This window comes from Notamacropus eugenii, chromosome 5 (genome assembly GCF_028372415.1).
Source record: "Notamacropus eugenii isolate mMacEug1 chromosome 5, mMacEug1.pri_v2, whole genome shotgun sequence".
Taxonomy (NCBI): domain Eukaryota; kingdom Metazoa; phylum Chordata; class Mammalia; order Diprotodontia; family Macropodidae; genus Notamacropus; species Notamacropus eugenii.
The window spans coordinates 187,759,819-188,031,620 of NC_092876.1; the positions used below are offsets into that span (position 1 = coordinate 187,759,819).

General features: G+C 37.3%; 5 protein-coding genes across 17 annotated transcripts; 3 read left to right on the forward strand and 2 right to left on the reverse strand.

Moving 5' to 3' along the window:
* Positions 1–12,998: 12,998 nt before the first annotated feature.
* Positions 12,999–34,145, forward strand: IL17D (interleukin 17D). The gene is made up of 3 exons (XM_072611709.1): positions 12,999–13,291; positions 13,903–14,201; positions 32,770–34,145. Exons 1-3 carry the CDS (start codon positions 13,277–13,279, stop codon positions 33,086–33,088), a joined length of 633 nt encoding a protein of 210 aa, XP_072467810.1. The 5' UTR covers positions 12,999–13,276; the 3' UTR covers positions 33,089–34,145.
* An 8,805-nt stretch (positions 34,146–42,950) lies between these two features.
* On the reverse strand, positions 42,951–63,380 carry EEF1AKMT1 (EEF1A lysine methyltransferase 1). 8 transcript variants are annotated; one of them, XM_072611701.1, is made up of 6 exons: positions 63,292–63,380; positions 57,800–57,954; positions 50,813–50,895; positions 45,986–46,266; positions 43,932–44,013; positions 42,951–43,200 (listed from the first exon to the last, which is right to left on the reverse strand). In XM_072611701.1, the coding sequence occupies exons 2-6, from the start codon at positions 57,944–57,946 to the stop codon at positions 43,113–43,115; spliced, it is 681 nt and encodes a 226-aa protein (XP_072467802.1). In that variant the 5' UTR covers positions 57,947–57,954; positions 63,292–63,380; the 3' UTR covers positions 42,951–43,112. The 8 variants fall into 8 exon arrangements, with proteins under 8 accessions (XP_072467802.1, XP_072467803.1, XP_072467805.1 ...); XM_072611702.1 differs by lacking the exon at positions 63,292–63,380 and adding an exon at positions 62,983–63,070; XM_072611704.1 differs by lacking the exon at positions 63,292–63,380 and adding an exon at positions 62,678–62,942.
* Positions 62,646–64,476, forward strand: LOC140507776 (uncharacterized). Its single transcript, XM_072615701.1, has 3 exons — positions 62,646–62,762; positions 62,938–63,654; positions 64,160–64,476. Exons 1-3 carry the CDS (start codon positions 62,646–62,648, stop codon positions 64,361–64,363), a joined length of 1,038 nt encoding a protein of 345 aa, XP_072471802.1. The 3' UTR covers positions 64,364–64,476.
* Positions 64,477–77,090: 12,614 nt separating this feature from the next.
* On the reverse strand, positions 77,091–207,608 carry XPO4 (exportin 4). 6 transcript variants are annotated; one of them, XM_072611694.1, is made up of 24 exons: positions 206,623–206,699; positions 180,479–180,584; positions 175,423–175,579; positions 175,170–175,311; positions 167,825–167,963; positions 154,592–154,708; positions 153,762–153,915; positions 127,330–127,442; positions 123,654–123,811; positions 123,250–123,424; positions 109,754–109,930; positions 107,465–107,607; positions 106,856–107,001; positions 105,355–105,532; positions 96,254–96,413; positions 95,512–95,681; positions 92,054–92,228; positions 90,624–90,917; positions 89,194–89,374; positions 83,485–83,603; positions 82,812–82,942; positions 81,768–81,885; positions 80,893–80,985; positions 77,091–77,313 (listed from the first exon to the last, which is right to left on the reverse strand). In XM_072611694.1, exons 4-24 carry the CDS (start codon positions 175,262–175,264, stop codon positions 77,116–77,118), a joined length of 3,234 nt encoding a protein of 1,077 aa, XP_072467795.1. In that variant the 5' UTR covers positions 175,265–175,311; positions 175,423–175,579; positions 180,479–180,584; positions 206,623–206,699; the 3' UTR covers positions 77,091–77,115. The 6 variants fall into 6 exon arrangements, with proteins under 6 accessions (XP_072467795.1, XP_072467797.1, XP_072467794.1 ...); XM_072611696.1 differs by having other exon boundaries at positions 175,225–175,311; positions 206,623–206,665; XM_072611693.1 differs by lacking the exons at positions 175,423–175,579; positions 206,623–206,699 and adding an exon at positions 207,510–207,608.
* LOC140505575 (uncharacterized) lies at positions 206,714–208,039 on the forward strand. Its single transcript, XM_072611699.1, has 2 exons — positions 206,714–207,522; positions 207,938–208,039. Exons 1-2 carry the CDS (start codon positions 206,714–206,716, stop codon positions 207,942–207,944), a joined length of 816 nt encoding a protein of 271 aa, XP_072467800.1. The 3' UTR covers positions 207,945–208,039.
* Positions 208,040–271,802: the final 63,763 nt, after the last annotated feature.

Genomic DNA, 271,802 nt, shown 5'->3' on the forward strand with positions numbered 1-271,802 from the left:
TATTATGGTGGCCAGGGTGAAGCTAGAAAGGGAAGGTAGATGGAGTGAAACATGCATGGGCAAGAACATACTGGGCCCACCTCCTGGAGGGCAGTGAAGGAGAATGACCAAAACATCAACCCTGTATGCAAAGGTCATTGTTTGGTTCCTTCAGTCATGTCCAATTGTTCATGACTTCATTTGGGGTTTTCTTGGCAAATGGATAATGGATTTCCTTCTCCAGCTTATTTTACGGATGAGGAACTGAGGCAAACAAGGTTAAGTGACTTCCCCTGGGTCACATAGCTGGTAAGTGTTTGAAGCCAGATTTGAACCCATGAGGATGGGTCTTCCTGACTCCAGGCCCAGCACTCTATCCACTGGGCCAGCCAGCTACCCAGTATTCAGAGAACTTAGATTCAAGTACTGTCTCTGATGCTTATTCCCTATGTGACCTTAAGCAAATCTCAGTGTCTCCTCTAGCTCTGAATCCCACTCACTGGCATCTAGGTGGTACAGTGGATAGAATGCTGGACCTGAAGTCAGGAAGACTTGAGTTCAAATTCAGCTCAGCCCTTAAAAGCCGTGTGAACCTAAGTAAGTTAATTAACCTCTATTTGCCTTTTACCCCCTCAATTATAGAAGAGAGTTTGTGAGAAATAACTCATTCAGGCTCAGGAGGGGGTTAAAATAAAAGATAAATTTAGTGGTGGGTGTTTCATAAAATAGACACACCCTATAGAAACAAAATCAAGCCTTAAAAACCTATGCCCGACCACAAAGTCCTTCCTCTGTCTCCCCATTGACTGAGTAATACAGGGGGTACAACTTTGTGATACGCCTACTACATAGTTCCCTTTCATGTGTCTCCCCTTCCACTCCATGCATTGTATGACCATTAAAATGAACCTTCAGTCCTCCCACAGGAGAAGTTAATATTCATAAACTTATTATACATGAGCATTCCAAGCAAGACTTAACTTTTACTCTACTTAGCTGACTTCTAACCTCAAAACAAGATAAAACCAGTTGAATCCTTGCTTTGCCCCTTCTGGGTGAGACATAACTCATTCTGCTGCTTGTTATTCTGAACTTATGGAAACAAATTCCACTATTACATCTCTAAATTTCCCTCTTCTTCTGCTAGAAGTTAATCTAGCACTAATCTCTGTTGATAGTGCCTCTGTTTAAATGTCTCATCCTTAATAGCCATAGGTAGAGAAATTTTCTTAGGTAATTGATTAGCCTGATGAGTGAAAATGTTTAATCAACATCCCCCACTACTTTCTTCTACAATCAATTTATTTTCTGCATTTGATGCAAGTCAAAAGATTTTCTGGTATGTATGGATCCCTAGATTTCATAAGTCATGTATTACATAATTTCTGTGGAAACAAAAGTTTTAATCATTCCTCACAGAGGTGTCAATAGCACCTACCTCCCAGAATTGTTGTGAGGATAAGATGCCATGGTATGTATAAACTGGATAAGTATTTATAAGCCTTAAAGTGCTGTATAAATGCTAGCTATTGTTATTCAAACTAAGAGCCTGTGATGTATCCTTGGGAAAAAGAAACTTCAATAATCAGCTTTGTGGCCTTAGTTCTTCAGAGGTTCTTGACTAGAAAAGAGATAACAGAAAGAAATGTTGAGGTTTTCCCCCCATATATGTGAAAACATTCATGACGAACATTATAAATGCCCTTAGATAGCATTTACCCCCAAAGGAGAAGTGAAGGATAAGAGTACAGTGAGGGAATGCTCCCCTTGACAAACAGAAGCCCATCCCCACTGCTCATCCTCCTTTTAAAAGGAATGAGGGTGAGGTCAGCAATTGTAAAGTAAAAAATCCCTTGCTGGGGCAGGATGGAAGGAGAGAATGTGATTATGAAACCTGAGCAGGACTTGGAGAGTAGATCCTGCTGCAAAAAAATCTTTAGAGGATGGAGAGGGCAAGGGAGAAACAGTAAATATGAAGCGCCCACTATGTGCACTATGATGTGCCTACTATGCTAAGCACTGGGGTTACAAAGAAAAACAAAAGACAGTTCCTATCCTTAAGCAGTTCACAATCCAATGGAGGAAGACACATTAAAAAAAGAAACTGAGGGTACCAGGCACAGGGTTGAGGAGGGAGGAAGATGAAGTCCTGCAGTCAGGTGGGAAATGATAAAGTTTCTGACCTGAATCCCCTCTTTAAATAGAGGACCTAGGAGGAGTTCTCTAATGTCCACTCTTCACTCTCTCCAGTCAAAGGGAGGAAAAGGTTCAAGGGGCAGCGGGTATGGAGGAAGTATGAATTTCAGAGTTGATTTGATCTTTCAGGAAGATGAGTGTGGAGGACAATGATAAAGTCCAGGTGAGTAGCCAGGTGGGAAATGATGAGATGACTGCCCTGGGAATCACTAGCATTTCTATAGCACTTATATGCCAGGCATTGTGTGCTAAACACTACAAATATTTTTGTCTCATTTGATCCCCACAACAACCCTGAGAGACAGATACTATTATTATCATCCCTTTTTATAGCTGAGGAAACTGAGGCAGGGCTTAAATGACTTGTTCAGGGTAACACAGGGTCTGAGACCAGATTTGAACTCAGGTCTTTCTGACTGGAGGTCTAGCATTCTATTCACTGTGCCACCCAGCTGTCCACTCAAGCCCAGGACTGGGCTGGGGCTCTGACCTTCTGGGCAGGTTAATGGGAGAAGAGGGAGGTGGTAGGAGTAGACTGCCCCATTAGAACATATATGTCTCTCTAAGGTAAGAGTTGTCCTTGGCCCTAAGGAGGCCCAAAGTGGCCATCTTTGGATGCTCATAAATTCTAATGGATCTGTGATCTCATTGGTGCAGTTACTCCTTCTAGTACAAAGTATATCTTTGTGTCTTCTCCTCCTTTGACATTTGTGCTTACATATTTTTAAAAATATTCCAGATAGAATCCAACAAATGGGAAGGACTTTTCTTTGCTTATTTTAGTATTTTAAGGAGTAAAGTACCTGGATATTTCTATCTTAAGTTGGTTATCCATTACTTTCACTACATGATGGACCCACATCCTTTTCAAGTCATATTGTTCAGTCATTTCCTACTCTTTGTGACCTTTTGGGGGATTTTCTTGGCAACAATACTGGAGTAGTTTGCCATTTTCTTCTTCAGCTCAGTTTACAGATGAGGAAACTGAGGCAAACAGGGTTATGTGACTTACCCAGAATTACACATCTAGCAAGTATCTCAGTCCAGATTTGAATTTAGGTCTTCCTGATTCCAGGCCCAGTGCTCACCAACTTGTATCATCCCTATTAAGTTCTATCTAAATAGATTCAGCCAAGTGATCTGACTCTATCACCTAGTGTATTAGCTTTTCCCAGCTTTTGTGTCATCTACAAATTCAATACCCATGCCATCTGTACCCTTTATCAAATATGCTGCATAACACTGAATCATGAAATACCATGATCTCAGAAGAAGCTGATGCAAATAACACAAGAAACAATGGGAAAATCCATGGTGGGTTTATCTCTTAGTGGTGATCATGAGATTTAGAGCTGGGAAGGATCTTGGAGATCATCAATCCAACTGCTTTACTTTACAGAAGAGGAAACTGAATCTGAGAGAGGTAAAAGGACTTTCCTCATATTGTACCTAAGCTATTTAGTATCAGAGACAGAATCCGAACTTAAGTCCTAACTCTAAAGGAGATAGACTGGAAGGAGTGGCAACATGGTACAATGGAAAAAATAATATGGCACCATAGTCAGAGGACTCAGGTTCAAATCCCAGCTTGGCCAGTTATTACACATGTGAATTTGGACAAGGCAGTTAGTCTCCATAGGCCTCGATTTCCTGCAAGCTTAGACATTTGGACTAGATGATCTGTATGATCCCTCCAATTCTAAACTGATGATCCATGATGAGTCTATAAATTCTAGAAGGAAATAGCTGTTTATAAGTATTTATACCACTTTATAAGTATGCCAACTTTAGTCATTTTCTGTATTAATATGTGTGTATGTATATGTGCATGGGTGTATACGTATATAATATATGTACATGTGTATAATATAACACATACATGCACATAACTGTGCATACATTTGTCGATACACGTGCATGCATATGCATAGATATATGTATGCTGTGCACACATATGTGCATACATGTATGTACATACATACATGTGTGTATACATATATATTCACTGTAGTACTGGAGGCAGCTAGGTACTACAGCGGATAGAGTGCTGAGCCTGGAGTCAGGAAGACCTGAATTCAGATCCAGACACTGTGAGACTCTGGGCAAGTCACTTAACCCTGTTTGCCTCAGTTCCTCATCTATAAAATGAGCTGGAAAAGAAAATGGCAAACCAGGCCAGTCTCTTTGCCAAAAAAACCCCAAATGGGGTAATGAATAATCAGATGTTATTGAAATGACTGCGTAACAACAGCAACATAGCTCCATAGCAAGAAATTATTTGGTTTATTCTTTCCCATGTTGCCATGCAGTATTTATAACCTGACTAAAATGTTTTCATATTTTTAATGTCCCTAAATATTTAAAGTTTGACAGGAAAGCTATTATGACCAGGATGTTGTGGCAGTTTGCATATGTTCATATCCACTAATTCCATTCAATCCCCAAAGTCAAATTTACATTCCCTTCCAAATAAGAGAGAATTTTCAGTGGTTTGCTGACCAGTGCAAACTATTGGGAAAGAAATAAAGGGCTTTTTACCCATAAGGAAGTCTGTGAGCAGAAAATGCGAGAAAATGCACCCCATGCTCATAGCAGGCAAGGAAAGGAAAAGAAAATATTTTGTTGACTGAATAATAGCCAGAATGGGAATCATCATGGTCTGACATTTCATCACGTTGCACCCAGTAAGTGACAGTACTCAGTGGCAAAACATTTTGGTACGCTTGTTTGAAAGATTTTCCTAAAGGACAGAAAATACTTTGTGCACAATGTTTCATTGATTAATTCCCAGGAAAGTCCATGTGCAGGAATTCAGTACTAATGTGATCCCAAAAATAATTATGGGCCAGATAAAAATACAAGTAATTGAAGGAGCTGGGCCTTTCATCTGGACCCCAGTGTCTCCAAAGGAGGCAATTCTCCCCAAATGTGTGGTTCTGGCTCTAGTCCCAAGTCTTTGAAAAAGAAATAATCTAAAGGGATAGGTACTAAAGGTTTCATCTCCATTTTACAAATGAAGAAATAGAATTTAAACAAGAGGTTATTATTAGTCAAAAATAGGGACAAAATTCATCTCTTTTGAATTCTTTCAACCATTACTTACTTGAGTGAAACAGAATTGTACCACGTTCTGGTGGAGTATTCAAATAAATTGTAGTCCCTTCTGCCATGAAGTTTATAATTTAGTAGATAAATAAAAGAAGTATGCAAATATTATAAGATTTAGTGTGAAAAGAACAGTAAGAGAGGATTAAAATCCCATGTTGGTTCAGAGGAGGGACAGATTACTTCCTGATAAGGATATCAGTAAAAGCTTCATGTAGAAGCTGACATTTGAGCTGAGTCTTGAATGACCATGAGGATTTGGACAGGCAGAACTTGAGACGGAGAAGGGCATTTTAAAATTATGGGACAATAAAAGTAAGGATATAATTTAAGGAAAGCATCTGGAATGTTTGGAAACAAACAACAGGGTACATAAAAGACAATAGTACAAGCAGTAGTAATTGGTGAGGTAGGTTTGGATCAAATAGAAAAGCTCTCCTACCGATACCATAGTTACGGTTACTGTAGCGTTAAGAGTCAAATGGAATGTTTAGGATTTAGCAGGATGAGACTGACAATTTTTGAGACACTGAGAAGAAAGTGTTAATAGAGATATTCTGAGAAAAACTGTGGAGAAGAAAAAAAGAGGGTGCGGAAAAACTTCTTTCTTGGAAGAAATGTCTTGACTGTTACAAAGAGAATTCTACAGGTGAACCTGAAGAGGGACTGTTAAGAGTAATGGCCTGAAAGAACTGACAAGATTGTTTTTCTGCCATGACTAGGGGGAAGACAGTGAGAAAGAAGATGGCAAGGTTTTTTTTCTTAATAAAAATGTTTTAACCTATATCTTACAAAGAGGATGAAGAACATTCTTGTGAAGAGACTGTGTCTTTTATTTTTAATTAACTGAATGGTGGAACTATTTTTCTTTATGGCAAGGCAATCAGGAATAAATGACTTGCCTAGAGTCACACAGTTAATAAATGTCAGATGTCTGAAGTCAGATTTGAGCTCAGGCACTCCTGACTCCAGGGCTGGTGCTCTATCCACTGCGCTACCTAGCTGCCCCTGAGAACTATATTTCTAAAAGTAAGTCTTCTGCAATTATAATGGCATTTTTTCCCAATGTGCTGATCTTTTTTGCTGATTTTTTCTTATTCTTCCTCTTTTTTCTTAAAAAAAAAAATCTTTATTCTAAGGAATGAGTATCTGGGAAGAAAAGAGGGAATACAAGGAGAAATCTATGGGATGTAAGAACAAAAATGTTAACAAAAACCTATTTTATAAAAGAAATATACTTTGAAGAATAATAAACATAGGGGAGAAGAAAGTATAGAAAATGAAAAGGGTCAAACTGTTGGAAGTAGAGTAGAACGAGAGCAACACTGAGAGGATCATGGAACCTTCTGAGAACCAAGAAACACGTGCCAGTGGATGTGAGGTGAGGAGAGTTAATAGGATGATGGACAATGACCAGAAGAAAGCTCAAGGAGGCATCCCACTAATGATAGAGGCTTAATCTTAGTCTTATCTCGTCTTAAAGACAAGCTTTGATTGGAGGGAACCAGCTCCAACTGGAGTATTACACAAAAGAGTATAGAAAATCATGGAGATTGCATAGACTTTTGGGGATAGTTTCTCATTGGGGATATATTTCTATGTTCTCAGATGTGAGTCTTTTTCTAATAAGAGTGATAATAGCTAACATTTTTATTCTGCTTGAAGCTTTATAAAGCACATATGTGTCGGTCTGTGTGTATTATTTCAATTGATCCTCACAAAGCCTCACGAGCTAGAAAATATTATTGTCTCATTTTCCAGATGAGAAAACTAAGACTGAGGAAAGTATGGTAACTTGCCCCAGGTCATACAGCTAGTAAATGTCTCTGAGAAAATGGAAACCTAGATTTTTCTGACTTTAAACCCAATTCACCTAGCAATTTTTCCTTTTTTTTTTTATTACTGTGTAAATAAAACTGCTTTATGTTTTGAGCCGTGTGATTCTATGTACCTAAAAGAGGAGCTCATTGCTACTTTGAGGAAACGACTGTTTTTTCCACATCATCTAGGTGGAAGAGCCAGAGAAGTGAGAAGTTCCCTCAAAGTCTATCCAGTCCTTCTATCAGGAGGGATGCTCTGATAAGATGATTACAGATAAAAGGATTGCTGAACAGCATTAAGGTTACCCAATTTCAGTGCTTAGCCTAGGAGTAATATTGAAAAAAGCAGGGCTAGAGATTAGTGATGGAAATATGCCAGAAAGATGAAGGAGCAAGAGAGAAAGGGCCTTGCCAAAGGCTGACTAAATGGTAAGTAGCAGAACTGTAGTTCAAAGAACTCAAACCTAGACCCTCTAGCTCCAAATCCATAATTTTTTCCATTGCCTCATGTTTCTTAGGGTGTTAAAAAGAACATTGCTGAGATAACATAAATCAGTTAAAACTTATCCAACCTATTTAGAGAGGGAAGGGAACCTAGAAAGAGGTGCTAGAATGGGAGATTTGGAAAGCATAGAGGTCCTAAGCTGTACTATGGGAATTAGAGCCAGGATAGTGAAGAAGAAAGAGGAAAGACAGCAAAAACAACCTAGAAATTCCACCAAACTACATCCTGATTGGGAAATCCAAGGGAGAAAAATCACAGTGAATGATGTTTTTTCCCCAGCCCAAATCGGCATAGTGAGATGGACAGGTCTGGTGATACTGGGAATCAGGTTCGGTCAAGAGCCTGCCATTCAGAGCATTCCAGTGCCTAGAGGCCTGAAGACTACCTGAAAGTTATGGCAAAAAAAAAAAAAAAAAAGAACCTAGACATGATACTTCAAGAAATCTTAAAAGAAAACTTCTCAGATCTCTTAGAATCAGTGCACAGAGTAGGAACAGAAAGAATCCAATGGTCACCACTTAAAAGAAATTCCAGAAAGAACACTTCCCAGAATATTAAAAAAAAACACTGCATGTTACCAGAAAGAAAGAATTCAAATCCTGAGAAGTCACAGTCAGGGTCACACACAATATAGCAGCTACCACAATAAAGAAGCTGAGAGTTTGGAATATGATATTCCAGAAGGTAAAAGATAAAGTCTTATAGTCAATAATAACTTATCCAGAAAATCTGAGTATAATCCTACAGGGAGAAAAATTGACCTTTAAGAAAAAGGGGACTTCTAATCATTTCTGATGAAAAAAGCAGAGCTGCTTAGAAATTTTGAAATTCAAACATAGAAGATAAGAGAAATATATAAAAGTAAACATGAACAAACATAAAGGACAAAACAAAGATAAACTCAATTATGAAGATAAAATAATATTTGTTCTCTCTGAACCTTATCATCAGGCATAATAGGAGTCTAACTAGGCATGGGAATGATTCTGTAATATCTTGATCTTAAAAGAAAAGTGGAGAGAGAAAGAGGAATGTATTAGGAGAAGGGAAAAGGTTAGGGAAATTATCTCAAATAATTGAGTGCATAAGCAGAAGTCTATACACATAAGAAGGAAAGGAAGAGTGGCTAACACTTGGACTTCATTCTCATCTGAACTGGTCAAAGGAAGGGAGAATGCACATATACACATATAATATGTACACAGAAAATGGACACAGAAGTACATTTCACTCAACAGGGAAATAAGAAGGAAAGGAGAGAAGGAAAAAGAGGGAATTAGAAAGAAGATAAATTAATTGAGGGATTAGTCCTAAGCAAAATTCTAAAGATATGCAAAAAATAGTCTCTCTTTCTCTCTCATGGCAAAGAATGGCAAAGATGAGAGGGTCCCCATCAACTGGGGAAATGGCTGCAAATTTGGTACATGTATCTAATGGAATGCTACTGTGCTATGGGAAATTATGACAGTGAAGGCTTCACAGAAACCTGGAAAGACTTATATGAACTGCTGCAAAATGAACAGAACCAGGAAAGCAATTTATGCAATCACAACAATATTGTGAAGACAGTTATGGAATTCTAGGAGTCCTTAGTGTAATGACCAAACGTGATTCTAAAGGACTAAAGATAAAACATGCAACCCATCTCCTGATAAAGAGGTGACAGAATCACACAGATTGAGACACAGATTTTCATTTGGACATAGTCAATTTGAAAATTTGTTTTACCTGACTATATGTTTATAATAAGCTTTTTTCCTTTCATTCTAAATTGTGAAGGGGGAAAAAAGAGAAAGATTTTTACTGATTGAAAAAAATAATATTTAATTAAAAATAAATCCTATGAGTTGCTTAGTAGTGTCTGATACATAGTAGGGGTGTAATAAATGATTGTTTTTTTAAAAAAGTCAACAAGGGGGTAAAGAGCTGGTTCTATAGGAGTGAAAGGATAGGAAAGTAGATGAGAGAGAAGGTTGTGGTCAGAGGGGAATTCCAGAGTTAGAAGCCTTGAAGAAAAGGTGTATTCACTAAACGAAACTGCTACATTCCAATTTTTAGTAGTTTAGAAATCGGCAAAGAATGAGGTTTTCAATGTTACTTCTCTGAAAGATGAAGACTCTACTCCACAGGGAAAATCAGTATCTTACAAAGTATCCTCCATCCTTGTCAGGGAGAACATCTTCCAGGATTCCACAAACTACTCCTTGATGAATTAATGCCATGGGAGCTCCCTGCTATGAGTTAACTTTTAATAGTAAATAATATTTTCAGCTATATATCTCTATTAAATGTGAACTTTTAGAGAGATTTTTAGTAACTCATGAAAAGATTCCTAATCTATCATTCATTCAGGTTCCATAATTCTTTCTGCAGTTTAGTTTAACTAAGAGTTTGCACTTTGGTCAGATCCCCAAAAAGCAAACCCATTGGGGGACCATAAATTATGTTTTCTAATGCTTGCAAGTAATTGTTTCTTTCAGTAGCGATCCCATACTTTTCTTTCCTAAGAGTCTTTCTTTTATTTTATTATTTTATATTAACAATTATACTCATTAGTTTAACTATTGCTAGGCCTTCAATAGGCATTCAACAAGTGCTCACTGAAGGAATTCCTGTGTAGCATGGGTCCAGCACTTGCCCAGAGAACAGTGGGTAAGGGTTTAGGGGTGCCCTCTTCATTTAAGTAGCTTGTCAACTCTGGAATCACTTGAAGGGCTCAGCTCTGGAGAGCCAGACCTTTAAAGAAAGGATTTCTCATTTTCATTAATTTTTTTTTTATGTCCCCACTGCCTAAGGTCTCCCCAATAGGGATTAGTAAGATTTTTTCTAGGAAGTCAATATATAAAACAAATCTAGTGTAAAACAATGATTTTTTTCACTAGAGAAGAATTGTTTAAAAAAAAAACCAAAGGATTCAAGAGAACACCTTGACAAAGAAGGAAAGCGTGAAACAGTAACCAATAACTCCTATTAATACTCTCTCTGGGGATTAATATTTAAAACATCAAAAAGAAAACATTTTGTGGGACTGTTAAAAGAGACATTTCCACTTTCACTTAGGCTGCACTTTTTGAATAACTCCATCCAAGTCTGAGTACTCTGATATGGCTTGGACTCATTCTCCTGGTAGTCATTTTCTCCCATGATCAATGTTCAGTCCCCTATGCTCAGGAAAAGAAACACAAGCAGAAGAGGCAGCCAGGGTTTGAGGTCCAGGCTCAGGTTTACCAGGACATAGACTGGTTGCCTTGTGCAAGCATCTACCATAGTTTGGAGGAGGGGACATGGGAGGGAAATGATGCTTTCTTACACTTTCTGGCAATGAAATTTCTTTCAGTAGCTGCCCCTTCATAGGAATCTTTATTTTATTGTTTTGTGTTTAAAATTATAGTCATTAACATTTTCCCCCCATAGCCCTAGTGCTGAGCCTTTAGTTGGTATTCACCAAATACTTGTTCAATGAAAAAAAAAAAATCCAGCCCTGATCCAAGGGGCATTGGGATAGGTGTCCTCTCCCCTTAAGGAGCTGCACAGCTCTGGGCTCACTTGGAAGTCCAATGGATTGACTCAGAGTGCCTACAAATTCAATAGACCAAAAGAGAAAACACCAGAAGGCAGAAATGCACCCATTAAATCTACTGAGAGGGCCATTCTTCCTGACTCATTGGCTAAGTTTCTGATATAGTTCCAGGTCATAGAAGGTGGGAAGGAGTACAGTGGTTGAACATATCCTCTTCCAAGTACCTTAAACTCCTCTCCCATCATCTTTAGGGTCAAAACACACTCTCCAATATTATCAGCTCTATTTAAAATGTTGGAATGAAAAGCAAGCTGTAGTCAGTCATTAAGAATTTAGTAAATGCTTACTATGTGCCAGGCACTATGGGAAGCACTGAGGATACAAAGAAAGACAAAAGACAATCTCCTAGGCTCTCTATTGCACTCTAGTCACAGGTCACCAAATGCCTATTGGACATTTTGAACTGGGTATACCAAGTTCCCTATAACTTTAAATTTTCATAAAATAATTTTTCATGTTATCTTGTGAGATAACTCACCTTATTCCTAAAACTCTCCTCACAACACCAAGTTCAGGTGAGAGAGCAGCACAAAAAATTTTTTCGAGACCAAACAAGAGATAGAGAGAATCCCAGAAGATGAACATTTTTTATTACATAAAATTTAAAAGATTTGCACAAACAAAATCAATGGAGTTAAAATAAGAAGAGAAATAAATGGGGGGGGGGGGAATCTTTGCAGCAAATTTCCCTGATAAAGATCCCAAGATTTCCAAGATATATAAAAATTCAAATTATTGATTCAAATTAATTAAAAATAAGAGCCATTCCTCAATAGATAAATGGTCAAAAGATATGAAGATAATTTTTAGTGAAAGAAATTCAAGCATAGCCATGTAAAAAATATATCTTTGGAATCAGAGAACTTGGGCTGGAATCCTGTCTCTGAAGCTCAGACCTCAATTTCCTTGTGTAAAATGGAGAAATTGAGCTAAATGGCCTCTAAAAGCCCCCTCCAGTTCAAAATCTATGATCCTATCATTTTAGGAAGCTACATGAGAGACCAATGCAAAGGCTGGTTCTGGGCAAAAACTAGAGGAAAAAAGCCTAGAAATGTGCCCTGGCATTTGGGAAGGTGACAATCCCAGCTAACCATATTTCAGTAAGCTCCTAGATGCTGGTCCAAGTCTAGACTCCAAAGTGCAAGGAATGATGTGTGTGAACCTCTCTCCAGGATGCACAGAGGGACAGAAGAATGCAATCAGTTCCCACCCAGACACCCCGTTAGAAGCAGTTAAGTTCAATTCAATATAACCTACAGTAGGGCCGGAAGGAAAACCTGAGACTCCAGGTTTGGAGGTTCAAACTCCCCCTGTCTGACAAAGCTGAACTGGAGTTTTCTGTCAAGTGCTTCAGGTTCCCAGATTGGTCACCCAGAGCAGGAATCTCTAGTTAAATTAGATCAGTTTAATATCACAAGCCTTTGTGAAGCCATTATGCACACCAGGCACTGTGGCAGGAACTGCGGGGAGGAGGAGAGGGAGGGATGATTTTTAAAAAATGAAATCGTCTGCCCTCCAGTAGGCAAGTATTGATGGTGGCGATGGGCAAGAATGTGGAAGCGCACCTTCCCCACTTCGGGGCCCACGCCCTCCCAGAGGACCCCTCTCTTGGGACTTCTCACTTCGGTGATTCCTGGGTAGGGTGCCCACACAACCATCACCCCTTCGTCCCTCCCCCATCCACAAATACAAACACCCCCATTACTCAGGACTCCAGGCTGGCAGGCTGCTCCGGCTGCCGTCCCCACGTCCCGCCCCGCGCGGGGAGGGGGCGTCGCGCGGGGTTAGTTAGGAGCCTCAACAAGCCAAAGTTAGTGACTGAAAAATTAAGTGGCGTGTGTGTGTGTGTGTGTGTCTGTGTGTGTGTGTGTCCAAAATGTTCCTGGCATCGGCGGCCAGAAGAGAAGCAGTGAGCGCTGGGGCACTCCTCCAACTTTTTCTCCAGTTTCTCCCCTGAGGGAGCGGAGTTCGGGGCACGGATCGTTCCTCGTCCGCCCAAGCCCTCACTCGTCTGCGCCCGCGTCCAGCGCCCGGCATCCCGCGCCCAGCATCCCGCACCCAGCATCCAGAGTCCAGCAGCATCCCCGCACCATGTCCCGAGGGAAGGTAAGCAGACTAGTGGGGTGGGGTGTGTCTGTGTGTGTGCATGTGTGCGTGTGTGCGTGTGTGTGTATGTCTGTGTGTGTGCGGGTGTGTGTGTGCGGGTGTGTCTGTGTGTGTGTGCGTGTGTGTGTGTGTGTGTGTGTGTGTGTGCGTGTGTGGAGGGCACCTTTTCCCTCTCCTCCTCCTCCTCCTCCTCCGACCCCAGCAAAGCTCGAGGCCGGCTGGGCAGCTTTGCCTCAGTCCCCTTCCCCACAGCCCAGAGAATTGTGGTGCACAAAGGGGGCGTGTGATGGGCAGGGGTGCGGGGAAGGTCTAAGCGGCTGTTTCCAGGAAACTGAGGCAAGGTCAGTGTCTCCGCTGCCTCGATGGGCGGCGGAGAGGCATGAGGAGGACGTGTCGGGAGCCGGCTGCCCCGCGCCCTGGGCTCCGTCCTCCCCTTCACACGCACCTTCCCGCTCCCCCTGCCCTCCGCACACTCCCACCCCAGACGATCTCGGGAGAACTGCAGGGGCCGGGCCGGGCCGGGCCGGGGCCGCAGGGCGGGCGGGCTGGCAGACTGGGGACGGAGACTGCCGAGCCCCTCACTGCGCTTCCCGGCTCCGGCCGAGCTGCAGGTCCAGCTGCCGGTGGCCGTGTTCGTGCTGTCCGTGCTGCTGAGCCTCCGCTCGGACGCTGCCCGCGTAAACAAGCGCCCGGCGCGGACTCGAACCTGCGCCGACCGTCCCGAGGAGCTTTTGGAGCAGCTGTACGGGCGGCTGGCCGCCGGCATGCTCAGCGCCTTCCACCACACCCTGCAGCTGGAACCACTGGACCAGGAGCGCAACGCGAGCTGCCCGGCAGGGGGCAGGCCCGTCCAGGACAAGAAGTACCGCCTGCCCATCAACCTGCACAGCGTCTCCCCCTGGGCATACAGGTGAGCGCCCGGGTCCGGGGCGAGGACCGGCACGGGGGCTGGGGACGTGGGAAGTGTGGGCAGCCTCTCACCTTGTCTTTTAAACTTCGGCCCCGAGGACTGATGCTCAGGTGAGGTAGAGAGAGAGGCTTCTCCGCTCCTTTGGTGGTGATGCCCAAGGGCTGGGGCAGAGCCGGAGCTGCGGGTGGTAGTGAATAATTCAGAGCCTAAGGAAAACCGGCCTGAAGAAGATGGAGAAGAATCTGCAGCTCCTCGTGTCTTATTTGTATTGTGTGTGTGGGAAATTTGGGAGGAGGATGACGTTTGTATTAGATACAGATGGATGGATGGATGTGTGTATATGTAAAACTGTAAGCACCCTGAGGACAAAGACCAAACCTTACGTTGCTTTCTGTAAAACTCAGAAATTTATTATTTCTTTGGTTTAATTTCCACCTTGACACCCTATGTCAAGGATTCTTAACCCGGTGTTCATGAACTCTGTGTGTGTGTGCGTGTGTGTACATATACTTGATAACTTTATTTCAATTTCATTGGTTTCTTTTTATGAATAAATTTTATGAATTTAAAACCTATATTCTGAGCACCCTAGGTCTAGGGGTGAAGAGGGGGTCTAGAAGCTTCACCAGCTTGTCAAAAGGATCTGCTGCTGCTGCTCCCTAGCGTGACATTGGTCTCTGCACATTTGGTGTTGAGTCATTTTTCAGTTGTGTCTGACTCTTTGTGACCCCATTTGGGGTTTTCTTGGCAAAGATTCTGGAGTGGTTTGCTATTTCCCTCTCCAACTCATCTAACAGAAGGATACTGAGGCAAACAGGGATAAGTGACTTGCCCAGGGTCACATAGCTAGTAAATGTCTAAGGCTGGATTTAAACTCAGGAAGATGAGTCTTTCTACGCCATCCACTTTACCACCTAGTAAGTCCTCCACAACTGGACAAACATTTATTAAATGTCTACTGTGTGTAGTGTTGGGCATCCCAAACTGAAAAAAAATCAGCACAATCCCTGATAAGGGCAAGGGAGAGAGCTAGACAAAATCCTCCAAGATATCTGAGAAAGAAGAGTTCACTGTTAGCTGAAGGAACCAGGGAAAAGAAGTGGCCCTTCAGTTGACCTCTGCAGAAAGAGAGGTTCAATAAACAGAAGTTTAGAATATGTCATGCATGAGAGCACATAGTCAGCAGGAGATCAGAGAGCACCTTTGTTTAGCATTTTGAGTGAATAATGAACAGTATGAAATAAATCTGGAAAAGTAGGTCAGAACCAGATTGCAGGCTTAAGATGGTGATAGTTTATCCTATTGGCAATAGAAAACCACTGCAAATTTTTGTAGTACAGTTAGATCTATGTATTAAGTTTGGAAGTATGGTATGCCAACTTTGGGCTGTGTAAAAAAAGAGAAGCAGTATCTCTGAGAGAATAAGGAGGTGTTAATCTCCATGGACTATCCTGGTTAGGCAATTTGTGGAATATACTATGTTCAGTTCTAGGAATACCATTTTAAAAAGCAGGGGTGAAAGGAACAAAATAAAATTTTGAGGTGTGGAAGGGGAAGAGGTCAGCAAGGTTAGGGGTCCAGGGTTCACCTAGAGAAGGGTTCTTAACCTAAGGCAAGTGATCTTGGGTTTTTAAAAATATTTTGGTAACTATATTTGAGTATAATTCATTTCCTTTGTAATCTTGTGTACTTTATTTTATATGTTTAAAAAACCACTATTCTAAGAAGGGAGTCCATAGGATTCACCAGACTGCTAAGGGGGTCCATACCACAAAAAAGGTTGAGAACTAGACTTGAAGGGCCCCTCTTACTGTTTAGCTGTTCCTGGTGACCTGGGAGACCAGGAACACTACTCTTGAAGGGCAGAATCCCCCTCCCTGTTCACCATACAATGATAGTGGTGGAGGAAGGAGTGAATGCTAGGAAAATAACACATTAAGCACCCATTTTCTCATATGTGAAGTGAACTCCTCACAAGAGAGGGGTGAGCTGTTCAGGGCTGCAAGAATCAGCAGCAAAAGCCATGTAGACATTCCTGCATAGTTTTAACAGAGCCCCCCAGTGATTTCACAGCTGCGCTGCCTGAACTCGGACCCCATCCCACTGATGGCACAGAATGTATACACTTCCCATAAAGATATAATGTGTTAGAGATTCCTTGAACTTTTGAACGTACTTAATCAACTGAGCAATATGAAGGAAAATGTGTGATGAACTGAATTTGAGACCTGAGACCGTTTCATCCTGTTCATTAGAAATGTCATAAGATTTTCAACACACTTTTTCAGGGTGGAGGGTAGGGGCTGTTTGTCCATTTCTGAATCTTCTGAATAGCTTACTGTGTAGGGAAGGGAGTATAGAGGCAGTGGTTTTATGAGAGAAACTGGAATTAGGCCTCCCCTGGCTCAGATCTGATCCAAATGAGGCAAAAAGAACTTTTTTAAAACAACGAGAGAGAAAACCTAAGAGAGAAAGAAGCAAGATTTCTAGAAATGTGGTTCAGGGCTCTGAATGGATTCAAAGAAAGGCTTTTGGCTAAAGTAAGATGTCTATTAATAAGTAAGAAAAACCCCTTTTACTTGCACCAGCAAAATAAAGAGAATCACTTGCAAAAATGCCAGCAAAGATAGTATGGTATTTTCTCCATTGGTACAATGAATTACTTGGGAATTCGTGGAAAGTTAATTTAGATGGTTGCCAGTGCTGCCATTATGCCTGTAGCAAAAAAGGGTCCTTCCCTCCAGAGCTCAGTGAAGGCTATTCTGGGATAAGTTTTCCCTGTCCCAGGACATTTGGATGAAAATAAAACTGACTCTGCCTCAGGGGTAGTATGACCCAGTGCACAAGCAATGATTTTCTTAAAGGAAAAATACCAAATATTAGATGATGTCTATATGTTGTTTTGTGCAATTTCCTGGCAGATAAAAATACCATCACATTTACTTTGTGGCCTGATGTCTGTTTCTGTTCAGTTTTAAAAATAAAAATACCTAAATAAAGCCAATTTGATTGCTTAGTAAGGGATTAAAGGAAATTGATATATTTAGAAAGTCTCCTATTCATTGCAAACACTCCAGCTTATTGCTTTTTGAATAGAGCCAGTCACGCAATTATGTTGAAACACTAAGAGAAAACACATTCCAGAAATCTAAATAATGTTCAGTAGCTCCTTTAATAACTTGCGGTACAAACCTAAAGAGAGTTTTTCTCCAGAATATGAATCATATTTAATCACTTATTTCTAGACTTTATTTGCTAGTCTCCTAGGGCACTTGTCCTACTTTTAACTCAGTTGGACAGGAAGAAGCCTCAGTATGGATGTAAACAGAGGAAAATCAGAGAAACAAATAGGGCTGATCCAGGAAGAGGCTGGGTGGGAGGAGGAAGTAAGGTTGAATAAGTGCTATGAAATATGCTGCTCAAGTTCTTATTATATCAGGCTGTTGGGTAGTTCTCAAGAGGTAGCAGTTTTCCCTCCAAGCTTCCCCAAAATATGTAGTTTCACTGAATCTTAGTATTTAAAAGAAACTTTAGAAATCATCTTGTCTACTTGTCTACATCTTGTCCTCAGTTTACAGATGAAGAAAATAAAGACCACGGAAACTTAAATGTCTTGTCCAAAGTCACAGAGCCAGCCTGTCGGTCACAGAGGTGGGCGTCCTAGTGCTCTGCCTCTCCCCAAAGCCAAGAGGCTTAGCATTCAGTAATCCACAGTTCCTACTATTCATGGTGTTTTGCACCAGGAGGAAGGGGAGAAAGGAGGGAAAGAAGGAAGGAATGAAAGAAGAAAGGAGAAAAGAAATAAGCATTTCTTAAGTGCCCTGTGTTAACTGCATCTCATTTGATCTTCATGGGGACCATCTCCATTCATCCTGACCTATATCTTGCCATTGTATCCAGAGGGCTCCAGAGATAGTGAGGCTGGTGACTTTGCACAGCCCTCCTCACTTAAATCCAATTCACTTGCAAGTTACGGCATCACCTTCCTGAAGTCATGGTCCTCTTTGAGAATGAAGGACAAGCAACAATTGGATCCTTACAATAGCCCGAGGAGATGGGTGCTATTATGATCCCCCTTTTCCAGATGAGGAAACTGAGGCAGGCAGAGGTTAAGTGACTCACCCAGTATACAGAGTCAGGAAGTATCTGAGGCTGAATTTGAGCTCAGGTCTTCCTAACTCCAGGCCCACTGCACCACCTAACTGCCTTATATCCTCCTGACTTCAGGCCCAGCACCACAGCCTTAGGGAACAAAGTTCTAAAGGAGGTCTTCCCCCACCCCCTTTTTTTTTTAATATCTAGATCTGTGATTTTATCAGTGTGGGGAGCTCCCAGGGTGGATATTCCTTCCACTGGTGCAGACTGGAAACTCATCGATGGTTAGTCTTAAAAAGTTGCCACAGGTGCTGAAAAGTGAAGTTACTTGACCACAGTCACACAGCTAATCTATTTCAGTGGCAAGATTGGAACCCAGGTTCTCCTGACCCCCAAATTTGCCCTTCATATACACACTATGCCACCCTGTCTCTCACTGCAGATATTATTATCCCCCTTTTACAGATGAGGAAATTGACTCTTGGAAAGGTTAAATGACTTGCCTATGGATGTTTAGTCACATACAACTCTTTTTGACCCCTTTTGTGGTTTTCTTAAGCAGAGTTACGTGACATAGAAGATAGAATGCTGGGCCTGCAGTCAGGAAGACTCATCTTCCTGAGTTCAAATCTGACTGTAGACATTTACTGGTCATATGACCTTGGGCAAGTCATTTAACTCTGTTTACCTCAGTTTCCTCATCTGTAAAATGAGTTGGAGAAGGAAAATGGCAAACCACTCTTTGCCAAGAAATCCTCAAGTTGGGTTACGGGGAGTCTGATGTGACTGAAAAACAATGAAGGATGGTGATCGCATAGCTAGTAAGTGTTTGAGGTAGAATTTGATCCCAACTCTTCCCCAAATGCAGATAGAAAACTCTTCTCTCCACTATAGTATAGTGAGCTCCTCATCACTGAAGATCTTCAGGTAGATTTCATGTTAGGAATATTTTTTAGAGGGCATTCAGGTTTAAGTTAAACTAAATGATCTCAAAGATCCTTTCCATCTCTAGAATCCTCTGACATTATGGTACATAAAGTAAAAACATGTTCCAGCTAGTCTGGGCTTCTGAATTTAGGGGACAAAAGTAATTTTTCCCTCAACACCTTCTAACTTCCAACAGGACATGAGTATTAGTCTGTGCTAATGTGTTACCAATGAGCCCACAAGACCTTTTCTGGCTACGTGTATCCTTAGGATGAAAAAAAGGAAAAGCAGAAATTGATGGTCTGGTTCTGAATTTGAACAGCAAATTGGTCCACCTGTGTTATGGGGAATGAAGGCTAGAGAGTTAATATAGCCAATAAATCTCCTTGCAGGTCACTGCACCTTAGCAGTCTTCATGAGTTTCTGTGGCTGACCACCAAGTGCTACCTTAGTCTATGGGGGGAGGTAAACTAGCTTCTTTCAGAAGTCTTGTGTTCTGAGGCCAAGCCCGTCTTTGGCTGAAGCACATCTTATCCCTGAAGCAGTGCAATGAAAAGAATGCTAAATTCGGAGTCACAGAACCTAAGATCCTGCCACTACCTTTGACTCCGGGGGGTGACCTTGAACATGTAAATCAATCTCTCTGGCTCTCAGAGTTCTCATCTATAAAATCAGGGGGTTGCATTCGATGACTTCTGAAATCCTTTCCAGCTCTACATTTATTATTCTATGAGTGATTTGTTATCTAAGCTGCTCAAATCCATTAAGTAATTGATCTTACAACATCAAAGTGTTGCTTTTTATTACCACTGTTGTGCAAAGCGAAAATAGAAGCAGTATAATGTAGCATTGTCATGGGACGAAGGCCTTTTGTCCTCAAATCAAAATCATTGGCTTTGGCTCAGTGTTCATTTTCTGTTAATTCTAAGCATTTGTGCAGGAGCTAGAGACTGAAGGTGATAAAGCTTTATCCCATCAACACTTTTTCAGTATTTTCACATCAAAAATGAGATGGTTCCAGGAGCGTATCCCTTAGGAAGCCAAGTTGGAGGTGGGGGCTGGAGTTTTCACCATTTACAGGCAGATAAGAGGCTGTGAAAAGGGCAAAGACAAATGACAGTTTAAATTGGTAATCCCCTGGCAGTGAATGAAGGGAATGAGTCAGGTTGATAGAGGAATGATGAGGCCAGAAACTCAACTGATCAACCTTGGATTGGATAGACTAAACCTTCATTACCCAAAGGGGAACAGATAATTGAGCCACTTGCCCTGGGGGACAGAATTCAGATGGATACATCAAATGAGCATACAGTTATCCCTTCCATGTCATGGAGGTTGGGGCTAGGTGCCTCCTCAATCTGAAAAATCCACATAAAATGTTTGACTCTTCTTTCTTTACAGAAAAGAGGTCTGAATTTTTCGTTTTTCTTTTATGGGGTATTTACAGTACCTTATTGTAAAATTTGGGTTAAGTGTTTGGCTCTGTGTCATCTGCTGGCCTTTACATCTTGTCTTCAGCTTCTGCAAAACTCTCCCCAAAATTTCCATTTAATTTCTTATGCTGATCCATGATAAAGCCAGACTGTGGTAGGTAGAGTTGTAATGTGAAAGGGATAACTGTAAATTTAAGCTGTTAGCATAGGTCTTGCTTCTACCTCAAAGGGACATTTTCCAGCTCCAATGAATGCAAGACAACTTTTCTAACTAAGAAAAAAAATCCAAAGATATTCATTCTTATTGACTTTAAAAAAAACTCCCAACCCTTCTAGAGTTCTGTTCCAAGTGTTTCTTCTGTGAGGTCTCTTGTAGCTCTAAGGGCTATGATTGAGTCTATAATCTTGAACTTGACCTTTCATGTGGACTTGACATGAAACAAATGGCTTTCTTTGGTGTGGGTTTACTGTTTACTCTGTCCAAAGAGTAACTTGACTGCCAAGGCATCAGTGACTCCAAGCCTATTTGGCTCCCCGCTCTTCTGCCTCTGCCTTGTTGCTAAGGGAGTAAAGGCTAAGTTGGCTGTAGGGTGTAAAGAGCAGTGAAATAGGATTCAAGATTCCTAAATTCTAGTCTCAGTTCCACCATTGACTAGTTGTTTGTTTTTTCATTTTTATTTTAGGTAAATTATTGAACCACTTCCAATCCCATTTTTTTAATCTGTAAGGGGTTTATACTACATAATCTCTAATATCCCTTCCAACTCTGAAATTTATTCATTTTAAGCCCCCGGGCTCTAAGCTCTGGGCTGTGCCAATCAAAACTCAATTCAGTTCAGTAAACCCGTGTTACATACCTACTACACACTGGATTTGGACTCAGAGAAACTTGGTTTAAATCCCTACCTCTGTCATGTACCACTTGTGTGACCTTGGATGATCATTACTCTTCTCTGAGCCTTGATTCAATAAAAATGAATGTTGCAATAACTGACCTTTAAGATTTCTTCCAGCTCTAAATCTATGATTTGATGACCAGAACCTATGAAATGAAAGGTCCTGTGTTAGGTGCTGGGTATACACAGTCCTTTCTCTCAAGGAGCTTATATTCTCCTGGGAGGCCCAATTGGTTCTAGAGCCAACTTATTTGTATCTTTTTCAGGGTTGACCTTGGAGCCTTGCTAGATATAGTCTTAGACTCTGGGTCAGCCTAAGGACTGACCCAACCTTCTTTCTTATGGAGGTGGAGAGAATAAGATGAAGTTCACTGGAACTAGAGCCACACACAAGAGTTTTGTATGAATGGGCCCCAAGAATAATTATGGGGCCTATATAAGCGTAAGTACCTTGGAGGAAAAATTTCCAGCTGGACCCCAGCATTTCCCAAAGGTCATAGTGTTCAAAGTCATTGGCCTCCTGGCATTTGCTTCAGTGTCAGACTTGCTACAAAACTAGGGAGGTTTTTCCACATCCTCTAAAAAGATATTCATGAAAAAGCCCAATGTCTGAAGTTTTCTCCTAGAGCCACAAAGATGTTGTTCTGAGTTCCTTGGCACTGTCCACCAAAGATCTTTGGCTCTCGGAGTACTTGATGAATAGGCTGAGGGTGGGCCGGCAGTCATTATTTTCAGTAGAGGGAAGCTAGCTGTAACTTCCCAATATCCCCACTCCCTTCCTTTGCAGGAAGGCTATGACATTTCTAGCCAAATGAGATATAATGATAGTTCATTTGCTAGGATATGGAAGTGGGTTTTTGGAGTAGGGAAATGATCCACGCTTCAGATGCAAAAGGTCTCAGATTAAAATCTTGATCAAACCTTCATATTCCTTTAAGTGTAATGTACTGGGCTGCATGCTATAATGGAGTCAGAGAACTCAAAACCTGCTTTTTACTTTGGGAAAGTCACTGTTCCTCCAAAGGACTTAGTTTTCTCATCTGTAAAATGAAGGGGTTGTACAAGAGGCCCCTTAAGGCCCTTTCCAGCTCCAAGTCTATGATTCTGTGATCCTGTGGGTGGCCGGTTTGGTATTTGGATGCTCATGGGTCAAACTCCAATTCATACTTAGGGACCAAAGGGTCACTTGGAAGAAAGAGATTAATAAGCTGAATGAATCAAACCAGCCCAGGACAAAGGGAGAGAAGGGGACACCTGTGAGAGTTAAGTTGTTTCTTTTGGGATTCCTTGCCAGGACTCTCTTCCTTCTCCATTCTAGTCGAGCAGGATTCCTTAGTCCTTCTGCTCTCCATATTACTTACACCTTTACGCTAGCATCTTCTTATAGACATAGCTGTATATTATTGTGCACACAGTTCTAATTATTCTCATAGGTGTGTGCATATGTGTATATATAATATGAAGAATACATGTAAAGGAAATAAATATAAATAACTAAATACAAGCTGGTGGGAAAGGGGGGGCACTAGCAGTTGGGGGGATCGGCAAAGGCTTCCTGTGAAATGTGATACATACTTAAGCTGTATAATGAAGAAAAAGAGGGATTCTTCAGAACAGATGCCAAGTGGACATTTAGTGCACAGTGTCCAGGAGGCAGTGAATTCTAGGCAGGAGAGGTTGCCCATTCAAAGGTATGGATTTGAGAGATGGAGTGTTGTGTGTGAGAAACAGAAAGAAGACCAGGCTGGATGGATAGTAGGGCTTAGAAGGGAGAGTAATGTATAATGATGCTGGAGAAAATTAGGGTCTATGTTGGAAAGGATTTTAAAAGCTAAACCAAGTTTATTTTTGATCTTAGAGACAATAGGAAACCAGTGACATTGATTCAATAAGGGAGTGACATGATCAAATTGACACTTCAGGAAGGACCTGGCAACCAAAGGCACCATCTGTTTAGAATATTAGCTTGTTTGTAAAATCCTACAGAAGAGGATGATGGAAGATTAGGAGCAGTATCACCTCATAAAGAAGAGAAAAGCAGAAGATGAAATCAGTTTGAATAAAGCTTGGTGAGAGAACCAACTAGCAAAATCATCCTCAAGGTATTTAAGGGTGAAATGGAAGAACAGAAACCAAATAAAGATGAAAAACATCTGTTGTGACTTTTAAAATAAACTTTTTTTTACTATCAGATAGTGTCAAGTCATCACATTTGCACTCTAACTAGCATCCCAGTGCCAGATGTGCTGGTAAAATCCATTGGAACAGCACTAAAGTGAAGAAGATGGGGAAAGTTGGATTAGATCAAGTGTACGTAGGGGAGATCTGTCCTGGAGGTGGCATAACTGTAAGGACATTGAGGGTTAAGTCACGAGGTATCTGAAAGAGGGGAAAATACCAAAGACATTGGGGGGGGGGGGAGGAATTCCTCAATTAATACCAAAAAAAGGGCAAACATAAGAATATCAACCACTATTGACCTATATGCTTATTTTCCTACTTATACAAAACTTTATGAGAATCATCTACACCAAGAGCATCCTTGGTGATCAATCAACAAGTATTTATTAAGTGCCCGCTATGTGCCAGTCCCTATACTAGGCGCAGGGAACACAACTACAAACAATGAAAAAATTCTTATTCATTACGTTCAAATAAAGAAGACAAGAAGCATGTGTGTGTGTCTGTGTGTGTGTATACAGTATGTATATATATATAATATATATATGCAATCTATGTAGATGTTGTGTATATGTGTATATATACAAGAAAATATATATTTATGCTATATATATACACATATTCTTGTATATAAATGTTGTATGCAAATATATGCAAGTAAGTATATATTTATCCTCTCTCTCTATATGCACACATAGGGAGAGTGAACCTAAATACAAAGCAAATAAATGTAAATACACATGAAGTAGCTAAACGCCAGGTAGTTTGGGAGGGAGGATACTAACCAGGTGTTAGAAGATCCAGGAAAAGCTTCCTGCTTTGTCATTTGAGCTGTGCCTTAGAGGAGGAGAGGCACTGTATGAGATAGAGGAAAAGTACATTTCAAGCAAGTTTTGCCAGTGTAAAAACATGTAGATGGGAGATAGTGTGTCATATGTGAGGAATGGAGAGAAGGCTAGTTTGGCTGAAACACATCATGCAAATGGAGAAATAATGTCCAGTAGAGATAAAAAGATAGGTTGAGGCCGGGTTATGAGAAGTTTCAAAAGATAAACAAAGGGCTTGTTTGATCTTAGGTAGTAGAAAGTCAGAGGAGCTGATTGTCTGAAAGGGTCACTTCATCAGATTTGCACTTAAGAAAAATTTCATAGGATGATCTGGAGTGGCGGGAAACTTGAGGCAGGGAGATAATAAGGAGGTTGTTAATAATAATGAAAGCAAGAGGTGATGAGAGCCTTAACGGAGGTGGCAGGTAGCTACATGAGTGGAGAAAAAGGGTCAGAAGACATGCAGTAGAGGCAGAAATGTCAAACTTTGTCAACTCAGTGGATATGTGAGGTGAGGGAGAGAGTAGAGGAAAATGGCAAGGTGATGGAGCTTGGAACCTAGAAGGATGATGGTACTTTTGCCCTGAATAAGGAAATGTGAAAGAAGGAAGGGTTTAAATGGAAAGCTGATAAATTCAGTTTGGGTGGGGACTGCTGAGTTTAAGATCCCTCTGAGATATGCAGTATGAAGTATCCAATAGGTAACTGGTGAGGCAGTACAGAAGCTTGGAGGAGAGACTGGGACTGGATACCTAGATCTGGGAGCCGTCCACCTAGGGGTGAAAGTTAAATCAAATACCTGCTTGCCTTTTTCAGTGATAATGCTCAGTAGATCATCTCTATTATTACCCAGTTGTCTAAAAGATGAAGACAGTACAAGATCTCTCTGTGTTTATTGTTTGTGAATTATAAAAAAAAGCTTTTCCTTTTGTAGATAAAAACACCATTTTAAAAGCTCTGTTTCAACTGGGTATTTCTCCAGTCACACAGCAGAATAATTCAAGATATAAACAGTGGCATCATTGTTCATTGAGACTTATCATAAGTATAAAAAAACATAAAAACATAAAACACGCTTGACAAAGGTGTTCACTGATCTCGTGGAGGAAATGCAGTGTAGACTTTTACTTGAAGAGGGATTCCTTATAGGTAGTAGGTCTTCAGGTGCTCCGATTTCTGGGTTGTATAAAGCTCTACCTTATTGCACTGGAATGTTGAGTCTCCTGGAAGAGATATGTAACCATTCAACAGAGTTTGCTATAATCATTCAAACAAAAAATCAAATGAACAAAGAATACCTGTCATCCAGATCATGTCATATAGTTAGATATGCAATCTGTAGAGCTTGTGCAGTAGCATATATTTTGAAGAGTCAGTAAAAATGGAAAAGTTGAGCTCAGAATGAAATAGGAAGAGGAAAGGGAGCTAAATTAACTAAAAGAAATGAAAAGGTTCTTCAAAGACTATGAACTTGATTGGTTTTTTTTCCAGTTTTTGACACTGAATTTCAGTATCATTGATTTCTTTTGTAATCCCATGTATTTTATTTTATGCATTTGAAAACATTAGGTCTTTAGGCTTCATGAGCCTGTCAAAGGGATCCATGATAGGGAAAAAAGGGTTGAGTCCCTGCTCTTCAGTGATGCTTCTATTTTGATATCAGATTACGAGCCAATTACATTGGGAAGATTCTTGTTGCTCTAGGGAATGCACCTCATAGTCTCCTGGAATTTTATCCCTCTCTTTTTTAAAATTGCTTCTTATGAAGTTCAGAATTCCTGAACTTGTATTTTTTTTCTCCCCAGACTTGGCTGTCACTCATTCTATTCAGAGCTCAGTTTCCATCCCCTCTAATCATCCCCGGAGGATGTACCCTTTGTTCTAGGATTAAGCAGTGCCAGCTGTCACTCACACATGCCAAACTTCATTCATGATCAGTGAGAAGGTTGTCTGAAGTTCTCAGAGGAAAAACTTGATTTATTTCAAGTATGTTCTCATGCCAAGCACCTACTAAATTATGCTGAAAGACAGAGGCATTATTTTCCTGGAATTTCCCTGACACCTGCAAAAAAAAAAATCTTATCTGAGCTCTCCTTGTCCAGACCTACATTTCTTTGTCTTTTGAGGTAAAGGTGAGCCCATTCTGAACCTTGATGACAACTAAACCACTTTCTGTCTTTTGAAAGAAAACCAGAAAAGAGACCACGTGTGTTTTGAAAATGACACATTTCTCTAAAATATTAAGAGACGGGGTTAAGATATTTCATTATGATATTGTTAAAAGATAAAAGACTCTTGCAGGCAGTAGTTTTATGGCTGCTCCTGAGACATCAAAACCTCTTCAGAGTAACCTCAGTGGATAACGATGAGCTTTCTTGACATCTGTTTTCTCTTCGTAGCCAAGAATTTTTCCTCCCATTTCTTGTAGTTAGGGCTAAGAAGAGCCTTCTGCCCCAGTGAAAATGTTTCTGCCTCCCAGCAAGGGAATAAAGGAGGAGAGTAGACACGAGAAGGAAGAAGTGAAAAGGAGGAAGAGATAAAATAAAAGGGGAGAACATAGAAGGGGAATGGAGAAGACAAGACAGGACAAACAAGACAACTTAAAATCAGATTTGTACTGATGTGCAACCCTTTCTCTCTCTCCGTTGCATATACCTTGCCTGGTATACAAATGAAGTGTGGCCTTAGAAAAAGAAACCATTTTTCTTTCTTAAAAGTTTTAAATTTTTTTTTCCAATTGACAAGCATTTTAAAAATTAATCTATCCCTCTCCTTACCTCCTTTCCCTCTTAACACAATGAACAAATAAGGGAAAAAAAACCAACTCTGAAAAATAAAGCCCTCAACACATAGCTTCATAGTTTGGCAAAAACAAATTCTTACCTTAGGTACAGCTGAAAATCTGGGTCTTCTGCATTTCATCACCTCTCTGTCAGGAGACGCATGGTGTATTTCATCTTCCTTCTTTTGGACTTTTGGCTTATCGTTGCTTTGCTCAGAGTTCTAAAGTCTTTTAAAGCTGATTTTCTTTACAATGTTATTAATGTGTAAAGAGTTTTATTTCCAAACATTTCATTATGTATCAGTTCATATAGGATTTCAATTTCATCATTTCTAATAGCAATATTCCATTGTATTCACATACCATAGCTTGCTTAGCCATTCCCCATTGTGAAGCTATGTCCTTAGTTTCCAGTTTTTGGCTACCATGAAAAGAGTGTGTGTTTGTGTGTGTATGTGTGTATTATAAATATATATATCATAAATATATTATAAATATATATAAGTATAAATATGTATTATAAATATATATGCATGCATGTGTGTTATATATACATATGCACCTGCATTATATACACATTTATGTACGTATTATGTATATGAACATACTTTTGTACATATAGATCCTTTTCTCTTTCTTGGTTTCTTTAGGATATAAGTCTAGTAGTGGTAAAGCTGTGTCAAAGGTTCATCTGGTAACTTTCTGGACATAGTTCCAAATTGCATTCCAGAATGGCTAGAACAATTCACAATTCTCCCAACAATGTACTAATGTAGTTATTTTCTTACATCCTTTTCAACATTTGTCACCTTTGCCAGTCTGATAGGTATGAGGTAGGGCCTTAAAGTTACTTTAATTTGCATTTCTCTAATTATTTTTTATTTAGAGCATTTTTGTATAATTGTTCATTGCTGTCTTCTTTTGAAAATTCCATATTCATGTCCTTCAACCATTTATCTATTGGAGAATGGAGTAATAATATAAATTTGAATCAGTTCCTTATATAACTTGTATATTAGACCTTTGTCAGAGAAAATTGCTGCAAAGACTTTTCCCATTACCTATTTCCCTTAGAATTTTTATATTAGATTTGCTTGTCCAAAGACCTAACTTTATGTAATGAATATTGTCCATTTTTTCTTATGTGATCTTCTCTACTGTGTAGTCATGAATTCTGCAGCTATCTAAAGATCTAAAAGGTACTTTCTTCCTTGCTCCTTTAATTTATGATGTGACTTTTTATAACTACGTAATATATCCGTTTGGAGCTTATCTTAATATATGTTGCAAGGTGCTGGTCTAAACCTAATTTCTGTCAGTTTGATGTAGTTTTTTCAGCAGTTTTTGTTAAGTACTATGCTGCTACTTTTGCTTCTGTATATTGTGTACCACTGATCAGTCCCTCTTTTTTAACCAGTATCAAACTGTAAAACATTTAATGTTAATATATGAAGATTAAAACGGAAAGAACATATAAAGTCGAATAGCTCACAATGATACTCAATAATCCAGTGTTTGATAAAGTAGAAAATATAAATTACCTAGGAAAAAACTCCTTACCTGATAAAAACTACTGAAAAAATTGGAAAGCAATCTGGCAGAAGTTAGACATTGACCAACACTTTATAACCCATTTTATAATATATTCTCAATGGATATGGATCCTTAATATTTAAGATCCCACTATAAAACAGAAGAGTAGCAGATTATACACCTCTGATATCTATAGATAGGATGTGTATTCTTAACTAAGCAAGAGACAGAGGAAATTACAAAAGATAAAGTAGATAACTTTGATTACATTAAACAAAAACTTCTTCACAGGCAAAATTAGTGTACCTAAGAAGGGAAAGGTTCTAATGGGGAAATAAAAACTTTTGTATCAAATTTCTCTGACAAAGCCTTAATAAACGATATATAAGCAATGAATAAACACATACATTAGCTATTCCCTAATAGATGAGTGGTTAAAGGATAGGTGTGTCCGTCCTTCCTTGCCAAAGAAGACCATGCCATCAGAAATGATGACATGACTTGAACTTGACTTTGTTTTGAGTGAGGGAGGGCTGTGCAGGTCACCAGCCTCACTTCTCCTCCAGAGCCATCTGAATCCAGTGACCAGATATTCATCAGGATGACTGGAGATGACTCAGGATGAAGCAATTGAGGTTAAGTGACTTGCCCAAGGTCATACAGCTAGTGAGTATCAAGTGTCTGGGGTGAGATTTGAACTCAGATCCTCCTGACTCCTGCACTGGTGCTTTATCCATTGCACTACCTCGCTGCCCTTTAAAAAGGATATGAGCAGTTCTCAAAAGAAAAATTGCAAAGTATGGGAAAAATGCCCCAAATTACTAATAATAAGAGAAAATAAAATCAAAACAACCCTGAGATGTCACCTCATACCCTGCAAGTTGCCAAAGATAGCAAAAATGGGTAACAGTTAGTGTTGGAAGAGTTGTGGAATAATAGGTACACTAATTAACTGTTGATGGAACTGTGAAATGGTATGAGCATTTTGGAAAGGAATTTGGGATTATGTAAATAAAGGGACTAAAATGTCTATACTCTGACCCAGAGATTTTATTACTGGGTTTTTACCTCAAGAAAGTCATTGATTAGAAGAAAAGTCCTCATATACACCAAAATACATACAATAGCACTTTTTGTGATAGCAAAAAATGGAAAACAAAGTAGATACCCATCAACTAAGAGACGGATAAATAAATTGTGGTATGAGAGTAATGGAACATTACTGTGCTTTAAGAAATTATGTATGTGATGAACACAGAGAAGCATGGAAAGAGCTCCATGAACTGATACAGAATGAAGTAAGCAGGACCAAGAAAACTAAACATGCATGCGTACATACATACATACATATATAATGCCTATAACAATATGAATGGAAACAATGACACCAAAAAGTGAATGTAACAAAATTATGAAGATCAAACAGGATTCCACTGAAAAGACATCAAATGACATTTCCATCCCACCCCTTCATAAAGGTAGGAGACCCCCCCCCATGGTTACACCTTGCACATATTTTCACATTTTCAGTGTATCAATCAGTTGTCTTGATTTTTTTCTTTTTTTAAAAATATTATTTTTGTTATATAGGATGGTTCTGTGGGGGAGTGGGAGAGGATGAGCTACTGGGGGTAACCATGATGATATTAATTAATAGAAACCACTAATAAAAACTTATTTTAAAAAACACAAGTGGCTCAATGTTCTAACCTTAGGTTTCTTAACTTTTTTTGTGTCTTGAACCCCTTTGGAAGTATGATAAAGCCTAAGAGAGTGGGTTGGATTACATTTGGGAAATTGCAGAACTTCTCCAATGACCAAAATTTGTCTTTGTAATATCAACATTCTGTTAGGACTTTTGAATGGTAGGGAGACTTGGAACAAATGTCTCTATAAAATTTTATACGAACCTCACACAGAAGGCAATGGAGGTGTGAGTATGCTGAAACAAAAGTAATGAGGAACTTCAGTGGAGAGGAAGACAAGATGGCAGCAAGGAATTGTAGTGATGGGAAGGAAAGATGGCATGGTCATGTGACCAGGGTGAGCCATGAAAGGTAGATAGCCAGTGCTCCACTTTGGTACCCTCACCAAAAGGGAGAGGAAGAGGAGGGAGAAGGGAATAAACATTTATATAGCACCTACTTTGTGCCAGGCAGTATAGTAAATACTTTTACAAATATTGTTTAATTTGAATCTTACAACAACCCTGCAAGGGAGGCACTACTCATTTCCAAAAGTGAGGAAATCCCCCTCCCTTGGTATGCTGGGTGGACCCCTTTAGTGAACGTGTGGAAGGATACAGGCAAGGCATATCTCACACAAGGATGGATTGCAGTCTTCATTAGAGAAAACTTTCAAATCATTGCAATCACATATCCATTTGATAATTTGAGGATCATTAGATTTAAAGGTGAGAGAGATTTCAGAGGCCTTTTAGAATTGCAAACCTTAAACAATGGAAATAGAGTTGGGAGGGAGGAGAGGGGCTTGGTACTGCCCTGACCTACCTGAAAGTAGAGAGGAAAATGGGAAAGAACTCTTCTCACATGAAAGATGTCAAAGAGGCACCTGCCACATGGAAAAGTCTACATCTTGAGCTCAGAAGTATCTTTAGTTGCCTTCTGGTTTGTTGTGGAAGAGTGGATTGAGGCATGAAGTCTGAGGTTCAGGGTGTGATTCCCTATTTCCTCCCATGAAATAAATCATCCACTCAGACAGAATATTAGACTTTCTCTTCTTTGAGTGTTTTTCAGATGCTGATATTTGATTCTTTGTCTTGACCAGAAAAGGGAAGAACAAGAGGATGCTGGAAGTGCAGCATTAAGTTTAAAAGGCAATATTCTTTTTTTTTTAAAGTAGTCCAGGTTTATCCTGTGTCCCCTAGATGCAAACCTTATTCCTTCAAAGAGAAGGGACTTCCAACATTGGCAGTCTGACAAAGGGGCTGTCCACTTGGACTGGTCTCAGTGAAGATGTTCCAGCTGTTTCCCTCTATGTGAGTCACCAGCCAGGTGGTTCATGTCACTGAACACTATGAGTCTTAGTCAAACCTTTCTCCAGCATTATCAACATCCCGCTGGCTAACCTGGATTCTGCATTCTGCTTCTGGCTAACCTGGATTCCACATTGCATTCTGTCTAACTCAGATTCAGTATGAACATTTGGCAATTGCCCCTGGACTCAACAATCTGTGTCTGTCAAGTAATTTCTTCTCCCAAACTTGTACCCTTATACTTAGAGCATTCATACTATTTCTTACCACCTATGTTGACAAATTCTTAATATTTTGTGCATTTCTGCTAAAATTAAAAGGAGGAGGTGCAGTGTGGGTTTACAGGAGGGGCACAAGAGATAGACTCTGTGCTATCTATTGCAAACACTAGAAGCCCTTTTGTCCCTTGAGATGGCTGTATTTACAGCTTTTTTGCCCTGTATGTGGACTGATTAGCAAACCATAAAAGATTTAAAAACTAGCATACAGGAAAATAGTTCTAGAAGCCTAAGAGTTCAGGTGAACAATAAGTACAATTTCCAACTTCTTCTGCCTTTTAAAATTTAGTGAAAGGCAGGTGATTTATCATATTTAGCATGATTTGAAGACTTAGGTTGGAGTCTGTGTGAATGCTAACTAAAGCCATACTCTAAAATAATTGTCAGGCCTTTTAAAGTTACTGATCTATTTAACAAACGGTCTCAGAGCTAGTCCTTTTTACTTAATGAATAAGTAGCATGACAGATTCATCTGCAGCTACTTCTTCTGGTCATAAATAGATAAACTAAATAGATTACCAGTGCTAACAGTCATGTATCATTAGGTAATATCCTCCAGGTGGTCAAAGATCACTCAGTCAATGTTGCTTAATTTGTTTTGTTTTTTCTTTTCACATGCAGGATCTCCTATGATCCCACAAGGTATCCAAAATACATGCCTGAAGCATATTGTCTGTGCAAGGGCTGTCTGACAGGACTATATGGAGAGGAAAACTTTAATTTCCGCAGTACCCCTGTATATATGCCCACAGTTATTCTGCGCCGCACCTCAGCCTGTGCCGGGGGGCGCTATGTTTACACAGAAGACTATGTGACCATTCCAGTTGGGTGCACTTGTGTTCCAGAACCAGAGAAGGAGTCAGAGAGCCTTAACTCCAGCATTGACAAGCAGGGAATGAAGCTATTGATGAACCCGAACGACAAACCCACAACAAACTGAACTTGAGGAGAACTCACCAGCTTCTCTCTTGACTTTTTTGTCCCTGCACAGAATCAGGAAATTAGAAGCAAATGAAAATCCTCTTCCTTCTAAAAGGCTTCCATTGCATGGTAAAACTGGAAGGATTTCATCAGGCCATGAAGAGATGACGTTGAGCCATGAAACCACAAACTCAACTGGAAAGGGTCTTTTTTTTTTTAAATATAGACTAGTCTACAGTTAATCTCAGTGTTGCAACTATTCTCTTTTCTGGACAAAAGTTAGTGCTGGTTTTGTACCTTGGTTTGAACTGCATTAGATATTGGGATGAACCTTTGAGTCATATTCATCTACTATTTTCAGCTGCACAGTTTGGTATAGAACTGTGTAATGGCCGTGCCCTGAGGAGTTAATGTTTCACAATGCCTGGGGCCAAGAGAACACTGCTCTTGGAAAGAAATTCTGTGGACTACATTTCCCAGAAGGTTGTCCCATCTGACCGCCAAGTATGGTGACAGACAACACCAGTCAAAGGGCTCTCTTTATTGGAACATTCTTTTCATAGTGGGAGGTCTAAAAAAACCAAACTGCCAGAAATGATTGAAATGGGAAAAAGGTGAGATGTTAAGCTTCAGAGAAAGGAGAGTGAAGAGACCACTGGAGCCCAGCAAGTTCAGGTTGATGATTCCTCTGAGGAGTGAGCAGAAACACAGATTTGGAGACAGACTAGCCACTAGCACGAAGGCTGCAGCGCAGGGAAGGGGCAGGGATGGAAAAGGCCACTGGAGCCAGGCTGAAGCCCTTCAGGCCTCCTCAGGAAGTAAGCTTGTCTTCTTCCTGGCCACAGAGGCCATAAGGAAAGGAGACAGTGACCCACTGAGAGTTTCCTCCCCCTGAGGGTCAGTTTCCCCAGTAGGTACTTCATAAGCTTTTTCCAGGTTTCTATCCTATCCTCTCATCTTGAAAGATGTATAAGAATGCATTCTGTGTATAGGTAGAGAACAAAAAATTTTATTTTATTCCCTTCCTTGGTAATTTACATTGTTTCATGTTCTCATTAAATGCTTTTGCCATTGGATTTATGTGTGTTTTGTATGGTCTGGCAATAGAAACAAATATTTTGGATATGTGCTCTGACCATGAATCGCAAAATATTAACAGTTGCATCTTTTATGAAAAATGAACTACCTAAAACAGCTATCCCAAACCAGAAGGATGGTCAGGGGCACCACAACTGCATCTTGGTTTGACATTGGAAAATTTGTTAGTCTCAGAATTGCACTTTACAGTGAATCCTGAAGAGAGGAACAGTCAAGCTAATGATAAAGGTGGACGTTCCCATTGTGGGGGGGACTTATTACTCAAGTCAGCGCTTATCAGCCAAATAGTGATACAGAAGATTATTCAATCCTTCATTGTGGTTCAATACAATTATCAAAGTGGGTAGGGTAGTTTACCCTTTAATATGTTCTACAATCGTAGCATGAAGGACAGTTTCCTTACCTCTTCATTGCTTTAGTTATTGCAACAAAAATTAGCCCTATTCGATGGGGTATTTGGTATGCCAGACATAGATATGTTTTTTGCACACACCAATAATTTTTAACTACTTATGGTGATGAGGAACAGCTTTCTCAGAATGACAGGATCTCAGGAACTGGAATTAAAGTCATAGAAATATAACTAACTGAGAATAAACATAGGAACAGGAAACTGAGGCATCAGAATAATTGAAATGTACAAGTTCATTCAACAAACAATTGCTATGTCTACATAGCAATACAGTTATCCCTTCCGTATCATCAGGGTCAGGGGCGCAGCACCCTGAGATCTGGAAATTTTTTGGCCCTCTTTTTGTACCAAAGAAATCTAAATTGTTATGGCATCAAAAGACAAAATATGTTGATATTATGTAATGCTATACATACATTTTATCTATTTCTGAGTTTCTAAACTTAGTTTCTGTGTTGTCTGGTGGTCTTTGTGTGTAGTCTGTGGCTTCCTCAAAACTCCCCAAATTCCCATTTCTTATACTGAACTGGGATATACTGAAACCATGATGGGGAAAGTTATGATGTGGAAGGGATAACTGTACACTGTTAGGCACAGGAGAGATGCAAGGATAAAGAAAATATAATGTTTTCTTTTTTATTAATTTGTTTTCAGTTTTCTACAATCACTTCCATAAACCTTAGATTTTCTCCCCCTTCTTTCTCCTTCTCCCCTTCCTCCCCAGACTGCATGGAATCTTATATGGGTTCTACACATACATTCTTACAAAATACATTTTCACCTTAGTCATGTTGCATGGAAGAATTAAAATGGATGGGAGAAACCATGAGAAAAACCAAAACAAAACACAACACAAGAGAAAACAGTCTGCTTCATTCTGCTTTCCAATTCCATAGTTCTTTCTCTGGATGTGGATGGCATTTTGCCTCAAGAGTCCATTGGGAATAAATCTGTTTTCTTTAAGGATTATCTTCAAGGAGGCAATGGTCCCAAAAACTCCTTCTAGACAATGTCTTAGTTTCAACCTTCCCAATCCAACATTCCACCAGAATTCCTGGCAAATCACAAAATAGTCTGGAATCTTGGGTTTGTCTGCCTCAGTTCATTTTCTAGTGAAGATGTTCACAAGTAGTTAAAAGATGAACTTAGCTCAAACTAGAATTTGGATGAAAAGCCCCAGAACAAAGAAAGTTAGCTGTATGCATATATGTATAAAATAAAATTGGGTTTATACATGTATGTGATTCAGGCAACCCCTATGCATCTAGAAACCAAATCTTTGTATGTAATAAATGTCTAGCCGCCAGGTAGAGCTTGTGAGCACATTCAGGCAGCACTGCCATGTTGCTATGGTAGCACTGTTATGATAATCACCATTCCTGCCATCAAAGTCAGCCAGCTAAGCTGACACAGAGGTAGCATCTTTACTTAGATCCTCTCCGCTAGGAAATACCTATTCGAATTGTGTGCAGGACAGCCTGCCACCCAAATCTTTCACATTTAGTCACAACAACTGTTCCTAATAAAGCGAGCAGTTTTCTGAGCTCACGATCCTCTAGGATTATCTTTATGTTGGTCTTGGATACTTTTGGTTAGCTTCCAGAACATAACCTTCTCTCTCCCCGCCTTTGTGTGTTCAGGCTTATATGACTACTCCCCAGCATAGCTTTGCTGACTCAAGTATCATTTGTCTCTTGAAAGAGGAAGTTTTCCCCTCTCCTTATTCCTATACGCACTTAAAAGACTTGTTGATCTACCAAACAACCTGGTTTTTGGTTGACAAATTATCTTTATCAAAAGTTAAAACTGAAAATAAGCTTTTAGGGAAACAATAAAGCTTTCAAAACCCATTTTTTAAAAACAGCTTGGGAGGGAAAATGAAGACAGTACAAGAAGGAAGTGACTAGCAAATTGGGAAATTTGAATTCTCCTTTGGGAGAGAAAGGGGTGAGAAGTTGTCATCCAGGTTCACGCTGAGTCAGTTATTCAGGTTTAGTTAAGTCTCTAATTCATGCTTAAGATACCTCAGTTTTCTTTTGTCAGGCACATTATTCTGCCCACTTGCATGCTGCCTCATCACCAATAGTTCTGATGACTCTCCAGAAGCAGTTAATGTAACTCCTAATTCACATTTGTGAAGATTTTCTCACATCCTCCTTTCCGAGAATCCATTTCACCTCAAGGTCATTGGCAAGGATCTAGAAACTTGTGGAATGCTTAGTATACTGCACAGCAGCAGGTAGTTTACTGTCCCCCAAAGGCTAATGTACAATGCCCCTGTTTTGTCAAGGTACTTACAGAAGCATTATAATACTGGGTGTTGACTACAAAACTAGAAGGTAGACTCTCTCTCTAGGTTATTGTAAGCAACCATACGAAGAAAGATTAGGTAAATGGAATATGAGGGACTTTACCAATTCACATTGAAAAAACAAGCCCAGCATTAGCTTAATTTTGAGAGACTGAGAAATTAGTAGAAAGTGGGGGGGAGAAAGAAGCCAAATGAGGATTTCCCTCGGATGAAGTGGGCAATGAAGCCTCAGGGTACATTTTTAGCTTGAGAATCATCTGATGTACATCATAATACATAAAGGTTAGAAATTTTATTTAATCAGTGCTTTAATACTAATGAAGGATGTGTTGGCTGTAGTAATATTCATTTATCTCTGGATTTATCTTGCCTGATTTTTTCATTGGAGAGAGAAAGGAACAACTTTGTAGTAAAGGTCTTGACTTCCTTTTTGTTGTGAAATGATTTAACCTTAGTCCCCAAGATACATGTATACTAAGGCATAATTGCCTGGCAGACCCGACGTCTTCTCCATTCCAGTTGTTTTTATGTTGTGGTGCGGTTGGAGTTAAGTTTCCTCCCTCCCTATCCCTCATTCCTTATTAGGCAATTCAGAGAACACCCTCACTTTAGTGGACCAGGCCACCTCATTGCTTTGCCTCCCTGGTGACACGGAAATCCCCCGTTAGTGCCATGCCAGCTTCTTGTCTGAAAGCTCTAGATAAGTCTGAGTCCTGAGTGGCACAAGGCCTTAGATTGGACTGCATGTGTCTGTGGAACTAGAGACAATGGGGCCAACAGCCATGCTGTTCTCCATAATTATCATTCCTGGATGACAGTTCATACCCTTTGGAAACAACTCCCTCTCCTTTAGAGCTGCATTTGTCATGCTGTACAGCCTATAAAGTAATCTGAATTAGACAAGAAGGGATATTTAATCTATCCTTGGACAGCTCAGAAGCAAATTTATATTTTATCCTTATAGTCACATGTACATATACACATATGTAAATTTAAATGTTCTTACATTCCAACAATGTTGGTTTGGAATCTCATCTTTTATGATACTTCTACAGCTACAACAAAGAAGACTGCTTTAAAGTTTTCTGTGAGCTCCTTCAGTGGGAATTTTAAATTATAGAATGGTAGAGCTAAAAAAAATGCCTTATAAATTATATGATTCACCTATCTTGTTTTTACAGATAAGGAGATTAAAGCCCATAGAGACCGAATGTCTTGTGCACAGAATAAGAGTGGACGGTCAGTTTTTATCAGGACTAAGACAGTTAAATTTATTCAGGTAACCTCTAAAAAGGCAGCTAACCTCTGTGCTTTCAAATGTCTCTTCAGACTTTTAAAGATGACAGTTAACTCTCCACAGACTTTTTGCCACTGGTACTTAACTGTTGGTCTTTCGAAAACTTTCTGTCCTGAGTATCTTTAGATAAGATGTTAGCCTTCTTTCAGGGACTCTCATAGACGCCTTCAATGATTTTCTGTGTCAAGATTTTCTGTGTTTTCTTGAGGGCACATTAACAACAGGCAAAGTCTTACTGGCTGTTTAAGCTGGAATTATTTTTGCATTATGAAAAGGGTGATACATCTGTGGCAGAAATAATTGCTTCTTTTAAGGATCAAACTTAGAGAATGTTCTTTGGAAAATAGTGTCTTAATGATGGCAATATATAGATCAGAAGAGAGCCAGGTGATACCGTACTGTATTGTAGGAGCAAATTTTTGTTCTCTTAAAAATTCTAAGTATTAAAGGCATTCAAAGTAACCAAGTTTGGTATTTGAAATATCTGGATAATAACTAATCCAAATATTTCAAATATTTATATATTGAAGGTTTTCAAAATTCTTTACATAAATTATCTTGTTCAATCCTCAAAACAGCTCTGGTAAGTAACCAGACGTGAGGTATTATTGTCCTCATTTTATAGATTTGAAATTGAGGTTCACACAACTATGGTCAAAAATAGGATTAAAACCCAAGCTTCTCTTCACTAATAGAACTGTTGGCAAGTTACAAAAATATTTGAATGAGTTCATCTGCCTCTGTCCACCTTGTAGTAAAGATGTCTTAAGCAGTGAATCAAAAAAGATAAGGAAGGAATTTTGGTCAGTCTACAAATTGATCAAAAGTGGTGTCCCAATTTAAAGAAAGTTAACTGTATCCATGTATGTATAAAATAACAATGAGTTTATATAATTCAAATAGTCTCTATGCTTCTGGTAGAATGTTGAGTTGGGCAGGTTGATTGTTGAGTGTTGGCTAAAATGAGTATTTGGGTTATTTACTCTTTGAGGCAGAGGCAGCTGTTGCAGTGGAAAGAGCACTGGGCCTGGAGTGAGGAAGACTTGTGTTCAAATCCAGCCTCAGATATTTACTAGCTGGGTTATCCTGGGCAAGTCACTTAACCTGTGTCTCAATTTCATCAACTGTAAAGTAGGGATAATAATAGCACGTACTTCCCAGAGTTGTTGTGAGGATTAAGTGAGATAATATTTGTAAAAGTGCTTAGCACAATGCATGACACATAGTAGTTGCTATATAAATGCTTATTCTCTTCCCCTCCCTATGATGAAGTAGATAGAGCATTGAACTTGGAACAGGGAAGATCTAGGTCTGCATCATCTCCGACACTTACTAGCTGTGTGACTTAAACCCTCTCAGCCTTAGCTTCCTTATCTGTAAAATGGACAAAATGATAGCATTTTCCTCACAGGGTTATTATGAGTATCAAATGAGAAAACATGCCAAACACTATGCAAACCTCCACACCATATGTCAATAGTTATTATTCACCAACTCTTTTCACTAAAACAATTTGGGCAATTTTTTGCTCATATTTATTAAAACCTACTATATTTAAGGTCCTGTGTTAGGTTATTTAAGTGATAAATGACATAGTGACTTACCTCAAAGGAGCTTGAAATGTCTACTACATGAGAACAAAACACACACAGAAAAGTATTAATCAGGGTAAAATGTGCTAAGGACACAGGAGAGATCCAAGCAAAGTGTAATAAGAAAATCTGAGAAAGAGCTAACTTTCAGGAAAGTGTGTTATAGTTGGCTTTATGACAACCACACAGCCCATCAATAAACAGAGATCAAGAGGAACTATGTTCCAGGCATGAGAGATGACTTGTTCTGCTTCAGTGAAATGGGAAACTGTAGGTTGGGTTTAGAAGGCACCAAGCAATCCAGTTTGAGCATAGAGAATATGAAGGGGTATCATGTTAGATAATACCGGAAAGTCAAATTGTGAATGACCTAGAAAAACCAGTTGTCTAAGGGGTCTGTGGCCCTCCTTGGTGAATCTAATCTTTCTTTCTTGTGATACAGTGGAAAGAGTTCTGGACCTTGATTCAGAGAACTTGGTTCTGAATCCTCAACCTGCCATCACACTACTTGTGTGAGCTTGGACAATGGGCCTCACTTTCCTCATCTGTAAAGTGAAAGGGTTTGCTTAATAACTGCTACTATTCATAGAGTGCTTTAAGGTTTGCAAAGCACTATGATCTTTAAGGTCCTTTCAAGTCTTTAAATAGATGATCCCCTCTGATTTGCTCTTTTATCATTACTTCTCTCTTATCCTCAATCAGGTTCTAATCATCTGGTGAGAGAAATGGTTATTTTGTATTAATAACTTATATTAATAATTAATTATTGAATCAGAGCCAAGGTTTTTCCCCTTTTCTACTTCCTCATGCAGAAATCAACCAGCGTGGGAAATTTTAGGCAAAGACTCACCCAGGATAAGATCTAAATCAAAAGACAGTTAAAGAAACTCTAAGGTTAGGTCGAGTGAATTTTTGTTCATTGTGTTTACTCAGATAGGTCTGAGAAAAAGTGGATTCTCCTTTTTGTCAGACAGGTGATATGGAAATTGTTAAGTCTTTTTGACCTGGGTGATCCAATCACATCTTCAAGACCCTTATTGTAACATAACCCACCTCTCATTATAATATTCATTCTGTCATTAATTGTTACCCAATCAGTGTTGATTGCCACCCTTAGGAACACCTGCTCTTCCAAAGGCATATAAACTGTGAGTCCACCACCATGAGAGATCTTTGGCATTCAAGAGTGCCACCGAGCTCTTTTTATTAATAATCATGATAGCCTTATTAATAAAATTATTAAATCACCCAGAAATTATGTTTCTCAAACTTTTTAAACATAACACTGGACTTTTGCAATAATTTTGTTTGAATCTCTCCTGCCTCTAATCAATCCATCTTCCACAAAACTGCCAAATTGATATTCCTAAAACATTTATCAGACCATATTATTTCCCTACTCAAAAATCTTCAGTGACTTTCTACTGCTGCTAGGACAATATGCAATATAGAATAACTATTGGTGAGGAATTATAGGATCATACATTTAAAACCTAGAAGGGATCTTATAATGAAGTCATTTAATCCAACCTCTTCATTTTACAGATAATGCAACTGAAGCCTAGGGAGTTCAAATAGTCTGTCTAATTACACAGAATTAATGAATGCCAAGAGCAGAGATACACAAGCAGGTTCTCAGAATTAGGCTCTAGTTCTCTCTTCACTGCACTATGCTTTAGATAGGAAAAGAGCCTGCTATTATATAAAAGGGGATTAGCCAATGGGAGTCCCATCCTTTATTCATATACAGGGTTTTTTCTGCTGCATACTCTTATAGAGGCTAGCTAAGCCTGTTTTCAGGTATGCATAATGAATGCAAAGGTCCTGTTCCAAAATCAGAGCAGGCACAAGAATTCTAGTTTTGGTGCACTCAGCATTTGTTGCTGAGCTGGAACTGAGTATGCACACAAAAACCTCCCATGGGGCAATTCAATTCTTAGCTGCTTTTGAATGAGGAAAAAAGGACAGCTGTAAGTAAGCCTTTGGGTGGAGAAACAGAGAAAGAGCTAGTCTACTCTGTCATCCTGGGGTACCTGAAGCCATGAGCACATGGCTCTACTGCTCCTTCTGGATTTTGGGGTCTATTCTTTCCTGTCACAGGAGTATCAGAGAGACAAGGGAATAGGCTGTGAGCCTGTAAATTTAGAAAGTTTGGAAGAGTGAGCCACATGAGGTCCAGTGATAGAAGTCTGTGAGAGAGTTTTTGGATAATTGGGCCCAGTAAATAGCACAACCTTAAGTGGCTATTTTTTTTTTTTTGAGGAAGGGGGCAACTTTGATCATTCACTATTTTACATTTGGTAGTGGGGGTGGGATGAATGCACTGTACCAGTCACTTTAAGTTGGAGCCCTTTCTTCTCAAGTACAGCAGTAGTATAAGGGAGAGTGTGTTCCTGGGTGTTGGGGAAAATATTTGTATTTATGTTTTTTCAATATTTTATCAGTTAATTGGTTAAATGACATGGGGGTGCTAATCCTTGGCAAATGATGTTTGGGAGAACATACTAGAAAGAGGGCTTGAGCTAATAGCATTGAAAAAAAACTCTCACTTCCTCAGGGGGTAGCCTCTAGAACCCTGCAGAAGAGAGAAGTTTTTATAAGCTGGGGTTGAGGGTGTCTTTATTCTAGTTCCTACTCTGTATTCTATCTGTTCCATACCGATACCCATGTGGAGAAAGAGTAAATTTGCTTCCAGTAATGAGTAAATGGGAAGCCCTGCTCCCTATTACATAATCTTTAAAAATTATAAGGTAAATCTTTAGCCTACATAGAAGAACAAGATTTTCAAGCATTTTTTAAAGCAAAATCTAGTTTGCTTATAAGCATGTGGTAATTACAAACAATTCCTGTCATGATAACACCAGCACTAGCAACTTAAAAAAAATTGTCTCTCTTCTCCCTTCAAAGGACTAAAATTGCTTTGAAATCGACATGAATAAGATTCTTGCCAATCCAGACTGACCTTGTCTCCTTACACTTCACAAAGCCTCACAGAGACAAGGAGGGAACATTCTCTTACTCTAACTCCATCCTCAACTTGAATTGTACTAGATGGAGCCGACAGGATACTCTTTAGAAATGAAAAGCCCTGAGCTCTCATTGCATAGGCACAAAGAACTAACCCTTAATGAATTCAAGCTGGTGAAGAGTTTTTAGAAAAGGAACACTAAATGCATTATACATCTGGTTTATAAAATTAAGAGATGACAAGATCTTTCTATAATCAGATCTAGACCAGAAAATATAATGTTGGAAATGCCCTTTTAACAGGAGTACTAAGAACAGTTGACTTCAGAATTCAGTCCAGAATCATAATTAACATAACATCGAAACTCATTTGCCAAATTTCGAGTGTGTTTTGGAATAAATCTGCACATCTTCACCCCAAGAAGTTCTGCTGCCTCTTTCTCCATGATGGCACCTGAAAAAATGAGAATAATAATCAAAACCAATTAATACATATTTCCTCAGAGCACACAGACTATGTATGTATCCAGCACTGTGTTAAACAGGGGCCACTAAAAATGTCTTAAGATATAGTCCTTGTTTTTGCACTATTGAAGCTTACACTCAAGGGAAAGAATGGCTTGGAGTTGGATTGCCCAGGCTCTAGGCTGGGTGACTGTACTTCATACTAGTCTTCATGATTAACATGTGGGTTTTATGTCTCAAAAAATAAACACCTACATATTGCAAAGAATAGAATTTTCTAATATTAAACCTTTAGGTACTTACAAAATATAGTATTAACAAATGTCCCTTTTAGTGGCCTCTCTCAGTGCTAAACACTAGGTGGCATCCTACTCACCCTTAATTCTGATACTCTAGAACTACCCTTTTTCTAGCAGCAAAAAATTCATATTTTTTGTATTTAATTTTGGCAATTAGAGTAGTTAAAATGCATAATAATGGATAGTGTATGGACAGTAGTTTCTTAGCAGCAGAGAGATAGATACTCTTTTTCACAGGTTAATACATGAAGGAAAAAAATGAACTAGTATTAAAAGAATTTTGAAGAATAATTTGTCTTCACAGAAAAAAATAACCCCCAAACCTGTTCTCCTCCAGCTCTCCTTAACCCTTCTACAACTCTCCCTTCCCTTTTAGAAGACACCTCCTCTGATATACAAATTGCATCTGTTAACTATTTACACAGATCTGCAGGGTTGGGTCTTCAGGTGAAAATGGACTTCCACTTTGGGCTGTTTTGCCAGGTAGAGTGCTGTTCCCCACTCTGTGGATACAAAAGGAAGCATCAGAGGTGCATGGCATCAAAGGCACGCACCCCTGATGCATTTGGTACTTCTTCTACACACCGTCATTGAACCGTGGTTATTTCTTTTTCTGTCTTTATCGGCTTATAAGCACCTGGAGGACAGGGACTTTTACTCTTCCTTCATTTCCTCTCTAATGCTAGCACAATGCCTTGCTGCTTCACAGATAACACACAGGAGGCACTGGAGTTTTGGATTCCAGCCTCTAACAGGTTCACTCTTGATCTGGTGAGACAGTCAGATGCCTTCAGAGATGTTAAAAATCAGCTTTATTCTAGTCTAGTCTTCTCAGAAAGGTTGCTGATAAATAAAAGCACTGACTTCTACAGAATTCCCTAATCACCTTTCTTGCAGAGGCTGGCAAGAAGGTGGAGCAAGTACCCCTCTGTCTCGATGGGATCAATCAAGACAGCCACAGCTTGTGCACTCCCCTAAATTCCCTCAAGCCTCAATGGGGGCCAGCTGAGGCAGGTACATGCATTCCTCTATGCATTTCCTGTGATTTCCTCCCATGGGTTCCCCTTGGATTTCCCCACTCACTGACCATACCCACCTGCTTTATAGGGCAACAGACAAAGAGGGCATCTTGCCAACATTAAGCTCACAAGTTAACTTTAGCAATACTGTCATTCTGTGCAAGTGTAATAAATGTTACATTAGGTCACCCCTTATCTCACGGCGCAGCCTCAGTAGAACTATCTGTCACTATGATTCTGGGAAGTGCTATCTAGAAGTCTTGGAATATTCTGGGAGTTATTATCTTACACCTGGAAACTAGACATTCCCATAGCCATGGATCCTGAGGAACTAAGCTCAAAGAAGGATAACAAAATCCTTCTTACATACACTTGCACATTAATGCTTATTGATTGAATAACTCTGACAAAGTATTTAGCTGATAGTTTGAAAAACTCATAAGGAGTCATTACAAACTCAAAAAAAAGAAATATGGCTAGGTTTTTTAAATGAGAAAAGAAAAATCCTGAAAGTTATAGAGCAGTAAGCTTAACTTTGTTTTAATATCTTTAGGGATATTCACCATCAGTCAGTTTGAAGTCACCTAGGAGAATTAAAGGTATGGATAGCAAATGGCATGTCCTTATTAGGTCAATCTGGTTTCAAACTAAGGGTGACAAAGGGAAGAAACAGATGGACATAAGAAAGCCATTTGATATGGAAATGTTTTACATGATTGCACATGTATATGGTTATATCAGATTACTTACTGTCCCAGTGAGGTAAAAGAAAAAGGAGGGAGGGATGGAATTTAGAATTCAAAGCTTTCAAAAACAATCATGAATGCTAAAAATCGTTTTTACATGTGATTGGGAGAAAATAAAATGTTATTAAAAATAGAAAGACATTTGATTTTACTATGACTAAAAAAACCAACCAACATAGGGTATTTATTCATAAACATACACCATCAACTCAGAGGGGCATATCTTGCTGTTGTAACAGAAGTACATATGTATCTGGAGAATCTAGGTTTACCATTTCATGGCTGGCACAACTGGAGTGAGGGCAATGAAATTAAGTCTCAGTGGCACTAGATGTTGCATAAAAGGAGACTAAAGTATTTGGCTAAGAATATCATTCCAGAAAGAATAGAATGGGACCAATAACTATGGGAAAACAGAAGTGATGATGGCCCAGGATATAGGGGGAAATCAATGAAAAACACATTATATTGAGAAGATTAGTAGCCATATGTTTTGTTCAAAGTTCCAGGATACTGACAAATTTCAGAACACAAATACTAGGAAAATATATAAGTATGAATTTTTATAGCATTTCAAAAAACCTTTTTAAGTTAATTCAGTAATTCTTATAGTCTAACAAAAATATTTATTATCATAAGTTTGAACAAGCTTCTTAGGAGAAATCACAACATGTTCTCAAGGAATAGAAAGGCCTAGAGACATACAATACCTGTGCACAGCAGAACCTTTCCTTGTGTTAGATACTTGATGGTTTCTGCTGTTTTTCTGAGGCATTCTTCAGAAAGGTAAGGCGGATCAGCAATAACGATGTCAAAACTGTGTGGAGTAAGCTTTTCAGGCAAATGTAAAGGATCGTTGTAATCGTAGTAGATGAATTCCTCTCCGTATACAGCAAATCTTTTGTCATATTCCAAGATACACACTGAAAAGTCTTCCCCATTCAATTCTCTCAATTTCTGGTAAACACTAGGGGCACTGACACATGCTATCCTGGAAGGGGAGAACGAACAAACTCATGAAGGGTTTCCCAGAGTTAACCAAGGGCATCAAATATCTATTAAGAACAATTGGCTTGGATTTCCATCGAGCCTTTTTTTTTCCCCAGAGGAAGCCCTTACTCTAACCTCCTATTTAAGTGTATACTTCCATTCAATTACATAAAAGACTTAAGACAGTGAAACCATCAGCAGTTGTAGCTTAAAAAAATACTAACTGTAACACTGTTACATATGTTACAGTTTGTTCATATTGAGAGAATATGGTATTAAAAAATCTGCAATACATAATCTAGAGGTGTCAAAATACATATAAACTGGTTAATAACAACCAATAACTTAAACATCAGGAATATATAATGAAAAACATCTGTAAATGGAACAAAGTCTAAAATGTCCCTATTGTTTCCAAGTTGGTCCTTTACTATTTATTTCAAGTATACAAAACCTCAAATTGAACAGTTCTGACTTGATCTTTTAAATCCTCATGATTTTGTAAAAAGAACCCTCTGTAATTCAAAGTTTCCAAAAAGACAACACAACAACTTCTGGTTTATGAATCATATGCACAAACAACTTGGAACCCTGGGTTTCCTCTTAGTTGTAAAGTTGAAAAAATCTGTTATCCAGAAAAGAGCCATCCCTACCTGTACCCTTGCCTGCCAAAACATTAGATTCTAAAAGTCTGTTTTGCAAGTTGATTATTTGGAACTTGAAATGTATCTTCCATAAAACTGTTACAGATGTGATTAAGTTCTCAGGCCTGTCCACAAAAATCTCTTCAATCTAATGTATCCAAAATAGAGAACCTCATTACTTTGTCATTCTCGGGAGGCAGGGAAAATTCTGAGAAATAAAAAAATACAGGATAAATTGGGCACAGGACAACAGTGACTTCACACACGCACGTGCGTGGACACACACACACACACACACAAAACCTCATAACAATCTTGTGAAAAAGGTGCTATTACTATTTATATTTTACAAATCAGAAAACTGAGGCTCACACAGGGTAAGAGATAACCAGAAATGACACTGGAGAGGAGAAAGACTGAAGATTGCCATGTAGCTTTCTTGATGTGTCATAGGATCATAGGTTTAGAGCTGGAAGGACCTTAAAGGCCATTAAGTCCAACTCCCTCATTTTAGAGATGAGGAACCTGAGGCACAGAGAGGTTGAGTGTCTTGGCAGGGTCTCACATAAGTATCTGACATGGGAGTTGATCTCATGTCCTTTCCCCTACCCCAAGAGATCATTAGCTTGAAAGTTAATCCACTAGAACACTCTTTGGTTCTCTCTGTGTACCCTCACTTTTTAACTTGGACCCCTTCAAGGGCTTCCCTGTTCTCCATGTTTTTCACCTAATATCATCCCTTTTCTCTGTCCTGTGAACCATGTACCCCCAACTTCAGAATGGATCATCAATTCAAAACTTTTCTACTCTGTAACTTCTTACATAAGTACATAACCTTGTCTAGGTTTTTCCAAGGGTTTTAATGCTAGTAATTACAGTAAAATTATCCTAAAATAAAGAAACAAAAAAGCGAAAGCTAGAAAAGTTTTAAGTCTTAAAAATTTATAGGAGTGAAGTGTTTAGCATTGGTTTTCAGTAAACACACAAAAGGAGTTAAACCATGGTCTTTCTTAGTTCCCTTAATATCCACTGACCTCACTCTTTTATTTCTTCTCTCTGGAGTCAGCCTGACCTCCCTCCTGTCCTGGTTGGCTGCTGTCCCAAACTCTTAGGCTCCTAGCCTGAGGTATATTCAGGACAAGGCTGCTGGAACTATCAGACTTTCTTACTGTCAGACCTTCTTAAAATCTGCTACCTAGACTCAGACGATGAGTGCAGGACCTTTGAGTCTGCCCACTGGACAGATCCCTTAGCCTTTATTTGCTTTACTTTCCTCATCTATAAAATGGAGATAATACTTCCCCGGAGTATTGTAAGGACAAAATGGCACAGGGTTTGCAAAGTGTTCTACAAACTCTAAAGTGTTCTAAAAATAATAGGTATTGTTATCATTATTATTTCCCCAGTACTTGTGGAGATTTCCCCTCTTTCCTTACTTAGTTAACCTCATTTGGTCCCAGAACAAATTTGGCTTCTTTCTTTCTGCCCTGAAAGGCTCAAAGGCTCTGCTCTCTGACAAGTACTACATTCCCCCTTTGTTAAACAATGAAACTGAACTTAATCTCTAAAGTCCATTCGGGTACTAGAATCCTATGATCCAGTCCCACCCAAGAGGCCCCCCATAGTCTTTGGCCTTTCTTGCGTGGATTCTCCAGTAGCCTCCTTCATCCTCGGTAGCTATGATCTTAGCCTTGGTCATTTCGCCTGAAGCAAATTCACTTGTTAGTTGTTATTGCTCCTTTCCTTCTCTTTCTTTTAGCTAGGCTTCAGCACTTGTTCCAGGTCAGTATCTGAGCCTCATTTCCTTCTAGAAGTTACATGGTCCAAATGACAGATTCTGTCAAGCGGGAAGAGCCTGCCTCCTCTATGCTGCTGCCTGTACCCATAAGACTGACCTTCCTGTTTCTAAGCCTCTGTCCACCTTCTCTGGACTTCCCCATTAAGTTTTCTGGCTTATTCTCTGGCAGAGATGACAGATGGGGTACTGATGCTCTTGCTTTTTCCTGGATGGGGTTAACAGCTTCACTTATTTTCTCAGGTTCTCTTTTATTAATTGAATTTCAAGTGGGGGGGGGGGAGGAGTTTGGGACATTGTAGCTAAGTTTACAATGTAGTAAACAGAAAATTTTCGTCAACAAGAAAGGGAAATTCTGTAACAATATCCCATGCTTCTTCCCTCCTAATATAAATACTGATAACTGATGTTGGCCTTGGGTGGCCTGTTGTGGGTACCTAACTGCCTTTGAGAAACACCCACTGGATGGGTATTTGTATATTTGTATATGAGACACATACAATGTCCCAAAAATCTCAGTGCAGTTTTAAGCTTTAAGGGAAATAAGGAAGGGAAGGGGAAGGGTGTGGAACATAGAGAAGAAATGGTCCCAGAGCCCCAAAATGCACATTTTCCCTCTTCTCTCTTTTTTCTTCCTTCTCATTGCTGCCTCCCTACCACTGCATATGGTCCTGCTAATTTGTTCTGGGACCAAATGAGGTTAACTAAGTAAGGAAAGAGGGGAAATCTCCACAAGTACTGGGGAAATAATAATGACAACAATACCTATTATTTTTAGAACACTTTAGAGTTTGTAGAACACTTTGCAAACCCTGTGCCATTTTGTCCTTACAATACTCCGGGGAAGTATTATCTCCATTTTATAGATGAGGAAAGTAAAGCAAATAAAGGCTAAGGGATCTGTCCAGGAATATACAGCTAGTAAGTGCCTGAAATAGGATTTGAACTTATATCTTCCTGACTTCATGTCCAGCTCTCTATCCACTGAACCTCCTAAATGCCTTTAAGAAATACCCACTGGATGGGTATTTGTATATGACTCATATACAGGGTGTCCCAAAAGTCTCAGTATAGTTTTAAGCTTTAATAGCTTATTTGCTATAATAACAATAGCTAATTAATAATAATAATTAATAACAATTTAATAGTCAAATAAGCTATTAAAGTTTAAAGTCAGGCCTATGAAAATTGGGGAGTGCCTCCAGTTTGATTGTTTTGTCAGATAAAACAGGGTTAGAATGGCACATATCCATATTTGGATAATTTGTGACCTTGGAGATCACTGTAAACAAACTGCATAAAATTAACAAGGAAATAATTATTTATTGATTTCCTTATCCCTTTGTTCCTAAACCCCAGTTTGGCTTTCCCTAAAGTTAGGCATGCAGATAAATATGTAGAGAGGGCCCAGGGCTTCAAGTCCCCTTCTTAGAAGTTGGAGCAGAAGCCAGATTTATTGGAATTCTGGTCTTTATGTACTCTTTTAAATTTAGTAGTCTAATTGGGTCCAAGGTGCTCAAGGATTTGCCTAGGATCTAGCACGAACCTCGATGTGACTCCTGTTTGATGCCTGAACCTAAATAACTCCCTTACGCATTATAGATATGGGATAAAATGATAAAACTGCTTCACTAAACTCCATTAAATATTGTATTACTGTGTAATATTAATCAGAGATAAAAAAATGAGACTCTGGGAGAAAAATAGATTTTTAAAAATTTTCTTGATTTGTAATCTCTGGTACAGAATTAACTGCTTTAATCACAATCATAAGGTTTCATCAAGTTTGTAGCCAGGTATGAAAGGCTATTCTGTTTATTTGAACCATAACACAAAAAGGCACTACACACATCATGCTAATTTCAACCCTGTATCTTGAAAAAAAATCCAATGGCTCTTATGAATTCTAATAAATATATGATTTAGCTATGAAGCCACTATTTTAATTTAAGAAATACAGCAAATAATTCTTTAGTAAATATTTTTTAAACTCCTTCTAAAGTTTAGATACAGAAGAAAAAAACCTAAAGACAAAGCATTTTTCACTAAGAAAAATGACTACTGACAATAGATTTGAGAGATATGAAAAAAAAGCATTCAAAAGTTACCTTCCACCTTTACCAGCAGCTATAATCGCTTCAGTAGCTAAGCGTAATGCTGTTTCTTCACTGTACCAAAACTGACTCAATTGCTGTGGAAGGGAAATGGGTAGAAATCACTTTTGTTGTTTACATGTTAAACTTTTTGCTGTCTAAAAAACAACTCCCCCTTCCAAATGTATAAAAATCACTGCAAGGGGCATATTTTTTGGAAAACAATAATACAACCTTGTTATTGTTCAGTCATATCTGACTCTTCATGATTCCATTTGGGGTTTTCTTGGCAAAGATATTGGAGTGGTTTACCATTGCCTTCTCCAGCTCATTTTACAGATGAGAAACTGAGGCAAAAAAAGGTTAAGTGACTTGCCCAGGGTCACACATTCAGCAGTGTTGGAGGCCAGATTTGAACTCAGGAAGATGAGTCTTCTCAATTCCAGGCCTGGCACTCTACCACTGCACCACCTTGCTGCTCCAATGCAACCCTGTAGATGGATACTAAACACTGATTTCATCAACCTACATATTCTTGACATTAAGTTAAGTAGAAGGGTCTTTTAGACTGGCCCTCCATACATGTTTCTCTTCAAAGTTTCACTAACGTACACTACCTCTTTAGGTCCTCAAATAACTCAGCTGGACCACAAGGTAGTGGTATTAAAAAACATTATAAATGCAGTTACTGACACATCAAACTTTTTTTCTAACTAGTCAGTGAAACATACACAATCATACAACCCCCAAAAAGTCCTCCAAATTTTCTTCTTCAGATAAATAGCTTCTTTGTTGGTAGTTGAAGAAATAAACACATCTGTATCCAAATAAATTATGTGCTTATGTTTATGTATTATAGACAGTAAACTAATGAGCATCTAAGATACTACTGTGTGTCTAGGTCTCACTTTCCTTTTCTACAAATGGAATAAGGAGAATTGTAAGCCAGCCTGCCGGGTGTGTACACATGCATTCAGAACTAGCGAGACTTACTTGGAATGGTGTGTGGTATTAATATTTGCGATTGAGATCTCTAAAATAGATGACAGTAAATTGAAGGACAAGTGGAAAGTTTTGCCAGCTCTGGGATGAATCAGAAGTAATTATTCAGGGAAGAGTTACTCAAATCTATTACTAAAAGGTATGAAAGACAGATACTAGGAGTAAGATAAGGTTTCTTTCTACACAGGCAGTATTGCTGGCCTTGCTGGATCTTCCCAATGCCCAGCACAGTACTATGCATATAAATAAGCGCCTAATAAGTATTGGTTGAATTGAATCTCCAGGCAGAGATTCATAGGTTCATAGAGTATTAGTACAGGAATAGACTGTAGAGAGACCATTTAAGCCAGATCCTACAATTCACAGATGAGGAAATGAGACACAGATATTCTCAGATTTGGGTGCAGATTGGGACATATCTACCTAGAGTCTAGCTATATTTTGGACACAACCAATGCAGGAATTTCTTTTGCTTGTCTATGTATATTTATTACCTGGATTTTATTTTTTCTTTTTTCAATGAGGAGGCAAAGGTAGGAGGGAGATGAGAGATTCTTGTTGGAAATAAAAATTTAATTTAAAAAGAAAAATGACTTTCATGAAGTTAAAGTCCACATTAGAAAGTTGTACCTGTCTACGAGAAGACAAAATGTTTACTGATATTTTTTTTTGCAACATTTCCTCCTGTAGCCCTTGCCCCCCTCCTAGAGAACCATCTCATGACATTTTTTTTTCAGAAAAGAAAAAATTCAGGAAAACTGATCAATATATCGAAACACTATGACAGTATATACAATACGAATCTCTCCCTTCTACCTCTAAAAAGTAGTGTGAGGAGGTGTCTTCTTATATCTCTTCTTTGGGGTCAGTCTTGATCTTTGTAATTTTATAACATTCAGTTTCAATTTTTTTTTTGTAGTGGTAGTTCTTTCCATTTACATCATTGTAATCATAGTGTATATTGTTTTCTGGGCTCTGCTTAATTTACTAAGCATCAGTTTGTGTAAATCTTTCCATGTTTCTCTGTATCCATCACATTTGTCATTTCATACAGCCTATTATATTCATGTACTATAGTTTGGCTAGCCATTACCCAACTGACAAGCATCTATATTTTGTTTCTAGTTCTTTGTTGTCCGAAGTATAAGTTCTCTTATAAATGTGTCATGTACATGAGACCTACTTGGGCTGAGTAGTAGAACCTCTAGGTCAAAGGGTATGGACAGTTTAGCCACTTTCTCTGCATAGTTTCATATTTCTTTCCAAAATGGTCGTATTAATTTGTAGGTCCACCAACAATCCATTAGGGTGCCTATTTTTCCATAAACCCTCCAATACTGACTATTACCATCTTTAACATAAAGATAAGTTCTTTATAGAACTGACCAGTGATTTCACTAATATATGGAATTCCTAGGGGAGGTAGCTTAATCTATCAATGAAGGTCAATGCCTGCTTTGAAGTTAGAGTCTTAGAGTGGCCTGGAGAAGAGGCATCAAGCCACTCAGGCAGGAAACCAGATTAAAATCCAAGTGTTTAACAAATAAATCAAAATACAAGAGAACATAGATATGTTAATTTGTGAATTTGAAGTTAAGTGATTTGCCCAGGGTCATACAACTAATACGTGTCAGAGTGGGGAAGAAAGAAGGTATTCTGGTTTCAGGGCCAGCTCTTTATCTACCACATCACGGCCTCTTTATCATAAGACCGATAAACATGTATGTGTGTACACACACACACACACACACACACACACACACACACACACACACACACACACACACACACACATACATTGAAGTAGCAACTGATACCCTTTAGAAACCACTACAGGGCTGAATAAAGAAGGTGCAGGGATCTGAAAAGAAGTAAAATGTCATGAAAAGCCAGGGCTGAGAAGCTGAGGGAAGTTTTGTGGCTGGTGAGGTTCCTGAGCAGAAAACTGGATGAAACTGTGACAGGCTGCGCAACTGGATAAACAGAAATCGACTAGCAAAAGGAGAGAGAAAAGCAAGAAGAGCTGGGAGAAAAGGGTGGAAAATACAAAGAATGTGGAGACAGGGAAGAAAGCAAAGGGATAAAAAACTGAACTAAACGTAATTCTTAAACAAAAAAAAAAGGACAGAAACAAACAGATGAGCAGGACAGCTTTGAAAGTTATATGCTGAATTTATTATACATTTATGTTTGTAATATACTTATTATGTTATATATGCCATATAATATACAATATAAAATGATATAATGTTTATTATACACATATTTATTATATACTTCAAAGGAAAAGCAAGCTTTAGATTCTAGAGATTCAAAGTTTCATGTTTAATCCTCTTCTTTTTACATGCTACTTTGCAATGAAAAAGATCACTGTATTTGGTGTTTAAGTTAAGAATTAAGAAAAAAAACAAAAACCAAACCACTTAATTCTTAGTTTACTTTCAAAATCCAGAGCACTCCAATAGGTTACCGTAAGTGCTACTATGCTTGGATTTGAGCAAGCTAAAAAAATTTCTTAAACATAATAGCTTTGGATAGCAGCAAAAGGTCAGAAACAGAAATGTCTAAGACATAGGAGTTAGAGCTGACCCCTGCCCATCTCTGGATGCCACACTGAGAGCCAGCCTAGGTAAACTAGGGGCTTGTTGGTAGGGGTGGAACTAGATGGCGCTAGGAAGAAGGGTCTCGCCCTGGTTGACAACGTGGCAGTTCCGGGTATAGAATGAAGAAGCTATCCATATTAGGAATGTAGTGAAAGTGATTGGCTTGCTATGTTTGCTTATGTAACCAAGGTTATAAAAGTGTATGAGCTAGCTGGAATAATCGGAGTTGATTGCCATCCTGCCTTCCGCCTCATTCATTACTCACAGGGTCAAGGTCTCTTGCTGGACAACAGCTTTGGGACTGGGGTCTCGGGGACCCCAACAATAGGAGAAACTATAACTGGGAGGAAAACAGACTCTAAGTATAAATTTTAATAAACATTTAAAGGTGGTGCACTATATTAGCACCATAGTTATTCAGGGTACTACTGTTCACAGTTACAAAAAGTAGATCAGATGACCTGCTAGAGATGACCTGAGGCATATGCTTTGTCTTAGCATACACTAAAGGGAGGAGAGGAAAGGGAAATAGGAAATGAGCCAGTAAAACCCAAGTGAACTGGGCATCTTTTGGCCATACAAATTTACCTTCCTTTGGAAAGGAGAAAGAAGGGGAGGGGGAGGCAGACAGGAGAGGAGGAGGTGAGTTACCCAGTTAGCATCCAGCCAGCTGCATCTACTCACAGGATTGTGTTCATCCTTCGTTGCCAAAGAAGACCATGCCATCAAAGAAATGATGACTGACTGTGTGACTCTGGGCAAGTCACTTAACCGAGGCAACTTTCTAAGACTAGAAGTTGCCTGGCAGGTGCTGATCTCTATATCTGGAGGGATGTTCCTCACTTGAAGCTCCTGGTACCAATAAAATCACTAATCTGGTGCCCCTCTCCAAAAAGAAAAGAAAACAGATTAACTAGAGATTATAAAAGGAAAAAAATTCTGAATCTGGAGACTCTTAGGGAGGAAAAACAGGTAAAATACTAATTTGCCTATTAAAAATGTCTAAATGTAAAGCTGTAGCCCTGCTAAATCTGGGGAAATCCACAGGCAGTATACAGAAGCCTGAATTGTTTCTCAACAATTCACTTCACAATGAAATAAAATCCATGCTTCAATTCTATGTGAGCTTATACTGACAACTTTCCCAGCACCTCAAAAGCTTTAATAGGAAAAAGTGAAAAAGGACAGGAAATCATTGAAGTAGGATATGTCATGATTTCTAATTCTAATGTGACCAATTTCTTAAGCCTATGTTGGTCTATCACAGTAGGACTTCTTTCTTCTTTCCTTCCTTCCTTACTTTCTTCTTTCCTTCTTTCCTTCCTTTTATTCTCACAGCTACCCTGTGAGCTGTTATAACAAATATCACACCCATTTTACAGATAAGGAAAATTGCCGTGGATCTCACAGTGAGTAAGTAGCAGAATTGGGATTTACATTCACATTTGCTGTTAAGCATGATAATATTTAATATAAATTTTAGACTTCAATAAGGGCCAAAGTTTGAATTAAGAAGAGCCTGAACCTAATAGACCCCTTTGTTTAACTTAGAGGATGCCTTTTGATGTCAAGCAAATGGGACTTCCTTACCAGACCCTTCTTCTAGCATCCTAGCATTAAGAGAAAAACACAAATACCTTGGGGCATGACTTCAGCTTTGTCAAACTTTGTTAAGATAAACAACTTCAAAGGCCTGTTTAGGAGAGGATATCTGTTATCTGGGTGATGGGACTTTTTCCTTATCTTAAATCACAGAGACATGCTACGGAAAGAAGATGCCCATAGCTTGGGATCATAAAACCCAACTGATGATACTTTGTTTTCAGTGTGTTTATCTAAGAGAACTCCTTTCTCAGGGCAAAATGTATATAAGCCAGAAGATTTCTCTACTGGGTAGCCAGAACATTTCTGGCTCCATAATGCATTATGTTACCATTTTCTTTAATAGGGAATTGATCAATTAATTAATTAAATCATAAAATGTATGCATTTAGCCTGTTGCCTTTTCTTTCAAAGTTTTCAGGTCAACAAGCACAAGTCAATTAATAAATCAGTCAACAGACATTTATTAAGCACTTGCTATGTGCCAGTCACTGTACTAAGTGTTGGGGGATACAAAAAGGTGCAAAAGATAGTCCCTGCCCTCAAAGATCTTACAATCTAACAGGGGAGACGATTCAAACAAATATATGCTAAGCAAGTTATATACAGGATAATTAGGAAATCATTAAAAGAGGGAAAGCACTGGAATTACAAGGGATTAGGGAAGGTTTCCTGCAGAAAGTGGAATTTTAGTTGGGATTTGAAGGAAGCCAGGAAAATCAGTAGTTGGAGCAGAGAAGAGAAAGTGTTCCAGGTATAGGGGACAGCCAGAGAAAATGTCCAGAGCCAAGAGATAGAGTGTCTGTTTGTGGAACAGCCAGGAGGCCAGTATCACTGGATGGAAAAGGATATGTTGGGGAATAAGGTGTAAGAAGGCTGGAAAGGCAGGAATGGGCTAGGTTATGAAGGGCTTTGAATGACAGAGTATTTTGTATTTGTTCCTGGAGGCAATAGTGAGCCACTGGAGTTTACTGAGTAGGAGTAATGACATGCTTAGACCTTTGTTTTGGGAAAATCACTTTAGTGGCTAAATGGAGAATGGATTGGAATGAGGAGAGACTTGAGGCAAGCAGATCCACCAGCAGTCTATTGCAGTAATTAATTATTCAGTTACTCAAATAACTAAAATAGAAGGCAAAACAAGGCAGAATACAAAAATGGTAAAACAGAGACACAAAGTGTTATGGGTGTCCAGAGATGGGAAGCTTTTGAGAGGGCAGAATTGGGGATGTTTGGGTAGAAAGGTCAAGAATAGCTTTGAGAAGACTCAAAAGACAGATAAAGAACTAGACTGTTGTTGCTATTGATTTTCAGTTGTGTCTGACCCCATTTGGGGGTTTTCTTGGCCGAGATACTGGAGTGGTTTGCCATTTCCTTCTCTAGCTCAATTTACAGATGAGGAAACAGAGGCAAATAAGGTTAAGTGCCTTGGCCAGGGTTACACAGGTACTAAGTGTCTAAAGCCAGATTTGAACTCAGGAAGATTTATTTTCCTGACTCCAGGCCTGCTACTCTATCTGCTATACCATCTAGTTGTTTCCAAGGGTTAGATTAATTATATGCTGTTTTAAATTATATGCTGATTTTTTAGGTTAGTCTTCTCTTTCCAACTAGGTGGCAAACACCCTGAGGGTAGGGACTAAGGATGGCCTATAATTACTTTGTATAGGCCCATTCAGGGCCTTGCAACAAGTTGGGCACATCAAATGTTGAGCCTTCAACAAATAATTATTGGCTTACTGACTTTTTTCTTCCTTTAAATCAAGATGTATGAGTTTAAAAGGGATTTACTTACCCAATTTTCTTCTATTACCCCAATGTTATATTTCTTATCTTCCCCAGGGTCAGTCTTTCGCTGCTGCTGTTCGTCATAAAATTCTTGTAGAGCTGCCAGGGTATGGGAAGAAAGCTGAGGGATGTCATCATCATCAGAATCACCCATTTCTTAAACTGATAATAAAGCATACAAGATGGATGAAAAATGTATTGTTTCCTATAAACTGAACAAGTGCATCCATTCTTTTGTTGAGTTATACAGTTTAGCCTAGAAGTATCATTAAAAATTACACTGGTTAGGTATGTTTCTGTGCATGCTGACTTTCAAAAAGACTACATATTTAGAATGGAAAAGTATCTTAGTCATCAAGTTTAACCCTGTCGTTTTACAGATGAGGAACTGAGGCCCAGAGAAGCTAATCACCTTGCCCAAGGTCATATAGGTAAGTAGCAGGACCAGGATTTGAACTTCAGTCAACACACTTTTCATCTGTACCACCTTGATGCTTCCTATGGAAAAAATGGGTGAGGAGATGAGAAGGGACTTCACTAATATACTCTTCCTACGCACATAACCTTAAACAGCATTTAGAAATTTATGCTTACATAGTATTAATATATGCTATGGATAGTTAGGGACCTTTGGACTATTGTGATAGCCTCCTCATTGGTCTTCATTCCACTAGTTTTCTTCCCTCTCCAATCCATTTTCCAGAGCTGGCAAATCTTTATTCCTGAAGCACTGACCTAACCATGTCAAACCTCTGCTAAAGGAGGATGATTGTTGTTATAAATCTATCACAATTAATTTAAATAGCTTACAGCGGTTCTCTGATGGAAGATCAATCATTTCTTTGTATGCATTGTATTTTATAACAGAGAACTAAAGGAACCATTTCCTCCTGCTTCTTTTAGGACTGCTCCAGCAATAATCTCCACCTTTCTTATGCATTTTCAATCTATCTTCTCCATTAGCCCTTTCCCAACTCCCTCCAAACATGGATAACTCTGTCCCTACAAAGCTTTTTCTTTACCTTTTCTCCACATCCAGTTATTATCTCATATCTCTCTTTTCCTTCTCTGCTAAAATTTGAAAAAAGTTGTCTGCACTCAATGGGATCCACTTCCTCACCATCCATTCAGTCTCTTGAAATTTCACTTCAGATCCTGACTTTCAATTGAAAATTCTCTCTCCAAGGTCGACAATGAATTCCAAGTGAATAGCTACAGCAAAGAGTCTCCTTTTATTGTTAATATGTGTATACCAGAGTTTTTGTGAAAGACAAAGGTGGGAAAGTGATTTGAAGAATTACTGAAACAATTTAGGATTCTCTTTCAGATTTTGGTATTTAAAAACTTCCAATTCAGAGGAAAAAATTCCAGATATCTCTCTCCTTACAATTTATAACATCAAAACAGAAGGTATTCTAGGTCAAGCTGAGTCTTATTTACCATGGAACACTAATTATTTTCACAATTTTTATCACAGCAATTCATTTTTCTTGCTCCCCACCCCTGCCTGCTATAACAGCATCTGGAGATTTGTGTAGTTACAAGTTCTAGTTCTCTAGAAAGGGATGGTCAAATTATTTCTACCTAAATTTGTCCAGCCCCAAAGACATAGAAAAACCTAATTTAGGTGAAGTTAAGTTGAAATGGACAATATAATTGGATAAAAAGGAACTAAGCAGATGTCTTTGTTCAACTGGAAACTGTTATTTGGGAGAAACATAGTAACAAGTATGGGTTAGTAACAACTCCTCATGAAAACATCAGCAATGAACACAATCTCTTTCCATAATCATTCTTTTTTTTTTAATATTAGTGACCCAATTTGTAGTTAATATGTCATGTAAAGATTTGCTCCACATTTGGCCCATCAGTTATTGATTAAATGCCTACTGTGTGCTAGGTGCTGGGGATACGAATATGAAAAATGAAAGTCCCTTCCCTCAAGGGGCTTACTTACATTTTTGTTGGGAAGATAATATGTACATTAAGTACATACAAGATAAATACAAGGTATTTGGTGGCAGAAAAGGCACTGAAAATTGGGGAAGGATTAGAAAAGATTTTATGTAAAAGGCAGCATCTGAGCTGAGCTTTCAATGAAACTAGGGATTCTCAAGAGCAAAGGAAGCATATTTCAAGCAGGGGTGAAAGCAAAGAGAAAGACATTAGTATGTTGCATGTGAGAGACCTCAAAGTCGGTTTGGCTGGATCATTAAGCATTGAGCATAATCAAGGTGAACAGGGTGAGTTACATGTCTATCCCAAGGTGAATGCATCATGTACCATGTACCAAGGAGGACAAGAGACCAGATGGCTCTTCACAGGATAATACCAAAGAGAGGTCTCTAGAAGATGTCCAAATGGCCAGAGAATGGGCCTGGAGTCAGGGATCTGCTTCTTAGAAAAAAGATACTAGAAGGTGGCCAGAAAATGAACTAGTGACTGAGGAGCTGTCCTTCAGGGGCAAAAAGCCAGAAAATGGATTGGCAGACTGTCCAACCATCTGTTTCCTAATGGACTAGAGAACAGCTATCTACATTATCTCTGTCCAAAGGAAGGGGAAAAAAACCAAAACAGTGATTTAAACCTCTTTGTGCATTCTCACTAGGACAGTCAAGGCTGGGAAATGAAATTGAACATATTTTGTATAGCATGGCATTGGGACTCAAGATATGTGCACCCTTCCCAAGTTGAAAAACTAATTCAATTTCTAATCCTTTCAATTTTGTATTCCCATTCAGGTAATTATTATGTTGTTTGGTTATTAGTGATAATGTTTAATTGTGTTTTCTGCTACTGATGAAGAAAGCTAATTCTTTCTCAATACTTCTCAGTACTGTAGAGAAAGTCTTTATTAATTGGCCTGTTCAGTCCTGATTCTCCAAAGCCCATGGATTTTGTAGTATTCATTTTATTTAACTTAATTTGGTTTAAAGCAATAAAATACTCAGTGACTGCTGGCTTCCAGAAAATCAGTTTCTCTGTTCAAGGGCATTTGTGGCCTGTGGTATTTTCCTTTGTCTTGAGGTTCCTAACCTGACTCTGCAGCAGCCATACCATTCCGATTGTATTTTGTCAGTGGTTATTTCTTCTTTTTTTCTTTGTAGAGTCAAAAATATGTTTTCAAAGCATCATAATGTCCCCACAAATCTCAATAATGGGCATGAGTAATGGGTCCTGAACCCTTCAATTTGTTTCACCAAATTTAGAAATATACAGTGTGATACAGAATTTTAAAAAGGAAACAATGGATTAGATGACCTAGGAATCCTTACAAGTTCTAGTTATCTAGAAAGGAATGGTCAAATTATCTCACTTGTCTTACTTGTAGGCAGCTAAGAATCCAGATGTCAACAGAGATCACCAAATCTAGAATAGAAGTCCTTAAGGCTTCCCTCATTCTTCCCTACCTGAATTAACTAATTCACAAATATTATCTCATTTGATCCTCATCATTTCCCACCAGGCTGCTCTCCTGAATACTGTCATTATCTTCAAAAACTCATCTTCCTACAAGATGGCATCCACTGCAAAACTCACATCTCACTATCCCCTGCTCCTGGGACCTTCTTCTGACTAGGTGGAGGGTGGGCAGTGAGAGCTCCTCTCAGATCTTCCATTTAAGGAAGGGGTCCAGGGCAACCCTATCCTATCCTGCCCCTCACAAGGTACCTTTCCCTCTCCCTTGTTTCTTTTTATGTGTTGTCTGAATGAATTAAATTGTGAGTGAAGTGGCTCTGTGGATGGAGTGCCTGGCTTAAACTCATCTTCCTTAGCTCAAATCTGGCCTCAGACAGTAGCTGGGCAAGTCACTGAACCCTGTTTGCCTCAGTTTCCTCATCTATAAAATAAGTTGGAGAAGGAAATAGCAAACCACTCCATTGTCAAGAAAACACTGAAAGAACAGGGACTATCTTTTGTTTTTCTTTGTAGCCCTAGGACTTAACGCAGTGCCTGGCACAAAGTAAGCAGTTGCCACCTGGTTTCTATTATGTGTATCAGTGGTCTGTTTGCCTTATCTCCTCCTCCCCCCAAAAAGCTCCATGAGGGCAAGGAATTTATCTTCTTTCTCCTCTAAAACTAAGTATAGGGTGCTATAAAGTAAGGTCACAGGATCCAGAAAAGGAAAAGGAAATAGGCTTTGAAAAATAAAGGGACCTTTTGTGAATAAAGGTTTTGTGACATCATCTTTTTAAAAAATTGTTATTCTGACCTTAAACAGCAACAAAAAAAAGAATATTTCTATACACAGACAAAACAAAAAAGGGTTCTAATATGAATCTCCATTTCATACTGTTTTTAAAAAGTATATGAGAAATTCTACAAGTTAACTTTCCACTTGTCTGTGCTTCCTGTTCTGTGCCTTTAAAAAAATGTTTCAATGGCTATTCTTTTTTGCATTACTATTCTAACCTCCTCTCACCCTACTCAAAAGAAAAAAACAGCCTTGTAACGATAAGCATAGTCAAGCAAGATAAATACAGCATTCACACCCAAAAATGCATGTTTTTTAACCCTGACCGTCCAATCACTTCAAAAATATTTAATAACCTACGATTTTTAAATTGTGTGGCATTTTTAATGAAAAAAGTCTTAAGGTTCATAGGCCACAAGTCACTGGAGTTCCGATTTCAAAGTAGTCTTGCTACTACGTCACTGCTGGAAACGAACTTGTAAGTGAAGTCAGCTGGCACTTTCTAAGGCCCCCCTGCGCCCGCTGACAAGTTACCGTGCATTTACAAGCGTGAGAGACGCAAAGAACGCGAGAAACCCCAACCAAACCTCCCCCTGCGCTCGGGGTCCAGGGGGAGGCCACATGCAAACAACTGCGCGCAAACCCGGGTAAACGGGAGATGGTCGGGGCGCAAGGGGGAGCAGGAAGCACCTCTTTAAGCGGCGTCCCAGGAGCCTTCCCCCTCTACATGTGTCACTCTGAAGGGCCAGGGCCCGTATCGAACCCACGTGCTGAGGTGCCCCAACCAAGGCTGTCGCCTTCAACCCCGGGTCCTCAATAACCCGACAGGAAGGCCTCGCGCGTCAGGCCGAGCACGTGCTTCCTCCTACGGGGGAGGGGGTGAGGCCGTGGGGGAGAGGAGCGCGCTAGCGCGCCGCGTGGGGCCCTGCTTCCGGGAGCCAGGCCGCTAGTGCGCGGCCTCGGAGGGCGGAGAGGGAATACCGGAGAACCCTTACCCCGCCCCGGCTGGCGCAAGGCTAGAACACGAGCAGCCCGAGAAGGGCGAGGAGGGAGCCGAGCCTTCCCGAGTCGGGCTGGAGCAGGCCTGGCCGCCGCCCCGGGGCTCCCGCTCTCCTCCCCTCTCTCTGCCCCTCACCCCCACCCCATTCGCGCTCTCTGGCTCTCCCCTCCCCCGCCCGCCACGCCGGTCCGCGCGCCCCGCCTGGCCCTCCCCTCCCCCGCCCGCCACGCCGGTCCGCGCGCCCCGCCTGGCCCTCCCCTCCCCCGCCCGCCACGCCGGTCCGCGCGCCCCGCCTGGCCCTCACCCGCCACGCGCGCTGCCGAGCGTTTTCCGGAGCCGGGGAAGCGAGGACTCCGAGGGTTCGCGCTCGCGTCCGGCCTTCGCGCCTGCGCAGTTTGGCAAGGAGGCTGCGGGGTGCAGGATTCCCCCGGAGCGCTTCGCTCGCGCTGCTCCAGATCGCCCTGGAGCGCGGTACTTGTCATTAATCCCAGTCACGGCCTCGGGCCGGGGGCGCCGGCCGTCCTCCGCCCCCCTGCGGACTCCGCCGGCTCCCTGGGCAGGAAGCCTTCCCTCCTTCTTCTTAAGGCCAGCGCTTTCTGTCTCTTTCGTCCTGGCCACAGCCGTGCCGGTGTTGTCGTGTCCCCCTCTGGGCAAAGACACCGGACAGGTTTGCCCTTTCCTTGTCCGGCTCGTTTTACAGACGAGGAAACTGAGGCAGTCAAGGGCCGTGCCCGGGGCCGCGCACCCGCGCACCCCCCGCCTGCCCCGGAGGTGGAGAGAGACCCGAGTGGTGCGGGCGGGGAGCTAGGGTGCGGGAGGGCCTAGGTGCGTGACCTTGCTTGGGAGAGGGGCGGGGGACCCCAGCACCAAGCACTGGACCCCACGTACCGCGGTGGGGAGCCCCACCGTAGGAAGAGGTTTTACTATAGATGGGACAACCCACAAACCGAAAGTTTTTAAAATAAAACTTTGAACTGCATTTAAGTTTTGAGAGAGGAAAAAAAATAGCTTTATTCAGCAGCACTGGGAGATGCACGTCTTAGCAAAGGCGGGGTTTCAGTGTTTGGGCTCCAGTACCAAGTTTAAAAGATTAGAAACCTGAGCTGTCCTTAGAACTTGGCTGAAGTAGTCTAACGCAGTCCCTTTTGTTCTAAACCGCACACGTACTGAAGAATGAAGAAGTTGGTTCATCTGCGTGCCCTGTCCTTGACTGCCGTGAGCTTGCAGATTTAAATTGGGTGCCATCGGACTTTGGACAGCTGGCACAGACAGCTAGCCATCCCCTTCAAGCTGCCCTGAGATCAGCTGCTGATTTAACAGAATTTGGCTACATCTGCACAAATGGAGAGTGCCTGCTACAGTGTCTTTTCTGTTAAGGGAGAGATGAGCTAGTTTAGAAGTTCTGTCACCAGTAAAGGGGCCACTCTGGGAGATGCCAGCTGAGCGTTGGTACAGTCAGCACTGTCTTCAGCCACCTCAACTGTGCGCTCAGCTCCATGCCGCACCTTGGCACAAGCTGTTCCCCACCTGGAATTCACTCCCTTATCAACTCCCAATTAAAATGCATGCCGGGAAACTGATTCTGAGGATCACCTGGCAGGGTAAGGTACCAGACACCAAGGTCCTTGCTTGAGCTGGACTGACAAGTGTTCAAACTACGCTTCAGAGAGCGCAACTCCGATGGGCTGGCCACGCTGCTAGAATGCAAAATGTAGGCTTGCCAAAAAGACTATTTTATGGAGAACTGGCATGGGGCAGGTGATCACATGGTGGCCAGAAGAAATGATAGGAGGACACTCTCTCAAGAACTTTGGGTTTGTGCAACATGGGAGACACTGGCACAGGACCGCTCAGCATGGTGTGCCCACATGAGAAAAGGTGCTGTGCTCTTTGAGCAGAAGCAGAATTGAGATAGCACAAAGTAAATGCAGGATGTGCAAATTTGGAATATCCACCTCAGATATTCACACTGATTGTCTGTGCCCAACCTGTGTAGAGCATTCTGAGCTCGTATTGGTCTGATCAGCCACAGTTGGACACACTGAAATTTCACTTTTTCGTGATGTCACTTTCGTCCTCTTCGAAGAGGAAGGACAACAACTAACATCCTTCAATTCCAAACTAAGATCCTCGAGGGTAGTGATTATTCATTTTTGTCTGTATCTTCATACTTCATATAGGGCATTGCACGTAGGGCTTAATAAATGCTTGCTAAATTGAATTGAAACATTGGCAATTTGTAATATTCACTAGTTAATGGAACACAATAAAGAGACAGGTAGATTTACAAACCTTATAGCACACAGCAAATTCTCTAAATTCTGTACTCCGGCAACACATTCTGCTTTTAGAGGTTGATCACTTTGAACCAGGTTGTTAAAATGGACTTTGAAAAAATAAAGTAAAATGACCCTGTTAGTACCAGGAGTTGGAAAGAAAATATATAAAACATGTACTTGAATAAGCAGACTTAATGTAAAAAAAGGAGTGGGGAACCTAGTAGGAAACAACTTGTCCAGTAGGTTTTTTGTTTTTAAAAAAGTAATGTTTTACTGTAGCTACATGAACCACCACTGTGGTTTATTTTAGAATAGAAAAGAATTATATTGAGTTGCTTTAAAAATACCTTTACATTAACATTTCAATTGCCGTAGAAACTTTTACTACTGTACAGTTGTGGAAAGATTAACGTTGCTCTCTATGTACCTCCACATTAAGAGCCTGGGTCATTTCATGAAAGCACAGTAATGATTTAAAAAAAAAATTAGGGAGTTTGAGGGGAGGGAGAAGTATGTAATGTTATTTGAAATGTGTCCATCTAAAGAATTAAAAGTATTAAAATTCATCGAAAACTAAGTAACCCCCATTAAAATAAAGGACAACTTAACCACTTTATAGGATTAAACCTGAAAGTAGCTTTAAATCCACATCAGTCCAGGGATTACTCAATTTAGTGTAATAAGTACCACAAAATTCCTGAGTTGAAAGGGATATTAGAAGTAATCTAGTCCAACTTCCTAATGTAAGAATTTTCGTCTACAGTATCCTTGACAAGTAGCTCTCCAGCCTTTGCTTGGAATATGGATGGAATCCTAATAAAGCTGCCCCCAGCCCTGATCTAACTTCCATATGGGTCTCACTGAATAGCAGGCTTGTCCTGATTTAATCACACGATCTAGCTTTAATCACACCACAGGCCCCCAGACTCATATTATAACCACTGCCCCTAGCTAGCCACCTTCTCCAGATCCAATTCACCTAGTTGTCAGTGAACAGTGGATACCAGCCCACACCTATCCATCAGCCCCCCCGGATGTGGCCTATGCTCAATTCTAGTCAGCCTTCTCCTGGGGACTTGCTGAGACAGGGACAGCCCCTTGCCAGCCTGAAGAAGCTATAGAAGCTGAGACCTTCATCCCTTTTCCCAAAGAAATTTGGGTCCCAGCTCTTTGAGAGGGCAGTGATGGAATCCTAGTAAAGCTATCCCCAGACTCAATACAGTCATTGCCCCTAGAGCCAATTCACATATTTGAACAGATGTGATCTTGTATTCAACCACAATACATCATCCATTTAGCCCAAGACAGGACCACAATACCCAACTATCAATCTTGACCAGGCAGGACCAGGATAGCTAGCCAAACAGAAAGCAGCACAACCAGGATGTTTGACCACCGAACCACAGAAAGGACTCTTCCCCTATTACCTAATCCTTTAACAAACCCCTACTTCCTTTTTAATATTCATAATTTCTGTTATGTAATCAGCATCATTACACTATAACACTGTCCTGTTTTACTAAGCCACTAGTTCCTCTTGGAACCTAGCCTGCTTCTGAGGGGCATCAATCCTCAATAAATGCCTATACTTGGATTAGAGGTGATCTGGCTGAATTCTTTGCAGTGACCTCCTGCAGCACATCATGAAACTGCAACAATACTACTAGGGACAAGGACTGAGCAGAAACTTCCACCCATAGACCCTAGTTATTCCGCCCTTTGGAGTCACACCAAATCGTCTCACTCCTTTTTCACTGTCAGCCCTTCAAATATTTAAAGGCAGCTGTCATTCTCTAGGAAGTTCTGTCTGATAAAACATTTTCCGATTCTTTCAATCACGTGATCAGGATACCCTTGCTGTTCTTTTTCTGGATCCAGTCCAACCTGTAAACATCTTTATTAAAATGATGTGCCACAAACTAGACAAAATATTGTAGGGATAGATGGGGTGATCCCAGCGGAATAAAATGGGGCTATTACTATTAGGCCTTGAGTCAGAAGGCTCATCTTTATGAATTCAAATCTGACCTCAGACACAAACTAGCTTGTGACCCTGGGCGAATCATTTAACCGTTTGTGTTCCTCATATGTAAAATAAGATGGAGAAGGAAATGGCAAACCATTCCAGTATCTCTGCCAAGAAAGAGTTGGACACAACTGTAATGACTCAACATTACCAGTAGGTTAGTCTGGTATAACTTTTTTTCTTTTGTGAAACTTACCTGGTTTCTAATAATCATCCCCATTAGCGTTTACAAATTATCTGTTCTAGAACTTTGAGGTGATTTAACAAATTAGAGGCCTTTAGTCTTCCCTGGTCAGGCTATATCCAGAATATTACATTCAGTTTGGGTATCACATTTTAGTAGAGGCCAAATAGGAAAGCTGGAACACGTTTAGAAGAGGGCAGCCAGGATGGTTAGATGCGTGTTGAACATGCCATTATGAGCATTACTGAACAACAAAATGAATATCTTCATGTATTTAAAGGCTGTCATGAGAAATACCCACGCTCCACTTGGCAATAAAGGCAATTTGATGATATAAAGGGAGAAAAACCTTCCTAACCCTTAATGCAGTCTCCAAAAGCAGAACAGGCTGCGGTAGGAGGAAGAGTTTTTCTCCCTCATTGGTTTTCAAGAAGAGGGTGAACGAAATTCTTGTTGAGGATACTGTAGGGGTGATTGTAAGCAAGGTATACATCAGACTAGTTGGCTAATGGGGTCTCTTATCAACATTTAGATTTCATTAAAAATACCAATACCAAAAAATCCCTAAGTTTTTAGACGGGCATAAGTGATTCCCACTTGACTAAGTGACTGACTTAGTGATTACTACTTCTCTTTATAAATGCCCACAAATCATTCTTTTAATGACATATTACAGAATTTTGCAAGTAATAGAAATTCAGCTCACTGGTTTGTAGTTTGCAGATTTACCTGCTTTCTTAACTACAGTGTACCTAATCATAAATAGATTTCCCCTCCTTTTTTTATTTGTACTGTCCCCAAATTGGCATAGATGGGGCTTATTTGGAAATTAGAGAATTCATTTTAAAAATGATTTTTTTCCAATAAGCCCTAACTTTTTAGCCATAGACCCTTGCTAACTGAATATTTTTTAAAACAGGTATTAAAGATAAAAGACTAACAGAATATAGCCAATTCTTGATGATTCTTGTGTTTTTTCACTGATGGTAGTTGGCTAAATACCATCATTAGATTAAGAATATCATTAAAAACACCATAAAACTGCATTCCTCAGGGAGGTCTACTGTTTACATGGCACCTACACCAAAGTATAAGGCTGCAGAAGTGGAAAGTCAAAGCAGGTTCTGGCTCCAAGCCAAAGGCTTTTTTTTACACTGTCATGTCAAAATATAGAACAAAATTTGAATTGCATATATAGTTAGCATAATGGTTAGTAGGCATAGGCTTTTTGCTGCAGTTTCAATCAACATCTATCAATTTAAGGAAATAATATGGATGTAACTCACAATATTGTAGATAAACAGCTGGTAAAAAGTTTTTACATTTGTTGTTGAGTCATTTCATTCGTGTCCAACTCTTCACTACCCCATTTGGGGTTTTCTTGGCAAATATACTGGAGTGGTTTGCCATTTTCTTCTCCAGCTCATTTTACAGAGGCAAAGTGTTGCCCAGAGTCACACAATTACCAAGTGTCTGAGGCTCTATCCATTGTACCTTGTTTTACAATAACAGCCCTAAATAAGACTGTTCATCGAGTCATCATGAGTTTGTTGTACTGTGTGCAATTTCCATTTGTAGTATTTCTCATTTAATTTTAAGGAATATCACCAACTTTTTACATTATTTACCTTAACATTTAAAATAAATGGCAAAACTGACAATTTGAACTGTCACACCATGCAAAACCCCATCTAGGTCCTTAGGTTTAATAGAAGATGCTTTTATTTAAGAAAATGGTAAAGACTTCTTTCATAAATCAATGTTGTCAGCTCCCTATTTGCTCATGATTATAGAATAAGAGCTGAAAAACAGAGATTAATTAGTTCAACTTCCTTAATGAGGTAGGAACCTGAGGCTTAGAAAAGCTAAATGACCCTGCCCAAGATCACATAGCTAGTAGTAGGCTTGGGACAAGAAGCTGGATACCTCTACTTGCTATACTATGCTGATTTAATTGCTATTTTTCATGCTGTAGTCCTGGAGTCGTTAGAATAACCTAAAAATAGTTGTCATTTCTTTTTTCCTTTTTTGCCTATGTGCCTACATTTATTTAGTTTTATCATTTTGTTTTTTTCTAATTACATGTAAAAAAAATTGCCATTTCCAACGAAAAGCATTTTTTAAAAATTGTACCCTCTTTTAGGATGAGTTACTCAAATTGTTTCTCCTCCAAACCAAAATTTCTCTTCACCTCACCTCTTTTTCCCACTCCTGACTTTTAAATCCCTTTCCAACTCTAACATTTTATGATTCAATGTGTGCTTTTTGGATTAACCTTTTCACTTATATTCTCATCCCATAATCTCCTGCATTTTTGGTACCTAAATCCATCTGTCATTTAATCATTACTTTTTTACATTTTTTCAGCCTAACCCTTCTCCACTAGCTCTTTACTCTTTGCCTGCAAACAATCTAATCCTTTAAAATTTATATATATATGTACACACACACATATTTGTCCTTTTACTTCCTCCAGCTTCCTTCATCCCCTTTTTCTTACAGACTAATTTATCAAAGGATTAATTCCCTGATTCTTATAATTCATGCTAACCCCATTGCAAAAACAGCTTTGCCTAATAGTGGTTTTTCATTTTGTATTTCACCACACATCATGAGTGATCTTATAAGATCTAAAGCAGTGAGTTTTTATTAAAATCACTTTTACTAACAATTTTCTTCCTGGATCTCTCATCTGCATTTGATATGCCTTTTCTGAAATCCTTCTCTCTTCCTTGACTTCTCCTGGTTACCCTTTCTCTATTTCTTGTTCCTTGTACCCCTTCAGATGCTTACCTTCTCCCCACTTTTTCCCGTGGTAATTTCATCTGCACTTTGGCTTCAACCTTGATGCAGACAACTCCTAAATCTCCAACATCTAACTTGACACCATTTCCAATGTCTCCTGAATATTTCCACCAAAGTGTACTATTGGCACTTCAAACTAAATAAGCCCTGGAGCTGGAGTTAGAAGACTGGGATCAGACCCCATGACACAATACTTGTGTGACTTTTGGTAAGGCACTAAAACTCCCTGGGCTGCATCATCTTTATCTGTAAAATCAAGGGGCTCGAGAGTTCAAAGATCAATGGGCCTATGTCTCCAACAGAACTCACAATCTTTCTCTCAAGCTGTTTTCTTTCCAAGCCATTTCTTGCATCCCACTTTTCCTATCCAAAGTCATGACCTTTCAACAAGGCTACTACAATAGCCTTCCAGCTTGTGCTTCCTGCTTCCATATCCCAAATGGCCTGCACGGTGCTGACAAATGACTTCTTCAATAATAGGTCTTATTAAGCAAGGCAGAAAAGCGGCATGTTAGGGGTTTGCCATAAGCATATTTACTGTAGTGCAAAGGCACTGTACACTAAGTGTTGGGGATACAAATATAAGCAAAAAGGACACCTCATAGGATCATCTTTAATGGCTCCTGGTTAGCTACAGAAGAATAAGGTGCAAACTTCTTAGCTAAGTATCTTCCCCCTGCCTTTCCAGACTTAAAGTCCAATACTCCATGTCATACTCTGCAAACTATTCATTATTACAGTTGGAAGGAAACAGCAATTGCTAATTTAATCCCTCTCATTTTCCAAGTGAGGGAGCATGAAACCTAGTGAAGCTGTGACTTGCCAGTGGTCACAAAGGACTAAAATAGTGTTAAACAGCATTTGAACTTATGTCCTTTGACTTTAAATCCAACAGTCTTTCTACTGTATATTCCTGCTTCCTCCCAAACTTCTGAATGTCCACCATTTGTCCAATTCTTACACATACAAAATTCAACTAAAATGCCTTTTTTCCATTGTCTTCTTTGACAACCCCCCCAAATAATCTTTCCTTCCAATGAACTAATAAAGCACTTAATACCTCTCCTAACATACTATCACATTGTACCTTACCAGTATAACACTCTAGTACAAGATTCCCAAGTGAGGGCAGGAATGTCTATATGTAACATCTACACTGCCTACCACACTGTAGTAGGTGTGCAATAAAATTTTACAAAATCACTGTTTCAATATGAAGTATCCCAAATTCTCACCCTCAAAGAGTATTTCAGAATGTTACATCTAGTTAAAAGTTACTCTATCCAAACCTCTCAGTATTATAGAAAAGCAAGTTGAGGCCTGCACCATGGATAACACACAGTGAATTAAAACTCAGGTTCACTGACTCAGTTCAAACTTTTTTCCATTACATCATGTTGTTCCTTACTCTTAGAAACAACTTTTTCCAGGTAATACATTCTGTTCTTTAACTTGGGCAGTGAAAGATGGACATTAATTTATAGGAATCAGTGATTCTATACTGTAGAATTCTCCTTTTTTCCTACTGAATGCCTAGATTATAAAAATATTTCAAAGCCCCCCAAAAGTTACTATTAACCCAAAGGTGAATATAAATCTGATTGTCAAAAATCTGACAAAAGAACTAAGTTTATTACCAAAATGAACCATGTTTCTAAGACCAGGGGCTGGCTATGTTCTTGTTGAATATTCTAAGTACAACCACCATAGTTTACCATCAAAACTAATTTTAGGGGGAGACGTTTGGGGAAGACGATGGAATTTTATTTTACATGGGGTCTAAAGGTTCTCCCAAAGGGAGCAAATGTGTATTTTGTCTTATTGATGTAAATCAATTAATAACCAATTTAAAATTATTTTGTAAATGTGAAATGAATTCTTCCATTTTTACTCTTTCTATGATGGTTAAATAGCCGATATGATTTCACAAGTTTCATAAGAGCCTGGACAATACCCAAGAACACAAATAAATCACACATGGTCAAAACAAAAATGTAATAAAAATATTTAGTGAAAAAGACATTTTTAACCCCCATATATGGATTAAAAAAATACAAACAGAATTTCATCAGTTTGATATTCAGCTTGTAACTGGCTCAATTACATAGCCTTGATTTATTTCCTAAAGTCTTAATGCAGCATCTTTTTAAAAAGTGAATGCAACTTTTATGCCTTCATCAATTATGCTCAATAGAGGTAAATATTTAAACATAGTATATTTGTCCCTGGGTCTCCAAAAAAAAAAAAAAAAGAAAAAGTCTTTGTATATGTTTAAAATTTTAATATTTATAAATTTTTAAAAATTTACACGTGCTATACGGTAGCAGTGCCAACATTTTGTGACCATAAAACCACAAATTCACTGCATGGAGCCTTTCTTTGTACAGAGAACCAAATCACAATACCAGAATTTGTAATTTGTCCTAATTTTATGCAGTACAGTATACCAGAAGGTCTGTACTCCGAACACATTTGGGTCAGACTCTCTTGATGGGTATCTAGTGCAGATGTGGTATTTAATTTTAGGCTAGAAAATTAGCTATTAGTACACAATAGCAGCTCCTAACAGCTAAAGGTGCTAGGAATGAAGACTGATAGGGAAAGAAACTAAAGCCTCATTTTACAGACAGGAATGAGGAATGGTGTTAGGGGAGGGACAAAGGAATGGGTAAGTGCCTCTGATGATTGGATAATTAACAAACCACAAAAGACCCTGTGGTTAAGCAGCTGTTAACTGTTCAAGAACAAAATGAATTGTGGCGTCAGTCCTAGGAGATTAATGTGCATACCACACTCTCTTAACCTCTACAAAAGAACCATCACCAGAGTCACTCTGCTATAGTCTTTAGAAAACAGTTCAGAAATAAATAGACCTAGAGGCCAAAAACATTTCTTATTACCTCACATCCCTCCTCTCCAAAAGAGACTTGATTTACATTATTAGAATAGAGTGAATGAAAAGTTTACACCAGTGCCTGGGCCACACAAAATGTATCATTAGAGATGCCCCATCAGTTAGCATTACAATCAATCTGGCACCTTTTACATTTCTTAAATAGTCAAGATGTGTTGAACTTTAGCTTTAACCATAGTATTCATATCAACTTTTAAAGAGTAGGTCCAATTTAAAACTCCAAACACAATACACTTAATTTTTTTTGTTGAGAGAAAATGGTTAAACTCAGAAAAGGATTTGAACCAAATCACAGAATATCCACACATCTCCGATTTAAAAATAATTTCAAACATTATCATACTCTTATGTAGCTAAATAGTTTTCACAATTTTGTAACTTACTAAGTAAGGCAAAAAACAAAAACAAAGAAAAAACACCTCAGGACCAAATTCTTTATTCTCTGATTTAGTAGGATATGAGAGTAAGTACTAAGGTTACTTCTGAATAAAAAAACTTCATTCTCTCACATTCTGTAAGTAACTGATAGAAACAGCTAAGACCACCTGATGACACAACTACTTTTAGTGGTAAAAGCTGCAAAAAGACCATCAATAATTTTCTAATTGAAGAAAACTTTTTTAAAAAAATTTTCAAATGATAGGCTCTTTGTTCCACAATGATACTCAGTCTTAAAATCCTTAAATATTGTAGTGGTTTCCTTTTGGTGCTTGAGTTCATACAAGTAGCAACAGAGATAAGACAATGTGGAAGGAAAAAATGAAAACCTGATATTTAGTTAGGTCAATGGATTAAGAAAACTAAGAACAGTGGATGGGAATATTGAAAATTTTTGGACAGGGGAAGGAATCACTCAGATTCTTGACTATAAAAAAGGGATGATGCAGGAATTTTTTTTAGAGTAATAAATATCTCATCTGAATAAAGAAATGTTATACAATCAGATACATGGTATACAATTAAACAAGACTGAATTCTATAAACTTCTAAGAAAAACTGCAAATCTTTTTTTCTAAGAAAAACTGCAAATCTTTTTTCTTAAAAAAAAAAAAATCAAATTCACAGCAGGTGAAACTCAATGGAGTGATGTTAACATGCCATGTATCCAAAAAAGATTTTAGGGATAGCAGGAAGAGCCCAATAATTGCAATGAAAAGGACACTATTGAGTAAATACATTTGAAGAAGCAGTCATCCACCAGGAGAAGTAGCATAGTAACAAAGTCAACCTTTTTTGTTAGAACTATGATGACACCGTTTTTAACATTACTTCATAAATACAAAAACTAACCAACGACAACCTGATTTTGCTTTGGGAAACAAACAGGCAAACAAACAAAGAAAAGGAAATGAATAGCTGAATCAACAAAGGACAAAGCTGAAAGGAAAACTCTGAGGCTGAAAGATATACAAAGAGCAGAAATTTACGTACCCACACCCAGACACAGACACACACCCACACACACCCACACCCTAGAGATAAAATACTTGACAGTGTCCCTTTAACAAATGTATATAAAGGGGTAAAAAGGTGTTTCTTTTTTTAAAAATCCTTGAAAATTTAACAGGTAGTCACTTACAACAGGAAAGTCAACTTATTGGAATAAGACAGTGTTCTTGATACTCACTGGGCAAGAACTCAAATCACACAGTAAACAGACACACATGCACGCACACACACGCACGCACACAAAAACCCACTCACAAAACAAACATAGCTCTGAACAAAGTTTAGCTGTTTTAGTGTGTTAATTAGCATCCTCACTTGCTACTTTCCCCCCCACCTGACATTATTACATTTTAATTCTCTTAAGTTTGATTTGGTCCAATATAAAGCAAATGTTATTTTATTCAAAATCTGCCCACAAAATTGCACTAATATGAATAGCCTTGGCATATTTGGTAAAGATACTACAATCCTGGTAGGCAGTTTACTAAGTGTGAATGCCAATTGCCATTTATTCATTAAAATGTTTCTCACAAACCAAATTACTGTTCATTCTTTCTCCAACTTGATTTTCATTCCTGCCCCTGCCAGCCAAACTACTAAAGCAATAGACTCCGTTGCAGTACCCTTTGCAAAGGGATGGACGCACACATCTCTATAACTACTGAGCCCAAGAAGGGGGAAAACTAGTCCATTAGTTAAAAAAAAATGGAAAACCAATGCAAAATAAGGTGGATACTGATGTATATAGCAACAATCTAACATTCTGAAGGATGAAAATGGGATTTTAGGAAATCTAAAAATAGCTTCACATTTTAATAAGTCTTATTGAAAATATTTTTAAGATATGGAAAGATGCCATATCAATTGAATATTTTTTCTAAAAAAGATTTATGTTAACAGTCTATAACATAGGTTTGCTCCAGCCCAGCTTTTATTTAATAATGGATCAAGTTAAGAGAAAGGTATCTCAAAAGAGTGATGGCACTTTGCCCTTGAATTCATATGTAATGTCAGGTGCATGGGTTGGATAGAATTTAGATCCTAGAGATTAGCTGACTGTCTTGAGATGAAATGGAGATGGCACAGAGTTACAAATGTGATGCTACATGCAACTGAGTAAAAAGTGGATATGTTATACATAAAATATTCCACAGCATACAAGTGTCAAGAACATAGTGGAAGGACAAATTCACCCCTCCCTACCAAAACCTGTGACTGTACTCATAGCACAGCACTGTACAGTCTATCCTCTCATTTGCTATATTCTGATTGTAGGTCAGACTGTGTTCAGTATGCTTGTGGCTTGTTAAAACATGGTTATTTTCATCATTTAAGCTGGCACAGAGAACTAAAAGAGGATGGTAGCACTAGAAAGCAAGTCCCTGATTGCGAAACCTAAGTGGGAAATAATGGAGCATCTAACAGTGTATTTTTTACCTTTGAAATCAAATTTACGTGGCTCCTGATGAAATGAGTATGACATCCCAGTCTAGCATAATTATTGCCCCTAATGCCCCAACTTAAAATATAGTTTGTATAAATCAATAATTTACATCCTTTGAATGTTATTGCTTAAGCAAACTATTCAGTGTAGATTGTTACAGCTGTGTGCAATGTTGTTGGATTAAAACAAACTTTAAATAGACTACACATGAACCTTTCATTGACTCATGTTTACAGAAATACATACTATTCAAAAGGGGAAATAGGGAGACAGCAGCTAACAACCTAAACCAATTGTTGAAGCATCAAAACGTGCATTTTTACCAAAATGCCTGCTCTTTTTGTATTCCTTTTTAAAAATTAAGGCAATGAAATGGCTACAGTTCCTAAAGTTCTTTTTAGGGAACAAAACATACAGCTTTTTTCCTCCTGAATCTCAGGCACCAGAAATAAAAACCTGTATTACATAAACCTGTAACACTGGGTTGACGTAGAAAAACAAAACAAATAAAATACAGAAATTAAAAAATAAGCCCAACATTTGGTGATGTTTGTTTTTTTCCCACTGGATCATGAACTCAATCTTCAGAGAGGAAAAAATAAAGCTTACAACAGCAAAACCATGTAGAGTTTTGAATGTCTACAGAATACTCCATCTAAAATATTTTCATTAACAAAAATTCTAACCTTTATCTGGCCATCTATATTTAGACAAACGGGGAAAAAGGCACTGAATATATATTTCATGGTGCCATATCTGTTTGCACATATATGGAATTTCATTTTTGAAAATTTCAAATTGCCATTCATTCTCTACAACACACATGACAGATTGTGGCTAACACATAATAGCAGAAGCTGATTCGAAGTTGACCTCTCCTGTGTCACTGAATTATATAACAAACTTTCAGGCTCTTCAAAATCCAAAATGGCCAAAGAACCCAGAAACAGGAACAAGACTTAGTCAACTTTCAGCATTTCAGTGCATTTTGCAGAAAGGGTCTAAATTGAGCATATAGTTTTGTTGTTTATTTTACACAAAGGAGACCACCAACATTTGCCATAAATTCTTCTAAACTCTTTAGGAAGGCCATCTTCTGTTTACGATCCAGCGTGGGAGGAGTGCTGCTTGCAGTAAGTTTGTTGAAGGCATCTGCTAATCTCTGGTAAATGACTGGGTCTTGCTGACTTGACAGTAAAGTTTCAACCAATTCTGAGTATTCAGCCTAATAAAGAAACAATGCAGTAAATATACAAATATGGTAACTGAGAGAGGAAAACATGGTTTTATAAGACTTTAAAAACTATTATATGTGTGTGTGTGTATATAATAACTTTGAATACTGTGTGTATGTATGTATGTATGTGACTTTAAATATTATATTCTCCAGGTTATCACTGCTAACAACTTATATTTATCAAATGTACTTTGTCCTTGGAAAACAATTTACTGAAATTATAGTAGTTTGTTTATTTAGCATGAAAACAAAGATACAGTTAAGCCCTATACACAAAATGGAGATAATTCCATTTGTCCAGTCCATCACTCTGAGGTGATGAGTGTGGAAAGCATTCTATAAACTTTAATTTGCTGCAGTCATTTCCATTTTAAAGAAAGAAATTAAGGCTGATAGAGGTGAACTGACTTGTCCAGGGTTACACAGCTAATAAGTGTCTGAGGCAGAATTCAAACTCAGATCTTCCTAATTCTAAGACCAAAGGCCTCTCTATTATGAAGCAGAAGGGAGGAAGATGATAGAAGTAAAGTCAGAGTGTGGAGAGTCCTATTTACTAGGCTACTAAGGAGTTTGAGCTTTTTTGGAAGCAACAGAGAGCCCTGGAAGGGTTCCGAGCAGAGAAGTGCTTTATGCCTACACAAGACAAAGCTGCCAGAAAAGTGATGGACTGTTTGGAGAGGGAAGAAAGAGTGCAGGAAGACCTGTTAAAAGTAGTTACTGCCATATCCAAGCACATAATAATGCTGTCCTGGAGAACAGAGGTGGAAACTGACACAGTGGAGAGGGGATAAGTATAGTAAGTTAACTGACAGGTCATGAGAAGAATGCAGAAGAAAAGTTAAAGATAATTCCAGGATCTTGGATATGGGAGACAAATGACCTCAGTATGAGGTCTTGATTCTTCCATTTTTTAGCAATAAGACCATAGGCAATTCATTTAATCTTTCTCTGAGTCTAAGTTTTTTCCCCTTTAAAAGAATGACTGGAATCCTACCTTGTAGAGTTATTGTGAGGAAACCCCTTTGAAAATATAAATTCAGGGTGTACATTGTGGTCATGTCAAGGTACAGCAAAAGAAAAATAAGTAAGGGAGTCAGTGGAGTTGAGGAATTGTTTGGACAAATTGCTAATGTAAATAATAAAGTCCCTGAGAATGAAAGTAAGGTAAGGGCAGAGAGAACAAATACAATTCAGCCAGCTGCTGAATTAACCGAGGAGATAAAGAATGTAAACTAGAGGTTAGTCAACTCTGGATAAAAGAATGGGGAAGAGAGGGTGATGACTGCCTTCAAGAACAGTACATTTTAAATGAGAATTAAAGTTCAAAATTATGGAAGATCATAGCTCAATAAAAACAAAAAAACAAGGTGCAGGGGAAACGCACTGTAAAATCTTCAGTATAGGGAAAGCAAAACGTCATGTAATGAATACACTAAATGACATTTAAGGTTATTATACTAGGGCTATTTCCTAGACCTTCCATAACTGTCACAACTCTCTGGGTAAATAATAATAGACGATATATGTAATGTTTTAAAGTTTGAAAAATACATAGTTTCTCTGTCTCCATTCTTCTCGACTTGGCTGAAGCACCTGATACTGCTGACACTCTCTCCTAAACAGACACTGCTTCCTGGGGCTTTTCTCCTCCTGCATGATCATTCTCTTCTGTCTCCTATGCTGGCTAAACATCTACACCACTACCTAATGTGGAAGTACCTCAAGACTCTCTACTGGGCCTTGTTCTCTTTTCTCTCTATACACTCTCACCTGGCTCTGATGGGCTGAATTATAATCCCTCCTCCAACATCTATCCATCTGGTCCCGTTCTCTTTCCTGAGCCCAGTCTTATATCACCCAATACAGGACATTTCAAATAGGATGCTGTTAGAACTGAACTTCCCTATTTCTGATCTGCCAACAGCACCAACATCATTACAGTTTCCTAGGTTTATAATTTCAGCATTATCCTTGACTTTTCATTCCTCTTCATCTTAAATGTTTCATCAGTTGCCAATTCTTGCCTTTTCTATCTCCATAATATCCGACATCCATGCCCTTCTCACTACTCAAGTATCTCACACTCACATACTCACTTCACCTCAGTTCATCATTGTTCCTCGCCTAGACTACTGCAATGGCCTCCTAACCTCAAGTCTCTACCCACTCCAATCTATCTTCCACACACTTACAAAAGTGATGTTCCTTAAGTGCATAAGGACTATCTCACTTCTCTACTCAATAAACTCCAATGGTTCACTATTGATTCTAGGATCAAACATAAACTTCTCTGTTTGGCATTTAAAGCCATTTACAACTTACCTTTTAGCCTCATAATACATTACTCCCCCCTTCCCTCATACAATAATAGGAGTTCTTAATATGGGGTCCATTAACTCCATTTTTAAACATTTTGATAATGGTATTTCAATATAAATGGTTTCCTTTGTAATCCTATGTATTTAATTTGGGGTACTTTAAAACATTACTCTAAGAAAGGGTTCAGTGGCATCACTACACAATCAAAGGGGTCCATAATATAAAAAATGTTAATAACATCTGCTCTTTGGTCTAGCCAAACTATCTAATTGCTGTTCCCTGCACATATGACACTCCCTCTCTCCTTCCCATCTCCCTGCCTTTGAACTGGCCTCTATGCCTGGAATGCATTCTCATCTCATCCTTGTCTCATAGAATTCCTCATTTCCTTTAAGACTCAGTTCAGATTATTCATAATGCTTTCAAAAGAGACGCTGCACTGACTGCTTACTAACTGCAAATGACAAAATTTTATATTGATGTAGAAAGGCAGCAGCAGATAGTACAAAAAATATCAGTTAAGAGTCAAGAAATCAGGTTCTAGTCCTTGGTCTGTCACTAGCATTGACCTGTGGCAAGTCCCCTTATTTTGTGGCGGGGGTCTCAGTTTTCTCAGTCTATAAAATGAGAGGACTAGATTAAATCCTTTCAAGCTATATAATTATATGATTTCATCTTTATGGGAAGCAAAATTAAGGTTGATGAGGGAGTAAGCACTATGGTGGCCAGACTGATATCAAATCCAAAGCATTTAGCAATAGAACGTTTTTGAACAGACTACTCATAATATCAAAACTACTGGCAAGTAATCTTTTTATACATAATCTTGTATGAAGAATGACTGAAGTCTCAAAAATCTTGCTTACATAACCCTAATCTAACTGCTAGAAATAAATATTAGTATAAATGGGGTGATCAATACCAGATAACCACACTGTGAAAAGCAAACAGAAAAACAGTTTAGTACTCCCTGAAACAAAACAGTTAGCTGAAGCCCAAAGGGTTCTCTGACAGTTTCTCTGGACAAATTATAATAGGTCTCCCATGTTATTTTTATATATAAGCCAAAATGTAGATTTGCCTTTTTTTTGGTTCAGAACTTGGTGCTTGGCAGATAGTGGGCAATTAATAAAAGCTTGCTGATTTGTCAGATCAATCCTAGTTAACACACACAACAGCCAGAATATTTATAAAATGATTTCACCTCTGAAACATGAAATAATAATAAAAACAATAAACATGTAATACCTGATGCAAACATACTAATGTATAGAATGCTTCGCCTGCTGCAGTTGTCATCTCTGTGTTGTGTTTTTGCAATACCAGCATATCAAAGACCAGCTGAAATCATACAACAAATGAAAGTTCTTAAAGAGCACACTGTCATATTATTTATTCTGAAAAATCAAGGTAGAAAGATGGGACTCACAAACCTACTCAATCATCCTTCCCATATCTATTGATTTTAAAAATGAGAAAAAAAATTGTTAAAAATTTACCAAGTCAATTACAACATTTATAGAAGTATTGTTTAATATCTATGAATTAATAATATATCATCAATATTTAAAATTGTAAGGCATAATGCTGTTTATAGAATTATAAAATTTCCTAACAGTTGTTGGTTAATTTTCAAATTTCAAAATAAAGTTGTTGAAAGAATTCAATAAAAGCTCTTTTTCTGGGCTAGACCTGTGATTTCATTGTTATAGAAAAATCTTTGGGGCTTAGGGTGGGTGACTGGGAACTTTCTCTACCAGTGAAGACTGGCACCTGCTCTACAACATACATCCACAGAGAGTATACTGGGGACACTGAGAGATTGGTTAAGGGACTTGCCCAGGGTCACAGAGTCAGTATCTATCAGTAGTGGGACTTGAATCAAGGTTTTCCTGACTGCAAGATTAGCTCTCTATCCACTAGGCCTTAATGCCCCTCATGTGTGCCTTAACTTTACCAAATTAGCAGCAATTTTTTATCCTTCACAATATAACACATAGTAATTTGTAAATTCACAAAAAGATTTTTACGTAATTTTTACATTCTTAAAGAACTTTAAGTTAGAAATAAGAACTATCTGAAATCATCACAAGATTTTGCAACAGTCCATCCCAATCACTTACCTTAAGAAAGTGCCTTGTTGCTAGAAAGAGTGGTGAATCTGTTTCTTGTGCTTTTGCACACTGTTCAGCTAATGGAGTCAAGGCTTCCAGGCAAAGCTGGCAAACCTCAGAACTCATTCTAATCATAAGGGTCAAAGAATAAAACAGATTTATATCGTTTTTGTTGGCGTACTCAATTTATCATTAAATGAATTTTTTAACAGCAATAGAAAAATTGTAACTACTGAGTCTGGCGACAGCTTTTCTAACTATGAATATAGATAATCAAGCATCTTAACCTCTGTGGTTTTCAGAGATCTGCAATTTAATCAATTTGGGCATACTTTACACTGAGGCAGAGTATAATATTATATGTACATAGTTTCAGTAGCTGTAGTGACTAAAAACATTTTATCATTTTGTAGACAAACATTTAGTAATAAGTCCCAAACTTAGTGAGGCTGGTTCTTAGAGAAGAGAGAAACAATTTATGGTTGAATTTGTAACTGAAACCTTTCCAGTTCAGAGTATGAACTTGCTGGAGTTTGAACTCCACTAGAATAGTCTTCAAGAACTCCTTGCTACGATGACTTGTAAGAGTAGGGTTCTACTACCTGGCATTTAAGAAAAAAGAAAGGAAAGTCATGTTGAGATGACTTACTTAAGTTTTAGGAACTGCTATAGTTAACAGCTCATTTCTAACACATACAACAGATGAAAGAATATAGTATTCTATCATCAGGGACAGTCCATTGGCAGTGACACAAGAAATCAATACTCTGGTCCCATACCAGTGACACAGGACGAGTGTCTGTTATAAACGGAGACTTAATTCAGGAATCACTTGGGGACATAAGCCCAAATGATTATGGAATAATTCTGTAAGAGGAGGTTAGAGTGTGGTAAATTACTTACAGTCTAGCAAAATGAAAATAGTTATGAAAATAGTTTAGAAAGTACAATCGTTTTGGAGAAAACAAAAGTGAAGGAGAATAAAAATCTCAAATATATTATCCTCTGTCCAAAATGTGAAGTTATACAAATGCTCATTCATTTAAAGGATACGATGTCATTCCCAATTCTAGAGAGTACATCAGACTCTTAAATAGATCCTCAGGAAGCTGTGGAATTTTCTCAGGAAAGATCTCACAGATAAATGTAATTAACTTGTAGTACTGATTACAAAGGGTTGGAAACTGTCAAAGAAGCACATTATTACAAATATTATGTCTTATCTCTGGTATTAATTTTTAATCCCACCAAAACAATTCAAAAAGACAAGATCCTCAAGGTTCTAGATTTGGGGATTTAAAAGGAATAATACCTAAACAAATAAGAGCAATGATATGTTTTCACATCAAGATATTTTGAAAGAAGCTAATAGAAGGAAAAACAATGAGAAGAGAGGGGCGTGATAATCATAGAAACCTCAGTTATACCACAAGGACAGATCCTTACTTAGCATAGCCTTATTTGAACGCAACAAGCTATTCCAGACCACTAGGGTTACTAAAAGGTTTAACTGAAGGTCTGAGTGGGTGGGTTGGAGATAAATTTGGGAGTGGGGTGGAAAGATGACAAGGATACAGTCAATGATAATAAAGCATTTTTTTTTAATAAGAAACTTTACTTTCATCTAGCATCACCTTCATACATAAGAATACTGGTATAATTTTTATGTAACAACTTCAAAATTTACAAATAATTATTTTTGATTGCCATGTTTTTGTTCAATTACCTTTAAAAGATCTTGGGACATCAAAGGCAAAATTAGGTTTACTCCATATAAAACAACATCTGCTGCTGACACTGATCTGTTTGCTGCTTGTCCTGGCTCATGTCCTCTAAATACTTCATCTATTAAAATGAAAGTAACAAAACTTTAGAGTAATATCATCAAAAATCAGAACTTTACAAAATTATGTTAAAATACCATGCATACCCTTTGACTAAGAGATATTGCTGCTAGGTCTATATCCCAAAGAGATAAAAGAAAAAGAACTCACAGGTATAAAAATACTTAGAACTGCTTTTTGTGGTAGGAAAGAAAAACTAAGGGGGAAAATCATCAATTAGGGAATGGCTTAACAAGTTATAGTATATGAATGCAATGGAATACTATGTGTTCTGAGAAATGATGAAGGGAATAATTTCAGAAAAACATGACAAGACTTACATCAACTGATGCAGAGTAAAGTAAGCAAAATCAAGAGAACAATTTATATAACAACAATATAGTAAAGACAACAAACACAGAAAAACTAAGGCACTCTGAACAACACAATGACCAACCACAATTCCAAAGGAATCATGACTGAACATGCCATCTACCTCCGGATAGAAAAATGATAGTCTCAAGGGTGCACATCAAGGGATATTTTCTTTCCCTTCTTCTTTTTTTTTTGGATTAAACTAATGTAGGCATTTGTTTTGCATAACTATAAATATTCATAATGGGCTTTACTTTCCTTACTCTCTCAATGGGTAGGAGGGGAGGGAGAAAATGTGAAAATGAAAATAGAATGAAACCAAATAAAAAACCCTCAAAAAATTAGGTTAAAATAAATTTCAAAATAAAATATGCTCCAAACCAGAAAAAAAAAGTCAGTGAATTTAAAATCAGATAAATTCTGTCCTTGTGCCAGTGGGGTAAGCACTTCATACTTGCTAAGGCAGATGATTACATTCCCTCAAAAGTTTGACAGAGCAAAAATATGAGGAAATAAACCTTGCTATAGGAAAAAAATGGCACAGATACAGGTCAAATGAATTTTTAATAGAATTTAGAATTAGAATAAGAGAATTTTAATAGGATTTAGTAGAATTTTTCCTGTATTAATTCTTTTATTGCCTAATTTATTGGTGAAACCTCTGTGTTATCTTCCGTGTTAGAGCATAAGCTTCTTAACAACAGTGACTCTCTCCTTTTCTACTTGTATCCCTAGAACTTTTCATATAGTTAGCTCTTAATAAAATCTTTTACATTCATTCATTCATTCAACAGAAAACTTTAAGATGGCATAATAAAATGGTAAGTATAGCATGCATCATCTTGAAGGGATTTCTACTCTTACAGTGATAAAGGAAATCTAATGGTAAAAGAATGAAAAATTATTTTCAAACGTTAATTTGGATTTCCCATATGAAAGCAGCCCAATGAATTATGTCAGGAGTTTCCAATATACAAAATAAATGACAGGAGTCACTCCAAATAGTCTTTAAAACCATCAATACATCTAACAATGTCATTTTTATCTTTATGTAAGTGTTAACAAAATGATCAGCACTAAACAAACAGACTGAATGTCATGAATTTATGTATTACTATTTTTCAGATGTTGAATAGATGCTATTATTGATAGTAAAATTCATTTAAGAGCATTCCTGAGTTCTGATGCAGAATTAAGTAAGCAGAACCAAGAGAACAATTTATGTAACAACAATGTAAGGACAACAAACAGCAAAAAACTCAGGAACTCTGAACAACACAATGACCAACCACGACTCCAATAATTTTAATAGCTAGTATTTATACGATGCTTTAAGGTTTGCAAAGTGCTTTTCAAATCTCTCATTTATCCCTACAATAATCTTAGGATCTAGGTGATATTATTATCTCCATTTTAGAGTTGGGGGAACTGAGGCAAACAAGTGACTTGTCCAAGGTCACAGCATTTGTCTCAGACAGGACTTGAACTTGGGTCTTCTTGACTCCAGGCCCATCTCTATATCCACTACACCAATTATTTTCTTAGTCAAAAGATGCTAAGAATGGAACTATCATGGATTTTTTAATATTAATTTTTTTCTTATGCCAATTTTTTTACATCTAGAAGGGGGCTCTTACACACAAAAGGATTGGGAACCACTGAACTGATCTCAAATATAGAGAAAATGGAGACCACTGCAAGGCCCATTCTTCCTCCATAATGACTACTTTCCTTAATTACTCCAATTCACAGTAGGAATTACCCTTTGTTGAGCTCTTGCTGTCCTTGTAGCGAGTACTACATATCTTAGTTTATCCTCTTAAATTAAAAAGTCTTAGTTTTTTTGTGTGTCATGAACTCTTTTGGCAATCTCTGATGTAGTCAGTTACTCCCCTCCAAGAATAATGTTTTAAGATATATAAAATTAAACATACAGGAGTATAAAGGAAACCATGGGGGCAGCTAGGTGTTGTAGTCGATAGTGCTCCAGGCCTTAAGTCAGGAAGACTCATCTTTCTGAGTTTAAACCTTGCCTCAGACACTTATGAGCTGTGTGATTGTGGGCAAGTCACTTAACCCTGTTTACCTCAGCTTCCTTTTCCTGGAAAAGGAAATGGCAAACCACTCCAGTGTCTTTGCCAAGAAAACTCCAAATGGGGTCACAAATGAACAACAACAAAAGGAAGCCAAAAGGAAGTGCAAATAAAGGTGTAATTTTACCTTCACCTAAGTCCACGGAACCACAGAACTCTATCTTTGGATTCCTACACTAAAAAACTCTGCTCCAAGTATTTCACGTTCTTTTATCTTCTCTTCCCAGAACATTAATAGCTTTTTTGCTATAGCAGTCATTTCTGGATATAACCTTCCACCTTTTCTCTCCCACCCCAGTGACTTTCCTAGTAACAAGGAAAAAAATAAAACAGCTATTCTCTTGTTTTTGAAAACTTTTTCAAGTTGGTTTAAAACCCCCATTAAAACACTAAGTTTAAATTATTAAAATACATTACAGAAATCTTATCACAATTAAACTCAAGGATAGCCAACTGTGAAAACAACTTGAAACATACTCAACCATACTTCTCTAATCTCCCTTCTCTGTTATCTCTTAACATTATTTAAAGGATTTCCCCCACAAAATTCTCACGCATAATACTTGAACCCCTTGTTCGCCATGGGAAGAAAATGATATCTCATTTGAGCTTCAAGAGTACCAGTTTTACAGGTAATTACTTTTTGAACAAAGTAGTGTTGACAGTGTTTTCACTTCATAAATGCTTCTTCATTCCTTCATTATTTATAGAGGACAACTGGAAAAAAAAAAAAACTAAAGAAACAACTGGCTGTACATACTCACTGGGCCAGTTTCCAAGGAGAATAAAGAGTCAACGCTATTCTGGCTCTGTCTAGTTGTCTTATCATCCTACTTTTCCTGAGATGTAGGAGGAAGTATGACTAGCAATGAAGCATGTTAGTACAGCCAGAGATCAAGACATTTTCAGATCTCCCAAGAAAAATTAGAAAAGGGAGCTTAAGCTCTGGTCCTTTTCTTTATTTCTTGATATATTATTTACGTAGATGCTACCATGAACCCAGCACTGTGACAGGTGCTTAAATGAAGTTCAAGAAATAGTCTCTGTTCTTCAGTTTACAATTTATTTGGGAAATCTATTTGGGAGGTAAAATATACGCATAACCATTAAATAATGCAAAGTACTCACTGATCAAATGCTAAAAATATAAGTGGTAAAGGCAATGGATTTCTGAAAAAGGGAAGATCAGTGGGAAATACAACAGGTCTCTAGAGAAGGTATCATGGAGGAAAGTTAGCACATTTCATTCTTTCTGTATCCTCAGCCTAGTAAGGTGCCTGGCACATAGTATGAGTTGAATGAATACTTGTTGGTTGTCCTATTTCCTGTCTTCTATTCGTATAAATTTAATGGCTCTTCTACACTTGGAGACAGCAATCTTGTTTCTTTTATTCTTTTTTAGGTAAAACATTCTATTTGTCCAACTAAGCCTCCTAATAATATACTGAGAAGTGAAGGTGTTGATATTGCTAGAGAAGTCTCAATACGGCAAAATTTTGTCAAGAAACAGGTGTCCCTGATATTAACTCCCCTAAGTAATCCTGTCAAAGTAGCATAATTCTGTATCACTGCCACATTGTTTCCCTTGCTTCTACAATCCTTCCTTTAAAGGATTAACTTTAACTTCATTTGAATCAAACAATAAAATTATTAACACCTCACAATGGAAGCAGCTGCAAAATAAGCAATCATCAAATGAAAAAGAAGTGAAAATATATTTTTGGGAAGCATCAGATTTGGATGAGTTTTGGGTGACTTATCTCTCATAATTATATGTTCTATAAATAATAGCATTACATTTTAAAGTGCCAGGATTATTACAGAGCTAATTCTTGGTCTGGCATGTGATGGGCCTCAAGTTGGTTCCAATTCAGATTAAGAAGAAGAATTCATTGAAGATACACAGAAATTCTATCTTCCATCTCTGTGCCTTTCTAAGGCTGCTCTCCAGGCACTTCCTCCTTCCTCATTTCTCTGTCTTAGAATGCTTAACTTCTTTCACGTTTCAGCTCAGGTGACATCTCATACACAAAATCTGCTCTAACCCCCACCTCCCAACTCCTAGGTGTTAGTGAACTTTCACACCCCAAATTATCTTGTATTTATCTGCGTTCATTTTGTACCTCTACAAATAGAATGTAAGGTTCTTGAAAGGAGGGGCTGTTTTACCGGATTCTGCACATCCCCTACTCCCTCTTTCCCCAGCAGAATGCTCAAACTAGAACAGACACTTAAAATAAATGGTTGTTGGACTGAACAGAGTGTAAAGAGCAGTGTGTCAGTTGGGGAGATATTCTCTAACTATGGGAGTATAACTGGCAAAAAGTCAGAAATGAATCTATGGATCTGAGAATCACTACCATGTGGGAGTTTGAAATGTACTGGGGTTCCCAGAAATGTCAGTCCATGAGAGAGGTCTAGGATAGAGAATAATCAGGAAAATTGTGTACGGAAAAAAAATCATGTAATCAGTGAATGTTAGAATTACAGGTACATTAAGTGATCATTTAGTCCAGTCTCCTCATTTTACAGATGACAAAACTGAGGTCTCACTCCCAGAAGTAAAGGGACTTCACACACAGTCTCACACTGAGTGAGCTATAGAGTCAGAACTGAAGTCCAGGTTCCCTGACTCTCAATACTGGGCTTTTTTCATAATATGATTCTGCCTCTGGAAATTAAGTTTCTTTTACACATTAAAAAAAGGAAACAAAATGCCCTGACAAATACCATATAAAAAAAACACACAAGAACAGAAATGACCTCACAGAAACCCTATTCTTATCACACCGAACAAAAGGAATGTAATTCGAGAAATGCTGTCACTGAGGTCCTACTGTGAGGTAGGACCAGTTCACAAAACAAGATTAGGGAGGCCAAGGATAAGAAGTATTAACAGAAGAGAAAGAAGAAGAGCACTCCAAAGGGACGGGTGTGACGGTTCAGAACCTGAAAGGTGAAACTCTAAATTTAAGTGTCCTCTTCTGAAATACTTCCCACATCCTCTCTTCAGCCCTGAAAGTTCTTAAACTAGTGTGAGGGAACAAGAATCCGTTCCTAGGTTCATTTCCTTGCTTTTCAGGGTAATTATTTGGAGAAATTGCACAAGAATGTGAGAGTATCTAATCAGTCTTCTGCTCATACCTGTATCACTGAAGTCTATGAATTCTTTTGACAGAAGGTTAGTAAGAAGTTCCATGATGAGAAGGAGATCTTGGTATTGTTCCTCTTCCGCTGTGACATCTATCCGTTGCCGACCTAGATTATTCTTGGAATATACTTGCAACAGAGTGAGGCAGGCCTCATACAAGTTCATAGCTTTGGACTGCAAGAAAGAAAAACTTGAGAAGTAAACTATACTACATAGCAGAGTACTCTTGGGAAAAACAAAGCATCCTTTTTATATAAGCTAGATAAATTTGCAGTCAGATCAACAGTTTTCAGACTGGTTTCTGATTATTTTGCAACAATAATGAAAAAAGTAAACACTAAGATTATAATAATGTTTAAAATATTAATAAAAATGAAAAAACTGCTATAGTCCCAATTGAATGCTAAGTAGCTGTGTGACCAAGGCAAGACACTTTGCCTTGCTGGGACTAGGTTCTTCATTGGCAAAATGAGGAAGGCATGGCCTTGATGATTGACTAATATTCAATGATTAAATACCCCGAACACTACCTAGCTCCCTTTTTATACAAATATTTTTATGTGCTTTGCCCTTGCTGTGCTGCCAACCAGTGATTTTATAATAAGTCATTATATATTAAATGATTTTTTACAAAGGCTCCTATGGCAAGTGCATGAATGGATATGCAATTACTACATTTATTCCCTATTAGGTACTGCTTATAAGATCTACTTATGAAAAGGAAAGGAAAATGAATAATTTTATAAAATCTTAACTATACTGCCTATTCATTAATGGATCTGTTACTATAGTACTTAAAAGTATAAGCTTACTTTTGGGCAGGTTCCTCATACCTAACAAAGAGAAAATTACATGTCAGGAGCCCATAAAGACTGGTTTGGGACAAGATATATACTACTATGGTAACGAATACAAATAAAAATCCTTGAATTCTAGTTACCAAACTATCTTTCTGAAGTATTGTCTTTACAGACAGTTTAAGTTTTTCTTAGTAAACCGGTAAGAACTTGGTAAATGTATACACTCTTTCCTATGATTTACAAGTGAGAGATATGGAAAGCATTTATTTTAAATTTCCATGTTCTACTATTGTGCTTTACTATAGCAGGATTTTATTACATGAATAAATGTTCCATCAATCTGTTCCTCCATGGATACATCATTTTGATGATTTTTAATGACTAATTCTGTAGCCTATTTTGTTACAAAGAAATTAAGAGATAATTAACACATCATTTGGAAGTGGGAATTTTATTTATTAAGCATGCTTACTTCCTTAATAAATATATTTTAACTAGTCTAGTATGTTTTTGCAAGTCTTTGGGGAAATGAATACTTCCAGCTGTTATTCATTAGTTCTTTACATTTTATTACAACTACTATTACTTTGAATACAAAAGGGATAAAATTAGATAGTGTTTACCTCTCCCAGATAGCAAATCTGTTTATGTGCAACTTCAACAAAAACTTCTATTATGAGATTAACAGTCTCTGGGGTGTTTTTGTAAACTTCCATCAGTCCAATGCAATTGGTAAGGAAGTCCATTAGGAAATTAAAGAGGATTGCTACATTGTCAATCTGAGTAGCCTCAGCAATGCCACAGAGTGCCTCTAATGTGGCAGTTATTTCCTGTTTGACCTCTTCTTCTTGACATATTTGCTGAAAATTTTCTTGATTTATGACATTCAAGAATCTTTGCTGAAGTGGCTGCAGAACCTATAAAAAGAAAGCATCAGTGCTGATATTTTAGAAGGTGAATATTTACCAAACTAGAAGCCTAAATAGGCAAAAGTATTCTTATGGTTCATGAGCACATACACACTCACACAAAAGGTAAGGGATCAAGTATTTTGAACTGAATTATCAATGTTCAATATGTAGGGTGGCCAACCCTAGAATACAAAGCAGAGACAAAAGTTAAATTTTCCCAGCCCGCTCACTATTCTGCAGATAGTGTCGCGGGGTAGGGCTCTGTCAACATACCCCATTTCTGCACTAAATGGCTAAAGCACTCTAATACGGAGCCCACACTGTCATAGGTTCAACAGAAACCCTTCTCTTTCTTTCATTATTTTAGCATATGAAATAAAAGCTCTGCAGATACCTTCCCTGCCAAGGAGTACTTTCTTCATGTATACAGAATACTTAATGACAACTTTTACAACAGATTAAAACAGCATGAATAAACTACTATTGGAATAATTTTAACTGGAATTAAATAGAACAATAATAAGCTTGATCATTCCCTTGAGCCTAGAATAATGTTAGGTAATAATTTATGTTTCTGTGGTATAGAAAGTTTAAGAAACCCTTACTTTATGGTCAATCTGCATGGATTCTAGAAATAAGTGGTAAGATTCCTGTTGTACAGACTGTAATAAAACTCGGAGTACTAGCATTACCTATCATGCAAACACATCAGTACCACCTATATGCACATGCTTGCCAGTTATTTCCCATTTCCAATTCCAGTTTCTTTAGGACCATGTCAGTAGTCCAATTAATCCTCTGGATGGTATTTTTTCTGTCAACACAAACCTACAAACTCTCCCCTTTATAAGTGTGCTTGCATCTTTATGCTAGCCTGTGTTGCGGAAAATGAGATTGAGTAATAACTGATCAGAAACACGTCCAAATGTTAAAACTCAGTAGTAACCTTCAACACCATCACAACGGGAAAATTGCATGGAATTAAGACAATAAACAAACTCAGGGAAGAAACACTAATAGGTTGATATCATAAAGATTAAGCAACTAAAATTAGTTTTTAAATTAGTTGCTCTGGTATCCTATAGACACAGTTATAATTTTGTTTCACTAAGAAGCTACAAATGAGATAAATAAAATATTACCTCTGTCCAGTACTGCTGTTTTGTATCAGTGTCCATATGAGCAAAACCTCCTAAAACTAGAGCCTTCATGAGTGTCCTCTGCACGGAACTTGATAAGAGGTGAAGAGGCGGGCTTCTTCTTGCAAACTGTTTAGCTAAATTCCACCAGTTTTCACATTTAATTACTAAGTTTGCCCTAGATGAGGGGGGAAAAAGCAAGCCCAACATAAAGTCAGCTGAATACACTGAATTTAAGGGCAAAGGTTATCAGAAAGACCTGAAGTTCTAAAAGTTCTGTACTTAACTATGTAAAGAAAAGCTCTTCAAAAATAATTTACCAAGGACTTTATAAATGAGCCAGGTATCACAAAGCAGAATGCAATTTCAATTTATACAGGCACAAGACACACCAATTTATAAATTCTATTAAAAACGAACTACACACACAACTAAAGGACCATAGATTTAGAGCCAGAAGGGAGTTAAGAGATCACGCAGACCAAGCCTAATTTTATAGATAAGGAAACTGAGACTCAGAGAAGTTAAATCACTTGACAAAAATCACAAAGGTAGAACTTTCAACTTGGATCTTTGACATCAAATCTGGAGACTTTTCTACTCTATCATGTTGTCTCCTCTAGATAATTAAAAAATAAGCAATGCCAGAATTTGTTAGTTTTTTCGGGGGGCTAGGGGTGGTTTGGGGACAGGGAGGTAGGTCATGTGTCTTGTGTATCCCCTCTTTTTTTCATGTTTAATGAGAAAAATCTAATTTGTTGCTCTGGAAAAAGGATGTAAAAGATCTAATGTTGTAGTTGCATCAAAAAACTATTTCATCTGAATATCACCCATCCTTTCTCTTCTCATTGTTACCTTTATAACCACAGGCATAAATTTATTTTGTAATTAATGGTTAACTAAAAAATTCAGTTACCAGACTACCCTAATCTATGATCATATAGATTAACTATTACTATAAAAGCTATTAATGAATATATAATGTTAAACATCTTTATATACCCCCTTTTCTAGATTTTTCTGATCTTCTCCTAAAACTATGCAGATAGTAAAAGACACCATATCTATATATAGCATACATCTATACAAGTACACTATATATACTTTTTTCATCTAACTTAGATTTTAGTATACAAGTGACTGTATAATAATAACAATAATAAAGAACAATAGCTACCATTTATATGGGACTTACTATGTATCAGGCACTGTGCTATGAGCACTACAATTATGAACTCATTAGATCCTCACAACAATGATTGGTATGTGCTATCTCCATTCTATAGACAAGGAAACGAAGGCAAAACAGAGTTTAAGTGATTTGCCCAAGGTTACGCAGCTAGTAAGTAGCAAGTGTCTGAGGCCAAATCACTTCCTGATTCTATCCACTGTGCCATCTATAAAATATAAGATTTGATAGGATTAAACCAACCAAGAGAGAACTGAGATAATAAAAACAATTTCTCCTCATATTTACTAAATACTTTCAGGTTTATAAGTGCTTTCCCCACCACCGAGTTATATAAATGCTACAAATTTTATTAATCTAACTTTACAAACGGGGAAATTGAGTTCCAGAAACGTTAGGCATTTTTCCTTTGGTTATAGAACAAATAAATATTGGACCAAAGACTCCTAAATCCAAATCTAGCTTCTTTCAAGTATAGTACAGTTTTAAGATGAGTCATTATATGAACTCCTATCTTTACAAGTTAGAAAACTAAATAACCAAAGAAAATTTCAGAATAAAAATATATGATTCAACATTAAAATGGGAAGGACTCTGCTATGAAAAAATGATGTATCATTCTGAATTGCTAAAACAACATAACTATGACAAAATCTTTCTATCCATTTTCAACTTAATTAAGATTACTATGCCTATTAATGAACCATATTCTTTCATCTTTAAGAATAGTGAAGAAATTTCCATTGGAAAGTACCTCACCTCTGCCTAGGATAAACATAATGCTAAACAAACAAATCTAAGAAGGTAGAATTAATTTTGTACTTCGCTTCCATCCTTTTAATCATTATTCAATTTAAGTGAATAAAGGGAGAGCAGGAATAAGATATAAATTCTGATGTAGATATTCACACATTTGGCCCAGAAGCACTTTCATCTCTTGTTTGTAGAATATTTAGGCTATTAATTTGTGACTTTTCAATTTCAAGGTTTTAGAATGAGGATTTGAACTCAACTTGATCTTTACATTTTTTGCAGAATTAACAAAGAAAAGAAGATGAATAAATTCAAGAAACTATTCTCTAAACAGTTTTTTGATGTAAAGTTAGAGAGTTTTATAGACGGAAGAAGAGATTTTTCCTAGTCTACATCTTCACGACAGATGGAGATCCTGTGGTTCAGGAGAATTTAAAGGATTCATTTATTATTATACAGCAAGTTAGTAACCAGGAGGACTATTGACTACAAGATGCTGTAATGGTCACTTTTTAATAAAAAGAATGAGTGCCTTTATTGGCCACATTGGTGTGTCTGTTCAAATTTCCCTGGACAGCTTTTATTTACTTTTTGTAGAGAGAACTAGTTTACCCAAATCCTTCCTTAAGAGCTCTTCAAAATTCAGAATTCCAAGGAGTCAAGCTGTTGTCAAGGAGTCAAACACTTAAGGGCTGTTGTAGTGTAAAATATACAGTATTAGATTTGGAGTCAGAAGAACTGGGTTCAAATCTAACCTACACTACCACTAGCTATCTATAACTGAGCAAATTACTTAACCTCAGTTTATCTCTAAAATAGAGATGATAATAATTACCTGTATTACTTTCCTCACAGTGTTACTGTGAGATAACATTTTACTAGTGTTACAACTATCAAACTTAGTTCAGATCAATTAAAACATTATATAATAGAGGTATAACTGAACATACTTTACAGTACACAAGGCTTCCTTCTACAATCTGTCTAGTACATTTGGACCTACTTTAAAAGATTTTAAGTGTGGTCAAGTGGTATAATGAGAAGACTATCATACTATCAGAGCACCTGGATTACAGACCTAGATCTGCCACTAATTAGCTGTATGATCTCAGGGCAAATTAGTTAAGATTTCTGGTTGCCAGTTTCTTCACCAGTAGTGTGAAAAAGTTTTCATGTTATCTTAGTCTCTTCAAACTCTAAAATTCTATAATTAAGAGCATAATAGTTTTTACTGTTTTAAGTGATTAGAGAGATTTTTTTTTAGTCATGTCTTCTTTGCTTTTGCAACTTACTTGTAATTATAAAATTACATATTTATTGCTGAATCCTTTGATAACAACATTCCACTCAATTTTGACAATTATGTAATCTCTGGGAACATGTACTGATGAAAAAAAGAGAATTATCTATCTCAATGTTAGAAATAATACTAGAAAGTAAAGTAGGAATAAAATTTAAAAATACGAACAGAAATGGGGGGAAGGAGGGAGAAATCACTCTAAATCAGTTCAATGTTTACCTTTCTCTTCTTTCCACCAAGGTAACCAGTAATTGTACAGTATCATTTGCAAGATCCTGTTCACTACTCCATACTGCAAGGTTACTGATGACTTTTTCTAAGAGGTAGCCAACAATCCACTGAGAACCCTCTGTATCTGCTCCAAATGCTGTACTGAATGGCAGACTTATCTTAGGAAAGCCAAAAGAAGGAAAAAAAAAAATCAAACAATCGAAACAAAAGCTAAGTCAGAACATCTGTAAAAAAAAAAAAACAAAAAAAAACCTGGCAGGTAAAAAAGAAGAAACTGAAAAACATTTATTTCATTTTGTTTTAATTCAATTTTGGGTGTTTAAATGCCAATTAAAGATCAAAAGAGTGTTTCATGTACCATCCATTCACATTTCCCAATAAAATTCCCTAACATTTAATTAATACTTCTATACAAGCCTATACAGAAGTATGTGCCTATAACCAAAGTACAAACATTAAAACATAAAGAAAATGTAATTTGTTACCTAATTGATTGAAATAAATTTACTCAAATTGTAAAGATAAAATAAGAAAAAGAACTTCCTCATCTATAAGGTACTGGAAAGAAATAAGTCTTTTCTTCATTTAAAACTTTAACATGTTTCAGGTTCTTGGATTTTGAATTGATTTTATGGGGAAAAAAATTCCAAAGGAAAACTAAATTGTTTCTACAGTTAATATGCATCATCAACAAACATCTAAACAGGGTTACACAATTTTGTATTCTGACCTGATCGTACAGTTTTTCATCCACCAGAAGATAAGTTTTTGCCCATCGTTTTAGGAACCAAACAATGTCTTTTCCCATTTGTGGACTAAGAAGATGTGTTAGATTTGCTCTTATTGCTCGAGATTCAACTTCTGAAACCCTCAGTATGGCAGACAATAACCTGTGGGCAAAAAGCAGAGGTTATTTCTTCTTTTACATCTTTTCACTTCACATTGTTTAAAAAAAAAAAAAATTTTGTTTCCTATCTTAGTAGTCTGGATTTTGGCCAAGCTATCCTTTGTCAACAGGGATATAGACAGGTATATTATTGTATATTTTTGATAGAATAAATTTTGATATTTGCAAGATTCAAGATTTTAGTGAGCTCTAAGAGACGTTTCAGGTTAAAAATGAATCACTATAAAGTGATTGAGAAAAAACATATTGAATTCATATCTCAGTAAACCATCACCCCAGAAAAATTAGGCTGAGATACATTATATGGCTGAGTTACATTATATGTTCTGAAACTATATGGGAGTCGTGAACTCCAATACCCAGGAATTTTAATCTTTTTATCTATTATGCAATCTCTGTCATTTCTAAATCAGAAATTCTACTTCCAGATAAACTAGAAATGTTGGTGACATCAATGATTGGATTTTTGCTGGTGAAATTACATCAGTACTACATTGCTTTGTATTTCCTGCAAAATTATCTCAACCTAGGACATATTCTTCTTTCTCCACATAAGTTACTCATACTACTCAAATTTCATTAGTTTAGATATAAGGCAGTGTTAAGCGTCCCACATTGGAATTCATTTTAACAGGAAATTAGATAAAAGGCAGATCCATCTTTGCTTCATAAGAAATATTAGAAAGACTTTTAAATAATATTTAGTGCCCAACACAAGTGCTATGATATAGTCCTGGAAGACAAGCACTGTGGTGAACTTCAGGAATATTTATTAAAGATATTTAAGAATGTGAAAAAACTTTCATATATATAAACCTTGTCTTGCTTTTGATTTCAGTTCTCTTTCCAGGAATCATACCATGTTACTGACAGAATTATGTTTCTTTACATTCACATTCAACCTAGTTTATGCTTCCATTCTTTTAGATAAAAACTACTGTTTTCAATATGAAAAAAGCAAAAGGAATTAAATTTTTGAGAAATAAACACATCATTTTTTATAAACTCTGTTTTGTCCATAGATAATTTACCTGACTTGTACCATATTTTACGCTGTCGGGTTTATTTTTCAATGTTGGCTTGGATAGTGATTGTTAGTAGGCAAAAAATAATCACATTTATTCATCTGAATCATCAAAAGAAAAAGTGCGTCCATATGCAAAATAGCAAAAAACAAGAAAAACAACAAAGCCCCCCCCATGTTTCTTCTGTTACATCCAGACATAAAACAACATAAAATAATATGACTGATAAAAGTCATTAACACTTCCTGTTCCTTCACCAGAAAAGGAAACCTAAAGAACCAATATTCTTCAAAGGCAATGAATTTCCTTATAAGATTATACTGATTACTGGTAATCAAAGTAAGAAAAAGCCAAAGTATTTTATAAAGCTTTTAGGTTTTCAACTACATATTATAGAGAAGACTGACTTTTCCTCCTTACAACTTCAATTTTATTCTATAAGGAGGAACCACAGAACTAAATTCTAGCTAGACAGTCCTTTACATGAAATAAAAGATGCTACTAATTGTTCTTGGAAAATAATAGACTTTTTAAATTAACAAAGCGTTAAAAAAGGGTCATCTCTCATTTTAAAAATTTTGGGGCCCTAAAATTTAACAACAGGAATAATTATTTTTTAAATCAATTTTCACAAACATTTACATAATTAAGGCCCATTAAAAAGCTTAAAACAAGCTCTTGTATATTATATAGCTTTTTCCTCTGGTTATGGTTGGAAAGTGAAATAGTTTTCAATCAGATGGGTAGATGGATACAGCTGTGGAAAGTACAGGTCAGTTTCTCTAGGATGTAATATTTAGACTTTATGAAGACATTATTAATAGTAAGAACACTGCTTTGAAAAGATGAATGAAAATAAAAGAGAAGAGTCAGCCTAAGCTCATCAATACCAAATCATACCAGATAACACTCTTTCCTATTTTCACTGGCTTAACAGATGGGCAAATCAGGGTACTTCAGATATATTAGATATATCGGATACATACATAATAAATTAATTTCAGCAAGGCATCTGAAAAAATTGTCCACCATGCTCACCTTGTTGATAAGGTAAAGAGGAGGGATGATGTAAAGTAAAACTAGATTTGGAATGCTCTGAATGCAAAAAGGTGGTAATGAATAAATTTAAACTGAGAGGGAAGTCTCTTTAACAATGACACTAGTTTCTCCCTTGAAGATGTATTCAATATTTTTTATCAGTGACTTGGATAAAAGTACAAATGAAATGTTTATCAAATTTGTTGATAAAACTGGAAAGGCTAGATAACATAGTGAATGGCAAATGGGAGGAAGATTCTAAAACCTCAATAGGCTATAACACACCAAATCTAAGAGGGTGAAATTTAACAGTTTAACTCTAGCCACTTATACTTAGGTTCAAAGTACAAATACAAGCATAGTCTTAGAGAGACATGGCTAGACATGCAGTTGCCAGTGACCATGTCACCCTTACTTCATAAACTCCTCTGCGTAGTTTTTAAAGCTCTTTACAGCCTGGCTCAAACCTATCTTTCCAGATTCATTATACATTACTCCCCCTCCTATATACTTTGTGGGGATTTAATAAAAAAGCATGTTTTAATAGAACCATAGTTTCTAGAGAAAACAAAGCAAAGTTATAATCCCTTTACATTCTGAACTAGTCAGACAACAATGGGACTATTTACTGAGTTTAGTTCTGAATGTCACATTTAAAGAAGGCCAGTGCCAGCTTGTTGATGATACTCTGTCAATATCCTTGTTAAAAGTGAAAAAACCCAGGAAGTGAAGCAAAGAAGGTGGAGAAACTGCAGTGACTTGCTTAAACTCTCCCCCAAACTCCTCTGAACACCTTTAAATAATGCCATAAAACAATTCCTGGAGAGCAGAACCCACAAAAAGACAGGAAGAAATAATTTTCCAGTCAAAGCCAACTTAGAAGACCGGGAGGAAAGGTCTGTCACACCTGGGTGAAAGTGGAACACAGTTCTAAGTACAATCTGTGCCATCACAGACCAGGCCACAGCAAACCAGGAGAAGGCCTTAGAAGTCACTAAATCAACAGGAGCAGTGGCTCTTCTAGAGCTTTTCAGTCCACAGATAGAAGGTCAAACAACTGCTCAGAAGGAAATTACAGGGTCTCTCTGCTGGCACTGGGAGCAGGACTCTGTTGCTTTGCCTATACTCAGATTTGGGTGGCAGTCCTAGGGCAAGTGGAGCAGTAGAACACTAGAGCTTGCACATGCAGTGAAGCAGGACCCTAGTCACAGCTCCAGGATGGAATGGTGGTCACTCACAGACCAGTGCACAGTAAAGAAGAGCAGTAAACAAACTTCTCTCTAGATCATACCACCTTAAAAGAATTGAAAACTTGCAGGTCCCCAGAATTACCTCTGAAAATAGCTACATAAAACCCTTGATGCTTGGGATAGTGTGCCCTCCACCCTGGAAGCAGAGCCCTACTTTAACAAAGTTATTAAAAGTCAAGAAACAGCCTGGAAAAATGAGCAAACAACTGAAAAGGATTCTGACCATAGTAAGTTACTACTGTGACAAGAAAGATCAAAATATGCTTTCAAGAGAAGACAAAAAAGTCAAAGCTCCTACATCAAAAGCCTCCAAGAAAAATATGAATTGGTCTCAGGCCATAAATGAACTCAAAGAGGATTAGTAAGAGAGGTAGAAGAAAAATTGGTCAGAGAAATGAGAGTGATGCAAGAAAACCATGAAACAAGAGTCAATGGCTCGGTAAAGGAAACACACAAAAAATATTGAATAACACACCTTGAAAAACAGACTAGGCCAAATGATAAAAGGCGTATAAAAAGCCAATTAAAGAGAAAAATGCCTTGAAAAGCAGAACTGGCAAAATAGAAAAAAAGGCAGAAAAATTCACTGACGAAAACAACTCCTTAGAAAGTAGAATTAGCCAAATACAGAAAGAAATATAAAAGTTCACTGAAGAAAATAATTCCTTAAAAATCAGAATTGTGCAAATGGAAGTTAATGACTTTATGAGAAATTCAGAAACAATAAAACAAAACAAGAATGAAAAAATAGAAGATAATGTGAAATATCTCACTGGAAAGGCAACTCACTTGGAAAAAATCATGGAATTCTAATAAAAACCCCAGCCCCAACATTGTAACTTCCTTATGGGCACCAGTGACCAGCAGGCATGTTCTGATTTAACCACACAATCTGGGTTTAACCACAACTCAGGCCCCCTAAACTTAATATAGTCACTGCCCCCCGATCCAATTCACATACTTGATCAGGTGTATTCCTGTACTTAACCACAATCACATCATCCCTTTAGTCCAAGACCTAAATATCCATCTTGACCAGACAGAACCACAATACTCAGTCAATCACAGGGCAGCATGGCCAGGATATTTGACCACCAAACCATAGATGGGACCCTCATTCCCGTATTACCTAATCCCTTAACAAACCTCTTCTGCCTTTTTAACATTCATCAATACCCTATAAATTTGCCTGTGTTGTCTTACTAAGTTGCTGGTTCCTGTTGGAACTTAGCCCATTTCATGAGAGGCGTCAATCTCAATTAACACTTATACATGGATTAGAAGTGGTCTGATTCTGTGAATTCATTTGAGCTGACTCCCAGCACAAACCACCAAACATAGACCCAGGAGAGATAATTAAAAAAATTATTGGGCTACCTTAAAAGTCATGACCAAAAAAAGAGCCTAGATATCATCTTTCGAGAAATTATAAGGGAAAACTGCCCTAATATCTTAAATCCAGAAGGTAAAAAAGAAACTGAAAGAACTCATTAATCACTCCTGAAAGAGATCCTAAAATGAAAACTCCCAAGAATATTATAGCCAAATTCCAGAGCTCCCAGATCAAGGAGAAAATATCACAAGCAGCCAGAAAGAAACAATTCAAGTATCATGGAGCAAAGTCAGGATAACAACAAGATTGAGCAATTTCTAAATTTGGAAGGCTTGGAATATGATATTCTGGAGGGCAAAGGAGCTAGCACTACAACCAATCTACCTGGCAAAACTGATATAATCCTTCACGGGAGGAAATGGATATTCAATGAAAAAGAGGACTCTGACACATTCTTGATGAGAAGAACAGAGCTGAATAGAAAATCTGACTTTCAAATACAAGACTTGAGAAACATAAAAAAGTAAACAGGAAAGTGAAATCAAAAGGGACTTTAATAAGGTTAAACTCTTTACATCCTTACATGGGAAGATGAATACTTGTAACTCATAAGGATGATATCTAAAAAATACAATTAAGGGTGAGAATGAGGAATGTACTACTGGGAGAAAGAGAAAGGAGAGGTAGAATGGGATAAATTAACTCACATAAAAGATGCAATGAAAAGCTTTTACAGTGGAGTGGGGGAGGTAGAGGGGAGCGAGTGAACCTTACTCTCATCAGAACTGACTTAAAGAAGAAATAACATACACATTCAACTGGGTACAGAAATCTATTTTTACCCTACTGGAAAGTAGAAGGGAAAGGGGATAAGAGAATGGGGGTGGAAGGTAATAGAAGAAAAGGCAGAGTCAGAACTTTTGAGGAGGGATATAGTGAAAGGAGAGAGAGAACAGAATAAATGGGGAGGGGGACATGATGGAGGGAAATACAGTTAGCAATATGTCTGTGAAAAAAATTTGAAGTTTCTCTGATAAAGGTTTCATTTCTCAAATATATGGAGAACTGATTCAGTTTTATAAAAATAAAAGCCATTCCTCAATTGATAAATGATTAAAAGACGAACAGTTTTCAGATGAAGTAATTAAAGCTATCTATAGCCATATGAAAAAATACTCTAACTCACTACTGACTGAAGAAACGTAAACTAAAACAAATCATACGTATTAGTTTGGTTAAGAGGACAGAAGAGGAAAATGACAAATGTTGGAGGAGATGTGGGAAAAAACGAGACCCTGCTGGTGAAGTTGTGAACTGATTCAACCAATCTGTAGAGCAATTTGGAACTGTGCCCAAAGGGCCAGAAAAAAAAAGTATACCCTTTAACCTAGCAATACCACTAACTAGGTCTGTATCCCAAGAGATAAAAAACAAAAAGAAAAAGGATCTATATGTACAAAAATATTTATAGCAGCTCTTTTCTGGTGGCAAAGAACTGGAAACTGAGGGGATGCCCATCAACTGGGGAGTGGCTGAACAAAATGCGGTATAGGTGATTGTGATGGAATAATATTGTGCTATAAGAAATGGTGAACAAGATGTTCTCAGAAAAACCTGGAAAGACTTACATGAGTTGATGCAAAGTGAAATGTGCTGTGTACAAAGTAACAGCAATATTGTAAGATGATCAGCTGTAAATGACTTAGCTATTCTCAGCAATATAACGATCCAAGATAACTCTGAAGGACTTACAATGAAAAATGCTATCCATCCCAGAGAAAGAACTAATGCCATGTGAAGACAGACTGAAGCATACTTTTTTTACTCGCTTTATTTTTCTTGATTTTTTTAATCTGTTTTTTTTTAACAACATGACTAGTTTGGAAATATGTTTTGCTTATATCAAATTGTTTGCCTTTTCAATAAGGGGGGTTAAGAAGGTAGGGAGAGAGAATTTGGAACTCAAAATTTTAAAAACAAATGTTAAAAATTGTTTTTACATTTAATTGAGGAAAAATAAAATACTAAATAAATGTTTAAAAAAAGTGAAACTCAGATCTCAAATGATCTATTTTCATTATGAACATGTGGCTCCAACATTCCCCTCAATCCCCAATGAGCTATATAATGAAGTCAAAATAGCAGTTAGCAAAATGAAATTGGGAAAAGAGGCTAGATCATACCAAATACATACAGAAGAAATTCATGTGGTAGCTGACAATCCTGAAAACAGGCACACACCTACAAGTTATTTTCCTCATTATCATAACCACTGACAATGACAAAGCACTGTAAGGTTTGCAAAGCATTTTACATTTTCATTTGATCCTCACATCTAACTCTGTCAAATAACTGCATAGTAATTATCCTTGTTTTACAGATAAGGAAACTGAAGATGAGGGATGTTAGGTGACTGGGCTGGGATCACACAGCTAGTGGGTCTTTGAGGCAGAATTTGAACCCAGATCTCCCTGGCTGTCTTTGAACCTGGTACTTGATCCAACGACACCACAAAAACATTTGACTCAGTAGAGCAAAACATAGCTTAAAGGCTATTTCCTTGAGGGAAATAAATCCTGTACATGTTAAGATTATACAAGATTCCATGATAAATAAAATCATGGAGATAATGCTACTCAGTAACCTCAATTAACTGAACAGGGCATGAAACAGGGAGACATATGCTTGTCAAAGGCATTTAGATGCCTTCATAGGAGAGGGCTCAAATGGGCAAGATTCCATCTAGATGGTGAAGTCCTTGTTTTCGTAGCACCTTGATTAAAACAAGTCAAAGACTCAAAGTTGCAGGTGACATAAAGGGAAAAGGTTGGCTTCAGTAGGACTGGTCTTTTTAAGGATAACATAAGGGATTTCACCAAAGAGATGTATAATTGGAAAATGACACGGGCTAGTTTTAAAAGATAGGCTGAGTGCTTTACTAATATTCTTTAAATGTAAAAAGGTATAGAGCAGTGGTGGAGAATCCATGCTCTCAAGGCCACATGGGGGTCCCCATCCCTTTGCTAGAGCAAAGACTCTAGCATGTTACCTAGATATTCTGCAGAAGAGAACACAGAGAGAAGACCCACACAAAATGAGGTGTCTAAATGGGTTGTTATCTGCACAAATGAAAAGACAACTGCACATCAAAGAAATCCTATTAAGTTCTCATCTGCATTCTGACAAACTACAGTGTATCAAGAGGAGGGAGACAAAGACAGTGTGTGAATTTGAAACCATAACCATGCCACATAAACATCAGTTTAAAGAACTAGGAATGTTTACTTTAGAATACTGGGGGACAGAGAGTGGAAAGAGCCAGAACAGTCCTCTTTAAGAATACAAAGATCTGTCAAGAAGCATTACAATTGTTTTGCTGGGCTCTGAAGAAAGAATAGGTAGAAGTTAAACCAAGACATAAGGAATTAAAGAGAAAAACTTAACAATATGTGTTATTCAGTCATTTTTCAGTCTTCTTTGACTCTTCATAATCCATTTTGGGTTTTTTCTGGCAGAGATATTGAGCAGTTTGTCATTTCTTTCTCCAGATCATTTTACAGGTGAGGAAACTGAAGCACGTAACAGGGTGAAGTGACTTGCCTAGGGCTACGTAAAATGTCTGAAGTCAGATCTGAATTCAAAGATGAGTTCTCCTGACTTCAAGTCTGGCACTTGCCCACTGCGCCACCTAGCTGCCCCTAACAGCATGAGCTTTCCAAAAGGTAAAAAAGGCTCAAGGTAATGAGCTCCATAGGCATCATCAGAAATCTTCCAGCAGCCTCTGAAGATCACCTTTCAGGCGTGGCATAGGAAAGGGTTCCTGCTCGTGTGTGTTCACTAGATGACCCCTAAAATCGCTGTCAACTCTGAGATATTGTGATTTCATGAAATACTACGTACGTTCTTGCCTCAATTGAAAGTTATTGTTTATTGTTTAAAATTCAACTATATTAAATTCCCCATTCTTTTCAAACGCAAAATGCATTAAATAATACCTCCCCTAAAGCCTCTGTAATCAATCCTATTTAAGTTCATAGTAATTTCATAACTCTCATCCCCCTTTTTCTTTTTTCTGTAACTAGTATCTCTTACCATCTCTTAATTAAATATAATACCTACATGTTCTACCAACCACTTTTTATATACCTAAGCCTTAGCAACCTTCACATTTTTCCTATGTCATTTAAATATAAAAAGCACTTGCAGTCACTTTTGGGACAACTTATTGCTTATAATATTGTGGAAATCATAAGAATGTAGCTACATATTTAGTATTACCTAATTACAGAATCTGTTCTGTTGCACCCTGGGATGGAAGAAGCCTTCTCTCCTGGAGATCCCAAGATCTGAAGTGTTGTATTAATGTCAACTTCAGTTGATTGCTTAATGGAATATTCCATTACTTCTGGAGGTATTAACGGAGTCTCTCCCTGAGTATCATCAGCTAAGAGGTAGCCTTCAGTTTCAAAAAATGAGGGAAAAAGGTGAATGCACAGTTCTTAGCCATTAGAATTTACCTTTTAGAACCTGCCTTTTCATTGACATTTTAGAAAGAACAATGAAATTCTGTGTAAATTTACAGTTTCACTTATTTAAAGTTTTTATACCATATAAAAAGTTGATGCCAATGGAAAACATATTAACATGCAGCTGGCTCAGAAGAGACTTTAGTCTCTTCCCTTCTAATATTTTACAATTTTCTGAATAAAATCAGATTAAAAATATCCCGATGGAAATAAATCATTTCACTAACATACTTTATAGACAATTATATATGATTGCTCTCATTAATACATTTAGATCTGTAATATGAAAAGGCAGTCTATTACTATGTCAAGACTAATGAGTCAATTATCTGTGACATCATTAATATACTATCTCCACCAATGTAAATTGCAATGCATCTATTACTTTAGATAATTCTCAAAAAGTTGCCTGAGCCACGGAAAAATTAAGTACTTGCCAAAGGTCACAGAGTATGTTGTACCTACCTCCCTCTAGTAAGACTATAAGCTGCTTGAAAGCAGTATCTATTTTTGCCTTACTTTGCATTAGCAGAATGCCTGGCACATGATAGGTACTTAATGTTTACTGGTTTGATTTGACAGAGCTAACAAGTATTAGAGACTGGATTTGTCGTTCCCAGGGCTTCTCTACTTTAGGTCCAATGCTTCATTCATTCCTTCACATTGATTCTAAGCAGTTTCCTCACCTATAAAATGGGAACAATAATATCTGCAGTGATTCCATCACTTAGTTGTTATCAAATGAAACAAAATAGGTATACTGCTTTGCAAACCTTTTTTTTACTAGTGACAAATAAAGGCAGTATTTTGCCATGACATTTGTCACTCTTTCTTTTTAAAAGTAATTATTTCATGTCATTTAGAAAACAGAGAAATTTTAGAACCTAAACAAAGCCCTAAGAGGCTATTTATCTGTAGATAGTATATTATAAAAAAAGTAAATGGAACTCAAATAGTTATCATTTATAAACTTCTTTCTCAAAATAACCATGTGGGAAACAGCGAAATTATTATCTCAATTTTACAGATGAGGAAACTGAGGCTTATATAGTAAGGGCTTTACCCAAGTCAAACAGCTAGTATTTGATAGAGCTGAAATTCAAACTCAGGTCTCATCTGTAAGTGCTCTTTCTATTATAGTACACAATACTCCATGCGCACTAATGCATTTTAATATAATGACAACTTTTAAAAGCTGCCATCAGGCCTGAAACTAAGCATTTAGCAATTTTTAAAAAGAACCCTCACCCTACCTGTAACTAAAATAAGCCAGTGAATATCTTCATATAGATCATCAAGCACTCTGTTGTCAATGGCATCTGAACCAGGTGAGGAAAGTAGCTGCTGCTGATGTCTCTGTAACTGACCATGAAGCCTTGTCACTCTATCTTCTAATAAACTGAAAATAATAAATGACAAAAGAAAATTTGATTATTAAGGATTTATAACAATACAATCTCTATTAACTATAAATTTAATTATGATATGGAAATATATGTAAAATAAATTTCAATTTTAATCATATTAATAATTTTGCTTTAATTACATGTAACATAGCATTAACTAATATTTTTACAAAGACTCATAGTTCACAATGGACATTTGAAAATAGAGTATTCCAAGTGTTTATTTATATGGGTCAAACCATTCTCGTACCATGTTTTCCACACTCTTTCTGCCATCTATCCTGTAGTGCCTGTGCTCCAAATGTATGTGCCAAGGTATGCAACCATGAATATGTTTCTGTCCATTTGTTCCAGTGAGCTGGAATACGGGGCAGGGGTTTAAACCCTTTAAGTACTTTCCAGGGCATTTTGAACATAGAACATTTTCTCCATGGGGTGTCTTTGGACTGTTTGTACCTTGTAAGAAGAGGTATACAGTGCTCTGCAGCAATTCTTCCTAGCATTCCTACACTGGCTAGTTGGTCGGAAAACTGGTCTCGGTCATCTTCCTGAAGTTCACTTATTTCTTCTTCTTCACGTGAGGCTACACCATTGGCAGTCTATCACAGACAATGAAAAGAAACGAATATTGAAGAATTGTGACATTAACTGATAGGGATGTGACATAATCAATAAAATACATACTTATTACATTATATAATTTCTAATATTTCAAATCAGTTAAAGGGACTGCTTAGGATACAATGGGTTTACTTTCTTAATTGCCAAAGTAACTCTAATCTTATTATGGTGAAGAATGTAGGAAGACACCGAAGTTGGCAGTAGCTGTTATTCTGCTGATTTGTGACACCATTGTGTCACCAATGCACCAAATCACCATGAATCTAACCCCTATCACTGAAAGCATATGGAGTTATAAGGGATATAAATGACAGGTGCAAGATATTTGCACAGGTAGATACACTCACATCAAACTGACAAATGAGAAAGTCTCTGGGTTACTTATTACTGGATAGAGAAGAAAAGTGAGAAAAGAAGTAGGGAAAAACACATCCCAACAGGTGCTACCTATCCCTACTGTTTCTGGATGTGGTCAAACTGCATGCCCTCCTCCCACTCTCATCCCTCCAACCTTACCCCCAAAACAAACACACAAAGACGAAAGCTTTAATGGGGGGGGGGGGGGGGGAGGGAAGAGGAGAAGCAGCAATAAAAAGCAGAGGGTCTGATTCTAAAAGTATACTCAGAAACCTCTCCTGCAAACATCTTAGAAATGCAGAACCATTTAATTTTACAGCTTGACATAACCTTTTAGTTCTAATCTAGGCTATCCCTGAGACCTTGGGGAAACTTTCATTTTATTTTATTTAATTAATACACTGCCTAAAATTCCAGTAATTCAGGAATAACTTGGAGTAATAAAAATAATTTTTAAAACACGTAAACACCATTTCACAATCAGATACAAATGCCTGAAAGTTTCTTAAAGTTCCTGAAAAAATTCAACTAAGTTGTTTTTCTTCGAAATTATAGATGAGATCATTTACCGGGAGGGAACACAGAAATTCTGACTGGAGAAAGAAAGGAGATAAGGGGAGGAAGGGCAAAAGGCAATTCAAAGTCCTTTATTTGGAGGTCTTAGGATACTAGGAGGAGGAAAAGCTTACAAAAAGGAGGCAGTGGAATGCCGATTACCAACTTTAAAACTTCACCGGCAGTCAAGCTTTTCTTTTCCACACCTGTCACCAGATTTTAGGAACCCAGAATGCAAACTAGTAAGAGCAGCTCTATAGTTTGGCTACATTGTAGTAGAAGTGAAACTTGAACTAGTCTGGAAAACTAATTACCCCTTAATGTTTATTATTTGATCTCAGACAATATGGATGGACTCATGTTGAAAATTGCTATCTAACCTCAGAATAAGAACTATTTTTCTTGCTTTTCTGTGATATGGATAATACAGAGATATGTTCTACACTATTTCATATGGGTAATGAGTATCACATTGCTTACCTATCATACTGGGTGGGAGAGAGAGACAATGTGGAAGTCAATATTTTTAACAAATGTTAAAAAATAATAGGTTTCAAAAAATTTAAAAAGAACTTACTACATATAAAGGACTATGATAAACCCTGAGGTTACAAATTAAAAAAGCATGATTTCCTGTTCTCAAAAAAAAAAGTAAGTTAATTATTTCTTTGAGAAATTGTGTTCTAAGTTCCAAACAATCTTCTTACAAACAGATTTCTGAAATACAACCTTTTACATATGCTTTTCTTCTGTGAATGCTAAGGGAAGAAACTGAAATCTTTTCCTCTACACTGGTTTTTTCCTTCCTTATCTCACACTCAAACCAAGACTACTTTGGTAGTCTTCTGAGTCTGGTCCAAGAGATTTGATCCTGTTTGATAAAAGCAGTACTGATAACAGTTAATGCATCTAAATATCTTCAGAGATCTTGTCAGGGGGACATTTATGCTTCTACTTGAAACACATATAGTCAGGGTTTCTGTTATCCAGGAAAAAAGGTGGTATTAAAGGGTGGAGTGTTAGCTTAAATCAACACCCACCTCAAGTACTTTCTAGCAAGTCACTGAACTTCTCCAAATATTAGTTTCCTCATCTAAAAATGGATAATGATAATATGTGGAGTACCTGCTCATATGAGATGCTTCTTTTATATAAATATCTGTAATTTGAAAAGGAGGGATGTAGGGATGAGGGTTCAATTAAAAAACATACCAAATTCCTTGTACCATCTGGAGCAGCTAGGTGGCACTGAATGTAGGAATTAAAGACCTGAACTGCATGCTGGGTAAAGAAGCCTTTATGGAAATGTTTGTCATCTTGCACCAAAGTAAGCCAGGACTCCAGCAATTTATCATATGCTTCCATGTATACCATATCATCTTTATCAAGCTGTAGGGAAAAACATATATTCACAAAATATATAACCAGAGAAGTAAAACTGGGAAGATTATTAAAATGGAATGCAGTCATAACTAACCATAAAAGTTGAATAGAACATCTGACTAAGATTTCTAACTTAACTTAGATCAATGGACTAACTTTCATATTATGCAAACCAAATTTTTTAAACTTCTTAGAATCCCCCAAATCTTTTAATTGTAGTCCTCAATCTTAGAAGATTCTTAGAAAAAGCAAGGGAAAAAAGTGAAGTTTTTTAGGGAATTATGAAGAATTCAGACCGTCCTTAGTCTTAGCACTACACTTTTTTGAGACACCCTATATTACTAACTCTAATAGTATAGAAACATGAACGGTTATAGCAATACAACTTTTTTTTTTAGTAGTCAAAAATACAATTATTAGAATAAAGACATCTGATACTTTAAAAGACTTCAAGGAAAAACTAGGAAATTACTCTATGTGCCTGTGATTCAGATCGCAAGAAAAGAATTAATGTTGGCATAGGTGAGTCTCAGCAAAATACATAACATGATGTTTAAAATATATAAACAAAATGTTACATTCGCCAAACCTGAAAGCAAAACCAGTTTAAGCCACTGAGCCAAAAGGAATTTCATTTGGAAATGGACAAATTCTATGTGGTGGAAAAATAATCTCTAAATGTCTTTACTGAGTAAAATAAAAAATTCTAAAAGCGATTTTAACAGTCATTCTCTTAAATACATCTTTAAATTTTTCTTTGAAATTTTAATTTCTGTTACACTGAGTGTGTATAAATACATATTATATGTTTGACTCTTTTTTCGAAGTCTTAATCCTGTACTTTGGCCAAAACTAGAAATGTTTTCCTAACCTACTGTAACCTACCATTGTTACTGTAATGATCTAAATAAGGATATACTTTAAAACTAGCAATTTAGCACCCAGAAAAAGCCTACTGTCCTTAAATTCAAGGATTTGATTTGAATAATGAAGTAAACCAATTAGAAGCCTTTGTTATGCAGAAACATTTTACATATATGAACATTTCAATATTTGTTTATGAAGAACTTTATTGTCAACTATAGATGATTCCCTTCTGGCGGTCAAGAATAGTAATAGAGAAATACTTTACAAATAAGAAATAAGATAGCTAAGACCTGTTCTAAGTCTCCTGAACAGCCTAAAAATAATTTTCCCCTAGAAGGCTCCTGTCAAAGTATGAGATAGGGAGAGTCAACACTGAATTTTATGGCACTTGTGCATAATTACCCATACATTTGCATAGAATTTCCCATCTTCTCCGTTGACATTTCTTAATTTTCCTCTTGCATACTTCTTCCTACAATTAATGATCCAAATATTTTAACACCAAATACCATCAGTGAAAAGCACATTTCTGCCCTCCTCCCTCCCAACCCCTATAAATGTCTTGCCCACTTTTCACTGGTGATGTCTGGTGTTTAAATATTTGATGTGGATCAAAGTATTCTTATAGGCTACTAACCCAAAGAACCAGAAAATGGAGGATACTTTGCCAAAAGATTGCTTCAGCTCATTCTAAAGCTACAGAAAAAAAAGAAAATAATTAAGAACAATGGTATTATCCCTGTTAAAGGTGGATGTGTTATAAAATATCCCACATTCCAGGCCAAATGTGGAAATGAGCATTATTTAAAATTTGTTATATCTATACATGCCTACTAGGAAGACTGACTATAGGACAAGTGAGGGAAAAGATTGTCTCCTGAAGATCGAATTAGTTAATTCAAAGAAGCTGGCAATGTAATGAAGTTTTTCTTTTTCTTTTCTGCTATAGCAACTCTTGAAAACCTAAGTTAAGAGAGGTTTGGGTCTGCAGTAGGGAAGAAATACACCAGTAAAAAATTAAGATCCTCCAAGTAGTAAAGTAAGAAAATACAAAAGCAATTCAGTCCCTGAATAGGGATCTCAAAATAGGAACTGGTTCTAACACCCCTCCCTACCTGCCAAAAACATTCATAACAGTATGTAATCACACATTAAAGGAAAGTTTCTAGATATAACAAAAGTTTCTAGATATAACATAGAGCCTGAAGTAGTTAACCTGGTTGAAGAATTCCTCCCCCCAAAATGCTTGACTACTGTGACCCTGTGTTGTGTGATGTTGTAGCAAATAACTTAAGACTTTTTAGGTTTCTGTTTTCTCATCTGTAGAAGGAATAATTTGGACTTTTTGATTCTGGAGGTCCTTTTCAGTTCTAAAGAATCCTGAGTCCCAAGGATCAGATTAACACAATCTGGGATCTCACCATCAGCAGTCATTATGGGGATGGAGTTCCTTTTTGCTTCCTGCCTGGAGACCTTGGATTTTACTGGTGAGGGGAACCTGTGGGGTGTAAACTCCTTCAGAATAGAATACCAAATACTGCAGACTGGCAACTTCTCAATACCTTTAGTCTTTAAAAGCCGAGTGGCAACAAGAGGTTCAAAACTAGGTGATAGTCACATAGCTAATGTGAGCTAAAGATCTATACTATATCATGCTGGTACCTTTCATTATGTGCCATAAATGAACCAAATTCTAGCTAAGCCTGAGCATTACTTTAATGATGATAAATTAGTCCATAGCAAGTATTACCTTTTTTTTTTTTAATAAAAGGTAATAAAAACAACACCACAGATTTAGAGGCTGAAGGAATCTCAGTGATCATTTTATCCAATTTTCTCTAGTACACACTTAAGCAAGTAATTTCACTGCTGTGAGCCTCAGGTTTCTCATCCATATAATAATGGGTTGAACTAGAGGACTTCTAAAGGTTCCTTATAGAAAAGGAAAAAGAAATAGTAAACATTTATTAAGCACCTATTATATGCCAGGTACTGAGCTAAAAATGCTGAATAGATATTATCTCAGTTGATCCTCACGAAAACCCTGTGACATAGGTGCTAGTATGATCCCTGCTTTATAAATGAGGAAACTGAGGCAGGCAAAGATTAAGTAAGTGTCTGAGAGTAGACTGAGTTTTCAGCACTCTATCCACTGCATCCCTTACCTGCCCCTAAAACTCCAATCTTAAAAATCCTGTGAGTGTGCATGTCTGGGTGCATTTTAAGAAAGTTTATTGATTAACAGTTCAGAAGAGAGGATGCTAGCAATGGAGGAATCAAGAAAGGTTTCATGCAGATGGTGCTTCTATGTATCTCCTTACATAAACACTTCTCTGTCTATTGTTAACATCACCATTTTTTCAGTTTCCTCACTCTATCTTACCTCACACACATGCCAACAATCAACAATTTCTATCATTTCTACCTCCATAACATTTCTTGTAAATCCATCCCCTTCCTTCCACTTAACAAAGTTGCCAAACCTCTTTGGGCACTAATAACCTGGACTACTGATTTCTGGTTGATGTTTCTGACACAAGTCTTTCCCTACTCCAGTTCATTCTTTATATAGTTGCCAAAGTAATTTTCCTAAAGTGCAGGTCTGGCTACATGATTCAATTAAGTATACTTCAGTGACTTTCCTATTGGTTCTAAAATCAAATAAAAATGCCTCTGTTTAACATCTGAATATTTAAAGTCCTTCATAACCTGACTCCCATCTGCCTTTCTAAACTTATTATATATTACTCTTCTTTCCTTGCTTTATAGTCTAGCCATTTCCTAGCTTTGTCCACAGTATTCCCTTCCTCACCTCCCACTCCAGCTTTCTAACTCCCCTTTGTGTATGTCTTCCTACATGAGAAAGTAAATTCCTTAAAGGTAGGCACTATCTTGTTTGCTTGTATTTGTATTTCTAACACTTAGCAGACTGTCTTATCTGTCTGTCTCTTTAATGGCCTTCTTGCTGTTCTTCACACACACAAAAAAACCTCACACTGCTTGCTACATGAGTCTGTTTCTTGAAGGAAGAGAAGTATTATATAAGGTGAAAATGAGAAGAAGTGCATTCAGGTATGGGGTACAACCAGTGCAAAGGTATGAAGATGAGAGATGGAGTATAGTGTGTGTTCTCTTTCACAAGAAACTGGGCCCCAATCTCAGATAGCATACCACTCCTGGCCAATTACCAGAAACCAACCTATTAGGATGGGCAGAGAGCTGAATAGGGAGGCTCCAGATAAATGTTCTGTGACCCTATACAGAGTAGCATCAGGCATACAGCCAGAGTGAATGTGGTAGGGGGATTCAAATCTATAAGATATGAACCCTGTTTTATTCTATTTGGGAAGCAAGAGTAGGTAGAATTTAAGAAATTATTATATTAACATCTAAGTTTCAATGCTGACAAATAATTTCAAATTTTTTTTGACCATTTCCTTTGAGCAAAGCTTTTACACAAGTGAACAAGTAGTTTGTTGGTTATTTTTAATGACTTTTCATGAAATATTTGGTGTATAAACAATTTGCATTTTAATTTGTTTACAGATCATTTGTCTTCACATATATGTAAATCATGGCAGCTTTCATGCAACAAGTATTTTCACAGTATAAAAAAATTTACTATAAGAAACATATTCCAAATCTGCTACAAGTTCTGTGGTTATTATAAGAAACCAGGAATATTCCATTCTTTCTATAATTAAGCTGACAGTTATATAGGGCTTTAAAGTTTACAAAAAATTTTAACAAGTGTGATAAAAAATTTCAGGGATGACTTTAAAAAACAATTAAATCTTCTACTAGGTTAAATTCTGAAGTACCTAAATACTAGTCACTTTACTATTCAGCTGACAGTATACCCTGCACCCCAAACTGAGTAGAAGTAATTAAGCACTGCAGTTTATCAGAAACACTCTGGAGATAGAGGACTTTTAAAAAAGACTTTCTTTGACAAAATAATTGTTTATCTATAGAAGAAAAATGTAATTTGAACTGAAATTGTCAAAATAAGTTACTTAATCTAGCCTTGATTTAGGATACTTTTATTCTTCTTGAGAATTTCAAAATATGTAGCAATCAAAACTAATACTTACAATTTTTTCTAGAGGCAGCAAACTGTAAGATGGGTGCCAAAGTAGAGAACAAGTAAACAAGGTATAAAGCTAGTGTCCCGACATTTTTACCACTGGCACTGCGCCAAGAGGAACCTCAGAAATCATCATTCACATTTTTAAAGCGCACACCTTGCAATCATCAAAACCAGTTCGTACTGGCTAAGAAATAGAAGGGTAGATCAGTGGAAGAGGTTCGGTACGCAAGACACAGTGGTCACTGAATATAGCAATCTACTGTTTGATAAATCCAAGAACCCCAGCTTCTGGGATAAGAACTCACTGTCTGACAAAAATTGCTGGGAAAACTGGATAACAGTGTGGTGGAAACTGGGCATAGACCAATGCCTGACATCGTACACAAGAATAAAGTACAAATGGATACATGATCTAGGTATAAAGACTGATACTATAAACAAATTAGGGGAGCAAGGAACAGTGTTATTTGTCAGATTTATGAAGAATGGAGAAACGTTTGACTAAACAAGAGATAGTGAACATTATGAAGTACAAAATGGATAATTTTGATTACATTAAACTGAAAAGGTTTTGCACAAACAAACCCAACGCAACCAAGATTAGGAGGGAAGCAAATAACTGGGAAAGAATTTTTGCAACGTGTCTGTGATAAAGGCTTCATTTCTAACATATATGTATAGAACTGAGTCAAATTTACAAGAATACAAGTCATTCCCTAATTGATAAATGATCAAAGGATATGAACAGGGAGTTTTCAGAGAAGACATCAAAGCTATCTAGCCATATGAAAAAATGCTCTAAATCACTATTGCTTAGAGGGATGTAAATCAAAACAACTCTGAGGTACCACATCACACCTATTAGATTGGCTAACATGATAAAACAGGAAGATGATAAATGCTGGAGAAGATGTGGGAGAGTTGGAACACTAATTCATTGTTGGTGGAGCTGTGAGCTCATCCAACCATTCTGGACAGCAATTTGGAAGTATGCCCAAAGGACTACAAAAATGTGCATACCCTCTGACCCAGCAATATTGCTTCTAAGACTGTATCCCAAAGAGATCATAAAAATGGGAAATGGTCCCACATGTTCAAAAATGTTTATAGCAGCTCTCTTTGTGGTGGCCAAGAACTGGAAATCAAGAGGAGAATGGCTGAACAGGTTATGGTATACGAATGCAATGGAATACTACTGAGCTATAAGAAATGATTAATAGGAAGATTTCAGAGAGGCCTGGAAGAACTTATATGAATTGATAGTGAGTGAAAGGAGTAGAACCAGGAGAACTCTGTATACAACAACCACCACAGTGTGTGAGGAATTTTTCTGGTAGACTTAGTCCTTCATAGCAATGCAAGGACCTAAAATATTCCCAAAAGACTTGAGGCAAAATGCCATCTACATTCAGAAAAAGAACTATGGATTGGATAGCAGAATGAAGCAGACCATTTTCTCTCTTGTGTTATGTTGTATTTTGTTTTATGGTTTCTCCCATTCATTTTAATTTTTCTATGCAACATGACTAGGGTGAAAATGTATTTAATAAGAATGTATGTGTAGAACCCATATAAGATTGCACACTGTCTTGGGGAGGGAGTGGGGAATGAAAAGGGAGGAGGAAGGGAAAAAAATCTAAGATATATGGAAGTGATTGTAGAAAACTGAAAACAAATAAAAAAATTAAAGTGCACACCTTATAAGCCAGATCTAACTCTGTATTTCACTTCTAGTTCAGTTCACAATGAGTTCATTCACAGTACACCTTCATGACTGAGACTTAATTGTGATGACTCTACAGTTACACCTGAAGCCTGTAATGTGGCTATTGTGATGGATTTGTTGAACCATCAGAACCAAGTCAATATTTAGTAAGAGTTTACTAGGTGACAGCTGAAGAAGATAGAAAAACAAATGGAATAGTCCTTGACCTCAAGATGTGTGTATTTTAAAGGAAGCTCTTTGAGAGCAGGGACCCTCTTTGCCTCTTTTTGTATCCCCAGTGCTTAGCACAGTGCCTGGTACATAACACGTAATTAATAAATGTTAACTCATTGTTCGGGAAGGAAATATATACAAATTAAGTATATAAAAAATAAATACAAGGTAATTTAGGGGAAGGAAGTAAAAACAGATGGGGGTTGGGGAAGAATACAATAGAAAAGGCCTTATAGTAGGAAATGACATTTGAGCTAAGCATTGAAGGAAACTTGTTGTTCAGACCTTTTAGTTGTGTCCAGCTCTTCCTAACCCCACTTGAGATTTTCTTGGCAAAGATACTGAAGTGGTTTGCTATTTCCTTCTCCAGCTCCTTTTACCCCGAAGGAACGAGGGAGTCTAATAAAGTTGAGTGAAGATAACCCATGTACATTCCAGGCAAGGAAGAAAATGTGTGCAATGGCTCATAGCTAGGAGAGAGTCTGATGGCTAGGCTGAACAGTCTACTACATCTGAAGCTCTAAGAGAAAATGGCTCTGTTGAAGGGTAAAGTACAGTCTCCTAAAGCCAGAGTAAAATTATCCCATAGCAGAATTGTGTATTTACATTTAGGTAGAAAGGACTAAAAGAAGTGGTTTGATCTCAGGAAACTCTAGCCAATAGTCTGGCATCTCAGGGATTCACCTAGCATGCATAGTCTAAAAAAGGGTAATCTGAGCCTTTCTCTTACCTCACTCAAATTTGGTGCTCTGCATTTCAGGACAGCTGAATCTATAATTCTAACTCTAACATTATAAGGACATAAAAAAAAAATACCTGAAAACAGACTGTCCCAAATCCATTATAAGCTTTCTTAAAAGCAGGGATTTTGTATAGCTCAAGTTTCGTATCTATGTTCCAGAAAAATGGCTTCCCCAAACATCTAATCTTGTTTTTAGCAACAGTTTATGACTGTCACCAACTAAATGAAATGCAAATTACACAATATTGCACAGTGCAAGTATATAACAAGAGTTATAGAAAATCTTACAACTACATTAAGGAAACTTCCTTTGACAAAAAATTATGTTTTAAGCATAATAATAACATGAACTTAATTCTTTCTATAAGATTAAACATTCTTAAATAGACCATTATTGTATATTCTAACATTTTTGAGGTGTATACACTTAGGAATTTCTGACCACAGGAACTAATATAGAAAAGCCTAGATGTTCCTGAATGAAATAATCTTTAAAAAATATTTCAGCTCTGTGATTCTATGACTCTCTCATCTTGTTAATTCTATGTCTAACCCTGGTGATGGTCTATTGAGACAAAAACTGTACTCCATTTCTCCAGTGAACATTTAAAGAAAAAATTTTTATATTGTATGAAATACTTCACTGTTTAAACCCAATAAAAATTTGCATATTCCCTACAGCTCCTGTATCATCTCTTCTACTTATGATATAAACCTGAATTTTTCCAGAACAATGAGTGCAAAAAAGGCATGTAGCCAGTCTTCATGTCTCTACTCAGCTACATCTGGTAAAAACAGTCTAGCAATATAAAAAGTAAATATCGTAAACCATGTACAGTATCTGTTAAGATTATTTTTAACTGTCCATTGAGTGGAGAATGACTAAACAAGTCACCTGTCCCCTCTTCCTCTCTCTTCTACTAGCTCATTTCCTACAAACATGCTCACGTCTTCCTGAAAAACCCTCACTAGATCCATCTATCCCTGCTACTGTCTTACTTGTTTTCTGTCCTTTGTAACTAAATTCCTCAAAAAAGTCACCTACAATAAATGCCTCCAATTTTTTTCTCTCAGTCTCTTCTTAGCCCCTTAGAATCTTGCTTCTGACCGTATCTTTCTACCTAAACTGTTTTCTCCAAAGTTACTAATGATCTCTTAGTTGTAAATCCAATGAACTTTTTCTCAACCATCATTCTCCTTGCTTCTGACTTCTTTGCAGCCTTTGACACTGTCTGCTTGTCTCAAGTCTCTTCTGACTCTAAACAATTCTCCATTCAGCCACTAAAATGAGTTTCATGCAGGTCTAATCATGTTACCCCTCTACTTAATATAACTCCACTGGCTTCCTACATCTTCCAGAATCAAATATAAGACGCTCTGTTTAGCATAAGTCCTTCATAACCTAACCCTCTCCTACTTTTTCAGTCTTCTTACATTTTACTACCTGACAATTACTATTTGATCCAGTGACACTGCTACACAAAGAAGACACCCATCTCTCAGCTCCAGGCATTCTCCTTGGCTGTCCCCCACACCTAGAACATCCTCCCCTCCCCTGCTGTTCACTAATGATATCCCTGGCATCCTTTTAATACCAGCTAAAAACCCACCTTCTTCAGGAAGCCTTTCCTTACCCTCTCTCTATTTCAGTGCTTCCCCTCTTAATTATTTCCTTTTTTATCATGTATGTAACTTGCTTTGTATAGATTTATTTACATGCTATCTCCTCCAGTAGACTATAAACTTCAAGGGCACTGATTGTCTTTTAACTCTTTGTATCTCCAGTGCTTATCATACTACCTGGCTCAGAGCAGGTGCTTCATAAATCCTTATTGATTGCCTAATTGAGTATTATGGTAGGTTAAATGTGATGAATATGGAGATGTACAGGAAGACTAAAGAATGGGAAAAATTAAAGCAAAATGAAGTAGAATCAGGAAAACAGCACACACAATGCCTAAACCAACCTAAATGGTCAAGAACAAAATAACTGAAACTGCGGGTGTTGTGAAATAATGATGACTAAGCTAGACCCAAAGAAAAGTTAGGAGAAGGCACCTCCCTTGCTTCTTGGCAGAGGTGGGGACTATGGGTGTGAAAGATTTCCCCCTGTAAACTTTTTCAATGCCTTCATTTACTTTGCTGCTTTTACTTTTTTTAAAGTAATATTGTATTGTACTTCCAAGCTGAGATTTTTACTTCTTTAAATTACTCATGTTAAAAAAAACAAAAAAATAAAAATAAAAAACCAGCTTGATTTCCAAACTACATGGCCTTTCCTGATCTCCACAAATGCAAGAGCCTCCCCTGCAAACTATATTGCATTTATTACCCTTATATTTATCCTACATATGCTTACACATCCATTCACTCTTTCTCTTTTAGAATATAAGGGAGAGAGTACGAAGCAGGGTAGGGACTATTCTTTGAATCTGTATTCCTAGTGTCTAGCATTATGCCTGGACCATTAGCAGAGGTTCTGAAATGCTTGTTGACTGATTTAAATATTAGTCAAAGATAATTTCTGTACATAATTCTATTTTTCAAGGTAACACAAATATTTATAAAGCACCTACTCTGTATCCAAAAAAGTGATAGCCATAGACCAGAATACACAAAAGATTTGATTCCTCTCCTTGAAATATATTACCTGCCATTTACACAATTATACTTAAATTATTTGATTTGGTCCTCATGAGAACATGACATGGTGAGGAGTACAATTTTATTATTCCCATTTTAGAGATAAAAGTCATAGCTGACAAGTACACGTTCTTTAAGACTTATAAAGAGCTTTTCATATTCTCTTCCTTAGGCATAGAACTGACCATGTCACCCCTTTATTCTAAAACCTTCAGTAATGCCTGATTCTCTCTAGTATAGAAAACAAACCTCACCATCTGACATTTAAGGATTTCCACAATCTGGCTGCAGTCTACTTTCTGGAAACTATTTTCTGCTTTTTATGTTCTAGTCAAACTGAACTGTTCCACCTCCTACCTACAGGCATTCTCACAAGTCACATTCTATGCCTGGACCTGAAATACATTCCCTTTTTATTTAGGCTTTTCACAATCCATTATCAGGTGCCCCTTCCTTCACATTACCTAATCCCCTCACTCTCAATTCTCAGTCAATTCTCCCTCAACAAATTACTTACAACTTGTATCCCAAAATGAATGCAAACTGCTTGAAACAGGGACTATTTTTTGTCCTTATATTCTCAGCACAGCACATTAATAAACACCTGCTAAATAAAATTATTTCATTTGATCCTCATAACAACACTGTGAGGTACATACTTAATCTTGTGTTCACACAACTCAAGCATTTCTTCCCCATTTTCTTTCACAAGCCTACACAATTTCAAATTTACTTTTGACATCTAGATTCTCTCTTGTTCCTAAAATGGACAGGTCAATATTTACCGGTCTACAAAGCCTTTCTTCAAATTTGTTAAAAAACGTAAATACATTTTCTAACTATATTCCTCCCTCTACCCTTGGAAAATCTGTGCTTTACATGGATACTATCATATGAAATGGATGAATGTTATTTAGATTTCTTTCCTATAATGATGTTAGGCTCAAAAATGGGTGCATGAGGTCCTTGAAATTCTACTAAAATAAAATAAAGGATGACAACACCAAATTCTTTCACTACTTTGTATCTTATGTTTTACTAAAGTTCCAGATATTGAGTGGCCTTATTCAGTAATACTTGTAGTTCTCTCAGTATTTCCCTTCCTTTCTAGTCTGATATATATTCCTCATTCCTAACTTCAATCAAATAACTTTTCTCTCCGACTACCATGAGATTATTTGATTGTGAGTGAAACAATTAGTATACTGCTATGGGCCAAAGGCCTTAAATAGATCAGGCTGGCTCTAGAAGATATTCATATTGAAAAAACATCACAGCTCTCTGCACTTCTTTTCACTCCTCTATTCTTCAACACATGAAAAAAAAAGAAAAAGGCAGAGTCCAAAGCACAGGGACTATCATTCTATAAACTTTTAGTTTTTTTACTTCAATATGCCTATGTCATATGGAGATATGTGGTAAGAGAAGACCTCCCCAGAAAATAAATACACTAATTTTTCTATTTTCTGAAGTTCAGACAAATTTGATGATTAAGTACAAAAATTGTTGGACATTCTATAATTAAGAAACTCAATTTCTTTAAACTGAAAAAAGAGTATTATTTTAAAAAATCAAATCCAGAAAATAATAAGCAGATGAGCTCTTAGTTTATCTTTAAATGCTGTTCACTTTCAGAATAGGAAGCAAAAATCAAGAAAAGGAGATGTTAATTATGCTAAAATCTCATTAATGTATGCTTCATTAATTCAGAATTTGAACAGCATATGGGTTCAAGCTTTGAATATTTAGGCCACACTTCATGTCCACTTTGAACAAATAAACTTTCTGCCCCAGATATTCAAAACCACAAACAATTTTTAAAAAAGCAATGATACTACCACCCTTCATTTCATCCCATAAAGAATTATCTATTCCTTTGCCTTTTCTCTCAGAATCATACTTTGAATACCATGTTTATTAGAATTTTGATGGGGCTTCACAAAATTTTAAAAAGATTAAAAAGTACTCACTTGAAAGTATTCCTTACACAGAAACTTGGTCCTTCAGAGAAATCTGGTATTTGGAAGCTATCTTCCAACTATTTTTATATTTCCTAAATGCCCTTGAATTAAATATAATAGATGCCCAGATCTACACATTAAACCATGAATGATTAAAAGTTAAAAGGAACTACAAAGTTTCATTAATGTAATTCGTTTTTTAAAAAATGCTAAGCTGAAAAAGTGAACCAGTAGTTATTTAACATAATCACAAAGTATTTCTTCTTTTGCTTTTACAAAAGTCTTTAATGGTCACTAAGCTGTAAAAGGAAAGCTAATTTTTAAGGAATAAGAAATTATGAGAAAATAATTTGAAAAAAATATCAATTACTTATATTACCATGATTTGCTTCGTTTAATTCAAAATGAGGAAAAGTATTTAAATATTTCTAAGAACATCCTTAACATTTAACATGTTTTTATTTGTAATACCAGTTGAACTTAATAGCTGCCATTAGACCACGCTGGCTAAAGAGATCAGCACCCAAGTCAAACAAGGATGTTAACAATGGGAGGGAACCCAATCATAGCTGGATTATTTTCAAAAAATCCTAAACTATGGATTTCTAAAAAACAAACCAAAAAAGATTATTATTCTTTTTAACTTTTAGAAGCATTTTATAGAGAAGTCACACCTGAACTCTGAAGTAACAACTGAAAGCTCTATTATATAATAATAGGCTATTAATATTTTAGAGGGAAATTTACTAACATTTAAGTGCAAGTATTTTATTAAATTTAATCAAACACTAAATTACTTCAAAATTGAAGCTCTAAAGACCTAAATTTTGTATTTGTTAATGTACCTTCAAACTAGAATCTCAGAAGCCAATTTGTAAATGGATTTGTCATTCCTCATGGTCCCAATTTGTAAAAAAATATGCATGCCAAAAGACTTGTGCATGAAAACAAAGCAGGCTGGCTACAAGCCACGGAAACCCTCATTTAAGACATGTCCTCATCTTCCAAAATACCATCACAGTCTAACAGATTTCCCAGTGAAAAATCAAAGAAGCAACTCCTACTTTACAGGAGTTTACTCACCACTTCTTCCAACGCAGCACTTCGCCCAAAAGAACAAGTGAGATGTGTGAGGCAGTTAACAAAGGAGGAGAAGAGTTCATTTGGAATGGCAGTTAAAACATTTCGAGGGAACACAGTTATCAAATTGCTGATAATGCTGGAGATCCCCACTGCTTCAGAGTCTTCTATTTCAATTCTATAGATCAAAGACACATTTATCACTGAGCAGGAAATAAAAGTTCCCTCACACACACCATCTATTCATTTTCAAAGACTAATGCAATTATTTTATGCTAGCCATCATACTTTAAAATATCAAGAGGAAAAAAGCCACCTGTTACTTATTCCTGTTAACTGCAAAAATGAAAATGAAAAAAGACTTAAAATCACCATTATGTTTAAAGAGGCAAGTTAAGTCTACATACCCGTTGATGGTATTCAGTAACCCTTCAATGAAATGTGCCAGGTAATCCACTTGTGAACCTTCATCGGGAAAGATGGGTCCATGAAGAGAGGCTAACTGGGCTAGGCACTGGAGTGAATCTTGTGCCATATCTGAATCTTCTCTGATTTTACGATGTACCTGTAAAAGGAGTCACTGCCAATTCATAAAAATAAATTCTCTTTATCAAATTACATGTCTACCTCTCCAAACAAGAAAAAGCTCACAGCAGCTGTTTATTTTTAAATGAAGTATTTAATTCCTAAATCAAAGTACACTTAAATATTATTTAACTTCCAATGCACCAACTTCATAAGCCATAATTTTAAACATCCCCAAACTAACTATCCACTAGGTGCTACCTACATTTTGAAAATTTAACTGTCTACAGCATGTTACGTCTTAAAGAGAGAAACAGATGCCAGCCAGTCAGACATACTGCTCCTTCTAAAAACAGCAATAACGACAGTCATCTGTATTATGCTAACTATGCCTAGGCTACAGTCTTGCTAAAGTTAGTCATCAAGTTCAATAAAGAGTATATGGATGCTCCTTTAGTGGAAGTAAACAGTGAAGATATGAAAAACAAATGCATTACAATCCCTAGAAATTCATTTATCTGTTCACAATTTTACAACTATAATTTTCTCTTCCCTTTAAACTCACCTTTGCTCTACTACAATGCCATTTTAAAGGAACATTTAATAGAGTAAATCTATTTCAAGTCTGTCCAGGTTTTATTTCCGTCATACAACACTGTTCCAAAACAACTACCACAGTGCTATAAAGACCCAATATATACTAGATAAACTAGCATTTCTTAAACTTTCAGGTAATTTAAAAATTACCTGAAATATGTCACATAATGATGTTGTAAAACAAAGTATCTTTAGCTTAAATTGCTTGATGTCACCAAAAAAGCACCTAACTTTTTGAGTTAGAAACTGACCACAATTCACTTTTATTGACAATAAAAATGGTCACTTTTCAGTTTTGCAAAAAATGCTGATATTTTACTAGAGATTAGGTTACTCCTTCCCTTCTCTAAACTATTCTTAACTGTCTGTGTCATCATTTATCACTTGACTTCTGTATGTTCACTCTATTTAATTAGATTTCCCCAACTACACTCTAAATTCCTCAAGGCACATACTATATTTTATACTTACTTTTGTATCTTTTAGGATAACCTAGCACAGTGCTGGGCACATGTTAGTTGCCCAGCAAATACTTGATGACTGACTCCATCTTCATCTTTGAACTTCCTTCAGTTTATAGTTACTAAAAAATACTTCAAAAGCCCAAATATATTTGGAAGCTTCTAGTTTTTAATAATTATTTTCTCTACTCTTGCACACTAAAAAAATTTTTTGTTCAAGAAACATAAACATCTTTCAAATACATTCTATGGCATCTGGTGATACCTATATAGTAACCCCTCATTCATTATTATACAAAAATTAAGATACGTACGCAGTTTCCAATTAGTGAATAAGCTGTATTACAAATGTTTGTTCTGAAACTGATTATCTGGAATTCAACATGCATTTTTAGTTGCTAAACTGGCTAGACCTATAAGAGGGTAGATAAATGTCTATGGGCTAGCCTAGGAACCCAATCTCCTTTACAACATTGTTTCTATGGGAAAACGTATTCCAAGTTCTAACTTAGAACTTGGATACAATGAATACAGTCCTTGGTTTCTTGAATCCTCACTTCAGATTTCCACCGAATGAATATGTTCCTTAATTCTTCCATTCTTGCTTTCCAATACCACTTCTAGTCAAGGCTGGTTAAGAAAACAATTCAGGGTTCATGAAGGCTACATTTCACTGGTGACATTACAAGGCTACATTCCACTGTTAACAGCAATTGTAAATTTAAACATAAGTGATATTTTCATTGCTGAGTTACAAACATATTACATGATTACAAAGTTAGCCCAGTCTCCAAATAAATGTATAACAGACAGTTGTGCAGGGTTTTAAAGTTCATTAAGTATCATATGTACATACACAGAGATACATACACACATACATACATGTACGTATGCATCTATGTATGCATGTACATATATCACCAGAGCCTCACTAAAATCCTGTGAAGCAGTTACTATTATTTCTGTTTTATAGATAAGGAAATGGAGGTTTAGAGAACTCAAGGAACTTGTACCCAGTCACACAGTAATGAAGTGTCAGAGATGGGATTTAAGCTGAAGCCCTCCAACCTTCAAATTCAGGGCTCTTTTCAATAGCCCACTTTCATTATAAAGGACAAAGAGGGGAGAGTGAGGAAGGAGAAGAATTGCGTGATATCAGAAAAAATTTCTGAGCTGAACATGACATACAATTGAAGAATGCATGCACAATAGTGCATGACAATTTTTGTGTTCAAGTTGAAATATGGCATAAAACTATTTTCAGAAATATTCAACAGAGCTAAGGCTAACAGTGTGTGTTTGTGTCTTTAGGGAAATAATTTTTATGTCTAATAGAATACTAAATTAAGGCCATAATTCATCAGATAAACCATTTAAAATACATCTTAAAGTAGACTTAATAACTAGCTACAAACATTAAAGATTTGTCAATATAGCTATGCAAGAAAGAGTTAACCTCCAAACTCAAAAGTTATTTGCATGAGGCAGTTCACAGCTGACAGCAGCAGCTGTTTAGTTTGTCTAGACAGCTGTTCAGATTTGGTATAGCTGTTTTGAGTTCTGCCAGCAAGTTTTTCACCTTTTCAAAAACTGCTGGAGCAGTATCTACTTTCAATCAAGTGAAATAAATCTTTATAAAAATATAAACTTTAATACATTTTAAAACAATTTACTTCAGTTGAGGCAGACAACTGTATTCAAGATTTATTTACATTTAGCCCATTAATCTTGCCCATGTTTTTGGCATATTATTTTATGAATTGCAAACAAAAATACAAACTGATTTATGTTCAATCTCAAAATGACAAAATGGTCTATGTCTACACTTACATATACATAAGGAATTCATTTCAACAGCTGCTGAATATGAACTAGATAAAGCTACAATGCTCAGTTGTGGGTTTTTTTAACTCCCAATGGTTCCATCGCATCAAACAGGACCATTCAACAAAAAAGGAATATATAAAAAGTGGAAAACTACAAAGAAGGGAAAATCTTGGATTTTGTCCATTTTACCAATAATTATTCAATTTATACTTTTATGCTACAATTGCAAATTAGATGAAAAAATACAAATGTTTTCCATCTTCAAGTGTTATACTTGTATGAAGACAGCAAATATTGGAATGTAGTATTTACTTGATATTTGCAGAGTGCAATGCAAAGGCCTATTTAAAAGAGAAGTATTGAAAATAAATTACTCAATAATAGTAGTTTAAAACTTGAAACATTTATAAAACGTACAAAATATGCATTACTCTAAAAAGAATTAAGCTTCATGTAATAATTACATATCAATGGCATAAATTTATTAAGAAAATTTACATGTAATTTCCACTAACTGAAAGTCACTATGTGCAAAAGTTTTTTGGGAAAAATTGGTCAAACATATTAAAATATCTCCTACCTTACAAATTCAAGAAAAAATCCAAAAGCAATTTAATTTTTCAGTGTAACTTCTCTGAAGTCCTTATTATCAAAGATGAAAAATCAGACTTACTGTAAAGAAAAGATCCATAACTCTGCTGTCCAAGAGGGTCTCACGCCAGGACTCTGTTGGCTTTAGCATCACATTTTGTGAGGATTCAAACATAGCTATATAATGTCTACCCAGTTATCTGGTGTCAAGGTCAACAATAACATTCTTACTTTGTTTAAAAAAATATGTATATCCTGGATACAACAAGATCTATTCAGAAAGAATGTAATGGAAACAGTTTAAGCCTCTTCACATACACTGCATAATTCATGCATGAGGCCAAGGAATAAAAGGTATTAAGTACTGGAAAAAAGAATGCTATAGGCATGTAAGATAACAGTTTGATCGTAATTATGTGACATACCAAAGGGATAAATTCACTTTTGATAAATAGGATGCCTAATGTGCAAGGAACAAAAGGCAGAACACCAATTGCAATTAATAGGTGTCAAAATTTACACAAGGGAAATAATTTTCTACAAGTTTTTTCCTGGCTGTTTTTAACAGTCTTTGTGACAAGTTCCATAATACATAAAATGTGTATCTCTGTTAATCTAGCTGTAAGAACCATTTGATCAACTAAAATATGTAAATAATGCAGAGCAAATGCCAAGAAAGAATAAACCAAATATATGTGGCATCATTGGAAATCCATTTCGTCCATTTTAATTTGAAATTAATCAACAACAGTTAAAAAATATTCTATTAAAACATCCATCATTGCAGAGAAGTTTGAAAACATAATTAATGGTATTCAATATTATTCAATGACATTATTATGTGTAGTATTTATTTGCTACATAACAAAATAAATATCTGGTGATCATGAACTGACCACAGAATGTTCATGGGCATTTCTGAAGAGAACTTTCTTGATAACATTTTTATAATTAATTAAACTACTTTAAGAAAGAAGCACAACCTTAGGGACTGGCCTGTGTGCTTTCTAGCTATGCTGGGTTTAGTGCCCAACCTTGAATCACTTCTGTTCCTAGCCTACAATCTAATCCATTCTATGTAGCTGTGAAAGATGGAATGAAAAGTATGGGTAGATCACTCAAAAAGAAATGGAGATACTCATGCATGAGGCTTTGAGCTTAGTCTTGAAGGAATACAGCGAAACTAAGAGGTAGAGGTAAGGTGGCAAAGCATTTTAGGCTTCCCCAAGAGAGTCAATGAAAGGCACAGATATAGCGGGTAGAGAATATATTACCAATGAAGTGCACCTCAAATTGTATTATGGGTATCACCAAAACCCTAAAGCCCTGTCTGACAAACAAGAGAAGGGCCAGTAGGGAGAACAAAGGACAACCATCAAGAAGGCTGAGCGTTACAGTGGTACCTGCAGAAAGTCTCCAGCTCTTCTATTATGGATTTATGTGACAGCAGAGACAAGGAAGTCAGAGGGAAGATACGGAAGTGTTTAGAGGTGTTGGGAGCTGCCCTGCTGGAGGAAGTTTCCACATGGCTAAGATCACATATCAACTGAAGTAAGTGAATAATTTTTCACTTCCTGTCATAAATTTGTTTTAGTTTAAGGCTACTTTCTGTACCTCTCTTGCAGCATTAAAAATACAGTTTTATTATAAAAATAGAAGTTTAAGTGGATTAAATGTAAGATCGAAGTAAAACCAATCTTTTTACGTTTTTCAGTTTTTCTCCTCCTAAAATAAGAATAATTCCTAAAGCCAGTAAGAGTTTTGCAAATGAAAAAATACAGAATACATTGAAAGCAAATTACTTCTATCATGTTCATGCCATTTATTATTGCTATTTTCCTTTCATTCTAGTTAGAGCAGAATTACTGGATGGTCATTTATCAAGTATTCACTAAGTGCCAGACACAATTTGAAGCACTGGTTATACAATGAAAGGTAAACACAGTTCTTGCCCTCAAGGAGTATATATACATTTCAATGGAGGAGACACATGTAAAAAAATAACTAGAAAAATACAAGAATAAAGAGTAGGTAGAAGGTAATCTGAAAGTGAGATGGAAGGAGCCATTATTAGTGGAACTGGCAAAGCCCTACTGTAGAAGGTGGGCTTTGAGCTGGGTCTTGAAGGAATAAAGGGAAACTAAGAGGTAGAGGTAAGGGGGAAAAGCATTTTAAGTTTCCTGGAGAGAGTCGAAAAAAGGCACAGACACAGGAGATAGAATGTTGTGTTCAAAGAACACAAGTAGGCCAGTGTAATTGGATTGTGGCATGCATGGAATTGAATAAAGTGTAAGAAGACTGGAAAGGTAAGAAGAGGTCAAGTTAGAGTCTTAAATGCCACTAGGAATTTAGATTTGATCCTGGAGGTGATAAGTAGCCAATGGAACTCTCTGAGCATGAGGGTGACATAATCAGACCTACACTAAAAAAAAAAAAAATCACTTTCACAGCTGAACAGAGAATAAACTGGAATAGGAAAGGACTTGAGGCAGGGAGACCAACTAGCAGGCTACAACAGTCCAGGCATGAGGTCATGAGGGTCAGATCTCAGAAAGTGGTTATATGAATAAAGAGAAATGGATATGTTGATAGATAATGTTATAAACATAGAAACCACAAAATCTAGCAATTTACTGGATACATGGGGAGAGAATGAGTGAGAAGTCAAGTATGACATATTCAATAGCAAAAGGGAAATCTGGTAATGGGCGGTACTGGAGGTGAAAGTGGGGATAATCACTTCTGTTTATGGACATCTTGAATTTGTAAGTGTCTGTAGGAAATACAGTTCAAAATATACAAGAAATAGTTGGAGTATGTAACTACAGTTCAGAATAGAGAAGAAAGTTGGATATTTAAATATTGAAATTACCTTCACAGAAACGCTAACTGAATCCAGAACTGATAAAACAAGAGTGCAGATCAAAAGTACCAGTAGAGAGTCCTACAAAATGCCTATGGTTACCGAGACTGGTGAGCAGGATAAAGATAAAGAACCAGCAAAGGAGACGGAAAAGAAGCAGATGGACAGAAAGGAAAACTAGAAGAGTGTAGTGTCATGAAAATCTTGAGAGCAAAGAGTATCCAGGAGAAGATAACCTAGAGTATCAAAGACAAAGAGAGAGGTCAAGAAGGGTAAGGGGTGAGAAAAGGTCATCAGACTTGGCCATTGAGATCACTGACTACTTTGAAGAGGGTAGTTTGAGATGAATCAATTCAAAAGCAAAACTTCAGAGAGAAAGATGTTAGTATCTTGTGTAGATGATAGCTACTCTTTAATCTATGTGATCACTATGTATTTTTCTTATTTTCATGACTAAAAGTATTTATCCATGCGTGTATCAAGTTATCATACTGGGCACTGATATAATAAATATACATAAACACATAACATATAATAAATATGATAAATAATAATAACAAAGCAAAAGAAAAGCCACTATGTTCACTCAAAAGACTTCACTAAAAAGACCCAGTATCTTCCTTTTAGGTCACAGATTCTTAACTAAGGGTCTAAACCCACAGATAGATTTGACATGGTCAGTGAGCTTAGGGGGAAATTACATCTTTATTTTCATTAACCTAGGCAACAAGATGGCTAAAGTACTAGCCATGGCATTAGAAAGACCCAAATTCAAATCCTGTCTCTGATAATAGCTGGGTGACCTTAGGCAAGTGACTTAATCTCTGTGGTTCTCAGTTTCCTTCTTTGCAAAATGAGAATAACAGTACCTACCTCCCAGGGTTGTGAGGACCAAATGAGATGATATTTGTAAAGCATTTAGCACAGTGTCTGCTACACAAGTAGGCCTTTAATAAATGCTTGCTCCATTCCCACTAATCTCTAACTGAAATTAAGCATTTTATTCAATTATTTAAATTATTTTGAGAAGGGGTCAATAGGCTTCACCAAAATTGCCAAAGCTATCCATGACACAAGAAGGTTAAGAACTCTGGCAGCAAGTGTCCATAGTCAAACATATTTTAAAGAGTTATGGGGGAAGAGCCAAGATGGCAAAGTAGAAGTACAGATCTGCTTGAATGCTCCTCCCCACCCCCAAAGCCTTTAAAATGACTCTAAACAATTCTAGAGCAGCAGAAGCCACAACATGACAGAGTAAAACAGATTTCCAGCCCAAGACAACCTGGAAGGCTGACAGGAAGATTACTGCACTGGGTTTGGAGCAGAGAGCACCCCAATATGGGCCACGCTGATACAGATGGGACTGGAGCAAGCTTCAGGGTGCTGAATCATGGGAAGCTGCTGCGGTTTCCAGATTTCTCAACCCACAAACACTAAAGACAGCTTCAAAGGTCAATGAAAAAGCACTTTCACCTGGGCAAGAGGGGAAGTGTGGTCTGACCTCAGCTGCAGCACCAGGGCATCATCAGCCACTGCCACAGCAGTGCCTGCTTCCAGAACTCTTAGCCTACAGGTGGGAGAAATGAGCAGGTGATCTGGGTCTGAGTCCTGAGTAATAGTCCTGGGGTGAGGAGTGCTGGTGTGGTGGAGCTGGTGGTAGCTGTGGAAAGGGAATCCTACTCACAGTTCCCGGGCAGAAAAGAGTGCTTTTTGTTACTCACAGATCAGAGCACAGGCCAAGAGAGGAGTAAACTCCTCTCCCTTGATTACACCACCATGGAGGAACTGAGAACTTAAAGGTCCCTAGAAATATCTTGGAGAACAGCTACACAAAATCTCTGAAGTCTGGGAAAGTATACCCTGCACTTGACAAAGAGCTTAAAAATCAAGCAAGTTGCCAGAAAATGCCCAAAAGGGGGGAAAAAAATAAGATGAGGAAAATCACAGCATACAACTAGAGGAGGACCAAAGCATACAACTGGAAGAAGTTAGCAAGGTCAAGGCTCCTACATCCAAAGCCACCCCCCTTCCCCCAAAATATGCAATGGTCTCAGGCCATGGAAGAACTCAAAAAGGATTTTGAAAATCAAGTAAGAGAGGTGGAGGAAAATTAGGAAGAGAAATAAGAGTGATGCAAGAAAATTATGAAAAGCAAGTCAACAGCTTGCTAAAGGAAACCCAAAAAATGCTGAATAACACCTTTAGACTAACCCAAATGGCAAAAGAGGTCCAAAAAGTCAATGAGGAGAAAAATGGATTAAAAAGCAGAATGGGCCAAATGAAAAGGAGGTCCAAAAGCTCACTGAAGAAAATAGTTCTTTATAAATTAGAATGGAGCAGATGGAAGCTAATGACATTATGTGACATCAAGAAATTACAAAACAAAACCAAAAGAATGAAAAAATGGAAGACAACGTGAAATATCTCACTGAAAAAACAACTGACCATGAAAATAGATCCAGGAAGATAAATTAAAAATTATTGGACTACCTGAACATCATGATCAAAAAAAAAAAGTCTAGACATCATCTTCCAAGAAATTATCAAGCAAAACTGCCTTCATATTCTAAAATCAGGGAGTAAAATAGAAATGGAAAGAATTCACCAATCACCTCCTGAAAGAAACCCCAAAAGGAAAACTCCTAGGAATATTGTAGCCAAATTTCAGAGTTCCCAGGTCAAGGAGAAAATATTACAAGCAGCTAGAAAGAAACAATTCAAGTACTATGGATATACAATCAGGATAATACAGAATTTAGTAGATTCTACACTAAGGGATTAAAGGGCTTGGAATATGATATTCCACAGGTCAAAGGAGGTAGGATTAAAACCCAAGAATCACCTACCAAGCAAAAGTGAGTGTAATACTTCAGGGAAAAAAAATGGAATTTCAGTGAAATAGAGGACTTCCAAGCATTTTTATGAAAAGACCAGAGCTGAATGGAAAATTTGATTTTCAAATACAAGAATCAAGAGAAACATGAAAAGGTAAAACAGGATAGATTAGTCATAAGGAACTCATTAAAGTTGAACTGTTTACATTCCTACATGGAAAGATGCTATTTGTAACTCATGAGATCTTTTTCAGTATTCAGTTAGAGGGAATATACATATATATATGTATACATATATAAAAAAATTTAATAATATTTAATTAATTTAATAATATTTAATAAATATTATTTACTGTTGAGTGGAATATACTAGGAGTAAGAGAAAGAGAAGGTAGAATGTAGCAAATCATCTCACATAAAAGATGCAAGAAAGCTTTTACAATGGAGGGGAAGAGGGGGGAGATGAAAAGGAATTTATTGTGAGCCTTAGTCTCGAGGCATTTGGCTTAAGAAAGGAATAACACACACTCAACTGGGTATGGAAATTTATTTTACCCTGCAGGAAGGCAGGGGGTAAGGGGATAGGAGAGGGAAAATAACAGAAGGGACAGCAAATTAGGGAAAGGGATAATCAGAAGCAAACACTATTGTGGGAGGACAGGTCAAGGGAGAAAATGGAATAAATGGAGGGCAGGACAAGAGAGAGGGAAATGTGGTTAGTCTTTTGCAACCTAACTGTTATGGAAGTGTTTTACATGGCTACGTATGTTATGACTTATATTGAATGCTTGCTTTCTCAATGAGAGTGGGTGGAAAGGGAGGAAGGGAAATAAGAAACTCAAAGCCTTAAAAATGATTGTTAAAAATTATTTTTGCATGCAACTGGGAAATATGAGGTATAGGCAATGGGGTACAGAAATCTATTTTGCCCTATAGGAAAATAGAGGAGAGGGGGACAGAAAAAAGGTGGGGTGACAGAAGGGAGGACAGATTAGGGTAAGGGATGCATGCTATCCTGGGGTGGAGAGTGGGAGAGATAGGGAGAAAATTTGGAATTCAAATTCTTGTGAAAGTGAATGTGAAAAACTGAAAAATAAATTACATATATTTTTTTTTAAAAAGAGTTATCACAGGACTTTCAGTTAGAAGGGACCTTTAACTTTACTCCTAACATTTTACATTCGACAACACATCAGACATTAGACAACACAAGATGTTAGACAAAATGACTGTTTACTTTTACTAAATCATCCAAAATAAAAATATTTCATCACTACATTCTGGTTGGCAGAGATCAGAAAGAAAAATTTCAAGATTAATACCACAATATATAATAATTAAAGAATATTCTTGATCTCATTTAGTTTTTCCTAAGGAAAAAGATAATATTTTGTATCAGAATGACCGTTCTTTTGTACTGCAAACTACTTAATTATACTAACAACATAAGTATGCAGCCACAAGTGTAGCCTTTAAAAATTCCCTAACCTCTTTTTTTCTCTTATTCTGCTTAAGTGTAATCTGAACCACGCCCACAATGAAGTTTTTTTTCTTATTTTTATATTATAGCAAACCCTATTATCCTTATTCCCATTTCTTTTTGATTGTTTTCAAAACAACTTCCTGAAGTAACAGGGGTGAAATTAAAATGACTTTTCTGTCACTATTTAGACAATCCCTAGCAAAGGCCCAGATGCCTAAATTCTTAAGTAGCAAAAGAAAAGTCACCTTCTAATTGTCATATAATCCCAGGACAGATGAACCAGCCTAGCCCAGCAACACAAAATAATGACAAAGGAGAGGCAATTTCCTTCTATAATACCTGAAAGCTTTTACATTCTTTAGCTCCGCTAGTTTGGGGAAAGAATTATGATATAAATATATGTTGCACCACCCTGTTTTGGAAACTACTAGTCTAGAAAATGAATAGCAGAATCTGGAAACATGGGACTCAGTCCTAGCTCTGTCACTAGGTACCTTGAATAAATCCTGGAAATTCTTTGTGAGTCAGTTTCCCTAACTATAAAATGGGCATCTCAACCCCCCAAAAATAATACATTATACAGCAAGGATAAATAATGATTGGATAATTGTGAATGGCTTCAACTATGTTTTAAAAAGTAATACATAAAAATAAGGAATTAATATTAACAATAGTAATAGTTATTGAGACAGCACAGTATAACTGCTAGAGTGTTGAGCTTGGAGTCAAGAAAACCTGCGTAAAAGACAATTCTATAGGACTCAAGATGGAAAATACTATCCACATCCAGAGAAAGAACTGGTGGACTCTGAATGCAGATCAAAGCATACTATTTCCAATTTCTTTTTATTTATTTCTTTTCTGATTATAGCATTCATTTCCACAAAATTTTGAGTTCCAATTTTTCTCCCCATCTCTCACCTCCCCCCAGCCCATAATACCTTGCATTATGATTACCCTTTCCCTCAATGTGCTCTCCCTTTTATCACACCCCACCCTTCCCTTATCCCCATCTTCTCTCTTATCTTGTACGGCAAGACAGATTTCTGTACTCCATTATCTGTACTTCTGATTTCCCAGTTATATGCAATAACAATTCTCAACATTGGTTTCTAATACTTTGAATTTCAACTTCTCTCCTTCCCTCCCTCCCCACCGAGAAGGCAAGCAATTCAATACAGGCAATATATGTGTTGTTTTGCAAAAGACTTCCATAATAGTCACATTGTGTAAGACTAACTATATTTCCCTCCATCCTACCCTGTCCCCCCTGTATTCTATTCTCTCATTTGACCTTGTCTCTTTCTAAGTGTTTACTTCTAGTTACTCCCTTCTCCCATTTGCCCTCCCTTCTATCATCCCCCTCACCCCATTTGTCCCCTACTTTCCTGTAGTGTAAGATAGATTTTCATACCAAATTTACTGAGCATGTTATTTCCTCCTTAAGCCATATGTGAAGAGAGTAAGCTTCACTTTTCCCCTCTCACCTCCTCCCTTTTCTCCTCCATTGAAAAAGATTTTTCTTATCTCTTTTATGAGTGATAATTTGCCCCATTCCATTTCTTCCCTTCTCCCAATATATTCCTCTCACCCCTTAATTTTACTTTTTTAAAGATATCATCCCTTCTGATTCAACTCAACTTGTGGTGTGTTTTTGTGTGTGCGTGTATAATCCCTCCACTTAACCAAACACTGAGAAAAGTTTCAAGAGTTACAAATATTATCTTTCCATGTAGGAATGTAAACAGTTCAGCTTTAGAAAGTCTCTTATGATTTCTCTTTCCTGTTTACCTTTCCATGCTTCTCTTGATTCTTGTGTTTGAAAGTCACATTTTCTATTCAGTTCTGTCTTTTCATCATGAATGCTTGAAAGTCCTCTATATCACTGAAGGACCATTTTTTCCCTTGAAGTATTATACTCAGTTTTGCTGGGTAAGTGATTCTTGGTTTTAATCCCAGTTCTGTCCTATTCCAAGCCCTTCGATTCCTTAATGTAGAAGCTGCCAGATTCTGAGTTATCCTGATTGTGTTTCCACAATACTCGAATTGTTTCTTTCTAGCTGCTTGCAACATTTTCTCCTTGACCTGGGAACTCTGAAATTTGGCTACAATATTCCTAGGAGTTTCTCTTTTCAGGTCTCTTTCAGGAGGTGATTGGTGGATTCTTTCAATGTTAGTTTATTTTGCCCTCTGGTTCTAGAATATCAGGGCAGTTTTCCTTGAAAATTTCATGAAAGATAATGTCTAAGCTCTTTTTTTTGATCATGACTTTCAGGTAGTCCCATAATTTTTAAATTGTCTCTCCTGGATCTATTTTTTCCAAGTCAACTGCTTTTCCAATGAGATATTTCACATTATCTTCTATTTTTTCATTCTTTTGGTTTTGTTTTGTAATTTCTTGGTATCTCATAAAGTCATTAGCTTCCCTCAGCTCCACTCTCATTTTTAAACAACTATTTTCTTCAGTGAGCTTTTGAACCTCCTTTTACATTTGGCTGATTCTGCTTTTTAAAGCATTCTTCTCCTCACTGACTTTTTGGACCTCTTTTGCCAACTGAGTTAGCCTATTTTTTAAAGCTGTTATTTTCTTCAGCATTTTTTTGGTTCTCCTTTAGCAAATTGCTGACTTGATTTTCAAGCTCTTCCATGGCCTGAACCCACAGCATACTCATTTTGGAGGTACTGGAGGCAGAAGCCTTGACTTCCTCTGACAGTATGCATTGTTCTTCCTCATCTGAAAGGATGGAAGGAAATACCTGTTCACCAAGAAAGTAACCTTCTATGGTCTTATTTTTTTTCCCCTTTTTTTGGGCATTTTTCCAGCCAGTTACTTGACTTCTGAATCCTTTCTCAAGAGCAGGGTCCTAGTGCTCCTCCTTACCCCAGGACCTTGCTCAGAGCTGAGGTTCAGATAAGTTACTCAATTCCCCCAGGGGTTTTAGGCCAAGCGCTTCACAGATGGACACTTGCAGCTGCTGCCACCGCCACCACCACCACCACCACCACCGCTACTGCTGCTGCCTGGGGCCAGTGCTAGGGAGGACCCTGCTCCCCTAGTGCCCAGCTGGGAAAGTCCTCTCACTGATATTTGAAGTTTTCTTTGGTGCTTGTGGGTTGAGGAATCTGACACCCTCCCTGCCGGGAATTCTGCCCCACAGGCCTGTTCTGGTCCTGTTCCTCCTGGTGCTTCCAGTGTCACAGGTCAGGGCTGGGCTCCACTCAGCGTCCTGTGGGATAGATCTTTCCTGTCGGTCTTCCAGGTTACCTTTGGCTTGAAATCTTTCACTGTGTCCGTTCTGTGCTTCTGCTGCTCTAGAATTTGTTGAGAGTCATTTTTTACAGGTATTTTATGGGTTATGGGGGAAGAGCTAGAGTGTGTGTACCTTTCTGCTCAGCTATCTTGGCTCCGCCCCCTATTTTCAATTTCTTTACTTTTTCCATTTTTTTTTCCTTTGGTCTGTTTCTTCTTTCACAATATTGCTAATATGGAAATGTTTTACATGATTACATATGTATAACCTATATTAAATTGCTTACCATTTTAAGGAGAAAGAAAGAGAAAAATTGGAACTCAAAATTTTTTAGCCACGAATATTAAAAATTGTCTTTACATGTAATTGAAAAAATAAAATACTATTAAAAATAGAAAGAAAACCTGGGTTAAAATTCCATCTTGATAATCCTAGCTGCATAGCCTTGGGCAAGACACTTACCCTCTGTGTCTCTGGCACTGCTCTAAGACTTACTTGATAACTCATAGATAAGACTGCAATCTGCATTGGTGTAATGAATTCCTACACCAACAGTTACTTACACTGGTAATATTATAGAACCTTTTGTGTAGTATTATAATAACTAATGTTATTAATATGGTTAATAACAGCAACAACCACTTTAACCATGAACTAGAGAAACCCCCTTCTAAAACGCAAGGACAGTCCCTTACTAATGAACTAGCTCAGAACACTTTTGTTAACCTACAAAAACTACCAATAAGCCTGATATCAAGAATGAATATTCTGGTAGCAATTATAAAGGAAATTAGAAAGAGTAAAAGTAATGAAAAATAATTCATTTTATATTAATTACCATCTAGTCACCATGCAATATTAGGACACTTTCTACAGCAAAATTTTCTCTAATTATCAATGTTTTGTGCCAGAAAAAGGATTTTATGGCAACAATAAGAATTTTTAAAAGAAATTGGCATACTGATATAATGACTGTCCATCTAAATTTAAATAAAAATTTTCAAAAATAATCAATACACACCTCTACAGTCAAATACAGAATCACTTCTACCATTACCTCCATCTATCAGTAAAAGAAACTAAGATTTTCTTCTTTTGGTGACATAGCTGTAAATTCACTGCAACTTAATACCATGTGATCCCAGTCATCATAAATCCTTAAAGGAAGGGGAAATGGCAGGTGCAGTAAGGCCTCAACTGCATGTTTTCCAAACCTTGCCATGGACCTTACTGACCTTACTGATCAAAAGTCTCTGATCTAGGTGAAAGTCTTTGTTTCTCATTAACATCTGATCCTTTCAGGAGGTTAAGTTTAAAAAAATGGCCAAAACCAAACCTGATCCCCGGAAATAGAATGCCAATACAAGGCACAGTAATAGAACTAGAAAAAGTAACATTACATAAGCAACATACCAGGAACGTCTGCCAAACATTCTTTGTGCAAAATAGGAATTCTATGGTATTGTCATTTACAATTAGTACTGCCAAAATCCTCAAGCATTTATGAACACACAGATGAACTAATATCTAAACAGTATTAACAGCACAAGCAAGTAAGTGCTCAAGTAATCAAGAAAGGAAAGTCATATTGTGTCTGTATTTGCAAAGCCTTCATATGATAGCCCTAATATAATAGGTGCCATTTGCATATAAAAATTCAGTCACATTAGAGGCCCCATATGATCTGTGAATAGCTACATTAAAAAACACACATATCTTTTAATTTTGAATTATTTAAAAGCAACCTTTAATTTAGTGCTACATCTACTACTTTAAAATAAGATACATAACCTAAATGCACATTACATGACAGCAACACTTAATAAATGGATTTTCCTCATTACATAAAATAAATTTAAAATGGCAGTCTATGCCCTCTGGTGCTTACGTGGCACTTTGGATATAGTTTAAACTTCAAAGTCAGAAGACCTGGGTTCAAACATTGCCTCAGACGCTAACATTTTAGCTACGTGGCATCAGGCAGTCACTTAACCTCTCAGCCTCAATTTCCTTATCTGAAAATGACAATAATAGCACTCATCTCATAGGGAAGCTCTCAGAATAAAAGGAGGTAAGATATGCAAACTACTTTATAAACTTTAGAAGAACTATATATGTGTTACTTACTATTATCAGAGTATGGAGAATGACACTTCACAGTGATTTAACAATTTAATTGGCAAAGAAAGCACTTTGCTCACAACCATGCTGCGCTAGTTCATGTGTTATTGTCATTCTTCATTTTACAGGTAACAAAAATGAGGTTCAAACTCTTTTAGTGATTTTCCTCTGCTCCTACCAAGAAGTGACAAGGGTGGAACTTCAACCCAGGTCTTCTGAGAAATGCAGGGATTATTCTACCACAGCACATTGGCAATGCCTCTACAAGCTTTGCCTGAAAGGTTCTCCCAACTCTCATCCTGCCCCTTGGTGTTCTCTCACAAATTTTCCTAGATCACTTCATCTCAATCTCTCCCTTCCCTATATTTCAGTATTTCTTTCATCATGCCTGCATCACAGCCAGCTCCACTCTGTAGACTGCACACTCCTTGACAGCAATGAACATCATTTTTATCTTTCCCAGAATTTAGAGGTGTCTTTTATTAACATTTAATAAGCTTACTGAATTAAACTGGAAAAGGTCACAAGGAAAAAACACAATTCTGAAAGGATCAAGATGAAATTTTCCCCTCCAAACCTCACTCCCCCAAAATGTTAAAAGAACTTGACACATTAAAGTCTGATAAACGTTTCTTTCACAAACAACTTGATATGCCCATAAGGACATAGTTACTGGTGCTAAAATGATTAAAAATTGAAATTCTCTCTTAAGGGAGAATTAAAATTTAAAGTTTCACTGAATCCAACTGTAGAAATATCAAATATAATTAAATGAAATAAGATGAAGTTTTAATTTGCTTAAGATGATCTCTTCTTATTCAAAAAGAATTCTGAAGGAAAATAGTTTAGTGATTTTGTCAGTCCACATCCACACCCTTTCCAACATGTTACTGCTTCTCTTGACTCCTAGGCCATTGGTCTCCTCTGGTTCTACTTTTAACTAAAACTACTGATTTTCTTTTGTGCGATCACAATCTAATTACTGCTCCCAAGCTCACTTCTATCCTGGATTCTCTTTCCACTTTATACTTTTCTTTTTGATTGTTGTTCAGTAATTTCAGTTGTACCTGACTCTTCATTTTAGTTGTGTTCTACTCTTTTTGACACCATTTGGGGTTTTCTTGGCAAAGATACTAGAGTGGTTTGCCATTTCCTTCTCTAGCTCTGGAGTTAAGTGACTTGCCCAGGGTAACACAGCTGGTAAGTGTCTGAGGCTGGATTTGAATTCAGGAAGATGAGTCTTCTTGACTCCAAGTCTAGCACTCTATCCACTGGGCTACCTAGCTGCCCTCACTTTATATTAACAATCCCCTAATAATCTTAGCTAATTTGGTGGGTACAACACTGTCTATATGCAGGAAATATGCAAACTTTTATGTATTATCCTAGTCTCCTTTCAAACTCTACTTTCCATTACTAAATGGCAGTTGAAGATCTCTAAATGTATGTCCCACTGTTACTGTAAACTAAACATTCTGTCCCTAAATCTACCACTACCACTCCCTACTTCCCTATTTCTATTCAGGGTATTACCATTCCTCTCAATTACTTAGGTTTATATAACCTCAAGAATCATATCTGACTCTCCCATATTTATTCATTGCCAAGCCTTAACCATATCATCTCTCACATCCAACCATCCTGAAACTACTGATATAATTTGGGTTCCTAAGGTACAGTCGTTTCCCACTGCCACTATAATAAATTAAGTCAACTCAACTCAATTAACATTTACTAAATACTTAACATGAAAAAGGCAATGTGTTGGCACTGGAGGTCCAACAACAGAAACAAATCAATTGATAAATGGTTAAAGGGTATGAACAAGTAATTTTCTGATGAAGAAATCAAAACATGAAAAAATGCTCTAAATGATTAGTGATTAGAAAAATGCAAATTAAAACAACTTTGAGAGATCATCTCACATCTATCACATTGGCTAAAATGATAGAAGGGAAAAATAACAACTGATGGAGAGGATATGGGAAAATTAGGACATAAATATACTATTCACAAATAACTGTGAACTTATCCAACCATTTTGTAGAGTAATCTTGAACTATGTTCAAAGAGTTATAAAATTGTGTATACCCTTTGACTCAAGAATACCACTATTAAGTCTGTTTCCCAAGGGGATCAGGGAAAAAGAAAAAGAATTTATAAGTTCTAGAATATTTACAGCAGATCTCTTTGTGGTAGCAAAGAACTGGAAATTGAGGAGATGCCCATCAATTAGGAAATGGCTTAAACAAGTTGTTATATGATTGTAATGGAATACTATTACGCTGTAAGAAATAATGAGCTGGCTAATTTAGAAAAACATGGAAAGACTTGCATGAAATAATGAAAAGTAAACTGAGCAGAACCAAAAGAATATTTTATATATCAGCAATATTGTTCAAAGAATAACTGTGAATAACTAAGTTATTCTAAGTACTATAAGTACTCAAATCAATTGCAAAGGACCTATGAAGGAAGATGCCATTCACATCCAAAGAAAGAACTGATTAACAGCAGTTCACATACAATGGTTTTACATATTTATAAATCTGTGTCAAATGATGGCTTTCTCTAGTACAGGGTAGAGAAGGGGGTAAGGAGACATTCAGAACTTAAAATGTAACAAAAATAAATACATTTTAAAGTTTTTTAAGAGAGCTAATAACTGGGAGTAAAGGGTAAGGGAGATTAGGAAAAGATGGGACTTGGGCTGAACACTGAAGGAAAACAAAGGATTTTGAAAGGCAAGGATAAGGAAAGGTATTTCAAGCATGTGGAATGGCAAAGAAATATGTATGGAAATGAGATAGGGTATTCAGTTCAGCAATAACTATTATTCTAATTTGGCAGGAACCTAAAATTCAAGAAGCAAAGTATTATGACATATGTCCAGAAAGCTCCACTGGAGCCAGTGGAGGGACTTCAATGCCTGTAGAAATTTTCTTTAGCAGAGTGACAAGATTACAGATATGGAACCAGAAAGGATGTCACAGGCAATCATGTGGTCCAACCCTTCATTTTACAGAGGAGAAAACTGAGTCTCAGAAAAGGGAAGTAATTTATTGTGGTCACATAGGTAGCCAATGACAGAGCTAGGTTCAAACTCAAGTCCCTTGAAGCCAGATTCAACTCTTTTTCCATATGGCCAAGACCTATGCATTACAAACACATCTGGCAGCAGTGTGGAAGGGAAACTGAGTGGAAAAACCTATTAGAAAGCTGTTACAGTAGTCCAGGAAGGAGATTATAAGCTCTCGTTCAATCAGAGTGGTGATCCACAGAGTGGAGAAAAGAAGATAATGCAAAAGTGTTTATGGATGTAGACAACACTTGGCAACTAATTTGGCATGGGAAGTGAAGGACAAAGAATCAAAAATGACTCAGGATATGAATCTGGGAGCCTAAGAGAATGGTGATGGGGCTGCCTTTAACCTCAAGAGATTAGGTTACTATCTTTACTATGAAAGAAGAGCAAGTTTAGGGAAGAAGAAAATGTCATTTTGGACATACAGAGCTTGAGATGTCTGTGAGACATTCCACAGGAGGTACTGAGAGATCAGAAGAGAGATGATGGCTGATGAGAGATATCTGAGAGTCATTTACATAAAAGATACTTGAATTAATGGGAATAACTGAGATAAGCAAGGTAAAGCATGTGCAAAAGGAAAGAGAAGCAGCCCAAGGAGAAAGACTTATGTATATTGAGTGGAGAAAACTGGTGACCCAAGAAAGGAGAAAGAAGGTACAGTTAAAGAGGAAGAAAGAAAAATCTTAATTTGACACTTATGGCCCTCCCCAATCATGCTTTGTCCTTCTAGGTGAAATTCTATTTTGTATTAAGTTGTCATCACAAGTAGGAACTGAGTGGAAATCATGGGAATATTGGAGAGAAAATAGTCACACTCCATCTTAGATTTGTGATAGTGAGAAAATCCAGGCATAGCTTGACATGTGTCCTAAATTTTGGGATAACAGATTGTCAAGGGTTTCAAAAAATGAATAGGTAGGATCCTATGAACTAAAATTCTACAGTGGAAGTTATCCCAAGTGGGATAATTAGTTCAAATGGAATTCTGAAAACACAAAGACTTAAACATCCTGGTTTCCTTTCTTTGGATACCCTCCAGCTTATCAACATTTTTCCTAAAATATGATACCATGAACTGAACATAATAGCCCATATATAGTGGAAGCAGGACAGAGCACTGTGTTACTATCAGCTTCCTAGACTTCAACTCTTCTGTTAATGGAGCAAATCTCAGTACACATTTCAGTACAGCATATAACAACTACATAAAATACAGTACAGAGAACATTCATTCATTAGGTAGGAAAATGGAAGTAAGACCTCCAAAGTCCATCCCATCTTTAGAATTCTATGGCTTAATCAAGCAACAAGTATTTGTTAAGCACCTGCTACATGCCAAGAAATGGGGGAAGTAACAGATAAGCAAAAATGAAACAGTTCCTGTACCATAGGAGTTTACAAAGGGGAACACACACACACACACACACACACACACGCGCGCGCGCGCATGCATCCAACACATCTGAGTTGATACAAAATATATGTAAAATGTTTAAACATATAATAATTGTAAGATGGAATTGGGGGGGAGTGGGTGGCATTAGTACCTGGAGGGTTCGGAAAAGACCTCTTACAGGAGAAAGTACTTAAGCTCAGCTCTGGAAGAAGTTAAGTGGTCTCTGAGGCAGAGGCAGACATTAAGGAAGGAGAAAAGCCTCCTAGGCATGGAGATGGGAAATGAAATTTAAGGTAAGAGGGCTGGTTCACAGAATATGTAAATGACAGTAACAGGTATTAAACCTAGAAATGTAAAATACAGCCAGGTGAAGAGGTTTAAAGGCCAAGCAGAGGCTCACATTTGATGGAAGAAACAAAAATGTCACTGGGGCTTCTTGAACATGCATAGAATGATGTGGAATGATTAGTGCATTAGGAATACCACTGTGGTAGCTGAGTGGAGGATGGATTAGAGAGGAGAGAGACATGAGGCAGGTAGATATATTAGGAGCTATTCCAAAGTCTTTTATGTGGAGTCTGAACTAGAGTTGTGACTGTGTTAATGGACAAAAATGGGGCATGTATGACTGAAAAAGGGCAGCTAGTTGGTGCAGTGGATAGGATGATGCTGGGCCTCGAGTCAGGAAGATTCATCTTCTTGAGTTCAAATCCAGCCTCAGACACTTACTGGCTGTGTGACCCTGGGCAAGTCACTCAACACCGGAGCTAGACTAGAAAGAAGGAAATGGTAAACCACTCTATTATCTCTACCAAGAAACCCCAAATGGGTTCAGGAAGAGTCAGGTATGACTGAAAGAGACTGAACAACAACAAAACTACTATCTTATAAACCCTCCTATTTTAACTAGATATTCGGATAAGATTAAATGGAGATCTCCAGCCCCACCAAGATGATCTAATGGCAATTAACTACAGAAAAAACAGCCCCAACAGACTAAACCTGATTTTTGACAACTGCTAAGAGGTCAACCACAACAGCAGGCTGGTTTCCAAAGAAGCAGAGGAACTGGAGTACAAATTGCCAATATTCACTGGATTTATGGAGAAAGCAAGGGAGTTCCAGAAAAACATCTACTTTTGCTTCACTGACTATACTAAAGCCTTTGACTGTGTGAAACAACAAAATGTGGTAAGTCCTTAAAGAGATGGGAATACCAGATCATCTTACTTGTCTCCTGAGGAACCTGTACGTGGGCCACAAAGGTACAGTTAGAACCGAACATGGGAAAATTGATTGGTTTAAGACTGGAAAATGAGCATGACAAAAGCTGATGTCACTTTATTCAACTTATATGAAATGCCAGGCTGGATGAATCAAAAGCCAAAATCAAGGATGCTGGGAGAAATATCAACAATCTCAGACATGATGATATCACTCTAATGGCAGAAAGTGAAGAATGAAGAAACCTCTTGATGAGGGTGGAATACGAGAGTGTAAAAGCTGACATGAAGCTTGACATAAAAAAAAAAAAAAAACACCTAAGATCTTGGCAACCGGTCCCATCACTTCCTCACAAATACAGAGACAAGATACTGGAGCAGTGTGAGATTTTATATTCTTGGGCAAGATCGATGCAGATGGTAAATGTAGCCATGAAATGAGAAAAGATACTTGCTTCTTAGAAAGAAAGCTATGACAAATCTGGACAGCGTACTAAAAAAGCGACATCATGTTGCTTAAGAAAAGGTTTATATAAAGATATGGGTTTTTTTCCAGCAATATATGGCTGTGAGAACTGATCTATAAGGAAAGCTGAGTGCTACAGAATTGATGCTTTTGAATCGTGGTGCTGAAAATGACTTTTGAGAGTCCTTTGGCCAGCAAGGAGATCAAATCAGTTCACACTTCAAATAATTCAGGTTATTCACTGGAAGGTCAAATACTCAAGCTGAAGTGTAAATACTTTGGCCACATAATGAGAAGATGGGACAGAAGTTTGGAACAGACCCTCATGTTGGGAAAGACTGAAGGCAAGAGGAAAAGCGGATTGCAGAAGATGAGATGAATAGTGTCATAGAAACAACAAGATGAACCTAGGCAGACTTTGGGATAGTGGAGGACAGAAGGGCCCAGTGTGCCCAGGTCTGTGGAGTCACAAAGAGTCAAACACGACTGAACAAAAACAACAAAAGGTTAACAAATTAAAACCCCAAAGTGATTCTTTACTTGCCCATATTACTCAGCCTCTCAAATAAGGTAAGTGGCTGAATACCACATAGGCTCCTTTTCTGGCCTGTAATTTTGCTCTTAGGCTGGGTAAAACTCTTTTAAAATGTGTATCGCCCCCAGTTCAGCAGAACTGCAAACCCCTGGGAGATTGCCCATAGCTGCTGCTCAATCTTTCAACCACATCCGGCTTTTCATGACCCTATTTGCGGTTTTCTTAGCAAAGATACTGGAGTAATTATTTGCCATTTCCTTCTCCAGTTCATTTTACAGATGAGAAAAGTGAGATAATCAGAGTTAAGTGACTTGCATGAGGTCACACTGCTAATATCTGTCTGAGAACTGATCTGAACACAGGTCTTCTTGACTCCACAGGCCCAGCATTCTATCCACTGAGCTACCTAACTGCCAATTACCTAATGTTGATTACATTTGTATATATATTCTAGCCCTACTTCTGGATTTTTTGACCACCAGTCAAATGGATCAAGGTCAAAGTAATTATTATGGTTGATTCTGAGATGGCAAATCTAGATGAATGGAAGAATGGTAGTGCCTTCCACAGGAACTAAAGAGGAACAAATCTGGAGAGAAATACAATGATTTCTGGATTGAACATATCATATGTGACATCCCCAAAGGACATACGGTGATGTGGAACAGGAGTTCAGGAAAGACCAGTGCTGGTTACATAAGGCCTATAGGAGTTTATAAGATCACCAAAAGGATGAACAAAGAGAAGAAAAGAGGAACCAAGTAAAAATCCTGGATACAACCATAATTAGAGAGTAGCTTATTGATAATGATTCAGCAAACAAGCCTGAGAAGGAAAAGTCAGACAGATAGGAGAACCAAGAAAAAAGAGTGTCACAAAAACTGAGTGAAAGAATATCCAGGGGAGAGTTGGTCAACAGCATCACATGCTGCAAAAAGAATTTGAGAATTAAGAAAATTTCCTAATATTGGCAATTAAGAGATCATAAGTGGCAGTGGGGAGCAAGTCCAGTAGAATAATGAGGTCAGAAGCCAGACAGCCAGAGAAAGAAAAAGTAGGAGAAATAGAAATAAAGAGTGTAGACAGTTTTTTTGCCCCTGTAGGAATCTGGTTATGAAGGAGAGGAAAGAACCATGATGACAGAGGGGAGTGGTATGGTCATGAGGATTTTTAAGAATGGAGGAGACTTGGGCAAAGACATGTTTTGTATAGACTGAGAAATGTTTTTCTATAAATAAATTAAACTGAGCATTCTCTCTTCTTCAATTTGTTTTCAGTGGGAAAAATCCTCACAGTAAGTTATCTTCTGAAGTTTCTCTAAAAATAGGGATACACTTTTTATTACAGCATTCTACTCCATTCAAGGAAGAGCAATAGGACAAATTCATCAAAATTAAATGCCAAAAGGAGGAAAAAACAGTTACAGAATGAAACTTCTTAGATATGTTTCCACTTTTCTTCCTATTCCTTAACTTTCTAAAGAAGTCTAGCCAAAACAAAGAAAGAAAATTATAGACCAATGTCTCTAATGAATATAGATGCAAATTTTTAATAAGATATTAGGAAAAAGAATACAGCAACTTATCACTAGAATAATATATTATGATCAGGTAGGATTCATACCAGGGATATAGGACTGTTTCAATATTAGGAAAACTATCAGCATTATTGATCATATCAACAACAAAACTAACAAACCATACGATTATCTCAATAGATGCAGAAAAAGCTTTTGACAAAATATAACACCCATTCCTACTGAAAACACTGGAAAGCATGGGAATAAATGGAGCCTTCCATAAAATAATAGGTAGTATCTACCTAAAACCATTAGCAAGCATTATATGGAAAGGGGATGAGCTAGATGCATTCCCAGTAAGATCAGGGGTAAAACAAGGATATCTATTATCCCCACTGTTATTCCATATGGTACTAGAAACGTTAGTGTTAGCAGTAAGACATAAAAAAGATATTTAAAGAACTAAAATAAGCAAAGAAAAACCTAAGTTATCATTCTTTGCAGATGATATGATGATATACGTAGAGAATCCTAGAGAATCAAGTGAAAAACTACTTGAAATAATTAACAACTTTGGCAGAGTTACAGATTACAAAATAAACCCACATAAATCATCTGCATTTCTACATATTACTAATAAAGCCCAACAGCAAGCGATATAAAGAGAAATCCTATTTAAAGCTACAGTACACACTATAAATTATCTGGGAGTCAATCTGCCAAAACAAACCCAGGGACTATATGGACATAATTACAAAACACTTCACACAAATAACGTCAGATCTAAGTAAGTGGAAAAACATCAGCTGCTCGTGGGTAGGCTGACCTAATATAATAAAAATGACAATTCTACCTAAATTAATTTACTTATTCAGTGCCATACCAATCAAACTACCAGAAAATTATTTTCTAGAGCTAGAAAAAATAATATCAAAATTCATATGGAAGAACAAAAGGTCCAGAATATCAAGGGAATTAATGAAAAGAAATGCTAGAAAAGGTGGCCTAGCCCTACCAGATCTCAAACTGTTTATAAAGCAGCAATCATCAAAACCACTTGGTACTGGCTAAGAAAGAGAGTGGTAGCCCAGTGGAATAAATTAGGTACTCAAGACACAGTAGTCCATGAATATAGTAATCTACTGTTTGATAAACCCAAGGACCCCAGCTTTTGGAATAAGGATTCACTGTTTGACAAAAAAGGCTGGGAAAACTGGATAACAGCGTGGTGGAAACTGGACACAGACCAATGCCTGACACCGTACGTGAGAATAAAGTCCAAATGGATACATGATCTAGGTATAAAGATTGATACTATAAACAGATTAGGGGAGCAGGAATAGTGTATTGGTCAGGTTTATGGAGAATGGAGAAATTTACGACCAAACAAGAGATAGAGAACTTTGTGAAATGCAAAGTGGTTAATTTTAATTACATGAAATTGAAAAGTTTTTGCACAAACAAACCCAATGCAACCAAGACTAGGAGGGAAGCAGAAAAATGGGAAAGAATTTTTGCAACTAATGTCTATGATAAAGGCTTCATTTCTAACATATATGTACAGAACTGAGTCAAATTTACAAGAATACAAGTCATTTCCCAATTGATAAATGGTCAAAGGATAGGAACAGGGAGTTTTCAGAGAAGACATCAAAGCTATCTATAGCCATATGAAAAAATGCTCTAAATCACTACTGATTAGAGGGATGCAAATCAAAACAACTCTGAGGTACCACATCACACCTATCAGATTGGCTAACATGACAAAACAGGAAGATAATAATATTGGAGAAGATGTGAGAGAGATGGAACACTAATTCATTGTTGGTGGATCTGTGAGCTGATCCAACCATTCTGGAGGGCAATATGGAACTATTCCTAAAGGGCTACAAAAATGTGCATATCCTTTGACCCAGCTATATTGCTTCTAGGACTGCATCTCAAAGAGATCATAAAAATGGGAAAGGGTCCCACATGTTCAAAAATATTTATAGCAGCTCTTTGTGGTGGCCAAGAACTGAAAATCAAGGGGATGTCCGTCAATTGGGAAATGGCTGTATAAGTTGTGGTATATGAATGTAATGGAATACTATTGTGCTATAAGAAATGATGAACAGGAAGACTTCAGAGAGGCCTGTAAGGACTTATATGAACTGATGCTGAGTGAAAGGAGCAGAAACAGGGGAACATGCACACAGTAACAATCACAGTGTGCAAGAAATATTTCTGGTAGACTCAGTCCTTCACAGCAATGCAAGAACGTAAAACATTCCCAAAGTATTTTTAAGGCAAAATGCCACCCACATTCAGAGAAAGAACTATGGAATTGGTATGCAGAATGAAGCAAAATACTTTTTATTGTGTTATGTTTTGTTTTTTCTCATGGTTTCTCGCATTCATTTTAATTCTGCTATGTAACATGACTGATGTGAAAATGTGTATAATAAGAATTCATGTATAGAACCCATATAAGATTGCATGCTCTACTGTGAGGAAGGGGGAGAAAGTCTTAAGATTTACAGAAGTGACTGTAGAAAATTGAAAACAATTCCAATACTACATACACTATTCTTGAAAACTGGGGAAGAAGGAGTCCTCCCAAATTCTTTCTATGATACAAATATGGTTTTGATACCCAAACCAGGAAGAGACAAAACAGAGAAAGAAAATTATAGACCAATTTCCCTAATGAATATAGATGCAAAAATTTTAAATAAGATTTTAGCAAAACAAATACAGCATCTTATCACGAGATTAATACATTATGATCAGGTAGGATTCATACCAGGACTACAGGGCTGGTTCAATATTAGGAAAACTATTAGCATTATCGACCACATCAACAACAAAGCTAACAAAAACCACATGATTATCTCAATAGATGCAGAAAAAGCTTTTGACAAAATACAACATCCATTCCTACTAAAAACATTGGAGAACGTAGGAATAAAGGGAACTTTCCATAAAATAATAAGCAGTATCTATCTAAAACCTTCAGCAAGCATTATATGCAATGGGGATAAGCTAGATGCATTCCCAATAAGATCAGGGGTGAAACAAGGTTGTCCATTATCACCACTATTATTCAATATGGTACTACAAATGTTAGCTGTAGCAATTAGACAAGATAAAGATATTCAAGGAATTAGAATAGCCAAAGAAGAAACTAAGTTATCACTCTTTGCAGATGATATGATGATTTACCTAGAGAATCCCAGAGATTCAAGTAAAAAATTACTTGAATTAATAAACAACTTTGGCAAAGTTGCAGGGTACAAAATAAACCCACACAAATCCTCTGCATTCCTATATATTAGCAACAAAGTTCAACAGCAAGAGATAGAAAGAGAAATCCCATTTAAAGTTAGGGTAGACAGTATAAAATACTTAGGAGTCTACCTGCCAAAACAAACCCAGGGACTATATGAACACAATTACAAGACACTTTTTGCACAAATAAACTCAGATTTAAGTAAGTGGAAAAACATTAGTTGCTCATGGGTAGGCCGGGCTAATATAATAAAAATGACAATTCTACCCAAATTAATATACTTATTTAGTGCCATACCAATTAAACTATCAGACAATTACTTTCTAGAGCTGGATAAAATAATATCAAAATTCATTTGGAAAAACAAAAGGTCCAGAATATCAAAGGGACTAATGAAAAGAAATGCTTGGGAAGGTGGCCTAGCGCTACCAGACCTCAAACTGTACTATAAAGCAGCAATTATCAAAACCACTTGGTATTGGCTAAGAAACAGAGAGGTAGACAAGTGGAATAGACTTGGCACTCAAGATGCAGTAGGCAAGGAATATAGCAACCTTCTGTTTGATAAACCCAAGGACCCCAGCTTCTGGGATAAGAACCCATTGTTTGACAAAAATTGCTGGGAAAACTGGATAACAGTGTGGCGGAAATTAGGCATAGACCCATACCTGACACCGTACACAAGAATAAAGTCCAAATGGGTACATGATTTAGGTATAAAGATTGATACCATGAACAAACTGGAGAAGCAAGGAATAGTGTATTTATCAGATCTATGGAGAAGGGAAGAATTCTTTACTAAAGGAGAGATAGAATGCATTATGAAATGCAAAATGGATAACTTTGAGTACATTAAACTGAGAAGTTTTTGCACAACCAAACCCAATGCAACCAAAATCCGGAGGGATGTAGTAAATTGGGAAAAAATTTTTACAGCTAAGCTCGGGGATAAAGGCCTCATTTCTAGAATATATAGAGAACTGACCCAAATGTATAATCATACAAGTCATTCCCCAATTGATAAATGGTCAAAGGATATGAACAGGCAATTTTCAGAGGAAGAAATTAAAGCTATCTATAATCATATGAAAAAATGCTCTAAATCACTATTGGTTAGAGAGATGCAAATCAAAACAACTCTGAGGTACCACATCACACCTATAAGATTGGCAAACATGACAGAACAAGAAAATGATAAATGCTGGAGAGGATGTGGGAGAGTTGGAACACTAATTCATTGTTGGTGGAGCTGTGAGCGCATCCAACCATTCTGGAGAGCAATTTGGAACTATGCCCAAAGGGCTACAAAAATGTGCATACCGTTTGACCCAGCAATATCGCTACTAGGACTATATCCCCAAGAGATCATAAAAATGGGAAAGGGTCCCACATGTACAAAAATATTTATAGCAGCACTCTATGTAGTTGCCAAAAGCTGGAAGTCAAGGGGATGTCCACCAATTGGGGAATGGCTGAATAAATTATGGTATATGAATGTAATGGAGTACTATTGTGCCATAAGAAATGATGAACAAGAAGACTTCAGAGAGGCCTGGAAGGACTTATATGACCTGATGCTGAGTGAAAGGAGCAGAACCAGGAGAACTTTATGCACAGCAACAACCACAGTGTGTGAGAGTTTTTTCTGGTAGACTTAGATTTTTGTAATAACACAAGAACTTCTGGAAAAAAAAAAAAAAATCCCAATGGTGGACCTCAAGGCAAAATGCCTTCCACACTCAGAGAGAGAAATATGGAAGTCACTCACATAATGTAGCAGATCATGTTTGTGTATGTGTATCTGTTTGTGTATCATGTTCTGATTTGTTATACGGATTCTTTCATTTATCTTAGTCTGACTACACAGCATGACTATAGTGAAAATATACTCAATAGGAAAGTATATGCAGAATCTATACAGAATTGTATGCAGTCGTGGGGAGGGAGGGAGGTAGTGGGGGGTGGGTGGGGAGGGATAAAATCGCAATTGTATGGCAGTGATTGTTAAACATTAAAAAAATAAAAAAATTAATAAAAAATAAAAATAAAAAAAAAAAATTGAAAACAAATAAACTAATATAGTTGGGAAAAAAAAGTCCATCCTAGATTTTCCTAGCAAAAGCTTAGTAGGCCAAGCAGTATTTTCTATTAGTAAACTTTCTACCACATGAATTACCTTGATGAAAATCAGGAAGTGGATTCTCTTTAAAAATGGATACTTTTAACTGTTTTCAGAAGTCCATAGTAGAAAGAAAGTATGGAATCATACCCAAATTTTATCCCTAAAGCTCTTGCCCCAGAGACCCAGGAAAAAAAAAAAAAAGAAAAAAGACCTTAGTTATGTATTTTTAAAATAGACATTATAAAAACTATACAAATTATTTTCTATTAACTGTATACAAGCAAATAAATTACCTAGCTTTAAATTATTGCTTAACTAAATCTTTGGTCATTAAAAGGATATAATTAGGTGGAAGAAAGTTCCAACTTAAGACCTGATTTGCTAGTGCAAGATAACGCTGAAACACTGAAGACATCTGAGCATTTAGATTTTCCCGTCGACTAAACTCCTGCAGCACTTCAACAGTTAACATGAAGATCTGTCGAAGGTCTTCTTCCTAAATTTAAGCAATTATAAACATCCTTGCATCAAGATATAAATGTTAAAATGACGTCTATTAGAATATGATTTAAATTTTTTTTTAAAAATGAGCTCTTCTATTCTTAGGAGTACTCCTAAATTATTCAATACCTTATTTCTCAATGAAAAGGATTTGAACACACTAGTATTTCTGCACACAACACACACATTTTAAATATAAATGTTGGTGCTATAACAAAGCACACATTCCTACAACTATGCCATAGTTGTCATGAAAGAAGAATAAGTTGTTCTATTGCATAGTGTTGAATTTAAGAGAATATCTTCACATAACACTTCCCTTGAGAAAGACAACATATGAGACAACCAGCACACATCCATCAGCAATAACATTTTAAAATACATAGCTATCCTTGGCCTATAGCCAAGCCTATTTTTGTGACCAGAACAGTAAGCAATAAACACAGCTAGAAGCATTACTATGGAAATATTGGGAGATTTAAGGATAAATCTGATATTAAACAAAGCTTAAGATTTTGAAGATGTTTAAAATATTGAAAATTTTATTTTTTTTCCAATAAAATCATAGTGCAAAATTTCCAAGTACAAAATCTTAAGTCACCTGGACAAAATTTCTTTTGCCATGCTTTTTCTGAGAAGAATAAGGAAATATTCATTTTAAATGTCCATACCTGAAAAATTCTTTTGCAGTTCCCATGAAATTCCATGCTTAGTCCAATGTTGCTTGTTTTACTTGAACTCGAGAATTCACTCAACAGCGCCGTTAAAATGGAACATGCCAGAGTTTGCTTGAAAAAAGAAAAATGAGACAAATGCTTTGTGTAGGGTCATTTACAACAAATATTTTTGATAGTTTGTTAGAAAATTTCTATGAGGGTTTGAGAAGTCTCCAAAAATCAGAAAATTAACTATTACAATAATGATAACTTGTTCTATTTACTAAAAATATGACAAATGTCAATGACAATTTTAGCAATACAATAGTGCTCACTTGAGAATTCAAGATACTCGACTTTCTTATTTAAACATGATATAAATAAAAAACTGTAATAGTTTCTCCTTCAGGCTTTAGTCATTTCTTTTCTGATGCCATGTTGAATAAGAAGTATTCAATAATTCAATTCCCCACGTTTTAATTTGAATACAATTCATCCCAAGCAAGTTAAGAAAAGATAAACTAGTAGTCACAAATCTCCAAAACACTGCATAGACCATATCTAGGGATGCTGAAATCAGAAATTAAGATTTTCTTTCCCAATAACTCTATCCAACATTATCCACAACTTCAAAACCACTGGCTTTATCCACAGACTATTTGGAGCCAAGGTAACAAAGATGGACAGAGTGGTAGGAATTGTTAAAAGGTCAGGCATGCTGGCAAGTGTCCATGGGTTAAAGAGAAATATGCACACTACCTCTGAACAACCGAAAGATTAAAGTCAAGATGATACTATTTATGCAAGCTTATAGAACAGCTGAACGCATTGCCATCCACCCAACAACTGCAATATCTTTGTTCTGAAATGCCTCTGATGTCAGTACCTTGACCCTACAGATGCTCATTATCTCAGCAAATTTAAATCAAATCCTTATTTGCCTCAAATCAAAAACAGCTAAAGCAAAGATGCTACACAGTGAAATGTTAGTGATGTCTCATTCACTGTAAATGAATTTCAATCCCCTCCCCCCAATTTATATAGTGATTAAAAGATCAATTCACCAAAAATCATTTTATGTTGGAGCTGAAATGTATCTTAAGAGATCTAGTGCAACGCCCTTAATTTAACAGATGAAGAGACTGTGATTTAGAAATGGATTGCTTTTCATTTTAGTTTTTCTTTTTTTATCTGATATAAATGTGAAAACAGGAGCCACTCCCCAATAGTTAATGGTCAAAGAATATGTAAAGAAGCATTTCCCAAAAGAAGAAAGGCTAACTTTCAAAAACCATATGAAAAAATTAACCACTATTAGTAAGAAAAATGTAAATTAAAACAATTGTGAGGTTCGCTACCTCATACCCTTTAGACTGGCAAAGACGACAAAAAAAATAAAGAAAGTTACTGCTGGAGAGGCTGATACAGACTAGGAACACTAATACACAGTTGTTGCAGTTAGGCATTAACTGATCTAATCTTTCTGGAAAGCAATCTGGAACTACACTCTAAAAAGTCACTAAACTGTGCAGATCCTATGACTCAGTAATACAATTATACAAAGAATATACACCAAAAAGATTAAAGAGGAAAAGATCCCATGGGAACTTTGATCAATTATGATTCCTGAGGACCAATGAAGATGCTACCCATCTCCTAATGCAGAAATGATGGATTAAATATATAAAATAAGACATTTTTGGACATGGCCAAAGTGGGATTTTGTTTTGCCTAATTATGCATATTTTTATAAGGTTTTGTTTTGGGGAGGAGGGATTAGGGCTGGAAGAGAATACATGTTCATTGAAAAAAATTTAAGAACCACTAAATATGTTGAAATAACTTAATCATTCTTTAGCTTAAAAAATAATTCATAATTGTGCAGAGCCTTCAGGGAGACTTTTGTGAATAGCTATACATACAGGCAAAATTTAGAACTGCTAGGCTATGAAACATATTGGGACAATGTCAGATAATCAAGTTGATACTTCTACTTCCATGTAACAACTCATTTAACAACACTAGTAACATCAACAAGATATTTTTTAACATGTATAAGTAGGCATAAAGCACCAACTGTATACACAGGTCAGAGAATACCAAACAACAGAAATGTATGTGGCAACAAAAGACTGGAGGGTGGAGGTGGGGTGTTGGTTGACTACAAATTCAATATATGGCAGTATCCCTTGGCTGCTAAAAGACCTAATACAAGCTCAATTGTTTTAATATAGCATACAATATAGAAATACTATGTACAGATAAAAAGAATGTTGTAACTCCATTATACTCTGCATTGGTCAAAGCATATCTGGAATATTGATTTTAGTAATGGACATTACACTTTAAGGGCTGCTTTTAAAAGATGGAGTGAGTCTAGAGAAGGTGATTAGGATAACAGGTTTGAAAAGCATGTCCAAATGATGAACAGATGCTGAAGGAACTGGAAATATTCACTAGGAGATGAAAAGGTCAACATGAAGGTTGGCTTCAAATAACTGAAGGGCTGTCAGGTCAAAGAATGACTTGATTTATTGTGTAGCTACGAGCATAATTAGTGGTGAACACGACCTTGATCAAATAACTTAACCTGGCTAGGCCTTAGTATTCTCATCAGTAAAAATAAAAGTGTAGGGCAGGACTTCTATCTCTAAATTGATGATACTGTGAATTAATGGGTAAAAAGGTGCAGGAAGTAAGATTTGAGTTCAATATAAGGAAAAACAATTAAAACAATTAAAAAATGAAATTGGACTCTCCCAAAGTGTAGTAATGTCCCACCAATGGAAGTATTTCAAGTTAAGGCTAAATGACTTCTGATCAAGGGTACTGAAGGAATTCTGCACTGTAAGGAAAGCTGGATTTTTCATCAAGAATTCTTTATTTTAGTTTCATACAAATTTTGTGAAACCTAAAGCTGGGGAAGCCAGCTAGGAATGATTTGCTAGAGAATAAAGAGAAAACTCAAAGAAAGAGCCCAATGACCTTTGCATAATACAAGTAACTTTCTTCTTTACCCAGAATGTGTTACCAACCTGTTGCTTTCTAAGCTTCAATGGACACATAATCTTTAGGTCTCTGACTTGTGAATGAAGGATAAAGCTCTTTCTTTCTGCCCTGTCAGCTAAGTTCTCGAAGGGTTTAAGATTCCAGTGACAGAGGCACAACACTTTACTTGAAATCCTTGTGGGGTCTGTGAGTTTTGATGATGTAGGGCCCTTCCTCTGCAAATGTAGATCACAAGCCCTCTCTAGCTCAGTAAATGGTTTTCAACAAGAGCTGATGGGACTGAAAAATCCTTTGCCATTTGGCTAACTTCTATTAAGTCTAAGTGGTTTGGTCTACAGACAACAGAAATAGAGACCTCATATAGAGGGACCTAGGCAAGCACTCTACGTGTTCTGGATTGGGCAGCAGGGTTTCATGATCAGGTGCTAAGGACAATGCTGAGACTACTCATAGTGACAAGAGAAAAAGAACTAACTTTAAATAATTCAGAGTGAAGAATTTCATTTTAATAAGATAAAAAACAGTGATTGATAGGCAGCCAGTTATCAACTTTACTTCGAATGTCTGACTCATCTATACTACTATTAGTATATAAAAGGTAATGTCTGATCTGGCATCATGGGGAATTAATTAGTGTCACATCATCCCCATTTTTGCTACATAGAGCCCTCTGCCTCACCGTATCTTTCTATTATGTTACTTCCAATTAGCTATGGGATCTAGGGAACTGATTCAAATTTAGAAGATCCATCTCCCAACTGAAAGTCAAAGAATATGAACATTCATTTTATATAAAAAGAAATTCAAGCCATTAACAGCCAGGAAAAAAAATGCCCCAAATTATTAGAGAAACAAATTAAATTAAGTCTAAAGTGCCACTTTGTACCTATCAGATTGGCAAAGCTGGTTAAAAGAAATGATAAATGCCAGAGGGGCTATGGGACCTGTAAATTAGCCTAGTCATTCTGTAAAGCAGTTTGGAACTATGCCCCAATGGAACTATGCCTATCTTTTGACCTAGCAATACCATTACTAGGTCTACACCCCAAAGAGATCAAATATAAAAGGGAAAGGAACCCATATATACACAAATATTTAGAGTATCTCTTTTTTATGATGGTAAAGAATTTGAAACTAAGGGGGAAAGGGTATCCGGGTATCTTATCAACTGGGTAGTCATTGCATGATATATAAATGTAACGGAATACTGTAATACTATTGTGCTGTAAGGAATAATGAAGATTATTTCAGAGACGACCTGCATGAACTGATGTAGAGTGAAGTGAGCAGAACCAGGAAAACAATTTATAAATTCACAAAAAAAACTGTAAAAAGCAAAGAGCTTTGAAAAACTTAAGAATTCTGATCAAGAGACTGACCAACCAGGATTCCCATGGCCTGATGATGAATATCTTCTCACAGAAAGGTGACAAGATTAAATATGCAGAATAAGACACATTTTCAGACACTACCATTTGTTTTGTTTGACTATCCATATTAGTTACAAGGGTCCTCCCCCCACTAGGGGAGAGTGGGAAGGAAAAATAAATTTATTCATTAAAAATAAAAATAAAGCTAATCTTTATTTCATTAAAAAAAAAATCTGATATGGTTGAAAGCCAGGTTTGTTAGATCTATTAGTTCACTTTTGCACAGTTCAATTCTAAATACTAGCTCAAGAAGAAAACTCCCATGAGAAAAGTGTATGACCTTCAGTATAAGGATCCTCCTATTAAAAAGAAACAAAGTATAGTCCTGACTCTGCTACTAACTAGGCATGTAGCCTTGAGGAAGTCATTTGACTTCTTTGAATATCAGTTTTCTTTCTAATCCTAAATGCCAAAAATAGGAATAATAATTAATTTTAGCATACAATTTATCATACCAACTTTTGCCATACATTTTATCATATCAACTTCAGGTGTCATTATCTAGATCAAATGAGATAATATATTTGCATATAAGCAAAACAATTTACTCCCTAAACTGTTTTAAAATACAGACCTATTCCTTTATCTTTAATATCACAGGGTTAGTTTCTAGTAAAGTCATTAACTTCATACCACTGAGAAACTATTTCATGGGCACTTGCTTGTCGCACTCTCCAGCAACTTCATTAGTTCTGTCATAAGAATAACATACTCAAACACCAACCCCAGCTGACAAAATAAAATACTCTTGTTCAGAGAGGATTGTCTCTTATAATAGCCTGGCTCTTATGCCAAGAGCTTTATTACCAAGAATAAACTTTACGAAAGGTTGCCATACATAAAGCAGACTTTCAGCTGCTCCTCTAAGCAAACATCAATGAGACTTGTGATAAGAGAGATTAGCTCCTTTATCCCACACAAGGCAGTACAATCCATGGACAATTGAATTTCTCACCCACTTTCTTCCTATCCTAGGAAAAGGACTATTTTTAAAAGAACTTGAGAAATAAGCCTATTTGCAATGAAAAACAGAAAACATGAAAATGATGTGAGTCAAGATTGCAAAATTAAATGACATCTTGGACTATTTCTCTAGAAATAAAGCTTTAAGATCATTTTAAAAATCTGTATGACATTTCAACAAAATATGATGGAAATTAAGTGTGGAGATATTAACATTTCTATAATCATGATTATGCTCTTTAAATCATAGTGTGTAATGAATAAGACACATAATACATAATTTGTATTATGCTTATAAAACTCCATATTCCTGAGGAAAAAATGTTTCAATTAAAACAAATATGTTTTGACAATTAGGATACTTCATCAGGCAATCTGCCTTCCAAAATTATTTGTCAAATCAACAGTTAAAATTATTATAAACATGAGGAAATTAATTTGCTTCTATAATGAATTTGAAAAACAAATTCACAAACTAGCTTCATTGTGAACAAAAGTTTCAGCATTCACCTCTAAATTTAAATATCTGTTCTACTGAGGGGGTATGCACCAAGGGTGATTTAGCAGTTCACTTTGTTACAAGACTATAAACTAATATAAATGTTGTAAGTTAAACTGGTTCAGAAGATCAGAAACCAAGTCTGCTGAAAATGCAAATGTAAAGGACAGGTTGGGAGTTCATGGTCAGGGGGCTTGGGCCCACCCACAACCTAGATGCAAGGTACCAAAAGTACTCAATGATGGAATCTGCAATTGGTATCACCTTCAAGTAACTTCTAGGTAGAAAAAGATACAAATGCAAGTGAAAAGAAAATAAATTCAACTTCTTTTATCAATGAATTAGATAAGGGCACAGATGGTACATACTTATAAAATAAGCCAATGATATGAAGATGGGAGGTGGTAACAAACAATGCAACAGAAATAAGGTCAAGAGGCTAATAGCTATAACAACAGACCTCTATCACGAGATCAAATTTCGTGGGCATTAACATAAAGTCTTACACTTGAGTTAGAAATAACCAACAATCAACCATACAACACAAGAGGTCTGGGAAATGTGAAGAGACACTAGTGGATTTTTATGGGACCACAGGCTCAATGTTTCAACAGTGTGATGTTAGCCAAAAACAAAAAAAGTAAAATAACCACCAGCTAAAATGATTTTGATACTGCATAATGTTGTATTATGTACCATGTCCAGATTGAAAGAAGTATTATACATATGTTCTTAAGTGTGTACACAATATTTTTTCTTCTTTATATAATAAAATGCATTGACAAATTTTAAGTTGATGATAATAATAATATTGTAAAAGGATCTTATAGTTTGTCTTTTAATCAGTCAAGTATTTATTACTTGGTAAGAAGCTCTCTGCTAGGCACTGAGGACACAAAAATGAAAGTCACTGCCCTCAACTAATTTATAGTTTCATCAGGGGAGGCAACATGTATACATATGTATGCTAAATAAATTTTAAAAAATATACAAAAGTTTTTTACAAGAGGAAGCACTAGCAGCTGGGAAGACCAGGAAAGATATCCCCTTGGACTATACTGTACTGAGATCTGGGCACAACATTTTATGAGAGATACTGACAAGTTGGAGGATTTCCAAAAGAGTGATCAAGATAATAATAACAACTACCATTTATATTTATATATGATTCATTCCTGAATCAGCTGTCTGGGTCCAGTCAGTCAGTGAGTCAGTCCACTGACATGTTAGTGCAAAGATCAAAAGTAATGTAAAACTAGAAGAATGAGAAAAAGCACATGAGCAACTCAAACTTAAACTATTCAAAAATAAATTATGGATAACAAAAGATAGGTAGGTAATGCATGGCAGAAAGGACAATGGCATCAATTACAATAATTTCATACAACTTCACAGATATAATTGCCCAAACAAAGAAAGCAAAAAGACACAGTAAAAAAGGACCTTAGTCAACAAACAACTGTCTTGCTAGTCAAGCAGAGAGGTAATGGCAGTCAAAGGTAACAATGATTTAGACTTTCAACTTGCTGATAAAATTTTATGATGGAAGACAGAAGATTATGAGCAGGATCACCTCATAAAGAGGGAGAAAGTGAAGGATAAAACCAATTTAAGGAAAAGTTATACCATATCACACCTATCAGATTGGCTAACATGACAAAACAGGAAGATGATAAATGCTGAAGAAGATGTGAGGAGCTGGAACGCTAATTCATTGTTGGTGGAGCTGTGAGCTGATCCAACCATTCTGGAGAGCAATTTGGAACTATGCCCAAAATGTGCATACTCTTTGACCCAGCAGTATCACTTCTGGGACTGTATCCTAAAGAGATCATAAAAATGGGAAAAGGTCCCACATGTTGAAAAATATTTACAGCAGCTCTCTTTATGGTGGCCAAAAACTGGAAAACAAGGGGATACCATCAATTGGGGAATGGCTGAACAAACTGTGGTACATGAATGTAATAGAATACTATTGCGCTATAAGAAATGATGAACAGGAAGACTTCAGAAAGGCCTAGAAAGACATACGAACTGACACTGAGTGAAAGGAGCACAACTAGGAGAACTTTGTACACAGCAACAACCACAGTATGTGAGGAATTTTTCTGGTAGACTTCATTGCAATACAAGGACTTAAAAAATTCCCAATGAACTCTTGAGGCAAAATACTTTCCACATCCAGACAAAGAACTATGGAATTGGAATGCAGAATGAAGCAGACCATTTTCTTTTGTATTGGGGTTTTGTTTTGTTTTTTTTTGTTTTATGGTTTCTCTCATTCATTTTAATTCTTCTATGCAAAATGACTAAGGTGAAAGTGTATTTAATAGGAATATATGTGTAGAACCTATATAAGATTGTACGCCCTCTCAGGGAGGGAGTGAGGAAGGAGGGGGAAAAATCTAAGATATATGGAAGTGATTGTAGAACACTGCAAACAAAAAATAATTTAATAATAATAAAAAGAAAAGAAAAAAAAGAAAATTTAAAGAAATTCTTGACATTGGGTCCATGAATCCCTAAAGCCCTATGAATAGATATATCCATCAGGACACAAAGTTTTCCCAGTTATCTCTCTCTGCCATTCTTTTCAAAAAGCAACTGTATCAGACGAAAATTTTCTAACTAAATACATCTGAATATGTTCCCACAGTTCTCAGGACATCAACTACTTTGGTGACAAAAAAAAATCACAAGGCTTCCATAGGGACTATTTTTTGCCACAGGTTAAGTTCTCCAAGGGAATAGAAAAAAAGAAATACAATTCTTATAAATCTGTTCATTCCCAAGGGAGACAAAAGACCTCTTGGATATTTAGCTACTACATCTTGGTACCAACAAGCTGTTGGAGATAAAAACATTTTTCATTCATGTCAGCAGTACTACCTAGGAAGGTAAACAACTAGAAAGGGGATCTATATACACAGTTAAGCCACTATAAGGTCTGCAGTTACTGATTAATTTCTTTAGGAAACCTGCTTCCAAGATCCTCAACTGAATTGGACTTACTTCATTTTACAAATCTGATTTTGTATTTCAAGGCCAGTCATATGCTAATAATAGCCTTACATGGGCCCCTAAGTCACTGAACAGATTATTCACTTGTCTTTCACTCTACTCTTTTGTCCCCTCTGACTTTGCTAACGAGTGTCATTATTCATATATTATATTGAGGTTAAACACTAACAATAGTCCAGTTTTCATTCTACTTTAGAGTCTTAAAAACATAAGCCCAATGAAGCATAACTTAAAGGATTAATAAAATAAATACATAAAATGCTGATTATTTATATAATTTCTTAAGAACAAAAAAAAAAAAAATCCCAACCCTAAAATAACCAACTGCTAAGATTAATGAAGGAGTCAAGGGTATGTGTTGGGGAAAGGCTTTCTCATTACTATATGACCTCAAGGAACTCAATTAAGCCCTTGAAGTCTGTTTCTTATCTGTAAAATTAAAAAGTATAGACTAACTGATTTCTAATGTCCTCTCCTTTCCTAAGGTTCTATGTCCATCTCTCATTTTTATCTAAAAACTTTAACATGGAAAATATTTATAGATTCAGTTGACTTTCCTTGCAGATAAGATCAAATCAGAGTCACAGAGGCATCTAAAAGAAATATTTTGTTTCGTTTGAACTAATTAAATTTCATATAACTAAGCTGTCAAGGACAACTGCACAAATTATAATTTGATATCAACACATTCAGGGATAGATGACTGGCAACCAGTGAGCTACACGGTTGTAAGAACTACATAACAGGTTCAAGTAGTATATGCTGAGGCTATTGGAAAGAAAAGGTAATACATATAGCCCCTGCCATTGTGTCTACTATATTCAAGTAAATTGAAAGGTGTGAACTAGAATGAAAGTTTAAGGAGACACCATTTTAGATCTTTGCCTCATAGGATAAATCAAACAAAATGCTGTATATGCAGTCCAGTGAGTGGCCAAATAATTGACAATGGTAAGAAAACTAGGTGAATAATAAAACAGAGCAGGATGCACGATGAGTTCTCCTTCAGTCTGATTTCTGATCACATTCCTTTAAAGGTACTAGGAAGCCAGATGGGAATTCAGGTTTTTTTCTAATATTAAGGTTAAAATACCTAACCCTCAGTTTTCCTACAACATGGAGTTATGCAGTTTCTCTTCCCTTTCCCCAAATATAACTTGCAAAAGTAGAGATTCAAACTGCAGGAAGAGCCTTTCGGTAGATCCTCAATTCCACCTGCGCTAGAGATGAAGCTGAGCAAAAGAAGCTGGGTTTGCCCTCAAATAATTAAGTCAAAAGGAAGAGGAACACAATAGAGACATACATATAAAATCTTCTTTCATATAATTCTATACAGTAAGTTGGCAATCACATTGATCATGATCCCCTGTATCCTTCACAAAAATGGTATCCTGTATTTTCCTCATGAATAAAAAAAGCAGTATTTGTGCTACAAATTTTTCTGATCTTTAATAAGGGATTCCTGCTGCAATTGCATGATTTATGAAGTTTCACCACCACAATACTTAGTGCACTGTGTTTTTAATCTTAACTTTTTAATAAGATCTCAAATTAGGACCACATATTTTCCTATTTTTTGTTTAAAAATGTGTATATTTCAATAAACATTTATTTTATTTTCTCTTTCCCCCATTTCTTCTACCCCCCAATTGAATTATTAAAAAAAAGAAAAAAACCCTCATAACAAGTATTCATAGTTCAGCAAATCAAATTTCCACACTGGCCATGTCCAAACATATCTGCCTCTCTCTTCATGTTAAGTTCATCTCCCCCTCACACAAGGGTGGGTGGATGTTATGCTTCATTTTCAGTCCTCTGGGCTCATGGTTTTTCATTATACTGATCAGAGTTCTCAAGTCTTTCAAGGTTGTTTATCCCTAAAATATTATCGTCATCGCATCAAGACAAAGATTCCTCAGTTCCTTTGAAACTTCCAATTTTGTCATTTCTTATAACACATTCTAATACATTCCTAAACCATAATGTATTTAGTCATTTCCCAGTAGATGCATACCCTAGCTTTGTTTCCAGTTCTTGCCACTATGAAAAGAACTACTATATTTTTGTATATATGGGCCATTTCTCTTTTTATTATCTCTTTGGACATAAGCCTAGTTGTGGTAAAACTGAATACAGATAATGTAGTGATCTTTTAGGAATAGTTCCAAATTGTTTTTACAGAATGGTTGACCAATTCACAGCTTTACTAACAGAACGTTAGTATGCCTGTTTTCCAATAGCATCACTAATTTTTGTCTCCAGGTAAAAGCCCCTTGCACTGTACAGCTCAAAAAAAGGTTAAAGAACTTAACTCCTCTCAAATGAATTTCTCACTTTGGGCATAAGTAATCTCAAAACACATCTGTGTCTTCAAAAAATTTTTCAGATCAACAGTAATCAACAGATAGTTTGATATAGTTCAATGCTTCAAATACAAAGAGACTCCAATATGTGACTGACCAATCTAGGACATCTCACACAAAACAGATGCAGAATTATCAGAAAAATTATAAAGAAACATCACACTATGTCTCTATTTCTCTTAAGGAAACCAAGCTTTTATAATCTTACCTCAATTACATTTTGACTCTGAATACAATCTATGACCACTAAAGCTCACTAAATCTAATGAAATTTTTGTCATTCAGTCGTTTCAGGTGTGTGACTCTAAGCTCATTTGAGATTTTCTTGGCAAAGATGCTGGAATGGTTTCCCATTTCCTTCCCCTGCTCATTTTACAGATGAGGAAACTAAGGCTGGATTTGAACTCAGGTTCTCCTGACTCCAGGGCCAGCACTATATCCAATACATCACCTAGCTGCCCAAAGTGAGGTTAACAAGGTTCATTAACTGGACCTTGAATGATAATCAATGATCAGGTGAAAAGTCTAGTATTATTTCAAAAGCAATGAGGACTTCTAATGGAAAATCTTAATTTTATGTACGTAACCTGTTTAAATAAAGACTTTTTTTTAATGTGCTAATCTTATAGTACAGCTTCAAGTAGAAGCTTCAAGGTCACATGTGGCCCTCTAGGTCCTCAAGTGCAGCCCTTTAATTGAATTGAAACTTCGCAGAACAGGTGTGAGGACCTAGAGGGCTACATGTGGCCTCGAGGCCGCAAATTTCCCACTCCTGCTCTGTGTCTATTTTGAGATATGTACCAAAAAGATCAGTGATTCCTGACCCTAATTTTCTTTATAGGGTAATACACTATTACCATGGGCATTCTACTCTACTTGGCATTTTCCAATGAAGATTCTATCAATTATCAAAACCACCATGAAAATCTAAACACAGAATGTGTGTTTGCTTACTTCAGCAAACAATACATCCAGTCTTTTTTTTTGGTGGGGGAGGTGGGAGGAGAGAGGAAAGTAAGGAAAAAAGAGGTAGAAGTTCTCAATTCTTTTAAAAAAAGAAATAAGGACAGAGTATTAATTCCAAAAATATCAAAAATCATTCAACTATGTGATAAGAATTTATGTGGAAAGGAATATAAAAGCTTATCCTAAACTTAAAAATTTATCAGGCATAATTTAAATGACTGACTGACTCAATTGTTTCAGTCACGTCTGACTTTTTGTGACTCCATTTGGGGTTTTCTGGCAGAAATACTAGAGTGGTTTGCTATTTCCTTCCCTGAATTTAAATGATTAGAACAACGTAAATGAAGACAACATTAAATACTACTAAATTCAAGTCAAATAACAGTGGGAAACATTCATAATTATTAAAGCACACATACTCCCTTGCTTTTGGTTAAACGAAAAACACCTAAAGTGCATAATGACAAATATCATTCATCACAAACACAATATTTTAGCTGGTTTTATCTAACTTTTAAGGGAGTGTGTTTTGGGGATGAAGAGGTAGGAGGTAGTTGTATGTCTATGCTAGGATGTATGTATTTTACCAAAACAAAATATGTGTTAAAAAAATTTTTTAGCTTTATATAGCATACATATATTCTATATATATAATAGTATCACTACATTTTTACAAATGTGCAACACAATTACATAACAAACACAAAAACTGATGTTTTTTTAGAATTATCTCCTAAAGATCCACGGAGAAGCAAAAATACTTGGGAACAAATACTTGAGGAAATAAGAAACCAAAAAAAACAAAGAAATACTTGTAAGCCCAACAAAAAGGTGACTAGAAATTCTAACATGAACAAATTCCATAAAATTAAAGTTACAAAGCAATAGTTTCACAAAATAAAGAACAGATTCAGAAAGCCATTATTAACATCTGGTTAAGCAATAATTCAAAACAAATATATTTAAGTTATATTTCTTACATATTTAACACACTTACCACTGTGGGATTCCCACTGCTTATCAACTGGCTGACTTCATGGAAAATGCTTTTGCAGTCAATTGATTTATCTAATGATCCTCGTTTTACTATTACTGCTACTGCTAACAGAATCTGCTCCCGGACATACTTCTGAAGGCTGTAAAACACAAATTGTTAAACAAACAGTTACTTAAATCCACTACAAAAAAGTACTGTATTTTCCAATGAACGTGCAGCTATTTTAAAACACTGCTTACAGAACTGGAGAAGTTCATTTAAAAATAAAAGCTGGTAGCACCAATATTGTTAAGAGAAAGAAACAGCAAAGAAGAAATATCCAAATGCCACATCACTTGTTTTAAATGGGAGAATAAACACCTTAGAGAGAGAATACACCTTAGGGAGAATAAAATGCCTTTTAAACTTCCCGGCAGATGTTCCTAGACTGGGAATCCAACTTTCGGTCCTAGTTCTGACCAGTGTTATTAATTTAGATCCATTTGTCTTCAACGCACAAAGGCAAATTAACATACATGCTACAATTCAGCTAGACAGTTCAAGTTAGAATATAGAAACAAAAATACAAATTCTAATATTTTAATAGCCTCATGTCCAAGTTACATGTTTTCCCACCTGCAAAACACACAGAAATAAACAGTTAAAACAAGTTAATTATTATACAAGTTGGTGTACACAAGTATATCTCTCATGTTAGTTATATATTTTTAGCTTCATTATTTAAAATTTTATTTTATTTAAAAACAAAATAAAACTTCAGATTACAGGAAGACAATCATGACTTCACATACTCAGGTTCTTCAGTCCAAGCAAAAAAAATGGGATTCCCCTCAATGGTGTCAGACTATAGCATTCCATACCAGGATACTCAAGGTACCATTCTAGTTCATGGGCACAAAAGTAAGACTACTTTCTTATCAATAAAACTCAAACACACACTCAGGGTCTACGCCCCTCTCTCTTGTTGGACACAAAGACACTGCACCCATGACGTCTTCTCTCTGTTCCAGAAAGCTTTCCTTTGAACTATAGCCATGAAATAAAAGCCAAGAATATTAGCTGACCAATATTATTTGGGGGGTTAGAGAAGATGGTTTTAAATACAGTGATGACTAAAAAATATATATAAAATACAGAGGACAGACATTTTAATGATCTGAAGCTGTTGCCCTTCCAAATTGTACAATAGTACATAACTAATTATTCCAAAGTTGATCTGGATAAACAATACTGAACAACTTTGAAAATAAAAATCATTTTTTAAAATGTAGGTTTAGGATAATAACTGATCATTTTTTTTTCAAAAAAATGACTCTAAGATTGGTCCCATAACCACTTCTATTAACTTCCTTTAACAATCTAGAGAACTCAAGAGAACTCTAAAATTTTTAAGTCTCTAGGATAAGGGAAAAGAATTATACAACAATGCAATTCTGAATACCCTTTCTGGGTATAATTCTAGATGTCTTTTGAATGTATCATATCAAAGGAATTTTCCCAACTTTGTTTCCATACATAACATTTTCCTAAATGCATTATCAAGTAATGGATCAAAAAAAGGAATTTTGCTAGACATAAAAAACATAAAATTCTAACAAATTACATATCTTATACTCCATTTTTTAAAACTTAGCAACAATTCTTTGACAATTATACAGACTATTCTTAATAAGTTAAAAAACTTGTCTAGATTCCTGTTTACCACCTATTAAAAAAAAAAATCAGAAGATTTGGGAACATGGCTAAATGGAAATCCTAGATGAGTGAGGGAGCATCCTAAAAGATTAAGTGGATGGGAACAGAAAAGCTGAAGCTGGCAGTCACTTTCATCCTTGTTCCAAGGAGTTGGAACCAGGAAAGCATTCCATACTTCCCCATTACCCTCCTAAATCAGCCTTAAGATACATTATATACTGATCTTAAAAGGTCTGTGACTCATTAGAATATGCTTTTGTGTTAAGGAGAATATTTTGAAATAAATTCCAGCGTAGTCAAGTTAATATTACTTTTGTGCTATGGCCTAAAGCTGTATTTCTAGAGTTTGTGACCACAGAACCAAGTCAACTGTCCTACAAACCACAAGCTCACAGAATTCAGAACTGGAAAGGAATTTAAAGCATCTAGTCCAAGTCCTTAATTTCACAGATTAGGAAATCAAGGACCAGAGATTATTTAAAGTACACAAGGTCACAGACAGTGGGTGGCAGAGTTGTTGTTTGAATCCAGCTATTCTGACTCAAATCCTGTGATATTTCCCTGTATCATGTGATCAGAGAAACTAGGGTATGAGTATTGAGAGAAATGTGTCAATACAAAGACACTGCCAGAACAAGAACAATTCAAACTGTATGCTGAATTTATGGAAGATCACCAATAAGATATTCATATGTTAAAGATGGTACATTAATGCAATCTAAATTAGATTTAGAGCACAGAAAGAAGCAAGGGCTGTCAACTGAGAATAAATACAAAAGCATGGTACATTTCTGTGAAAATAGTTGTATTAAGACTCAGGATGAATTAAAGCTGTCAGGGAAAGCTAAAGATGAAAAATGTTTTACGAAGACTCACTGTAACAAGGAAAAGGATTAAAGAAGAGTTAAGACCACCGTCCTGGACAGATGGAACTTATGTACGTCATGACAAAGAGAAGGCAGTGCTGTCCAACTCTCAATATGACCATTTTTGCTGCTGAGAAGAATGAACTTTGGACTGGAAAGAATACACAAAACAATGGCTAATTAGAAACTGAAATATAAGATGGGTAAATAGTAATAAGAGCACCAAGTGGCTCAAAAGTAGATGTGTAAATCACCATCACCAGGGCCATTTGAAATAGGGTGTGATTGCTCAGTCACTGAAAATGTTCTCTGAAAAATCATGGAAAAGAAAGGTATTAGAGGATGGGAGAAAGGTAAATATCCTAATTTTCAGAAAAGAAAATAGACTATTACATACAAACCACAGGCCAGTGACCTTGATTTTGATAAAAATTTTAGAAAATATTAGAGATGATTAGTTAGCAAAGGACTAGAAAGGAACACAACAAGAAGTCAGAATGGATTTATCATGTAATATTTATTAATGTTAAATACAATAGCAAATGTGGTCATTTTGTGAGTTGGTTTTTAAAAATGCGTTTTAAGACAGGATTTCAATGGGCGGAGGGGGACACTAAAAAAATGGCTATACTCAAAGAAAAAAGTGGGGTATCAATAAAACTCAAGAAAAACAGAATGTTGTACCATATTAACATTATTTCGTCTAGGGGTCATTAGAATGATAGATCAGGAAACACTATATTTTTAAAAAGCCTATGACAAAGTAGATCATACTTTGCTTGACAAAGAAAGAGAGATTAGCTACAATTAGAAGGATTCAGAACTGGCTGAAGAGTTACATCCATAGAAGGGTTATTATGGGTTTGACATCAAAAAGAAAGGAAGTTTATAGTACTGGTTAGCACTGTATCAATGACCTGGCTCTTTATTCAATCAATGCTTCTATGGAATGTTTATTACATTTGAAGATGACACAACATTTGAAAAAATAGCTAACAAATTAGATAATGGCAAGGATTCAAAAGATTTTGACAGGTTAAAACACTGAGGTTCAACTCTAATAACCTGAAATTCAGATACATAGTTTTAGAAAAGGATTAAAAATCAATTCAAATATATGAAGGGATGATATCTAAAAAAATAAAATTAAGTGGTGAAATGAAAGAGGAATATCCTGAGAGAAAGGGAAAAGAAAAGGTAGAATGAAGTAAATTATCTCACATAAAAGAGGCAAGAAAAGGTTTTTACAGTTGAAGGGAACAGAAAAGAAAAGTAGGAGTGGAAGAGAAGGGCAGATTAGAGGGAGGTAGTCAGAAGCAAAACACTTTTGAGGAAGGACAGGGTGAAAGGATAGAGAGAAAACAATAAACGGGGCAGGGGGCAACAGGATGGAGGGAAATACAGTTCACAATATTAACTGGGAAAAAAATTTTGAAGCAAGTTTCTCTGATAAAGGCCTCATTTTTCAAACATATAGAGAATTAAGTCAAATTTATAAAAATGTCATTCCCCAATTACTAAATGTTCAAAAGATAAGAACAGTTTTCAGATGGAGTAATCAAAGCTATCTACAGCCATATGAAAAAATGCTCTTCCTCACTACTGATTGGAGAAATGTAAACTGAAACCATTCTGAGTTACTACCTCTTAACTATTAGATTGGCTAACAGAGACAGGAAAGGAAAATGACAAATTTTGGAAGGACGTGGGGAAAAATGAGACATTAATGCTCTTCTGGTAGAGTTGTGAACTGATTCAACCCATTCTGTAGAGCAATTTGGAACTATGCCCAAAGGGCTATAAAACCAAGCCCTCCCTTTGACCTAGCAATACCACTACTAGGGCCGTATCCCAAAAGAAATAAAAAAACAAAAAGGAAAAGGACTTATATGTACAAAAATATTTATACTAGTTCTATTCTGATGGCAAAGAACTGGAAATTGAGGGGATGCCTATTAATTGGTAAATGAACAAATTGTGGTATGTGACTGTGATGGAATACTGCTGTGCTATAACAAATAAGCAAGAAAAACTTGGACTTCCATGACCTGATGCAATGTGAAATGTAGTGTACAAAGTAATAGCAATACTATAAGATGACCAGCTGTGAATGACTTAGCTATTATCAGCTATACAATGATCCAAGAAAACTCTCAAGAACTTATGATGAAAAATGCTATTCATTCCTAGTGAAAAAATGAATGGTGTCTGAATACAGATGAAAGCATATTTTGTTTTCTGCTTTCCTTATTTTTCTTGAGGGTTTTTTGGGGGTGGGGATTTTTCCAATTGTTTTCTTTCATAACATGACTTATATGGAAATATTGTGCATGACTACACATGTATGATCTCTATCAAACTGCTTGCCTTCTCAATGAAGGAGTTGACGGGGGAGGAAGAGAGAGAATCTGGAACACAAAATTGTTAAAAGAATGTTAAAAATTGTTTTTACATGTAATTGGGGAAAAATAAAAATACTGAACAAAAAAAAATCAATTCCAATGTAAGAGTCTAGGAGGTATCTAGACAACAGTTTGTTTGAAAAAGATGTGAGTGCTACAGAAAACTATAAGCTCCATGTAGCAGAAATAAATAAATGATAGTGAATCATTATCAGTATTATCCACCATTCTGCTTTAAACTAGCAAGGTCAGATAGCTGCTTTTCCAGAACCAGTGGTGGATTTTCACTGACTGAAACCCATTCTCTCAGTTGGTAAAGAGCTGGAAACTAAGAGAGTGCCCATCAAATGGGGAATGATGGAATATATTACATCACTTCCACTATGAGCAGAAGATGCAATGAGATATATTTTGGCTCAGTGTAAGAAAGTGATGAAAGAGATGATTTCAGAAAAACCTGGGAAGATTAGTATGAACTTATGTCAAGCAAAGTGAGCAGAACCAAAGTAATTCATACAATAATAACATTTTACGTTTTAAAGATTGAGTGTGAAGGATTTAAAAAATCTGATCAAAGCAATAACCAACAAGATGATAAAACATGCTACCCACCTCCTGATTGAGAGGCAACAGACTCAAGCTGCACGTAGAGATATTTTTGTCTGAATATGGCCAATGAAAGAGTTAGTTTTACTTGACTATTATATTTATTACAAGGGTAATATTGTTCTTTTTTTCCCCAATGGGTGGGGGATACTGGGAAGGATAAAAATAAATTATTATTAATTTTAAAAATAAAATTTAATTTCAAGAGAAAAATGAATGAATGAAAGATAATAAGAAACTGCATTGAGAGGAATGGTACGCAGGTATAAGGAAGTCATAGTTCCACTGTATTTATCTCCCTTATCAGACCACATCATAAGTACTGTGTTCAATTCTAGATACCTTATTTTAGAAAAAACATTAATAAACTGGAAAATGTCCAGAGGAGAGCAAACAGCAATGTGAAAGATCTTGAGTTAACCATATGAATGGTAAAAAAAAAAAAAAGAAAAAGAAAAAAAAAGAAAAAAAAAAGAAAAAAAAGACATGGTTAGCCTAGAGGGGAGAAGATTTGAGTAAGAAGACATGACAGGTTTCTTGAAGGAGAAGAAAGAGAAAACAGACCTGCTCTTCTTGGACCCAGATGGAACAAGAAGCAAGGGATAAAAACTGGAAAGAAGTAAATTTAGACTTGAGATACAAAAAGCTGCCATAACCATTAGAGAATGGAATGCCTCAGGAGGCAGCAGATGCCCTCCCCTGGAGCTTTTAAAAGCAAAAGCTAGGCAACAATTTGTAAGATGTACTATAGAGGGGATTCTTGTTCAGGTCTGGGTTAGGTTAAACTAGATGGCCTCTAAGGCCATCTGTGTTTCACTGTGTGATTCACAACAGTATAATACTGTGATTCACATCAGTATAATTAATAGGGCCACAGAATATTTATGAGTTATAATAAACTGATGGAACCCATAAATCTAGGTCCAGGGGAATATGCAATAACTGAAGTAAAAGTTCAATGTAGGGATATGAAAATTTGAGATAAAAAGGAGGAAACTATATCTTTTTTAATTTCCCAAGAATTACTTCACATAACACATTTTTGATACATAGAAAATATTTTCGTATTTAATCTTCTTCTTCTCACAGAATCCCTACCTATTTAAATCACATGAATAACATAGTTCTGTGAAATATGGAGTATAGGAAATGCCAGCATAGAGAATTCTTGTTTAATGAAAATAACAACTTTTAACTAATTTAATGGGCAATTTCCCTTTTTACTTTAAAGATAAAGATCCAGACAAGTTTCTAACTGCAAAAATAGCATAAAATGTTTATCAGCTATTCTTGAAGCCTATTTAGTATTTTGTTGGATTTCTAAGAAACGAAACTGTTCTTAGTTTACCTTCCTTCAAACATTTAGCTTTTAAAATTCTGAATATTTGAAAAGCCACTTTTCCAAAATGAAATTTTATAAGGTTTTTTTAAATCCAACTACCAGTTAACACCTAATAATAATAGCTAGTGATTTAAGGTTTGCAAAGCACATCACACATATCACCTCCTTTAATATTCGTAAGGACTATATTATACAGATAAGGAAACTGGCACATACGGGTTAAGTGACTTGCCCAAGGTCTTCAACACAATAAACATCTACAACACCCAAGACCCTGGGGGTTAGGAGACAAAAATGGGAAAAGTTCTTGCCTTCAAGGATCTTACAATTTTAACATGGGATAAAATGATTAATATTTTAAACAAAAAGACACACTCTCAAAGGCATGTAAAACTGCAAAAGGCATTTTACTGGCATTTCTTCTATGTACTTACTTAGGCCTTTGTAAGACATAGGTTAAAAGGAATGTTCGCAGTGACTCGATGCTACCTTTTTCTAAAAGAATCCATTCTCGAACAACTGCTTCCATTATCGCTGTGGCAGCTTGAAAAAGGACATAGTCCACTTTACTAGTTTCTGTTAGGAAAATAAAAAAAATTTCTTCAGACACTGGTTGTTATGAAACTCCACAATGTGCATTTCTTAATTTGAAAAGAGAACTTTTCAGACAAGGAATAAAATGATTACCTGTTTCTTTTTTATTTTTCCCGTGACCTTGCTCTAGCACCACAAAGAGGTTAGTTCCTCTCAGAAGACACCTCAGGCAGGTGGCAGCTAATCAGGATCACAATTTTCACAAACTTTCCTCACCTCTCTTCAACTGTTACTTCCAAAGCATGAAGAACTAAAAAATAACACAGCTTTAAAAAAAAATAAAAATAAAAAAATAAAGCAATCAGAAATTTTCCTAAGATATTCTCACCAGGTATAAATGGTATGTTGCCCTTGAAGACATTTAAACAAAAAACAGATTTTGAGTATTCCCATGTGTGATGAGCCATGTTGCTAAAAGATTTATGATTGCAAATGATACAGTTTTTCTTTCAGCAAGACGACCCATCTCTAACAGGAAACTCAAAACAGTACAAAAATTAGTTTAGGTTATTTTTTCCAAAAAATATAAACAAAGTATTACACAAGGTGAGAAGTTCTTGCAAATTTTCTGATTGCTCTACTGATCAAACTGAGTAAAAATCCCCATCCTACACTTTGAAGGAATTCTTATCTATCAAATTATGGTATCTGCACTAAGAATTGGATCACAGAAAAAAAATGAAGTATCAACAGGCATCAGATTCTCTGTGATTCAGGTACCAAATAGCTCTGATGAATAGTTTTCAAATGCCATTTCAAAAAGGAAGAAACAGTCTAAAGTCAAGAAATGTGCAGAAATCTGAGAGACTTTGCCACATAAACTACATAGCCAGATTCCAGATAACTTGCCAAGACATTTGAACAGTAATATCTTTAAACTATCAAAAACAAACTGTAGCATAAAATTAGTAACATGTGTCAAAGTATCCTGAAGATACACACAAGCACTGAAAGGCTGATATCAATTATTTTCCCCTTCTCAAACTCTGATTGTTACTAAAATCTTACAAATGGTCTAAAATGGTCTTGGCAAAGATTAGGTATGGAAATCTGGGAAGATTAACCATTAATGAACAACTGCATGTCCCTTAAGTCTCCTACACTGGGTACTGTGAAGCTACATGAAGAAAAAAATAAAGAGTCTGGTCTTATTTTTAAAAGTTTGACTTATTAAACGTAGCCTTAGTATAAATTCTATTCCTGATGGAAATCACAATTCATAAAAAAAGAGACAGTTCTTAGAAATTAATATAGGACTCTGGTAAAGATCTGATAGAAGAAGTAAAGGCTCAATGCACAGTGGGCTGAAGGCAATTAAAAGCTACATATCATCTACTTCATTTAAAGAGGAATATGGAGCTACCTCACAAACATAACTCAAATAACTTCTTACTACCAATTACTCAAGGTAAGACAACACATATTTATTTCCTCTACCACAACACAGCCACCATAACCAAGCAACTTTGGCCTTTAGAGTGAACAAAGAAACACTGTTATCTCTTCAGCTCACACTAATCCTCTTCCAAAAAAGAAAAAACCCACTGCATGTTTAAGCATAGGACCCAAATAAATGCTTGGATTGTCATAAACTATAAAATGCTCTATTTAGCCTCTAAAATAGTCTTATCAACTGGTATTTTAAAAGGCCTGATAAGTCAACAGACTTTTCCCTTATTTAATAGGTTTACAGGTGGCATACTTAGGCCACAAAGCACAACTATGACCATTCATATTCCTTGAATGCACTATAGCAGATAACATGAAGATTTCCAAACTCCTGGACCCCCAGAATTATGACTTCTAGGAACTATGTACATAGGAAAACCAAAGCCACAATTTTTAACAAAACCAATTCTGCTTGTATGACTTTCCAAAGTACTAAGATAAACTTTTACAAACCATCTTTTGCATAGAAGATGAACTAGCAAGAGATCCTATCTAGAAATCTACTGATAACAATAAGTAATCTACCTATGACTATACAACCAATACTTTTGGTAACTATTACAAGGATATTTTTGAACTTTTGGGTCTTCAGAGAGTTTTGAGCTAGCCACTTGCAAAAAAAAAAAGCATACCCATTTACCATGTTGTGTTCACATCTGTCTAGCAATACAAACTCTGTCTGGCAAAAGCAATTGTTTTCAAGTCACTTTAAAGGATTAATTTACTTCTGACCAAAATGAAACCATCTCTTTTAAAGAATCCTATAAACCAAAATTCATCTCTAATTTTTCTAAAAATCTCCACAGCCATAAAGAGTATAATACACTAAATGGAAATCATTCATTCTCTCTAAATAAGGGAGGAAGTTTTCAGTTCAATAGAAGAGGTTCAAAAGATTGGCACTTTACCAATAAAGTAACTGTTCCTCCATTCCTCAAGCCCTCTCTGTAAGATAATGAGTAATTTAGCAAGTGGAACAGTAAAGAACCCTTCAGAATTTACATCTGAGATTTCCAAACAAACTTTAGTAGCTTAAAATCACACTAAGACAACCTGTATACTTGACTTGACCAAAAGCAAAGAAATAATCTTAGGTAAAAAGTGATTCATTAAAAGAATTTCACAAGAGCCAATTCTCATTGTTGACAGTATTAAGAAAATATTTCCCAAAATTCTGAAACCCAAGCTTTTATCATTATAATTGCCTCTTTTTTTAACTACTTCAAGGTAAAAAAGAAATGATGTTCCCTAGAATATGAACACAGGATTGCTACAAAATTAGCACCTAGAGAAAAATAAATGCTTTTGCTCATCTATTTCCTAACAATAAGAATAAAAGTCATGAGGTTTTCTGAGAAAGAACACTTTAGCACTGCTTAGTCAAAAGGCACTGAAGTGTCCTGAGATTGAGTGATTATGTCTGAAGGTTCTTTCCTACCAAAATAAATACAAACACAGAAAAGAGGAAAGAAAATAAATACAAACATAAGAGCTAGAGAAAGAAATGAAGAAAAGTGGAAAATATGTAAAATTCAAGCTGAAACTAAGAAAGAAGGAATTTAAGTCACACAAGATAGAAGGGCAAGATTTTTTTTCTCTTTTAAAGTTTTAGAACAAATTCCCTAAATGATGCCCATGAAATGAAATTAATTTCCTGAATAAGAATGTGAAAATCCTGGCCTGTGATTGACTGCCACCTGAATGAGAAGTCTTCTTAGAGGAATTACCCTTCTTTGCTGGTGGCAACTGAGTAAAAGACAGTCTGTGGTGTTTAGATGTAAACATGAATGTAACAGAAAGATCTATAGTATATTAATGATGTTATTGGTAATACATGCACTCAAAAGTAACATCTGCAACTTTAACATTCCAAAATTCAAGATGATTCCGGAGTATAGCTGGAATTGACACTACTACCCCTTCAAAAATTCATCCCATGTCAAAAATACATTCTTAAATAAACCCAAAATAGCAACAAAGTTAATACTACTTCATAAAAGTGAAACTTAGATACACTGGAAATTTTTCTATTTACCATCTAGAATGAACTAGTAATCACTTGAACTGCTAAATTAAGCCACAGGAAAGCCCAGCTGTGTACATCCAGCAAAAAAGACACAAATAAAATAACTAGTTCTCAGAACAAATGTAGGTGGACCCTAGATTCATTATTTTTAGCCACAATGATTTTCTGAAATCTAACAATGCTAACCTACGGCACTAGGTGGAAAGGAAATAGGATTCTTTAATTTGCTTACCTTGAGGTTTTGTTTCTTTTAAATTTTCTCCAGGTATATTACAAAAGAGAAATATACTTGTGTCTGAGCCAGTTTGTCATATCAGATCTATACCACTCCCGGGTACAAAATTAACCATTCAAAAAATATAAAAATTTCATCTGAGTTGTTAAAAACTGGCTTGTCAGCAAAAGGACCTGCCTACTCAGGAGTGAGTTAATTGACCTACCCTTACCACTTTTGGTGCTAAAAATACAGACCATGCAAAAGTGTTCTTTTCTTTTAAAAGAAACTGAGATCTCAAAGTAAAGAAGGTAATTGTATCAAGCATATAACCCTTAGTCACATAGCATAATGAAACACCAAAATTAAGTTTTCTACTTAGTACATAAAACTGAGAGTACAGGATTAAAATCAGCAATTCATTCTAAACTTTACTTCCTATGTGACTTAATCAACAAGTGTTACGGACCTCAAATAAAATTCTGTCAAATAAAAGGAGGCTAACTGATCAAAAGCAAAGTCAATGTAAAATAAATTAAAAGGGAGCAGATAGTTTCACTGTAGCTCTTAGTAGTAAATACCATCAGTGAAAGAGGTAGTTTTATAATTCTGAGATTCAATATATAAAACTTTTAATATAAATGTTGTATTAATGTATTTTCTTTGAGAAAAAACTTCCATAGAGGTCTTAAAATGAAAGGTGTTTTTTTATTTTTAAATCATTCCAAAATATGAAAATATGTTTCTGTCTCCCATGATATCCATTCATTTCTGAGTCACATTTTAAAAGTGGGCTGGGCACAATGCAGAATTTTTTCCTTTGAGAGTTGTTCCTATACCTAGAGGTCAGTGATTCCATCTATGTGTGAAGCCAATTACAGGTAAGGAAACACCCTCTAGTTATAAGCAGTTCAAGGCAACGATTCTGTACCTTACAGTATTTAAAGAGTTGCCTGGGCCACAGAGAATTTAAATGATCTAGTATGAGAGATCACTGAGTTAGAGTTGGAAAGGGCTCAGGGTCACAGGGCCAGCATGTGTCCAAAGAGGGACTTGAATCCATATCATCCTGACTACAAGAGCTACTATATGGGGGCTGCCTGTCACTTTTCCTTTGAGAGTTGATATCATATGTATGAAAAGAACTGAATAACTGAAATGATGAACATATCAACGTTTTTAAAAAGTAAACTCAAATTATGTTCTGGTTTTTAAAAATAGGTCTTTCATTTTAAACTATATTTTAAACAGATAAAATTAATAATTGAAACTAACAAAGTTTTCTTTTTGCCCTGAGGAATATCTTATAAAATTCACTTTAGTATAATTAATGTAAAAGTTCTAGTATTTCAAATAAGTATCTCTTTAATTTAAACCATATAGCAAAAATATTAAATATTTTAGCCATTTAAATTACTGTAATAAGATTATGCAACAAAAATGAAAAAATTAACACTTACCCAGAATATGCTTGCAAACCGCAAAAGGTGATTTTGATTTCCTAAATGATAAGAATATATGTTCTGCATGCTGGCGTTGTTCATTATTGACCATAGAAGGTGGTGCCTTAATTTAAAACAAAACAAAAAAAACCCTACTTAGATATGTCTAATTTTTAAGTTTGTACATACTGTCCCTTATAATATTCCATGAACTTACAATATCACCTCAATTTCATATTATTAAGGAAAAGTTTCACAACAATGGCAAAAAAAAAAAATGTTACTAATGTTCAATTGAGTATTGCTGGCATTTCCTACCAATATCAACAACAAAATTACTTCAGCTGGAAAATGGGCTCTCATTCCATTATATTATTACGGGATGAATTTTCAATCTGAGCAAGAATAATAAATAACTTTCAAGAACATGAATATTAATTGCATGTTATAAATTTTTAAACAAAAAAGGGCTTTATCAGATAATTCTAACAACAGATACTTGTAAGATCATCAAATCAAGCAACCATGGAATAACATTAGAGGTACAATTAAATGTTGGCTTTTACTGAATGTTTATAGAGGGTCAGGAATTAATCAGTCAAAAATCCAGACTACCTTAATAAATTCACCATTTCTAAATACATTTGCTCAATTTGTCTCAAAAAAGTTAAGACTAAATATTTCTTAAGAGCATCTCCTTGATACATTTATTCTTACAATATGCTTTCATTAGGCTTTGACCAAATGTGGAAATTACAAAGGAAAAAAATTGGTGTCTCTACTTAAACCCCACCAAATGAAACAATAGAAATATTTTTAAAAGGGAGAAAAAAATGTGGGGGGAAAACGAAACTTTCATTATTCTAACAGGAATGTTAAGGAGGAAAATAATTTTAGTAGGCTCAAACCATTTGAAGGACAAAAAATACTAAACACATCCTTAAATGAGACATATTTTAAAACAAATGCAAAAAAACTGAAACATTTTTATAAGCTAGCTAATATTCTTGAGGGAACAGATTACTTAATATCTAAGTACTCATCCATTCAATTCTAGTCAATGAAATAAAAGACTAACTTTTAAATCTAAAGATCTTAAACTAAACATCAGACTAGCCAACTTCTGCTACCATTTATAGTGAAAGAGCGCCCTCTAGGGCTTCATCTTTTAAAATTCAGGTACCAGACGAGCAGAAGCAAAATACCATAGATAAATTTCTATTTATAAAAAAGTTCCAAAGTAAGCTATTTCTAAGTTAGTGACACACTGTTCCCCTATCCATATGATATAACAAAGAGAAAAACCTTTATCTTTACGCAATACATTGTATTTGGCATTAAATCAAATGAAGCTAGTTTGTCACCTCTGGATTATGAGGATTAAATAATTTCTACATTATCTACATCCTCTCAGCATCATCTTCATAATCAAAACATGTCTAAAGGAGTATATTGTGTGTGACAATGTGATGTGTACGATTATACAGAACTATATAACAACTCACTCCCTCTTCCTAGGAGCTAACAGTCTAAAACAGATTACTACACACATAACAAAATTAAGATATTAAAGCAATATTGCAAATAGTAAGTTTACATTAGTCTCTCAAAACTACCAGTAACTACCAGTAAATAAGTCAAAATAAGATTAAAACTTTTCTTCCCTCTTTCCTTCAATTAGCAAACTCAAAAACGAAAATCTATTATTCTTTGTTGTTGCTGTTCAGTTGTTTCAGTTGTATCTTACTCAGTGACCCCATTATGGGGTTTTCTTGGTAAAGATACTGGAGTGGCTTGCCACTTCCTTCTCCAGTTTATTTATAGATAATGAACTGAGGCAAATAGGGTTGAGTGACTTGACCAGGGTTATAGAGTTAAGTGTCTGAGGCCGGATTTAAACTCATGAAGATGAGCCTTCCTGATTCCAAGTCCAGTGCTCCATCCACTGTGCCATCTAGCTGCCCCAATCAGTTTGTATAATTTGTATAAAAAGTCTAAAATGGCTAAAAATTTTAGAAATTCAACAAGAAAGTTACAATTTGCATAAGCAGAAAACCATTAAGTCTGAAAAGCATTTGAACTATGTATTCAAAAGATATCATGATCAGCACTCTAAAATTCTCTAAATAACTGAATTAAGTCTAATTCAATAAATCAAATCACTCAAAAGGCAGTAACAAACTTCTCTAATGGAAGAGTATTTTAAAATAAAATAATTACACTGATTACCAACTGCTCCAGATAGCACTAGAATCTTCAATTATAACAGATAAGGCAAATTCTCTAATATTCACCAACACCTGTGTTATTCCCTAGGGAATTATGCTTTGTTTTCAACCTAAACAAACTTCTGTATCTCCCCCAAAAGAGTAGTTTATCATCACCCCAAAAGACCAAATCACCCTTGGTACTGACACCTTATCTCTACCTTCTGACTGGAGGGAAGAACCATATACATCCCCCTTCTCCTTTAACAGAAGGGACTCTGCACATACATGTCTACACTTTCTACCTGGATCTACTACTTGGGGACTTACAACTTCAGTATGCCTCCTCTTGCCCCTCAGACTTCTCAGAGAACAAAGGATTATGGAGGAGACTAATGGTTAATCTGGCCTCTTTTGTTCCTTGCCTTCCCCAACTTCCTTTCATTTGAATGAGAGACTCAGAAATCTGGAAGTATGGAAAAGCTTGTGTCTCCTGGGACTCAAATAGCCCCACATAAGTAGCTTGCTGAAAATCAGCCTTTTAAAAGGACCTTGAAACAGAGCAAATTGGCAATCAGGAGTTAAATTACAAGGAATTTCTAGTCTTAAATCAGATGGCTGTCTAGGACAATGAACTGATATTCATCCCCAGACATTAGAGATTCAGAAATGGATTAAACCTCGGTGGGCACTTCTTAGCTGGTTGATTAGTATGTGGTCTCAAAGAGCATGGCTTCTGGAAATGAAGTCTCCCCTGGGGGAAAAAAAATAATCTCCAGTAACAAGATTCTGGGAACCGAGAAATCTCCCTCTCCTTACAGGAAGAAAGGTGGCTGTTTTCCTTAGTTTGATAATGAATGTGTAAAGGGCCTACCTTCTTTAAAGAGCTGAGGCCTAAGCTATTGAGTTGAGCTCTAAGACAAAAGAGATATGGCATAGCCTACTCTTTGTTTTCTGGAGAAGAGGCATCTCAGCACTTGAGCACCTCTCTATCTCAGCACAGAAACTCCAGTGCAAGGTGGTAGCTGGAAGCACAGTAAAACTCTGTAACCATGTGCCCAGTGAAACCACATCTGCCAATGACAAGACCAAGGAAAGAGAATCCAGCAAACAAAACAGGATACATCAAAAGGCCTAGAAAAAGCAGTATGATGATATCATCAGAAGGCATAAGAAAAAATACAGCTGCAAAAGAGTTATTCTCCCCACAGATGTGCCCTGACCACCAGTGTTTTCATGTGTGTGCCCTACTACATATAATCAGGCACATATAGTTCCCTGTGCGTGTACTCCTCTACATATGTTCCTTACCTCTACATACATTCCTCAAATATGTCCACTCTTGCATAAGGGATAGTTTCAGAAAAGAACTGGAAAGACTTGTATGATGCAGCACACAGTTCTAAACTTGATGTCAGGAAGATCAAAATTCATATCCTGTCTTCACATAACCCTAGGCAAGTCACTTAAGGTCTCTGTGCCTCAGGTTCTTCTTCTGTAAAATGGGGATAGTAATAATAGCATCTACTTCACATGTTGTGAGGATCAAATGAGATGGTATTTATAAAATTGTTATTGTTGTTATTATTAGAGTGAACTTAGCAGAATCAGGAAAACAATTTAACAACATTGTAAAGACAAGGAACTCTGAAACACTTTAAGAACTTGGCTAAGTATGCATAATTAGACAAACATTTCTGGACATGGCTTATGTTTTTCTTATCCAATGGAGAGGGAGAGGGAGGAAGACTTTTATTCATTAAAACTTTAATTAAATCCAATGTTTTTTAAAAAAGAAGAAAATGAACCAGTATGAAACTGTCCTCTATTATGTCCTACAGTCCCTAATTCCCTGGAGTTTGGCACGTTTTTTCAGTTGTACATAGTACCAAATAAATTTTTCAGAAAACCAGATGTCTAAAGTAATTATTATTTTAAATAAAATGTGAAGGAGGAATAACAGAGGTATAGCAAGCTTCCAGACCTATGGTACTTCATCTATCAGGGCACACACTTAACTTCATGCAGTGTACAAACAGGTGCCAGTTGGCAGCTTTGTCACCCACTACCCAATTCTGGGTCACAGATTGAAGGACTGAGGACAAGACCTGCACAGTTCTGGGGTAAGGAGCAAATGTCCTAAGGCAGTATAGGCTAGGACCAAATAGCCTACAGAAGCAAGTTGAGAAACAAGAACAGCACTGTGGCTCTGACTCCAGGAAGAGAGTGAGATCTCAGTTCCAGTTTCCAGACAAGTCATAAGCCTTCAGAGGAATAACCAACATAGTAATCTCAGATATAAAGGAAGCTACCGTTCTATCAATCTGAAACAGCAAGCAGAGTTTCTTAACTGGCTGATGGAGTTGAGTTCAGCAGCAGCTGACTTGCTCAGATCCAAACCACCATCAGAAACTGGCAAAGGAACAGACTAGAGTGTGGATGACTTTGCACTGGATCAGAGACTACCACGGTAGTAATGAAAGCTTGCAGATGTCAAGTCTGCCTGAGTTGTCCCTGAGATCCTGAAATGATAGGATACTTAATACCCTAAGAAAGTTGCAACCTAAACCTTCTTTCCAGAAGTATGCAGAGCCCAACCCTAACAAAGCCTGAAGTCAGGAATAGGTTGGAAGAATGAGAAAACAAAAAAGAAGCCCAACATAAAAAATTATTATGGTGACAGAGATGCACCTAAATGATGGGAAATGAGGAAGAGATAAGGGAGTTCATGGTGAATGGTCTCAATTTTCTTTTGTAAAATAAGTGGCAAGGTTCTCCCCTAAAAGGGGGGAGAGGGGGACTGGGAGGCTTGAGGAAGAATAAAAAAATTTGGAAGAGCCTCCACAGACAGTGGGATAGTGAGATGAGGGAGCTATAGTAGGATTGCCTAGCAACAGTGAGGGCCCACTTGAAATTGTGTAACATAAAGCTGTAATTGTCCCAGTCAGAACAGTTGAGTGAATTTCTCCATCTCAGAAGCATGAGTTTAGGAGTGAAGACAGCAGAATAGTGGGAGTGATCCAAGGCTGAGGTTTGGCCAGTAGTATTCAGTGACAGGATAACAGGGCCAAAAAGTCAAGAGAGGACAGTGTAGAGTTGAATTGGTTCACCATGGGGTCAAGATGGGGAGAAGATGAGATAAGATGGGGAGAAGATGAGAGGGCAGCTAAGGCAGGGGAGTTCAACTAGAATTTCTGGAATAAATGAAAGAAAAGTTTTAAAATGTCGTAAAAAATTTTAGGAAACAAATCAAATGAAAGCACTAGAGGGAAAGAATGGGGGGAGATGGAAAGGGAATTAACAGCCTGAGACAAAAAGTACAAAAAGTTGCCCAAGCAACAAACTCTGAAAAATAAAATGGACCAAATAAAAGTCAATGATTTCATTAAACAAGAAATATTATTAAGTCAAAAGTCTGAAAAATAAAGAAAATATAACATATCTTAGAGCAAAAACATTTGACCTGGAAAACAGGTCAAGGAAAGACAATTTAAGTACCACTGGATTATCTTAAAGCCAGGACCAAAAAAAGAGCTTAGACATCATACTGTAAAAACTGGAGTAGAAAAAGAAGGAATACACTTGTCACATCCTCAAAGAAACTCCCAAATGAAAACTCTCAGGAACCAAAATCCAGGGCTTCCAGGTCAAAGAAAAATATTGCAAAGGGTTAAAAAGAAAGAACTCAAGAACAGTGGAGCCACAGTCAGGATAACACACTGTTTCTTTAGCAGCCACCATTCTAAAGAAGCGGAAGGCAAAACATGCAGGTTTAGAGCCAAGAAAAATTTACGCAGTAAAACTGAGTATAATTTGTAATACTAAAGAGAAAAAATGGAACTTTAATGAAAGATGATTTCTAAGCATTTTTGATGAAAAGAGAACTGCAAAGAAATTCAAGTTTAAATTCAGGAATTTAAAAAAAACATGAAGGTAACCACAAATGAACAATCATAAGGGACGACACAAGAATAAATTGCTTATATTCTAAATATAGGGAGATGATATATATCCCCTTTGAACCTCATCATAAGGCAACACAGAGGGAATCTAATCAGATGGAAGGTTTGGGAATGGCTGTCTTGATAGTCTTAAAAGAAAAATGGAAAGAGAAGCAAAGAGGAATGGGGGAGGGAGGAGAGAGAAAGTCAGGCGAAATTATTTCACATAATGAAGGTGGACAAGAAATCTATACAAATAAGGAGGGGGGATGGCTGGCACCTGAACCTTACCCTCACACTGGTCAAAGGGAGATGGGGGGTGGGAGTGGTGGCAGCGCTGGAGATACAGAAATACATTTCATTCAGCAGGGAAATAGGAAGGAAAGGAGTGAACAAAGGGGAATCACAGATTAAGAGAGGGATTAGGACTAAACAAAACAAACTAAGGACATACAAAAATATTTATAGCTCTTTTTGAAGTGGCAAAGAACGGGTATCTCAGGGATGTCCATTAACTGGGGAGCAGCTGAACAAGTTATTGTTTATGTGATAGAATACTATTGTGATGTAAGAAATTATGAAGGAGGTGGTTTTAGAGAAACCTGGGAAGACATGTATTAATCGATGCAGAACGAAGTAAACAAAACTGATAGAACAATTTATACAATGATAATAATATGGTAAAGTCAAATGAATCTGAAAGATTTGGGAACTCTAATCAGTGTAATGACCAACCATAATTTCAGAGAACTAATGATGAAATATGCTACCCATCCTCCTGACAGGTGACTCAGAGTTCTAAATCTCTCTCTCTCTCTCTCTCTCTCTCACACACACACACACACACACACACTCACACACTCTTTCTTTTTAGACATGGCCAATGGGTAAATTTGTTTTGCTGGACTACACATTTGTAACAGGGTTTTGTTTTGCTTTTTTTCCTTCTCAAATGAAGGGAAAAGTGCATGAGAGAGAGAAGATATATTTCTACTGCCTGAAAAAAAACAAAATTTCATTGAAAAAAAAATGTGAAGAGATCTCCCATTTTGTCTTAAGTTACCCTATTATATAGGCCACACTATAGAGAAAACAAAAACTTTCTCAAGAAATCTTACACTTTTTAAACATAAGCAAGGTGGCTCTCCTCAAACAATTGAGAATTTTAAAAAGAACGGACTAAGCAATAATAAAAAAAATTACTACAATAGCAATCAAAAATCATATCTATCCAGAATTTCTATACTGTTAACAGAATGTGACAATTTCTTATTTTTCAAAAGAAAGAGAAAATAAAGAGGCTTACAAGAATGTCCTTATAGAGATATCCAGAGACAATAGAAGACCAAGTGCTCAAAATTAAACAAAATAGAAGTCAGTAAGGTTGGAGATTAGCCTGAAGCTATCAAAAAAAAAAAAATCAGCTTCCACATCAGGAACTCAAACATCTTATTAGTTAGAAAGAATAAAATTCAGTGTTACCAGGTATGTGGGAAAATAGGTACATTATTACACTATGGATGGACTGGTATGATCTTCTTGGAAAGAGCAATCTGCAGGAGTGCAAAACCAGTCGACCCTGGGATCAAGTGGTCCCACTAATAATAACCACTCATATTTATATACAGGGTTTTGTAGTTTGCAAAAAAGTTTCCTCATAACATGTCACACAATTTTTCCAGGTGAAGAATGAGAGGTTCTGAGAAGTTAAATTGCTTGCCCTTTCCAAAAGAACTAGGAAATGCTTTGGGTTGGCTTTGAATTCAGGCATCCTAATTCTGTATTCTTTCCACTACGAGACTATACTTTAAAGATGTAATTAAAAGGAGAGGCAGGGGAGAAAGCTATAATCTACACAAAAGATCCACATAGGGTTGATTTATTTTAATGGAATTAAAGGATTTTAAGTCAGAAGGATCATTCTTAGAAATCATTCTAGTCCAACTCCTTCATTTTACAGATGAGGCCCAGGTGAGGTCATGACATGCAAATCAACTGAGTTTGAGTGAGGGGGGCTGTCCGGAGCTATCTGGGTCCTGCGGCCAGATATAAACTTGCTAGAGATTAGTCAGTGAATCACCTGGCATGTATTAAACACCTACTATGTGCTAGATACTGTGCCAAGCACTGGAGATACAAAGAAAGGCAAAAGATAGTCACTGTTCTCAAGGAGTTCACAGTCCAACGAAGTAAACATGCAAACAATTACGTACAAGCAAGACATATACAGGAGAAATGGGTAAGACTTGAGCTATGATTTGAAGGAAGCCAGGAAAGGAGAGCAAAAAGTAAAGCATTCCTGCCATGAGGAACAGCCTGGAGATGGAGTGTTCTAGGGATACCAAGGAGCCCAGCATCACTGAATCAGAATATGTAGAAGGGAGTAAGGTATATGAAGACTAGAAAAATAGGATTACAACAAAATAAATGGCACAGAAAGGGAAATCACTACTCCAAATCTAGCAAGTACTCTTGTCATAATACCACATGACTGAAAACCAAAATATATCTGCATTATATGTCCAATGACTAGGGCAGGGATGGGGAACCTGCGACCTTGAGGCCCACATATGGCCTTCTAGGTCCTTGGGTGCAGCCTTCTGACAGCATCCAAGTTTTACAGAACAAATCTTTTTATTAAGTGAAGTTTGGATGCAGTACTAGGGCCACACTTGAGGGCCTAGAGCCACATCTGGCCTTGAGGCTGCAGGTTCCCCACCCCTGCACTAGGGGAATGGCTGAATAAACTATAGTGGATTATCAAGTCAAAAGGGGGAAAATATAAAGAAATATGGAAAAGCTCTGCAACTAACTATATAAAGAAAGCAGAATCTGATCATAAACACTGACTTTTTTTTTTTCAAAAAAGCAATAAATGTAAGTATATACACACACAAAAAAAGAGAAGCAAAAAAGATTTTTATTTTTGAGCCAAACCTAAAATGCATCTGAAGGACTCTGCAGAACCTCATGCAGTGAGTAGGTTGAATACTCACTCTCACTCCTCTCTCTCTCTCTCTCTCACTCACACACATGCACGCACACAAATCGGAGATACACATCAGAGGGAAGGCATTAAGATTTAGGACTGAGAAAGGTTTCCTGTAGACGGTGTGATTTTGGCTGAAATTAGAAGCCAGGAGGTGGACATGATGAGGGAAATCATTCCAGGGAAGAGGGACAACCAGTGAAAAGCAAGGAGTATGAAGATTGAATGTTTTGTGCAAGAAACAGTCAGGAAGTCAGGGTTCTTCAACCAATGAGTGCATGGAAAGCAGTAAAGTGTAAGAAGCCTTGTAAGGTAGGAAGCAGCCAGGTTATAAAGGGGTTTTAAAAGCCAATAAGACGATTTTATATTTGCTCCTAGAGGTAATAGGGAACCACTGGAGTTTATTGAAAAAGAGGGTGATATGGTGAGACCTGCATTTTAGGAAGATATTTCAGCAGCTGAGCAGAGAAAGGACTGAAGTAGGGAAAATAGAAGCAGGGAGACCAACCGGCAGACTATTGCAACACTCCAGGTATGAGTCCAAGATCTGGACCACGGTTAATGGGGTAAAGAATCTAACTAATTAAATGAGAAAAGATACAAGTAGGTTATAACAACCTATTGTCTCTTTCAATAGGGAAAGCTGATAGTTACCCTTTCAACAGGGAAAGTGAATAGTAACTTATGTGTTGAGGCAATACCAACAGCTAAGAAGAAATCAAAAACCAAAGCCCAAATCCTCAATGAACTAGTTGTTCTACTGGTAGAAAGTTATTCAGGTAGGAGTATTAAGTTCTCACCCGGTTTTCAATTCCATTGTGACCAAAGAACTTGCCTAACTATTAAAACTGAGTGACAACTTTATCTAGCCTCCAACTTCCACTATTTAGACATGATTGCAAACGTTTTTTAGTCATGTAGACTCTTTATGACCCTATTTCAGGTTTTCTTGGCAAAGGTACTGAAATAGTTTGTCATTTCTTTCTCCAGTTCTTTTTACAAATGAGGAAACTGAGGCAAAAAGAGTTAAGTGACTTGTCCAGAGACACACAGCTAGTAAATTGTCTTAACTCAGATTTGAGCTCAGTCAGTTTTCCTGACTCCAGGTCCAGCACTCTATCCACTGCACCACCTAGATGCTCTCAGACATGACACAGCATATAAAATGCAACCTTAATAGCAATCTTAAACAAATATGCAATCTTGTGGAGAATATGAAAATGGAGAAAATGGCCAGATCCCCTACTCTTGGTTCTCTGACATACCACAAATAGATGACTAGACAAATTATTCCCTTTACTGACTTATGTGGACACCATGTCATCCTGGGAAGTTTTATATCAATGGGTCCCATCTACCCTATCTAAACTATAGTACTGGGACAAGAGGGCAGCTGGGTGGCAAACTGAATACAGTACTGGGTCTGAAATCAGGAGACCCAAGTTCAAAGAATGGCAAACCACTACAGTATATTTGTCAAGTAAACCTCAAAAGGGGTCACAAAGAGTTGGACACAACTGAAAATGAACAAAAATTGATACAAGAAATCAGTTTAAACGTTAACTAGACAAAACTGTCTGAAAGCTAAATAAGGAAAGCATCGAGCATGTCAGAACCTAGCTAGGTTGTGTACTTTGCCAAAAGACAAAATCTGCCTCTTATAAAAGAGGATGACTAAGCTATGATTTTAAGACTGGAGCACCAGCATTCATTCCAGTCCTGATGGGACAATTCCTTTATAATCATGTCAAATTTGGACCTATGTTTTACAAATTATCAACTAGTGGTGGGGGTAGGGGAAACCTTAGCTTATCTAGGTAGTTCAGTTAAAGTCCAGGTTTACATGAATGAGTAGATAGGCATTCTTTATAAGTATAGGTGATTGCATAACTGGTCACACAATGTGAATTATTCCTCCTTTGGAAAATACACCACTATCTTCAAGGCAAACAGTTGAATATTCCTGGGATAGACTTTTCTTGGGGGAAAAAGCTACCAAACTAACTGTATTTTATAATAACCGCTTATTTCTATAATCCTGTTACTGGAATACTGATGTAACTTCATTAGTGTAATCCCCCTCATACTTTATTAATGTAATCTGATTGTAATTTTATTACTGTGATCCTATCACTAGAATGGGAAAAAGTAAAAAATGTTATTAATAATAACAGCTGACATATGTCTAGCACTTAAAGATCTGCAGAATGCTTTGCATATATTTTCTCATTAGATCTTCAAACCACCCTAAAAGGTAGGAGATACTATTCTCATTTGACAGAGGAGGACACTGAAGCTCAGAGAGGTTAAGTGACTTGCCCAGGGTCACAACTAGTATCCAAAGCAGATCTTTCTGATGCCAAGCTGAGGACTTTTCAGTACCTACACTGAAAAGGGTTGAATTAAGGGTCTCAAGTCTCTTCTAACTAAAAACTATCTAAAAATGAGAGGCTGACAAAATAGAGAGCAGCATTCATATACTTAGTGCTTGGGTCAAAGTAAGAGACTGGTAAGATCCTGGGTTTGTAAAAAATCTCTTCTATCATGGGGGTCTCTAGAAAAAGGTCTACTTGCCACAAAGTAATGACAGGGCCTGGACCCATGACTTCATTGATATGGAAAACTCCCAGATAAGTTTTACCAAAACCTTAGCCCTGACTTCTGGCCTTCTCTGCTCCTGTTCCCATGCTGCAGAACCTTGGGAGAAGAAAAATCATACAACCATGCTGAGCCCACTACACATGTGTAAGATCACAAGTAAGATCAGCATCTACACTGAAAGATAAAAATTCTCCTAATGATATGTGATTGATCTTACCACAACCACTACCACCAATTATTTGCTTGTACTCTCCTTCCCATAATAAAAATGTAGATGTCCCCACTCTCTCACCCAGGTACCTTACAAAATCACCTCTCAGCTTCTGTTGGGTAGTCTAACTGAATTGTGAGGGCAAAAGCAAAGCAAACTGACAATGTAAATAGGATTTCTGGAAATAGTATAACTAAAGAAAAAATTATTTTGAGGTACTTCAGAAGCACCTATTAAATAATTGATGTTCATTAATAATCATTCTCATGTAGTCATTAAATCTTCCAAAGAATTATTTTAAGAAATATTTGCAACAGAATTCAGACTGGTTTTCCCCACCCCTAGTTTGATTAGTAAGATTTTTACTGCACTTCTCTTATCCTTAATCACCATAGCTAATATTTATATACTTATTTTAACTTTACAAAGCCTTCACTTAGCAATCTGATCTCCTCTGAGGTTCACTCCACCCAGATCTATTGCCCTATCTAGATCCTGAGATCAGTCAGTACCTGGTATAGTCTTCCTCTCCATTCCAACCCATTCCTTTATACTTAGTCACCCCCTAAATATTCTCCTTTCCCAGTTCAGCTACCTATTCAAGTCCAAAGATGTGTACCTTAACTCAATCTCAGACATTTAAAGGGACTGTCAGAACCTTGATCTCTTCAACATCTCCACAATCTACATTTGAAATTTCTCAAACCATAGTCTCCTGTCCTCTCATCTTCCCCTGTGCCTAACCCCTAAACTAATTCTTTTTCTTCACTGTACTCTTCAGTCACTCCATATCATCCTTCTTTCCCAGGCCATCACCCCTGCTCATTTTCCTCCATTCAAAAATCTTGACCTTTTAACCAGTTCAACCTTACACTGTCCTGCATTCTTGAATCCTTTGCTCCATAGTTCTATGATCACTCATCTCTCCCCAAACCATAACCCTGGATTATTCCCAATATATAGCTTTCTCTGTTCCTGCTCCCATCCTTCAGAATTCTGGGGAAAGAAGTTCACATAACCATGCTGAGTCAACTACACAATTGTTATCCAATCTTAACTCTGCCATCAAAGAGACATGACAGTCCTTATAATCTTCCCCATCACACTCACCCAATGATTGTTCGAAACCCTCTCTTCTCTATTCATCTTATCTCCTTTATTCTCATTTGTGATGAAGAGAAGACTTTTCTACACAAGACCAACATTTTCACATGTACCCCTCTATTTTATACCCTCCCATTTTCTGTAGCAGTTTGTTATCTACTACCCACTACTCCCTCTCTAATCTTCAATCTCTCCTCCTATCTATTGGTTCCTTCTCTGCTAACTACAAATATGACTAAGTTGTCCCATCATTTAAAAAAAAAATCCCTTTACCAATAGACTCTCATATTTCTTCAAGCTACATCTTCTGGGAAGGAGTTCTGGAATATGAAAAATAGTTATACAGGATGAGAAGGCCTGGAGAGGGTATGATCCACACCACTAGCAGGAATGCTCACATCAACTAGATCATAATCAATTCAAGTACAATTAATATCTGAATAAGGAAGAAAAGTGCTATATATAAATGGCAAGAACTCCAGAAGAGTAAAGGTTTATTGATAATGGAGATAAAACAATAGCTTGGAACCAATAGTAGAGCACATATAATAACCTCTCCTTCATTCCTCAAGGGTCTCTGAAAAATGAAGTACTGAAATGGATCTGAAGAAAACAGAACATGAAGAAATCTCCCTTAGGGAGGGTCATAAAGGATAGTACCTTTACCAGGAAAGTCTCATACCAATTCATATAAAGAAGAAGGCATATTCTAAGAAAAGTTCTAGAATGCAGGAAGTTTGTTCCTAATATAAACAGACAGATACATGGAAAATTTAACCTGAAAACTTGAAACTTGAAAGCTAAGGATGTGACACCTATTTTAAGTATTTGAAGGGCTATAATGAGGAAGAGGGATTGAATTTGTTCTGCTTAACCTAAAGGACAAGGTTAGAGTGATGGAGAAAAGTTAAAGAAAGGCAATTTGGCCATCATGTAAAGAAAAATTTCTTAATCACGGGAGCTGTCCAAAAATGGACAGAGGTACTTTGGAAGCAGTCAAAATGCAGGTCTTTATATAGAAGCTGAACAGTCATTTGTCATCAATACTGTAGAAGAGATTCTTATTCAGATGTGGGTTAAACTACATGAAGACCTAGATATTATTGAGGTTCCTTCAAACTCTAATATTCTCTGACTCCTGTGATTATATATTAGAATTCTTCAAGTGATTCTGTGATTATATTACTACATAGCACAGCATAAATCTTTGGGTCTCTCTACTGTTTAGATGTGCCAACATGTCATTCTAATCTACTGTTGCCCCAACTCTAAGCACCAAGTCACACCACCTTAGATGAAAACTTACCCATACTACTTCCCCCATTATGATAAGTCCTACTCTTTCCAGAGGCATACTCCAACTTCATTCATCCAATTCCTACAATATTCCTTCGTGCTTTATTCTCAACTCTACTATATCCTCATACTTTTTCATGAACATACCATGCCTACCACCACTTATAACAAAATATCTCTTTCCCCTAAGGACACTGAATCTCTTGTAACCCTCTCCTTAAAAGGCCAGTTCTTCCATTCTCCATCTCCCCAACTGTCCAAGTCAGAAACAGAGGCTGACATACTTCTTACTCTATACTACCACTATCCAGTAACCATGAGTGTTCTCCCAAGGTATGGCCTTCCCTCTATATTATTTCCCTCAGTGATTTATCTAATCTAATCTCTCTCCTGACCTTCAAATCTCACATCTCCAACTGCCTATTGGTTATATTTACTGGATGTACTGTTGAACATCTTAAACAAAAGTGAATTCATCTTTACCCCCAAACTTTCTCCCTCTTTCTTATTTCTCTCCTACTTTCAAAGTCATTTTTACTCAATTTTTGCTTTCTTTGTGAAACTTTCAATAAACCACTATTTAAGAAATACAAGAGTTAAACATTAAAAAAAAAAAAAAAGAAATACAAGAACATAAGCTACCAAGGAAAAGATATTTTTCAATAATACCTGCTGGGAAAACTGGAGGTAGGTTAGCACTATACAATAATACAAATGGATGCACAACCTAAATAAAAAAAGTTTACATTGGAAAACATGAGTTACCTAGGGGGAAACTTTCTGTTTGATAAAAACTACTGGGAAAATTGGAAAGCAGTGTTGAAGAAATTAGACTTAGACCAACAGCTTACACCATACACAATGCATTCTTAATAGATATGTGACCATTAGTATTAAAGAATGTACTATCGTTAAAAAAAAAAAAAAAAAAAAAAAAAAAACTAGAAGAGAAATAGATCATATACCCAATACAGCTATGGGTAAGAAACATATTCTTAACTAAATGATAGAGGCAATTACAAGACATACAAGATAACTGCCTATGTGAACCTGAAAAGTTTCGGCACAGACCACTTTAATGCATCTAAGATAAAAAGGAAAGTGGTCAAATGGGGGGAAAAAATCTTTGTATCAAATTTTGCAATAAGGGTTTGGTATTGAAGATATACAAACAAACTATACACACACACATTTACATAAATATAAATAAATGTGTCTATATAAATGGTTAAAGGATATGAACAAACAGTACTCAAGAAAACTTCAACATACTTACAATCACAAGAAAAAAATGCTCCAGATCACTAATAACTAGAGAAATATAAATCAAAACAATTCTTTCACAGCATACCCTGAAAATTGGCAAAAAAAAAAAAAAAAAAAAGAACAAAAAATGGCAACAGTTAATACTGGAAAGGTTGTGGGAAGATAGGCACATTAATACAATATTGGTGGGGCTGTGAAGTGATACAACCATTTTAGAAAGCATGTCCATTGAACAAGAGACTCCATTACCAGGCTTATGATCCAAGGAAGCCATTAAAAAAAAAATTGCAGTAGCAGCAGCAAAAACAAAAAACAAAACAACATAAATCAGCTAAGAACTGGAAACAAAGTAGATCCCCATCAATGAATGAATGGCTAAACAAATTGTGATTCGTGAACATAATGCAATATCACTGTGCTGTAAGAAACGATTTGTGTGATAAATACAAAGAAGATGGAAAGATCAATACAAATTGATGCAAGAAAACAATATACTGAACACATTAACAACAATGTAAATGGAAAGAACACCAAAAAAAAAATCAAAAGTAAATTTAATAAGAGGCAACAAGATGGTTCAGTGGACAGAGTTAGGTCTTGCTTGAATCAGCAAGACCTGAGTTCAAAAAGGTGAACTCAGACTTTTATTAGCCAATCATGTGACCGTGGGCAAGTCACTTAACTTCTGTTTGCCTTAATCCACTGGAGAAGGAAATGGCAAACCACTCCAGTATCTTTGCCAAGAAAACACCCATGAACAATAAGGTCCACGGAGTCACAAAGAGTTGGACATGACTGAACAACAAATGTACAAAAATTATAAAGATGAAACAGGACTTAAATGAAGGAATGTGAGAAAACATCCCCAACCTGCCATTCTATGGAGGTGAGAGGTACACAGGTATTGTTTTCAGAATTTTTCAAGGTACTGACTGGTTATATTGATTTTTTTTCCCTAAAAAAATACTGTAATATAGAATGTCTCTTAGGGAGAGGTGGGGGAGGGATATGTAAGATAGTGTAGTGATATAGGAAACAGAAAATATCAATGAGAACTTTTTTCTTAAGTTCAAATCATTTTCTTAAAATGACAGGATAAAAGAATGTACCTAGGTACTTTTCACAACTATAGCTAGGGCAGAATTCATATCTAAACAAGGGGCAGAGATGATCATAAAGACAAATTAGATGATTTTTATTACATAAAATTAAAAAGTTTTGCACATATAAAACTAATTTAACTAGAAGAGAAACTTTTTTCACTGGGGAAAAGTCTTAACATCAAATATCTCCTCAGAGCCATTTCCCAACAGTTAAGTGATCAAAAACATAAAAGTTCTCAAAAAAAAAAATACAAACAATAACTCTATAAAAGAAAACTCTAAATTACTAATAGTAAAAGAAATACAAATCAAACTCTTAAGGAATGACCTTACATTCACTAAATTGGAAAAGATGATAAAAGACAAAAGTCAAAAAGCTGTAGGAAAACAGGACCACTAATATGCTGGTAGAGCTATGAACTGATCCAATCATCCTATTAAAAACAATCTGGAATTTTGGAAGAAAGGTCATTATACTGTTCACACCTTTTGATAGAGGTCACAAATATCCAAATTTACCAAAATATCCATAGCTACATTTCTGGGGATAACAAACAATGACTGATAAATTAAGTGCATGCCTGCTGATTGAAAGGATGGCTGAACAAATTGTGATAGAATTATTATTGTGCTAGAAGAAACAATGATCATGAAGAATTTACAGAAACAAGATTTCTGTGAATGCAAAGTAAATTAAGCAGACAAGAAAGCAATATGCACAATGACTAGCAATAAAAATGGAAATAATAAAACAAAACTAACCATTGTCTAATCCTAACGACCAAGTTTAGCTTGGACGAAGAGATACAAAAATGCAACTACTTCCTTTCAGAGAAACACAGTAATGCCTATTTACATGCATGATAGATGCAGTGGAGATTAAAAATAGGCAATTTAATAATAATTTAAATGAAAACACTGCAGAACTCAGATTATTGAAATAACTAAACTTAGTCCAAGAGAAAAGAGGAAACATACTTCTTGATAAAGAGAGGGGGAGATATTATAGATGGGGAATGATACACTATTTAGCTGTGGTCATTTATTCTGCTTAGATTTTGCCTAAATTATTCTTTCTTAAAAGGAAGAATACTTGGCAGGTAAGAGTTTTTAGAAAATAATTCTGATGAGAAAAAATAAGTTGTTGACTCAAGAAAAAATTATTACACACTTCCTTGCCCGTTTAAAAAGAATATACTGAATGTGATACGACACTTTATCAATGGCTAAAGATCACAACGAACAGAAACTATTGTACTATACTGTAACAAAGTGATGTCTTCAAAGACCACTAAGATCATGTTTGACTATTTGCTTTTGTATTAGAGGGCAGAATCTGCTTTGCAGTAAATGTGTGAGTTTTGTGGTCTTCTTCACTATCAGCTATAATTTCCTAGTGTATCTGCTTCAATACCACCACCATTTGTCTGCTGTAACCTAGGAAGAATTGAAGGTTGCCTAGGGAAACCAGATAAGCAAGGTCCTTAAATCAGAAAGGTTAATTTTACAGAAAATTATTAATAGGCTCTGGACTAAGGAAGGCTCCATTCTTAACTAGAATAAAATGTGTGGATTTTTGCTAGCTATTTTCTTCATTTGCTATTTTCTTCTCTTTTTTCATTACTTCTAGATTCCTGTGGCCAGACTGGTAGGGAAAGAGGGGAGGAGAGAGGGTAGAAATGGGAAAGGTTAGTTTTCCTTTATGTCTTGAACTGAAAGCAATCCTGGATGTGGGCAAATTCCATTATGATAAGGGATTCATTATAACAATAGCTATTACCACCTTCAAACAGTCGATAATAACATTATTTTGTTAATTTGGTTAAAATAACCAAAAATGTTTTTCCCAGTACAGTATAACTTGCCATTATGAAAGAACTGCTTTTAATCAAGTAATTGACCTTGTATCACTTATATTGTGATTTTTATACACAGCATATAAATCCAGTATATATTTGTAGAATAAGATTTTAAATAGGCATTTAGTTTGTGCAAAGCATTATATGAGGCACAAGATGAACAAAAAGCTTTATATATAACATTCCCTATTCTTATGGAGTTCTCAGTTGGGGCAGCGGAAAATTAGGGGGAGGCGCACACACACAGAAAACACTATAATAGAGAGCATTACAAAAGTCCACTCAAAAAGTGCAAAACTTTGCACAAACAAAATTAACTAACTGATGTATCTAAGATAATAAAGGAAATGGTCAAATGGGGGAAAAAAATCTTTGTTATCAATATTTCTCCATAAAGTTTTGGTATGTACACACACAAACCCAGTACCCACCAGTACCACCCCACTACCACCATCACCTCCTGCCCCACCACACCTTTTAAGCACCACAGTTTGACCATGTGCTTTGCTAATTTATTGGGAAATGGCTTTGGGGCACGTATGTGTTTGTATACATATATGTGTATATGTATGTATATACACATATATGCTTATATGTGCATACATGCACACACATATGTCTATATGACCAAAAGTCATTCTTCAAAAAGCAAAAGAAAGGAGTAAACTTAAGTGTTTAAATCACGAACTATTAACTATCAGATGAAAGAATGCTTCAAATCACTGACATTCAAAACAAAACCCTAAGATTTCACCTCACACCACACAAATTGGCAAAAATGACAAAATTAGAATAGTCAGTGTTGAAGGGGATTGTGTGAAGATAAGCATACCTGTGTATTATGAATGAAACTATGAATCAGTACAACTATTTTGGAAAGCAATATGGAATCATGGAAATAAAGTGACTATCCTTTGATGCAGATTCCTTCCACCAGTATGTGTGTGTTCGTCCTTCACTGCCAAAGAAGACCATGACTTGCACTTGACTTTGTTCTTCTGAGTGAGGGAGGGCTACACAAGTCACCAGTCTCACTTCTCCAGAGCCATCTGAATCCAGTGACCAGTTACTGATAAAGTAGAGAAGTCACCATAACACACCAAAATATTTCTAATAGCACTTTTGTGGTAACCAAGAAAAGGAGACAAAGTGGATGCCCAATGATTGGGGAATATTTAAATAAACTGAAATATGAATGTAGTAGAATATTACTGTGCTGTAAGAAATGGTCAACATGTTAGAAGAAACAAAGCAAGACTTACATGCAGAACTAAGTAAAGCAAAGCCAAAAAAACCCAATGTACACTAAATTACAAAAAATAAGCCTGGACCCAAAGAAGAAATAAAAGAATGTATCTCCACTCCACTCTTTTGCAAAAGTGGAAAGTGCATGGATTTGGAACACTATATATTTTTAGATATTTTGATATACTGATTGGCTGGTTTTTTCCTCTTTTTTTTCTTTTAAAAAAATGTTGTTACATGGCTGTCTGGGAAGGAAACAGGGAAAGCTACTGAGAGAAATTCTGGCAATATAAAAACAAGTTATAATTAAAAATTAACTTTTAAAAAATTAAATAGAAAATAGGTGCAAAACAAGTGTCAAGTGAGATCAGAGGTAAAAGACCAATATTACATTGACTTTTGTGAAGGGGAAAAGTTGGCATGAATGGCCATCAAATTTATTTTAGTTATCTAACAAGGTGCAATTACAACAAACTTCCTAGGCCCACCTTCACATTTCTTCTCCAAAATACTTAAACAATTAAAGATTCACAAAATTACACAAATGAATGAGAAAATGCATATAAAGGTCAAGGGTAATTATGTGTGTATGCATGATACTTCCCTCTTTTCCCTATAATTTATTTTTCATTTCCAACAAATATAAAAAACATAATATACTCATCACAACAGCAGTGAGGTGGCACAATGAACAGAACACTGGAAGACCTTGAGTTCAAACCTAGTTTTAGACACCATGTGACTCTGGGCAAATCACTGAACTTATTTGCCTTAATTTCTTCATCTATAAAATGGGGAAAATCATATGGTGAGGATCAAATGAAACAATAATTGTCAAGGGCTTAGCATGGTACCTGACACATAGTTAAGTACTACATATTCTTTTTTTCCCAATTCCTCTGTCCACTGTGCCACTTAGCTGCTGTTGTGATGAGTATATTATGTTCTTCCTACTTGTTGGAAATGAAAAAGAACTGCATTATAAAGAAAAGAGGAAATTATCATACATACACACCTAATCAATCTCTGCCTATCTACTGGCTCATTTCCTACTGTCTACAAAGACGCCCACATATCTATTCAGAAAAAAAGCCTCACTTGATCCATCCATCCTAACTATTGTTCTGTATCTCTTCTGGTTTTTGCAGTTAAACTCCTCAAAATGATTGTCTACAATAGGTGCCTCCATTTTCTCTTAACCACTTACAATCTAGTTTCCCCACCTTATCATTTGACGAAATCTACTTTCTCCAAGTTACTAACAATCTCTTAGCTGACAAATCCAATGGCCTTAATTGAGTCATCTCAGTTGCATTTGACTCTTCTTGACCCCATTTAAGGTTTTCTTGGCAAAGAGACTGGAATGATATATATATGCATGTATGTGTATATGTGCGTGTATGTGTATATGTGTATTATGTGTGTGTATCTATTTGGTTTTTGGACATGGCCAATGCAGGAATTGGCTTTACTTTACCATGTACGTTTGTTACAAGAGTTTTGTTTTTTTCTACTTTTTCTATTGTGGGGTGGGGGAGAGGAAGGTGGGAGAAATTTTTCTTAGTTTAATTTAGTGTAGAAAATTTAATGTAGAAAAAGAAAATGTTTCTTACCACTCACAATAAAGAAAAATAAACTACTCATTCTGAACACATGATGAACTGGTGCAGTGAATTGAGTAGGACTGAGAGGATAATTTAAACATGTCTATAATGTTCACACCTGAACACAGATGTCATTCTGAACTACAGCGTTCATTCTGTTGCATTCTAGGTCATGAGGTGCTACTGCCCATAATTTTCTATCATATTAAAATTTTAAAAGAAATTTACATTCTAAATGTGTTGTTTTTGGAAAGCCACCTTTCTCCACTTGGCAGATAAGACAAGTGTTTTCTGATAAAGGTTCTTTTCAGGCTCTTTTGGTCTCTTTGCTATTAGAAAACAGGCAGAATAGTTCGAATGCTCCACTGGCAGAATCAGGAGAAATTAAGAAAAGCCTCCAATATCGTGTCCTGGGTAGATTTCCCTGTGATAAAGAGGACACAGACAAGAGTAGTAAAGAAATAGTTAGGAAGTATGTCACCAATCCATTTGATTATCTGAATGCAGGTCATTCATTTCAGTACTTCCAGAGATTCTTTACTTTGTTGTGGATTCTCCACATAGGTTACAGTCCGGAGTTAGGAAGGTAGGTTCAGATTCTACCGCAGACATTAGCTATGGGACCATGGGCAAATCATTTAATGTCCCTTAATGTCCTGGGAACTCAGATTTTACAAATGAAGAGTAGTGAAAATAATACCTTATTACTTACTTCACAGGGTTACTGCACAGCTTAAACGAGAGGGTACAGCACAGAAGCAAACCTTAAAACAGATATCTTAATAATACATCTGTATGGGGCAGCTAGGTGGCACAGTGGATAGAGTATTGGGCCTGATGTCAAGAAGATTCATTTTCGTAAGTTCAGAGCTGGCTTCATTCACTTATTAAACCTGGGCAAGTCACTTAACCCTTACTTGCCTCCTTTCCTCATCTGTAAAACGAGCTGGAGAAGGAAATGGCAAACTACTCCAGTTATCTTTGCCAAGAAATCCCAAAAAGGGTCACAAAGAGATGGAAAAGCTGGAAAGAGCTGAAAAATTACCTTGGGCAGGTCACTTAACTTCCATGGGTCTCAAGTTCATAATTTGTAAAATTACAGGGTTAACCCAGATTCTTAGATCCCTTCCAGCTCTAAAACCTATGATACTTTGTTAACTATAATCCCCATTTCTCTATTCCCTAAGAAAGAGTTTCATAAGTTTGAATGTGACAAAAAAATTTATCAACTTCTGACCAATCTCCTGGTGATAATACTATCTATCTGTCATGTTAAAAACCTCTCTTGTCATCCATTAACTAACAAGGAATGACATCTTGGAATCCATATTAAAGTACTAGGTACTGAGTAGTCTGTTTATAGAACTCTTGTACATTAGATGAGGTAAAATTGAACATTTTCCATTTTGTAACAGATAGTTATCCATGCGACTTTTTAAATAAATTTCTTTTGTCAAAAGAAAAAATATCTTTTATAAAGTTGTTAGACAACCACAAATAATGAGACAGTTCGTTACACAAATTTTTACAGAAAAGCCATTTAAACAATTGCAATTTCTCCAGGTCTAATAGGAAATGCAAAAATCAAGCATTTGTTTGTTCTACAATAACTCATTTCATAAGATGAACAATTTTAACTACACCTATTTGAACTGAATTGCCCTTCTTGCTATCCTAAAGTAACTTTAGTTCCATATCTGAAAAACTGCGCAATCACTTCTATTCATACCATAAGTCAAATTAGAGAAATCATCTCATGAATTCTCAGCAGGATTTAACTTTTGGTGTCAGTGGGGGACTTCCTCTACCAAAGCAAATCAAAACATTCTCCAAAACTTTGTCTTTTTTTTTGCCTGGGATACAGAATGGTTAAACAACTTGCTCAGGGTCCTAGAGCCAGTTAAGGGTCAAAAGAAGATTTGAATCAGGTCTTTCTGATTGAATCTAGCTCTCTATCCACTATACCATGCTATCCTTCACCAAACTGGAAAAAAAAAAGATAATGGGAGAAATTAATTTGCTATTTTAATGTTTCACTGATTAGCCCCCAAAAATCAAATCTACCTCTCTGCTGATATATAAGAGCATGAAAGATTCTCCCGAAGTGGAATACCATCTATAAATTCAATTTTCAAATAATCAGCAACCTGGTAGTAAGAAATCAGTTTTGTAAAAATTATGAATATGAGAAGAGTTCACTACTAAATAGGTGATGGAGAGAATCACAGAAAATAAATTTTGATTATATAAAACTGAAAGTTTTGCACAAAAATATAACAATTAAAATTAGAAGAGAAATTGAATTATCAGGAGGGGAGAATCTTGCATTAAGCTTCTCTGATATTTAAAATATCAAAAAACTGATTCAAAATTTTAAAACTAAGAGAATTCCCCAATAAATAGTCAAAAGATACAAACAAGTAGGTTTGAAAGGAAGAAATCCAAGCTATCAATAACCATAAGAAAAAATGCTACAAATCACTAATAACTAGAAAAACGTACATTCAAGTCACTGAGGCTCTACCTCGCACTGGCAAAGATGACAAAGTAGGAAAATGGCAGATGGAAAACAGGAACACTAAAGCATTGTTGATGGGAGGAGTGAACTGGTCCAAACATCCTAGAAAGCAATTTATAGTAGCTCTTTTCATGGCAGCCAAAAACTGGAGACTAAGGAGTTGTTTTCCTGTTGGGGAACGGCTGAATGAACTGTGATATATGCACGTAATGAAATATACTGTGCCACATGAAATGACAAAATGGACAGTGTCAAGAGGAAACTGGGCAGACCTCTATGAACTAATGCAGAGTGAATGGGGTAGGACCAAGAGGACAATTTAAACAATAACAAAGATAGCAATTTGAAACTATCTGAAAAAGTTACTAACCTATGCATACCCCTTTGACCCAACTATACTACTACCAGGCTTACACCCCAAAGAGATCAAAGAAAGGAAAAAGACCCAATAGCCACAGTTATAGTAGCCGTTTTCATAAACTAGAAACTAAAAGGGCACCTACCTATTGGGAAATACATAAACAAACTGTGATATATCAATGCAGTTTTATAGGAAACTAAAAAGGTCTCTATGACCTGATGCAGACTGAAGTGAACAGAACTAGAACTTACACAATAATAAAGCAAATTAAAGAGAAACATTATTTCGAAAGCTTTTAGATTTCTGATTAATGAGTCCATGGGGCTGTATGTGGATCACAACTACCCACCTTCATCTCCCAGAAAGGATGGACTTAAAATCCAGAATGAGCCATACATATATGGCCATGGACAAGGTAGCAATTTGTTTCACTGAGCTACATGTATGTAACTGGGAGGATTTTTAAAAAGTTATTCCTGATTAATGGGAAGAGTGGAAAATGTTGGTTTTACAGAAATAAAAAGGGAGATCCGGAGAATATCAATAGATCAAGTTTTATTTTTCTGACCAGCTGAAGACTAGGAAGATTATTGTTATTTAACTAAAACATCCGCCTCTAAGGATGAGCCCCCGGCTGTTCTCATTTGCTAGACAAAGTATTTTCTGAACGCTGGAACAGAAGCAAACCCTGACAGCCTCAAAAAAGAGGCTCTTCTCGTTTCTTGCTGTAGAACAGATGCAAACCTTCGGTGAACACTTCTCCAAGAGGGAGGCATCACCGCTCCCGTAAAGAGGACGCCGGTTACCTCGAAGTCCCCCCAGCCATCACCCACACACCGCTCTCGGGTGAAAGCCAGCGGAAGGGCTGAGTGGCTGATACCCAAGACATCCACTGCGTACAGGAACTAAGAAAGAGAAATGTCACGCTGATTTCTGGCTACAACTACCGCAAAAAAAAAAAGCACACCTTCCCCCGAGCCCGGGGTTCAACTTCCAGAAAGTTTACAGTCGAACACGGAAGTCAGCGGCCACACAAACAGCACCGAACCACAACTCCGAACGCGCACTGGGTCGGGCGAGGAGACGGGAGTCTTTGTCGCAGCCCCCTCGCCACCCTCGCCTTCCTCCTCCGCCCGGTGCCCTTTAACTCGACCCCAGCCAGTTTTCTGGGCAACTGGGTAGGGGAAGCCAGAGGCTGGACCCGGGAGTCCGCCCCCTCCAGACGGAGGTTACTTACCGGACTTGGTGCGAGAGCAAGATTTGGCCCCGGTGACCTTGGCTCCCGAAGGGCTTTTCCTCCATTCCTCCCTCCCTCCCTGCCTCCCACGTGCTGTGGACTGGAGCCACCCCAGAAGTGGCCGCACTTCGGGGAAGGCGCTTAGAGATCCCGACCCCAAAGGAAAACGTGGGCTGCTCGGCCGAACGGGCGGCAACTTCCCTTCCCTCTACCCGCGAGCTCCCTTCCCCTGGGGCCGGCCGGCACAGCTCTGGTCCCCACGGACCCCCACGAGCTTCCACCCCGCGCCCAGCGCTCCCGACGCCGTCCAGGGCGGGCTGCGAGCCTAGGACGCGGGCAGGGCGAGGGGCCAGCGGGGCGCCGGGCCGAGGCAGCCTCCAGCGTCCTCGCGCCGGGACGGTCGGCGGGGCGGCGCGGGGAGGGGGGTCTGGGCTCCGGGGGCGAGCAGAGGGGCGACGGAGCGGGTCCTGCGCCACGCCGCCGCCGCCGCCTCCGGGGCTCCCAAGGGGCCCCCGGGGGAGCCAGCGGGGCCGACGCGGGGAGCCGGGCCTGGGGAGAGGGGTGCGACCAGGGCCGCCCGAGGGCCCGGAGCTGGGGGGGCAGGGGCGCGGCGCCCTCACCATCAGAACTTTGGCCGCGTTCTCCAGCTGAGCGATCACTTCTGGGGGCCCCAGCGCCGCCGCCATCATGGTCTCTCTTCAATGACGCGCCATGCGCTGCATTGTGGGAGCGGGCGCCGCGGCCGGCCAATCGCGGCGGGGACCCGGCTACCTCACGCGCGGCTCCCGAGCCAGTCGCAGCCGTGGCCGCCGCCGCCGCGGGCGCCGCTCCTTCCTCGCCTCCTGGGCTCCGGCGCCCGGGGCTACGGGAGGACCTCCGAAAGGGGAGGAGCAGCCTCGAGCCCCTTCCCCCCGCCCCCACCCGGTGGGACGGCTCCCCCGGGCACACCGAAGGACGTCCCTGGACGGCCGGGCACTCAGTCCTCGGCCGGGGTCACCCGCGGCGGGCGCACGCGGACACCCCCACGGGCCGGGGCGGGCCTCGGCCTCTCCGCCGAAGCGTCCTTCCCCGAAGGCGGGCGCACGCTGCCCGGCCCGCGCCGGGTCTCATTATCTCTTGAGTTCCCCTCGCAGTCCCCCTCCCCCTTCACACTCTTCCACTTCTCCGAGCGTCTCCCACTTCTCATTGGTGCGTCTCCACCCCACCTCCCCTCCTCGCGCTTCCCCAGCTTGGCTGGTCTGTGCGGACGCCGAGGCGTCCAGGAAGGAGTTCCTGGCGGGGGGGATGGTGGTGACCCTTCGGGGGCTTCTGGAGCCCCCTCCCGCAGCGGCGGGGCCGGATTCGTCCCTGCGTCCCGTTCGGCGTCCTCGCCCATTGTGCCCTGGCTGTGCCCGTCCTGGCCGTTTCCCGCTGGCCACCCCCGCGTTAGAACCCGAGCTCCCGGAGGGCGGCAGCTCCTCAAACCCTGGCTCGGGGTTTCCAGGACTTGGCGCAGACGAGTACTTACTGAGTTCTCGGAGGTGGGTCGCTTCTTCAGCTGGCAGACTGGCCGGGTTCACCCCCAAACCGTGCCTTAGGGGTGCCAACAGCCTTCATCCCCTCTGCGGTCCTTCGATTTCCCCTTCCGTTACGCCTTTATCCATGGCCATCTTAGGAGCCATGTAGCTCCGAAAGGAGGAGACAAACAAGAGAGTAGGAAAGTTTAACCTCGAGTCCTCAACTTGGGACGTCGGATCCAGGGAGTCCTTTCTCTGAAGAATAACGTATTGGATTTTCTAGCTGTGTCCTTACCTGTCGAGTGTCATTTCAAGAAAAGGTTTCCATTGGAAACTTGAGATTCCTGAAATACATCTCTGCTTTGTCACTGCCCCTCAACAACTCGTGCTTTTTACTTCTAATCAAACTAAACATTTTTTGTAATTTTTTATTTAACAGATGGTGAAAACAAAGTTAAATCTGCTTACAAATTATGTCTTTCCTGCTACAAAGTTTGACTGCATAGACTTTATGATAAAATAGTATACCTTGAGACGTTTACTATTTGGTGAGTGTTACATTGCTTCTTGTTTGGCTTCAGTGGTTCTGTAAGCACGTTTTGCCTGCTTCTTATATGAATACTTTGTAGTGAGAGCAAAGATAAAAGGCAGTCAAGTTGTTAACCCGGTAATTTTTTAAACAGAATTTCAAATGTACAACAGTTTTAATTTATTTTGCATAAGATGAACCTAAAAGTTTCAAAATGAGGTATAGTGTGTTATAGAGTAGGACCCTCCTGACAAAATGTAATATTACAGCCTGGCTCTATGAAAGAAAAGGAAGTTAGTATAGGAGGAAAAGCTTCCCGGCCCCAGTGAGAAATTTGAGCCTGGACTCTACAAAATTACCAGTGTGTAGGAAAGGCAACTGAGCCAAGCATAGGGATGCAAAGACAAAAAATAAAACTCACGTTCTTAGGGAGCTTACATTCCGTCAGGGAGATAATATGGAAAAGATGAGATCATATAGGGGAAGTCCAAACAGAAAGGACTAAAACACACACTAATGTTACTGTTTATCACCAGAAAAAGAATGAAAAAAGAATTCTGTGAACCAGTGTGGAGACAGGGGAATCCCTTAGGCATAGGAGAAGTTATTAAGGAAATCATAGGGCACCTGGAGAATGAGAATTCATGGAATCAGGAAATTTTACAAATTTGTACTACCACAATATGTATATACCATGAACTGGGCACCAACCTCATCTCTTTCTCATCAAAAGATAAATGTACTGGATACTTTATTCCGTTGGAACATACAGAATCTGAGAATTAAAAGGGAATTCAGAAGTTTTCTGGTCCAGTCCATAAAAAAGCAGAAATTTCCTCCCCAACATCCCAGTATTTAAATGCCCTCCAACAACAGAGAGCTCATAAACTAAAGCAGCACATTCCGTTTTTGGAAAACTGAATGATAGGAAGTTATTCCTTGTACTGTGCCCAAAATGCCTCTTTGTAACTTCTACTCATTACTACAAGTTCTACTCCTATGACTAAGCAGAATAAGTCTTAATTCCTCTTTTACTGACAATCTTTTGGACAGTTGTCTCCATACTAAACAATTCTTTTGACTGTTCCTCCAATGACTTGGTTTCAAGTTCCCTTGCTATTCTATACTTTCACTGTCCCTTTTTATTTTCTGAACCCATTCCAGTTTGTAAGTGAACTAATAGAAATTGCTTTATGTCTTTATACCCCCAGCAAACCACAGTGCCTAGTACATAATGAATACTTAATAACAAAGACTTGCTAAGTAAGTGTAAATTACTTTTAAAAAACAACTTTGGTTAAATACATTTATTCCATAAAGCACTGGATATCTCTCTACTCAGTACTGCTTTCCATCAATGCAGACTGATGCCTCAATACTTTAGTAATTTCAAGAGTTTAAAAAGAATTCACATGATGGCCAACCTTTTAATAATAAACCTCCCAAAAGTTAGCTGAGCCTTACCCATTCCATACTCACTCTTTCCAGCTTGCTTTGTTCTATGGAGGTGGTGTCCAGCCTTAAAAAATCCAGATTCATATCCTTAGCCAGGTATTCAGTTAAAAATTCACTAACGCTTTCGTAGATAGGAATTAAAATATCATTTGGGCAATCTCTTTATAATATTCTTCAAATCAGTACTATTTGAAAAAACAAAGAGTTGGTAGAGTGAGTTTTACTATATACCCAAAACACTAAAAGAAATATTTTATAGGACATTTGGTCATCACATATTACATTAATTACAATAATACATTTAAAAAAACCATAAATATCATGGCAGTTTCTACACTAACATTTTTTTCTGAGGACAAAATGATAGAGAAATTCTACAAACAACTGGATAAAACCTTTCAGATTAAATCAAGAGGCATTCTAATACTTGGTGACTGCAAGGCAAAGTTGGGAAAAGTTAAGAATTATGGGAAAATTTGGTTGAAGAAAAATGAAAAAGGTCAAAGACTTACAGATTATAAGGAAATGTCATTCCTCTATAATGAACTCTTAAAAAAAAAGAATTAGTATACTGAAGACTTGGAGAATATTAAATATTATAGAGAATGAAATAGATTTTATTATAACTGACAGGAAAAGACTTGTTATATATATGAGAATTATCCTTGAATCAGCTGTGTGTATATAGTCAGACTATCAACTCAGAGTTAAAATAATAATTTTTAAAAGTAGAAGAAGAAAGAGGCATTTCTTTGTTTTTTCAAATAGTACTGGTTTGAAGAATATTATAAAGAGATTGCCCAATGATATTTTAATTCCTACCTATGAAAGTGTTAGTGAATTTTTAACTGAATACCTGGCTAAGGATATGAATCTGGAAAGTAAGAGTAGATAATGGGGAAAAAATGTGATATCATTAAAAATGACTTAACCCTTAATTATTTAAATGTTTCTGAAAATCAAATATGGTAAATGGACAAAAAAACTGATATTGATATGACTAAAATTAGCATGTTGTCCAGAAATTTAACCAAAGTAAATTAATTGTCACAACAATGAAAAGAGGCCAGAAATAAACCTGCATCAGCAAATATCTGACTGACTTGACAAACGAAGAGAAAGGTCTGCCAAAGGCAGTACTGGGTTAAAATATAAACTCATGTAAAATCATATAAAGAGATGTGATGGACAATGATGAGCAATATCATCTCATAAAACAAGCAGTGGAGGGCAAAACCAGTTTAAAGCAATATGGTATGATCTACAGCTAACCAAAATCATCCCATGGGTATTCAAGGATGAAAATGGAAGGAGGACTACAGACAAAAAAGAAAAATGGAAAAGATTTACAAAAATCATATGAACAAATTTTTCTCCATCAAGATTGGGGGAACCATCATGCATGGACCCTAAAATTATAGTCATCTAAGGCCCTTATATAGGAGATAGAAATGATACTAAAGGGAATGAAGAAAGGGGAAAGTAGTCAGATTGAACTAAATATATACAAAGAACATCCCTAATTCAGTTGAGAGGTCATTGAGGGACTGATATGCAAAGTATATCCCCAAAGGAGGGGAAAACACCAAAAGCATGAGAAAAAAAAATCTCAGACCTTGTTAATAACAACAAAACTGATCAAGAGATCAGTTACATCTACCACCCTACATGCCGACTTTCTCATCTGTACACAATCTTTATGAGCTATCTATACATGAATTGAGGATCAATAAGGATATAGAGAACAAGCGGTCTTTCAAAAGCTATATTCAACAGTGGATCATCTCTTCACCATCTCGTAATTAATTGAAAGAAAGAAAAATGTAAGATCTCATTGTACTGTTTGCTATCTGAAAAAAAATGATTCAATACAACAGAATACCAGCTTACAATCTCTTTTATACCATGGTGTTTTCCATCCATGAATGAAGATCATCCCAGGATTCCTTGGAATAGGTGGGTAACAACAGAAAACCCTGTTCAATGATCCACTGATGATAAACATCAGCCAAGGCATAAAACAGTTATGAGTTCTTTATAAATATTAGCCCTGTGATGAAAGAGATCCAGCATAGTATCCAGATTGAAGAAGGATTCTTTCTCATCTTTAACCTCTTCTGGCTGCTTCCCTGTCAATAAGCATTTGTTAAATGCCCACTATATGCTAAGCTCTTGGGATACAGACAGTCCCAGCCCTCAAGGAGTTCACAGTCTGATGCAGGAGGCAACAAGCAAACTGGTATGTACAAACAAGCTATATGCAGGATAAATAGGAAATAATAAAGAGAAGGAAGGGACTAAAATTAAGAGTGCTGGGAAAGGCTTCCTGTAGAAAATGGGATTTTAATTGGGACTCAAAGCCCATAAGCAGAGGTGAAGAAGGAGCATATTCCAGGCATGGGGAGAGGTGGGACGGAGCCAGAGCAAATACCTGGAGCTGAGAGATGAGTATCTTGTTTTTTCAACAGCAAGGAGGCCAGTGTTACTGGATTTAAGAGTATGTGGTGGAGAGTAAGGTACAAAAAGACTGGAAATGTAGGAGAGGGCTAAGTTATGAAGGGCTTTTGAATGCTTAAACCGAGCATTTTGTATTTGATCCCCAAGGTCATAGGGATCCATTATAGTTTGTTGAGCAAGAGGGTGACATGGTTAGATCTATGCTTTAGGAAAATCACTTCAGTAACTAACTGGAGGATGGATTGGAGTGGGGAGAGACTTGAAGCAGGCTGACCCACTAGTAGCTATTGCAGTAGTCCAGGCCTGAGGTGATGAGCACCTGCACTAGGAAGGTAGTACAGTTAGAAGATAGAAGGAGGCATATTTAAGAGATATTATGAAAGTGAAGTTTGCAGTCCTTGGCAACAGGTTTGTTTCAGAGAAGAGAAATAGTGAGAATTTAAGAAAGACACCTAGGTTTCAAGCCTGAGAGACTAGGAAGGCGATTTTGCCCTCTATTTAAGAGAGAAGTTAGAAGGAAGAAAGATAATGAGTTCAGTATTGTACTTGTTGAGTTTAAGGTGTCTGTTTGAAATGTCTGAAAGGTGGTTGGAGATGGGAGATTGAAGGTCAGCAGAGAGGTTGTGGCAGAATGTGTAGATTTGAGAATGATCAATATAGAAATGGTAATTCAACTCTTGGTAGCTGATGAGATCACTAAATAGTGTAAAGGGAGAAGAAAAGAGAGCTCAGTACGAGTAACCAACAAAAGGGACTGAGAAGAACCAGTCTGATAAGTAAGAGGACAGGAGAGAGTGGTGTCCAGAAACCTGGAGAGAGGAAAGCATCAAGGAAAAGAAGGTGACCAGTGTCAGAGGCTGCAGAGAAGTTGAGGACAATGAGAACTGAGAAGAGGCCATTGGATTTGGCAATAGAGATTATTGATAACTTTGGAGAGAACAGTTTCAGTGGAAATATAATGTGAGAAACCAGGTTGTAAGGGGTTGAGAATGAAAGTAGATCGAGTGGAGGCACCTGTTACAGACAACTTTTTCAAGGCATTGAACTACAAAAGACAGGAGAGATACAAGATGATAGTTATTGGAGACTGAAGGATGAAGCAAGGGTTTTTTGAGGGTAATGAGACATGAATATGTTGGCAGTAGGGAAGCAGCCAGTAGATAAGTAGAAATTGCATATGTGATAGAGTGGGATGACAGAAGGTGCAATTGGTTGTAGGGAACAGGACAGAATTGCATCATTTCTGCAGTTAAAAGAGTTAATCTTGGTAAGGAATTCATGTGAGAATGGAATGAGGAAAGAGATAGTGTCAGAAGGCATCGGAGTCATATGAGATAAGAAAGAGGGGAGAAGAGGAAGCTCATGATGAATGGCCTCAATTTTTTTCATAAAATGTAAGGCAAAGTTCTCAACTGAGAGGGGGGAGAAGCCATGAGAGGTTTGAGGAGGAAAGAAAAGGTTTGGAAGAGCTGTTAAGTGATGGAGCATAGGATGGCTAGTTGGAAGGAAGGTATGGTATGATTACCTAGCAGCAGTGAAAGCCCACTTGAAGTTGTTTAACATACATTTGTGGTGAACCTAACAGGAATTGTTGTGTGATTTTCTCTACTTCCATTCAGCAGCACATGTGTAGGAGCTAAGGCAGTGAATGCTGAAATTCATCCAAGTCTGAAGCTTGACAAAGTGCAATTAATGATATAATAGTGATATAAGGTTACCAGGAACTCAAGAGAAGGCGACAGTGTGGAATTGAACTCATTCACCAAAGGGTCAAGATGAAAAAAAGAGGAGAGAATGGCTAGTGCAGAGGAGATGGTCAGGGAGAGATGTTAGGGCTAGAGGCATTAGAGGTCACAGTGTGGATGAAGAATAGGATTTGGTAAGGGAAGGCAGGGGTGGGGGTGGGGGTAGAAAATCTACAAATATGCCCATGTCTCCCCCATCCTAAAAAAAAATCTTCATCCGACCCCTTTATCCCCCCTAGCTATTGTCCTCTCTCCTCCACTTCCTTTTGTCTAACTTTATTTTTTCTCCAGTCTGACTTCTAATCTCATTCAACTGAATCTACTCTCTCCAAAGTTACCAAAGATCTTTTAATTGTGAATTCTGATGGCCTTTTCTTAGTCTTCATGTTCCTTGACTTGTCTGTGGTTTTTCATATTGCCAACACCCTTTTCTTGATACTCTCTTCTTTTTAGGTTTTCATGACACTTTTCTCTCCTGGTTCTCCTCCTACCTGTCTGACTACTCCTTCACCGTCTTCTTTGCTAGATCTTCATCCAAGTCACACCCACTAATGGTGGGCATCTCTCAAGGCTTTCTTCTTGGTCCTTTCCTTCCTCTATACTATCTTACTTGGTGACCTCCTCAGCTCCCATGGATTTAATTATGTCCATGCAGATGATTCTCAGATCTATTTATTCAACCCTAACCTCTTTCCTGACTTCTAAGTCTTACATCTCCTATTGCCTGTTGGACATCTTGAACTTGATAACCTACAGACATCCTTAAATACTTGTCCAAAATTGACTTAATTACATACATACATACACACACACACACACACAAAATGTATCACCAAGGCAATATTCACAGCACTGGTAGTGACTATGAATATGCCAGCATAGTTCTGAATCACAAAATATAAAAGACCCTCTATATAGAAGGCAGGAAAAAAACATTTATTTAGACACCAGAAAGCCAAATCCCAGAACCAGAAAGCAAAATCCATCATGGTGACCAAGAAGTTTATAAACACGATCACCACAGGGAGTAAAGCCATTCCCTAGCCTCCCCTTCTCAACCAGAGCCTTCTCACAAGCAAATACTCAGGAGCCTGAGCCTTGCAGAGCTCACTTGCCTGTGTCCTCTCTCCTCTGATCAGACTGGGCTTACTCACTTCCTCCTCGTTCTGCTCCACCCTTTCAGCAAACTCCTCCCAACACAGGCTCCATGTGATTTAATGGGCCTATTAATGAATAGGAAAGATTTTCCAATTAAATAATTATACACACACACACACACACACACACAAAACTTTTTATTTTCCTTACTTTCCTATGATAGTGTCAAGGAAACCACTATCTTGCCAGTCACCCAGGCTTACAACCTTGGTGTCAACTCTTCATACTCTTTCACTCCCCATATAGAATTGGTCTCCAAGTCTGTTGATTCTACCTTAGTAACATGACCCCTTCTTTGCTATGATATTACCATCACCCTAGTGTACTCCATCACTTAATGACAAAAGTATTGCAATGATCTTCCTGCTTCAGTTATTTCCCTATTTCAACCTATTCTTCACTCAGCTATTAAACTGACCTTCCCAAAACTCAGATCTGACTATGTCACCCTCTCATTCAAGACACACCAGATGCCAGTGAATCCCTATCATCTCCAAGATCAAAAATAAAATCCTCAATTTGGCATTGAAGATCTTTCATGACCTGTTCACTCCTTCCTTTCTCAGTATATTATATTTTACCACCATGTGCTCTACAATCCAGTGTTGCTGGCCCCCACTGACCTTCAAATAAAATACTCCATCTTCCAACTTGTATTTTCATGGCTGTTCCTACTTGGAATTGTCTCCCTCTTTATCTTTGCCTCCTGGCCTCCCTGGCATCCAAGTCCCAACTAAAATATTACTTTCTAAAGAAGATAGAATTTCCTGATTCCGCATAATGCTAGTGCTTCTCCTCTGTTGATATCTCCAATTTATCTTGTATATATCTTGTTTGTACATAATTGTTTGCAACTTGTGTTCTCCATTAGAGGTAGGAAGGGAGTAAAGATTTATATAGTGGCTTCTATGTGCCAGCAACCTTAAATGCTTTTTACAGGTATCACCTTATCTGGTTCTCACAACACCTTTCAAGATAGATGCTGTTATTATCCTCATTTTACAACTAAGGAAACTGAGATTAAGATACTTGCCCAGGGTCATACAACTAGCAGATATCTGAGGCTAGATTTGAACTCAGGTCTTTTCAATTCTAGGCTCAGTATTCTACTCACTGTGCTACCAGCTGCCTCTAGATTCTGAACTCCTTGAGAGCAGGAACTGGTTGGGGTTTTTTGTTTGTTTTTTGTTTTTTAATTTCAAGGTATAGTCAGCACTTAAGTCAGTGCCTAGGATATATTACACACTTACTAAATGTTTGTTGACTTGCCTTCCTTGTGGATAGTAAAGACCTCCAGATGTTCTTATTTGGGAATTATGTGCTGAATTTATCAAGCACCAGGACATTTCAGAGCTTCCTGGGAGAGATCTAGAATCACTCAAAGCAAAAGTGATTCACTTTTGTTCACACAGAAAAGTCTAAGTGGATGAAATTTCAACATATATATGGATAGAGCTTGTCCTCAGTATGTATTCTGAGGTAGATGGTACAGTGAACAATGAATGGACCTGGAGTTGAAAAGGAGGAATGGGCAGGATTGCTTTGGGGAAATGACAAAGCTTTTTTACTAACCCCTAGCTTCCCATGGAACAAAGCATTCCATCTTCCAGCTCTGGACATTCTCTATGACTGGAGTTTATTCAACAGGGAGGTGACTTAAAGGCTGAATGAAGGGTGGATGAGAGAGAAGAGAGACTTAAAGCAGGCAGGCAGGTCCTGCCTGCAGGCTGTTCCAGTAGTCCAGGCATGAAGTGATGAAGGCCTGCACTAGAGTGGTAGCAATGTTACAAGAGAGAAGGGGTCATATTAAAGACATGTTGTAAAGGTAAAATTGACAGGTGCTGGCAACAGATTGGGTAAGCCAGTAGACAGGGGAATTGAAAGTAAGTGAAAGAGTGGGGATGACAGAGGGCAACCTGTTGGAAGTCAGGGGATAGAATGGGATCACTTGAATAAGTAAAGGGGTCAGCCCTGGTAAGGAGTAAAGCTGCTTCATCATATAAGATAAGGGTAAAGGAACAGAGTGGTATAGATATAGGCAAACTACATTGCAAATGTTAAAGTGATTATAAATGTCAGATATTATTGACTTTCTAGCCTTATCTCATGTTGTATCCTTCATTGACTCTACATGCTAGCCAAAATAAATGACTAGCTGTTCCTTACAATTGACATTTCACCTTTTGTTCTAAAGCCTACAATTCATTTCTTCCAGTCCTTATCTTTCTTCAGGTCTTGGCTCAAGCTCCACCTTCTCCATGAAACCTCCCATGATCCATTTACTATATTCTCTCCCTCTTCAAATTAGCTAGTGTGTTTGTCATGTTACATATAAAAATATGTAATTTGCATGTCTACGTATGTGTGTACATATGCATACACACATACATATAGCATTCCCATTCCCCAGTAAAATGTATAATCCTTGAAGGCAGGATTTGTCTTTTTATTCCCAACCTTAGCCTAGTACCTTGCACATAGTAAGTATTCTGCTATACCACTGGATCTCACAGTTTATCTCAATCTAGAAAGACTTCATGTATAATCATAGCAACTGATTGTGTTTGCTATCTGAAAACCAGCCTAGCTAAAAACAGAAAAGCTCTTCCTTAGTAGATTGCCCACTGGTTCACTAATTATTTAACCCTGACAGTCCAAGAAATAAAAATATAAAATGACCCTTTGGTTAGTTAAAGGGATTTGTTCTGTGAAGTTTTAATTCAGTCAAAGCGCAACATTTAGGACCTACAGGGCCACATATGGCCTCAAGGCTGAAGGTTCCCCACCCCTATACCCCCTTTTTTGCTTTCAAAAGGATGGTAGTAGAGTTGTGGAAAGGTGACAAAGGTTACAAATAATAAAGTGATCTTTAAATTACTCACTTTTGGTACTATAAACCTATGAACTGATACCTAAACCAATGTCCTAAACCAATGAACTGATATAAAACTGGCTGAATTCAACCATATCAATACCAGCATTATCACTATGAATGAAATCAGGAGACATAAAATGTTGTGGCTGAACAGAAAGAAGGGAGGTTCTGTATAGATTCTACGTAACAGAGGAAAATAGAGAAGCTGGCAGAGTTGAGTTTTTTGTGTGCACTAAGACAATAAGAAATGTCACTTTGTGGTCACTTCAATTTACAGTGCACCTGATTAGCATAAACCACAACCAAAAAAGCTATAAAAATACTTGCAATTTATACACTAGTATCTGTTGCAGAAAATGAAATTGAGAAATTTTACAAATGATATCCTGATATTTTTGTTACATGTGTATGATACGTACATTATGTATTTTTATATGCAGTATGACAAATAAATACAAGCTAATTTGAAGAGGGAAAGAATATAACAAATAGATTATGGGAGGTTTCTTGGAGAAGGTAGACCCTGAGCCAAGATCTGAAGAAAGATAAGGATTAGAAGAAATGAATTCTAGACTTTAGAACAAAAGGTGAAATGTCAAGTGTAAGGAATAACTGGTCATTTAGTTTGGCTAGTATGTAGAGTCAATGAAGGGTACAATGTGAAAAAAGGCTGAATAGTTAATAATATATGACATTTATAATAACCTTAAAGTTTGCAACATTAATTATGTCACCATTAATTTTAAAGTAATTTAGTGAAGGAGAAAAAAACACTAAGCACCTACTACATGTGAGGCATTGGTAGTCACTAGATATATAGTGTAACCCTCCCTCTGGGGCTACATTCTTCACTTTCACTTTTATTGGCTCCCCAAAGGGCAGCTGGCTCCAAGGTTCTAGGGATAACCTTGAGTGTTTGGATTTTTTCTAGCTCTTACAAGTCCCCATCCACTGTGTATTCCTGACTAAAATACTGTTAGTAACAGTTGGTCCAAAACATGTTTCCCCAAAAGTGTGAGACAGGTTCCTATAATTACCTCCAGAGTCCAAGGAAAATTGGGATCAAACTTAGAGAGCACATGTGGCAAAGCGGTAACTCACAGCTCCTTATTGAAAGTCCGTTTCTTCTTTCATGGTCCTCATGAAATTCCCCCACGGTGTATCTTCCTGCTCAGCTCCAAGGATAAAGGTAAATGTCTTTGTAGAATACATAGCTGTACTTCTCTCTTCACAGAACAAATCCCTTTAACTGACCAAAGGTCATTTTATATTTTTATTTCCTAGACTGACAGGGTTAAATAATTAGTGAACCAGTGGTCATGTCCCCTGAAATTATCTTTCCTTAATGTGTCTGGTTTGTCCTCTCTCAGTTCCTGGCTAAATGCATTATTTATTATTGGTCTAATCTCTCCAATGAACTAGTCAGTGGTGGGGAGAATGGTGGAAGGAGAATAATTTCCCCCCTCCAACTTCAAGGCTTCCCCCACTCCAATCCAACCTCTATTGGATCACTAATTTTTTTGTTCATCCTTCATTGCTGAAGAAGACCATGACATCAGAGAAATGATGACATGACTTGCACTTGACTTTATTTTGAGTGAAGGAGGGCTGTGCAGGTCACCAGCCTCACTTCTCCTCCAGAGTCATCTGAATCCAGTGACCTGATATTCATCAGGATGACTGAGATGACCCAGAATGCACTGGGGGCCCTTGGGCCCTTTAGGCCAAGGTCTCTACAGGTACTCACTTAGGGTGAGGCAAGACCCATTCATCGAATAGGCCAGTTTAAGAAGTAGCCAGGGCATGGCCCCTTTAATGAGGCCAAGAAAAAGAAAGACATCAGGCTGGGTGGGAAACAGCAACAGTTACTATTGATTATCACTGTAAAGCTAAGAGGATCCAGAGGAGCCCTTAGACAGGGGCTTATTGGCATCCCAGCTTCAGAGTGCAGTAGGTTTAAGGTTTTGGGAGAGGACAGGACAGGACCGGACAGGACAGGAAAGGAAAAAGGAAAGGAGCTAGTAAAACCCAAGTCAACTGGGCATCTTTTGGCCATTCAAATTTACCCTCCTTTGGAGAGGAGAAGGAAGGGGAGGGGGAGGTAGACAGGAGAGGAGGAGTTGAGTTACCCAGCTAGCTGGGTCCCCATTCAGCCAGCTGCATCTACTCACAGGATTGTGTTTGTCCTTCATTGCCAAAGAAGACCATGCCATCAGAAAGAATGGTATGACTTGCACTTGACTTTGTTTTGAGTGAGGGAGAGCCGTGCAGGTCACCAGCCTCACTTCTCTTCCACAGCCATCTGAATCCAGTAACTCATTGGATCACCAAAGTGATTTTCCTAAAGCATAGTTAGGACCATGCCACACCCCTACTCAGTAAACTCCAGTGATTCCTTATTGCCTTCAAGACCAAATACAAAATCCTGTATTTAGCAGTCAAAACTCCTCATAACCTAGCCCTCACAGCTACCTTTCCAGTCTTCTTATACTTTACTTCCTACCATGTATTTTTTGATTCAGTGGCACTTGCCTCCTTGAGAATTTAGTGAACACGAAGACATTTCTCAGCTCCAGGCATTTTCTCTGGTTCTCCTCCATGCCTAGAATATTTTCCCTCATCTCTGGCAACTGGCTTCCCTAGCTTCTTTCAAGTCTAAAATTCCAACTTCTACAGAAAACCTTTTTCAACCTCTCTCAATTCTAGTGCCTTTCCTTTCCATTATTTCATTATTTATCCTATATTTAACTTGTTTACTTGTGAACTCCCCCATTAGACTGTGTGCTTCTTGAGGGCAGGGACTGTCTTTTTGCTTATTTTTGTATCTCAGGTACTTAACACAAAGCCCAGCACATCTTCATCCTTACTGAGCTCTGCATTATTTGACATTGTTGATCCCCCTCTTCTCCTTAATACTCTCTTCTCTCTAAGTTTTCAGGATACTGCTCTCTACTAATTTTCCTCCCACCTGTCTTCACAGTCTCTTTTCCTAGATCTTCAACTAAGTAATGACCATTAACCATACAAGTGCCCCAAAGATCTAACTTGGACGCTCTTCTCTTCTCCAGCTGTATAATTTCATTAAGTAAAAATTCGAGTCAATTATTATTTATATACAAATAACTCTCAGATCTACTCGTTTGGGCTTAACTTCTCATCTCCAACTGTCTATCTTGAACCGGATTTCTCCTACACATTTTAATCTCAACATGTATAAAACTGAATTCTTTATCTCCTTGCACCTCCATTTGCCTTAAATTACCTGTTATTGTTGAATATATCCTAGCCAGTCACCCAGGCCTGCCACATGGATATCAACCTTTACTCACTTTCCCTCACTTCCCACATATCCAATCAGTTGTCAAGTTCCGTTGTTTCTCCCTTTCTAACATCACTTGAATCCACTCCTTTTCTCTTCTCTGACACTGCATCACTTCATGCCTGAACTATTACAATGAATTACTGGTTGATCTGTCTGCTTCAGGTCTCTAAACTGATATTCCAAAAGTGCTGGTCAGATGTTATCCACTCCACCCCCTACCCTAGCTCCAGTTACTCCCTGTTACCTCCAGGATCAAATACAGAATCCTCAGTTTGGCTTTTAAAGCCCTTCATAACCTGGCATCTTCCTACTTCTCCAGTCTTCTTTTACCTTGCTCTTCTCTGTGCACTATGGAATTCAGGGACACTGGCCTTCTGCTGTTCCTCACATATGACATTCCATCTCCAGACTTGTGTTTTCACTGACTGCCCCCTATGCCTGTAACATCTCTTGTCGATCTGAAATAAAGGGGACTCCAACATAGCAACAAGGAGGCAAGAGAACTGCAATTCAGGACAGCAGCAGAGTGCAGGAGTGCTGAACAGAGCAAAAGAGGAAGAGTTCCTCAGGAGGCGGAGCAATGGGGAATAGTGAATTTGTTTCGCAAAACAGCCAAAGACTGGGGAGTGATTGACATCTGGTCAGAACAATGGGCTCCAGGTGAATCAAGTTTCCAGCAATATCACAAAACCTGCTCCAACCAAGGGATCAATGAGGTCAAGGTAGCCTCTACAGATTACTACATTCAACAACCTTCTTATCCGTACCTCCGGGTTTCCCTGGCTTCCTTCAAGTCTAAACTAAAGACCCAGCCTCTGCAAGAACCCTTTCTTAATCCTCTATAATCTTGGTGCCTTCCTGCTAAGATTATCTTCAATTTTGTTGTTGTTTTGTTGTTTTCAGTTGTGTCTGACTCTTTATGACCCCATTTGGGGATTTCTTATCAGAGATACTGGAGTGATTTGCCATTTCCTTCTCCAGCTCATTTTATAGAGGTGAACTGAGACAAATAGGGTTAAATAAATGTCTGAGCCTCGATTTGAACTCAGGTCTTTCTGACTCTAGGCACAGCACTCTATCCTTTGTGCCACCTAGCTATCCTACCTTTTCAAAAAAATATTTTATTTTTTCCCCAATTACATGTTAAAACAAATTTTAATATTTTGAAAAAAGTTTTGAGTTCCAAATTCTATCCCTCTTTTCCTCCTTCTCCTTTCCCCTTTCTGAGACAGTGAACAATAGTTTATACATGAGAAGTCATGTAAAATCTTTTCATATTATTCATTTTGTACAAAAAGACTCAAACAAAAAAAGTGAAAAATAGGATGCTTTATTTTGTATTCAGACATCAGTTTTTTCTCTAGAGGCAGATAGCATGTTTCATCATTAATCCTTTGAGATTATCTTGAATCATTGTATTGATCAGAATAGCTAAGTCATTCACAGTTCTTTATTGTACAATATTACTGTTGCTGTGTACAATGTTCTGGTTTTGTTCACTTGACTTTGCATGAGTTCATGTAAGTCTTTCCAGGTTTTTCTGAAATCATCCTGCTTGTCATTTCTTAGAACATCATAATATTCCGTCACAATTATATACCACAGCTTGTTCAACCATTCCCCAATTGATGGGCATCTCCTCTATTTCTAGTTCTTAGCCACCACAAAAAAGAGCTGCTATAAATATTTTTGTACAAATAGGTCCTTCACCTTTTTAAAAAAAAATCTCTTTGGGATACAGACCTAGCAGTGAATATCATTGCTGGGTCAAAGGATATACACAGTTATATATCCCTTTGGGCATAATTCCAACTTGTTCTCCAGCATGGTTGGATCAGTTCACAACTTCACCAACAGTGTATTAATCCCATTTTTCCCACATCCCCTCCAACATCTAACATTTTCTTTCTTTTTTCATGTTAGCCAATCTGATATGTATGAGGTGGTAACTCAGAATTGTTTTAATTTGCATTTCTCCAATCAATAGTGATTTAGAGCATTTTTTCATATGACTATTGATTTCTTTATCTGAAAACCACCTGTTCATATTCTTTGGCTACTTATCAATTGGGGAATGACTTGTATTCTTATAAATGTGACCCATTTATATATTTGAGAAATGACACCCTTATTAGAGATACTTGTTGCAAAAAATTTCCCCAGTTTTCTACTTTCTTTATAATTTTGGTTGTATTGATTTTGTTTGTGTAAAAGCTTTTTAATTTTATATAATCAAAATTACATATTTTACATTTTATAATGTTCTCTGTATCTTCTTTGGTCCTAAATTCTTCCCTTATCCATAGATCTGACAGGTAAACTATTCCATGCTCTCTTAATTTGCTTATGACATCACCCTTTACGTGTAAATGTACCCATTTTGGTCTTCTCTTGGTAGATAGTGAGATGTTGGTCTATATGTAGTTTCTACCATACTGTTTTCCAGTTTTCCCAGCAGGTGTCAAATAATGAGTTTTTGTTCCAAAAGCTTGGATCTTTGAGTTTATCATATACTAGATTATGACGGTCACAGACTATAACATGTTGTGTACCTAATTTATTCCACTGGCCCACCACTCTATTTCTTAACTAGTATGAGACTGTTTTGATAATTCCTGCTTTATAATTCAGTTTGAGATCTGGTACAGCTAGACCACCTTCCTTCACATTTTTTTTCATTGTTTCCCCTGATATCCTTGACTTTTTGTTCTTCCATGATGAATTTTGTTATTGTTTTATCTCTAGCTACCCTATCTTCAATTTATCCTGCATATATCTTTTTTGGACATAATGTCTGCATGTTGTCCACTTCATTAGACTATGAGCTCCCTGAGGATAGGGACTGTCTCTTTTGTCAGTGCTTAGCATGGTGCCTGACCCACAGTAGATGATTAATAAATGCTTACTTATCCATTAATAAATGCAGACTTACCCATAAAATGAGGGACTTGATCAAAAAAGTTTTAAGGACTCTCCCAAGTGAATCCTTTGTGATCTGTGGATCTATGATTTGATTGGTCAAATGGTTTGCCTAAGGTCACACAATTAGTGACAGGGCCAAGATTAGAATTCAGGTCATCTGACTCTTACTCTTCCTTTTACTTCACTACATCCATCAGTCAAGTAGGCGAAGAAGAAGAGACATGCCATTAAGGAGTTTAGCATCTAGTTGGGGAGATTAGACTAACACATTAAATAATAACTGTGAATAACGTTTCCTTCCGTTCCTATCCTCCTTTCTGAAAACTGGATTAGTATCATATATTATATTTTTCTTATCAACTTTGTATCCTGGTTCATGTTCTGACCAATATGATGGTAAAGACCAAATGACATAAATACAGCTTAGTTGAGTTATTAAAAAATATCATTTCAAGTTTCACAGTGGCATTTAATTCACATAATATAAAACCCAAGATGTCATGGGTGAAAGGGTAGAGGTAAATGGAATAAGAATCATACAGAAGATTAGGAAGAATAGGAAGTCTTCCCTAACTCTCCTTAATTCTGGTACCTTCCCTGTATTCCCTATTTAACTTTTATATAGCTTGCATGTATATGTGTGTGTGTGTGTGTAGGTATATGTATGTATATACATCCATACATATACATATATATGTACATATATGTGTGTGTTTGCATGTTATCTCCCCCATTAGATTGTGAGTTTATTGAGGGCAGGAGCTATCTTTTGACTCTTAAATCCCCAGGGCTTAGAACAGTGCCTGGCACATAGTAGAAGCTTAAAACTGATTGATTGACTTCATCATTTTATAATTATTTTATCCCCAGTTTGATTTTTCATTGGTAGGCCACAGCTATTAGTCTTCTAAAGATAAAATTGGTTTTGCAGTTTCAATATGTAATACTATTTAGATCTGAAAAGAAGTTGTTATTTTAGTACAACCTCTTTATTTGAGAAAAACAAAAACAAAGCCAGTCCCAGAGAGGCCATACAAGCAGTAAGTGGTAAAGCTGTATTGTGCCATAAAGCTGTATTGTAACCCTGGCCTTCTGAGTACAAATCCAGCATACCAAGCTGTCTCTCTTGATGACTCTCTTAAATGACATAGAGTACCATGAAGGTCAAACTTGCTTAATGGAAAACATTGCTCCTAGTTAAAGTTGCCACCTCAGTTTTCAGAGATTATTAACCCATAATATTATAAGATACTCACCCATCCCTTCTCCATGACCTGTCTGCTTATACTTGCCCTCTATTATGTAGTAGTTCATCTACTTTTAACACTAAGCCATGGCAGAGGAAACATATATATATATATGTCAGACAAAAAGCTGAGTTCAAAGTCAGAAAGACTTTTTTTAATGTACACAACTAGCTCTTGATTTTCCATGCAGGAATTCCAATAAAAACGCTTGTTTGCAACAGGAAGAGTGTCATGGGAAAAGAACTGTGAAAAGTTGTAATTGCTTATTGGTAGACAGCTCAAAAACTTGACAATGGAGTTAGCACTCTTAGACCATAAAGTAATTATTTCAAGCTTGTAATGCATCACAAGCAAACATATATGTCCCCATATGAATAATTTTTATGCTTAGTTTTTAAAAAGTCATACAAGTTGGTAGATCTCCATTTCTCTCTCTCAAAGAATATGTAGATTAATACATAAAAATACTTTTTCACAAAATTGTGTTTCTCACCCCACTATACTATTTTAGACTTCTTTATCATGTCCCCAAGGAACCTCATTACTGGGGAATTTCATCATCCTTCAAGAAGAGCCAGTTAGCTTTAGTACTCACAACTCATCAGCATCCCTTGCCCTTCTGATTACAGAGCTGGAGGCATGAATTCCAAAACCTCCCTTTAAGGAGAGAAACCAGGACAGACATCTCTTCATTTCCTACCCCACTGTATTCTTTTGGGGCTTCTCTCTCATGCCCTGCAATGAATATCTTCTCCTTCTGCCCCTCTCCTTTTTAGCTTCCCATCTTCTCCCATTCCAACTCTTTGAGAATCTTTCTTTTTCATATTTACATCTCCATTGCTTAGCACAGTTCTGGTACATAATAGGTGCTTAATATACTTATTGCCCGACATTCTAACCTCCAAACATTGTAATATTTCATGAATATAATTTAGAAGTGTTCCATAAATGTTGGCATTTTCCAAGACTGAGATATCAATATTCTGCCTTTACCTCTTAACTAGGATAAATGATGCATTTTCATAGCTTTATCTATTATTTTTATGTGAGTAACTTCCAAATCTGTACTTATAGACATAACTTTTCATGTACTCTAGTTCAATATCAACTGCCTTTTCAGTCAGGCAAATAATAAACACTTCTAAGCCCTGCTATGTACTATGCCTTGTGGTAAGTGATAGAGATACAATATAAATAAAAACAAAGACAACCCCTGCCTTTAAGGCATGATGGAGAGTTCCAAAAGCAACAGAGCTGATAGGATATGTGGAGAAAAACTATTCTGAGTTCCCTCTTTGGTCTTGATCTGCAGACAAAGGGTCTAATCTGAGGGGTGCAGGGTCCTGATGAGATATGTGTACCAAGAAGATTCCATCCAGGTTAATGAGATTTCCCAATGGAAGGAATGTTGGAGAATTCAAAAAAGTCCCAAAGTACTGTAACTGTTGGGAACTGTCAAGGAAAACTTTCAAACATTTTCAGTTGAATGTCCTGTCATCATTTTTAATCCATCTTGTACAAAGCCAAAGAACAGATCCCATGATTCCATGATTCCATGATTCCATTTTGAATTAAACTACTCTCCCCACACCAATCCCTCCTCTCAAAAAACTGTTTCCTTTTCCTGCTTAAATCTTCCTTTTTGAGCTCTTCCAAGGCCTGAGCCCATTGAATATTTGTTTTGGATGGGCTGGGATACAGAAGCCTTGACTTCTGTATCTTTCCCTGATGGTAAGCATTGTTCTTCCTCATCTGAAGGGATGGGAGGAGATATCTGTTCACCAAGAAAGTAACCTTCTATGGTCTTATTTTTTTTCCCTTTTCTGGGCATTTTCCCAGCCAGTTACTTGACTTCTGAGTTTCCTCTCCACACCCACCTCACCTCCAGATCCGCCCAGCTAGCACTTGGGGGGCTGAGATTCAAATGCTGCTTCCCAGCCTCAGGGCTTTGGGTGGGGGAGGGGCTACTATTCAGTGTGAGATCAAGTTCAGGTGCTCAGGTGGGGGCAGGGCCACCACTCCGGGCTTAGTTCCCTCAGGGGGTTTATGGGGAGACCTTCAACAATGGATCTGAGCTCCTGCCTGCTTTGGGAGCCCTTGTCTGCTGCTGCCTCTGCTGCTGCCTCCTGAGGGGGCCTGAGTTATGGAGACACCCCGCTCCCCTCTCGGCAAGCTGAAAAGATCCTCTCACTGACCTTTGGCACCTGTGGGTGGAGGGACCTGCGAGGATGCTGGAGATTCTGTCCCTGAAGCCTGCTTGGATCTGCTCCTCTCAGTGCCTCGAGGCCAAGGCAGGGCTGGGCTCTGCTCCGTGTCCGGTGCTCGACAGACCCTTGGTGTCAGTTTTTCAGGTCTCTCTGGAACAGAAATCTCCTCCACTCCATTGTTCTGTGGCTTCTGCTGCTCCAGAATTTGTGGGGAGTTCTTCTTTACAGGTATTTTATGGGCTGTGGATTAGGAGCTAGCATATGTGTGTCTTTCTACTCTGCCATCTTGGCTCATCCCTTAAATTTTCCAATCACCCATACTCGACTCCTCTGTCATCTTTGACTCATTTTCAAATCAAGTCAGTCATCAAGTTATGAAAATTCATTGAATCCCTTCCTTTCCAATCCCACTGCCACCACCCTAGTCCAGACCCTTATCAGCTAATACAGCAGAAATTGTAGGAAATATTAGAAAAGCAAGAGTTTTGAAATAATTTCTCCTACTCCAAAACATCCTAGATACTACCACTTAATCTTCCCAAAATACTTTCATATTCCAAACCTGTCAGTGGATCTTTAAAATGGAATCCAATTTAAGCCTATTTTTTAAGGCCCTCCACAATCTAATCCTAATTCCATCTATTCAAATTTATCTCCCACTACTTCCTAACATCTAGCCTCTTTAGACACATTGGTCTCCATACTGTTTCACCAACATACCAAAATGAAGATCACCTCTACTTATATAATTCTTCCATGCATCTTGTACTGACACCCTTCCTCTACATCTGTTTATTTCTGCTCATCCTTCAAAGTTCATATCAAGTCCTACCTTTCCATTAATTTCTCCTCATTCTGCCCTCAATGATCTTCCTATACCAACTATACAACATGTTATCTGTGTTATTTTAAAAATACTATTTCATATATTATCTTTTTATGTTATGTACATATGTCTAGTTCAGGGGTGAGGAACCTGAGGCCTTAAGTCCACATGTGGCCCTCTAGGTCCTTAAGAGTAGCTCTTTGACCAAATTCAAACTTCACAGAGTTCTTTCAAGTTTGGATTCAAAGGGCTGCACTTGAGGACCTAGAGGGCCACATATGGCCTCAAGGCCACAGGTTCCCCACCTCTGATCTAGTTTTATCAGGAAGATATAAGCTCCATTGAGAAAGACTAGGTATCATACTTCTTCTATATCCTATATAGTACTTAGCATATAAGTACCATGGTAAAATTCTCAATTACTACTTGTACTAAACTCCAACTTCTATGCTTATAGGGGCATGAAGAGGCCACTAACTTTTCAAAGATTGTGCCAGTAGAGCCCAAGCTCTGGCACATTCTCCCAATCTAGAAAGACTTCAAGTATGGCCTCAGCAACGGACTGTACCAAAGTTAAGAGGGGTTTATTGCCAGAAGATTTGCCACCAGATGATGACCTTTTTTTTTTTTTTAAGTCACAGCAACTCATAAACTGTCTACTAAAGGAGGGGTTGTGACCTGTATATGTAATATCTCCACCAAAGAAATCACATGGGATGAATGAATGAATAGCAAGTGTTTAATAATGACAGGCTGAAAATCAGTACATGCTACTGAAAATTTTTTTGGACAAAATCTGGATTAATGACTTGGCACATTATGTAAGTAGCATAGAGATTTGGTTATCTGATGTGTATGAGGTACAATGGGACAGTGGGATAATGCAGCCCCATTTCCCAAATGTAACTACATAAAGAAATAATTAAAATTAAATAGATGAAATTATGTTTATAAAAAGCAGTTCATTAGCCCCCTCTGCTGTTTGCAAAGGAATAACAGACAGTTCACTTATAAAATCAGCATAAACTCAACCCCTAACTAAACATATAAATTCAGGAAAAATATTTTCAGCTTTATCATTGCTCTCCTTCAAGATATATAGGCAGACAACAAAGCCAATGTCAGCATATTGCATATAAGTAACCACAAGTGAGAGTAAGAAAAGTGGAATCTCTCCACCACTCTTTGAACTGAGTCCTATTTCTCTTAATCCTGTAGTTATTCTTGACCTCCTCCCTGCAGCTGTGATGATTTAACTTGTTAATTTGAAAAGCTTATAACCATGAAGTACTTTTAATGGAGGGTTTATGCAAAATGTCCCTTGAAACCGAATAGGAACGTGTTGCATTACACTAAAAAGACTTTTTATGAAGTTCAGATTACCTTGAAAAATTATTTGCGATAGATCAGACTAAACCCTACTAAAACAATGTTAATAACTATAAGACTCTAGATAATTATCTTTTCTCAACCATCCTCAGTAAATGTTTATCATTGCATGAATCTGGATTAAACATAGAAATGCATAGTATACCATGATATCACTTGAAGTCAATGTACCATCTATTTCGGCTTTACTATGCATTAGCTGTTCTTTAATTTCTTGTATCTTGGAATTATATTCTACCTTTTTTGTTCAGTTTATTCATCTTGGACTTCTCGAACTCATTCCTTTCCCCCATTTTGAAATCTTTGCCCAAAGGACTTCATTGGTTCTTACGGATCTACTATGACCATCAAATTAGAACCAGACAGTGAAAACCATTGTAGTTTTATAGAATGAACCAAAGAATGATCTTTCTGATAAAAGAAGACCAGACGTCTAATAGAAATCATAGTCACTTTGAACAGTCTCTGCAATTCCAAATCCCCAACCTGGAATTAAAGTTCATTGAAACCAGAGAAGTTGCCAAGACAAGGAGGTGTGATAATAAAAGGAAACTTGTATAGAAAATAGGCATGCACAAGGGAGTGAAAAACAGTGCTTTGGGAGAATAGTATTTTTAAACGCTTTGTATCTGGGGTCCATTCCTTCATATAAAGCAGCTGTTGTGGAGTCTTCTGTTCACTTTCCTTATTGGAACCCCCAGATGGCTAGTACTTACTAAATCTCTGCCTTATAGGATCCATTACGAATTTTCAATTCTCTCAATTCATTCAGATTTGGAAGAAAATCTATAAATAAGAATAATAAATTGAACTGTCTTTTTTAAAAGAAAGATTTATTATAAATGTAATATGAAATATCAATACAACCAACAACTAGGCATGTTTTACCAGTATTTACATTCGAATGACTTACTTTCCACACATAAAACAATTTTTCAGTTACTCCTCAATCTTTACTAGATTTATTATGCATTCATTCTGTTTCTTGTTTCCTTTTATTTGGTAGTAGTTATGGCAGATCATGTTCTAAACTATTTTTCAAATGTAGTTTGAAAAGTTTTGTTTCTTAGACCATATGAAGTAGCTATTTCAAGCTACTATTTCAGAAACAAATGTTTTTATATATGTATGTATGTATATGTGTGTGTGTGTATATATGTAAATATATGTGTGTGTATATATATATGCTTTTTCTTTCTCTCTCTCTCCATAAGTAGGTCCATAAGTGCTATTGCTTGGTCCTGGGCCCAGTGACACAAGCAGACCCTATGCAGTCCCCTAGGTCACAGAAGCATAACTACTCAGTAAATTGCTTACAATTTTGGAAGAGAAGACAATTTTTTGCCTTTGTGGGTTTTTGGATAGGAAGCCACTGAAAGGATTAACTACAACAGATACTTTATAGAAAGAAATGAATCCTGGAGATGTTAAAATAATAGTATAGTAAATATTAAAGTTTAGACTAGATAAAAGAATCCTATCATATTGGATTCTTCCTTTACCACATAAAAGAATATTGACTCTTAAAATGTGAGAAACAAAGGACTTACTAAATGTTTTCTGCAGCACCTTCCAATCCCTGAAGAATCAAATGCTCAAACTTGAGAATTTCTTTTGGGAGTAAGAGAGATTCTAGAAGTAATGAGAAATCTGTTATCCCCAATTGTTGTAGAAACCAAATATGCATTTAATTTTATAATTGACAATAAAAATACTTTTCTGTCAGAACTAATATGTGCTCCTGATTTAAAGATTAATTTAACTTCATTAAATTTGGAGATATAGAAATACTACTATAGAATTTAGTTGGTATCTGTGATCTTCCTAATTGATCATTATTTCAAAGAATTTAGAGAATGAACTGAGACCACTCTGAAAGAAAAGGCATATAAAGACACTAAAGAATGTTCTCTATGTTGATCTCATTGTTATATGCCCATGAAACCTGGACAGTCTATCAGTGCCATGCTAAAAGACTGAATTGCTTCCATTTGAACTGTCTTCAGAAAATTCTGAAGATCACCTGGCAGGATAAGGTACCAGACACTGAGGTCCTTGCTTGAACTAAACTGCCAAGCATTCAAACTATGCTTCAGAGAGCGCAACTATGATTGACTGGCCACATTGTGCGCTTGCCAAAAAGACTAATTTGTCAAGAAATCACAGAGAGCCAGCGTTTACATTATGGTCAGAAGAAATGATACAAGGACACTCCCAAGGTCTCTCTCAAGAACTTTGGATTGGATTGTGCAACATGGGAGACACTGGCACAGGACCGCTCAGCATGATGTGCCCACATCAGAGAAGGTGTTGTGCCCTATGAGCAAAGCAGAATTGAAGCAGATAAAAGGAAATGCAGTATGTGCAAATTTAGAGTATCCACCCCAAATATTCATACAGACTATTTGTGCCCAACCTGCGATAGAGCATTCCAAGCTCATATTGGTCTGATCAACCACAGTCATACACATTGAAACTTGACTTTACCATAATGACGTCATTGGTCCTCTTCAAGAACAAAGGACAGCAACCACTAACCACTACCATCAAAGTTTCCTGTAGAAATGCACTGGTGAGATCTCTCTGGATGTCCATCATAATCACACGCTGTATATATTACAGCACTTATTAGGAGCCTCTTAAACTGAAGTTTGTTGTTGGGTAGTTTTTCAATCATGCCTGATTCTTTGTGACCCCATTTGGGGTTTTCTTGGCAAAGATACTGGACTGCTTTACCATTTCCTTCTGCAGCTCATTTTTAGATGGGGAAACTGAGTCACACAGTTAGGTGACTTGCCCAGGGTCACACATCTAGGAAGTGTCTCAGTCCAGCTTTGCACTGAGGAACATGAGTCTTCCTGACTCCAGACCTGGCATTCTATCCACTGTGCTATCTAGCTTCCCTAAAATGAAGTACTTCTGAATTATTTAAACCTACGTTGATGGTCTTCTCTCTTAAACTGTGAGATTCTGAAAGGGGAAAAGAAACTGCCTTTGCTTCCTCTTCCATAGTTCCTTTTGAACTCCATCTCATTCAGTTCAACAGACATGTAGTATTAGGTACTTGCTCTGGCCTAGGCACTGTGCTGTGTACAAAGAAAGATTACAAAGACAGAAATGAAACAGTCATCATTGTTCAAAGAGCTTCCATTTTGCTGTGGGAGACAACCTGTACATATATTAGTATAAGGGAGGGGATTTTGATACTCCCACCTCAATCAATAGATAACTAGATTTTTTAAATGTATGACCATAATTGTCTGTGATCCTTTTATCAGGTGTGATAGGTCTTTAATTGTCAATAAAGGAGCAGTTTGACTGGCTAAACAACCAAGACTTCTGGGGGCTTTAAAATGGAAAAATTTCAGTGATTCAGCAGTTGCTGGTAGAATCTTTATAGTTCCATTTTGCCCTCTGGGTCTAAGAACTCTAGGTAGTTTAATTTCATGATGTCTTGAAATATGTCTAGATTCTTTTATTTTAATCATGATTTTCAAGTAGTCCAATGATTAAATGATCTCTTTTCAATCTGTTTCCATGTCAGTTGTTTTTGCTACATTTTCTTCTTTTTCCAGTCTTTTGACTTTATTTTAATATTTATTATGTCATGAAATTATTATCTTCTATTTCATGTATTGTAATTTTAAGAAAGTCTGTTGCTTGAGCAGAATTTTTTATATTTCCATATTAGCCATGTTACAAAAGAAAACACAAACAAAATAAAACAATAAAAATAAAGTTTTTAAAAGTGTCCTTCAATCTGCATTTTGAGTTCATCAGTTTTCTGCCTGGAGTTGGATAGCATTTTCAACATGGGTTCTTTGGAATTGTCTTGGATCATTGTCTTGATCAGAGTATCTAAGTCTTTCACAGTTGATCATCCTTACAATATTGCTGTTACTGTGTATAGTGTTCTCCTGGTTCTACTCACCTCACTTTGCATCAGTTCATACAAGTTTTCCCGATTTTTTTCTGAAACCATCCTGCTCATCATTTCTCATAGCACAATAGTATTCCATCACCATCATATACTACAGCTTGTTCAGCCATTCCCCAATTGATGTGTATCCCCTTGATTTCCAGTTCTTAGACACCACAAAAAAAAGGACTGCTGTAAATATTTTTGTGTAAATAGGGTCTTTTCCCTTTTCTTTAAGTTCTTTGGGATACAGACGTGGTATCCCATGGTATAGTTGGGTCAAAGGGTATGCATAGTTTTATAGCCCTTTGGGTATGATTCCAAATTGTTCTTCAGAATAGTTGGACGAGTTTGCAACTCAACCAATAGTGCATTATTATCCTAGTTTTTCCACATCCCCTCCAGCATTTGTCATTTCTTTTTCTGTCATTAGCCAATCTGATTGGTGTAAGGTATCTCAGAGTGGTTTTAATTATCATTTCTCTAATTGGTAGTGATCAGTGTGACTAATGATAGCTTTGATTTCTTCTTCTGAAAACTGCCTGTTCATATCTTTTGACCACTGGCTCTTATTTTTATTTTTTTATATTTTTATAAATTTGGCTTTTATAAATTCCCTATATTTTTGAGAAGTGAGGTCTTTATCAGAACAGTTGCTATAACCCCCCCCATTTCCTGTTTTCCTTCTAATTTTGGCTGCATTAGTTTTGTTTGTGCAAAAGTTTTTTAATTTCATTAAAATTATCTATTTTAATTCTGTAATCCTCTCTTTCTCTTTTTTGATTACAAATTCTATCCATAGATCTGACAGATAAACTATTCCATGCTCCCCTAATTTATTTATATGATCATCCTTTATGTCAAAATTACTTATCCATTTTGACCTTCTCTTGGTATACAGTGTGAAATGTTGGTCTATGCCTAGTTTCTATCAAACTACTTTCCAGTTTTCCCAGCAAGTTTTGTAAAATGTTGAGTTCTTACCCCCAAAGCTTAGGTCTTTGGCTATATCAAACATTAGACTACTATGGCCATTTACTATGGTGTATTGTGGACCTTATCTTTTCCATTAATTCCCCACACTATTTCTTAGCCAATACCAGTTCATTTTGTTTCAGTGATTACTACTTTGTAATTTAGTTTGAAATCTAGAACTTCTAGGCTGAATTTCTTAACTTTTTTTTCATCGATTCCCTTGATATTCTTTACCTTTTGTTCTTTCAGATGAATTTTATTGCTATTTTTTTCTAACTCAATAAAATAATTCTTTGGTCTTTTGGTATGGCACTGAATAAATAAATTAACTTAGGTAGATTGTCATTTTTGTCATATTTGTTCAACCTATCTATGAGCAATGAATGTTTCTCCAGTTGTTTAGATTTGTCTTTATTTGTGTGAAAAGTATTTTGTAATTGTGTTCAAATAATCCCTGGATTTGTTTTGGCAGGTAAATTCCCAAGTCTTTTATATTATCTGCAGTTATTTTAAATGGAATTCATTTTTCTATCTTTCTGCTAGGTTTTTGGTAGCATATAGAAATGTTGATGATTTATATGAGTTTATTTTATATCCTGCAACTTGGCTGAAGCTGTTAATTGTTTCAGCCAGTTTTTTAGTTGATTCTCTAGGGTTCTTTAATTGTACCATCATAACGTTTGCAAAAAGTAATGGTTTGTTTCCTCATTGCCTATTTTTATTCTTTTAATTTTCTTTTCTTGTCATTGCTATAACTAACATTCCCTGTACAATGCTAAATAATAGTATGAATAATGGACACCCTTACTTCATTCCTAATCTTATTGGGAAGATTTCAAGTTTATCCTCATTACAAATAATGCTTGATCTTGTTTTTAGATTTTAAGAAAAGCTCCATTGGCTTCTATGCTTTCTAGTGTTTTTCATGGGAATGGGTGCTATATTTTGGAAAAGGCTTTTTCTGCATCTATTAAAGTAATCATATGATTTTTAATATTGATTTGGTCAATTATGCTGATAGCTTTCCTAATGGGTAAGATTTTTGCCTCTTATGCCAAACTGTTCATTTCATTTTCAATTCTTTCTTCCATAGCTCTCATTTCTTTTCTAATTCTTTCCTCTGGTTCTCTCATTTCAGTTATTAATTTTTTAAAAAATATCCATTTTAAACTCTTCTTTTATCTCTTCCAAAAATTCTAGTTGAACTTGTACCCAAGCTATGCTTTTCTTTGAGGCTTTGCTTGTAGATGTTTTGGAGTGATTGTCTTCTGTATTCGTGTCTTAAGAATCCCTATTGCTATATTAGTGCTTTATGCTAGATTTCTTCCCCCTTCATTCTTCCAGTTTACTTCCTTACTTCAGACTTGATATTAGGCATGGGCTTTGTGCAAGTCTAGAGGGAATATCTTAACTGCTCCTGCTACTGTTTTCTTGGGGTATTAAGTGTTGTGTTATCTCATGCTGGAACAACTCATGCTGGGGAACTACACTCCTTCAGTGCTCCCACAGTAATCTTATCCAGAGAAAAGTCTGATTTCTGCCCTGCTGGTCTGAGCTTTGCAAGTTCCTGATCTGAGTTTGGTTCTGAGCAACATGCCTGTGGATTCACCCTGGTTGGAGTTGCTAAACTCAACCACTATCAGCCAGATGGAAAACTCTGCTGGTTCAGTGACAGAACTGCAGGCTCTCGTTTGCTCTAGGATTCTTTCCATGGTTAGTTATTCTGCTTTCAGCTTCAGTCTGGGCTGGAAGCTAGAATTGAGATTCTACTCTGTTGGGTTCAGAACTACACAACTGCTGCTTATTTTTCAACTAACTCATTGCCTGATATATAAACCAGGGACCAGGACTACTCCTAACCCTAGACTGCTTCCCTAGCTAAGTACAGGTTCCTTCCCTGGATCTATTATCTCTGTACTGGACAGTGAGTAACAGAACTACCAATTTACTCCTATTCCTGTATCTTGGACAATTCTAGGCTTCTCTCTACTGAATCTGAGACCTCTTCCTTACCTAGTACACAGCTTCTTCCAGCACTGGAATGATCTGTGTGATTGTTTCTGACCAAGTCCCACCTTCAGTGTCCTGTGCTGACCTGGGCTGGAAAAATGGCTCATTTTAATTTTTTCCCCTAGATTTCCCAATCAGAGTTTGTTCTGTTGTATTTTCTAGATCTACTTGGGTATGCTAGGTTGGGATGGTAGTGGGAAGGAATGGTGGGGATCTTGCTGTACTTTTTTCTATTACTTTGCCATGTTGGCTTTGCCTCCAAAAAGCATTTGACCTAGTGGATCAAAATAATTCCCTTAACGCTCTCTTAAGTGTCTCCTGTGCATATGACAAAACTATTCAAAATCCGTTAAGGACATAACAATGATGTCGATTATGTTAAATGCTCTTCTGAATATTAATATCAGAGAATACTTGAAACAGGGAGATGTTTACTCACTGAAAGTTTTCACCATCTTCATGGTAGAGATCCATTGTGAGTCCAAGTAAAAGAGGGGTTCTCCAGAGAAAATAAAATCCTTTAGATGTTCCTGTTTGCAGAAGACATTATGCTGATTGCATTAAGCTCCAGAATACTGCAATGACTACTAAATGAGATCAATAGTTATTCAAAAGAGTTTTTCCTAACTTGCCACATGGGAAAAACTAAGTGGAAAAAGAATTACTAATAGCTAATCTATGATATATAATTAATTAAGCTACCAATAGAGCTCATCCATCAGTACATACTGTAAGGTTCCCATCTCTCTTTATAGAATCTCTCTCTTCCCCCAAAGGAGCATTCATCAGTGTTAACTCTGCACCACTGAGACAAGATTTCTCCCTTTTCTTCCTCTTTTCAATCCCTCCCCTTGCTTTCTTGCCCATTTTTCTGTAGGCTTTCTTCTTCCAAGGAGACTACAGGAATTATTTTACCATCATGGTTAGCTTTTAACTTGATCAGGTTACGCCACACCACATATTTCCCTCTATCTTCTTTTCCCCCTCCTCTCTTTTATGCATCCTCTACTTCTATATTTAAGTCCCACAGAAACATTGATTCACCTGTAGGGATGGTGTTGTGAGGTTTCATTCATGATGGTTCAGGCCTATTTCTCCACCATCACTCTATTTTACTTTTGCTTTCATTTGTGTCTTCTTGTGCACATTTAAAAATTTCTTAATTTCTATCTTAATTGCTGTCTCTTTTGCTATTTTGTTGCTGTCCCTAGTTTCTGTATTTGTTTACTTTTGCTTGTATTTGTATTGTATTCTTGTATTTCTATTGTCTAGGGGTGTTTGAAAAGAAAATAATTTGTCTTGAAGTATTTTGAATGCCTTTTGAAAATTGAATATCCATCTTTTTTTCATTAATGATTAGGCTTAGATTTTTTAGGGTTGGTTACCTTGTGCTGTATCTTAAACGTCTTTGCCCTTTAAAACTTATCATTCCATTTCCTGCTGTATTTTCTGGTGGATGCAGAATAGTATTGTGCTATTAAAATTTCCTTTACTTTATATTTCTTTTGGTTATTTGTGGAATTTGTTGAAGTTATTATCATCTCTACATGTAGCTATAAAGGGGCAAGGAGGAAAAAGGTCACTTTAAAGTGATTTTCCTAAAGCACAGTTCAGTCATGTAAACCCCTATTCAGCAAGCTCTAATGGCTCCCTATTGTCTCCAGCATAAAATATAAAAATGCTTTGTTTGGTTTTCAAAGCCCTTCATAATCTAGCCCCAATCCTATCTTTCCAGTCTTCTTACACCTTACTTTACCGCCTAGATTCCTTCCTTCCTTCCTTCCTTCCTTCCTTCCTTCCTTCCTTCCTTCCTTCCTTCCTTCCTTCCTTCCTTCCTTCCTTCCTTCCTTCCTTCCTTCCTTCCTTCCTTCCTTCCTTCCTTCCTTCCTTCCTTCCTTCCTTCCTTCCTTCCTTCCTTCCTTCCCTCCCTCCCCCCAATTCATTCTGAAGCTCATACATTCTACCACAATGGGTCCCTGTCTGAGCTCCACTTAATGGCTGTATTTTGGGTCCTTCTGGCTTTGAGTGAATTTAGAGTGAATGTCAATGGTAACTGTTTCTCTTTGGAACAGCAACCCAGAAGGTCTTCCCCTCCTAGCTTGATTTTTTGGTTTTTGTTTCTTTTTAATTTAAAGGACCAATCATTAACTCACTTCTTAAAGAGGCAAGGCCTATTCCCTGAATGGGCATTACCTCACTTTAAGTGAGTACCTGGAAATGCTTTAGCCTCAGAGAGAGAGAGAGAGAGAGAGAGAGAGAGAGAGAGAGAGAGAGAGAGAGAGAGAGGTGAATTCCAGTTAGCCAGAGGTGTGCTGATAAATGTTTAACAACGTTCAACAACATCTCTCTTGGGGGGGAAAAATGTATGTACAACATAATTTAAGTTTAATCTGCCTCTGTAAGTTTAAGTCTAGCCAATCAATAAAACAATAAATCAAACCCAGATTTGTAGCATGTACTGATTTCCAAGGTGTAAATATTCACTCTGAAATTTTAACAATCAGTTCTCAGAAGTCAGTCAGTTAGCTCTAGTGTACCCCTAAATCAACCCCAAGTCTCTAATCTCTGTAAGAAAAGCCCTATATATTCTGGGTACTCTATATGAGCCAGGCTTTCTTGTTGAAGGGTAAAGTTTGGTTTTCTTTTTTTCTTTTCTAGTTTTGGTTTGGGGCATGCCTTTACAAGTAACACAAGTGGTAACCTGGGTGCAATTGTAAAACAAAGTCAACTTTTTAAGATTATGTAACCATGAATTTAAGAATGAGTATAATCCCCAGGCCCATCAGTTCTTCATAGTTTTTCCATATGAAATTCACAAATCATTCTTCATAAGTCATGCTTCCACCAAAATTTCTTCTTGCAGGTCTAGACTCTATCCATTACTAATTTCACATATAATTAAATAATTTACATGTAATTAAATAATATCAGAAATTAATTTAGAGCCATTTATAATGTTCCTGATGAGTTGTTATCTCTCCCCTTTACTCCCTGTATAGAAGAATGTGTTACCAGATTCTTCATGAACTGTGCCACATGGACTTAGTCAAAAACAAAACAAACCACCTTGGTTGATTTGCTGAATTTAACAAATATTTAATTGGGTAGAGAGTGTAAGGGAGGGGACCCTCCTCTACCTCAGTTGATGTAGTCACAGAATGTAGTCACATTTGATGAAGTTTTAATGTGTTAACAAGGCATTAGCCTATGAGAACTTTATGAAGTAAATTCCTTGACTGTTAAAGAGAGCAACCTCACTGAATGAGCAAGAATCGGAAATATCTTTGCAAGGTTTTAAATAGCTAACCCTTAGTTTTGCAATTTAAGGAAGTTCCAATCTGGCATCTAGAAAGTGAAAGGAAGAAAAGGGAATAAGCATTTATATAGTAACTATTATGTATATATAACTATATAAAGAAATGGAGAAATGGAGAAGGAAATGGCAAACTACTCCATTATCTTTGCCAAGAAAACCCCAAATGGGGTCGTGAAGAATTGGACATGACTGAAAACAACAAAATAGAAAGAACCCAGTCTCCTGAAAAGGAATCACTCTTCAAAGAGTTGAAATTAAGGATTATCCAAATGACACAAAGTGAACATGAGTAGCCTATGAGGCGATCCAAATGAGGAATTACAAAGGAGAAGTGATGTAAAGGATGACATCAGAAAAATGTATAATCAAAAGAGAAAATAGCCTAGACATGTGGCGGCAATTAGGGATAATCAATGGACAGCCCATATTCTTTATTGATGACAAATCTTGACAATGACAAGAGATTAATGGGAATGCTCCCAATATGTTGAGTGGTCCTCCTGTATTGAACTTATTAAGAGGACATGAATGAAAGTTGCACAACAAGGGCTGGTATGGATAATTAAGTACCATGCTCTCTGATCTACAATTCTAATGCTACACTAATGTCTGTATTTTCAAGTGGATGATTTTTCATTCCATGCTTGCACTGTTCTTCTAGGGCTTCCAAGTAACCCAACATCAATATACCTTATACAAGATAGCAGGTTTTTACTGAAGTTGTATAGATAGCATTGAAACTGTATCTGAGAGTCAGAAATCTTATTTTTATGATAGAAAGGCACTGCTTTTAGCTAACTTTTATGGATTCCCTGCTGGTCACATAAGAGAGAGCCAAAAATATTCATAACAAAAATATACTGTAAGCCATGGAAATTAAAGCTGGAAGGAATTTTAGAGAACATTCAGTTCAACCCCCTTATTATATAGATGAGGAAGCTAAAGCCTAAAAAAGGTTTAGTTCAGTTCCATGCACTACATAGTTATTGAGTGGAAGTTTGGGGTCTAAAATCTGCTAATTTCCAGTGCAATTTTTTTTCCTTTTTTTAAATTAAATTTTCTTTCAGACCAAAATCTGCTTTCTCTCTCTTTCACCACATTCACTGTAAACCCCACCCTCACAGCAAAAGCAAGAAAAACAAAACTCCTTTTTACAAGCATGTATAGTCAAGCAAAACAGATTCCTTCACTGACTGTTGAAAAAAAAAGTCTGATTCTATCCTCTGAGTCCATCACTTCTAACTGGAGGTGGGTAGCTTGCTGCATCATGAATCCTCTTTATCATGATTGGTATAGAGTTCCTAAGACTTTCAATGTTGATTGTCGTTTTGTTTTGTTGTTTAGTCATATCTGACTCCTTGTGACCCCTTTTGGGTCTGTTTGGGTTTTTTTTTTGCAAAGATACTGGAGTGGTTTGCCTTTTCCTTCTTTAGTTCATTTTACAGATGAGTAAACTGAGGCAAATAGGGTATTAAGTGACTTGTCCAGGGTCACACAGCTAGTAAATGTTTTGGGGTCAGTCAGATTTGAACTAAGTAAGATGAGTCTTCTTAACTTTAGTCCCAGTGCTCTGTCCACTGCACCACCTAGCTAGCTTCCTATTGATTGTCTTCACAATATTGTTATTGTATAAATTTTTTTCCTGGTTCTACTTATTTTACTATCCATCAGTTTATACAAATCTTCCCAGGTTTCTCTGAAACCATTCCTTTCATTATTTCTTATAGCACAATAGTATTCCATAGCATTCATATACTACAACTTGTTCAGCCATTCTCCAAATGATGGGCATTATTTCAGTTTCCAATTTTTTGCCACCACAAATAGAGGTGCTATAAATATTTTTGTCTCTATAAATCCTTTTTTCCCCTTCTTTGTTCTTTTTTTGGGTACAGACCTAGTGTCAGTACCACTGGGTTAAAGACTAAGCACAGTTTAATGGTTTTGGTAACACAGTTCTGAATTGCTTTCAAAAATGGCTGGACTATTTCAGAGCTCCGCCAGCAGTACATTAATGTGTGTGTTTTCCCACAGCCCTCCAGCATTTGTTATTTTCCATTTTTTGTCAGCTTTTTTAATCCGACAGGAGTGAGGTAGAACCTGAGAATTCCTTTAATTTGCACTTCTTCTAATTATCAGTGATTTGGAGAAATTTTCCATATGCTAATTGATTACTTAGATTTCTTTTCCTGAAAACTGCCCATTCATACTCTTTGACCATTTGTCAATTGGGAAATCTCATATTCTTCTAATTTTAAATCAGTTCCCTGTATTTCTTGGAAATGAGACCTTTATCAGAGAAGCTTGCTGCAAAGATTCCTGCCCCACTTCCTATTTGCCTATTTCTTTTCTAATTTTATCTCCATTAGTTTTGCTTGTGCAAACGCTTTTTAACTTATACGATCAAAATTGTCCATTTGCCTTTACTGACCCTCTCCATCTTTTGGTTGGTCATGAACTATTCTGCTTTTCATAGATCTGATATACAATTTCTTCCCTGTTCCTTTAGTTTATTTATGATGTCATCATTTATGTCTAAGTCATATACCCATTTGGAGGTTATTTCAGTATATGGTATTAGGTGTTGATCTATGACTAGTTTCTGATAGGCTGTTTTCTAGTTTTCCCAACAGTTTTTATTGAATAGCGCATTCTTATCCCATTGGCTTGGATTGTCGAGTTTATATAATACTAGGCTAATTGCTTGTTTGCTTCCATATACTTTGTACTATCAGTGATTCCACTGATCAATCACTCTATATTTAAATCAATACCAAATTGTTTTTGTGATTCCTGCTTTGTAGTATAGTTTGAGATTTGAGACTACTAGGCTTCTCTTCCTCCTTTTTATTAATTCCCTTGATATTCTTGACCTTTGGTTCCTCCAGATGAATTTATATTAATAATTCACATTTATCTAACATGTTAAGATTTACAAAGCATTATATGCTTCAGAGTTTGTAGGCTGTGTCAAATCATCACAGCCATTCCATCCTTCATTTTATTCAGTTACATTAATATTCACTTTATTTGTTCTTCTTGTTTTGGTTAGTGGGGTGTTTAGACCATTGAAAGGAAAGGATGGGGGAGTCCCTTCATGATGCCCATTTGATTTATCCTTGAGTCCTGTCCAGCAGAACTAACTGTCTAAAGGGGAGCAGTGGGATCTATGTAGCATGAAGACTGATGAACTGGGCATTAGGCAAGTTGGATTCTAAGTTGTTTTGACATCGAGGCACCAAATTAAAGTCCTGTCTCAAACTTGAGCCTTGTTGGAGGAGATTTGTCTTAAAATCTCAAAACCTCCATCTCCCCATCTGTAAAATGAGAATTATAACCGTTTACTAACTACCTCCTCACAGGGTTGTTGTGAGGAGAGTGCAGAATTGTCCATTTACCTTCACTGGCCCTCTCCATCTCTTGCAAACCTTAAAAAATGCTGTGTGAATCTGAGTTATTGTGATTGCACAGTCTACTTCCCTCTGCCAATGATCTCCCATTTATCCCATGTAGACATAGTTTGCTTTGTCTGTGTTTGCTTGCTTGTTGTCTGCTCTCTTGCGTTGTGAGCTCCTGGAAGGCAGGGACTATCTTCTGCCTCTTCTTCCTCCTTTCTTTTCTCATCCGCTCCTATGGATTCAGTTATTCAATTGTGGATTCCATAATTCAGTTATCATCTGATGATTCTCACATCTACTTATCTAGCTCTAACTTCCCTCCTAAATTCCAGTCTCACATCTCCAAAGCCTTTTGGACATCTTGAACTGGATGTCCCATAGACATCTTAAACTCACCATGTCCAAAACTGAACTCTTGTCTTTCCCCCTAAGCCACTGCCTCTTCCTCTTGGCCTTGGTGAGGGTACCACCATGCTCCTACTCACCCATGCTTATAACCCGGCTGTTGTCCTCTATTTCTCACTCTTTCTTACTCCCCCAGAATCAGTTGTCAAGTCCCATCATTTCTATGTTTGTAACATCTCTTAAACATATCCCATCTACTCCTCTGACACTGCCACTCCCCTGAAGAAGACCTTCATCATTTCATGCCTCAACTATTGCAGTAGCCTGCAGATGGGCCTCCTGACCCAGTTCTCTCCCCATTCCACTACATCCTCCACTCTGCTGTCAAACTGATCTTTCTAAAATGTAGGTCTGATCATGTCACTTTCTTTCCCTCTTCCCTCCCTTTCCCTTTTTCCTGTCTTCCCTCTTTCCTTTCCTCCTTCCTTCCATCTTTCCTCCTCTCCTTTCCTTTCTTCCTTCCTCCCCCTCCCTTCTTTCCTCTTTCCTTTCCTCCTTTCCTTCCTTCCCTTCCTCTCTCCTTCCTTCCTTTTCCCTTCTCTCCCTCTCTCCTTCCCTCTCTTTTTTTCTTTCCTTCCTTCCTTCTTTCCTTTTCAGGTAAAAAAATTCCAACAACTTCTACTTTGTTTTCCTCAATTCTTCCTTTTTGAGAGTAGGAGATAGTGAGATGAAGAAACACTGAGGTAAGGAATTAAAATTTAAAAAGACAAAAAGTAATTCTTTCCCTTCCCTACTTCTCCTTTAGGGAATAGAGATGGTGGTTGTATAAACTATACAATTAAACCATCTTCTGCAAATGCCTTCACAATTTTAGTGGGGCTAGCTAGCAGGTGCAGTTGGGCTTAGATTCTTGCCTCAGACACTAGCTGTGTGACCCTGGGCAAGTCACTTAACCTCTCTCAGCCTCAACGTCTCCATCTGCAAAATGAGGGTGGTGGTTCTGGACTCCATGGTCTCTAAGTTCATTTTTCTCTCTAAATCTATGATCCTAGGATCTAAGACACTGGAAGAATTAGAAGACATAACTATAAATGTCAGGGCACTGAGTGGTGCCTAAGTTAACTGCTGGTAGGTTGGAATTGGAAGGGAATTAAGAGGGGAAAATGAATCACTTTAAAGATGAAGCCATTGAAAGAGGTAGGACAGGAACCTGGCTCAGCTAATTCCCATACCACGTCTCAATTGTACCACTACTGGCTTTATCACTCATTTCCTTCTTTCTGTCTCTCTTCTGTCCTCTTAAACGTTCAACGAGAAAAAAAAGAAAAACTTGTTTACTGCCCCCAAAGGCTTCTGGACTTTTTTTTTTTTTAATGGAGCCACACGGCACTTTAGAGAATAATGAGCTCTCTTCCAAAGTTCCCTGGACCTTCTGCCAGACTTAATGACAATACAGCAATCCAGCTACCTCCCCCTGCTCTTTCCATTCTCCTCCCCACCCCCAACTCACACAGGCTATTCTCAGGCACCATTCCCGCTGTCATGAGAAGAGCCTTTCACAGCTAATAGTACGGCTTGTACTCAATGGAGACCAGAAATGAGTTCCACTGGGGAAAAGGTTTCCTAGGAGTTGTTATAAACCACACAACTCATTTCATCATCTTTGTGACTTTGAAAAATACTTCAGCTATGCAGTGTGTTCCTTTTATAAACCAAAAGCATTCACTTAATTTAACACATTCACGCAGTGAAATCACAGTCCAAGGAGCTTTGACCACAAGGTGGCTCCTGCCCACAGCAATTTATGTAGGAACCTATCTACAATTTCCTTTATTCTCTGAGAAAGCAAATAAAGCTTTTGTCCCCATGGGTGTATTTGACATAATAGGGGGAGAACTATAGGGCCAGAGCACGACAGTGAGAGAGGAAGGAGGCTTGGGGGCCTTGGTATGTGAAAGACTCAAGGAAAGAGGGAGGGAGGAAAGGAAGAGAAATTTAAAAAGAGTTTCTCAATCTGAGACTTGCTGGGAAATTCTAGAGTTATGGAAGCAGGGAGAAGATCTAGAATTTGGAGGGATTTAAAAAGTAGTTGGTCCAGTCACCTCATTTTATACATATGAGAAAAATGAAGCCCAGAAAACTGAAGGAACTTGCTTGAGGTCACACAGGTTAGAGGATGTAACTGAACCAGAATTCAAATACAGGTCTTCTTATTCCAAATTCAGGGTTCTATCCACAACATTAGACTAACAATATTTAAAAAGACTAGAATAGAGAGTGTTGACTAGAAATTGTCTGGTATCTCCAGAAAGATTTCTGTATTAATTATGGGGTAAACGACTTACCAAGAGCCTAGCACATTCCATCAATTGAAGGAAGGTGGCCAACTCCTAGTAAAGTCATTCTCCTATAATAAAAATTATTGTTGAAGGCGCAGGTGATATGTGTGTGTGTGTGTGTGTGTGTGTGTGTGTGAGAGAGAGAGAGAGACAGACAGACAGACAGACAGATAGAGAGAGAGACAGAGAGAGAGAGAGACAGAGAACATAAAAAAAGGGAAGTGAATAGTGGCTACAAATATGAGTTGAGAAGCACTCAAAGCCATAGATTGCCTCCTCTCTCTCTCCTTGGATTCTCATGGTGCCTGAAATATCCACTGAAAGAGTGAGACAGTTTGACTCTATCTCATCCCTATTATATTGGCAAAGAAAGCATAAAAGGAAAATGACAATTGAGGGTTTGCTGAAAAACATGAACACTAATCCTCTGTGGGTGAAGCTGTGAATTGATTCAGCCTTTCTGGAAAGCAGTTTGGAAATATGCCCAAAAGTCAATAAACTAACCATTATTAAATGTATACCCAAACCAAGCAATAATGTCATTAAGCACCTACTATGTGCCAGCTAAGTGCTAGGAATGTAAAAAGAGTCAAAAGCCTGTCCCTAACCTCAAGGAGTTTACAGTCTAATGAGGGAGACAACATGCAAACAAATATATACAAACCAAGCCATATATACAAGATAAACAGGAAATAATTAACAGAGGGAACACACTGGAATTGAGAGGGAAAGCATCTGGTAGATGGTAGGGTTTTAGTTGGGACTTAAAGGAAGCCAGGGAGATCTGTGTGTAGAGGAAAAAGACTGTACCAGGCATGGGGTATAACCAGAGCCAAGAGATGGTCTTCTTCATGGAGCAGTCACAGGAGGTCAGGGTCACTGGATCCAAGAGTATGTGCTGGGAAGTAAGGTGCAAGAAAACTGGAAAGGTAGGAAGGGGCTAGGTTATGAAAGGCTTTGAATGTCAAACAGAGCATTTTATATTTGTTCCTGGAGGAAGTCACTGGAGTTTATTGAGTAAGGATGGGGTGAGGCGTGTGTGTGTGACGTGATCAGACCTGCATTTTAGGAAAATCACTTCGATGCCTGCATGGAGACTAGTTTGGAGTGGGGAGAGACTTGAGACAGACTATAGCATTAATCAAAGCATGAATAATAATGACCTGTACTAAAGTGGTGGCTGTGTCAGAAAAAAGAAAGGGGGATATTTGAGAGATATTGCAAAGGTAAAATTGGCAGACCTTAACAACAATAGGTATGGGGGGGGGAGGGGTGAGAGATAATTGTGCCTGGAACTATGGTAGGGGACTGTGAAGATAAAAACAGAAAATAAGCAGTCCTGCCCTCAAAAAGTATCTGTTCCCAATGAGTCAAGTGATTGGTGTATAATTTTTATCCCAATTCTTGCCCTCATAATAAAGAATTTCATCATATATGAGGATGCTCCCTCAAATACCCTAACCTCATGGTTCCTGAATCTACTAAATTCACACAACTGCCTCCTTCTTTATACCTCAGGTTCACACAGAAATGGTCACACTCTTAATCTTGCTACCATGCATAAGTGTTCTACTTTCATGAGCAAGAACTCTGAAATTCCTTTATCATCCTGCCCAATCATTCCAAGTCTCTCTATGCCCTACTCCTCCTAAACCTGCTCTTTATTTGTGCCTTTATTTCAATTCTTCTACCCCTCAGTATCTACATTCTTCTTCCTTCCCAATCTCTACCCTTTAGTGAACCAGCTAAATGATATCATCACCTTTTCTCAGATTCCTTGGTTTTGTATTCTATCATTGCTCATACTTTATTTGAACCCCAAATGTGTGTTATTCTCAATGTCTGTCTCCTTCATTCCTACTCATCTGCTATTAAATGAAGCTGGAGGAATTCATACAACTATACTGAATCCACTATACAATTATGTTATTTAATCTCAAGTGGACCCTCATAGAACAAGATGACCCTTTTACTCTTCCCTAATTGATTCTATTTCCCAATCTTCACAATGACTGTTTTAAATCTCTTCTCCCTTGAGTTTCCCACAGCACCCTTTCCCTAACCTCTCAGTTGAAGTCTTTGCCCCATAGTTTTTCCTTTTTAAATTAAGTCCATTAGCCAAGAACTCTCTCTCTTCTCCCTTCCTCCTCATCACCCAATATATTGACATCATTCCCTACTATCTCTTCTTTTGCTCCAGTCTCCATGAAGAGATGACTACCTTGACAAAGCCAGCTACTCTACATGTACTCTTGGTGGTTGCATCTCCTCCTATTTTCTATTGCAGATTGTCACTATTAATATCCCCTTCTAATCTTTAACATCTCAATATTTACTGGTTCCTTCATCCTGAAAAAAGTTCTCACTGGATCCCACCATTCCTATTCATTATTATCCCATACATCTTCCTTTCTCAGCCAAATTTCTTTCAAAAGTCATCAGTACTTAGCTTCTCTGCTTCCTCTCCTCTCATGGGCAGACATCAATTAAAGAAGACTTAATCACAACTCATTGTAAGTTCCTGGGTTTTATATGCCCAGAAGTAGGTTCCTCTAAATTTTTCACACAATAGACTGGAGCAGGGTAGGAGATAATCTGTGCATGCTCTGTATGAGACACCAGGAAGGACAAATCTGAGAACGTACCATGTTTGCTATACTATCTTTCCAGTTTTGTTACCTGCTGTCCTCAGCAAATAGGGTTGAGTGTATTTTGCAGTTTAAGAAAGTTCACTGGAGTCCCTGAGGAGTTCTAGCATCGTCCTTTCAGGTACCTTCCCCAGTGCCTTGTACTAAGCTAGTTTTAGGAAAACCCACATGGTACCATTACAAAGAATTTAGAAATTAATACCTTAACAAACTTCCAAGTATGAAGTGATACAACTTAACGAAAAGATATCCTTTTATAAAGAAAGTGCTTTTATAAAGTACCACCAGCCTTAGTGCTTTCAAAGATCTTTCACAATCCAAAAATAGAAAAAAACAAACTTTTTATCTTAGAAGAAAAGCCTGATCCCTCAGAGATCCCAGAACCTGTGGGATTTTCCTCAAAGCCACTAGTTGTCTGGGGATGTGTGGAAGTAATCCCTCTGAAACCAAATCTTTTTGCCAAATACTTTGGTGCTAGAATAGCAACCCAGACCTCCTCTTCTTTTAAGGCTCCCTTGAGGCCTTTACAGCTGGGGCACTACCCACTTCTCCCTGAAATACATTAGGTACACAGAATATAGGGATCCCTGTAACACCTGGGGATTTCTAACTAGAGGTCCAAACTCATCCCTCTTTAGGATAAGTCACTGAACTTAAAACAAATCTCAGAAAAGTCCTAAAGAGGTGTAGCGATCCTAAAAGCATATATTTACTTGAGGATGATTACTAGGAATTTCTAACAGGATTCTTCCACTGCCTGCAAGCAACAAAAATAATTACAATCATATGCTCATGGATTGATGTCAGTATTTGGCAGTACCTATTTATGTGAAAAGACATTTTCAAAAATGAAGTACACAATCTCATCACAGATCAACATTAACAGATGAACATTTGCAATTGATTTTGATGATAGGGAGCATTAACTTCAAACTGAAATATTATCCCCTAAATTCCTTTCTTTTTAGTAGTAAACTTGTATTCTAAAAAATTGTACTTAATTCTTCTCATTTTTATTATTATTATATTTTCAATTTTGTCAATAAAATTGGTGGAAATTAATTTTTTCTCTATATAAGTATATATACGTATATATGTATATATATACGTATATATAATATATATATATGCACCCAATCTTGTCTCTTTGGCCCACAAAGCCTTAAATATTTACTATCTGGACCTTTACAGAAAACGTTTGGGGACCTCTAGTATGAAATTAAGAAAGAGATGGAGAAAATGTTAATACTGCACATTAAACTTAAAAGTGTATTGTGTATACATTCCCCTCCCCCCAGAAGCATCCCAATTGATATTATGCTTATTTATATTATAAAAAAAGGAACTAGCTTTGTTTCTGAAGTTTGTGTGTGGGGAAAGAAAGGAACTTGGTCTTTTCACTTTTCTTTTTACTTTTTTTTGATTTTAGGGATATATTGTGTTTTCGCAGGTATTTACATATGTCTACCCTTGGGTAGGGGCATGCAGGGAACACTCCTTTTATAAGATGAAAAACATTTAAGTAGAACCAATAGACATAGTAACTAGTCCAATAGCATATTTCCCTGTTACACATCCACATCAACAGTCCCCTGTCTTTCTCTGTCCAGGGAATTGTATTATATCATTCATTCTCTGGGACTAGGATTGGCCATTAATTCCATTAATCATGTCACCCCTTTACTCAGTAAAATCCAGTGGCTTCCTATTGCCTCCAGAAGCAAATGCAACAAGTTCTGTTTGTCATTCAGAGCCCTTCATAACCTAGCTAGCCCCCTCCTACCTTTTCAGTCTTCTTACATCTTATTTCCTTGCGGTTGACTTTGATCCACTGGACCCAGATGGCCCTGGAGGAGAAAGTGAGGCTGGTGACCTTACACAGCCCTCCCTCACTCAAATCAAAGTCAACTCAAATCATGTGTGTCATGGTCCTCTTTGAGACCGAAGGACAAGCACAACCAACAACCCATAGCCAGCATCTTACTCCTTAACACATATTCTTTGATCCAGTGACACTGGCCTCCTGGTTGTTCCAGTAACAAGACTCTCCATCTCTAGGGTCCAGACATTTTCTTTGTTTTCCAAGCCTGGAACACTGTCCCTCTTCAGCTCTGGCTACTGACCTCCTGGGCTTCCTTTAAATCTTAAATAAAATCCTACCTCTTACAGGAAACCTTCCCTAACTCTTCTTAATTCTAGTACATTCCCTCTGTTAATTTTTTCCTATTTATCCTGTATATAGTTTGCTTTGTATGTATTTGTTTGCATGTTGTTTTCCATATTAGACTGTAAGCTCCTTGAGGTCCAGGATTGTCTTTTATCTCTTTTTATATCCCCATGCTTAGTACAATAGAGGCAATTAATAAATATTTATTGAATTTAATTGAAAAGATTATACCTTTTAATCTTGTTTCATTTATGTTATTGTTGTCATTGCATTTTTTGAGGAGGGCCTCGTTCTGCTTATTTCATTTTCTGTATCAGTTCATGTAAATCTCCCCAAGTTTCTCTGGCTTCTTCATACCATTATATAGGGCATAAATTTCCCATTCAATTTGTTCATGTGCCATAATTATTCAGCCGTTCAGCAATCTACATACACTTAGTTCCTGTTTTTTGATACCACAAAAAATGCTGTTGTAAATATTTTGGTCTATTTGTAATATTTTTTTTAAACCTCCTTTGGATATGTGTGCGACTATCTATATACATACATACGTACATACATACATACATATATACATACTGTCGACCTACAAAGGTCGGTTTAAGAAAGGCAAACAGGATTAGGTTGTATCTCTTATGGTCTGGGGATGCTAGGAACCCCAAAATCTAAGGGCACAGGGTGGGGTTCTGTCTTGAAAGAACGTGACCACTCAAGCCTTTTTCAGTTCAAGTATTGAGTTTATTGTAACACTAATAGAAGCAGGTCAGATTCCTAGTGAATCTGTGGTATCTGCACCTTTGATGAGAATAAAATTGGTACTTTTGTATAGAAAGACTGTGGGAATATCTAGATGGGATCTAGAAGTGACAAGTAGCCTGGTAACAGAGAAGGGGACCTGGATGGGATTAAGGAGAGTCAAGTAAACTAATTAAATAATCAAAATGAGCTGGGGTGGTCCGAATGCCTCTGGCAAAGTCCAGGGATCTGGGTTGTGTAGGAAAGTCCAGGGCCTTTTAGGGGCCCATCATTAGAGCCCCATCATATCCATGTTTATTTCTCTTAAAGCAGGTGGCATGCATGCATGCACGGGAGCCAGTGCAGAACTGGGCTCATTTTGGAATTAGGGACCACAGTTTATATATCTTTCCAACAGGGGCTGATGTCATCCCATGATCATTTCACCTCTCAGTGGAGGAAATACCTCTTTTATCAATTCCCCGCTTTCCCCCACCCCAATATGAGCTATCTAGTCAAAAGAATCTATTTCCATCCAAGTTTGAGTAGAATACAATGAACTTCCTTGCTTTAGATTAAATTACTTGAGCGCTTGGATTAGGGGGTGGAGGGGTGGACCAGCATAAAGAGAGTCAGTGCAGTCTCATTATCTGTAATGTCCTTATGAAAAAAAGCTGAACTTAAAGCCAGAACTTTGGGGACAGGGAAAGCTCTAGATCTCTAAGATATTGGTTATTAATAATCACTTTTCACAATATGTACATACATACATATACACACACACATTTAATAGAGGGATCTTTGATTAAAGTATATGAAGAGTTAGTATTTTTCTCCAACTTCATAGCTGTTGTCTAAATAACTACCATTTCATAGCCCAGTACCCATAGTCCACTGTAGGCAACATTACACCCAGGACCAAATTTCAATGACCTTGGCCTCAAGGCCTTCAAGTTCAGTCCTTTTACTAAATCCAAATGTCACAGAACACATTTGTTCTATATATTTGTTACAAACCAAGGCTTGATGTATTGTGTTGCTGATTGTCCAGACTTAAGAAAGTGATAAAGAAAATGTTAATTTTAGATTAGATTTAAAAGCCTACCGTAGGTACATTTTTTTCCCCTTGGAGAACTGGTTATTAAACATTTACTGGCACACCCCTTGTTGAACTTCGTGATGTCTAAGATCCCTTCCAGATCTAAATCTATGATTCCTCGTGATCAACTTGAGCTGCATCGAAAGCTTTTCTGCTGCAGTTAGAAGTAAAACTTGAATCCTGAGAAGCAGTATAGCTCAGTGGAAAGTGAAGAGTCAGGGGACATTTAAGTTTGGTTTCTATTTCTTAACCTCTCTGGGTCTCAGTTTCCTCATCTGTAAAAGTAGAGAGTTAGACTAGATGGCATGTGATTTCTCTTTCAACCCTATATCTAAGATCCTCTAGTATTACTAGAATTCATTTTAAATGGATTTCTAACAAGGTCACTGAAATTTGAAAGCATGTATAATAGCAGCTTTCCTAGAAGCAAATTTCCCAGATCAATGTGACAGGATTTAAAACTTCTAAGATCTAAATAAAGCACCTGGTATCTGAGTTTTTTGTAAGACTTATTTAAAAATATTTCTCTTGTACCGAAAAAGAAAAGCAAATTTTCACATATGCTGCTCTTTATCTGGTTTCAGAAAAATATAGAGAAACAGGAAACATAAAACTTTAACAAATCTGACTTTGCCATGAATAAAGAGTCACAATCATCCTGGGCAAGGGTGGAGAACCTTCAGCCTAGAGGCCACATGTGGCCCTCTAGGTCCTCAAGTGCAGCTTGACTGCATCAAACCTCACAGAACAATCCCCTTAATAAAAGGATTTGTTCTGTAAGACTTGGACTCAGTCAAAAGGCGGAACCCAAGGACCTAGGAGACCACATGTGACCTCGAGGCTGCAGGTTCCCCACTGCTGGATTAAGGAGTGGTATCTAGGGAGAGAAATAGGAAGAGGAGGGAGCATCCTCTTCAGAAAGGAAAGGTAATGATGAATCACATTCTTGAGTACCTAGAGGGACACGTGGCCTCAAGGCCCTGGACTCTAAGACCAGAATTGAACTCAGTTGTTCCTGATTCCAGGCCCAGTACTCTACCTACTCTATCACCTATGAAAATAAAAAACATCAGTAAAATTTATTTTTGTTTAAGAGAGAGGGAGAGGGAAGGGAGGAAGGGAGGGGAAAAGAGAGAGAAGAAGAGACAGAGAGAGAAAGAGACAAAGAGAGAGACAGAGAGGGAATGCTTCCAGCCAAGGAAACACTTAGAATGAGCCTCTGTGACTAGGCCTAAGTATCTCATCCCTTTAGGGGTGGAAGGAAGTAGTCAGGCTAGAGAGGACAAGTAGATGGGAACCAGTAATGACTGATGAATCTCTGAGAGCAGCTCCTCACACCAAAGGAATTTTACCAATCCCTATGTGAATCCTTATCTAGCTTCCTTCTAATTAGCATGTTCTACAGGCTCCAGGAGAAGGTGTGCCCTAGATTGGCCTACCCAATAAAGGTTAGGGCTCCCTTTCCATCTTTAGTATAAAACTGTGCTACTTCTAACTACTCTTGCTGCTCAGATGTAGCCTAAAGCTCTGGACAGAGCTTTTTCCCCAGCTGGAACTTGGCTTCTCAAAGACTCATATGGAATGTTGACAAACTGGGTGGCCCTTGAAACTGATTAACACGTTTATCCTTGTACCTCTTTTTGCCTGTATGCATCATCTGTGGTGTACATGTAACCAGATAAACCTGCATTTAGATTTGAGGACTACATTTCTGTAGGGCTGAATTTTTGTTCTTTGAGATCTAGACTTGGAATGATTCACAGATCATAGAACTTTTGATGTATAAAATAACTTAGAGGTTACTTAGTCCCTTCCTGAATTTTTTTAGACTTTTTTTTAGCCAAAGAGGAAATAGAGGCCCAAGAGCTTAAATGATTTCTCCAAGGACTTGTAGATCCAGCAGGACTAAAATTTGGGTCTCCAACATTCATTTTAATGCTCTTTCCCTTTGACATTACTATAGAATTGCCTCAGATAGATTTCTTTTAAAAAATCTTCAAGGTTGATTTTTAAAATAAGGGTTCGTTTCCACAGGAATCCTGAAAGTTTTGTGCTATGTTTAAAGCTTAGCATTTTAAAAATTTGTTTTGGGACCCTGAAACATATTTTACACAGTTTACACACTTAGATTCCTAAGTGATGAACACCAGAAATTATGATTTGCTTTATCTTTCTTCTTTGGAAAGCCAGGCTTTCTGGCTTATGATAGTTGGTTCGATAAGGCCTTACTCTGCCTTAACCTCAGTTTGCCTTAATCCACTGGAGAAGGAAATGGCAAACCACTCCAGTATCCTTGCCAAGAAAACTCCATGGACAGTGTGGTCCATGGGGTCACGAAGAGTCAGACAGAACTGAAGGCCTGAACAATACCAACAGATACTCTGCCTAAATATTGGGGGTGGTGTGTGGGGGATGGAAAAAGGGGAAGGTGATGGCAGTACCAACATAAACACAAACCCTCTGTGTAAGATTGATTTTTACTCATTTAAGCCTTAGGAATCTTCTAAAATCATCAGGGTTTCTTTTAAAAGCTTCATTTGTTTCAGTTTTTGGAGCATTTTTTTCTCAAAGAAAATCTAACTGAATCAGCAGCCTAAGGCAAAAGCAGAGGAATGGGTGTGGTCTCAGCAGCAGAAGGGGTGTGCATTGCCGTCATAGAAGTGATATTTGGTTATGTGTTCTTAGATTGTCACCAAGTAACCACAACTTTATTCCCAAAACAATATCAATTGGCTTGTTTGTCATACTCGAAGTACAAAAATATGGCAAATGGAAGAGGTGGGAGGGAAATTAGTAGGAGCCCTTTAAAAAACTCTCATCAAGGGCTCTGTGCTTTTTAAAATAGGTTTAAAATAATTAAATAGTTTTAAAAAATCAAAATAAAATAGGTTTAGTGTATATTTAGAGAACTTATATGTCAGTTCTAAGTCAAGCATTTAGTGTACTAGGACTCAGTACCATATGGTCCAGATATAAATGACCTCAGACTATGGACCCCTCCCTAAAATGAGATCTCCCTGAGGTATTTTTGTAAAGTTTTAATGATATGTGTTTATACCACTTTGGTATTCCTTCTATGGCAAATTTATGGGAGGGCATGGACAAAAATCGCATAAGATGGGTAGGTTGTGATCTGCATCACTGGAGGAACTTCCATTTCAATGAGATCATAGGTTCATCTGAATATTTGTTTTTAAATCATATTAATTCTCAAATATATGTAGTCCACCTCTCCTTCCAAGCCAACTTTCCCTTTTACCACACATTAAAAAGGAGCTTTCAGCAAATTCAATTCATACATCAACCCTATTTGACAGCATGTGCAACATTCCATGCCCACAGTCCCTTGCATCTCCCATGAAAGGATGGAGGAATGTTTTCAATGAGATTTCTTTGTAAAGGGGAAAAAAAAGACATCACAATTACCACAAAAATCATCTTCTGTGCTTATAGTAAGAGTTTTTTTAAATGTTACTTTCATTTCAAATAAAGATGCTTTATTCATTTTTATCAATACTGCTTTCTTCATCATTTTTGTTGTCTTTTCCTCCTAAGATTTTACAGTCAGTAATAGGGCCCATGTGGGGAATATAGACGGGCCAGTCTGGGCCTCTTCATAAAATGAAGGCTGGATTGAGGAGGAAGAGATAGAAGGCAGGGAAACCTACTAGGAGACTACTGCAATATCCCAAGTAAGAGATAAAGGCCTGAAGGTCCTATAGATGGGGGTGTATGAGAGGAGAGGAAAAGATATGGCAACTGATTGGATATGTGGACCAAGGAAAAGGGAAGAGTTGAGGTTGACCTTGAGGTTCAGAAGTTGGTGAGTGGGAGAATGGTAGTATTCTTTATAGATAAAGAAAAATCAAGACTGGACTTGGGAGGAAAGATAATGGGTTGAATTTGGGATCTTTTGAATTTGAGATGCCTATGGGGCATCTAGGTAGATGCTGCACAGAGATAGGTACAACAGGAATTTGATGATGTGGGAATGGAGACCAGGAGAAAGATGAGGGCTGGATATGTAATTTTATGAATCATATTCAGAGAGATAATAATCAAACACATGGTGACGGATGAGATCATCAGGACAGTGTGAAGAAAGAAGAGGAGAGGGCCCAGGACAGAGTCTTGCGATACACCCACATAAAAGGAGTGAGATACACATGATAATCCAACAGAGGAGGTTGAGAAGCAGTAGGACAGGTAGGAGCAGAATTAGAAGAGTGCAGTGTCAAGAAAACCCAGAGAGATGAGAGTGTCTAGGAGGAGGGAATGGCTAGTAGTGTCAAAATCTGTAGGCATGTCAAAAAAGAATGGTGATAAGAATGCTGGGTAAAGGTCACCAGCTTTGGCCCTCCCCTGCCATTGTTGGTAAGTGCTTCCTTGAGGCTTATCAAATCTTTAAGGTAATGTGCTTGGCCTAGATTCAGAGTTCTGGAGGATGGATGGGTGTTGAAAGGAATTAATTTATCCTAAATCATTTAGGCTTGAGAGTTGGGGGACTTTCTTTTGAGGAGCAGAGCAAGTCAAGTGAAAGTCTTGACGTTTGTTTGAACATCTTTTTGTATGATTAACAGTGTCTAACAAAAGAGTTAAAAGTATATTGATTATCACTCCCAGGCTTGTTGGCCCGTGTCATGAAAGGTAAATACCTCTTTCCCCCTCCTTGGTCTTGGCAATAGATGAAAACTACCTCATGGCCACTCAGTGGAAAGCAGCAAACAACAGCTTCAAAGGCTTGGTGAAGCAGTAGTGAAACAAAGACAGTTGCAGGGAGATGGAACTGTGAGAAGGTGTCTTCCTCACCTTGTAGTATAAATTATATAGAATATATTTCCTTTCCCACTGATAATGTAGTCTGTGGAAGTATAAGGAATTCATTACTCTCCCTGCCCTGCTAAATGCAAGCCAATTATCAGATCTAAACTCCCTGCTTCCTTCTCTCAGTGGCTGGTTCTATTTGACTTAAACACCCTATCAAAACCTATCTCTTTTTGCCCATTTTGGGTGCCTAACTCCATTCAGGACCCCAGTAGATTACCCTGTGTCCATCTTCCCTGATGGCCTCTTTATATTGTCATTAATATTTCCCTTCAATAAAATTTGCTTGCTTCTGAATTGATTTGTTAAATTTAACCACTATGTGTCTTGCAGTTTGCAGCCTTGAGTTTGTTTGGTTTTTTCAGGCAAGATCTGCGAGTTTTTTCAATTGATATTTCATTTTCTATGTTCAGAAGTTCTCAGTTTTCTTCTATTGTTTCCTTCATTGTGGTGTTAAGGCTTTTTGTACTGCCACGTTCTTCTTGGAGACATGATCCCTAGGTTAGCTCTGTAGGGAAAAGTATTTATTATATTGTTTGGAGAAAATACAACCTTATATAATTAAAGGTTGTACACACCCAGAATGTTGCCTGGCAACTCTCTAGGAATGCTGGAGATGGCTACGAGGTATTTTGGGTTCCCTCTGGTCCTGGATTCACCCAAATCATTCTTGTTTTGGGTTACCACACTCAGGACTTGTGATGGGTCTACTCAAGCTTCTATTTTAGGTTCCCCTATATTTGGTTTTCACTCAACCTTTGTTGAACATTTACAGTAACTCCTATCTATCTCAACCTACCTTGCTTTCAAGTTGCCCTCTCAACAACTTTGCTACATTTTGTCTGGTGATGCCTTGCCTTTCAGTCATGCCAGTTTCCTCCTTAGAACAATCAGCCATTGACCAGGACTGTGATTAAGGATATCAGCAACCTATATCCCAAACCCCAGCTTAGGAAACATAGAACACAAGGACAGGACCAGGATCCACAGCCCCAGATATCAGGACTTCCCTTCTCCCTGATGCCAGGACTATGACAAAGGTCTCTGCCCTGATCTGTGTCCCCATTAGGTTTTCCCTTGGCAACATTAGCAGATAAAGGAGATTGCTGACCCAGAACCTAACTAAACCTGTACTGAGACAGAGAGTTTATACTGGTTTGAACATGGCGGGGCTGCGAATGATTATATTGCTTGATTTTCTGGATTTTTTGTTTTGCTATTCTTTTTCTTTTGTTTATGCTTTTTATATAATGTCTTGCTAGAGAATGCATTGGATGAGGGTTCAAGCTATATTTGTACAACAGTTGCCCAAAACATACTGCACTGAGCCTGGACAGGCAAGTTTCCAGAATCATGTGGGATTCCTGTTATACATGTGAATAATGATATTGTTCTCTCCCAATACCTACCATTGAAACTGCAACATCTCTTTTCCTAGAAGGGTACTCCAACATCATAGCCAAAAGAAGATAGCTACAAAGTTGGAAACTAAGAACCTTTTCATGGTTAGACTCACTGGCCAAACAGAATACAGTAGACTAGTAGGTACTATGCAAGGAATGACTTTTGCCATTCTACTCCCCCAACCCTTTCATTCACAGGGGCATACAGAGAGGCAGGCTGCTTTCCTGCTTCTGGGAGAATACTTAACAGGGAAAACAGGGTATGTTTTATTCTGATGTAGGAGCAGGAGCAGGTGAAACTTTGCACAATATGTGGGAAATTCACCTGGAAATTCCCAAGCAATTTGCTACAAAGTTTAGGCTGTGGCAAGCTTCCTACTTTAATGGGTACTCACTAAAGTGGCCCCTGCACCAAGGTGGTTAAGGAAGCCAAATACTGGGAAGGTGTAACAACAAGGACCCTGATATACAAAGGAGGTCCTGCTGTGCAGGTTCTTAGATCTGCTTTTCTAAAAGGAAAGACAACTTTTGAGGGGTCAGCAATTGCTTTGATCAAGCACATAAATCATTCACTTAGTTCAGGGGGAAAAGTCAGCACCCTGAACTTCAGAGAGATCAAGAGACAGGGCTTCTCACTGTCTGACCATAAACAATACATACATCACAGACCAACAGACAGATCCAACTGTCTGACCATTACATACATAGTTACCAGAGAGAGAAGTACCAACATCTGACTTTTCAAAGCTGGAGGGGAGAGCTCCTTAGTGGCTGCCCAGAGTCTTCTCTGGCCAAACAAACCCTTCCAATGAGTAAAACCCCCGAATATTTATTCACTTTTCAGAGCTAGAGGGCAGGACCCTCTGCCCCTGTGCCTCAATAGAAATGAACAAAAAGTACTTGAAGCTTGTTAATGGGTGCGAAAGATCTAATTAACATTACAGAAAGAAGCCTCTTATCTTGGGGTCTTCCCCCAAGCTCTGATGATCAACCTTTGCCTGATGAAAAGCAAAGTATACAGTGAGAATGGATGGCATGTTTGTAGGCGGAGAATCCATTTGAGGCTTAGAGGAACAGTACAACTGTGGTACCTGGAAATCTTTCCCTTTGTATTTTTATTGAGAGGAGTGGGTATTCATGAGTTTCTGCATCAGATCAGGATTAAAGCTTATGGTCCACCAATATCTGAGGAACAAGTGGCAATCAATGTCTGTTTTAAATTTGACCTCAAGCTGCCAATCTGAAATGATATCATTTGAACTTATATCTGTCAAGTTCCTTGTCCTGAGAGAAAGGGTGCCCAGGGGTGAGAATAGGGACACCACACAGATCTCCTTTCCCTTTCCTTGAGAACCATTTCCATCATAGACAAAAATCCCTTTCCTCTATTCCCCACCCCTATTGTATTTCATTTTTGTTTTCCTCTACCAGAGCCCCTATACCTATCCTCCCAGCCTTCCCTGTCTGTTGTACCATTTGGATGCATACTCTATTGTCAATAAAGTCTCTTTCATTCTTTTTTTGTCCAGGACTTTAATTTTTTTGTTATTTTGATCTTGACAAACATCAACATTTCTCCATAAAAAGAAAAATAGAAAAGGATGGTTATATATAAACTGTGACTCTTTATTATATATATCTTGGCTATTTATATATATTATAAATATAAACATATGTAAATTCAGCAGGTTAGTTCCAAAACTCCCTTCCTTGTCTATGTCTTCCTCTGAACTTCCTTCTGTTCTTCTCTGTGCAATTTTTTAAAAGTTCAATTGATACTACTTTTTCTTCTTTTTAGGGGGAATTACTATCACTCTGTACACTAATACACACACACACACACACACGCTTCTAAGCCCTTTCTTTTAAAAAAAATAACCATCAAGAAAAACAAATTCATGCATTTGTCTGAAAATGTATATCTCTTTCAATAACTCTAGTCTATCACTTCTCTGTCAAGAGATCTCCCTTTCATTCTAATAATAGAAAAAACTGTCATTTATATATTTACAAAACATCTTATAGATATTATGTCATTTTTATCATCACAACAACCCCAGGAGGTAGGTGCTATTATTATACCCATTTTACCAATGAGGAAACAGGCTGAAGGAGGTTAAGTGTCTAATAAGTATCTGGGATGGGATTTGAACTCAGGTCTTCCTGACTCTAGCACTCTATTCACTGTCCCACCTAACTGCATCATTTTCATTTTTTCTTTTTATATATATAATATAGAGCTTGATAGGAGCTCAAAAGACATCTAATCCTCTCCTCTCATTTTACAGGGAAATTCAATGACATGTGAACCCATGTTTCCCAAATCCAATAGCAATGGTCATTCCACTCTACTGTGCTGTCTTCTACTCCTTCTGCCTTCTGGTATTGACAGAAACCTGATTTTTCCTGATTGTGCATTCTTTGACATCATCTCCTGAACCAGTCACTCCTTCTTTCATTACATTCTGAGCCCATCACCTCTATATCAGGAGACAGGTTTCATTATGAGTCCCATCTGGAATACTGGTTGATCATTACAGTGATCAGAGTTCCCAAGTCTTTCAAAGTTGTTTGTTTTTAGAATATTGTTGTCACTGTATAAACCATACTTTCTGGTTCTACTCACCTTACTATGCATCAGTTCATACAAGTCGATTCAGTTTCCCCTAAAATTATCCCATTCATCATTTCTTAAAACACAATAATATTCCATCACATTTATGTACCACAATTTGTTTAGACATTCCCCACTTGATGGGTAGCTTCCAATTCTTTGCTGCCACAAAAAAAGGAGCTGTGATAAACATTCTTGTACATCTGTAGTTAGTTTTGCTTAGGACTAATCTCTCCCTTAATTGATGTTCCCTCTTATTCCCTTCTCACTGCTCCATTTTCCTTTCTATTTCCCTTTTTAGTGTGTGTGTGTGTGTGTGTATGTGTTTCTTTACTTGTGTGACAAGTTCAGATAAAAATGAGGTTCAAGTGTCAGCGTACTCCTCCCCTTACTCTTTGTCTGTATTAACTTCTATCTGTGGACACCAATTATGTGAGATAATTTTCCCCATCCTTTCTTTTTCCTTCTTAGTTCCTTCCCAGTGATTTCTGTTCTTTTCCTTTCTACTCCTAGACGCTCATCTAGTAATCTTCCTCTATGACCCTTGATAGTGAGAGGGCTCTAAGGAGAAATGTGTATCATCTTCCCACATTAGAATGTAAACAATTACTCTTGTTTAGTCATTTATGATTGCTTGAACATGTTTACCTTTTTGAGTTTCTCTTGACTTCTATGTTTGCACTTCAAAGTTTCTGTGCATCTTTAATCTTTTCATCAGAAATGCTTGGAAGGCCTCTATTTAATTAAAAATCCATTTCCCCCTTGCAGGATTATTCTATTATTCTGATATTATTGTATTATTTCTGCCTAAGTTATTCTTGGTTGTAACCCTATATCCTTTGACTTCTCAAATACCATATTCCAAGCTCTACACTTTTTTTTTATCATAGTGGCTGCTAAGTCGTGATCCTGACTAGATCTTCAATAATTGAATTTTTTCTGATTACAACTTTTCTTTGACCTGGAAGTTCAGAATTTTGGTTGTAATATTCTTGACAATTTTCAATTTGGGGTTTCTTTTAAGATATGATTGGTGCATTCTTTCTATTTTTTTTTTTGCCCTCTGGTTCTAAGAGTTCTAGACAGTTTTAAGATTTCTTGAAATGTGATGCCTAGGCTTCATTTTTTTTTTTTTGTCATGGCTTTCATGGTTCTTAAATAATCTCTCTTTGATCAGCTTTCCAAGTCAGTGATTTTTTTCTATGAGATAATTTACATTTTCTTCTAATTTTTCAGTCTTTTTGCTTGGGTATGGTTTTATACCTCTTGTGTCAAGCTGTTAATTCCCTTTCTAATTTCTTTCCTTCCCAGTTCTCATTTACTTTCCAGTTTTTTCCTGTAGTGATCTCATTTCACTTATAAAAGTATTTTTAACTTAAAAAAAAACCACTTTTGCTTAATCTCTTCTGAGAATTCTCATTGAAGTACTCAAGTGGCATTTTCCTTTGTGGCTTTCAGTCATTTTCTTCTGGGTTTGTGTCCAAAGCATACTTGTCACCATAATAATTTTTTATAGTGGGATTCTTTTTGTTTGCTCATTCTTTCAGCCTAGTTCCTGACTTCAGTCTTTAGGATAGGAGAGAATGTCTGAGACTGTTCCTGCTGCTGCTTTCTTGGGACTAAGTGTATTATTTTAGGATCTTAGGAATAGCTCATGCTGGAGACCTAAGAATTTTGAGTGCTTCCAAAGTGGTCTGATCCAGAGTAAAGTCTGATATCTGCCATCTGGTCTGAATATTGCATGTTGCCAGCCTAATTTTTATCTGAGAAGCACAACTGTGTGTTCACCCCAGTTTGAGTTCCAGTAGACTGCTGCTGAACTCAGTCACTTTCAGCCAGATGGAAAGTTCTGCCAGTTCAGTTACAAAATGGCAGGCTCCCCTTTGTTCTCAAATTCCTGCCCTGGTTATTGTACTACAGGCTTTGAATTGGTTTGGAGTCTGGAACTGAAATCCTACTCCTCTCCTAGGATCAAAGCCAGACAGCTGCTGCTTGCTTTTGAACTTGCTCCTTGTTTAGTATACCAGGCCTTGTTCAGGGCCCAGGATTGTTCCTTCCCCTGGAATACCACCCCTCGGGGCAAATCCCCTTATTAATCTGCCCTGGATCTATGACCTAGAACAGTGAGCAGCAGAGCTACCATTGTGCACCTGCTCCTGAATGCTGCACAAATTTAGTACCCTCTCTGCTAGGCTTAGGACTTCTTGATCTGGTTCATGGTCTCTCCCTGAGCTGGCATATTCCATATTGCTGGCTGTTCCAGGCCACAGCCTGTCTCCTGTGTCTGCAGACCCCTCTGTTCCCCTATGCTACCTTGTTCTGGAAAAATGACCCACTGTAACATTTTACTTGATTTCCCAATCAGTACTTGGTTGGAAGAATTGTGGGGCGAAGCCATGCTATACTTCTTCCCCTATTCCATCATCTTGGCTTATTTTCTTACTAATTCTTGCACACAGCACTTCTTATTTGTACTTAATGCCTTGCCACTCACTGTCCCCCATGTCTAAAATGCTCTACTAGTTTGTCTCCACTTCCTAGCTTCCTTCAAGTTTCAACTCAAACATTACATTCTGCAAGAGGCCTTTCCTGTTCCTCCTCAATGCCAGTGGCTGCCTTCTGAGATTGTCTCCCATTTACACTTTGTAAATCTTACATGTCCATCTAATTTGCCACTAGTCTTCTCCATTAGAATGTGAGTTTCTTGAGGGCAATGATTGTCTTAGCCTTCTTTGTGTTTGTAGAGTTCAGCACAGTTTCTAGCATATAGTGAGGGTTTAATAATGCTTGTCCACTTGACTTGGAAGGTTACCTACTAGGAAACAGTATACGCTTCTTTGACAATCTCTCCAGACTTATTTCACATTCCTCACCTTTTTGCACTCTACATCCCAATAAAGTAAAACTTGCCTCTTCTTCATATACAACATTTCAACTCCCACTTTTATGCTTATGCATAGATCCTGGAAGCTCAATTCCTGGAATGCCCTTTCTTCTAATCACTGACTCTTGCCATCCCCATCTCCTTTCAAGGTTCACCTCAGTTATGTGGAAGATATAACTCAGTACTCTGTTCTTTTTAGCACAAATCAATCAAAGAAACTTTATTAATTACCTACAGTCCTTGCTATTTAGAGAGACAAATAATGTGTGGTATTTCCTCCACTGTGCTGGAACTCTCTCTGACACAACCAGTGTCTTCTTACATTTTATAGTGTTCAAGGGGGAAAAAAAGGCAAAATTAACCCATCAAGATAATGGTGGGTTTAAATTTTTAAAAAAATTTCAATGAATAACTAATTAAATGTATTAATTATAATCAATAATATTAATAATTAACTAACAGCATCTAATTAATTAAATAATTAATGACACTAATTCATCAAATTAATAATTAATTGATAGTAATAAAGATTAATAACTAAATTAAATAACATTTAGTTTAACCATTTTAAAAAATTTTGCTTAAGTACAACAATAATAATATCAGTTTTCAGAGGTGTACCTGTGGAGATAGTTTAGGTTCCTGAAAAACGGCGATAACCTCCAGGGTAACAAAAAGGTCACCTTTCTTGATTTAGTCCTTTGGTTAACAAAAAGGACATTCCCTGTTTTACCACTTCCTCTTAAGAGTTCTTTCAGACTGATTAAAGTTCAGCTCAAGAGATACTTCTCTAAGTTCAATTAAACAAAGACATTTCCACTCCAAGTTTGGCCACCAGAAACAGGAAATCAAATTTCCTCATTGAACTTGATTTTCTTCTGGAAAAACTCATTAAGACTTTGATAAAAATCAAACTAAGGACTTCAAGCTAGGGCACTGATTCCTTGGCAATGATTAAGCCTTCCAATCAAGGGAGGCTGATAACATTTTTCTCTTCAGGAGAGACCAATGCTCAAAATGTTGACATAATATTCTTTATTAATGTTTTTTAAAAGAAAATTTTCCTAAAAGAAAAGGAGACCTTAGCATGCTTTTATCAACTTGCTACACAAGATCTTTCCTGATCCCCTCAGTTATTAGTGCTTTCCCCAAATTTTTCTTCAGTTTTCCAAAAATTACATTTATTTTTGCATCTTTGTGTTTTTCTATTACAGAGGGAAGTAAGCTTCTTCAGAACTGCTTAATAAATTAAGTTGAAATGAATTGCAATGATATTTGAAATTACTTTTGAAGGAAATGAAGGACAAATATTGGTGAAAAGGATGATGGGAGCAGGAATTCCAAGTGGACAGAGTGGGAACAAAGAGTTTTGTCCCTGGTCAAACATTTTGTGCTAGATTCAGCCCCTGGCAACAAAGAGACCAGGCTCTAGACTCCAGTGGTATGAGTGGGAATAGAAAAAGAAGTAAGCCAAGAAAATTTTGTAGAGAAAGAATTTGCATTTGACAATGAATTAACTGTAGGGGAGGGTAAAAGAGAAGAAAATTTGAAAAATAAACACAGTATGAAGATTGTTCCTCTAAGGATTCAAGAAGATATAATGATACAAATTACAATGATGGAAAAAATGGGAAGTGAGTCCTCTTTGTCACCTCAATCAATCAATTAACATTTATTAAGTACCTACTCCATGCCAGACATTGTGTTAAGGAAATGAGGGTGGCAATGTAATCTGCGTTTAATGCATTGGGCTCTTTCTATCAGTGGGCTAAAGTGGGGTTCTTCTGTGGTCTACTGCTCCAGGGAAAAGTAGGAATTGACATAAAAGAATGGATATTGACATAAAAGATGAAATGGAATGTGCCCAAAGGGTGAAATGTAGAGCAAATCAGAAATGAATACCCCCAAAGTAAGCTTCAATGACTTTCTCTCTCTAAATTATATATGTGTATGTATATGTATGTATGTATACACACATGTATGTGTGCATATATATCCATATATATATCCATAAAAACACCCACACATATATATAGGATATAGACACTCACACTAAGGTTGTTTGAGAACCACTGCTTTTTCTATTCCCAGCTAGCTGAGAAGATGTGTGTCTGATTTCCAGCTCACTGGGACACCATCACTCATCTCCTTCTTCTTTCCCGCTGTAGCTATAGCTGTAATGGATGGTTTTTTGTCATTCCTTCTTCAGCAGGGGCCTGTCCGTCCCTGACTCTGAAGTTTACTGTTTATTTTTACTGTGCAGTTGGGCGGGGTCAAAACAAAAATATGTTTGAGTAAGGACACTGAATATCTACCAATATTTATTTTGCATGCTATTTGCTGTTTATCCCCTCCTGCCTCTGAAGCAGCTGATGTTTGTTTTGAAACGTGGGTGCTGTGATGAGAAGATCAAATTGAGGATCTAGAGGGGAGGAAAAAATTGTCCCCATTTCACAGACTAAACTTTCCTTGAAATTTCAGATTCAGATGAACCTAAGCAGTTTTTTCCCTCACTCTTGGCTGAAGTAGAAGGGCTGACCCTAGGGCCCTGGTAATCTTTTTAAGAACTTAAGTCCTTAAATTAAAAAAAATGATTGTTTTCATTTGTTACCTTCATTTCCAGATATATATATATACATATATATATATGTATATGCATATGTGTACACATATATATATGTAAATCTCCTCTTTTTTTCCTCCACCAAGCCATTACTTATAACAAAGAATAAAAAAGAGCAAAATAAACCAAGATATCAAGGTTATTAGTATAAATAATGCTCTACACCTATTGTCCCCCACCTATTACAAAGGAAGTAAACTGCTTCAGTTTTGTGTGTGATCCCCAAGTATCTTAGAGGAGGAAAAAAAGAAAAACTGGAGTAACTTGCTAAAAAAAACCATAGGACTGGACTAGACAGAATATCCCTTCCAACTCTAAAATCTTCTGATTCGGGTTCATACTAACATAAGTATCATCTCCAGAATTCCTAGGATATACATCTTTTTCTGGGACCACTGAATAAATCTGATGGTGTCTAGACTAGGTTGTCTTGAACACCATCTTGGTCCTATGGGAACCCAATCATGGAAGAAACCCAGATGTGAATTATTGACTTGTGTTCCTCAAAACACTCATTGTTACTGGGGCAGCTAGATGGTGCCTGGAATAAAGCACCAGTCTGAGTCAGGAGGATCTGAGTTCAAATTTGCCCTCGGCTATGTGACCAGCTATGTGACCTTGGGCAAGTCACTTAACCCCAACTGCCTTGCCTTCCCCCTCCAAAAAAGAAACATTCACCATTATTAATAGCAATAGGTGTGATCACTTGTTTATTTAGTACTTAAAGGTCTACAAAGTGCTTTTCTTGCAACCACCCTGGAAGACAGTTAGTCACAGTATTATCCTGAATTTATGGATAAAGAAACTAAGGATACCTTGCCCACTGACCCAGATAGTAAGTGTTGGAGCAGGATTCTGTTGTTCTCCTCACTACATGGCAGCATCTCACCTCATACTAAACAAGTGCCTATTGTAGGTAATTGTAGGTGCTCTGTGGCATACAGTTGGGCTCAGTTCTCCAGAAACATATTTAGGTGGGGAGACAAAACAGGCACGTGAAAAATGAAGCAACATAGGGATGCATCCTTGAGCTCCTGGTATAGAGTAGGCCCGTTTCAGGCTGGTCTGGGGCTTCAGATTCCTTTTGGAACTAAATGAGACACTTAGATCATCTAAAAGTTAAAAAGAGATTCACTTAGCCATAGCAGGAGGAATGTTTAGCAAGAATACAGTACTGATTTAGTTGGGCACAGATCCCCTCACTCTGTGTTGGCTATGCTTCAGAAATCTGAAGGAAGAGAATGATTCTTGATTCCTCCAGTGATGGCTCTTAGGGTTAGGTCATCAGAAATGTCTCAAGCATTATTCCCCTAATTAAATCTGAAGGGTGATTTCAACAGGTTTTAAAAAAAAAAAACTAATGTAACTACCTGGGACAAGGGTTGGGCTCACCACAAAATCCTCTTAGAATTTGTTCTCATTTTGGGAAGAAAGGAAACTATTCCAGATCAACCCCAGATAGGGAAGGGGATGTGAGAGGAGAGGCAAAAAGGAGAGAAGAGCAGAGAGGTGGCAATTGTTTGATGGCATCAGGAGAACCTTGGAACCCAGTGACCAGGATACCTGCCAGCTCCTTTCTCAGAGGTCACCTGAGAGGTTACCTCTATATGAACAAGCAGAGAGGTGTGAGATTCTGTTTGGGAGGGGGTGGAATTGTCATGTGCTCATTCCTGTAGCAGGAATGCAAAGAAAAACCCAGACAGGAGGAAAGGGCAGGCCTAACCCCACCTCTGCCTTACTTCCATTTAATTAAAAAAAATTTTGTTAAGAGACTACATTGGACACGTTTTTATATTAATTTTGTAACACCCGTGACTGATTTTGTCTTTAAGTTGCCTAGCATTCTTTGTTTGCGACAGGGGAGTGTGGGAGAGTATTTGCAGTTGCTTAAGAGAAAGGGAAGTTAAAACCCTAGCCCATCCTTAGAGAATTCTGCTAACTGGGGGCACAAGCATAAGTCATTTCATAGGTGCAGAATCGTGATGAATCCAGGCTCTTTTGCATAAATTTACTTCATATACATGAGCCAAGGTTACACTAGTCTAGCTTCTATCATTGGAGAAGAAAATGGCAAACCACTCCCGTATCTGAGCCAAGAAAACCCCAAAAGGGGTCACAAAGAATTGGACATGATTGAAAAAGCACTAAACAAAATCCTATTATCACGGACATTATTCCAAAATAGTACCAAATGAGGGCCACTAATTAATGTGATAGGACCTTAGAGAAGGAAAAAGAGCTAAGGAGGTCAGAGAAGGGTGCATGGAAGGTGCGGGACTTGAGCTGTCCTGGATGGATGGATAGAATTTGGGTAGGCAGACACAAGGTAAAAAAGGTATTCTAAGTGGGAGAATAGGCACAGATAGGTGTGTTTTTATGCCTAGGCATGAAACACAGAACCTCAGAGTTGAAAAGGACCTCAGAGTCTGTGGTAGTCTAACTCATATCTTAAGAAGAATCCCTCCTACAACATATCCAAGTGGTCATCCAGCCTTTGCTTGATGAACTCTAATGCCAGGGAGCTCGCTACCTTCAGAAACAGCCTGTTCCACTTTGGGATAGCTTTAGTCATTAGGAAGTTTCTCCCTCCATCAAGCCTAAATTTGCCTCCTTTAACCCGTTATTTCCAGTTCATCTCCCTGGGATCAAGCAGATCAAATCTAATAATCCCTTTTTCACATGGCACCTTTCAAATACTTGAAGCTGTCACTGGCCCACCTGTCTTTTCTTCTCTAAACATCTCTAGTTCCATCAACCAATCATCATTTGTTCTGTCTTCCACACTCTTTGCCATTCTGGTTGTCTTCCTCTGGATGCTTTCCAGCTTATCATTTCCCTTCCCTAAACTAAACACAAAGCTCTAGTCATGGTTTGATTTAATTAATGAAACTCTAAATCATGTTAACTCTCTTGGCTGTCTTATCATGCTGCTGACTACTACTAGACCTTTCCCATCTTGTAATTGAGAAATTGATTTTTTAAGGCCATTTATTCTTATTCGGTTTCATCTTATTTGTTTGGTCCAATGTAATGGTCAAGATCTCTTTGGATCCTGCTTCTGTCACTCAGTGTTTCAGATACCACTCTCAGCTTTGTGTGTTATCTACAGATATGACATTGAGGCCTTTAATCACAATTGATTTGGGGTGAAGGGGTGGTTTAGGACCTATGATTTTATCATTGTAAAGAACTCCCTTTAGGTGACACTAGGTATAGAGCACTGGGTCTAGAGTCAGAAAGATCTGAATTTGAATTCTGCCTCAAGATACTACTAGATGTGTGACCTTGGGCAAGTCACCGGACCTGTTTGCCTTAGTTTCCTCATCTGTAAAATGGTGGTTAAGAACAGTATCTACCTTGTAGGGTTGTTGTGAGGATCAAATGAGATATTTATAAAGAGTTTAGTACATTGCCTGGCATGTAGTAGACATCATAGAAATGCTATTATTATTAATAATGAAGGTTAACAACTGTTCTACATGAGACTGTTTTGTTCTACAGATTCCAGGCATCTTAGAATTGCCCAGGGCACCAAGAAGTTAAGTAGTATGTCCAGGGTAACAGAGCCAATGTCAGATGAGAAACTGTTCTATCAAGATTTTTCTTGAATGAAATTTAAAGATTACTTTTTAGTAGTTGGTTTCAGAGATGCTGGTATCGATTTAAATCCAGTTGGTGCAGTCTGGCAATCAGGCTGCTTGTTTTTTCCTCTCATGATGAGCTCAGAGGGTCCAGTTCCACTCAATTAACAGTTATTAAGGTTACCATGTATTAGCTGCTGGGGTTACAAAGATGAAAAATAATAGATATCTATTCTTAGGTGGCTGGAAAGTGATGCAGCGGATAGAGCTCCAGGCCTAGAGTCTGGAAGACTCATCTTCCTTAGTTCAAAACTGGCCTCAGAGACTTACTAGCTGTGTGACACTAGGTAAGCCACTTAACCCTATTTGTCTCAGTTTCCTCATCTGTAAAATGAGCTGGAGAAGGAAATGGCAAACCATTCCAGTATCTTTACTAAGAAAACCCCAAATAGGGTCATGAAGAGTCAGACATGACTAAAATGGCTGAACAACAACTTTTTCCTCTTTATTTACTGAAAAAAGTCTTTCCTGGTTCCTTCCTTAACAACTGCTAGTGTTTTCCCCCAATGTCCTTTGTACATATTTTCTATTTTCTCCTCTGTTATAATGGAAGTCCTTTGAGGGCAGGGAGTGTTTTATTTTTGTCTTTGTATCCCTAGCATCATGCCTGACACATAGTAGACACTGAATGACAACTCTTAGGAGTGGAAAAAAGCAGTGGAAATCGTGAAGGGGAGAGAAGGTACAATCAGATGGGAGGGAGGGGGCAAGGACCAGATGAAGTCAGTAACTAAGGTAAGAACATATATGAGGGATGGGAGTAATGGTGGATAGCATAAACACTGCAGAAAAATCAAAGATAAGGCTGGAGATGAGGGCATGGAAATCACTGATTCCCTAAGAGAGTCAATTTCAATAGAATGATAGAATGAAAAGTTAGATGGCAGGGCTTTGAGCTGGGAGGAGTGAGGAAGTAGAGGCAGCTAACGGAGATAATTCTAGAAATCTGGGAGTGAAGGCAAAAGGTTGAGTAGTCAGATCAATCACCAAGTCTTTGTTAAATACTACATGCTACAAACATAAATACAAAAGTGAGGCAGGTGCTGTCCTCAAGGAACTTACACTCAAAGCCATGTTCACAGATAAGTAACTAAATACTGGATTTTTTGAGACAGCTCAAATTGAGCATATTTGGAGTAACCACCCCAAATGTTCACATGGACTATCTGTGCCTAATCTGCAGTAGAGCATTCTGAGCTTGTATTGGTCTGATCAGCCACAGTTGGACACAC

Coding starts and splice junctions, on each gene's coding strand:
- IL17D (XM_072611709.1), top strand. Junction 14,202..32,769: donor GTCTCCCCCTGGGCATACAG/GTGAGCGCCCGG, acceptor TTTCACATGCAG/GATCTCCTATGATCCCACAA.
- EEF1AKMT1 (XM_072611701.1), bottom strand. CDS start 57,946: ATGGGTGATTCTGATGATGATGACATCCCTCAGCTTTCTTCCCATACC. Junction 50,896..57,799: donor GGGTAATAGAAGAAAATTGG/GTAAGTAAATCC, acceptor TCCCTTCCACAG/CAATTGAGTCAGTTTTGGTA. Junction 44,014..45,985: donor AAAGGTTCTGCTGTGCACAG/GTATTGTATGTC, acceptor TTGTATCCACAG/AGTGGGGAACAGCACTCTAC.
- LOC140507776 (XM_072615701.1), top strand. CDS start 62,646: ATGGTCGGGGCGCAAGGGGGAGCAGGAAGCACCTCTTTAAGCGGCGTC. Junction 62,763..62,937: donor TATCGAACCCACGTGCTGAG/GTGCCCCAACCA, acceptor CCAGGCCGCTAG/TGCGCGGCCTCGGAGGGCGG. Junction 63,655..64,159: donor TGGGCAAAGACACCGGACAG/GTTTGCCCTTTC, acceptor CACGTACTGAAG/AATGAAGAAGTTGGTTCATC.
- XPO4 (XM_072611692.1), bottom strand. CDS start 206,691: ATGATGGCGGCGGCGCTGGGGCCCCCAGAAGTGATCGCTCAGCTGGAG. Junction 175,312..180,478: donor GGTTTGCAAGCATATTCTGG/GTAAGTGTTAAT, acceptor TTTTCCTAACAG/AAACTAGTAAAGTGGACTAT. Junction 82,943..83,484: donor TGTCCCAAGATCTTTTAAAG/GTAATTGAACAA, acceptor CTTCTTTGACAG/TTTCCAACCCTTTGTAATCA.
- LOC140505575 (XM_072611699.1), top strand. CDS start 206,714: ATGCGCTGCATTGTGGGAGCGGGCGCCGCGGCCGGCCAATCGCGGCGG.